Below are 288,358 nucleotides of genomic sequence, written 5' to 3'. Positions count from 1 at the left end.
TGTTAGATGGGTTTTTTGTAGATGCACTTTTCACATTGGGGAAGTACCCTAGTTTGTTGAGATGATTCTTTAAATCATGAAAGTATGCTGAATTTGGTCAAAGCTTTTCTGGAACCACTGAGGTGATCATGATTTTTTGTTCACTGTTTAGTTAATATAGTATATTACATGGATTGATTTTTGTGGATATAACCAATCTTTATTCCTGGGTCAAATCCCATATGATCATTATGTATAATTCATTTATATAGTACTTTACTTAGTTTGCTATAATTTTGTTAAGTATTCTGCATCTGCATTCATAAAGATACTATTCTGTAGTTTTCTTCAGATGTCTTTGTCTAGTTTTGGCATAAAGGTAATGCTGGCCTCACAGAATGAATTGAAAAGTGTTTCATCTTCTATTTATTGGAAGAATTTGTAAAGTATTGGTGTCAATTCTTTTTTGATGTTTGGCATAATTCTCTAATGAGGGCATCTGGGTATGGAATTTTTTATTAAAAAAAATTTTTTAAATTACGAGTTCAGTCTCTTTAGTTGTTATTGTTCTATTCAGCTTTTCTGCTTCTTAAGTCACTTTCAGTAACTTGCGTCTTCTAAGAACTTCTCTATTTCATCTAAATTATGTAATTTGGTGGCAGGCAGTTGTTCACGGTATTCCCTATAATTATTTTTAATTTCCTAGGTCATTAGTAATGTCCCCTCGTTTATTCCTGATATTAGTGATTTGAGTCCTACATCTTTTTCTTTCTTGGTTATTGCAGCTAATGTTTTGTCAAATTTGTTGAATTTTTTTTCAAAAAACTTTTGGTTTCATTGACCTTTATCTACTTTTTTCTGTCCTCTATTCTATTTATATCTGCTCTTCTCTTCATTCTTTTTGTTTTATTTAGATTTAGTTTGCTCTTTCCTAGTTTCTTACAAACGAGGAAGTTTACTCTTTTCACATGGCTTTCTAATTATGCCTGAAAGCCCCACTCCTTTGTTAGGGAGAGACATTCTAGCCAAAGCAGGGGCCATCATGCACCTGAACACAGGAGAAGGAACACGCGTTTCTTGTCCCCTACTTGAGGAAGGAATTAATCCTGAAGTCTGGGCAACAGAAGGACAATATGGACGAGTGAAGAATGCCCATCCTGTTAAAGTTAAACTAAAGGATTCCGCCTCCTTTTCCTACCAAAGGCAGTAGTACCCCCTTAGGCCCAAGGCCCATCAAGGACTCCAAAAGATTGTTAAGGACCTAAAAGCCCAAGACCTAGTAAAACCATACAATAACCCCTGCAATACTCCAATTTTAGGAGTACAGAAACCCAACGGACAGTGGAGGTTAGTGCAAGATCTCAGGATTATCAATGAGGTCGTTGTCCCTCTATACCCAGCTGTGCCTAACCCTTATACTCTGCTTTCCCAAATACCAGAGGAAGCAGAGTGGTTTACACACCTGGACCTTAAGGATGTCTTTTTCTGCATCCCTGTACATGCTGACTCTCAATTATTGTGTGCCTTTGAAGATCCTTCGAACCCAACGTCTCAACTCACCTGGACTGTTTTACCCCAGAGTTCAGGGATGTCCCCCATCTATTTGGCCAGGAATTACCCCAAGACTTGAGCCAGTTCTCATACTCGGACACTCTTGTCCTTCAGTATGTGGATGATTTACTTTTAGCTGACCGTTCAGAAACCTTGTGTCATCAAGCCACCCAAGCACTCTTAAACTTCTTCACCACCGGTGGTTACAAGGTTTCCAAACCAAAGGCTCTGCTCTGCTCACAGAAGGTTAAATACTTAAGGCTAAAATTATCCAAAGGCACCAGGGTCCTCAGTGAGGAACGTATCCAGCCTATACTGGCTTATCCTTATCCCAAAACCCTGAAGCAATTAAGAGGGTTCCTTGGCATAACAGGTTCTGCCGAATATGGATTCCCAGGTATGGCGAAATAGCCAAGCCATTATACATACTAATTAAGGAAACTCAGAAAGCCAGTACCCATTTAGTAGAATGGACACCTGAAGCAGAAGCGGCTTTCCACACTCTAAAGAAGGCCCTAACCCAAGCCCTAGTGTTAAGCTTGCTAACGGGGCAAAACTTTTCTTTACATGTCACAGAAAAAAAAAACCAGGAATAGCTTTAGGAGTCCTGACACAGGTCCAGGGGACCAGCTTGCAACCCGCGGCATACCTGAGTAAGGAAGTCAATGTAGTGGCAAAGGGTTGGCCTCACTGTTTACGGGTAGTGGCAGCAGTAGCAGTCTTAGTCTCTGAAGCAGTTAAAATGATACAGGGAAGAGATCTTACTGTGTGGAAATCTCATGATGTGAATGGCGTACTCACTGTTAAAGGAGACATGTGGCTGTCAGACAACCGTTTGCTTAAATATCAGGCTCTATTACTTGAAGGGCCAGTGCTGCGACTACACACTTGTGCAACTCTTAACCCAGCCACATTTCTTCCAGACAATGAAGATAAGATAGAACATAACTGTCAAGTGATTGCTCAAACCTATGCCACTTGAGGGGACCTTCTAAAGGTTCCCTTGACTGATCCCAACCTCAACTTGTATACTGATGGAAGTTCCTTTGTAGAAAAGGGACTTTGAAAGGTGGGGTATGCAGTGGTCAGTGATAATGGAATACTTGAAAGTAATCCCCTCACTCCAGGAACTAGCTCTCAACTGGAAGAACTAATAGCCCTCACTCGGGCACTAGAATTAGGAGAAGGAAAAAATGGTAAATATAAATACAGACTCTAAGTATGCTTACCTAATCCTCCATGCCCACACAGCAATATGGAGAGAAAGGGAATTCCTAACTTCCGAGGGAATGCCTATCAAACATCAGGAAGCCATTAGGAGATTATTGTTGGCTGTACAGAAACCTAAAGAGGTGGCAGTCTTACACTGCCTGGATCATCAGAAAGGAAAGGAAAGGGAAATAGAAGGGAACCGCCAAGGGGATATTGAAGCCAAAAGAGCCAAAAGGCAGGACCCTCCACTAGAAATGCTTATGGAAGGACTCCTAGTATGGGGTAATCCCCTCCAGGAGACCAAGCCCCAGTACTCAGCAGAAGAAATAGAATGGGAAACCTCATGAGGGCATAGTTTCCTCCCCTCAGGAGGGCTAGCCACTGAAGAAGGAAAAATAATTTTGCCTGCAGCTAACCAATGACAATTACTTAAAACCCTTCACCAGACCTTTCACTTAGGCATTGATAGCACCTATCAGATGACCAAATCATTATTTACTGGCCCAGGCCTTTTCAAAACTATCAAGCAGATAGTCAGGGCCTGTGAAGTGTGCTAAAGAAATAATCCCCTGCCTTATCGCCAAGCTCCTCCAGGAGAACAAAGAACAAGCCATTAGTCAGGAGAAGACTGGCAACTAGATTTTACCCACATTTTGCCTCAGGGATTTCAGTATCTACTACTCTGGGTAGACACTTTCACTGGTTGGGCGGAGGCCTTCCCTTGTAGGACAGAAAAGGCCCAAGATGTAATAAAGGCACTAATTCATGAAATAATTCCCAGATTCGGACTTCCCTGAGGCTTACAGAGTGACAATGGCCCCACTTTCAAGATTGTAGTAACCCAGGGAGTATCCCAGGCGCTAGGCATGCAATATCGCTTATACTGCACCTGGAGGCCACAATCCTCAGGAAAAGTCAAGAAAATGAATGAAGCACTCAAACGACATCTAAAAAACAGCTAACCCAAGAAACCCACCTCGCATGGCCTGCTCTGTTGCCTATGGCCTTACTAAGAATCCAAAACTCTCCCCAAGAAGCAGGACTTAGCCCATGCAAAATGCTATATGGATGGCACTTCCTGACCAAGAGCCTTGTGCTTGACCGAGAGATGGCCAACTTAGTTGCAGACATCATCTCCTTGGCCAAATATCAACAAGCTCTTAAAACATTACAGGGAACCTGTCCCCAAGAGGAGGGAAAGGAATTATTCCACCCTGGTGACATGGTATTAGTCAAGTCCCTTCCCTCTAAGTCCCCATCCCTAGATACATCCTGGGAAGGACCCTACCCAGTCATTTTATCTACCCCAATTGTGGTTAAAGTGGCTGGAGTGGAGTCTTGGATACATCACACTCAAGTCAAACTCTGGATACTGCCAAAGGAACCCGAAAATCCAAGAGACAACCCTAGCTATTCCTGTGAACCCCTAGAGGATCTGCGCCTGCTCTTTAAGTGACAACCGTGAGGAAAGTAACTAGAATTGTAGATCCCCGTGGCCCTCCCTTGTCATATTTTTTTCTTTTCTGTTCTCTTACCCCCTTTCACTCTCATTGAACACCCTCCATGCTGCTGTATTACCAGTAGCACCCCTTACCAATATTTCCGGGAGAATTTGACTTTCCGGAAATATTGATGCCCCATCGTATAGGAGTTTTTCTAAAGGAAACCCCACTTTCACCACCCACACCAAATGCTCCTGCACTTCAGGCCATACATTTCAATCCCTGTATCTTTAACCTCCTTGTTAAGTTTGGCTCTTCCAGAATCAAAGCTGTAAAACTACAAATTGTTCTTAAAATAGAGCCCCAGATGCAGTCCATGGCTAAGATCTACCACGGACCCCTGGACCAGCCTACTAGCCCATGCTCTGATGTTGATGACATCGAAGGCACCCCTCCCGAGGAAATCTCAACTGCACGGCTCCTACTATGCCCCAATTCAGCAGGAAGTAGTTAGAGCAGTCTTTGGCCAACCTCCCCAAGAGCACTTGGGTTTTCCTGTTGAGAGAGGGGACTGCGAGACAGGACTAGCTGGATTTTCTAGGCCGACTAAGAATTCCTAAGCCTAGCTGGGGAAGGAGATCGAACCCATCTTTAAACATGGGGCTTGTAACTCAGCTCACACCCGACCAATCAGGTAGTAAAGAGGGCTCACTAAAATATCAATTAGGCTAAAAGCATGAGGTAAAGAAATAGTCAAATCATCTATTACCTGGGAGTACAGGGGGAGGGACAATGATCGGGATATAAACCCAGGGCATTCGAGCTGGCAGTGGGCAACTCCTTTTGGGTCCCCTCCCATTGTATGGGAGCTCTGTTTTCACTCTATTAACTCTTGTAACTGCAAAAAAAAAAAAAAAAAGAGAGATAAAGTTTAGGATATTAATTTGAGACTTTTCTTCTTTTGTAATATAGGCATTTAAAGCATTATATAAAGCATAATATAGCATTTAGGCATTATTCTCTAACTACTTCAATAGATGCATTCCATAGGTTTTGAACTGCTATGTCCTTTTTTAATTTTTAATTTTTGTGGGTACATATTATGCGTATATTTACGGGGTATATGGAATATTTTGATACAGACATGCAGTGTGTAAAAATCACATAAGGGTAAATGGGGTATCCATCACCTCAAGCATTTATCCTTGGTATTACAAACAATCCAATTATATTCTTTTAGTTTTTCTTTTTTAAAAAGTTTTTTGAGATGGATTCTCGTTCTGTTGCCAAGCTGGAGGGTAGTGACATGATCTTGGCTTACTGCAACCTCCAACTCCTGGGTTCAAGCGATTCTCCTGCCTCAGCATCCTGAGTAGCTGGAATTACAGGCATGCGCCACCACACCTGGCTAATTTTTGTATTTTTAGTAGAGATGGGGTTTCACCACGTTGACCAGGCTGGTCTCGAACTCCTGACCTCAAATGAACCGCCCATCTCGGCTTTCCAAAGTGCTGGGGTTACTGGCATGAGCCAACGCACATGGCCTATTCTCTTTTAGTTACTTTATTTTATTTTTCTATAAGTTATTGGGATACAGGTGTTATTTGGTTACATGAATAAGTTCTTTAGTGGTGATTTGTGAGATTTTGGTGCACCCATTACCCAAGCAGTATACACAGCACCATATTTGTAGTCTTTTATCCCTCATCTCCCTCCCACTCTTTCACCCAAGTTGCCAAAGTCCATTGTATCATTCTTATGCCTTTGTGTCCTCATAGCTTAGCTCCCACATATCAGTGAGAACAAAACGATATGTTTTTCCATTCATGAGTTACATCACTTAGAATAATAGTCTCCAACTTCATCCAGGTCACTGCAAATGCTGTTAATTCATTCCTTTTTATGGCTGCATAGTATTCCATCATATATATACATATATATGTATTCCATCATGTAACAGTTTCTTAATCCACTTGTTGATTGATGGACATTTGGGTTGGTTCCACGACTTTGCAATTGTGAATTGTGCTGCTATAAACATACGTGTGCAAGTACCTTTTTCGAATAATGACTTCTCTTCCTCTGGGTAGACACCCAGTAGTGGGATTGCAGGATTAAATGGTAGTTCTACTTGTAGTTCTTTAAGGAATCTACACGCTGTTTTCCATAGCAGCTGTACTAGTTTACATTCCCACCAGCAGTGTAAAAGTGTTCCCTGATCATCACATCCACGCCAAAATCTACTGATTTTTTATTTTGGCCATTCTTGCAGGAGTAAGATAGTGTGGCATTGTGGTTTTGATTAGCATTTCCCTGATCATCAGTGATGTTGAGCATTTTTTCATGTGTTTTTTGGCCATTTATATTTCTTCTTTTGAGAATTGTCTATTCATGTCCTTAGACCACTTTTTAATGGAATTATTATTATTATTATTTACTGATTTGTTTGAGTTCATTGTAGATTCTGGATATTAGTCCTTTGTCAGATTTATAGATTGTAAACATTTTCACCCACTCTGTGGGTTGTCTGTTTACTCTGTTGACTGTTCCTTTTGCCATGCAAAAGGTCTTTAGTTTAACTAGGTGCTAGCTATTTATCTTTGTTTTTATTGCATTTGCTTTTGGGTTCTTGATTATGAAATACTAGCCTAGGCCAATGTCTAGAAGAGTTTTTCCAATGTTATTTTCTAGAATTTTTATAGTTTCAGGTCTTAGGTTTAAGTCCTTAATCCATCTTGAGTTGATTTTTGTATAAGGTGAGAGATGAGTATCCAGTTTCATTCTCTTACATGTAGCTAGCCAATTATCCCAGCACCAATTGTTGAAAAGGGTGTCCTTTCCTCACTTTATGTTTTAGTTTGCTTTGTCGAAGATCAGTTGGCTGTAAGTATTCCACTTTATTTCTGGATTTTCTATTCTGTTCCATTGGTCTATGTGCCTATTTTTATACCAGTACCATGCTGTTTTGGTGACTATGGCCTTATAGTATAGTTTGCAATCAGGTAATGTGATGCATCCGGATTTGTTCTTTTTGCTTAGTGTTGCTTTGGCTATGCGGGCCTTTTTTTTTTTTTTTTTTTTTTTTAGAATTGTTTTTTCTACTTCTGTGAAGAATGGTAGTGGTATTCTGATGGGGATTGTGTTGAATTTGTTGATTGTTTTAGGCAGTATGATCATTTTCACAATATTGATTCTACCCATACATGAGCATGGGATGTGTTTCGATTTGTTTGTGTCATCTATGATTTCTTTCAGCAGTGTTTTGTAGTTTTCCTTCTAGAGGTCTTTCAACTCCTTTGTTAGGTATATTCCTAAGTATTTTATTTTTTTGCAGCTATTGTAAAAGGGATTGAGTTCTTGATTTGCTTCTCTGCTTGGTGGCTGTTGGTGTATAGAAGAGCTACTGATTTGTGTAGATTAATCTTATATCCAGAAACTTAGCTGAATTCTTTTATCAGTTCTAGGAGCTTTCTAGAGGAATCCTTAGGGTTTTCAAGGTAAACGATCATATCATCAGCACACAGTGACAGTTTGACTTCCTCTTTACCAATTTGGATGCCCTTTATTTCTTTCTCTTGTCTGATTGCTCTGGCTAGGACTTCCAGTACCATGGTGAAGAGGAGTGGTGAGAGTGGGCATCCTTGTCTTGTTCCAATTCTCAGAGGGAATGCTTTCAATTTTTCCCCATTCAGTATTATGTTGGCTGTGGGTTTGTCATAGACGGCTTTTATTACATTGAGGGATGTCCTTTTTATGCCGATTATGCTGAGAGTTTTAATCATAAAGTGATGGTGGATTTTTTTCAAATGTTTTCTCTACATCTATTGAGATGATCATGTGATTATTGTTTTTAATTCTGTTTATGGGTGTATCACATTTATTGACTTGTGTATGTTAAACCATACCTGCATCCCTGGTATGAAACCCACTTGATCATGGTGGATTATCTTTTTGATATATTTTTTAATTCCATTAGCTAGTATTTTGTTAAGGATTCTAGCATCTATGTTCATCGAGGATATCAGTCTGTAGTTTTCTTTTTTGGTTATGCCCTTTCCTGGTTTTGGTATTAGAGTGATGCTGGCTTCATAGAATGAATTAGGGAGGGTTCCTTCTTTCTTTATCTTGTGGAATAGTGTCAAAAGGATAGGTACCAATTCTTCTTTGAATGTCTCGTAAAATTCTGCTGTGAATTCATCTGGTCCTGGACTTTTTTTCTTGGTAATTTTAAAATTACCACTTCCATCTCACTCCTTGTTATTGGTCTGTTCAGGATATCTAATTCTTCCTGATCTAAGCTAGGAGGATTTTATTTTTCCAGGAATTTATCCATTGCTTCCCAGGTTTTCTATTTTATGTGTGTAAAGGTGTTCATAGTAGCCTTCAATGATCTTTTGTATTTCAGTGGTGTCCATTGTAATATCTCCTGTTTTGTTTCTTAGTGACATTATTTGGATTTTCTCTCTTCTTTTCTTGCTTAATCTTGCTAATGGTCTATCAATTTTATTTATCTTTTCAAAGAACTGGCTTTTTGTTTCATTTATCTTTTGTATTTTTTTGGTTTTGAATTTCATTTAGTTGTGCTCTGATCTTGGTTATTTCCTTTCTGCTGGGTTTGGGTTTTGTTTGTTCTTGTTTCTCTAGTTCCTTGAGGTGTGACCTTATATTGTCTGTTTGTGCTCTTTCACACTTTTTGATGTAGGCATTTATGGCTATGAACTTTCCTCTTAGCAGTGCCTTTGCTGTATCACAGAGGTTTTCATAGGTTATGTCATTATTGTCATTCAGTTCGAAGAATTGCTTAATTTCCATCTTGATTTCGTTTTGGACCCAATGCTCATTCAGCAGCAGATTATTTAATTTCCATGTATTTGCATGGTTTTGAAGGTTCCTTTTGGAGCTGATTTCCAGTTTTATTCCACCATGGTCTGAGAGAGTGCTTGAAGTTATTTTATTTTATTTTATTTTATTTTATTTTTTTTGAGTCGGAGTCTCGCTGTGTCGCCCAGGCTGGAGTGCAGTGGCTGGATCTCAGCTGACTGCAAGCTCTGCCTCCCGGGTTTTTACGCCATTCTCCTGCCTCAGCCTCCCGAGTAGCCGGGACTACAGGCGCCCACCACCTCGCCCGGCTAGTTTTTTGTATTTTTTAGTAGAGACGGGGTTTCACCATGTTAGCCAGGATGGTCTCGAACTCCTGACCTCGTGATCCGCCCGTCTCGGCCTCCCAAAGTGCTGGGATTACAGGCTTGAGCCACCGCGCCCGGCCTTTGAAGTAATTTTAATTTTCTTAAATGTATTGAGGCTCATTTAATGGCCTATCATATGGTCTATCTTGGAGAAAGTTCCATGTGCTGTCGAGTAGAATGTGTATTCTGCAGTTGTTGGATGAAATGTTATGTATATATCTGTTAACTCCATTTGTTCCAAAGTTTAGTTTAAACCCATTGTTTCTTTGTTGACTTTCTTTTTTGATGACTTGTCTAGTGCTGTCAGTGGAGTATTGAAGTCCCCCACTATTATTGTGTTGCTGTCTATCTCATTTCTTAGGTCTCTTAGTAATTGTTTTATAGATTTGGGAGCTCCATTTGTTAGGTGCATATATGTTTAAGATTGTGATATTTTCCTGTTGGACAAGGCCTTTTACCATTATATATTGTCCTTCTTTTACCATTATATGCTGTCCATCATTTCACTGCTGTTGTTTTTTGTTTTGTCTGATATACGAATAGCTACCCCTGCTCGCTTTTGGTGTGCATTTGCATGAAATGCCTTTTTCCACCCCTTTACTTTAAGTTTATGTGAGTCCTTATGCGTTAGGTGAGTCTCCTGAAGGCAGCAGATAGTTGTTTGGTGAGTTCTTATCCATTCTACAGTTCTGAATCTTTTAAGTGGAACATTTACGGCATTTACATTCAATGTTAGTATTGAAATATAAGTACAGTTGCTTTCGTCATGCTCTTTGTTGCCTGTGTACTTTGGGTTTTTTGTTTTTGTTTTTACTTTTTAACTTGTATTTTTTTTTTTAATAGATCCTCTGTGATTTATGCTTTAAAGAGGTTCTGTTTTGGTGTGTTTCCAAGATTGTTTCAAGAGTTAGAGCTCCTTTTAACAGTTCTTGTAGTGGTGGTTTGGTAATGGCGAATTCTCTCAGCATTTGTTTGTCTGAAGACGACTGTATCTTTCCTTCATATATGATGCTTAGTTTCATTGGATACAAAATTCTTGGCTGATAATTGTTTTGTTTGAGGAGGCTGAAGATAGGTCCCCAATCCCTTCCAGCTTGTAGGGTTTTTGCTGAGAAATCTGCTGTCAATCTGATAGGTTTTCCTGTATAGATTACCTGGTGCTTCTGTCTCACAACTCTTAAGATTCTTTCCTTCTTCTTAACTTTGGATAACCTGATGAAAATGTGTGTAGGCGAACATCTTTTTGCAAGGAATTTTCCAGGCATTCTTTGTGCTTCTTGTATTTGGCTGTCTAGGTCTCTCGCAAGGCTGGGGAAGTTTTCCTCAATTATTCCCCCAAATATGTTTTCCAGGCTTTTAGAATTCTCTTCTTCCTTAGGTACACTGATTATTCTTAGGTTTGGTCGTTTAACACAATCCCAGAATTCTTGGAGGGTTTATTCATATTTTCTTGTTCTTTTTTCTTTGTCTTTGTTGGATTGGGTTAAATTGAAGATCTTGTCTTTGAGCTCTGAATTTCTTTCTTCTACTTGCTCAATTCTATTGCTGAGACTTTCTAGAGTCTTTTGCATTTCTCAAAGTGCGTCCAAAGCTTCCTGAATTTTTCTGTTTTTTTTTTCTTTAAGCTATCTATGTCCATGAATATTTATCTCTTCACTTCTTGTGTCATTTTTTGGACTTTATCTTTCTCTGGTCCCTCCCTGATTAGCTTAATAACTAACCTCCTGAATTCTTTTTCAGTTAAATCAGGGATTTCTTCTCAGTTTGGATCCATTGCTGGTGAAGTAGTATAATTTTGGGGGGATGTTGAAGAGCCTCCTTTTGTCATATTACCAGGGTTGGTTTCCTTGTTCCTTCTCATTTGAGTAGGCTAAATCAGAGGGAATGTCTAGGGCTGAAGGCTGTTGTTCAGATTCTTTTGTCCCATGAGGTGTTCCCACCATATAGTATTCTCCCCCTTTTCCAATGAATGTGGCTTCCTGTGAGCCAGACTGCTGTGATTGTTGTGTTTCTTCTGGGGTCTTGCCACTCAGCGAGTTTACCTGGCTCTGGGCTAGTACTGAGGGTTTTCTGCATAGAGTCCTGTGATGTGAACCATCTATGGGTCTCTCAGCCATCAATACCAGTGCCTGTTCCAGTGGAGGTAACGGAGGGTGCATTGGAGTCTGTGGGGGCCCTTAGCTTTGGTGGTTTAATGTTCTTTGTGCTGATTGGCCTCCTGCCAGGAGGTGGAGCTTTCCAGAAAGCATCAGCTGTAGTAATGTGGAGAGGAAATGGTGGTGGGCAGGGTCCTAGAACTCCCAAGATTATATGCCCTTTGTCTCCCACTACCAGGGTGGATAGGGAAGGACCATCAGGTGGGGGTGGGGCTAGGAGTGTCTGAGTTCAGATGCTCCTTGGGCGGGTCTTGCTGTGGCTGCTGTGGAGGGTAGGGATGAGACTCCCAGGTCACTGGAGTTGTGTACCTAGGAGGATTATGGCTGCATCTGCTGAGTCATGCAGGGTGTCAGGGAGGTGGGGGAAAGCTGGCAGTCACAGGCCTCACCCAACTCCCACGCAAACTGAAGGGCCGGTCTCACTCCCACCGTGCCCCTTTCCCCAACAACCCAGAGTCTGTTTCCAGGTGGAGGGCAAAATGGGCTTGAAAACTTGCCGAAGGCTTTCCACCTCCCAGCTGCAAGAGAAAAGGGCTTTAGTTCTTCCCCCACCTGTGATATTTGCGCCCTCCCCTGAGTTCTGGCCAGGAGGCTTCTTGCCCTGTTCAAATGGTTACAAAGTTCAGCTAGAGAATTCCTTCTCCCTGTTTACCCCCTGCTCCTCTGGCCACCCTCCCAATGGATCCCTGTGGTACCAGGCAGGAATGGGCTGCTTGGGGACCCAGTGAGCTCCCAGGGCCTTTCTGCTGCTTCCTCTACCCCTGAATTTCACTCGGCTCTCTAACTTGACTCAGCTCCAGGTAAAGTCGGAAACTTCTCCCACAAACAGACCTTCAGCTTCTCCAGTAGGGAGTGTGTTTGGGAGAGGATGGTCTCCCTTTCCCACTTCCACAGTTGGGGCATTCACAGTGTTTGGGGTGTCTCATGGGTCCTGCAGGAGCAGTCCACTTCCTTCAGAGGGTCTGTGGATCATCTCAGGATTGCTGATTTGTTATTGCAGTTGATCTGTGGCTAAAATTCATAGTGCAAGCCTCCACATGCTGCTCTGTCCAGAGCTGCAATCTAGTCCTGCATCCAGTCTGCCATGATCTCCTGAATCTAGTTATTTTTAAATGTACAATTAAATTATTATTGACTGTAGTCACCCTGTTGTGCTATCAAATATTCGATCTTATTTAATTTTTCTAACTATCTTTTTGTACCCACTAACCATTCCTACTTGCCCTGTACTGCCCCCGGCCCAACGCTTCCGCTTCCCAGTCTCTAGGAACCATCGTTCTACTCTTTCCATGAGTTCAATTGTTTTCATTTTTAACTCCCACAAATAAATGAGAACATGTAAAGTTTGTCATTCTGTGCCTGGCTTGTTTCACTTAACATAAAGACCTTCAGTTCCATCCATATTGTTACAAATGACAGGATCTCATTCTTTTTTGTGGTAGAGTAGTACTCCATTGTGTATATGTACCACATTTTCTTTAGCCATTCATCTGTGTTGGACACTTAGGTTGCTTCCAAATCTTGATTATTGTGAACAGTGCTGCAACAAACATGGGAGTGCAGATATCTTTTTGATATACTGATTTACTTCATTTGGGGCATATACCCAGCAGTGGGATGGCTAGATCATATGGTAGCTCTATATTGAGTTTTTTGAAGAACCTCCAAACTTTTCTCCAGAGTGGTTGTACTAATTTACATTCCACCCAACAGTGTACTAAGTAGGATTTCCTTTTCTCCACATCCTTGCCAGCATTCGTTATTACCTGTGTTTTGGATAAAAGCTATTTTTACTGGGGTGAGATGATATCTCATTGTAGTTTTGATTTCCATTTCTCTGATGATCAATGATGTTGTGCACATTTTTATATACCTGTTTGCCATTTGTATGTCTTCTTTTGAGAATTATCTGTTCAGATCTTTTTGCCCATTTTAAAATTGGATTATTAGATTATTTTCTTAGAGAGTTGTTTGAGCTCCTTTTATCCTGTTTATCAATCCCTTTTCAGATGGTGTATTAGTCCATTTTCATACTGCTATAAAGAACTACCCGAGACTGGGTAATTTATAAAGGAAAGAGGTTTAATTGAATCACAGTTCAGCATGGCTGGGGAGGCCTCAGGGAACTTAGAATCACGGTGGAAGGTGAAGGGGAAGCAAGGCACCTTCTTCGCAACGTGGCAGGAAGGAGAAGTGCTGAGTGAAGGGGGAAGAGCCCCTTATAAAACCATCAGATCTCGTGAGAACTCGCTCACTATCATGAAAACAGCATGAGGGAGAACTACCCCCATGATCCAATTACCTCCACCTGATCACTCCCTTGACACTTGGGGATTATGGGGATAATGGGAATTACAATTCAAGATGAGATTTGGGTGGGGACACAAAGCCTAACCATGTCAAATGGGTAGTTTGCAAATATTTCCTCCCATTCTGTGGGTTGTCTCTTTAGTTCGTTGTTTCCTTTGCTGTGCAGATGCTTTTTAACTTCATATGATCCCATTTTTTCACTTTTGCTTTGGTTGCCTGTGCTTATGGGGTATTACTCAAGAAATCTTTGTTTGCCCAGTTCAATGTCCTGGAAAGTTTCGCCAATGTTTTCTTGTAATAGTTTCATAGTTTGAGGACTTAGATGGAAGTCTTTAATCCATTTTGATTTGATTTTCGTATATGGCAAGAGATGGAGTCTAGTTTCATTCTTCTGCATATGTATATCCAGTTTTCCCAGCACCATTTTTTGAAGAGACTGCCCTTTCCCCCAATGTATATTTTTGGCATATTTATCAAAAATGAGTTCACTGTAGATGTAGAAATTTCTTTCTGGATTCTGTTCCATTGGTCTGTATGTCTGTTGTTTCTATGTGTATCTTATTGTACTGTCTATGTATTGAAAAGTTGTGGTAGGGAGGCCGAGACGGGCGGATCACGAGGTCAGGAGATCGAGACCATCCTGGCTAACACAGTGAAACCCCGTCTCTACTAAAAATACAAAAACTTAGCCGGGCGAGGTGGCAGGCGCCTGTAGTCCCAGCTACTCGGGAGGCTGAGGCAGGAGAATGGCGTGAACCCGGGAGGCGGAGCTTGCAGTGAGCTGAGATCCGGCCACTGCACTCCAGCCTGGGTGACAGAGCGAGACTCCGTCTCAAAAAAAAAAAAAAAGAAAAAAAAGAAAAGTTGTGGTAGTTATTATTTTTGATTGGTTTATCTTTTCATCTTTCTAGTTATCAGTAGTTTACACACCACAGTTACGGTGTTGTAATATTCTGTGTTTTTCTGTGTACTAACTATTACCAGTGAGTTTCATACCTTCAGATGTTTTCTTATTGCATAATAACATCCTTTACTTTCAAATTGGAGAACTCCTTTCCGCATTTCTTGTAGGACAGGTCTGATGAAATCTCTCAGCTTTTGTTTCTCTGGGAAAGTCTTTATTTCTCCTTAATGTTTGAAGGGTGTTATCACTGCACATACTATTCTAGGGTAAAAGTTTCTTTCCTTCAGCACTTTAAATATGTCATGCCACTCTCTCCTGGCCTATAAGGTTCTACTGAAAAGTCTGCTGCCAGAGGTATTTGAGCTCTATTGTATGTTATTTGTTTCTTTTATCTTGCTGCTTTTAGGATCCTCTCTTTATCCTTGACCTTTGGGAGTTTGATTATTAACTGCCTTGAGGTAGTCTTCTTTGGGTTAATCTGCCTGGTGTTTTATAAACTTATTGTCCTTGGATATTGATATCTTTCTTTAAGTTTGGGAAGTTCTCAGTTGTTATCCCTTTGAATAAACTTTCTACCCCTCTTGCTCTCTCTACCTCTTCTTTAAGGCAAATAACTCTTAGATTTGCCCTTTTGAGGCTGTTTTCTAGATCTTGTAGATATGCCTCAATGTTTTTATTCTTTTTCTCCTCTCACTGTGTATTTTCAAATAACCTGTCTTCAAGCTCACTAATTTTTTTTCTGCATGATCAATTCTGCTATTAAGAGACTGTGATGCATTGTTGAGTATGTCAATTGCATTATTCATCTCCAGAATTTCTGCTTGATTATTTTTAATTACTTCAATTCCTTTGTTAAATTTGTCTGATAGAATTCTGAATTCCTTCTCTGTGATATCTTGAATTTCTTTGCGTTTTCTCAAAACAGGTGTTTTCAATTCTCTGTCTGAAACGTCACATATCTCTGTCTCTCTGGGATTGGCCCCTGGCACTTCATTTAGTTAATTTGGTGAGACCATATTTCCCTGCATGGTTGATGTTTGTGGATGTTTGTCGGTGTTGTGGCATTGAAGAGTTAGGTATGTATTGTCGTCTTTGCCATCTGGACTTGTTTGTGCCTATCCTTCTTGGAAAGGATTTCCAGGTATTCAAAAGGACTTGGGTGTTGTGATCTAAGCCATGTCTGCCTTAGGGGGCACCCTAAGCCTAGTAACACTGTAGTTCTTGCAGACCTGTAGATATACCACCTTGGTGGTCTTGGATTATATCTGGAAGAATGCTCTGGATTACCAGGCAGAGACTCTTTCTCTTCCCTTACTTTCTCCCAAACAAACAGAGTCTCTCTCTCTCTCTCTCTCTCTTTCTCTCTCTCTCTGTTCTGATCCTCCTGGAGCTGGGGTAGAGTGACACAAGCACTTCTGTGGCCACCACCACTTGTATTACACTGTGTCAGACCTGAAGCCAGCACAGCACTGGGTCTTGCTCAAGGCCTGCTGTGACCACTACCTGGCTACCATCTATGTTTGTTCAAGGCCCTAGGGCTCTATAATCAGCAGGTGGTCAAGCCAACCCATCTTGTGTCTTTTCCTTCAGGGTAGTGAGTTCTCCCAGGCCCTGGGCAGGTTCAGAGATGCTGGAGTTGGAAAGTTTAGAAATCTGCCTGGTGCTCTACTCTACTGCAGCTAAACTGGCACCAAAACCACAAGACAAAGTCCTTCCCACTCTTTCCTCCCTGTTCTGGAGAAGAAAGAGAAGTCTCTCCCCATGTCCATCACAACCACAGTCCCACGGTGGGCACTGCCAGGGTACCACTGATATTCATGTAAGGCCCAATGGCTCTTCAGTCAGCTTGCAGTGAATGCTGCCAGACCTAGGACTCATCTTTCAGGGCAGTGAGCTCTCCTCTGGCCCAGGGTAGATCCAGAAAAGCTGTCTAAGAGCCAAGGATTGGAATCAGGGACCACAAGAGCCTGCTTGGTGCTCTTCCCCAGCTGCAGCTGAGTTGATACCTAAGCTGCAAGACAAAGTTCCTTTTATTCGTCTCTCTCCTTTTCTCACCACAGCTGGGAATACGCTGGGTCATAACTGAAGCCAGCATGTCTCATTATCACCCAAGGCCCACGATGTGTACTACCTGGTTACCACTGCTGATTATTCAGGGCCCAAGGGCTCTTTAGTAGGTGATGAATCCTGCCAGGACTGAGTTTTTCTCTTCAAGGCAACAGGTTCCCTTCTGGCCCAGGGTATGTCTAGAAATATTGTCTGGGAGCTATGTCCTGTAATGAGGCCTTCAGGACTCTGCCCAGTGCCCTATCCTACTATGGCTGAGCTAGCATCCAAGTTGAAAAACAAAATCCTCTTTACTTCTTCCTCTCCTCTTCTCAAGTGGAAGGAATGGGTCTCTCTTAGAGCTGCAATCTGTGCTGCCTGGGGTTAGGGGAGGGGTGATCCCAGCACTCCCTTAGCCATCCCAACTGACATCTCCCTAGGTCACATGCAATCCCCACATCCACTGGCTCCGAGCCCAGCACAGCACTAGGACCTGCCTAGGTGTTGCAGTCTTTGTGGCCTAGACAGCCTATCAAGTTTATTTAGGTCCTCCAAGCATTTTAGCCTATGGAGATGAGGCTTGCTAAAACTCACATTCTTACCATTTGGATGAGTGATTTCCTTCTGGCTAGGGCTGGTCTAAATGCTCCTGCAGTAGGCATGGACTGTTTTGCCTAGTGTTGGCAGCACTGACTTCCAATGCAAAGTCCCACAATTGCTGCACTCTCCCTCCCAAGTGCAAAGATTCTCTCTCTACACCACAGAGCCACTTCTGGGTGGTAAGGGAAGAGTGGTGTTGACAAATCAAAACTGTCTTTCTTACCGTCTTCAGTGCTTTTTTCAGCAATATGAAGTTACAAACAGGTACTGTGGTTGCTCACCTGATTATTGGTTCTTATGAAGGTGCTCTTTTGTATAGACAGTTGTCAAGTTTGGTGTTCCTATGGGGAGGATGATCAGTGGAGGCTTCTGTTATGCCATCTTGCTCCAACTCCCTCTTGCTGTGTCTTCATTTTCATTAATCTGAAAGCATTTTCTAAATTCCTATGATTTCTTCTTTGACCCATTGGTTGTTTAGTAGTGTGCTGTTGAATCTCTACATACTTGTGAATTTTCCAAACCCAATTGTCTTATTTATTTCTAATTTCATCCTATTGTGGTTGGAGAATACACTTTGTATAATTTCAAACCCAGCGTGACACTCCTTCTGTGTACGGTGGACGCTGGAGGGCGGTGGTAGCTACTAGTCTTCTCGGCTTATCCTTCCCTGCAGAAAAAACTGGTGCTAAGAGCGAGCTAGGGAAGAGGTAATTGGAGCCAGTATTATCAGCTTCCTACAGCTGGAGTAGTGTTTATATCATATGAGTGGAGGTAGGTGGGGGAAGAGAGGTGCAGTCCTTTCTGTTGCACCTTTCTGGAACATAGTTTTTTCAACACAGTGCTGAGGGGAATGAGGAACACCAGCAGCCTGCTCCTCCTGGGTGAAACTGTATCCTGGGTAAGACTGGAAACTGGAGGAGAAAGAGCCCTGTCTTCTTGATTACACATGTCCAGGGTAGACCTTCCATAGCATGGAGCTGGGAGAACAGGGAGAAGGTACTAGAGTGAGTTGTGGCTCAAATGCCATAGACTCTCACTGTTCCTACTGATACTTAGTAGATTCTTTTGAATGACATTTCTTTCCCTTTTCTACATGCCCTTAGAAAAATTTTCAGAGACTTTGAATGACTGCTTTTTTTTTTTTTTTTTTTTTTTGAGACAGAGTCTTGCTCTGTCACCCAGGCTGGAGTACAGTGGCAGGATCTCCGCTCACTGCAAGCTCCGCCTCCCGGGTTCACGCCATTCTCCTGCCTCAGCTTCCCAAGTAGCTGGGACTACAGGCGCCCGCCACCATGCCCGGATAATTCTTTATATTTTTAGTAGAGACAAGGTTTCACCATGTTAGCCAGGATGGTCTCGATCTCCTGACCTCGTGATCTGCCCACCTCGGCCTCCCAAAGTGCTGGGATTACAGGGGTGAGCTACCGCGCCCAGCCCAATGATTGCCTTTAAAGTAATTTTCATCAGATAAACTGTTGTTTGGCTGGGGCGAGGGTATGCTGGACCCCTTATTACATCATCCCTGTAGTCCTGCTTCCCCAATAGTATTTTTATATAGAGAAACTTCTCCAGAAAGCCATCTTCTATCTGTCACCTTTCCTGATTTAACCATGATCAAATGTATTCAAGAAGTGTCCAAAGACCCAAGTTCCCTAGTAATAACCCGGAAGTTCAGTGATGAGGTAGTATAGATGGACAGTAACCTTAAAAAATGCCTGTGTTGAGTGAATGGTAGTTTTGGCATATTCCATTCTATTTTTGCTCTTGACGAATTTCACCATAGCACTCCTATGAGAGATGGAGATCTGATAATTTCTAATGACAATTGGTGTATACATGATCATGAAAGACCTGGAAGGTGAATACCATTCTTTGGCAAGAATGAACACCTTGGGTACCTGGCCTACCTTACAGTTGCATCTACGTTTACATTTACATTTTAGCATTTACTACCTAGTGTTGCCTCACATGACCCCTCAGTCTAGGATTCAAAAAAAAAAAAATATTGTGTTGGATTTGGAAGTGGTTTGGACATAATGGAGAGGAAATACTCCTGCGTAATGAATGGAGCAAATTGATTTGATGCCCGATGTCTGTTTTCTTGTCAAGTTTAGTGTACCTTCAGGGCTCAAAGCCTTTTGCTAGTTTATTGAACCCAGCTCATGAATTACTTCTCTTCCCCGCTAAGGAAAAATGGACATTTCATCTCTGATGAAGATATCATAGTCTCTACACAATATCTGTCTTAGAATTCTACTTATTCCTATAATCTTCATGGATAAACTTTATGGAGCAAGGATCTTTGAATATTTAAATATTTAAGGCCTTTATAATATTGCTTCTGTGTGTTAACAAAAAACCCATGCTAAAAAAGATAAAATAATGATTGAATAAACTCCAGTGAAATTTCTTACCTATGTTATCCCCAGTCAAAGATGTCTTATGATTCTGGACAAAGTGACCCAGAAGGTCTACAGTGGGAGACTCTCATGTAAATCAGAAATGTTCATCACTGTCTGGGATTCATTCTATAGTATTATAAAAAGAACACTTCCTAACCATTCCCCAGGCCATGGAAGACAGAGCGCCTATCAACTCTTCTACCTTTCAAAGATAGTGTTAAGGACAGAAATTCTGCCCCTATCTCCATCCATTACTTGCTTTTGCCCAATGAAAGAAGTTTAATTAACATGATTGGAGATTGCCTGACATCCATTAAGCCATACTCAGCAAACGGGTGGAGTAACAGTGATTCCAAATAAAATTAGCATTTTTCTTTCTCCTTTTCACTGCCTTACTCATATACTGGTAAATGTGAGAGCAGTTGTCTTCTCCTGTGTGTAAGCGCTTATGTGTAGTAAGCATACTTGGGACAGGGCCTGTAGCATACCCTCCATATAGAAACTTGGTCAGTCTCTCTCTCTCTCTCTCTCTCACACACACACACACATACATACACACACCACACACACGCACACACACTCGCGTACACACACATACACTTTTGTTCCTTTTATTCTTGCTCTTGCTGGTGACTGTGTGTGTAAGGAAACCTGAGATCCTTAGAGATGGCTTTGTAAGCCAGTGTATACTCAATAGATACAACTTTCTGCACAGGCATGCCCTAAAATCTCATTTTAGTAAGGAAATAGGAAGATGCTATTTTAGACTCAAGATACAGCCACATTTCTCTAATCCAGCTTTAGCAAGAGCAGCATATGTTTTGGGATCATTGAGCCCTTGTCTGGTTCACTAATTAAGCTGATACTCTGATCCTCATTTAGCTATTAGTTTACCATATCTATTTTTTGCATGAGACAGAAACCAGAATGGAGGAATGAATCTTACTTCCTCCCTCCAATTTACAAAAGCTTCAACAATTCATTCGGCAATTCTCTGTGTTGACAGTCCCAGTAAACAACTTACAAAAAAGAATGAAAGAATATATGGACTTTTAAAATATCAAGTCAAGTTCCTTAATATCTGTACATCTGTTCAGACCCCAACCTTGATCTGTGGTTTTGAATCCAATCCCAAAAAGATATCTGACCTCGTTCGTGATAGTGGCTCTTCTTGTCCCAAGATGGCTCTGACTCCAGCTACCTTCACACCAGAGCTTTGATCCAATCAAATCCTATATATCTGGAAAACAAACGTGTGAAAGAGATCATCTCATCTGGAAAGTACTGAATAATGATAAAGATGATTCTATACAGCTTTATTCCCAACAGGGAACACCTACACCCATGACCTTATGGCACAAAACCAGCACTGTGACTCTTTCAATATACAGACTAAGGTCATCAAGACTTTTAGCAGCCCCATATTTTATTTTTACTTAAATTTTTGTTTTTAATTGACAAATAATAATTTCATGTATTTAGGGGGTACAATTTGAGGTTTCGATATATATGTACACATTGTAAATGATTATATCAAGTTAATTAACATATCCATCATTTCACATACTTATAATTTTTGGTGGTGAAAATATTTAAAATCTACCCTTTTGAAGTGAAGGAGATCTTCAAGGAGAACTACAATCCACTGCTCAACGAAATAAAAGAGGACACAAACAAATGGAAGAACATTCCATGCTCATGGATAGGAAGAATCAATATCGTGAAAATGGCCATACTGCCCAAGTTAATTTATAGATTCAATGCCATCCCCATCAAGCTACCAATGACTTCCTTCAAAGAATTGGAAAAAACTACTTTAAAGTTCATATGGAACCAAAAAAGAGCCCACATTGCCGAGACAATCCTAAGCCAAAAGAACAAAGCTGGATGCATCATGCTACATGACTTCAAACTATACTACAAGGCTACAGTAACCAAAACAGCATGGTACTGGTACCAACACAGAGATATAGACCAATGAAACAGAACAGAGCCCTCAGAAATAATATCACACATCTACCACCATCTGATCTTTGACAAACCTGACAAAAACAAGAAATGGGAAAAGGATTCCCTATTTAATAAATGGTGCTGGGAAAACTGGCTAGCCATAAGTAGAAAGCTGAAACTGGATCCCTTCCTTACACCTTATACAAAAATTAATTCAAGATGGGTTAAAGACTTAAATGTTAGACCTAAAACCATAAAAACTCTAGAAGAAAACCTAGGCAATACCATTCAGGACATAGGCATGGACAAGGACTTCATGACTAAAACACCAAAAGCAATGGCAACACAAGTCAAAATTGACAAATAGGGTCTAATTAAACTAAAGAGCTTCTGCATAGCAAAAGAAACTACCATCAGAGTGAACAGGAAACCTACAGAATGGGAGAAAATTTTTACAATCTACCCATCTGACAAAGGGCTAATATCCAGAATCTACAAAGAACTTAAAGAAGTTTACAAGAAAAAATCAAACAACCCCATCAAAAAGTGGGCAAAGGATATGAACAGACACTTCTCAAAAGAAGACATTTATGTAGCCAACAGACACATGAAAAAATGCTCATCATCACTGACCATCAGAGAAATGCAAATCAAAACCACGATGAGATATCATCTCACACCAGTTAGAATGGCAATCATTAAAAAGTCAGGAAACAAGAGGTGCTGGAGAGGACGTGGAGAAATAGGAACACTTTTACTCTGTTGGTGGGACTGTAAACTAGTTCAACCATTGTGGAAGACAGTGTGGCAATTCCTCAAGGATCTAGAACTAGAAATACCATTTGACCCAGCCATCCCATTATTGGGTATATACCCAAAGGATTATAAATCATGCTGCTATAGAGGTACATGCACATGTATGTTTATGGTGGCACTATTCACAATAGCAAAGACTTGGAACCAACCTAAATGTCCATCAATGATAGACTGGATTAAGAAAATGTGGCACATCATGGAATACTATGCAGCCATAAAAAAGGATGAGTTCATGTCCTTTGTAGGAACATAGATGAAGCTGGAAATCATCATTCTGGGCAAACTATCACAAGGATGGAAAACCAAACGCAGCATGTTCTCACTCATAGGTGGGAATTGAACAATGAGAACACCTGAACACAGGAAGGGGAACATCACACACCGGGGTCTGTCTTGGGGTGGGGGGAGTGGGGAGGGATAGCATTAGGCTATATACCTAAAGTAAATGATGAGTTAACGGGTGCAGCACACCAACATGGCACATGCATACATATGTAACAAACCTGCACATTGTGCACGTGTACCCTAGTACTTAAAGTATAATAAAAATAATCGACCCTTTTTGCAATTTTTAAATCTACAATACATTATTATTCACTATGGTTATCATGCTGTGCAATAGATTTTGAAAATGTATTTCTCTGTAACTGAAGCTTTGTACTTTTTGATCAACATCTCACTGTCCCCCAACCCCACCCAGCCTCTGATAACCCCCATTCTACTTTCTACTTCTATTAAGTTTGGCTTTTTGAGATTCTACATGTAATTGAGATCATGCAGTATTTGTCTTTCTATGTCTGGCTTATTTCACTTAGCAAATGTCCTCCAGCTTCATTCATATTGTCACAAATGACAGAATTTCCTATTTTAATCCTGAATAATATTCCACTGTGTTTATGTACCACATTTTCTTTATCCATTCATCTGTTGATGGGCATTTAGGTTGATTCCATATCTTGCCTATTGTGAATAATGCTACAATAAACACAGGAATGCAGATATATCTCCAACAAACTGATTTTATATCCTTTGGATATATACTCAGCAAAGTTCTCATGGCTTCTCATTGGTTCAGATTTAGTCACATGCCAATACATAAGATCATCACTATAGCCAGGGAGATCCTGACTTGCTTGGACCAAATAAGGTCTATTCCTAGAGCTGAGGCTGGAGGCCAATTCCAACCAAACCAAATGAGTTGAGAATAGGGCAAAGTGGGTCATCAAGCAAAAGATGAAGTGATATTGCTGGAATACTTGAGAATAAATATTCAAGAGATATATCAGTGTCCTCTATAGCTTGTCTCTTAATCATGACTAGAACTCTCCCTTAGGCTAAACTATTATTTGCAGCCCTGGATAAATACAACATTTCAATCCATAACTTTATGGTGTCTTAAAGAAGCTGAGCACCAAGATTTACCTAGGCTTTCTTCCAGAAGCACTGCCTATGTTCTACATAGTTAGTATGTCCTTCTTAGTGCCCAAAATATCAGACAAATATAAAGAGGATACCTGGTAGAAAAACTTTTCTGCTGTCCTGTCTTCAATAGGATATCTAAAACACCCTCTAGCTTGGTTAACAGTAAGGATTGAGTGGCTGTTCAGTGCTAGTCTCTCCAGCAATGTGTCATTTGGTTTTCTGGCTACAGATGTGTTTCTGGGACAAGAGTTAAAGCAAGAAATTTTCCATCTGAGTTAGAATGGGATCCTAAAAGCCAAAAGATGAGCCAACTCAAAATCCTTTTTGAGAGAACAGAAACTCAAAAACCAAGTTCCATAATTATAGTCATGAGGTAAGATGGTTCCTCCAAACTTTTAATACTACCTTAAGTGGCGTGATTAATTTCTGCCTGCACCTACAACAACCCTAGTTTCCATGATAAACATGCACTCGGGCCAGATATTTTGCTCAGGGATTCTCATACATAAAAAGATGGCTCACTGTGTTGTGTTAGAAGAATTCATCCCTACTTAGTAAAGTCACATTAGGTTAGGGTGATCCAGGGTAATGGAAGAGTTTGTTGAAGAGCATCTAGAGATATTGAAATGCCTCAATTACTGCTGGGGTCCAAAAGATAGCTGCATCTCCTTACTTGTTTAGGTGGGAGAGTGGTCAAATAAATTAGTGCAATAAAATAACAATTACTATTTATTGACTAATGACTATGATAGGCACTATGCTAAATATTTTATATACATCACCCCATTTAATTTGTATAGCAAGCCTATGAGGTAGTTATGATTACTATCTGCTACCCTAATAAGAGACTAAAATAGGACAAAATTAAGTAAGAATGACCCTGAGGCAGAGCAAGGGAGTGTAGAACGATTTCCCAGAATGTAGGAATAAAACAGGACTTGAGTAAGCATTATGTCTAAAACGTTGTGAGCTTCAGATAACACTATAGTTTTCTGTTGATCATAGGAGCAATAAAATAATTATCAGGCACTGGAGAAGAAAAAAGAAGCAACAGTGACAGTTGCCAGACCTAAAGGGTTTTTCAGACAGGCAGGCAGCCAATTCAGCAAAACTTGAATGACAAATGGCAAAGGACCAGATGCAATAGTTAACATGTCAGTGATGCCAGATAATACAGACAGATAATATTGAAGACAAGATTCCCATTGTACCCCTGACCTTTATGCCCTTGTACCTTGTAAACTCCTCCAAACTTAGATATAACCTTTTAGAAAAGGCAAAGATCACTAAAAATTAGTTCAGATTATTTTCCCTACATGGAATATCTGGAATGAAGGTTGCATTGTACTTCAGAGCATGTATAGGAGGAATACACATGAAATCCCACACCCCATTTATATTATAGTGCTTCATATAGTTGGCCTAGAAAGTGGTGAGAAACAAAGATATTGTACCATAAACACTTTAGTTCATTGTCTCTGATTATTCAGATGGAATGTAAATGAATGGGATATGAGTGAGCTAAAGAAAGGGTAAATATAAGGAGTTGGGAGCTGAATGTAAAGAAATGAGAAGCTGGAAGTGAAAAGTAATAGGTTTTGCAACATTCTTAACTTGGAATTGGCCTGGAGTTGGTACTTGAGTTTTCCACAGGATCAAGTGAAGTGGATGTGACAGAAGAAGCAGATTGGGTCTCTTACTCAGTGGTTTACCTTGGTGAGAAGCACTTGGAATGATCTTTGCTCCAATTCAAGGTCCTCTTATAAATGATGTAGTTCCTCCAGATATAGACTAATGCCTAATGTCAAAAGTGTGCTGGCTGGTGCAGAAAATACAGGGGTGAAACTTGTAATTGCCCTAAAAGAGAGTCTGCTTGTGGACGAGAGCAGAGAAATTTCTTTGCTCTTCAAATACTATATTTATTTCACATCCTTTCCTGGGGCATTGGTTTGAGAATGTTGATGTCACTGATATGTAGATTGGAATTTGGAGTGCCTTAAAAGTGTATTCTTCAAGCCAGGATAATTTTGTGTGATTCAACTGAGTGCAAGCCCTGATCCAGAGAGAAATAGCCTAAATATCAAAGGAATTACAAGACCTAAGGAATTGACAAAATATAAGTCTGAAAAAAAGAATTTATTGTTACTGGAAAATTCATCTATGCATCAGAACATTTTTAAACTTTTGTTTTGAATTAAGTAAAAACTTAGGAAAAGTTTCACAAATGGTACAAAGAGTCTTCAGGTTCCCCAAATGTTAATACTTCTATATTTGCTTTGTTAATCTCCTTCCCCCAACTCCCTTCCTCCCTCTCTCTTCCTCTTCCTCACCCTATTATCTTCCTCAGCACATAATACATATTAACTATTTGAGAGTAAGTTGGAGATGTCATGCCCTTTAATCCTAAATAATTCAATGTATATTTCCTAAAATCAAGGACATTCTCTTACAATGACAATACAGTTATCAAATTGAAGAAATTAGCATTAATGCAATATTTTTGCTCATCTATTGACCTTATTCAAAGTCCACCAATTGTCCTAATAATGTACTTTATAAGGACATGAAATTGCAACTCACAAGTGGCATGCAGTTGCCACATTCCTTTAGTATACTTTATGTGTGAATTTGAATTTAATGATCTGGCAAGGCTACCTAAAGATGATCTTAATATTTATTTGAGGGGCTTCTTGAAGCTCAACCATGTTGATGGGTTATAGTAACCAAGGTAGAGTCATCTGAACTTTCTTGGCATAGTATGTACTAAGAAAGTAAGCTCAGGGGGTTAAAATAGATTTATAATGTAAGACTTGGAAACCCACCAATTGACTCTGTACCACAGAAGAACCAGAAGTTACCCCTTTTACAAAGCATGCACTAGTGATGGAAACAATAGCATCTTTGAGCTCAATGATGGCTATTATCTGTAGGCTATGGTTGACAGTGTGAGATTCTGCTACGGAAATTGGCTCTCTAATACTGTTACGGGATCTCTAGGATGTCGATTTTTCTGGCTGGAAACCTCTGTGGCCGAGGCACCTTTGTCCTAGTTCTTGCCCTGCATCCAGGAAGAGTGAGGTTCTCAGAGAAATGAAGGGTGAAGAAGTAGAAAATTTTTATTTACTGTTAGAGCAGTTGCAGTGAGCCGACAGGGTGCCATTGTATTCCAGCCTGGGCAACAGAGTAACACTCCGTCTCAAAAAACAAACAAACAAACAACAACAAAGAAAAAAACAGCTCAGAGGAGTGAGTAGCTCCTCTCTGTAGGCAAGTCATCCCTTTAGACTGTTCAGCTATCAGCAAAGAGGAGGCGCTGGAGAGAGTAGCTCCTCTCTGCAGACAAGTCATTCGGACATCTCTGCAGGTCTCTGAAGCTCTCAGCAGAGAGGGTAGCTCCTGTCTGCCGGCAGGTCAGGTCGTCTCTGCAACATTCAGTGGAAGGGTACTCCCCTCTGTAGCTGGTCGTTCTGTCCCATCATCTCTCTGCCCTCTTCGTCCTCTGGCCGTCCTCTCTCCTACTCTGGCTGATACCAGGGCTTTTACGGACCTCAGAGGGGAGGAAATGCTTGCCCATTGGTCCATGGGCGGCCATGGCAGGCTGGAAGAGGCAGCACGAGCTGCATCCCCCCGCCATTCATGTCCCCCCGGGCTCGGCCCCAAGCCCGCTCAGAGATCAGAGCAGGCGCAGGGAGTGGAGAGAGGCCAGGCAGCATGAGAAGATATCCCCTAGCCTGCAGGGACGGGGTGGGGAGGTCCTTCCTGGGGCACCCAAGGATACAGGCTGCAGAGACACCTAGCTCCCACACCTGGGAGGGAGTCACAGCCATTCCTAGGATGGCAGATCTCGCCTGCTCCCAGCCCTCTCCAAATAGAACAGGGAGGCTCGGATCCACAGCTGCAGTTTAGGCGGCTGTAGCCCGGCCCAGGAGGGTGGGGCTCCTTTGTGCTTCGTGGAGCAGGAGGCCTGGGTCTGCAGCTGCGGTTTGGGCAGCTGCAGCAACAAACGAGGAGCTCCAGTCCCAACTCAGAAGGGGCGGGGCTCCCACCGGCTCCGTGGAGTGTGCAGCATCAGCCACACCTCCCTGCTGCAGCCGGAATGATGGCAGCAGCTACTGCCATCAATACCAACATGGACGAAGAGATTCTGGAATTACAGAGGCCACATGGCAACTCTCAGCCCCCAACCCTTATTAACATGGCAGGTAGCAAGGATTGAATGTTGACTGCTATGCCATGATTCATAGAAACTTACAGCAACTGAAATAGACGATGGTGGTGTTCCTAGATGGGGATTCAACTAGGCTGTTTCTCTATTTTGTTATGATAAAGAAATAGAAAGCTGGTGATTAGAAGGTTGATGTCAGATGCCATAAATGAAAAATTGCACTTCTCATGCAGTTTCCAGATCTATGTCATTCACAGACCCATTGATTCAAGGTCATGCCGATTCACCTTAAGTACAAATTGTGAATATTTCTTTAGTGTTTCTTTTTTCAGCTTTTGTCCAGGATACATTTAGACTGGGGAAAGGGAAATATTCAAATTCTAGTACTGTTATATATAGGGTTTGAGGTGACTGATCACAGAGGTCCTAAAACACTATCATGTTCATCTGACTCATATGGAGGCTTTAAGGTTCAGGTAAGAAACGGAGTTTCGGCTGAAGCCCATCTTATATCGGGTCAAATGGGTCCACACACCCACACTGTGGCTTTTTCTCTGGTCTCTGAGTGTATAATTGGGAGATGCATTCTTAGACGCCAAGAATGAAAGACTTCTATTGTTTCACTGACCTGTGGATGAAAACTATTATAGTATTTTAAAAAAAACAAAAAACAAGTGAAACCCTTCCAACCTTTTGACAAATATTCAAATCAGAAAAAAAGTTATATTTCTAGAGTCACTGCAAAAAATTAATGTCACCATCAAAGATTTAAAAGATATATTCTGTTTTCTCTGTTTTCACATCTGAACTCTGTAAAACCAGATGGTTCATGACAGATGACAGTGATTACTGTAAACTTAACCAACTGGAAGTTCTGATTGCAGTTGCTGTGCTAGATATAGTGAGGATTGAAAGCAATTCACAATTACTTTGTAAATAGTGCTAAGTTAAGTCATGCTCTTTGATGTAATATAGGCCATAGGAACCCTAAACATCTCAAAATTTCTGAGAAGTTGTTCTTCTCATATTGTATTAACTGAGTCTGCTGAGCTGGATGTAGCAATGCCCCTAAATTCCAGAGTAAGATACTTGTATGTCAAAAGATGGAAGATAAGCTCCATAAACATTCATCGCCCTGCCATATTGATGAAGTTAAAGGAGGATCTGGAACCTGCTGGTATATTTTCCCAAGTAAAAGACAGATTGTTGCACCTACTGCCACCAAGAGACACGGACAGCATTTAATTTGGCCCCAATAGAAGTATAATAGTACAGACGTTCAGGGCTCTGGAGGGAGGCCATGCCATTTATAGCAAAAACCTGTTCTCTGTTTGAAAATTGTTGTCTGATATGCTACTGGGCCCTAGTTGAGACTGGGCACAAGATACCAAGATATTTTGCAAGCTAGATTCCCATTGTGATCTGGTTACTATTAGATCCACCACATCATAACTTTAAGCAGACATAGCAGCTATCTATTTAATCCCCTGTACAATGAAGTAATCAATTTAGAATTGGCTCAAGCAGGTCTAGAAGGCATGAATCAACTATATGAACAGTGGCCCAGATGCCCATGTCACCTAACTTTGTTGCATTTTTGCCTCTTCTTCAACTTACATCAAGCAATGTTAAACATGAAATTCAGGATAAAGAATTCAGAGCTACCAAACAGAAGTAGAGTTTTAAAGTTTATTCCTTGCATAAGAGCATCACACCTAAGGGGAGACCATTTATATCTTAAACATCTTACCCGTTTGATGTTTTTCTTATGCTTATTATAAAATTGTTGACTCCAAAGACAGGTAATTTGAATCTTTATTTCAGTAGTTGTCCACACATTGTGGTAAACACTCTTGTTTTTAACAAAATCAGTATCTGCAGAAACATTGTTTGACATTTTGTTGGAAGCAAAGTGCCTTTTTCTAATATGATGGATACATATTATTCTATTGAAAGCAACAATTGACAGTCAGGTTTGATAATTGAAAGACTTTGTTGATTCTAATAACATCTGAAATAACTTCTTTTATCTAATGATCAGTGATGTTGAGCCTTTTTTGTTGTTCACATGATTGTTGGCCACATGTATGTCTTCTTTTGAAAGTATCTTTTCATGTCCTTTTCCCACTTTTTAACGTGGTTGTTTGTTTTTTTTCTTATAAATTTGTTTAAGTTCCTCATAGATGCTGGATATTAGACCTTTGTCAGATGCACAGATTGCAAAAATTTTCTCCCATTCTATAGGCTGTTTACTCTGTTGATAGTTTCTATTGCTGTGCAGAAGCTCTTTAGTCTAATTAGATTCCATCAGTCAATGTTTGCTTTTGTTGCAATTGCTTTTGTCATCTTCATCATGAAATCTTTGCCCATGTCTATGTCCTGAATGGTATTGCCTAAGTTGTCTTTCCAGGGTTTTTAGTTTTGGGTTTTATGAGATATCATCTAACAGCAGTCAGAATGGCTATTATTAAAAAGTCACAAAACAACAGATGCTGGTGAGGCGGCAGAGAAAAAGAAACACTTATACCCTGCTGGCAGAACACTTATAGTTCAGCCATTGTGGAAGACAGTGTGGCAATTCCTAAGAGACGTAAAGACAAAAGTACCATTTGACCCAGCAATCCCATTACTAGGTATATACCCAAAGGAATACCAATCATTCTATTATAAAGGCACATGCATATGTATATTCATTGCAGCCCTATTCACAATGGCAAAGATATGGATCAACCTAAATGCCCATCAATGATAGACTGGATAAAGAAAATACACCATGGTATACTGTATACCCATAAACAAGAATGAGATAAATTTGTATAATTTATACAGAATGAGTATGATGTTTATATTTTTGATAAATAAATAATATGTTAACTAAAATGTTTACCAGGTGACTGGGCATCTTCTTCTAATTTGCATAAAATATCTGCTGTTTGGGCTAGTGGTAACACTGAGTGATGACTTTTGACGAGGCAGATGCAGGATGGGATACAAAAGAAGAATGCAGGTAGATGGAAATTACTGCTAATATTCTAGTTCTTGTTTGGGTGGCAGGTTTATTTGTGTTCAGTTATAATTAGATAGATAGATAGATAGATAGATAGATAGATAGATAGAAAAAATACATATATGGAGTAATGATGATGAAGTACCATGAAACAAAAATTATAATTAATTAATTTCTATTTACTGGAGGTCCCTCAAAAATGTGTTTGTAGGGGGCTAGATTAAAAGAAAATGTGATTCATGTCTAGTAAGAGAAATGACCTGGTGCACTGGGACTTGCTGTATAAATCCTAAAAGGTTAGATTGCTTTTTCCCTCCTTTTGCCCCAGTAAAGATGGATCCAAATGCAGAACAGTTTACAAGAAGCCTACCGTGAAGCCTGGGTAGAATATTTATGGAATATGGGTAGCTCATGGGCCTATACCTATTAAGCAGGGGGAGGAATGTTAAAGGAGCATCAAACTGGAGAGGTGAATTGTGAAAGGAACCAAAGAGAGTAAGAAGGATTGGTGGATTTGTATGAAGACATAGGAGCGAACTAATCTATTTCAGGGATGACAATATGTGGCATATACCTGCTATGCCCATGGCACACATCACTAATCAATTATTGCATTCTATCCCACTGAGCTTGAACATGGCCTCTGAATTCTTTTCAGCATAACACTATAGGCAGTTTTTAGTGATTGATCAGAGTTAGCCAATGAAATGTAACCTGTTTGCCATATTTAGTCTATATAAACCATAAGACTACTACTCAGAAGAAATGACTAATTAATAAGCAGAACATTAGCCAAAATTTAGGATAAAGGAAAGTAAAGGAAGTTACACAGGGCATCAATCTGGAGTAGTGCAGTAGAAGAGGGGCCAGGGAACAAGAAGGATTGATTTCAAGTTGGCTAAAAAAAGAACTGGGAAAAATAGAAGCTTAGATGTTAATTTGGACAAATTTAACTTAGCTCCCAAGACTTTGAATCACTTTTAAGACCCTAGTACCCATGGTGAGTCCGTGTGTGTGTGTGTGTGTGTGTGTGTGTGTGTGTGTGTTGTAAGAAGCTTTGAAATGCAGAGAGAATGTGCAGGAATGAGAAGGGACCTGAAGATGGAAGGCCTCTTTTCAGTGTGATTACATTGTGAACTCCTAAACAAGCCAAGTAATCATCACTTGAGGAATATCTTTTTGTATGTGTGTGAAGATTATATAAAATTTGTGGCCACACTGAGGGGAAAGTATGACCCTAGCATTAATATATTTTTCTTCCTCCATCAAGAAAGGAAAACCATCAGCATCTGTAACTACTCTTTGGAGTTTTATTGTTCATCGACGATTGGCCTTATAAGGACACCACATAACGGGTACAGTTACAGGAATTCTCTGGAACAGAGAAGTACAGATTAGTCTATAGAAGGAGATAACATCAATCAGGTGGGATTGGGGGTGGTGGAGGGGACATTTTGGGTTAAAAGTGGCCAAGGGTACAGAGCCTAGGGAGGAGAAAATATATGTATATATATTACATATATATAGATATATACAAATATGTATATATATTTTAGACAGATACACATATATTATGGAATATAAATACATATATATTATGGAATATATATATATATGTATCCTATATATGTAAGCTGAAATTCTCTAGCAGTGTTGTTCAATATAACTTCATGAGGTTATAGAAAGGTTCTAAATCTATGCTCTCCAATGTCCAATATGATACCCACTAACATGTGACTATTGAGTACTTCAATTGTAGCCAATGTGACTGAGAAGCTGAAGTTTTATTTTGCTTAAGGCTAATTTAAATTTACATAGCCACTTGTGGCTAATGGCTATCATACTGGACAACACAGAACTATGGAGTATCATATGTAGTATCCTGAGTCATTCTCACTTTGGTCTCCCTTATCCCCTTTTCTTAAAAGAATGCTGATGGGATCCCCAGGATCACTGAGATTCTGGTAAATACATTAGAAAATCACTTATGTGCATAAATACATAGTACAGTGTAATTATTTTGATGATTTACATTGCTTATCCTGTGTTTTCAAAATGGTAGCGACCCTCCTAACCACCACCACCCTCAAGCATTCACAAATTTATGTTTTATTTAACCATTCTGGTATTTCATGTAATAAAACTCCCAAAGAATGGTAAAATGTTTGCATGGCCAACACAATCCAATAACTATAGACTGCTTACCTCCTCAAACCTAGCTCACCATGACCTGTCTTTATCAACATAGACAGATGTCTCCAACAGGGAAGTGTTGGTAATCTTTTTGTAAGATGATCTCTAGAGACTTTGGCCCATATATGCACATCTTGAAAAAGCAGTTTCCAGCTGTAACCAACCACGTTGTATACGAATGAGAATTGTTGGTTCTAAAGATTAGAGGAACCAGGTCCAGGAGGTTTAGCACTGGTGATCATGAAATCAGAAGACAGCAGCCTGGAAAACTTCCAGATAATTTGGAAGTCCAGCCAGTGCCAGATGTGGTATACTCTATGTTTGGGAATCCCACAGCTGCTTTTATTCTGTTCAGCATGCTTTCCCTTCCTTTTGGTAGACCACCAGCTGTCTTATGTGCCTCAAATCAAGTTACAACAGTAAAGTTCACTTTAGCTCCGGGAAACTGATCCCCCTTAGCAACTCCATAGCAAATTCCTGAGGAGATGACCTCAATTGCAAACTGTCTCAGTTGAAGTAGACTTATTGGGCCTACTTAGAATAAAACTGTAAATGGCTTCCATTGCATCTGTAAATGGTGTAACTTGAGGAGGGACTTTTCATAGTTGATTTCTGGGACTCTGGTTCACAGGGTGTAATTGGATGCACAGCCACCTATCCAGGGTTATTTGGAGGGCAGTCCCTGCAGGCAGCTAAGTGGCAGGTGTGATCTCAGTGACAGCTGCCTCTAAAATATACAGTGTCCATAAGTCTATATGCATGCTATTTAGAAATTAGCTCAATACTCCTCTTTGTTCTCCATACAAATCTTATAATTTTCCCATGTTATCCTGGACATCTTATTCCATGTTAATAATTGGAAATCATTCAAGCAATTCCTCAGAGATGTTCTTAGTTCTTCAATTATTGTTAGTGCCTAATCTCACACATAGAAATACTGTATATAACCATTCTATACATATTGAAGTTTGAGGGGCCTTGACTGCTAAGGTTTTGCTTATGGGAGAGTTGCTTTAGTGATGGATTTTGAGGGACTTTTGCTAATAGGACATGAGGCATAAGTGGGATAGGAGAGGGGTTTTATCTTTAGATATATAGGAAGTAGCCAGCCCCCCACACCCTGTGCATTAAATGTGGTTTGTGCTCAGCCCAGCAGCACCTATGTTAAAATTGGAACACTATAGAGATTAGCATGTCCCCTGTATCTGAAGTACAATGTGATTTGGGGAGCAAGTGCTGCCATGGTCTGGGTTCAGGTTAACAAACATGTAATACATCCTCTCTAGGTAAGAATGTGGCATATCCTCATATGACATGTAGTCAAAGGGACATATGACAGACACCTCATATGAGATGCATTTGTGCATAAAACATAACAACAGTTGAACAAGTGATCTGACAAGCGATCTCCATGCAGTTTGGTTTCACTGGCTGTATAAATACTGTCTGGTTTGAGATACAGTCTTTGACTTTGGTGTGAACCTAAAGAGAGCTCATGTAATAGTGGGATTAGACTCAGAGATGATCCCCTATACTAGACGACTTCAGTGTTTGCAGGTGAGGCAAATGGAAACGGGATGTGATTCCTGCATTTGACGCCATAGGACATAGCGTGTACATAATAAAACCATGACGCAACAACCTTTAGTTAACATTAGACAGGTACAAGTAAGGGGCTTGGGGCATTCAGAAGGCAACAGTTGCCCATTTAGTTTAACATAGAAGCTTTTATGCATTGGTGGAGTGACCTGAAACACTACGACTTATATGCAATATTTGAAGAGTCACTTGTCTAAGGTGACATTTGGGGGCCTGCCTGGTATGACTTTAGTGAAAAATACAGGGGCAGATGGCATCACTATGAAGCTAGTCCAGATGGCATCACTATGAAGCTAGTCCTGCTGGGGAGAGCAGAATCTGGCAAAAACTATTGCATGGGCATAGAAAAGCAGCTACCATTTATTGAGCACCAACTAGGTGCCTCCCAGGCTGGCATTTTATTTAATCTGCTTTTAATTTGCATTTAATTTAATTTGCTTGCTCTTCACCTTTGCAGATCAGAACACTCCCAGCAACCCAACCAGCTACCTTCTCTGATTCTCTATACCCAGGTTGCTGATAACTACTTGAAAAAAATTTCAAAAACTTGTTGGCTAGTGCTCAACTTCAGCTGAACCTTCTTTACACTTACTGGCAACTGCTCTCTATCTCCTTTGGCTGGTCATTCTCAAGATGTGATCCCCTGAACCAGCTGTCTTAGCATCACCTGGTAACCTGCTAGAAATCCACATTTCAGGGCCCCAGCCAGACCTGTTGAATCAAAAACTCTGGAGGTAGGACTCAGTATTCTGTGTTTTAATGAGTGCTTCATACAATTATGATGTAAGCTCAAGTTTGGGGATCACTGCAGGTCCAGCCTTGTCAACACCTTTCCTCCATTTTCTCAAAACGTATTTCAAACTTTCATCAGTCTTTTCAAACACCCTACATTGCATACTCCTTCATTTTCACAGAAAATCGAGACCTTAGAGCAGAGGTTTCCAGTCTTTCTATTGCCATTACCAGAAAATTTTTATGCCAAACTATGTCCTTTCTAACCACTTTTTTTAATTGAAGAAGGCACCTTTCAGCCACTCAGTAAAAATCCATCTCTCTCAATCAATAGATAGATGATGATGATGATGATGATGATGATGATAGATAGATAGATAGATAGATAGATAGATAGACAGACAGATAGATAGATAGATAGATAGATAGATAGATAGATAGATAGATAGATAGATAGATATTCTGGGTTGCAACTCCTCTGTTCAGTGACCTTTCTACATCAATTAACTATATTCTGATAAGCTTTGAATCTATCTATTGATTTTTGGTTCCTAGTCCATAAATTTCTCCATTCTCTCCTATCTTTAAAAGTCTCCCATATTGCCCTCTAACAGATCCTGTAACTTCTTCTGTTTTATACCCAAGAGAACTATAGTAGCTATTTGTTCTTCCTCGCCAGTATTTGATTCACACCTCACAGAAATCTCACATTTTACCCCTATACATCTTTGAAACCATCTTTCCAAATCACCAATGACAAGAGTGCCAGGGAGAGAGTTACAAATTTTAAATAAGTCATCAGGAAAAGCCTTACTGAAAAGGCAAAATCTTTCCTCCTATGTCTCTAACCACCTTTATTCATACTGCTTTCTGGAGTAGGTCCTCTTCCTGTCCCTTAAATGTTGATGTTTACCAAGATTCTGTGGTTCCATCCTCTTCTCTTTCCTTCCAAATTTATATGAGCAGCTTAGGCCTCTCTCCAGAACTCCAGGCAAACATGTTGGCTAAATCAGAACACATTTGAGTACGTATCCCCCACCTCCTTATGTCATCACTCTCCTTATCTTTATCACCTGGGAATTGCTATTCATGCTTCCCCCTCTATACCCAACACCCAAAGAGAGGACATTTTGCAAAGTATAGTTGAGAAATGCATGAAAAATCTACAAAGGGAAATCAAGATAAGGATTGAAAAGTTTTGATCAAGAGAGATAGCATCAACTCAAGAAAACACTGGATTAGTGTAGGAGAAAGAAGGATAGGACAGAGGAGGGAGAGACCTAGTTACAAGACCCCTATAAACATGCTGTGTCAGAAGTCTTTGGGAGCTAGTTGGCCAAGATGGCAATGAGAAGGATTAGATAAGTTACATAATGTATATGGGGTCTCATGGGGAAGAAGGAGAAAAAGAATCACAATCTTGGCCATGATTTTCAGGGAGAACACAAATGCTAAGCTCAAAAGTGTGTGTAAGGATTGGGAGTAAAAATGGCCAGATGGGTTGTTAAAGTACACCATGGAAGACAAAGCAATGAAACAGGAGATGGGAGAGAATATAATTTATTCTTTTTCCAGTTTTTCCTTTTTATGAGAAATTGATGTAATGGAAATCTAATACTTGTAGAAATGATGTTGAAAAACAATTTATTATGATACATAAAATGCTTTAAAAGAAGAAATTATGAGTATAAGGAATAATAATTTGTGCAATAATACTTCTAAAATGGTAAAGTATCTTCCATATGAAAGAGAATTTTTATCATGAGATGGAATCACCTTAACATGGAACTGGAGGATCTGTTGCACATTAGTTCAAAGAGGGTGTTTGCCTGTAAAATGAAATCTGAAAAGGAATTCTTTGATAATAGTTGCGTAAACCCTATATTGTGTATTAATTCCATTCATCTTGTGTGACAAGTACCAACAAAGTGTAGGTCACAAAAAATTTGCTATTTTTACCCTAGAAAAGAACCTCTTCCAAGGAGCTGCTATGGTGGTTCTAGTTAGTACTACTCTCTCTGTATACTTAATTTTGAACACACTTGTGTTTTTAGAGCTTAAAGTGGTTTCCAAAATGCTTATATTCTACAATTAATCAAGATAAATGCTAAAGAGTTCCTTGTTCAACTCTAGCCATGACTTTGTAGAGTTTGTACAAATGTATTAGACTCTACCGTACACTTGTACAACTGCTTGAATACGAGCCTTCTTCTCTTTTTATTTAGGACCTATAAAGGCAAGGGAAGGCTGATAAAGATGTGTAACCTACTGGATCCTGAAGAAAGGTCCGTATATTAGGTTATATTACATCAATGATTCTGGTCCATTTCTGGCCAATAGTCAAACTTATAATTAAATAGTCCTATTACTTTCATAAATAACATAACTGAGTGATTGACTGAAGCTTTGACAGAAAGAAGTAGTGGTTTATTTTTGCATTTGCACTACATCTCCTCACAAATAATTTTTGCCAGTTTTTAAGCAAATTGGCTAGACACTTTGTACTTTTTTGTTAAATTTAAAATCAAACAGTTATGATGCCATGTGAATGGCCGTAAATTTATTTGCTTTTTAACTGATTGTTCCAGCTGTCATTTTAGATACTACCTAATATGCTAAATTAGACTATATGATGCTAAAACAACCAGGCAATTCAATGAAAACCAAACTATTAGGTATATACCCAGTAATGGGATGGCTGGGTCATATCAAGAAAAAAACAAACAACCCCATCAAAAAGTGGGCAAAGGATATGAACAGACATTTCTCAAAAGAAGACATTCATACAGCCAACAGACACATGAAAAAATGCTCGTCATCACTGGCCATCAGAGAAATGCAAATCAAAACCACAATGAGATACCATCTCACACCAGTTAGAATGGCAATCATTAAAAAGTCAGGAAACAACAGGTGCTGGAGAGGATGTGGAGAAATAGGAACACTTTTACACTGCTGGTGGGATTGTAAACTAGTTCAACCATTATGGAAAACAGTATGGCGATTCCTCAAGGATCTAGAACTAGATGTACCATATGACCCAGCCATCCCAAAGGATTATAAATTATGCTGCTATAAAGACACATGCACACGTATGTTTATTGTGGCACTATTCACAATAGCAAAGACTTGGAATCAACCCAAATGTCCATCAGTGACAGATTGGATTAGGAAAATGTGGCACATATACACCATGGAATACTATGCAGCCATAAAAAAGGATGAGTTTGTGTCCTTTGTAGGGACATGGATGCAGCTGGAAACCATCATTCTTAGCAAACTATCACAAGAACAGAAAACCAAACACCGCATGTTCTCACTCGTAGGTGGGAACTGAACAATGAGATCACTTGGACTCAGGAAGGGGAACATCACACACCGGGGCCTATCATGGGGAGGGGGGAGGGGGGAGGGGTTGCATTGGGAGTTATACCTGATGTAAATGACAAGTTGATGGGTGCTGACGAGTTGATGGTTGCAGCACACCAACATGGCACAAGTATACATATGTAACAAACCTGCACGTTATGCACATGTACCCTAGAACTTAAAGTATAATAATAATAAATAAATTTTAAAAAAAAGAAAAAAAAAAGAAAACCAAACTATTAAAAGTGGCATAAAGTAAAGCCAACGTCTACTGGATTTACTGAAATCTCACTCTTGCTCAATTGTTCTGTCATTGTTCTTCAATTGACAGATACTTAATAGGTATAGATCCTCCATCTCCATATAAGCCCAAACAAAATCTGATTAATCAAAATGGTTCCACAAAGTCAAAGGTTACCAGAAATTATGAAGTAATACTAGCTGAGTTTCAGGATGCATGGTCCTTAGAGCCCTTAGAAAAAAGTATGACAAACCCTGTAAGTGTTACATGATTGAGGTAGATAAAATAATAGGTGAACCATTAAGGACTCTTTCACCTTTAGAATTTTCTTTTTCAAACATAACATCAAATCTTTATAAGTGGTAGATAAATAAAATGTGGTATATACATACAATGAAATATTATTCAGCCATAAAAAAGAATGAATTACTAATATATGCCATAGAGTAGCAATGGATGAACTTTGAAAACATGCTAAGAGGCCAGCCATGAAAGACCCATATTGTATGATTTTGTTTATATGAATAGTCCATATAAGAGGCAAATCTATAGGGACAGGAATTAGAATAGTGGTATCTGAGAGCTAGTGGGGAATGTGGTGATATGCAGGTGATAGCTAAAGTGTACAGGACTTCTTTTTGAGGTGATAAAAATCTAAAATTTACTGTGGTAGTAGTTGCACAACTGTGAAAATACAAAAAGCCATCAAATTGTACAATTTTAAAGAGTGAATTGTATGGTATGTGAATTATTTCCTAGTAAAGCTGTTACTTTAAAATCCCTCTAATTTGTATATTCATAAAAAATGTATTGTTTAACTGTATTCCAGACGCCAGAGGCTATATAGTCAAAAGGAGAAAAAAACACATAAGAGATTTAGAGTTATTTGTGTCTGGGTTTTTGTTGTCATTGTTGTTTTGGGTTTTGTTTTGTTTTGTTTTTTGAGACAGGATCTCCCTCTGTTGTCCAGACTGGAGTGCAGTGGCATGATCACAGCTCACTACAGCCTTGACCTCCCGGGCTAAAGTGAGCCTCCCATCTCCCAAGTAGCTAGGACTACAGGCCACGCCACCATGCCTGGCTAATGTTAATGTTTTTTTGTAGAGAGGAGGGTCTCACCATGTTGCCTGGGCTGGTCTCAAACTCCTGGGCTCAAGAGATCCTCCCACCTTGGCCTGCTAAAGTACTGAGAATATAGGTGTGAGCTGCTGCACTTGACTGAGTACTGAGTTCTTTTATCTGCTCAACCTCTAATAAAGCCAGTTTTCTCAGATGTGAAACAGGAATATCATCTTAGCCTCTTGCAGGACTGCTCCAAGATGAGATAATTTCAACAGAGAGCCTAGCACAGTGCTTGGTGCATTTATAGCCACCCAAGAAATATTTGCTCCCTTCCGTTTTCACACCCTATGGAGAATTTCTCTTTTGCCCAGATTTCATCTTTGTGAACATAGGTCAAAATGTCATTTCATCCCATCCTTCCTTGAGAGGTAACCACGTTACCATCAAACCAGGCAACCTGAAGTTTTAAGTTTGAATAACAGCTGAAGAAAACTTGACTGTGTAAGTCATTAAAATTTGTCTGTATGGAAAAGAGAAGGACCCAAAAAGGGGTGAAAAATTAGGGCTAAAGCACAGCAACAGAGAAGTGCACCTCATTCAAAACAGAAGCATTTTGCAGTTGGTGACACCCCCACAAATGACTAATCCCAAAGAAGAAATTTGATTCCTTCAACTGCAAGGAAAAGAAGTTTAACACAGGCAGCTGTGGTGATAAATCTTCCTATCAGTTGTGGTTGTAAGTCTGGAAAATCTTGAGTTAACTGTGCTGGTGAATCATGCACATTTATTTCTACTTGTTTAAATATGTTTTTCCTTTATTTACACAGAGATGGCTTATAATAAAGCTACCGTTAAACACTGGTGTCAGAAAACCACCAAAGGGAATTCATTTTCTGACATCCATGATAATAATATAGATGCCCAATTCATGACATGCAGTTTTCCTTTCTCTGTACAAATATTAAAATAATATTCTGTTTGCAGTGCTAAAGATATTGTTGCCTTGATCCCAGCCACAGAAAAATAAATTAAGGAAAGGACTATTTGATTATATGTAGAAATTTTAAATATATTGGCCTTTGCCAAAAATGTATAGTTTACTGACCGACCCCAAATATTTAACCAGATTAAAAAGAATTCACAATTCGAATGCAACTATGGAAAATCTTGTGGTGATTTAAATATTTATAACCCCAGTCTCAAAGTAGTGTTTCCATTTTAGGAACATAAAGGAACATGTCCCTGATTTGCAATTGAGTTGCCTAAAAAAATAGGGATTTGTGTTAGGCTGGGGGTGGGAGGCAGGGAGAAGAATACAATTCTAATGGAAAAGTAGACAGTTGTTATATTTGCCTAACGAAAAGTAATGTTCATTTTCATGTCAATGTATTTGATAAGAATTTCCAAGAACTGTTACTTCAGCAATGACGGTGGGGAAACAAGATCTGATCTAAGAGAATTTTTTTTCCATGTGAGCAATTTTTCTTTTCTTCAACTTTTATTTCAAGTTCCAGGGTTCATGTGCAGGGTGTGCAGGTTTGTTACATAGGAAAACATGTGCCATGGTGATTTGCCGCACAGATCAACCCATCACCTAGGTATTAAGCCCCGCATCCATTAGTTATTTTTCCTTATGCTCTCCCACCCCCCGCCCCACCCCCGACAGGCCCCAGTGTATGTTGATCCCCGCCCCCGCTGTGTCCATGTGTTCTCCATTGTTCAGTTCCCATTTATAAATGAGAACATGTGGTGTTTGATTTTCTGTTCCTGCATTAGTTTGCTTAGGATAATGGCTTCCAACCCCATCCATGTTCTTGTAAATGACATGATCTCATTCATTTTTATGGCTGCATAGTATTCCATGGTGTATATGTACCAGATTTTCTTTATCCAGTCTATCATTGATGGCCATTTGGGTTGATTCCATGTTTTTGCTATTGTGGATAGTGCCGCAATGAACATATGCATGCATGTGTCTTTATAATAGAATGATTTATATTCCTTTGGGTGTATACCCAGTAATGAGACTGTGGGGTCAGATGGTATTTCTGCTTCTAGGTCTTTGAGGAATCACCACACTGTCTTCCACAATGTTTAAACTAATTTACATTCTCACCAACAGTGTACAAGCATTTCTGTTTCTCCACAACCTCACTAGCATCTGTTGTTTCTTGGCTTTTTAATAATTGCCATTCTGACTAGCGTGAGATGATATCTCATTGTGGTTTTGATTTGCATTTTTCTAATGATCAGTGATGTTGAGCTTTTTTTCTTTCATGTTTGTTGGCCTCATGAATGTCTTCTTTTGAGAAGCATCTATCTGTTCATGTCCTCTCCATATGGGCAATTTTTCATTTATTCTCTCCTCTGGGAGATAGTTAAGTATTTAAAGTAGTAATATGAGGACCTGAATTAAAGATTTTATTTTTTCCAGCTTCATTGAGCTATAATTGACCAATAAAAATTGTACACAAGGTGTGCAATGCCATGTTTTTATATACATAAACATTGTGAAATGATTATTATGGTCAAACTAATTAATATGCCCATCACTTCCCATAGTTACCTTTTTTTGTGAGAATATTTAAGATATACCCTTAACATATTTCAAGCATGCAGCACAGTATTATTAATTGTAGCCACCATGTTGTACATTAGATCTACAGAATGTATTTATCTCACAAAACTGAAACTTTATAAATTTTGACCAACATCTCCCCATTTCCCATATCTCCTATCCTTTAGCAACCTTCATTCTAATCTCTGCTTCTACGAGTTTCACTATTTTAGATTCCACATACAAGTGAGATCATACAATATTTGTCCTTTTTTGCCTGGATTATTTCGCTTAGCCTAATGTCCACCAGGTTCGTCCATCTTGTCACAAATAACAGAAAGTTCTCCTTTATTGCAGCTGAAGGCTATTTCATTGTACATATATACCATGTTTTCTTTATCAATCCATCCATTGATGGACACTTAAGTTGATTCCATATCTTGGCTATTGTGAATAGTATTGCAATAAACATGGGAGTGCAGATATCTCTTTGACATACTGATTTCATTTCCTTTAGACATATACCCAGAAGTGGGATTTCTGGATAATATTGTAATTCTACTTTTAGGTTTTTGAGAAACCTTCATACTGTTTTCCATAATGGCTGTACCAATTTATATTCCTGCCAACAGTGTACAAAGGTTCCCTTTTCTCCACGTATCTGTCAATGCTTGCTATCTTGATTTTTTGCCATTCCAACAAGTGAGAGATAATATCTTATTATGGTTTTGATTTGCATTTCCCTGATGATTAGTGATGCTAAGCATTTATATGTCTTCTTTTGAGAAATGTCTGTTCAAGTCCTTTGCCCATTTAAAAAACTGGGTTGTTTGTTTTCCTGCTCTTGTTTGAATTCCTTATATATTTTGGATGTTAGCCTCTCATCAGATGTACCATTTGCAAATATTTTCTCCTATTAGTTAGGTTGTCTCTTCTCTCCGTTGATTGTTTTCTTTGCTGTGTATAAGCTCTTTAGTTTGATGTAATCCCATTTGTCTGTTTTTGTTTTTGTTGTCTGTGCTTTTGGGGTTATATCCAAAAAATCATTGCCCAGACCAATGTCATTGAACTTTCCCCCTTTGTTTTCTTCTAGTAGATTTACAGTGTCAGGTCTAATCTATAAGTATTTAATCCATTTTGAGTTGACTTTTGCATATGGTATGATATAAGGGTCTAATTTTGTCCCCTGCATGTGGATATCCAGTTTCCCAGCACCATTTATTGAAGAGACTATCCTTTCCATATTGTGTATTCCTAAATCCTTTTTGGTCCCAGTTTTCTACAAAGCCTTGGCATTGGTGTTGCTGCTATTATGCCCTGCATTGAGACAGGCCTGACAGGAATTACTAGAGTCCCAGTGTTCTCAAAGAACACAGAAGAGAAAGTAATTTATGATCCTTGTAACCTTGCATTTGGTGTCTGCTCATTTCAAGTAGGCACCTCATCCAGTTTTACAGACAGATGTTGACAGGGAAAGCTCTTTACCAGTCAGCCCATCCAGAGATTCTCGGTGGGCTGACTGATAGGGTCCTCAGGTGGTCTAATCTTGTGCCTGGGTGCAGAGGGGCTGGTGTGGAGCTTGGGGCCACTGCAGTGGGCTTAGAATTTGAGTCCAATCACTGGGGTTCATAGATTCAGGTCTGCAGCCTGAGTCCCTGGGGGCTGGTCTGATACCAGAGTTCACTGGGGTGGGTCTGGTGCTGGGATCTGCAGTAAAATCTGGTGCACACTTCACTCTGCTTCGCTAACACACAGAGTATCTTGCTCTGCATATTGCTGTGTGGGCTTGGGGAAAAGGTGATGCAGGTAAAATGAAACTATCTTTTCTACCTTATTCAATACATCTTTTCTTATTTTTGTGCTCCACCAAGGTACAGTTATCTCTCACCTGGATTCCTCAGCTCTTGTGATGGTATTTTCATATGTGGATGGTTATTTGAATTGATGTTTCTGCTAGTGGATAAGCATTGGAAATTTCTGTTCCGCCTTCTTGTTGACATCACCTCTCTCGATGTCTCCTGAATTAAGGATTTTAAAAGACCTGGAGGCCCACCATAATATGCTGGCCTAAACTTGCTTAACTTGAAAACCTTCTGGATCCTTAGAATGTAGCATTATATTAATCAATCAGATTTTCCCCAAAGTATGATTGTGTTAGCTCAACTGTCAGAATATTTATCTTTTTTTAAATGAGGGATTTTAGACCCTGTATAATGAAAACTAATTTGGGCTCTATTCATTTTATAAGTTTTGAATTCCATACAACTTGAATTTACAGACCAAATTAATTTTCGTTCTCTTTTTAAAAGACTCAAGTTTAGCTTCCATGATATATATAGGGCTTAAAGTCCCTTGTGTTAAAAAAAAAAAAAAACTATCTATCTATGCATATATATGTGTATTTATTTTGTGTGTGTGTGTGTGTGTGTATTCCAATCTTTCTGCCTTGCACAGAGAAGATGTATACATTTTCTGAGCAAAGATCACATAGAACCTGGCTATGGCAATGAGTTAGGATGGTAAAGAGTAAGACCAGCCCAGAAGTTCTTATAGTAGTTCAGTAAAGAGACAGTGGTGGTTTGGTATATGGTGATAGCAATAGAGATAGTGAGAAAATTAAGCTAGAGCCATAGGATGTTTTGACAGATGGATGTGAGCAGAGGAGGAAGAGGAAAGATGGGAGTTTTGGCTACAGCAACAGAGTGTTTAGGATGGACCATGTTTTAGTACTAGTAATTTGAGGCTGAGGCTTGCTTCATTCATTCATGTATTCGTTCATTTAAATAAAAGATTTATTGAGCACCCCACTATGTGCCATGTGCTGTGCTAGGTGCCAGGTATGCAGTGATTAACAATATAGACATAATTCTTGCTCTCCCGAAGATTGTGGTCCAATGAAAAAGACTGAGCCTGAGTCTGACAAGTTGATATCTACAAAAGAGTGCAGTGAGTAGTATGGTAGTGGCAAGAACAGCATGCTGTTGGGAATTAGAGGAGAGACAGCTAACCCAGATTTGGGATGTGTTGAGTAATAAAAAGCTTCCAACAAGAGTGACTTCTAGCATGAAACCTACAAGATGAATGGGAGTCAAACAAGTTAAGAAGGGGAGGGAAAAATGATCCAGGTAGAAAGAATGACTTGATAACTAGTCCTGGACAGGGGAAAACCATGTTGAACTCCTGGAACTAAAAAAACACATTCAGTGTGGCTGAGTGAGAGAGAGGAAATGGCAAATGATGAAGCTAGACAAAGAGGCAGGGGTCAGAAAATGCAGGGCATTATAGGGCATGCTACCATATTAGTCTTTCCCTTAGGAGCAAAAGGGAAAAAACAGTGAACTTTTTAAAAAAATCACATTTTAAAATTTAATTTCTGTTTTGATATAAATGTAGGCTCACATGCAGTTATAAGAGATAATACAGAGAGACCCTCTATGCCTTTTACCCAGTTTCCCCAAAGGTAAAATCTTACAAAACTTTAATACAATACCACAATCAAGATATTGACCTTGATAGAGTAAAGGTAAAGAACGTTTCATCACCACATAGATCCCCCATTTTGCCCTTTTATAGCTGCCTCCACATCCCTCTTTCTCCCCATCTCCTTAAACCCTAGCCACCACTAATATAATCTCCATTTCTGCAATTTTGTCTTTTTAGTTTTTTATATAAATGAAATCAAATGGTATGTAACCTTTTGGAACTGCTTTTTGTTCGATATTTAACTTAAAATATTTTCTCCCATTTTAGAGTTTCTCTTTTCATGCTCTTAACAGACTCTTTCAAAAAGCAGAAGTTTTAAATTTTGATGTAGTTCTATTTATCAATTTTCTCTTTCATAACTCTTGCTTTTCAAGTCAAGTCTAGAAAGTATTTATTTCTTGAACTTGGTGATTTTTTATGCTTTATTAGTAAAGGCTTTCATTTTACATTTTATGTTTATGTCCATTATCCGTCTTCAGTTAGTTTTTTAATAAGGTGTGGGACTTACGTTAAAGTTCACTTTGTTGCACATGAATGTCCACAAATTCTCCAGAACACTTTGGTGAAAAAGCTATCTTTCCTCTATTGATTTCCCTTTGAGGATTATAAATCATGCTGCTATAAAGGATTATAAATCATGCTACCGTAAAGACACATGCACGCGTATGTTTATTGTGGCACTATTCACAATAGCAAAGACTTGGAACCAACCCAAATGTCCATCAGTGACAGACTGGATTAAGAAAATGTGGCACATATACACCATGGAATACTATGCAGCCATAAAAAAGGATGAGTTCATGTCCTTTGTAGGGACATGGATGCAGCTGGAAACCATCATTCTCAGCAAACTATCGCAATAACAGAAAACCAAACATCGCATGTTCTCACTCATACTTGGGAATTGAACAATGAGAACACTTGGACACATGAAGGGGAACATCACACACCAGGGCCTGTCGTGGGGTTGGGGGAGGCGGGAGGGATAGCATTAGGAGCCATACCTAATGTAAATGACGAGTTAATGGGTGCAGCACACCAACATGGCACATGTATACATGTGTAACAAACCTGCACTTTGTGCATATGTACCCTAGAATTTAAAGTAAAAACAAAACAAAACAAACAAAAAAAAAAAAACCCTAAAGCTATAAAAAACCCTTGAAGAAATCCTAGAAGATACTATTATGGACATAGGCCCTGACAAAGATTTAATGACAAAGATGCCAAAGGCAATTATAACAAAAATGAAAATTGACAAATGAGAACTAATTAAACTAAAGAGCATCTGCAAAGCAAAAGAAACTAACAAAGTCAACAGACAACCTACAGAATGGGAAAAAATACTTGCAAACTGTGCACCTAACAAAGGGCTAATATCCAGAATCTGTAAGGAACTTAAACAAATTAAAACCGAAAAGCAAACAACCCCATAACAAAGTGGACAAAGGACATAAACAGTTTTCAAAAGAAGACATATACATGGCCTATAAGCATATGAAAATACGCTCAGCATCACTAATCATTACAGAAATACAACTCAAAACCACAATGACATACCATCTTATACCAGTTAGTATGGCTATTATTAAAAAGTAAAAAAAAAAAAAAAAAAAAAACAGATGCTGGCAAAGTTGCAAAGAAAGGAACACTTATACACTGCTGGTGGGAATGTAAATTATTTCAGCCACTGTGGAAAGCAGTTTGGAGATTACTCAAAGAACTTAGAACAGAGCTAACAGTTTACCCAGCAATCCATCGGGTATATACCCAAAGAAATATGAATTGTTCTACTATAAAGTCATATGCATGCATATGTTCATCACAGCACTATTCATAATAACAAAGACATGGAATCAACCTAAATACCCAGCAATGGTAGAATGGATAAAGAAAATATACATGTATACCATGGAATACCATGCAGCCATAAAAAAGAATGAGATCATGTCTTTTGCAGCAACATGGATAGAGCTGGAGGCCGTTATGCTAAGCAAACTAATGCAGAACAGAAAACCAAATACTGCACGTTCTCAATTATAAGTGAGAGCTAAACATTGAGCATACATGGACACAAAGAAGAGAACGATAGACACCAGGGCCTACTTGAGGGTGGAGCATGGGAGGAGGGTGAGGATCAAAAAACTACCTATCAGATACAATGCTTATTACCTGGGCGATGAAATAATGTGTACACTAAACCCCTGCAAGACTCAATTTACCTATATAACAAACCTGCACATGTACCCCTAAAATTAAAGTAAAAGATTAAAAAATAATAAAAAGAAAAAATAAAGTGTGTTGTTTAATTTTCAAGTGTTTGGTGATTTTCCTATTGTTTTTCTGTTGTTGATTTATATTTTGATTTTATTTTGGTTGGAGAACCACTTGTATGATTTCAATTTTTTAAGAATTTGTTGAAACTCATTTTATGGCTTTGGGTGTGGTGTATCTTGGTATATGTTCAGTGGGCACCTGTAAGAAATGTGTATTCTGTTTTTGTTTGCGAAGTGGTTTTATAAATTTTGATTAGATCCTCTTGGTTGATAGTGTTGTTGAGTTCTTTTATATTCTTGGTGATTTTTTGTGTGTGTGCCTAGTTGTTCTATCAATTGCTGAGAGAAGGATATTGAAGTCTCCAACAATAATTGTGGAATTCTCTGTTTCTCGAGTATATCAGTTTTTGTTTCACTGAAAAATACTTTACAATTCTCTTGTTTGGCGCATTTAGAATTCCTATATCTTCTTGGTGAACTTGCCTTTTTTATAAGATTCTTCTCTATCTCTGGTAATTTTCTTTGCTCTAATATCCAATATTAATATACCCACTCTACCATATTTTGTTTAATATTTTCTTGACATGTATTTTCCATCCTTTTACCTTCAATTTGCTTATGTCTTTGTTTAAAGTAAGTGTCTTATAGACAGTGTATAGTTTGGGTCATATTTTTGTATCCACTTCACCAATCTCTATCTTTAATTGGTGTGTTTAGATCACTTATATTGATCACAAATATTGATATATTGGAAATTAAGTTTGGTATTTTAAAAAGTATTATTGTCATTATCTTTGTACTCTCTGTTTTTTGTGTTTCTGGTTTTTTTTTCTGCTTTCTTGAGGGTACTTAGTTTTTTTGAATATCATTTTGATTTACCTCTAGCAATTTTGAGTATTATCTCTTTCTATAGCTTTTTAAGAGGTTCTAGGCATTACATTACATATACATAACTTATCACAGTCTATTGCTATTATTTAAGAATTTGAGTGAAGTGTAGAAACCTTATCTCTCTTTACATTTGTTTACCCTTTTGCATTTATAATATAATTGTCTTAAATAGTTTCCCAACATACATTTGTAACCAATCAATGTCATAATTTCTGCTTCAACCATCAGACTTAACTTAGAGGACTCAAGAGGAGAAAAGTCTATTGTGTTTATCCATATATTTTGCTTACCATGTTCTTTTTCTTTCTAGTGTTCCCAGATTCCTTTTGTTTTTTATTGTTTCCTTTTAGTTTAGAGAACTTCCTTTAGCCATTGTTTTAGGATAACTCTCCTGGTGACAAATTTTCTTAGAGTTCCTTCACCCAAGAATATGTTGATTTTCTCTTAATTCATTAAGGATATTTTCACTGGATATAGGATTCTCATTTGGCATTATTATCTTTCAGCAGTCAAAAAAATATTACTTCCTTTTGGCCTTTATGGTTTCTGATGAGAAACTGCTGCTATTGAAATTATTGTTTCCCTGTAATATGTTGTTTTTCTTTAGCTCCTTTCAAAATTGTTTTGCCTTTAGTTTTCAGAGGTTTGAATATATGTGTCTTTGTATGGCTTTCTTTGTGTTTATCCTGTTTGAGGTTTGCCCAGCTTCTTAAATCTGTAGATTCATGGCTGCCAAATTTAGGAAATTTTCAACTATATTGTTTTGAATACTTTTTCAACCACACCCTGCTTCTCTTCTACTTCCAGAACTCTGATTATAAGAATGTTAGATTGGCCAGGTGCAGTGGCTCACACCTGTAATCTCAGCACTTTGGGAAACCAAGGCAGGTGGCCTACTTGAGCCCTGGAGGCCAAGGCCAGCCTGGGCAACATAGTGAATCCGTCTCTACAAAAAATACAAAAATTATCCTGGCGTGGTGGCATACGCCTGTAGTTCCAGCCACTTAGGAGGCTGAGAATGGAGGATATCTTGAGCCCAAGAGGAATAGGTTGCAGTGAGCCAAGATTGCTCCACTGCACTCCGGCCTGGACGACAGAGTGATACCCTATCTCAAAAGAAGAAGTATAAGGAGAAGAAGGAGAAAAGAAGGAGAAGAATATTAGATCTTTTGTTATAATTCCACAGATCCCTCAGTCTATTCATTTTTCTTTAGTCTATTTTTTCTTATATTACTATTTTTAATTGACACATAATAATTGTACATATTTATGGGGTACAGCATTATATTTTCATACACGTATACAATGTACAATGATAAAAATCAGGGTAACTGGTGTCAGGAACATTCAAAATTTGCTCTTCTAGCTATTTGAAAATATCCAATAAATTGTTAATTATAATCACCCCGCAGTGTTATAGAATGCTAGAACTTATTCCTCCCATCTAACTGTAATTTTGTATCCATTAACCCACCTCACCTCTGGTTAGCCTCCCCACATCTTCCCAGTCTCTAGTAACCACTATTCTACTCTCTACGTCTATGAGACCAATTTTTAAGCCTCCACATATGTGTGAACGTGTGGTATTCATCTTTCTGTGCCTGATTTATTTCATATTTTTTATTGCTGTGCAGATTAGATAATTTCTATTGTCCTATCTTCAAACTCACTGATCCTTTTGCCCTCTCCATTCTTCTGTTGAGCTCACCCTTTCAGTGTTTTTGTTGTGGTTGTTGCTGTTGTTGTTGTTATAGTTTCCAGTTCTACAATTTCGATTTGGTTCTTCTCTACGTCTTATGTTTCTTTGCTGAAATTCTATTTTTTCACTGGTTTCGAGCATATTTGTGATTGCTTATTGAAGCATCTTGTGATAGTTGCTTTAAAATCATTGTCAGATATATCTAACATCTTTGTTATCTCTGTGTTGGCAGCGATTTATTATCTCTTTTCATTCTGTCTGAGACCTTTCTGGTTCCTGGTATGCAGAGTAACTTTTTTATTTAAACTTACGCAGTTTGACTATTATGATGAGATTGTGGATCTTTTCTAAATCTTGTGTTTAACTGGTTTTTTATTTTTTTACACTGCTCTGGAGGCAGAAGGGAGGAGGGAGGGAGTACATCATCTTTACTGACAGATGGAGGTAGAAGTCTAGTTTCCCCCATTTAACCTTCTACAATACCCAAGGGGGATCTTTTCATTACTGCTGGGCAGAGGTGGAATTTCTAGCTGTCCTCTAGGCTTCCACTGAAAAGTCCCTGAGTAGGAGGAGTAGGATGTTTCATGACTGCTCCTCGCATGACCTCCACTGACACTTTGTGGAAAGGAAAGGAAACTTACATTGTTATCACTGAGTGATGGGGAAAGACCTTACTCTTGGCTGGACGAAGTGGCTCATGCCTGTAATCCCAACACTTTGGGAGGCCGAGGCTCAAGATTGCTTGAGCCCAGGAGTTTGAGAGACCAGCCTGGGCAACATGGAAAAACCCCATCTCTACAAAAAATACAAAAATTAACCTGGTGTGGTGGTGTGCATCTGTAGTCCCAGCTACTCGGGAGGCTGAGGTAGAAGGATGACTTGAGCCCTGGAGGTGGAGGTTGCAGTGAGCCGTGATTCCACCACTGCACTCCAGCAGCCTGGGTAACAGAGAGAGACCCAGTCTCAATTGGAAAAAAAAAAAAAAAAAAAAAAAAAAAAAAGAACTGTCTCTCCTTCTTTCCACTAAGCCTCCTCTGACACCGTTCCAGTGGTGGTAGGAATTTGGGGCACCTCATGACAGCATGGTGTGGGTGGAAGTCTTACATCCCCATGTGGCTTCTGCTGGCACGATCTGGGATTGAGCCATGGTTTTAAATGTGGTGTTTGGCTGCAGTAAAGCAGTTATTTTCTAAAAGCTTTCTCTCTTGCTAACCCGTCCCTTTCCTGGGTTTTTGATTAGAGAGAACAGGCTTTTGTTAGGGCTTTATTTCTTGTATGCATTCCATTAGTGTTTCCTAGTTACCGGCTTCTCCATAATCAGACTTGTATATATGAAGCAAAAAGAAAACTCAGAGAAGTCACCACCTTGTCATTCTTTGCATGTCAAGGTCCCTAGTTGATCTGCCTTCTTCTCTTCACCTTTGAGCGTCTTTGTACATTTATTTTATACATATTGCCCAGGGCTTTCCATTGTATTTAGTAGGGGGAATAGAGGAAAATGCAACTATTACATATTTAAGATACTGAAAGGTTTTACACAAAGAGATGTCCTGAATGGAGAGGTAAATCTGACTACAGCATGATGGACGGATGAAAGCACAGATGACTAAAGCTAGAGAGACCGGTTAAGAAGGCATTGTGGTAAGTCAGGTGAGAAGTAATGGTAACCTGAAGTAGAATAGTAGCAAAGAAAATAAGGAGAAAAGTGCATACTCACTCATTTGTCAAATTACGGATTGATTCATTAATACAGCAATATTTACCAGCAACCTACTACATGCCACATGGTGATGAAACAGTAGAGAAAAAACTCTCTTCCTATCTTCCTGGAGGATTTATTGTCTAGAATGTAGTTTTTTGTAAAATTTTAAGATATACAGTTAACAATGATCATTGATAGGTTAGATGTGGGTGGTCATGATTGAGAGTGAGAAATTGGAAGTGATATCAAAGATTTTGCCATTGTCAACTGTGTGAGTTGTAGTGCCATTCGCTGAAATAAGAGACATAAGGGGAAGAGCAAATATTAAAGGAGTAATGGTTACATTTTGTATATGTAGATTTTGAGGTGCCTGCAGACATCAAATGATCATTGAAACTACTGGGAATGGATAATTTCTCAAACAGAGAGAATACAATGTGAAGAGGAGAATGCTAACAGCAAGTCTTGAGTAACTCCAATGTTTAATGACTATATTGAGGAGGGTAAGCCTCTGAAGGAGAACATGAACGAGTGTTCAGAGAAGTAGGATGAAAAGATAAACCTAATACCTTAAATTCTCAAATCAAAGCAGAGAATGGAGAATCAGAGTCTCTTTGGCAGTCGTAATTAGAATCCCTTCATTAGCCTACCTATATTAAGTGCAGACATGGCTGGGAAGCAGGACAAAGGCCTGATTGTAAGAATTCAAAAGTTGTAGCACTGTCTCAACCGCACCAAGTTATGCTAGGTTAAGGGCAATAGTAGGAAAAGTGTGGGACCATAAGCTGTAGGATGGGTACATTTGGGCAGATCCAGAAGTAGTAGCAATCCACCCCAACCCATTAATGTGAGGGTACCATTCTTCCTTTGCATGAAATATTTTCAATGACTTCATCTGAGGAAGTTGCCTCACAAAATATCTATTCCTCTCAAAATCTATTGTCAGTATCCTTTATTGAATGTAGGATTTAAAATTAGGTCCCAGTATACCACAGAAGAAATGCAAGATGTGATCAGGGAGGAGATAATGTATGTGTTAAAAGAGTTGCAAAATTTGCTAATTTATGTCAGCAGGAATTTGAAGGGCGGATATGGAAATGTATTCAAAGAGTATTAGACCAACAAGGAAAAAAAGTGAAATTGTATTTGGTTGAATTTATTGATATGGGTATATTTATCTGAAATTCTGGATTTAATTTGTTAACTTGAGCACTTGGGAGTATTGTTAACTGTCTTTCGACTTGGTTATTTAAAATCAATTGTAGCATACAGTCAAATGCGTTAAGGTACCAGACTTTCTTAGTATACTTTTAAGAAAGGAACACAAAGACTTAAGAAGAAAGATGGGAAAGTCGCAGATCTGTTTCATGCAACTTGCTCAGTCACGCCTTAACTACAGCATTTGGGAGAGACCAGAAGACAGTCTCTTCACCAAGGCATTACAAAATCCATGCTAAGAAAGATCTACGGTGGTTTTCCTCCATATCCTGAGGTTATTGTGGTAGTTATCAACATGGAATTGGGAGCCCTGCTTTCAACAATAATAATTGTATCACAGAGAAGTGTGGCCAGGTTGTGTGCTTAACCATCATTGACAGGATGGCCAAATTACCACAATAAGGCAGATATAGAATGTTTTCTGACCTGCAGTTATTGGTGTGGTAGCTAATTAATCACAAGGTTCATAGAAATGAATGAGATAGGTAGCCTACTAAGGTGCAATTAATCTGTGCAAGAGGAAATATTTTAACAGAAACCTTACTCAAGTTGCCATAGTAAGAAATCATAATAGTCTCTTATTTGGTTCCCAGCCTATTCCTTTTTACAGGCCTACAGATCCTTGATTATGGGGAAGGCGATGTCTCTTTATGGAAGAAACTTACAATGCAAGCACAGGTCTATGCAGGTGTATGTCGGAGACAGGGCGTGTACAGTTCCAGAACACTATAATACAGTTAATATGTCAATGTGGCAAAATCACACATATTTTTTGGTTTCCCAGTGCATATAGAAGTTATGTTTAAACTATGCTTTAGTCTATTAAGTGTGTAATAACATTATGTCTTTAACAATCAATGTACATACCTTAATTTAAAAATACAGTATTGCTAAAAATTGCTAACGATATCTGAGCCTTCAGCAAGTGGTCATCTTCATGCTGGCAGAAGGTCTTGCCTCAATGTGGATGGCTGCTAAGTGATTAGGGTAGGGTGGCTATGGCAATTTCTTAAAATAAGACAACAATGAAGTTTGCCATATCGATTGACTCTTCCTTTCATGAAAGATTTCTCTATAGCATGTGATGCTGCTTAATAGTGTGTTACACACAGCAGAACTTCTTTCAAGACTGGAGTCAGTCTCTCAAACCCTGCCGCTGTTTTGGCACAAGAGGCCTAGCTTCCAGCCTATCTCAGCTTTTGACCTGCTTTCCTCACTAAGCTTAATCATTTCTAGCTTTTGATTTAAAGTGAAAGAGGAGGGCAGTTCCAAGATGGCCGAATAGGAACAGCTCCAGGCTACAGCTCCCAGTGTGAGCGACACAGAAGATGGGTGATTTCTGCATTTCCAACTGAGGTATCAGGTTCATCTCACTGGGGCATGTCAGACAGTGGGTGCAGGAGAGTGGGTGCAGCCCACTGAGCGACAGCTGAAGCAGGGCGAGGCATGCCTCACCCGGGAAGTGCAAGGGGTAAGGGAATTCCCTTTCCTAGCTAAGGGAAATTGTGACACACAGCACCTGGAAAATCAGGTCACTCCCACCCTAATACTGTGCTTTTCCAAGGGTCTTAGCAAATGGCACACCAGGAGATTATATCCCACGCCTGGCTCGGAGGGTCCCATGCCCAGGGGGCCTCCCTCATTGCTACCACAGCATTCTGAGATCTAACTGCAAGGGGTCAGCAAGGTTGGGGGAGGGGCGCCCACCATTACTAAGGCTTGAGTAGGTAAACAAAGCGGCCAAGAAGCTTGAACTGGGTGGAACCCACTGCAGCTCAAGGAGGCCTGCCTGCCTCTGTAGACTCCACCTCTGAGGACAGGGCATAGATGAACAAAAGGCAGCAGAAACCTCTGCAGATTTAAATGTCCCCGTCCGACAGCTTTGAAGAGAGTAGTGGTTCTCCCAGCATGGAGTTTGAGATCTGAGAACGAACAGACTGCCTCCTCAAGAGGGTCCCTCAACCCAAGTAGCCTAACTGGGAGGCACACTCCAGTAGGGGCAGACTGACACCTCACACCTCACACGGCCAGGTACCCATCTGAGACAAAGCTTCCAGAGGAACAATGAGGCAGCAACATTTGCTGTTCAGCAGTATTCACTCTTCTGCAGCCTCCCCTGCCAATACCCAGGCAAACAGGGTCTGGAGTAGACCTCCAGCAAACCCCAACAGACCTGCAGCTGAGGGTCCTGATTGTTAGGAGGAAAACTAACAAACAGAAAGGAAATCCACACCAAGAGCCCATCTGTATGTCAACATCGTCAAAGAACAAAGGTGGATAAAACCACAAAGATGGGGAAAAAAACAGAGCAAAAAAGCTGAAAATTCTAAAAATCAGAGCACCTCTCCCCCTCCAAAGGAACACAGCTCCTTACCAGCAATGGAACAAAGCTGGACAGAGAATGACTTTGACGAGTTGAGAGAAGAAGCCTTCAGATGATCAAACTTCTCCAAGCTAAAGAAGGAAGCTTGAACCCATCACAAAGAAGCTAAAAACCTTGAAAAAGTATTAGACGAATGGCTAAGTAGAATAAACAGTGTAGAGAAGTACTTAAATGACCTGATACAGCTGAAAACCATGGCAAGAGAATTATGTGACAAATGTACACGCTTCAGTAATCAATTCAATCAAGTGGAAGAAAGGGTGTCAGTGATTGAAGATCAAATGAATGAAATGAAGCGAGAAGAGAACTTTAGAGAAAAAGAATAAAAAGAAACGAACAAAGCCCCCCCAAAATATGGGACACTGTGAAAAGATCAAATCTACATCTGATTGGTGTGCTGGAAAGTGACGGGGAGAATGGAACCAAGTTGGAAAACACTCTGCAGGATATTATCCAGGAGAATTTCCCCAACCTAGGAAGGCAGGCCAACATTCAAATTCAGGAAATACAGAGAATGCCACAATGATACTCCTTGAGAAGAGCAACTCCAAGACACATCATTGTTAGATTCAACAAAGTTGAAATGAAGGAAAAAATGTTAAGGGCAGCCAGAGAGAAAGGAAGGGTTGCCCACAAAGGGAAGCCCATCAGACTAACAGTGGATCTTTCAGCAGAAACTCTACAAGCCAGAAGAGAGGGCCAATATTCAACATTCTTAAAGAAAAGAATTTTCAACCCAGAATTTCATATCCAGCCAAACTAAGTTTCATAAGTGAAGGAGAAATAAAATCCTTCACAGACAAGCAAATGCTGAGAGATTTTGTCACCACCAGGCCTGCCCTACAAGATTTTGTCACCTACCAGGCCTTCCTGAAGGAAACACTAAACACAGAAAGGAACAACCGGTACCAGCCACTACAAAAACATGCCAAAATGTAAAGACCATTGATGCTAGGAAGAAACTGCATCAACTAACGAGCAAAATAACCAGCTAACATCATAATGACAGGAACAAATTCTCACATAACAATATTAACCTTAAATGTAAATGGGCTAAAAGCTCTGATTAAAAGACACAGACTGGCAAATTGGATAAAGAGTCAAGATCCATCAGTGTGCTGTATTCAGGAGACCCATCTCACATGCAGAGACATACATAGGCTCAAAATAAAGGGGCGGAGGAAGATCTACCAAGCAAATGGAAAACAAAAAAAAGCAGGGGTTGCAATCCAGTCTCTGATAAAACAGACTTTAAACCAACAAAGACCAAAAGAGACAAAGAAGGCCATTACATAATGGTAAAGGGATCAATTCAACAAGAAGAGCTAACTATCCTAAACATATATGCACCCAATACAGGAGCACCCAGATTCATAAAGCAAGTCTTTACAGACTTACAAAAAGACTTAGACTCCCATACAATAATAATGGGAGAATTCAACACCCCACTGTCAACATTAGACAGATCAATGAGACAGAAAGTCAACAAGGATATCCAGGAATTGAACTCAGCTCTGCACCAAGCGGACCTAATAGACATCTACAGAACTCTCCACCCCAAATCAACAGAATATACATTCTTCTCAGCACCGCATCGCACTTATTCCAAAATTGACCACATAGTTGGAAGTAAAGCACTCCTCAGCAAATGTAAAAGAACAGAAATTATAACAAACTGTCTCCTAGACCAAAGTGCAATCAAACTAGGACTCAGAATTAAGAAACTCAATCAAAACCACTCAACTACATGGAAACTGAACAACCTGCTCCTGAATGACTACTGGGTACATAATGAAATGAAGGCAGAAACAAAGATGTTCTTTGAAACCAATGAGAACAAAGATACAGTATACCAGAATCTCTGGGACACATTTAAAGCAGTGTGTAGAGGGCAATTTTTAGCACTAAACACCCACAAGAGAAAGCAGGAAAGATCTATAATTGACACCCTAACATCACAATTTAAAAAACTAGAGAAGCAAGAGCAAACACATTCAAAAGCTAGCAGAAGGCAAGAAATAACTAAAATCAGAGCAGAACTGAAGGAGATAGAGACACAAAAAACCCTTCAAAAAAATCAATGAATCCAGGAGCTGGTTTTTTGAAAAGATCAACAAAATTGATAGACTGCTAGCAAGACTAATAAAGAAGAAAGGAGAGAAGAATCAAATAGATGCAATAAAAAGTGATAAAGGGGATATCACCACCAACCCCACAGAAATACAAACTACCATCAGAAAATACTATAAACACCTCTATGCAAATAAACTAGAAAACCTAGAAGAAATGGATAAATTCCCAGACACATACACTCTCCCAAGGCTAAACCAGGAAGAAGTTGAATCCCTGAATAGACCAATAGCAGGCTCTGAAATTGAGGCAATAATTAATAGCCTACCAACCAAAAAAACTCCAGGACCAGAAGGATTCACAGCCAAATTCTACCAGAGGTACAAGGAGGAGCTGGTAGCATTCCTTCTGAATTAGTTAGGGAGGATTTCCTCTTTTTCTATTGATTGGTACCATTCCAATCAATAGAAAAAGAGGAAATCCTCTCTAACTCATTTTATGAGGCCAATATCATCCTGATACCAAAGCCTGCCAGAGACACAACAAAAAAGAATTTTAGACCAATATCCCTGATGAATACCGATGCAAAAATCCTCAGTAAAATACTGGCAAACCGAATCCAGCAGCACATCAAAAAGCTTATCCACCATGATCAAGTGGGCTTCATCCCTGGGATGCAAGGCTGGTTCAACATATGCAAATCAATAAATGTAATCCAGCATATAAACAGAACCAAAGACAATAACCACATGATTATCTCAATAGATGCAGAAAAGGCTTTTGACAAAATTCAACAGCCCTTCATGCTAAAAACGCTCAATAAATTCAGTATTGATGGAACATATCTCAAAATAATAAGAGCTATTTATGACAAACCCACAGCCAATATTACACTGAATGGGCAAAAACTGGAAGCATTCCCCTTGAAAACTGGCACAAGACAGGGATGCCATCTCTCACCATTCCTATTCAACATAGTGTTGGAAGTTCTGGCTAGGGCAATCAGGCAGGAGAAAGAAATAAAGGGTATTCAATTAGGAAAAGAGGAAGTCAAATTGTCCCTCTTTGCAGATGACATGATTCTATGTTTAGAAAACCCCATCGTCTCAGCCCAAAATCTCCTTAAGCTGATAAGCAACTTCAGCAAAGTCTCAGGATACAAAATCAATGTGCAAAAATCACAAGCATTCTTATACACCAGTAACAGACAAGCAGACAGCCAAATCACGAGTGAACTGCCATTCACAATTGCATCAAATAAAATAAAATACCTAGGAATCCAACTTACGAGGAATGTGAAGGACCTCTTCCAGGAGAACTACAAGCCACTGCTCAACGAAATAAAAGAGGACACAAACAAATGGAAGAACATTCCATGCTCGTGGATAGGAAGAATCAATATTGTGAAAATGGCCATACTGCCCAAGGTAATTTATAGATTCAATGCCATCCCCATTAAGCTACCAATGACTTTCTTCACAGTACTGGAAAAAACTACTTTAAAGTTCATATGGAACCTAAAAAGAGCCCACATTGCCAGGCAATCCTAAGTCAAAAGAACAAAGCTGGAGGCATCACGCTACCTGACTTCAAACTGTACTACAAAGCTACAGTAACCAGCATGGTACTGGTACCAAAAAAAGAGATATAGACCAATGGAACAGAACAGAGCCCTCAGAAATAATACCACACATCTACAACCATCTGATCTTTGATAAACCTGACAGAAAACAAGAAATGGGGAAAGGATTCCCTATTTCATAAATGGTGCTGGGAAACTGGCTAGCCGTATGTAGAAAGCTGAAACTGGATCCCTTCCTTACAACTTATACAAAAATTAACTCAAGATGGATTAGAGACTTAAATGTTAGACCTAATACCATAAAAACCCTAGAAGAAAACCTAGGCAATACCATTCAGGACATAGGCATGGGCAAGAACTTCATGTCTAAAACACCAAAAGCAATGGCAACAAAAGCCAAAATTGACAAATGGGATCTAATTAAACTAAAGAGCTTCTGCACAGCAAAAGAAACTACCATCAGAGTGAACAGGAAACCTACAGAATGGGAGAAAATTTTTGCAATCTACTCATCTGACAAAGGGCATATCCAGAACCTACAAAGAACTCAAACAAATTTACAAGAAAAAAGAACAAACAACCCCATCAAAAAGTGGGTGAACGATATGAGCAGACACTTCTCAAATGAAGACATTCATACAGCCAACAGACACATGAAAAAATGCTCATCATCACTTGCCATCAGAGAAATGCAAATCAAAACCACAATGAGATACCATCTCACACCATTTAGAATGGCAATCATTAAAAAGTCAGGAAACAAGAGGTGCTGGAGAGGATGTGGAGAAATAGGAACACTTTTACACTGTTGGTGGGACTGCAAACTAGTTCAACCATTGTGGAAGACGGTGTGGTGATTCCTCAAGGATCTAGAGCTAGAAATACCATTTGACCCAGCCATCCCATTACTGGGTGTATACCAAAAGTTTTATAAATCATGCTGCTATAAAGACACATGCACATGTATGTTTATGGTGGCACTATTCACAATAGCAAAGACTTGGAACCAACCCAAATGTCCATCAGTGACAGACTGGATTAAGAAAATGTGGCACATATACACCATGGAATACTATGCAGCCATAAAAAAGGATGAGTTCATGTCCTTTGTAGGGACATGGATGCAGCTGGAAACCATCATTCTCAGCAAACTATCACAATAACAGAAAACCAAATGCCGCATGTTCTCACTCATAGGTGGGAACTGAACAATGAGAACGCTTGGACACAGGAAGGGGAACATCACACACCAGGGCCTGTCGTGGGGTTGGGGGAGGTGAGAGGGATAGCATTAGGAGGTATACCTAATGTAAATGACGAGTTAATGGGTACAGCACACCAACATGGCACATGTATACATATGTAACAAACCTGCACGTTGTGCACATGTACCCTAGAACTTAAAGTATAATTAAAAAAGAATTTTAAAAAGTGAAAGATGTGCAACTTCCTTTCACTTGAATATTAGAAGCCATTGCAGGGTTATTAATTGGACTAATTCCAATATTGTTTTATCTCAGGGAATAAGGAGACCAGAGGAGAGAAAGAGAGATGGGGGAATGGCCCGTTGGTGGAGCCGTCAGAGCAAGCACAATATTTATTGATTAACTTCACTGTCTTATATGGACATGCATGGCACCCCAAAACAATTACAATAGTAACAATAAAGATCTCTGATCACAGATTACCATAAAAGATATAACAATCATGAAGCAGTTTAAAAATTTTGAGAATGACCAAAATGTGACACAGAGACACAAAGTTAGCACATTCTGTAGGAAAAATGACACCAGTAGACTTCGCCAATGCAGGGTTGCCACAAATCTTCTATTTGTAGCAAACATAGTATCCGCAAAGTGCAGTAAAGCAAAATTCCACTAAACAAGGTATGCCTGTACAGTTAATCTTCCTTCAAACCTCACCTGGAGAGAAATGCAACCCTTTACCAGGGCTACTATGTACTATGAAAAGAGAAATTTCCATTTCTTCCAAGAATCATCAGTTACTATTTATTAACTTGGAGATCCCAAATACCATCATGGCCTACTGATCAGAATGGTAGTTTCTGAAATTCAAGGTATAGACAGAGCACTGGCCCAAGTTTATACAACATTGGATCCACTGGTCCCACAGATGCACTCTGTAATATTTTTCCCAGTCCTTTGATATGTAGCAGGAATAAGTATACTTAGAAACTGTCAGAATCACCACGGAATGAGGGCTCTTGCAGTAGAAAGGGCCGAGCGAAGATCCTATTAACTTGCTTCTCCCCTCAATATCCTCACCCAAATAATAAATCCAAATCAATACCTTATCTTTGGGGGGAGCTACAGAGATCAGTGCCACTACCAAGGCCTCAAAAGATGCACGGATGTTGATTCCTATAACAACTTAATTTAATTTACCTGTTTGTCAAGTGCAAAAGTCGTACGGGTATTATAAATGACTGTGGATTATTATAAACAAAATTAGGTGGTGATGCAATTCACCACTGCAGTTTCAGACATGGTGTCTTCAGACTGTAGAAAATTGAAACAGCTCTGCCACTTTGTTATGCAGCCACTGACCAAGCAAATGCCTCCTTTTAAATTCCCATCAGAAAAAAATCATCAGAAACAGTGCATCTTTACCTGTTAATGTCAACAGCACACCTTCTCAGTCTTACATTGACCAAAGTCTATTTTCCTGCTCTGTCATAATACAATCAGTCCAACGAAGTCTTGATTATCTCAACATTCTAAAAAATATTACGCTGGTGTATTACACTGATGTAATTATGCTACTTGAACTGATAGGGAAGTAATAAGTACCTTAGATGCCCTTAGTAAGGCACAGATGTCAAAATGTGGGAGATATACTCCATGAAAGTTCAGTTGTCTGGGACCTTGGTGACTTTTTTTTTTTAATTTATAAAGAAAAGAGGTTTCATTGGCTCACTGTGCTGCAGGCTCTACAGGAAGCATGCCTGGGGAAGCTTCAGGAAACTTAAAATCACAGCGGAAGGCAAAGGGGAAGCAGGCACATTCTACATGACTGGAGCAGGAGGGAGAGATAGAATGGGGAGGTGCTACACACTGTTAAACAACTTGGCGATGTTTTTAAGAGTATAGTGATCTGCGCGTGTAGGGTTATACCCTATAAAGTGAGAAGCAATTTGCTGTCACATTATATACTCATGATATATCCATCATAAAGAAAGAGTCACAATATATAATAGTCCTCTTTGGATTTTGGAAGAGGCAAAATATATCATGCTTAATTATGATACTCTAATCCATTTACCAGATAACCTAGTAGGACACCAATTTTTTTTTTTTTTTTTTTTTTTTTGAAATGGAGTCTCACTCTGTCACCCAGGCTGGAGTGCAGTGGTGCTATCTCACTGCTCACTGCAAGCTCCACCTCCTGGGTTCACGCCATTCTCCTGCCTCAGCCTCCTGAGTAGCTGGGACTACAGGTGTCCGCCGCCACGCCCGGCTAATTTTTTGTATTTTTAGTAGAGACAGGTTTTCACCGTGTTAGCCAGGATGGTCTCGATCTCCTGACCTCGTGATCCGCCAGCCTCAGCCTCCCAAAGTGCTGGGATTACAGGCGTGAGCCACTGCGCCCAGCCTAGGATACCAATTTTAAGTAGGATTTAGAGTAGGGGGAAGAAAGCTTTGCAGCAAATCCAAGCTGCAGTGCAAGCTTCCCTGCCACTTGGGCCTATGACTCAACAGAACCAATGATGTTAGAGGTAGCTGTGGCAAACACAGAAGTTTATGGAGTCCTAGTAGTTGAATCACAATAGAGGCTTCTGTAGTTTGGACTTGGGCTATACCTTCTTCTGTCTACAAAGTAATCTCCATTTGTAAAGCAGCTTCTGGTTTGTTACTGGGCCTGGTAGAAACAAATATCTGACTATGGGGCAGCAAATGACTATGTGACTCCAGCTCACCATTCTGTGCTGGGTATTATAGAATCCACTGAACCAAGAAATTGAATGTACACCAGACCATTTCACTATAAAATGTAAATGCAATGCATAAAACAGGTAAGAGTAGTTCCAGAAGGCATAAGTAAACCATACAAGCAGGTGGCCAGACCCCTCTGGTATTTACCCCTGCTGCTTGGCTGCCTCTTCCTCTACCAAAACCTATAGCATCACGAGGAGTACTCTATGAGCAGATACAATAACAAGAAATTCATAGGCCTAAGCATTAGGCACTTAGCAGAGCCACTCCTGAACCAGGCCCATTAATTTGTATATACAGGCACCAGCACTGCACTATAGCCCCGTGCAGTGTCAGGCCTAAAAAGCAAGAGTTATTCACAATAGCAAAGACATGGAATCAACCTATGTGCCCATCAGTGATGGATTGGATAAAGAAATGTGGTACATATACACTATGAAATAGGTGAAGGTTATAGTGAGCAGAGATCCTGCCACTGCACTCCAGCCTGGGAGACAGAGTGAGACTCCATCTCTCAAAAAAAAAAAAAAAAAAAAAAAAAAAAAGTACTACATAGCCATAAAAAAGAACAAAATCATGTCCTTTGCAGCAACATGGATATAGCTGAAGGCCATTATCCTAAGTGAATTAACACAAGAACAGAAAACCATATGCCACATGTTCTCACTTATAAGTGGAAGTTAAACATTGAGTACACATATACATAAAGATGAGAACAATACACCCTGGGGACTACTAGATGGGGTGGGGGTAGGAAACCATGGTCTGAAAAACCACCTATTGGCACTATGCTCACTGCCTGGGTGATGGGGTCATTTGTACACCAAACCTCAGCATCACAAAATATATCCATGTAACAAACCTGCACATATACATTTTAATCTATAATACATATTGAAATTATTTTTAAAAAATAAAAAACAGTAGTAAATAGAAATCCTCCCAGTGAGTAGAAGTGTGAGCAGTATATTTGCTTCTCCACATTGTTTGGAAGGGCAAATGGCCAGAGATATGAATCTATACTGCTTCATGAGAAATGGCTAACAGATTAGATGGCTGGAAAAGGATTTGGAAAAAATAACATTAAAATTTTGGGAAAAAGGAAGTTTCTAGGAAAGGTAAATGAATGAACTTCTCTGAACAGGGACAGGATGTGATGATCCTAGTGTTCCATCTAATTGCCAACCAGAGGGCCTGCACTGCAATATCAATAATCAGGTAGACAAGATGACATGATCTGTGAATACCAGTCAGCTTCTTTACCTGTGCCATCCTGAAGCTTGCCCAATGACCTGTTGTATAAAGCAGTAATGGCAGTAGTGAAGGAGGGCATGCTTTGGGTCAAGACAGAAGATTTCCTCTTATCAAGGCTCATCTTGCTACGAACACTGTTGAGCTCCTAATATTACATGAGCAGGGACAAATATTGATCTCTAGTCTGGCACCATTCCCTTTGGAGACTAGCCAGTCATCTGGAGAAGGTTGACTCTATCATATAGAGGGAGTGATATGTCCTCACAAAATAGATGCATATTCTTGATAAAGATTTGCCTTCATTGACCACAAATCTTTGGCTTTCACCACCAGTTGTGAACTTTAAAATGCCGTATTGGGGCCGGGCGCGGTGGCTCACGCCTGTAATCCCAGCACTTTGGGAGGCCGAGGCGGGCGGATCACAAGGTCAGGAGATCGAGACCACGGTGAAACCACGTCTCTACTAAAAATACAAAAAATTAGCCGGGCGCGGTTGTGGGCGCCTGTAGTCCCAGCTACTCGGGAGGCTGAGGCAGGAGAATGGCGTGAACCCGGGAGGCGGAGCTTGCAGTGAGCCGAGATCGCGCCACTGCACTCCAGCCTGGGCGACAGAGCGAGACTCCGTCTCAAAAAAAAAAAATAAATAAAAAAAATAAAATAAAATAAAATGCCGTATTTGTCGCCATGGCATTTCATACAATGTTACCTCTGATCAAAGAACTCATTTTATATGAGAGAAGTGTGGCAATGGACATACACCACCAGATTTCACTGATCTTAGATTTGCTCCTTACCCAAATGATAGAGTGGAGAAATTACCTTTTGAAGGCGTAGTTGCAGTTTATGGTGAAATAACCTGCAAGGTTAGGGTGCTGTCTTACAAGATGCAGTATATGCCTTAAGTCAGGGGCTAATAAATGTTGTCATTTCTTCCATCTTTAGACTACAGGCATCTAGGATGGAAGTAAGAGTGGCCATCTCACTGTTACACCTAATAATTGGTTTATAATTTTTTGCTTCTTGTCCCAGCAACCTTGGTCTCAGTGGTTGGAGATCCTAGTACCTAAAGAAATTATGCTTCAATGAGAGATCAAGATCATTATTATGTTCAACTGAAAACTGATACTACCCTCTGAGGATTTTTATTACCTCATGCTGCTAAACCAACAGGCAAAGAAGGGGAGATTACACTGCTGGTCAAGGTGATTGGTCTCAATTACTAACAAAGAAATTAGGTTGCTACTACAGATTAGGGTCAAGAGTACTACGTCTAGAACCCTAGGGATTTAATAAGATGGAACGCTAGGGATTTAATAAGATACCTCTTAGTACTCCCATATCCAAATATATGTTTGCCGAGAAACTGTGACAACTCCGTAAAAATGGGACCACTGAGCTCTTAGATTGAGTGAGAACTAAATTTTGGATCACTCCAACACACAAAAGCAAAAATCAATGAGCCAAGATTTTGGCAGAGTATAAGAGGAACATCAGATAGGTAGTGAAGGAAGGAAGCTATAATTAGGCCTTGTGACCAGCAACAAAAACTGGGATTGTACCAACTATGCTTTATGCTAATTGTTTCTTTCTTACTTTTTTTTTTTTTTTTTTTTTTGACACAGAGTCTCGCTCTTGTTGCCCAGGCTGGGGTGCAATGGCGCGATTTCAGCTCACTGCAACCTCCGCCTCCAGGGTTCAAGTATTCTCCTGCCTCAGCCTCCCAAGTAGCTGGGATTACAGGCATGCGCCACCACGCCCGGCTAATTTTGTATTTGTAGTAGAGACGGGGTTTCTCCATGTTGATCAGGCTGGTCTCAAACTCCCGACCTCAGGTTATCCACCTGCCTAGGCCTCCCAAAGTGCCGGAATTACAAGCGTGAGCCACCGGGCCCAGCCTGTTTCTTTCTTTTAAGAAATAGCTTTGTTGTGGTGTAATTGCACATATTTAAAAGTGTCCAGTTTGACAAGTTGGCATATATGCAGACCCATGCAGTTATCTCCACAATCAAACAATTAATATATTCATCACTTCTCTGAAGTTTCTACGAGCCTCTTAATATTCTCTTTCCCATTCTTCCCCTTCCCCTCCTAACTCCAGAAAATCACATATCTGCTTTCCATTAATTTACATTAGCTTTCATTTCCTAAAATTTTACATAAAGAAAATGAGACAGTGAGTATGTTTTTTTCCTGGCTTCTTTCACACAGTATAATTATCTTGAGATTTATTCACATTGTAGCACGTGTTGATTGTTTACTTCTTTTCATTCCTGAATAGCATTCCACTGTATGAATATAACAGTTTGTACATGTGCATGTGGATAGACATTTGAACTGTTTGCAAATTTGGGCTATTATAAATAAAGCTGCTACAAACATTCATGTAAAGTCATTGTACAGACATGTGTTTTTGCTTTTCTTAGGTAAATATCTAAGTGTGGAATGGCTAGATCTTACAGCAGGTGTATGCTTACATTTTAAGACTGTCAGTTTTCCAAAGTTGTACTATTTTACATTTCCACAAACAGTGTATAAGCTTTCCAGTTCACCGAGTTCTTGTCAATATTTGATATGGTCAATCTTTTCATTTTATCCATTCAAATAGGTGTGTAGTGGAACACACTATATTTATAGTTTGCATTTCCTTGATGAATAATGTGGTTGAACATATTTTTAGGTGCGTAGTGCCATTCATTTGTCTTTGTGGGTGAAATGTCTCTTCAAATATTTTCTTACTTTTAAAAATTGGATAATTTAATCCAATTTATGTATTCTGGTTATAAATATATCAGGAACATAAGCCTTTATATAATCTGGATATAAATCTTTATCAGATTACTCTTTTTCTGTCTGTGGCTTATATTTTCTTTATCTTAACTGTGTCTTTCAAAGAGAGACATTTATAATATTGGTGAAGTCCAATTAATCAGTTTGTTATAAGGATTATGCTTTTGGTGTTGTATCTAAGAAAGTTTTCCCTAATTCAAGGTCATAGAGGTTTTCTCCTGTATTTATATATAGAAGATTAATAGTTTTAAGTGATACATTTAGGTCTAAAGCATATTTTCTGTTAATTATTTGTATGTGGTGCAAGATATGGATTGATGCTCTTTTGTTGCATATGAATATCTAATTGTTCTGTCACTATTTCTTGAAAAGGCTATCATTAATCCATTGAATTGCATCTGCGCCTTTGTCCAAAATAGGTTGTCAATATAAGTATGTGAATCTATTTCTGGATTTGCTTCTCTTTCATGGATTGATTAGCTTTGTATACCATTAACAATCATCTTGTTTACTGGAGATTTAAAATAAATACTGAAATCAGAAGTGTTAGTCTCAAACATTTTTCTTTTTCAAAGTTCTTTTGGCTATTCTAGGTATTTTGAATTTCCATTGAACTTTATAATCAGTTATGGCTTACCAAAAAGTCTGCTGAAATTTTGTTTGGTGTGGCATCTAATTTTTAGATCAAATTTGAAAAAATTGTTTGAGAATGAGTGAATGAAGGAAAATGAAATATTTTATTTAGCATAATCTTTTAATTTTTTTCAAAATTTTAATGGAAAAACACACATAAAATTATGATCTTAACTACATTGAAGTGTACAATTCACTACTGTTAGGTACACTCATATTGTTGTGAAACCAATCTATAAAACATTTTTCATCTTGCAAAACTGAAACTCTATACCCATTAAACAATAGTTCCCTGTTCCTCCCTCCCCCCAGCCCCTGCCAATCATCATTCTGTTTTCTTTCTTCATGAATTTGAATACTCGGGGTAGCTCTATAAGAGGAATTATACAGTATTTGTCCTTTTGTGACTAGCTTATTTCATTTAACATAATGTCCTCAAGGATTATCCATGTTGTAGCGTGTGTCAGAATTTCCTTCCTTTTAAAGGCTAAATAATATTCCATTTTATGTGTACACCACATTTTGTTTATCCATTCATCTGTCAATGGGGACTTGAATTGCTTCTACCTTTTGACTGTTTTAAATAATGCTGCTGTGAACCTTGGTGTACAGATAGCTCTTCAAGACCCTGCTTTCAATTCTTCTGGGCAAACACCAGTGGTAGAATTGCTGGATATATATGGCTATTACATGTTCAGTTTTTTGAGGAACTGCCATATCATTTTTCCATAGTAGCTGCATGATTTTTCCTTCCTATCAAAAGTGCACAAGGGTTTTGATTTCTTCACATTCTATTCAACAGTTGTTGAATAGAAACTTAATGAGTATGTGTGGTTATTTTACTCATTCTCAACTGATCTAACAGATAATAGCTTATTCAAAATAATAAGAACAACAATATGGTAGGTTATAGCTTATAGATATGTGAAATGTATGAGAGCAATGTTATGAAGAGTGGGAGAGAGTAACTGGAAATACTCTGTTAAAGGTACCTTCCTTATCTGTGAATAGTATAGTGTTATTTGAAAGTGGACTTAGATTAGTTGTAAATGTTTGTTTCAAGTTCTAGGGTATCCATTAAAAAAATTAAAAATAGATAAAAGTGAAATACTAATATAGGAGAGAAAATGAAAACATATAAAATGCTCAATTAAAATCAAAGTACATCATTTAGAAAAAAAAACAGAGTAGACAAAACAGAAAGAGTAGAATATAAAATAAGAAACAAACAAGGGCAATAAATAAAAAACAGTTACAAAAATGATAAATATTTATCCCACAATATCAATATTCACCTTTAATATGAATGGTCTAAATTCACCAATTAAAAGATACAGACTATCAGAATAGATTAAAAATGCAACCCAACTATATATTATCTACAAGAAACTCACTTTAAATATAAAGACACAGATTAAAAGTAATGAGACGAAGAAAGATATACTATGCTAACAATAATTAAAAGAAAGCTAGAGTAGCTATATTAATTTCAGTTGAAGCAGACTACAGAACAAGAAAAAGTATCAGGAATAAAAAAGAGTGTTACCTAGTGGTAAAGCAATCAATTTTCCAAGAAGACATAATGTTGCTGAATATGCACGCACCTAACAATAGAGCATGAAAATTATGTGTGGCAAAACCGATAGACCTGTAAGAAAAAAATAAACAAATTCACTATAATAGTGAAGACTTTAATGCTCCTCCATCAGTAATTGACAGATGCAGCAGGCAAAAATATCCATAGGGATATACCAGAACTGAGCCACACGATCAATCAACTCAACATCTTTAACGTTTATAGAATAGTTCATCCAACAACAGAAGAATACACATTCTTCTCAAGCTCACATGGCACATTCCCCAAGATAGAAAGTATAACTTACCAAATTTGAAAGAATAGAAATTGTACAAAGTATGATGTCACAATACAATGGAATTTAACCAGAAATCAATAACAGAAAAAATGCTAGAAAATCCCAAAATATTTGGAGATTAAACAACACACTTCTAAATAGTACATGAGTCAAAGAACACTCAAAAGAAATTTTAGAAATATTTTAAACTAACTAGAAATGAAAACACAACTTATCAAAATATGTGTAATGGAGTAAAGGCAGTATTTAGATGAAAATTTACAGTGTTGATGAATATACTAGAAAAGCAAGATCTAAAATCAATAATCTACCTTTTCATCCTAGGACACTCAAAAAAGAGGAATAAATTAAACTCAAGTAAGCAAAATAAAAGAAACTATAAAAATTAAAGTAGAAGTCAAAAAAATTGAAAACAATAAATTAATAGAGAAAATCAACAAAACCAAAACCTGTTTTTTTGAACAGATCAACAGGATTGATAAACCTCAACCCCAGCTAACCAAGAAAATCAGAAAGAAGAGGTATATTACCAATATCGTAAATAAAAGAGTTGCCATCACAACTTATACTATGGATATTAAAAGGATAATAAAGGAATATTATAAACATCCCTATGTCTACAAATTTGATAATTTAGATGCAATGGGCCAATTCCTTGAAAGACTCAGAGATCTATGAAAACTCACACCAGGATAAATACATAATCTGAATAGCCTTATGTCTATTAAATAGATTAAATAAACAATTAGTAACCACCTCAAATAGAAAGCATCATTCCCAGATTAATTCTATCAAACATTTAAGGAGGAAATGATACAAATTTTCTACAATCTCTTGCAGAAAATAGAAGCAGGGATAACACTTCTTAACTCACTCTATAAGGACAGATTACCCTAATACTAGACCAAAGACATAGCAAGAAAGAGAAACTACAGACAAATATCTTCCATGAGTATAGATGCCAAAATCCTCAACAAATTATTGAGTTATATATAAACAGTTATATATCACAAATGAATGAAAAGAATTATATATCACAACCAAGTGGAATTTCTTCCAAGTATGGATGACTGGTTCATCAATTAATATAATTGATCACTTCAACAGGTTAAAGAAGAAAAAAATCATATGATCATATCAGTAGATTGAGAAAAAGCATTTGATAAAATCCCACATCTATTAATGATAAAAACTCTCAGAAAACAAGGAATAGAGGGGAAGTTTCCCAACTCGATAGACAATATCTACAAAAAAACCCTTACAGATAACATCACAACTGATGGTGAGAAACTAGATGTTTTCTTCCTGGAATTAGGAAGAAGACATGTATGTCCCATCTCATCCCTGCTACTCAACTTTGTGCTGAGACAAGAAAATAAAATGAAAGATACAGAGATTGTGAAATAAGAAATAAAACTGTCTTGTTCCATAGGTGATATGATTGCCTGTTTAAGACCCCCTCCAAAAAAATCCCCAAATCTCTTGAACTAATAAGCAATTATAGCAAGTTTAGAGGATAAGAAATTAATTTACGAAGCCTTTTGTTTTTCTACATACCAGAAATAAACATTTGGAATTTGAAATTAGGAACACAGCACCATTTACTATAGCACCAAAAAAAAGACAGAAATGCTTAAGTAAATTTTATAAAATATGTATAAGAAACATATATTTGAACAAAACTATAAAACTTAAATAAATAAAGAAATATTTCATGTTCATGGACAGGAAGGCAATATTATTAAGATGTCAATTCTTACAACTTGATCTATAGGTTTAATACAATCCTAACCAAAATACAAGCATATTATTTTGTGGATGTTAACACACTGATTCTAACTTTGCATATGAAGGCAAAAGACCCAGAATAGCCCACACAATACTGAAGAAGAACAAATGAAGGACTGATATATGACATCAAGATTTATTATAAAACTATAGTGATAAAGAGAATGTGGCATTGGCAAAAGAATGGACAACAAATCAGTGGAATAAAACAGAGCCCAGAAGTGAATTTACACAAATGTGGTCAACTTATCTTTGACAAAAGAGCAAAGGTAACTCAGTGGAGAAAGGATAGTCTTTTCAATGAATGGTGCTCAAGCTACTGGACATCCACATGCCAAAAAAAATGAATCTAGATACAGACATGTAACCTTTTATAAAAATTAACTCAAAATGGATCATAGACCTAAATTTTTAAAATGCAATTTCAAGAAGATAACATAGGATAAAATTTAGGTGGCTTTTGGTTTGGCAATGACTTTTTAGATACAACAGCAAAAACATCATCTATGAAAGAAAAATTTGATAAATCACACTTCATTAAAATGAAAATGTCTGCTCTGCAAAAGATGCAGTTTAGAGAATGAAATGACAATCCACAGACCACGAGAATCCTTTCAAAAGACATATATAATAAAAGACTTGTATCCAAAATATACAGACAATGCTTAAAACAGCATTCCTTTGGAGTCCTTTGTGCTCTCTGAATCCCTCATTGGAACTGAGACGTGGAAACATCCTGTTGATCTTAGTCTCCAGTCTCAGTGTCCTCAGAGAAGTCTGCATTTAAGTCTTCCAGTTTTTGCAGTCCTTGAACATGGTGTGAAACTTCTGCCAATCTAATTATGAGGTGTTAATAATTAGCAGAAATAACACTCATGTAAAAAATTCAGGTTTCCTTTAGTGAAACCAACTCATACCTAGACACGTTGACAGCCATTTGCCAAAACAATCAAATCTCCTTTTGCACCAGAGGTTGTGAGCATCCCTGGATGGCTGAAGCTGCTATTGGCAATGGGCCCTTTGGAAGAGCAGATAACTGACAGAAGACATTAGGGAGTAGGGCAATAGATATTTCCATAAGCTGATGAGTCCAAATGGCTACTCCATCTGAAAGAAAGAGGAAACCTGGTAAACATATTCCTTGTTCATGTACAACCATGTTTTCCCACTTTAAAATGTGTGCCTGCTCTTAAATTTTACAGAATTTTTATTTCTCCCAAATTTTTGGATGAATTGACAAGTGAAATTATACATCTCTGTCTTTCTTAAATCAGAATTCAAAGTATAATTTAATTTTAAATTCCTGAGGCCAGATCTCTTGATGTGGTTTTCCCAAAACACCTGGACTTTAATTTTCTCATCTGTAAAGCAAAATGATCTCATTACACTATTACTATTTCTAATAAACATTTTATTTGACAAAAGAGAAAATGTGGGAACTCCAAAATCTATAGGCAATTGGACAAAACCACCCAGATTCATACTGTTTAGTCATGACCACTATCATCATATGGGCTCTTTCCCCATTCTTATATCTAAATATTTTCATAGCCATTATGTCACACTACAGAAAATATATGATCTGCTTTCCCACTCAACCATTCTCACATGGCATTATACAATCATTAAGAACTCTTTTAGCTCTATGAATTTCAGGTACATTTGATTTCTTTTGTTTTTTTTTTTTTGTTTCTTGGTCTTATGGATAAAGAAAAATAATAGTGAATGATATTTGATTGTTAATCAAAAAAGAACTCAACATAAAGTTTTTCATGGAAACTATAGACTGAAATGAAATTAATACAATGCTTTATTAGCATTTATTGTTCCTTTATTGGATTATACTCAAAAGAGAATTCCAGCATGGTGAATTGAAGGGCTGATTTTGCCATTTCTCTTTCTCCTAGGAAAAGCATATGATTTGTAAGGTCAGAAGTTAGCTTTCATGACAAATTATTGGAGATGAATAAACATAAAGATTTAAAAATTTAAAAGATCCTCAGAGTGAATGGTTTAGAATATACCTTTTTAGCACCTGGTAAATTAATGAAACAATATTGGTGCCATGTGGAAAGGAATGAAGATGGCTGCCTTCGAAGATGAATTATGGCAGGCTTTATGTGCTAATGAAACATATTAAGAGCTCGATAAAACAATGTTGCAAGTTTGGACATTGGCCAAATATTGAAAGAGCACCTACTACATATAAGGCATTGGCCTTAGGCAAGTGGCATCTCAGGAAGCCCAAGGCACTGTTGTTGCCTGCAGAAACATACAGTAGGATAAGAGTGGTGAGGATGACACAGATTCAAGTGTCTATAAAATGAGGTGCAAACGGTCAAGAATTATAGTAGATGGGTATCTGAGGTGGGACAGAAATTTCTTCTGTTGACCAGGAGCAATGTTGCAATGGGTCATGCCATCCAAGAAAGGAGTCCTTTCTCCCTTTCTCTGAGGAGTGTCAAATATCAACACAGAAAACACAGTAAACTTTTTCATTGCAGTTAGTAGAGACCTGGAGTGAAATTCAAATGTAACTCAAAAGGGGCACCTCCTTTATTGAATGGGGAGAGGAATATTCTGAAAGGCTGTTTTGTAAAATAATAATATAATAACAGTAAACACACACATGCACGCACACACACATAGGAAGGAAGTGGAGTCACACCTGCTAGGGGACACAGTATCAATGGTTGCAATATTGCAAAGGAAAATCATTTCAAAGCCACCAGATGTAGAAGCTGTGGTGCATAGGGAAACAGCAGTTGTCCCCAAGGCACAAGCTAGCAGAGCAGACTTTCATACCCATGTCTCCAGACATCCTGCTCCATGCTCTTTCCTTGACAATCCACTGCCTCTCCTAAGAGCTCTGGAACTCAACAGGCCAGGATTTCAATGGCAACTCCATGAAAGAAGTGTCTGTGCAGCCTTCGTAGGCAACTTCCTCCTTTTTAAACCCCATTTCCCTATTGGGTAAGTTGGCCTTATAACATGTGACCCCAGAGATGTTAGCCTTAGAGGAAACAGTCCATGCAAAGTGCCCAGAGAGGACCAGGAACAACTGATTCCCAAACTCTAACTCCTTTCCCCTCCTCCCAGGCACATGAGGCCACTGGAGACAAGCAAGCTGAACAGAGCATCCTCAGTGGTTGGCAAGGGCCAGCTGAGGGGAGGGGCCCGGCTGTTCAGACCAACTCATCCCTCAGGAGGCAAGTTCAGAGCTTGATCCTGCACCGACATGGTCTTGCTCTGAAGAGACTCTCCTCTGCTCCTTCCTAACATCTCCCAAGGAAATGCAGCCTTCAAAACCCGGGCTTTCCAATTTACTTAGTAAAATGAATGAAAGAACCTTTTGGGGAATAAAGTGATTTCTTTTTAGCTGTACTTGTTTACTTTTCCATAAACTCCCAAGATGGCTTACATGTTAGCTGTTAATCACACCATCTGTTCAAACAGTACTTCAGTAAATGATTCGATTCATACTTTTCTTCTAAAAGAATCTTTTTAAGGACAGTGTTTATGTCTCTGTTATCCTTCATTTGGCAACATTGCATGAGATGAGCTATTTTAACTTTGCTGTCATTGTAAACACATATTGAATTTTCCATTTCTGAACTGTGGAGAAAATAGGACCACTTCTCTGCATTTATTCCACTTCACTCTAGGCTTAGGCTGGGGGTGGGAGTGTAACTGGTCAGAGATCATATTTTCATATAGAAAAAGAGACAGAAACAAGAAGTTTCAGACAATATTTCCCCTGACATCTTGAATTTAGTGACAGTGAGTAGATTCCAGCTACATAAGCATTCAGACCAAGCAACAGTGAACAGTGTCCTTAGTGATTGAGAAGGGTCAGTTAAGGTGAGAGGCCTGGCTGCTCAAATGCATCTTATCACTTAGGAGACAAAGTCACTGGTTTAGAGGGACTTCTGAGAAGAGCCTGGGTCCCCTAGCAAGTACAGGCACAAAACTTGGGTGATACCAGGCCTGGAAAGGAGACAAAATTGCCATTGGGGCTTTTAGGGAAGACGGATAGTAGAATAGAAGTGGCCTTTTTATTGCTCCAAGCTGCTCTGTGAACCTCTCATGACCCGGTATTTATGTGAATGTCTGGGGAAATTCAGACATCAGCATGAGTATACTCTAGTGCTGGCCCAGAGGCATGCCACTCTCCCCTGCTTCCCAAGACCTTTAGCCACATGAAAAGTGCTGCATTGTACAGTTGTATACAAAGTGTAAGCGATGTGCAAAGGAGGCACATGAAAATGTGTGTGTGAGGCCGGGCGCGATGGCTCAAGCCTGTAATCCCAGCACTTTGGGAGGCCGAGATGGGTGGATCACGAGGTCAGGAGATTGAGACCATCCTGGCTAACATGGTGAAACCCCGTCTCTACTAAAAAATACAAAAAACTAGCCGGGTGAGTTGGCGGGCGCCTGTAGTCCCGGCTACTCCGGAGGCTGAGGCAGGAGAATGGCGTAAACCCGGGAGGCGGAGCTTGCAGTGAGCTGAGATCCGGCCACTGCACTCCAGCCCTGGCGACAGAGCGAGACTCCGTCTCAAAAAAAAAAAAGAAAAAAGAAAATGTGTGTGTGTGTGAGTCTACCAATGAAGGAGAGGCTGACTCTCCAGGCCTTCTTAGGGGCGTTCCAAGATATAAACCCAGACTATGTGCATGCCCTAACTCTTACTGATCCATCTACACAAACTTATTACTGTTCTCATAAACACCTCATTCCTTTCTAGCTCTGTGCACGGGATTGACGCAGTGCCTGTAAGATGCATGTGAACTCCTCTCTAACCCTGGAAACCCAGCAAGAATGTCTCTTTCAGTATGATCTTTCTTCACCACCCTTTGTCTCTGGGCCTGGAAAGTCAATGTCTCCTTCATCGCTATGCGAAAACTGACCTAGCAAATGCTTTGCCTCCCATCCCCATCAAGGTAATAAGGAGTCTGCCTTTTAGAGAACTGGAGAAACTGCTTCGCTTTCTTTCTTTCTTATATCAGTGCTATGTCAATTCTCTTGCTCTGTCACAAGATAGTCAGAGGAGTCATAATCATCCTGATGTCACGCAAATCATTGTACAGTCCACTTACAATGATGATATCATGCTTAATGGAGCTGATGAACAGAAAGTAGAAGCCACTCTAGATATCTTAGTAAGATAGTTGCATGTCAGGGCATGAGAGATAAACTTCATCAAATTCTGTGGCCTGACTCATTAGAGAAGTTATTAGGAGTCCAGTAATCTGGAAATCAAATCGCTACACATTGGCATCACTCACAACTAAGAAAAGAAAAGAGTACAATATTTGGTAGGCTTCTTTGGATATTGGAGAGAGCAGACACCACATTCAGTTGTGCCTGCTCCAACTCATTTACCAGGTCATATATAATATTGCCATTTTTGAGTAGGGCCATGTTATGAATGTTTCCTCTTTGTTTTGTTAATGAATATATTAGTGTGTATATACATATAGTAAGCAAGTATCTTTCTTTTTTCTCTCTTATTCCCTAATCATGTAACACAAGATGTATTGACTTTATATTGGTATTTAAGTATTACGAATTTTACATCATAATATTTAAGTTATGGGCTCTCAGGAGAAGAATAAACATCACTCAGAACTTTACCTGCTCTACTGGGGAAGGGATTAGTGTGTTTGCTGCTTTATATAGGATAGTTGTATCATGTTAGGCAGAATTAAATCCTCATTGTTTCCATTATTTGGATATTAAGTACGGTTGAGGGAGATGTGTATGGGTACCAAGTTGATAAAGGATGGACTTATGATGTTTAATTTTATGCGTCAACTTGATGGGGCTAAGGGATGCTCAGATAGCTGGTAAAACATTATTTTAGGATGTGCCTCTGAGGGTGTTTACAAAAGAGATTAGCATTTGAATCAGTAGATTGAATAAGGAAGATTCACCCTCACCAGTGTGGGCAGGCATCATCAAATCTGTTTAGGGCCTGAAGAGAATGAAAAAGAGGAAGAAAGGTGAATTCTCTCTTGCTTCTTAAGGTGGGACATCCATCTTCTCCTACTGTCAGACATTAGAGCTCGTGGTTCTTGGGCCTTCAGATTCTGGAAGTTATACCAAAGTTCCTCCCACAACCTACCCCACAGGTTCTCAGGCCTTTGATCTTGGACTGAGTTACACCTTTGGCTCTCCTGGTTCATAGACCTTCAAATTCAAACTGACTTACACCACTGCCTTTCCTGAGTCTCTGACTTGTAGATGATACATTGTGGAACTTCTCGACCTCCATATTCATGTGACCCAATTCCCATAGTAAATCTCCTCTTGTATATCTACATATCTTATTGGCTCTGTTTCTCTGGAGAACACTGACTAATATAGGCTAGAAGGAAGAAAAGGTTCTATAGCAGGTACAGGCTGTGATAAAAACTGCCCTACTGCTTGACTCTTATACTTCAACAGATCCAAGGATATTAGAAGTGTCAGAGTGTCTATGGCACACAGAAATGTTCAATGTAGTCTCTGGCAAGATTCAGTTGGAGAATTACTGCACAGACTCCTAGTGTTTTTGAGTGAGGCATGCCCTGTTTTGCTAACAACTATTAGAAAAGCAACTACTGGCTGGGCGAGGTGGTTCATGCCTATAATCCCAGCACTTTGGAAGGCCATGGTGGGAGGATGTCTTGAGCCCAGAAGTTTGAGACCAGCCTGGGCACCATAGGGAGACCCTGTCTCTGCAGTAAGTAAATAAAATTAGCTTGGCATGGTGACACATGCCTGTGGTCCCAGCTTCTGGGGAGGCTAAAGTGGCAGGATCGCTTAAGCCTGGAGTTTGAGGCTGCAGTGAATCGTGATCATGCCATTGCACTTCAGCCTGAGCAACAAAGGAAGACCTTTTGTCAGAAAAAAAAAAAAGAAAAGAAAAGAAAAGAAAAGAAAAACTCCTACTGTGCCCTGGTAGAGACTGAATATCAGATTATGGAACACCAAATAACTAGTTAACCTGAATTTCTTATCATGAAGTGAGTGTTGTTAATCCACCAAATCATAAAATTGGATACATGTGGCAGTATTTGATTGTAAAATGAAAATGATATAGAGAAACAAAGCTGAATAAATATGAAAGACTTTAGTAAGCTGCCTAAGAAGATGGCTCAGACTTTCACTGTACATGCTTCACTGCTTTTTCCTTAGCCCTCAGGGAAAGTTTCCTGCGACTAGTTAACAGGAGAAGAAATGAATGGAACTGGTTTACATGTAGATCATCATGGTATGCTGGAGCTACGAGATGTGGATGGATGGTGCACTGCAGCCTCACTTAGGGTTATCCCAGAAAGGCAGTAATGAAATAGTACGACTGGTCAGAATTCAAGTGTCCATTTGATGAACAAATGGCCTAGAATATGGATCTATTCAGGGACATTAGCATGGCTTGATCAACTGGTTAGAAACTTGAAGAGAGCAATTTTAGAAGACTGGTGACTAGGAAGTATGGAGAAAAGGTATGTAGATGGACCCCTCTCAGTGGGCACTGATTATAATTACATTCCATGTAAATGTCCACCAGAATATATCCACTTTAAAGAAGGCTCTCAATACTTAGGTAGACAAGATGTGATTGATTGTAAAATGACCACAAAATTTTCCCATTCCTAAATGTATGTCCCTTAGCAACGTGACTTTCCCACTCTCTTCATCAAGAGGCAGAGTCTGTTACTCCATTCCTTGGACTAGGGTTTGACCATGTGACTTGCTTTGGTGGCTAACAGTGCTTTAACAAATATGATGTATTCAAAATTCTCTCTCTCTGTTTTTTGGGTTTTTTTTAATTTTTTTATTTTTTAGTGAGACGGAGATTTACTCTTGTTACCCAGGCTGGAGTGCAATGGCGCAATCTCGGCTCACCGCATCCTCCGCCTCCCAGGTTCAAGTGATTCTCCTGCCTCAGCCTCCCTAGTAGGTGGGATTACAGGCATGTATGTGTCACCATGCCCAGCTAATTTTGTATTTTTAGTAGGGATGGGGTTTCACCATGTTGCCAGGCTGATCTCGAACTCCTGACCTCAGGTAATCTGCCCGCCTCGGCCTCCCAAAGTGCTGAGATTACAGGTATGAGCCACTGCGCCCGGCAGATGTTTTCAAAATTCTTATGCATTGGCACTTTCTCTTGTTGAGTTTGGAATTCTGAAACCATTTTTATGTGAATGATTCTTAAATCGTCTACTGAAGAGGTCATGTAGAGGAGAACTGAGGTGCTTCAAAAAACATCCCAGATCACTAGATATGTGAGTGAGGCCTTCCCAAACCATCCAGAACTTAGAGATCAGCTGAGGTAGTCCTAACTAGAAAAATCAGCCAGCCAGTCCACAAAATTGTTAAAAATTAATAAATATTTATTGTTTTAAGCCAGAAAAAAGAAACTGTTTTGGACAACTCTATGCAAATAAACTTGAAAATGCGGGTAAGTTTTAGAACAATTCAACTTGCCCTGCCGACTCCAGTAGAGACAGAAAGTCTAGTAGGCAAAATGAAAAACAAAACAGAAAAAACCCTCCGGGTTGCTTGAACCCAGGAGGCGGAGCTTGCAGTGAGTCGAGATCACGCCACTGCACTCCAGCATGGGGGACAGAGCGAAACTCCGTCTCAAAAAAGTAAAATAAATAAAATTTAAAAATAAAAAATAAAAGTTTTGATAAAGATTTCCCTCTAATAAATGGCACCAAACTAAGAAGATTTCATAGAATTCTGCAAAACCTTCAAAATAATATTATTCCAATGCTACTTAATCTGAGAGCTTTGAAAAAGAAACAACATTTTCAGATTAATTTATACACTTCCTATTCTAAAATCATGGCACCAGAAATGTTGCAAGAAGAGTACAAAAAATTTATTGTCTGGGGTCATGCATTGCTTTTAGTAGTCATGTCTCTTTATCCACTGAGTTCCTCAGAGTGTGTCTTTCATGGCTTCCACCATTTTTTTGTTTTGGTTTGGTTTGGTTTTGGGTTTTTTTGTTGTTGTTTGTTTGTTTGTTTGTTTGTTTTAGATAGAGTCTCACTCTGTAGCCCAGGCTGGAGTGCTGTGCCATGATCTAGGCTCATTGCAACCTCCGTCTCCTGCGTTCAAGCAATTCTCATGCCTCAGCCTCCCTACGTAGCTGGGATTACAGGCATGCGTCACCACACCCAGCTAATTTTTGTAATTTTGGTAGAGATGGGATTTCGCCACGTTGGCCAGGGTGGTCTCAAACTACTGACCTCAGTTGATCCACCTGCCTTGTCCTCCCAAAGTGCTGGGATTACAAGCCTGGCCATCTTTCACCTTTTTAAAGAATAGAGGTTAGTTATTTTTCAAAATGGCCACTCACTTTGAGTTCACGTGATACTGTCTCATAATTAGACTCAGGTTTTCATACTGACACCACAGAAGTTATTTTGTCCTTCTCATTGCATAGTATCAGGAGGTACATGACACTGTTGTGTTCCACTGTTAATGATGTGAACATTGAACATTCGGTTATATATTGGTACCTGCCCAGTTTCTCAACTGTCAGGTTATTACTATATTTTCTCCTTAGTATTATTTCTCTTTTGTGTGATAGTTATTTTATGAGGAGAAATTTTGACACTGTATAAATATCTTGTCTCTCATAAAATTTCCACCTAAGAGTTCTAATAATACTTTCATTTTGTTAAACATGATGAATTTTTTAAAACTATATTCTTTTTAGAGACAGTGTTTCACTCTGTTGTCCAGGTGGGAGTGCAGAGGTGAAAATGTTTTGTTTGTTTGTTTGTTTGTTTGTTTTTTGAGACGGAGTCTTGCTGTGTCGCCCAGGCTGGAGTATAGTGGCACGATCCCAGCTCACTGCAACCTCCGCCTCCTGGGTTCAAGCAATTCTCCTGCCTCGGCCTCCCTAGTAGCTGGGATTACAGATGCCCACCACCATACCCAGCTCATTTTCTTGTATTTTTAGTAGAGGCAGGGTTTCACCATGTTGGTCAGGCTGGTATCAAACTCCTGACCTCAGGTGATCTGCTTGCCTCAGCCTCCCAAAGTGCTAGGACTATAGGCATGAGCCACCGCGCCCAACCATAAAAACTTTTTAAACCTAATTTCAGACCTACTAAAGAGTTGAAAGCATAGTACAAAAAATTTCCTCACCCCTTTCAACAAGATTACCAAAAAGTTATTTTATTATATTTGCTTATCATTCTCTGTGTGTATTTATATATGTATTCGTCTGTGTATATGTATAATAGTTTTCTGACCCACTGAAAGTAAGTTGCAAACACAATAGTTTGTATTTCCTAAAAGCATGATTATTCTCTTTCATAACCAAAGCACAATTACAAAAAAAAAAAAAAAAATCCAAGAAATTAATGTTAACATAGTACTACTAGTTTGTCTACAGACTTTATTCAAATCTTAATAGTTATCTCAATAATGTCTTTTATAGGAAAAGAAAATTCTGGATCATGAGTCATATTCAATTGCCATGTCTCTCTAGTTTCTTTTAACCTGAAAAAAAAATCCATTTTTCTTTATCTTTCATGACCTTGATATTTCCGAGGAGTGCATAGCAGTTATTTTATAAAATGTACCTTAATTGGGGTTTGTCAGACATTTCCTCATGATTATTTTCAGGTTATGTGTTTTTGACGAGAATATTACAGAAATGATAAGTTCTGCACAGTGCATTATAACAAGAGACAAAGAAATGTCAATTTGTCCCTTTACCAGTACTGTTAGCATTTGATGTGATCCTTTTGTTAAGGTGGTACCTGCCAGGTTTCCTCACTGTGAAGTTAAAGTTTTCCCCTTTGTAAATAATAAATATCTTGTGGTAGATACTTTGAGACTATGTAATTAATTGGTTACTCATCAAACGTTTATCCCTAGTTTTAGCATCTATTGTTAATTATTGCCTGAATCAATTATTGCCATGATGGCTGCAAATGGTAATTTTTTTATATTCATCCTTCTTTCTATATGCTTAGTTCATAAACCACTATAAGGAAGACTTTTTTTCTCCTTTAAAATTTCTTATTTATTTCAGTATAGTGGGATTCTTTTTTTCTATGAGTTATAATGTTACTTCATAATTTATACTGATGTTCCAATTGTCCCTGGTTTGGCCATTGGTACACACTATAATCTGGCTTCTCTGTCCTTTTGACATGTATATACCATTCATTGGCCACTTTCTTATTTTCTGAACAACATGGTGCTCACAGTTCATCATGTACTTGCCAATTCTCAGCTTTTTGATCAGCCATTTCTCCAAAGAATTTATTCCTTTTAGTGGAGAATAGTTGATCTCAACTAAGAGCTGAGCACTAAATGTGATTATTGCTACTGTGGTGTCACTGCTTCTAGGCTCTCTGAGTAGACAGAATTAGAAAATATGTGTATGTATATACATGTATGCAAATCCATACATGTATATGTAAATGTATATATAAAGGTATATGCATAATATATACATATACTTATTTCTCTTTCCATATCTATAATTGTGTCATTCTATCTGTGCATCTATCTGTTCACCTTAATCTATCACACCATGACTTCATACTAATACCTCTAACACCAATCTAACAAAACATGGTGCTGCTTAGTGTTCCCCCTTTCATATCTGATACACTTCGAAGATGGAAGAAAGGACAATGAATGCAGTCAGCCTCTAGAAGCTAGAAACAACAAGGAAATGGATTCTCTTCTAGGATCTTCAGAATGACTACCAAAACCTCAATTTTATCCATAAGATCCATTTCAGATTTCTGACCTCCAAAACTGTAAGATAACATATTTGCATTGTTTTAAGCCAACAAACAACTTGTGTTAGTAAGCTAGAGGTAATTTGTTACAGCAACATAAGAAACTTACATAGGAGTATTATTTTAATCTTCGTCACCATCATAGCTTTCGGGGGTGGAGATTTCATCAGCAAGGTTCTCTCTTTTTCTTTTTTTTCTTCTTATAATAGCCTTATTTTTGCCTAAATCATTTCATGAATTTGCAGTAGTTTATAACATTTGTAGTTCAAGGGCACCCTCTTCTGTTTGGTTGGCAGAATAGAGTTTTATTTTTCAATGTTTTGCTTGACATCTTTTTTAAAAAAACTTTTTAGTGGTAATAGGAGGGATTGTGTGCTCTGCATATTTGGGTTTTCTTTTGTCTTGCAAAGACCTATATTTTGCCCTTTTGCTTCTTTTCCTCTTCACTACTCAGTCTTCAAAGGGTGCTTCTCCCATCTTTTTCACCGTCTTCTCTACCAGAAGTGGTGACTTTTCGTCTTAGGGCACTTTTAAATTCCCTTCTTGTAGTAAAATGTTTGGTCTTCTAGGACATTTTCAGTACTTTCACACTTAGAATGACTTAGTCTTTCTGACAAATACTTTAGATTCATCTTGGGTGTGATGCTTCCCCACTTCTTTCTCCATGTAGTTTTTCCCAGATTGTCCTCGTTGTCTGTGAAGGAATGTGACAGGAGTGCTTGAGAGGTAGCTCACTGGGATTTGTTGAATTTTCTGTTTACTTGCAACTTAAATAATAAATAACTTAAATTTACTCTATTTACTGGTAACTTAAAGTTTGGGCATTGTCCATCTTCTAATTAAGTTGTGGGTGTTGATTTTTGTCATTTTATCTGTTCTTTAAGCCCCTTCCTTGTTGTAAGAACTCCAATCTACTAGCACTCTTATAATCAATTTTAAGTGTATTGCTGGCTCCTCTATTCTCTCTTCCAATCAGATTTCCCAGAGTGTTTTCCATGAAGAAATGTGATAGGAGTCCTCGCAAGAAAGTTCACTGAGATTTGAAGCTTACTTTTCCAAGTACAGATTTCAAAGTTTGGGTATTTTCTATGTTTTTGTTTATGCTATGGATGTGGATTTCCATATATTCATCTGCTTTTGTTATGTTTGAATTTTTAGAGTATATGTTGAGAGATTCAGATTTATGGCACTGTTATTAACTGAGATACCCGTATAAAATTTATTTTTAGAGTAATTGTAACACTGATCCTACAGCAACAACAACAACAAAAAACCAAACGCCAAAACAAACTAACCCAAATCCTATAGACCAAACTCACTTATATTGACACAAAGAATTAAATGTTATTTTAAAAAACCGACAGCAAAATAAAAGTATTTCATGATTAATCATATTATTCTAGGAATGCAAGGGGTTTTGATATCAGGAAAGCCTTTAAAATAACTTGTCATTTTAATAGAACCTCCTATAAATGTGTGATCCTTCTCATAAATGTAGAAGAAGAAAAAAATCATTTGACATACCCAATGCCTATTTGTATTAAGACACTCAATCACCAGAAATTGATGATAAAAACCTTTAACATAATTGTATCAATCATGTTCATATCTGAATGTTAAAGCCAGTATCTTCATTGGCAAACACCAAATGCATTTCTACTAAAGTTAGAAAAAGCCTAAGATAATACATCAGGAATAATGGAGTTTATCCCAGGGATACAATATTTAGTATGTTCTCAGCTTTACTTATATATAATTGACTAATAACAAATTGTATATATTTATTATTATACAATAATGAGAGAGAGAGAGAGAGAGAGAGACTTCCTCTGTCACCCAAGCAGATGTGTAGTGGTGCAATCATGGCTCGCTGCAGCCTGGACCACCCAGGTTCAGGTGTTCCTCCTGCCTCAGCCTCTGTAGATGGGACTACAGGCATGCACCACCACCACACTTGCCAATTTTTAAAATTTTTTGTAGAGATGGGGTTCCACTATGTTTCCCAGGCTGCTCTTGAACTCCTGGGCTCAAGCAATCCTCTTGCCTCAGCCTCCCAAAGTACTGAGATTACAAGCATGAGCCCTTGCACCTGGCCCAAACTGTGTATTTTTAAGGTATGAAGATTGATGTATTGATATTGAAGTACATTGTGAAATGATCACAACAATCAAGCTAATTAATATGTCTGCCACCTCACATAGTCATCATTTCATTTTCTTTTCTATTTTGTGGTGAGAACACTTCAGCTCTACCTTCTTAGGAAATATGAAGTATATAATACAGTGTTGTTAACTATAGTCACCATGCTGTAAATCAGATCTCCAGAACTTATTCATCTTGTATAACTCATTCATCTTGTATAAAATTTGATTTGGCATTTGAAAATTAATTATTGTAATTAACCACGTTAATAGATTTAATGAGAAAAACCATTTGCTCTCAATAGATGCGGAAAAAGCATTTGTCGAAATCTGGCAACAGTTCCCCCAATTCATGAGGAAAAGAAAAAAAAAACCTCTCAGAAAACTCCCAAAAGGAAATATGAAAATCTTGTGCCTACCCTCCACGCAACACCAAAACCACCCTCTTTTTATAGTCCCTTTGAAATCATGTATGGCCAAACTTTTGTCTTAGGGCTTCCACCCTTACCAGACTCTGAGCCATTCAGGAATTGCCTCCCCTCCTTAATCCAGACACGGTCTTTTATTTGTGAAGCAGCAAATGAGGCCATGCCTCTCCCTGTCGACACCTCCCTGTCCTCTCAACATAACTGTCTTGCAGGCACAGACGTGTTTATCTGCCAACCCGACCCTCAACAAAAGCTACAACCGAAGTGGACAGGCCCATACACTGTGATACTCAGCACGCCAACTGCAGTGAAAGCCCAAGGACTCCCCCATGGGGTCCATCACACCAGGGCCAAGCTCACCACCAAGGCTACTCCTTCCTCCAAAACATTAACTGCGGGCAACACCCTTGGAGTCCCTGTGTATGATAACTTAAACAGAGAAAAACAATCCTTAAAGGAAGCCAAAGATGGCAAGAGGACAGATGGCCTCCACAACAGATCATCGAATATTACAGTCCTGCCACCTGGGCTGAGGATGGTTCATGGAGTTATTGCACTCCCATATATATGCTAAATAGAATAATTACACTACAGGCGGTTCTAGAGATAATCACTAACCAAACCACCTCAGCCCTGGAAATGCTCACGCAACAACAAAACCAAATGCGCACAGCAATTTATCAAAACAGGGTAGCACTAGACTACTTATTAGCAGAAGAGGGTGGTGTCTGTGGTAAATTTAATATCTCTAATTGCTGTCTTAACATAGACAATAACAGAAAATCAGTTCTAGAAATCGCTTCAAACATCAGAAGAGTAGCCCATGTACCAGTCCACACCTGGAAAGGATGGGACCCGCAAACCTTCTAGGAGAGTGGTTCTCTAATTTAGGAGGATTTAAAATGCTGGTAAGGACAGTAATCTTCATCACTGGGCTCCTCCTGTTTCTCCCCTGTGTTATCCCACTGATAATAAAAGCCATTAAAACTCTTGTTGAAACTACAGTTAACTGCCAGACAATCCAGACAATGCTCCTGCTACAACACCACAATGGATACCAACCCATCTCTCAAGAATACCCCCAAAATTAAGGTTTTCTTTTTCCAAGCTGCCCATGCCACCCCCTATGTCACGCCTGAAGTAGTTATTGAGAAAGTCGCCCCTTTTCCCTTTTTTCTATAACCAAATAGACAGGAATTAAAGATTCTCCCTGGGGCCTGAAGGCTTGAAGGGATGAATAACTCCTCCCTTCTCAGGCCCAGTCCCAAGGCGCAAGGCCACTTGCATGAGCAGAGTGCATCAGCAAGACAGCAGAAGCAGGAAGACAGCCGGCCAGAAGACACCTACCCTGACCAGAAGAAGGGGTATCCCTGAAGATCGAGAAAGAGGCCGTCCGGGTACTACGTAACAGTCAAGTCAGACTGGGACACTGCCTGTTTACAGGAGACTATAAAATCCCGCCCCGTCCTCATTTGGTGCTGACGCCATTTTAGGCCTCAGCCAGCCTGCACCCAGGTGCTCATTAAAACAGCATGTTGCTCCAAAAAGAAAAAAAAACTTGTGTCTACCATTCTACCATCATACTTAGTTGTGAAAGACTGAAAACTTTCCATGAACACAGTGTATTTCCTTATTTGTTTAGGTCTTTTTTAATGTTTCCGAGCAATATTTTATAGTTTGTATGTCTTGGACATCATCTGTCAACTTCGTGCATGAGTGTTTCATATATTTTGATGCTACTATAACTGATATTCTATTTTTTATTTCAATTTTTGTGAGTATATGGAAATAAAATAGCTTTTAAAAGTATATTGATTTTGTTTACTGCTACTTCACTCACTAAACTCACATATTAGTTCATGTGGGGCTTTTAAAATAGATTCCATCAGAATTTCTACAAAATCATTTCCTCTGTGAATAAACAGAGTTTTATTTTTTCCTTTTCTATATGAATGCCTCTGTTGATTATCTGCCTTGTCGCACTGGCTAAAATCTACAGAACACTAGAATATAAATGGTAGAAATAGAAATCATTGTTTTCCTCCAGATGTTAGGGTGAAAGCATTCATTTGTTCATCATTAAGTATGATAGGTTTTACATAAAAGCCTTTATCAGGTTGAAGAAGTTCCTTCTCATTTCTTTGTTGAGAGGTTTCATCAAGAATGAATGCTGGTAGGGAAAACCCTTCAGGACATTGATCTAAGCAAGGATTTTATAGCTAAGAACTCAAAAGCAGAGGCAACAAAAACAAGGCTAGACAAATGGGACTATATTAAACTAAAAAGCTTCTGAACAGCAAAGGAATCAATCAAGAGTGAAGGGATAACCTGTTGAGTGGGAGAAAATACTTGTAAACTGTTCATCTGATGATGGACTAATATCCAGAATATACAAGGAATGCAAACAAGTCAACAATTTTTTAAAATCCCATTAAAAAGTGGGCAAAGGACATGAATAGACATTTCTCATAAGAAGAAATACAAATGGCTGGCAGGTATGTGAAAAATGCTCAAAATCAAAATCATGAATTATCAGGGAAATGCAAATCACAACCACAATGAGATACCGTCTTACCCTAATTAGAATGGCTATCATTAAAAAGACAAAATAACAGATGCTGTTGAGGATGCAGAAAAAGCGAAACTCTTAGAAACTATTAATGGAAATGTAAATCAGTGCAATCGCTAAGGAAAACAGTATGGAAATTTCTCAAAAAACTAAACATGGAAATACCATGCGGTCTAACAATTCCACTACTGGATATTTATTCAAAGAATAAGAAGTGAGTATGTCAAAGGGATACCTGCACTCATTTGTTTATTGCAGCACTATTTACAATAGCTAAGATATGGAACCAACTGGTATCCATCAACAGACGAATGGATAAAGAAAAGGTGGTATATATGCACAATGAAATACTATTCAGCCATATAAAAGAGTGAAATCATGTCATTTGCAGCAGCATGGATGGAATTGGAGGTCATTATGTTAAATGAAATAAACTAGACACAGAAAAAATTTGCATTGTCCCACTTACATACTGGAGCTTAACAAATTGATCTCATAGAGATAGAGAGTAGAATGGTAGATACCAGAGGCTGGGAAGGTTATGTGGGTGGGAGGGTGGATGAAGAGAGGTTGGTCAATAGGATCAAATATATTAGATAGAAAGTATTAGTTTTAATGTCAGATAGCATAGTAGGGTTACTATAGTTAGCAACAACATATTATATATTTCTTTCTTTTCTTTTTTTTTTTTTTTTTTTTGAGATGGAGTGTCAATCTTGTTGCCCAGGCTGGAGTGCAATTGCATAATCTCGGCTCACCACAACCTCTGTCTCCCGCCTCAGTCTACCGAATAACTGGGACTACAGGCATGTGCCACAATGCCCTGCTAATTTTGTATTTTTAGTGGAGATGGTGTTTCTCCATCTTGGTCAGTCTGGTCTTGAACTCCCGACCTCAGGTGGTACGCCTACCTTGGCCTCCCAAAGTGCTGGGATTACAGGCATGAGCCACCTCACCCAGCCATATATTTCAAAATATCTAGAAGAGAGAATTTGAAATATTCCCAACACAAAGAAATGATAAATACTCAAAGTGATGGATATCCCAAATACCCTGACTTGATCATTACATATTCAATACATGCAACAAAGTATCATATGTGCACCATAAATATGTACAAATATCATTTATCAATACAACTTTTTTAAAAGAATGAATGCTGGGTTTCTTCAAATACATTATCTGCATTAGAAATGATTTCATATGATTTTAATGTATATGATTTTATTATTTTTATATATTTTTAATTATTCAGATTTTAACATAGTGAATTACATTGACTGCTCTTTTGAATTATAACGTAACCTTGCTTTCTTGAGATAAACTCCACATGGTTAAGAAGTACTATCCTTTGCATGTTTTATTGGATTAGATTTCCTAAAAAGAAGTTTAGAATTTTTGCATCTATGTTCACGAGCAATATTGATCTTTAATTTTCTTGTCCTGTAATATTATGTCCTATAATAACACCACATAGTATTTTAGTTTCAAGGTGATGCTGTCCATTTAGAATCAGTTGGGAATTATCCTCTTCACTTGACTTATTTGGAATTGGTATTATTTATTCCCGAAATGTTTGGTAGGGTTCAACAGTGAAGTTATTTGGGTCTGGAGTCTTCTTTGTGGGAATATTTTAAACTACTAATTCAATTTCTTGAATAGATATAAGACTATGCATGGCCGAGCATGGTGGCTCATGCCTGTAATCCCAGCACTTTGGGAGGCCTAGGCAGGTGGATCACCTGAGGTCAGAAGTTCGAGACCAGCCTGGACAACATGGTGAAACTCCGTCTCTACTAAAAATACAAAAATTAGCCGGACAATAGTGGCACACACCTGTAATCCCAGCTACTCCGGAGGGTGAGGCAGAAAAATCACTTGAGCCTGGGAGGTGGAGGTTGCAGTGAGCCGAGATCGCACCACTGCACTCCAGTCTGGGTGACAGATTGAGACCCTGACTTAAAAAGAAATCATAAAAATAAAAATAAATAAGATACAGGACTATGCATTCTTGGGAGAGGTTTCCTTGCTCATGGCGCTTGTGTCTTTCAAATAATTTTTATCCGTTTCATTTACATTTTTAACTATATGATATGAAATAAAGTTATTAATAATATGATTTTTTTTTTTGATGGAGTCTCGCTCTTGTTGACCAGGCTGGAGTTCAGTGGCGTGATCTCTGCTCACTACAACCTCCACCTCCCGGGTTCAAGCAATTCTCCTGCCTCAGCCTCCTGAGTAGCTGGGATTACAGGCGTCTGCCACCATGCCCGGCTAATTTTTGTATGTTTAGTAGAGGCGGGGTTTCACCACGTTGGCCAGGCTGGTCTAGAACTCTTAACCTCAGGTGATCCGCCAGCCTTGGCCTCCCAAAATGTTGGGAATACAGCCATGAGCCACTGCGCCAGGCCCCTTATTTTTTAATAAACATAATCTGTGGTGATTACTTTTCTTTCATTCCTAATATAGGTTTTTGGGGGCCTTCACTCTTTTATTTCTAATTATTTTGATTGGAGGTTTTAAAATTTTGTTAATTTTCTTAAAGAATCAATTTTTGGTTTTACTGGTTTGTCTCTATTGGTTTTCTCTTTTTATTTCACTTTAACTCCAATTGTATTACTTCCTTCCTTCTGCTTACTTTCAGTTTAATTTGCTCATCTTTTTCATTCTTAAGTTAGAAGTTCAGGTCATGGATTTGAGGCCTGTAGTCTTTAGTAATACAGGTGGTTTAGTGCTATAAATCTACCCTTACATACTGATGTGGTCACATTCCACAAATTTGGACGTGTGATTTTATTTTCATTTCATTGAAAATATTTTCTAATTTCCCTTTGAGTTTCTACCTTGACTTCTATGTTATTTCAAAGTTTGTAATTTTGGCCAGGTGTGGTGGCTCATGCCTGTAATCCCAGCACTTTGGGAGGCCGAGGCAGGTGGATCACTTGAGGTCAGGAGTTCGAGACCAGCCTGCCCAACATGGTGAAACTCAGTCCTTACTAAAAAAAAATGCAAAAATTAGCTGGGCATGGTGGCATGCACCTGTAATCCCAGCTACTCAGGAGACTGAGACAGGAGAATCAGTTGAACTCAGGAGGTGGAGTTTGCAGTGAGCCGAGATGGTGCCACTGCACTCCAGCCTGGGCAACAGAGCGAGACTCTGTCTCAAAAAAAAAAAAAAAAAGAAATGAAGTGGGAGTTCTTTTAAATACTACATTTTGAAGTCTGGAGTCATGGAAAATAGGTCTTATATTCTTAACCTCACCTTTTTGGAAACTATTTAGAATTGTTATTTTATTTATTTTTTTTTTACTTTTAGTTCCAGGGTACATGTGCAGGATGTGCAGGTTTGTTACACAGGTAAACGTGTGCCATGGTGGTTTGCTGCACAGATCATCCCATCACCTAGGTATTAAGCCCAGCAAGCCTTAACTATTTTTCCTAATGCTCTCCGTCTCCCCACCCCACCTGTCCATAGGCCCCAGTGTGTGTTGTTCCTCTCCCTATGTCCATGTGTTCTCATTGGAAACCTAGAAACTCTTTTAAGGCAGTAAGCTGACATATTTCTTGGTATTACATTATCTGTTGCCCCTATCCAAGGGTTATCATCCCTTGTAACCTGATATCCAGGATCTCAGTAACTGTTGTTTCATATATTTGTAGTTTTTGGTTATTTCAAGCATGAGGGCAAATTGGTCTCTGTTCCTCCAGAGTGACTAGAAGTGGGATTTCCTTTTTCATGTCTTTAAACATTGTAAGCATAGTTTTTTTATGGTCTGTGTCTTAATAATTCCATTAACTGAAATTTTGTGCCTTTTTTGCCTATTGTTCTGCCTGTTCTTGCCCATTGTGTCGTGTTTGCTTATGGGCCTGGTTATTTCGGTCATCATACTTTGTTATCTGTAGCAGTGACTGTAGGATAGGATGAAGTAACTTTCCTCCAGAGAAGATTTCCCTTTACCTCTGCCAAGTTATTGGGGTTATTCTCAGTTGAGGATGATCTTAAATTTTAAGGCTTGGGATTCCCTGGATTATTAGGTAAATAGAACAAAAGATGAAATTCTATGTGAGAGCTCAGGCAAATCCTATTCATCTATTCTCTGTGGTTTAGCCTTTTTGGGGGCCACCTTATTGAAGGAAGGCTCTGCTTTGTATATAGTGTGGCTTTTAGTTTATATTTGTCTTGCCCTAGGAGGCTATCAGAACAAAAATTACAATTTTCTGATTTGGCAAATTTTCACATGGCAAAAGTAGCTTCCAGTTCTCATTTATCTCCCTACGTCTTCGTTTTCCATTTGTTTTGGACAGGTAACATCTTACCCCCTTCTGAGCTCTTCAATTGTTTAAAGAAGGCACTGTTTACATATTATTTAGGTTTTTAAAAGTTGTTTCCAGAGGCAGGGTTGGTATGAATAACCTCGCCTATCTTTATATAAATCTGGAAGTGCGTCATGGTTTTTTGTAGGGTGAGCTCAGACACTGGCAGAGAGGGAAATGTTAATGAAGCTGTCCATCTGGATTATACACTATCTGGATAGTCTTATCCTTGCAAGCACCTTCTTTGGTAATGGGCCTTGTTCTTCCATTCACTGAAATTATTCTTGTGATGCATTCATTAGGAACACTTGGTTCTATTATTGGAATTTAGACCTCTTTTATTAGCAAAAGAGTTACTGTATGGGCACATCTGGCTTATCATGTAATACAGTTGACAATTTGTAGTTTAGTAAGCTCTCCAAAGGGCCTGCAGGCTGGCTTTTGGAGGACGATGCCTAATTCCACATTGGAGACTCTGCCATATGGGACTGCCTCCATTTCCCATTTTTTAAGCTGTGGTTCCACTAGGACAGTGAAAAAGTCAGCACAGTCAACATATGGAGACATTCCTGAATTTGGGGTTAGACAGGTAGTGGAATGAGGGAACTTGGGAGCTGTGTAAATTCTTCATCAAACAGAACTTGTTCTTGAGCAGGTAGGGCACAGGACCTGCTACATGAAAGTTCAATTACTGTCCCCAGAGCAGCATTTTCTTAATGGCCCCTGAAGCTCTGCTCCCCAATTCAAATGTTTATATCAGCGGGGGAGGATTTCGTCCTGTAGGTGGAGAGAGAAGTTTCTATTTTTCTCATGTGTTCTCAGAGAACACTGGGACTCACTCTGGAAACATAACGTCAGGCCTCTCTCTACCCAGTAACAGCAACACCAAAGTTCTGTAAAAGAAACAAAACAAAACAAAACAAAACAAACAAAACAAACAAACAAAACAAAAAACTAGGACCAGAGATGGACACAGTGGCTCACACCTGTAATGTGAATGCTTTGGGAGGTCAAGGCAGGAAGATCACTTGAGTCCAGGACCTCAAGACCAGTCTGGGCAACATAGCAAGATCCTGTCTCTAGGAAAAAATGTTTAAAAATTAGTTGGGCATGGTGGCACAAGCCTGTAGTCCCTAGCTACTCAGGACACTGAGTTGAGAGAATCGCTTGAGCACAGGAGTTAAAGGCTGCAGTGAGTTGTGATTGCACCACTGCACTTCAGTCTGAGTGATGGTGTGAGACCCTGTCTCTAAAAAAAAAAAAAAAAAAAAAAAAAAAAACTGAGATCAAAAAGGAGTTACACACACCCAATGGGAAAAGGACAGTCTCTTTAGTAAACAATGCTGGGAAAACTGGATATCCACATGCAGAGAATGAAACTAGACCCTTGTCTCACACCATATGCAAAAATCAACTGAAAATGAATGAGGGATTAAAGACTTAAAAATAAGACCTGGAAATGTAAAACTACTAGAGGAAAAAATAAAGGAAAAGCCCCATGACATTAGTTTGGACAATTATTTATTTGATGTGACCTCAAAAGCACAGGCAACAAAAGCAAAAATAAACAAGTGAGATTACATCAAACTAAAAAGCTTCTGCACAACAAAGGAAACAATCAACAGAGTGAAGATACACCTATGGAATGAGAGAAAATATTTCTAAACCATAAATCTCATAAAATATTAATATCAAAAGTATATAAGGAACTGAACTCAATAGCAAGAAAACAAATAGCTCAACTTTAAAAATGCGTAAAGGATGTGAATGGACTTTTTTTTGTTGTTTTTTGGAGATGGAGTTTCACTCTTGTCACCCAGGCTGGAGTGCAATGGCACGATCTCTGCTCACTGCAACCTCCACCTCCCAGTTTCAAACAATTCTCCTGCCTCAGCCTCCAGAGTAGCTGGGACTACAGGTGCACACTGCCACGCCCAACTAATTTTTTTGTATTTTAGTAGAGACGGGATTTCACCACATTGCCCAGGCTAGTCTTGAACTCCTGAGCTCAGGCAATCCATCTGCCTCGACCTCCCAAAGTGCTAGGATTATAGGTGTCAGCCACCGCACCTGGCAACATTATTCAAAAGATGTACAAATGGTCAACAAGTATATGAAAAGATGCTCAACATAATTAATCATCAGGGAAATACAAATTAAAACCATAATGAGACATCACCTTACACTTGTTAGGATAGATATTATCAAAAAGTCATAAGTGTTGGTGAGGAGATGGAGAAAAAGGAACCATTGCACACTGTTTGTGGGAATGTAAATTAGTACATCCATTACGGAAAATTATATGGCTGTTCCTCAAAAAGCTAAAATTAGAATTACCATATAATTCAACAATCGTGCTTCTGGGTATATATCAAAGGAAATGAAATCAGTATGTCGAAGAGGTATCTGCACTCCCATGTACAGAGCACCATTATTCACAATAGCCAAGATATGGAATCAACTTAAGTTTCCATCAAAGGCTAAATGTGTAAAGAAAATATGGCATATACACACAGTGGAATTCCACCTTTAAAAAGAAGGAAATCCTGTCATTTGTGACAACATGGATGAACCTGGACAATTATACTAAGTTAAATGAGCCAGACGCAGAAAGACAAATACCACATGATCTCACTCAAACGTGCAATCGAAAAAGTTGTTGTATTCATAGAAGCACAGAGTAGAAAGGTGGTTACTATGGTTGAGGATGGGGGAGTTGGGGAGATGCTAGTCAAGGGATGCAAACTTTCAATTAAACAGGAGAAAAATAAGTTCAAGAGATCTATTGTACAACATGGTGATTATAGTAACAATGCATTACATTATTTAAAATCGTTGAGAGTAGATTTTAAGTATTCTCATTTTAAAAAATCATAAGTATGTGAGATAATGTGTATATTAATTAGTTCGATTTAATTAATTAGTTCGATTTGAGCATTTCACAATGTATGCGTTTTTCAAAACAACATGCTATACCTAATAAATACATACAACTTTCATCTGTAAATGTTAAAAATTAATTAATTTTTAAAAAGCAGTTCCCAACTGCCAGACACAGCTGATGACGCCAGAGACACAGTCCGTAGTCGAAACCTAGGAGCTCAAGATAGGAAATGCCAAGAAAAACAAATAATGACTGAGGCCTTACTCTGCAGGGCAAGATGGCAAATTAGAATAGCTAACACATATTGGATGTGCGGTCATGTGCCAAGCATTGTCATAAGTGTTTTAGAAATGTTCATTTATTTCAGCCTCACAGTAACTTTATGACATAGGTACACTATTACAATCTTTATTGCATACACGAGAAAACCCGAGCACAGAGAGGTTAATTAACTAGCTCAAAGTCACACAGCCACTAAGACGGGACCCCAGTCCTCAACCAAGCCTACAGTATTATTAGTTGTTGGCGTCAATTGTGCTGAGCCGAGGGAGGCAGCAGGTACAAGGAACACGGGAACAGCCAAAGACAGCGCCACCCCCAGCGCCTATCCTACCCACGTTGTTTGTGGAGATGCTCATTCACACTGTGGGATCTGAAAGGGGAGAGGGTGGTAAGGGGAGGAGTATCCCAGGCGGCAGCAGAAAGTGGTTTTCAGCCTTCATTCCCTCAAAGATGTGTGTGAGAGGTATGCGGGTGCTGGTTGGTCCTGAGCCCTAATTTCACCCATTGGAACAGGAAAAATGACCTGTGAAAAGGTTGCCCTCAGCCCTGAAGAGGTGAAGCGCCCTGCCAAGATCTCTTTCGCCATCTAGTGGCCACTGGGATGTATGACACACAACTCAGAATCTGCCAGGGGGAAACTCCCATGTAGGAGGAGGGAGAGATGTGGGGAGCAGGGGCTCCTAACCCAGGGCTCGGCGAGGCAAGTGGAGGGGAAGTTCTGAGAAAGCAAAACTCCTAGAATCCTCTATATCAGCAATTCTGGTGCATTTTCCCACAGCTGCCATGAGATCCGCAGTGGGTTTTGGGACACACACAATGTAAGGGCCACGGCTGGAGAGTCGGGAAAGGGTGGCCAGAGAGGCCTGCTCCTGCTGCGGGTGGCTCCGGTTAGGGGAACTGCAACCACCGGAACTTCTTGGTGGAGTTTAGGCTGTCTTGGCTTGGAGAGGACAGGGGCGGCCCCTTCCCTGACAGAATCCTGTTGGGCCCCTCACCTTTTCTCCGCCATCAGGGCCTGGCCTGGAGCCCACAGAGTCTTTCTTCTGCCCGGCAGCCTGGGTTCCCTCCCAGGCCAGACCAAGCTCTTCATGCTTTCCTTCCCTCCCTCTGGAGTAAGGCCCGGGGATCCTGCCTTCTCCCCTCTCCATAGCTGACACTTCCTACTCCACCCTGTGGGTTCAGCTGTCCCTCCGGAATGTGGCTGCCAAGGGGGCCACAGCCAGCCCAGCTCCTCCTTTGCCTGGGACCCAGATGATCGGCCCTGACCCTTCCTGATCATAAAGGCTTCACTCCACTCCTGCTCAGGCAGAGAGGCATTCAGGGTACACACAGCGGACTGATACCTCCGGGGCCACAAACAGCAAAGATGCTTCCAGGGGACTCACAGTCACCACCACTGGCCTACAGGTTCCTCCCGCCTTTTGACTCAGAGATGCCATGTATAATCGCTCTATGTTTCAGAATAGCAGCACCCCCACTTTATTCCTGACCCCAACCCATCCTACTATGCACTGCTTATCTGAAGCAATATGTATGTATTCCTTCTCGACACAACCCTTATCCTCACACTTGCTTCCACCCCAACTTGACCTCTATCTCTGATTCCAACCTAATCCCTTACCCTATGTAAAATCGGTGCTTCCTATTATCAAGGAAATGAAAAACAGACATCTTCAACCCTCACAAAAGTCCGAATCCATCCCATCCCTAACTATGATCCTAACATTCAGAATAACTGCAAAAATCCTGCGTTGTGAACACACCTGATCCTCACTCACCCCATCTCTGATGCTCACTTGATCCCTGACCGTTGCCAAGACTGCTTTCACCTATAGATCACTTTTTCAACGTCCATATGATCACCAAAGCACGCACCCTTGGTTTCATCCTGTCACTAGTCTTGATGCCATCTTTAACTGTCACCAACTATTAGACATACATCTAATCCTTTATCCCTTTTAATACCAATGGTTATGTGCTTATCAAGTAACATGAGAAATATTCCTAAATTTTAATCCATCTGTAAACATCATGCTACTTAAAATCATTCTTTTTATTAAGTTATGGGGACACAACTTTGTTTCAGAAATGGAAATGTTAAAAAAATCATTTTAGGAGAATGAGAGTAGAGGTTTTAATGAATGTGAGAGAGAGAGACAGAGAGAGAGAGAGAGAGTGTGTGTGTGTGTGTGTGTGTGTGTAGGGGAGTTCACTCTTTCTTCCTCTCCTCTCTCCTCCTTTCTCTACTGCCTAACTCTTATCCTCACCTTCACTGCCATTTCTGACTGTCTTTTGTCATTTAGCACCCTCATCTTCCAAAGCCTGGCTGCAAAGGAGGTACAATAGCTGCTCCCCACTCCCGCCTTGAGACCCCAGATGGCCAGCACCTAGGAAGTTCTTATTTTGAGAATATGACCATTGACCTTGCAGGACAACATTCCGAGCATAAAAGCGCTATCAGATGCAGAAACACGAGTTTAAAAGAACTTAACAGAGTTTGCGAAATCAACATCCTGGGTCGTAGGTTCCACAGTTTCCAAATTCATTTTGATGGCAAGATAGTCCTGACCCAAGATCCCAGTGGTCTCTTGCATGCTCCTCTATTTCCCCTCCTCTCACCTTGCTGTCTTTTAAGAAATCAAGGCTGGAAGATACACAGTAGTGAGAAGATGTCCAGGAAGTGCCTCCTTGATTCTGTGCGACAGTGGTCTGGGAGGTCCTCTAGAAAGGGTAAACCTTCATGCCCACCCATGCACTCCGGCTCCAACACCATTTCCTAGGCCTCTGCCTTTCATTGAGGAATGATTTCCACTGGTTTCCTGTAAGGCCATGTCACAGATACGGTTAGAACTTGTGTCTGGATCTCATTCTACTCTGCTTCTGGGGCCTGGCCTGACATGAAATGCTAATCTGGTCCTGCTTATGTTTACATCAGTGAAGCCATCCTCATGAAGAGGATGTGTACATTAGACCACAGTGAGGTTTCTAGAACATGTCCTGTCCCTACATAGGAGACACTATGGGTCAAAGTATCTTTGGTCCTAGATGCAGGGGACAGCAGACTCTTTCTGTAAAAGGCCTGATTGTGAATCATTTAAGCTATGCAAGCCATAAGTGGTCATGGTCACATATCCTCCATTTTTTCAAGCAAAGCTTCAAAAATGTAAAAATCACTCTTAGCTTTCAGGCCTTACAAATACAAGTCACTGGCCACATCTGTTCTGTGAGTCAGCTTGCTAACCCTTGGCTTAGACATTCATTCTCACCTCTCAAATCCATCAAAGCCTTCCCTCCTCTCCTGGGCTTTCTGCAGTACAAGTGCAGGTTTATAATGAATTTCCTCACCATGACTACCTGAAAAGAGACTATGGAATTGAGTTTTGTCTACTGTGTGAGGGAGAAGTAAAGTTTCATTTGCACGCACGGATGGCCAGTAATCCCAAGACCACTCATTGAAAACTCAGTCATTTCCCCCACAGAATTGAAATGCTGCAGCTGACATATATCACATGTTTTATTTTAAAAGCTATGGCTTTCTCATCAGTGACTATGGAGGCTACAAGACAGTGTCATGTCTTCTTGAAAGTGCTGATGAGAAAAAAAAATCAACCCAGAGTTCTCTATCCTTGAAAATATCTTCACAAATGAAGGTGAAATAAATGTTTTCAGACAAAAGACAACTAAGATTCTTTGTCACTGGTAGGCATACAATAAAATAAATGCTATAGGACATCCTTCAGGTTGAAGAAAACTACATCAGAGGAAAATACAGATCTTCCAGAGCCAGAACATGTTCCAGAGTAAAGAACATCAGAACTTTCCAGTGTCTGAGTATGTACAAAAAATTTTTCACTTAGTTCCTTTAAAATACACTTGAATGCTTAAAGCAAAAGTTCTAACATCATTTTGTGGTGTTTATAATGTATGTAGATAAATTACATATGACAATAATAGAATAAAGGACACCGAGGAGTAGTAAAAGTATGTATATTGTTATAAGGATTTCACATTCTGTATGAGGTGGTAAAATATCAACTCTGAGGAAATTATAAAAAGTTAAGGACACATATTGCAATCTCTGGAATAACCACTAAAAAAATAACACAAAGTGGTATAGCCAAAAGGCCAACAGATATATTATAATAGAATTCTAAAAGACTAAATGTTCTAATACTTGAAAGGAAGGAAAGGGGAAATGGAAGGATACAAATTAATGAGGACAAACAATGTAAAGTATAAAATTGTAGCCTGAAATTCAAACCTATCAATAAATACATTAGCTGTCAATGGTTAAGCATTTCACATAAAAGACACATTTTTTTAAATGGATACAAAAGCGAGACTAATCTTACCTTGTCTGTAAGATATGGACTTTAAATTAGCAGCTTTAGAAGTGTTTTTGTAGAATCATTCTATGTAAACAATACTGTCATCTGTGAAAGCACTTTTACTTCTTTCTTTCCAAACTTCAATCTTTTCCTTTCTTTCCTTCTTTCTTTTCTTCTTCTTCTTTTTATTATTTTTTCCTAATTGCACTTCTTAGAAGATCTGGTATGACGTTGAATAGAAGAGGTGAGAGACGAATTCCTCATCTTGCTCTAGATCTTAAAAACAGTGTTGACTTTTTCAGTGTTAAGTATGATATTAGTTGTATATTTTTACCATATTGAAGATACATTTTCTTCAATTTCTAGTTTGGTGAGAGATTTTTAAAATCAGGATTGATGCTTATGTTTGTCAAATACTTTTTCTACACAATTTGAGATGATTGTGTACTTTTTCTTATTAATTTTATAAATGTGAATTAACCTGTTAATTTTTGAAACTTTTAAAAACAGCTTTATTGAGCTAGAATTCACACACTATAAATTCCACCAATTTAAAATGTACAATGTTGTGGTTTTCAATGTATTCAAAGAATTGTGCAATCATTACCATAATCAATTTTAGAATATTTTCATCACTCCAAAAAGAAATATGCCTACTAGCAGTTAGTTCTCAGTCTCAGCTTCCTCTAGTCCCTGGCAAACACTAATCTACTTTCTGTGTCTATGGATTTGCCTATTCTAGAAATTATATATAATCATAATCATACAAGATATGCTCTTTTGTGTCTGGCTTTTTTCACTTAGCATAATGTTTTGAAGAATTTTTCATGTTGTACAATGTATCAATAATTCATTCTTCAATATGGTTTAATAATAGTCCTTTGTATGAATATACCACATTTTATTTATATATTCATCAGTTGATGGACATTTAGGTTGTTTCTACTTTTTGTGTGAACATGTTTTCATTTCTCTTTTGTAGATCAATATGTTTGGAATTGTTTAGTCATATGATGATAGAATCTTCAAACTTGTGAGGAATTGCCAGACTACTTCTAAAGCGACTGTACCATGTGATATTTCCACAAGCCATATATGAAGCTTGCAGCTTATCCACATCCTTACCAACACTTGTTATTATCTGTCTTTTGAAAATATAGACAACCTAGGGGCTGTGAAGTAGTACCTCACTGTGGTTTTCATTTGCATTTCTCTAATAGCTAATGAGGTTGACCATATTTTCACATGCTGTTAGCCATATACATATCTTCTTTAGTTAAATGTCTATTCAGATCATTTGCCCATTTTTAAAAGAGTTATCTTTTTGTGACTGAGAGGTAAGGCTTTTTGTATATTCTGGATACAAGTCCCTTACCAAATATATGATTGGCAAATATTATCTCCCATTCTGTGAGTTTATTTTTTTCTTTCTTGATGGTATCATTTGTGAAACAACTTTTTAAAAACTTGATGAAATCTGGTTTGTCGAGTTTTTTCTTTGGTTGGCTATGCTTTTGGTATCCCTAAGAAACTAGTGTCTAAAACAAAATCATGAGGATTACTCTTATGAAAGACTGGTTTTCTCTACTGTTACACAGAACCATAAACATATATGGATTCTAGAGGGTGAATATGTACTAAGTACAATGTCTGGAAGGTTTCCTATCAAACACTAGTATAGTTTATATCTCAAAAATACAAGTTAGAGTTTACAGGTTTTAACTATTTCTGTCTTAAAAATTGAAATGTTGAAAACGAGCAAGGGTTGCTTTTGAAATTTACAGAAAACCCAAAAAGGGTCATAGTATACATTTAATAAAGGTACAAGTTATACAATATAGTTTTATTTTAGATTCTATTTTCCATAAGAATAAGCACACTTCTATATACACGTTGAAATGATTAAATGTCCTACTTTTAATGGTTATGGAAAGAAAAACTTCTGGCAAATAATTACTTAACATAAAATCCAGTCTTCTGTGGCATGCTAACGGCATTGTAAGTGGCCTTGCTCTAAAAGACCTGAGTAAAGCATAAAAAAGAAAAATAAATTAAAAAGAGAATTCTACATATAGACCATGTCAGTTTAAATTCATACCAAAAAACCCCTGTACACTCCCATGCAAAAGTGTATATAGAAGAAAAGGTGGAATGTACTAGATTGAAATATCAATTGAGTTTATGTGATTGAAAGTATCCTCTTTCCTGTTTTACAATTACTCATTTATCATTTCTTTGCCAGATGCCTCTATTATCCTTAAGAACTTAAAATCAAAGCAATTATATGAGATTAAAAATAAAGTACTATCATGAAAAGATATGCTATTCAGTATGCATTATTCAATGTTGAATAAGAAACAATGACACAAAACTCCACCTACATTTTAACTAGAATGTAATTGAAGAAAATAAATAATGATATATTCCTCCCTGGATAAATGTATGTATATTCCAAGCATCTTGTCAGCAAATAGGGGAGTTTATTGATGTGCAGTAGGATATATTTATTTAGTTAAATAACATCAGCTCTCATGAGTGGTTGTACACTTTGTTTACAACATTTGAATACATGTACCCATTAAGCTGCTAATGGTGGTTCCCTTGGGATAGGTTGATTTGGGATAAAGTATTTCCTTAGGTCTTTCATTGATTTGTGCACTCTATGAAATTTTTCACAATGCTTATATTATCTTTGTAATTCAATAACAAATCCAGAATAAATATGTGCAGAAAGCCGTGCACAGTGGCTCACGCCTGTAATCCTAGCCCTTTGGGAGGCCGAGGTGGGCGGATCACCTGAGGTCAGGGGTTTGTGGCCAGCCTGGCCAACATGACAAAACCCTGTCTCTACTAAAAATACAAAAATTAGCTGGACGTGGTGGCTCATGCCTGTAATCCCAGCTATTGGGAGACTGAGGCAGGAGAATCGCTTGAACCTGGGAGGCGGAGGTTGCAGTGAGCTGAGATCGCGCCATTGCACTCCAGCCTGAGCAACAAAGTGAGACTCTCTCTCAAAAAAAAAAAAAAAAGTACCAAAGAAATTATTGGTGAAAACTTGCTGTGTTGAACACATGAGAGAGTCCTAAGGAATCTATATTTCTGAATGTATACAACATATATCTGTGAAATATGGTTGAAAATACAACCATATTTTCTAAGTCCTTGTCCTCTTGAGGTGGCATTACTTATGATTTTGCTATGCTTCTTTAGAAATGGATGTTTTACCTGAACGCATTATTTAGAAATACATCTGATTTGTGAAATCCCAAAAGATGCTACTCTCTAAAATACAATCAGTATTTCAAAGAATATTTAATGAAGTTTGGTAAGTACTCTAGCTACAATATGTACAGAAAATGTATTTGAACACTAAAGGTACAAAGGAATTTGAATATGATTTTTAATGTTATTATATGTACATAAGTAGGAAATGAGAATGAAATTTTATTTATTTATTTATTATTTATTTATTTATTTATTTTTGAGACGGAGTCTTGCTCTGTTGCCCAGGCTGGAGTGCAGTGGCACAATCTTGGCTCACTGCAACGTCTGCCTCCCGAATTCAAGGGATTCTCCTGCCTCACCCTTCTGAGTATCTGGGATTACAGGCATGTGCCACCACGCCCGGCTAATTTTTGAATTTTTAGTAGAGACGGGGTTTCACCATGTTGGTGAGGCTGGTCTTCAACTCCTGACCTCGTGATCTGCCCACTTCAGCCTCCCAAAGTGCTGGGATTACAGGCGTGAGTACCGTGCCCGGCCTCATTTATTTATTTTGGAGACAGAGTCCCACTCTCTCGCCCTGGCTGGAGTGCCATGGCATGATCTTGGCTCAGTGAAGTCTCGACCTCCCTGGGCTCAGGGGATCCTCCCACCTCAGTTTCCCAAGTAGCTGGGACTACAAACACACTCCACCTTGCCAGGATAATTTTTGTACTTTTTGGAGAGACAGGTTTCACCATGTTGCCCAGGCTGGGAGAATGACATTTTAAAAGTCTTTTTCTTGTAGGGATTGAACTATCATTTATTTTTGGCTTCATGATTTTTCAATATCTGAACAGTTTGCCAACAGCAACTATTGCTTTTTAAATTTTCTAGATAACAAGGCTCTTTCCAGGGTAGAATAAAGAGATTTCAAGTTCTCTAAGTACCTATATGTATATGGGAACATGTAAATTGTATGAGATAATGATGATGGTTCTGTTCAAAACTACCTTCGGTATTCATTCAATTATGTTTAAAGATAAATAAGCATACACATTAGTATACAGTCATGCCCCGTATAACGATCTTTAGGTCAATGACTGACTGCATATATGATGGTTATGCCATAATATTATAATATCGTATTTTTATTGTACCTGTTGTTTAGATACACAAATACTTACCATGGTTACTATTGCCTACAGTATTCAGTATAACAACATGCTATACCACTTTGTAACCTAGGAGCAATGGGCTATATTACGCAACCTAGGAGTATAGTAGTCTATACTATCTAGATTTGCGTAAGTACACTACGATGTTTGCACAATGATGAAATCACCTAACAACGCACTTCTCGGAATGTATCCCTGTCATTAAATGAGGTATGACTCCTTATCCATCTATATGTGTACTTATGTTTAAAAAGTGTATATATTTTTTGAGATGGAGTCTCACTCTGTCTCCAGGGCTGGAGTGAAGTGGTGTGATCTTGGCTCACTGTAACCTCTGCCTCCCAGGTTCAAACAATTCTCTTGCCTCAGTCTCCCTAAAAAGTGTATATTTTAAATCATGATTGTTGTAGTAACAATGCACTTAAATTTCACTCTGTCTGTATATTCATGTGTATTTGTATGTGTATGTATATGTGTACATGTATATATGTATACACATAGAAACTTTGATATTTAGCTTCATATATAAGTTTACATTAATATGGGATTTATTCATATATCATGATTCAGATCATATTTTCACTTCTGTTTTCTTGGCAATTTGCCATTATGAAAAATTTGCAAGACTTAATTTTTAGGAAATAAATACATATAAAGGGAAACATTAAGAAAAGATTATAGATGAATATAAAAATATGCTAAGGCATTCACCTTGAACCTTTGAGAGGAGGACACAGACTTTATTTATACAGTAATGCAATCTGTTGTTAATTTTTTTTAGTAGTAAAATAAGATTAGGCCAGGTGCCGTGATTCATGCCTATAATCCCAGCACTCTGGGAGGCTGGAGTAGGAAGATTAATTGAGCCTACAAGTTAGAGATCAGTCTGGGCAACATAAGGAGACCCCTTCTCTACAACAAAATATAAAAAAGGAAAAATTAGCTGGGTGCCGTGGTGTGTGCCTGTGGTCCCAGCTACTCCAGAGGCTGAGGTGGGAGGATTGCTTGAGCCTGGAGGTCAAGGCTACAGTGAGCCATGATTGCATAGACTTGCCAGACCCAGTCTCTAAAAATAATAATAAAGAAATAAAATAAGATGAAATTTTAGATTTACTTGTAGGTTAAAATTTTGAGAAGGAAGGAATACCCTGTATTTTCTGATGCACGCATGTTATACTTGTGATTCAATATTTGTTTTAGAGTATATACATGTCAGCATAATAAAGATTAGAAGCTCTTCAAATCATGATACCTGAGAGGAGACATCATAGGAATTAAATTTCCAATTGTTAAATAAGTGTTTTATGAAGTGAACATGTTTTCAGAGACCATATTGTTATTGAATGTGGCAATCAAGAAGCTCTTGGTCAATGTTTCATTTAATATAAATAAAGGTGTTGCAAATTTTTTATGATAGTGACAAACTGCCCAGGAAACAAAAATGAAAATATACTCCAAACCGTAACATACAAACAAACCTCATTTTAATGTAAACTTACTATTGTGTATGACACGAAATCTAAATGTTTGTGTGTATATATTGAAATTAGTGCACGAGTATGTGAGTTTGCATGTTTATGTTGAAACTATGAAAGGAAAATAAATCTCAGGACCCCAAAATCACTAAGCCAAAGGGAAAAGTCAAGCTGGGAACTGCGTCAGGCAAACCTGCCTCCCATTTTATTCCTAAAGAAGATGACTACAATGATTGGACAAAACAAAAACATAAAATGCCATATCTCCCTCACAATTTGCCCATCAGGCAATTCCTTGTGAGCCTCAAGATTTTTACCGTAAAACCGTTCTGTTGAATTTCACCCTGACAATGTAAATGTTGGCTTATCCTCACAGGTATGGAACAAAGGACAGAATTCAAAATCTTCCTTCTGCCCACTTGAGACAAATACGTATCTGATTGCTTCCTCTGCCCTGTGTTTATTTTATCCTACATAAAAAATGCAGATTCACTGAGCTAGATGAATGTGTACGTGACTATTCCTCTACCCTCATCTCACTTACGAAGGGCTGATCAAAGACTCAAAAGAATGCTACCCTGTGCCTCTTATCTACCCGCACCTTTTCAAAATTTCTTCCCCTTTTCTCCGTATTTGCCCTTTCCCCTTTAAATACTGAAGCCCTCAAAATCATCTTTGAAGAAACATGGACCTACCTCCCAGGCATGCATGTGCTTAAACTGGCAAAATAAATTTCTAAAACTGTTGAGACCTGTCTCAGATATTTTTTAGTTTACAAAACATAATCCAGATGTTTATCAGTATTACTAATAGGTACTGTTTATGACAGTGCTTTACTCTTGGTCAGCACATGGTTCTTTTCTGAATCCTTTGCAAATCCTTTGCAAGCACCACATCTTAATTACTTAAGATAAAATACTATAAGATTGACCCCTAAGTGATAAGCACATACACACTAAAGTCACAGGAAACCATTGACAGTCATATAATAACATAGGAACATGCCTGTGTTCCGATCTTAAATTATTTTGACCATGAGATTGTATCAGTCTCCTCTGACTGGAATTTATATATATTTGAGTTTGTGTATCCCTCCAAATGGGCACTGCATAGCACACAGTCTTGAGAACCATCTGGACGCTTACCTTAGGGTTCCAGACAACTGCTTCTCCCTCAACACACAGGCCTAGTGCCTAGGCCAGAAATGGAGTAGGACTCCCAGGAAACCTGGGAAGTGAGTCAGGAAAGAACAACATGTACAGGTGCCTGGATTTGGTCTTCTCCAAGCCCTTAGATGCAACCATTTGCTTTTCCCTCTAGGCCTGGATCCCTGAGGTTTGACCCCTGATACACCAAGATAATTTAGTACCATGAGAAAAAGCTAGGTGAAGAAAAAGCAGAACTGTGAAGACTAGGTAAGTGGAAATTGAGTTCTTGAACTGAAAAGACCCCTGATGAGAATGTAGGTTTAGGCGCCAGTTTGATTTCAGATGAAAACCAAAAGCAGAATCACAATACTGTGAGCAAGTTTCTCAAGTCAGCCATATTTCCTGGTGCCTTAGTATGTTGGTCACATCTTTTTTTCACACCGGACGGGCGGGAGAAGAGGGCTTGGGGCAGTGTTGGATGGAATTCCAGGAGCAACACTGCCATCGTGAGGAAATTTTTGGAAAAAGCCCCATCCCTTAGAGGACTTAAATTGGAAAGGTCCATTCTGTCAGAGGCTGAGCAGGCTCTGACCGTGAGCTGGATCTTAGTTCCACCTCCTGAGGCCTACCTGAAGCTCTGGACAGACTGAGGTCCAGGTGTAGGAAATGGCCCGCTGGGAGGGAAGACTAAGTCTGTCTCTGCCAGGAAGTCCAGGCCCAGGAAGTTGTAGGGTGGAGTCTTGGTATTCTCCCAGTATGGGCGGGACTGGAGGAAGCCACCAACCAACGAAGTACTGGGCTTGTGGTATTTGTCTCTCTCCCCGCCCCTGAGAGTCTGGGAAAGGCCGACACGTGGTGCCTTCAGGCTCTGGGGCCTAGGACCTTTGTGGTAGCAGAGTCAGTGCAGAGAACCAGAAAATACCAGGTTGCTTATAGAAGGATGCCATGTGCTTGCTGGAGGTCTCAGGTGCAACCAAATTGCTTGCAGCTAGGAGGACCTTGAAGAGAAATGGAACCAGCCCGCCAAACCAAGAAGGGTTAGCACTTTTGCTAGGAGAGCTGACCACGCACAAACAGATGAGAACCAAAATCGAGTGAAGAGGATTGAAGATGAACCCACATTTTAAAAGTTCTTATCTGCTGGAGGTGGCATTACCTGTGACTTCGCTTCACTTCTCCATACATGGCTGTTATAGCAGGTACATTGTAAAGGAGCATGATTGTTTCTAGAAATGCAAAAACAGGTGGCAAGATTTTAAAACCTGTCATTATTCTGAAGAATACTTAATGAGATTTGAAAAGCATTCAAGTTACAAATGAGGAAAACTTGTTTTAGCATTCAAAGTACAAGAGAATTTGAACATATTCTTAAAGTATATACTATTTGTGCAAAGTGAAGATATAAGAATGTATGGCAAGGATATTTTTAAGTGGCTATTTATTGTTGTGATTGAAGTACCATTTACTTTCTATTTTATAATTTCTTAAAATCTAAACGGTGCCAGCAGTGGGTGTAACTTTTGTAATTTCTTGAAATAGAAAGGTCTTCTAGAGTAAGATAGAAAAAAAATCCAAGCACTCAAAAATATACATTGTTATTCATGTATGCAAATGGTATAAGGTAGTGTTGAAGACTTTGTGCAAAACTATATCCAGTTTGCATTCAATTATCTTTAAAGAGAAGAATAGTCCATGCTCCCAGGGGTTGAATAAAAATAAATAAATAAAGAGAAGTAAATATATATATATATATATAATAGGTGCAACCATTTTTTTTCTCTCTAGGCCTGTAACTAGGTAACTTGGACCTATCTATCTAATGCATATACATATATATGCATAATGCATATACATATATATGCATAATGCATATACATATATATGCATTATGCATATATATGTATAATCATGGTCAGTGTTAGAGTGAGTATGCGTTTCAACTTTACAGATTTTACATAAAATTTTAAGATAAAATTTTGGTATAAGTTTTGAAAAATATAAACAAAAGAAACCCTAATGTTCTGAGGCATAAGCACGTAGTGCCTCTTCCAATGTTAGTGTGTGTATATATATATACACACACATTTATAGTCAGCATAGTAATGATTAGGTGAAGCAGGTATCAAAATTAAGATACTTGAGTGGTGGTATTATAGGTATTACGTCCTGTGTATAAATTTTTAAAAAATTGAGAACCTAATATTCTTTAATGAATTAGTCAATCAAGAAGCTCATTGCAAATGTTTTATTATCTAAAATCCAGGTCTTGCAAATATTTCATGACAATTTCAGTTACCCAGGAACCAACAGTGAAAAGTTTGCATCTAAAACATGATGCATATATAAATTTAATTTAAATATAAGTTTATTGTAGTGTATTACCATAAATACAGACCTGTGTGTGTGTTGAAATAATGGGAGTAAATATGCAAAAGGCTATTAGTGTTTAACACAAGATTTTATGACAGTGCTTTTGTTCTTGATAAGCACATAGTTATTTTCTAAATTCTTTACAAGCACCATGTCTTAATTACTTATGAGAAAACACCGTAAGACTGATTCCTAAGGCTTAAGCAGTGGCACACACATACATAATAAAGTCATAGGAAGCCATTAAAAGTCAAATAATGATGTGCGTGGGAACTTGCTTGTGTTCTAATGTTGAATGATGGAACCGTAAGACAAAATCATGTTCCTTTCTACTGGAATTTTGTAAGTTTGGAGTGTGTGTGTCACCCCAAGAGGGACATTGTATGGAATTCAGCCTTAAGATCTATCTGGACCCTCCTATTAGGGTTCTAACATGGCTGCTCCCAACTCAATACACAAGACTTAGTGCCCAGGTCAGAAAATGGAGGACTCACAGGGAACCTGGCAGTGAAACAAGTCACATGGCCTGGTGCCTAGATTTGCTCTTCTCCAGGCTGTTATTTCCATTATTTTCTTCACTTTCTTAGCCCTAGGTCCCTAAGGAATTTCCCACTGAAGCAGATAACTTGGGAAAATGTTGGGGATCAAGGTTGAATGAAGAAGAGCAGACCTACAAAGCTAAGGTAGAGTGGAAATGGGATTCTTTACACAAAGTATGGCTGATGAAACTGGGTGGTATAGGCTTCAGTCTGAGTTTAGAGGGAAACCAGGAGCAAAAGTGAATTCGAAAGAGCAGATTTCCCCCAGACAGGGCCAATAGCAAGGCAACTTTGTTTCCTGTCTCCTTTGTCTTGGTGGCTTTTTCAGACTGAATGGGTAAGAAGAGAAGGGCTTTGGGGGTGGGGTGCACAGGCAGGGCTAATCAGCTTTTCCAGAGCAATACTGCCATCAAGAGGATGTAGTTTGACAAAACATAAACCCAAAGTTGTTAGAGTTCCCCCAAGTTTTAGCAACTGAGAAATGTTGGGCCTTTTGTGAGGTTGAGCGGACCCTAGCCCTAAGTACGTCCCCTTCACTTTAAATCTGAAGGCTTCCAGGAGCTCTGGATAAAGGCAGGATCCCGGGGGAGAAGCTGGTAAGTGGAGGGTCAGGGGAAGGACTGAGGGGACAGCTGCTAGGCAGGTGGAGTATAGGAAGTATTGGGGCTTAGATATCTACCCAGTGAGGGTGGGGCTAAAACAAATGGCTTGGATCCTATCTGGGGGGACTTCTGGCCACATATCCTCTGGCTGTGCCCCTTGAACAATGAGGTGGGGGTTGGCACAAGGTGTCAGCAATGTTAGGGTACAGATGAAACATCTCATTCCAGATGATGTCTAACAGCAGCCAGCGTGCTTTCTAGGGGTCTCAAGGATACCTAAAAGTCTGGTGCCCCTATTGCTTAGAGCAAGGAAGACCTGAGGAGAAGGTAGTGTGTGTCACTTGGGCAAGCCAATAAATCATTGAACATCAACAGGAGTGCAGATATACACAACCAGCAGACCTGGAAGTATTTTCTGAAGCCAGGAGGTAACAGCTATGGTGGCTTTGCAGCACTTTTTCTAGGGCCCAATGTGAAGGCTTCCCTATTTAGAGAGACATACTCTTAGCTCTATTAAGGGAACAGAAATGAGTTCTTTAGCTGTTGGCCTTCCCCTGAGGAAGATGAGGCCATTGAGACTTGGGACCTAACTGTTCATTCAGATTAGCAAATATTGTTCTTTGTGCCTGCTTCTTAGCCTTTTTCTAATGAAGATTCCTTGTAAGGCCTCTAAGGACACCCTCCTTTGGAAAGCTGAGCACATCAGGACCCTCAGGACACTTGCCCATAGCATAGCAAGAAAAGGCAAAAAGTTCTTAAGATTGACTGCACATGAGAGTTTTCTTGTGTATCAATGATGGATTCAGTGGCTGACCACTTACAGAAGAGGAAGAAATGTTATTCTTGGGTACTGCTGTAATATATGGTCACCATCTGAATTCAACCTGCCCAGGGTGGAGCTATAACATCTATTAGGAAGTTTTTAGCAACTACTACAAAGACCATAGGGTCCCTGGGGAAAATGACTCTCCTACTATTCATGTCTTGGTCTAGCTGTCCTTGAGGATGTTATAGGTTGACATGAGCCAAGAAGGGTTTGAAAACATTTGAGAAAGCATGTCTCAATGGTCTCAAATACCCTATGAAAGTGTAAGGTGACCTCTGACCTTTTCAGCCTACTTCAGCTAAGCAGGTGACTGAGAGAAACCCTGCATCAGATGGGTTAGGCTGCCAGCTGTTGAGTCATAGTTTGACTTGACCATATGCTAGACTAGGAAAGCCAGATGTATGGAGTCAGTGCACCATATCTGAACTTACAATTGTGAGTGACAGAGAGGTAGCCCCAGCCGTAGAATTCCTCAGGGTCAGGAATTTTGTATTCCCACACATTTTGGTTTACATTAAGAGACTATCTGGTCAGAGAGTGGATAAAGGCCTAAAGCAGCAGCACCTTGCTGAGTTCCAGGAATTCAAACATGACACTGTGACCAGTAATGGGAGATTATAACTATTGCCAACTCTCAATACCGCTCAATCATTGACACTCATCTCAGATCAAAAGCTGTTTCAAAATGAAGTTAAAAAGAAAACCACTCAGCAGGAAAGATGGCAAAGGAATAAGGCACCTCTGTTATCACAGAGTCTCAAATTCACCAGTACAGAAGTAAATTGCAGTTCACTGTATTCTTCCATTATGCCCTTAAATCTTTATCATAACCCCTAGCAAGCCTTTGAAAAGGAATCCATTGATGTCAATGTTTGTGTAATGATTTGTAGAATTGGACAAGCTCCTACCAAGTGAGAAGCACTGTTAATTGGTTCACCTCTTTGAAGGTCAATTGGCCAAATCATTTAACCTTTCACATGAGCATACCCTTTGTCCAGAGACTACCTCTTGAAAGTGATCGCACAGCCAAACTCCCACAGGAAAGTAGAAAGGAGAGGACAAAGAGGATAGCTGAGATTTCTTTTGCAAGGATGGCGGTGGGGAGGGGGCAAAACATCCATTGTCCAAGTTCAACTACAGTTAAGTTCAGCTATAGTAGGTAGTCTTTTTAAGCCTTTGGAAAGATTGAAATCCATTCGCCAAGTCCTCAATAGGGGAGGTGACCACACCTCTGATTTAGGCAAGAAAATGCAAAATGTTGTAACGGGATCAAACCATTCTGGTTGGCTAACAACAAGGAAATTGAAAAGAAAAATGAAGTTTTTCTTTCTCTCTTAATTACATACATTATTAATTCAAGTTGAACACATAAACATATTGGTTCAGAAAAGTAAATAGGCAGAAAGGAAGTTATCTGGAAAGTTCCCCAGTCAAGCAACTAACAGTGTGTAATTTTCTGCAGTGATGTTTCTAATGACTTGCCTTCACGTTTTAACTTACACTTGTCCAAAGCCTTGAAATGTTGAAAAGGAGAAAAGCTTACATTTGCAAGTTTTTAAAAAATTCAAGAAACCAGCACCATCTCAATATATAATTAGGAAAAGAACATATTACAAGATGTATTTTTCTTTAAAACATACGCACACACTTCTACACACATGCAAGATTTAAAGGCTCTATTCTGAATTCTATTTCCAAATTTTACTTAACAGAAAATCCAGCTTTCTGAAGCACATTTAATGACATATGATGAGACTTATGTGACCTGAGAAAACTATGATAGAAAGAAGCAACTCAAGCTGCAAGGATATTCCTCATGTATCATGCAAGGATATTCCTCATGTATCATGTAAGTAAAAACTCACCAAATCCTGACAACCTGTCCACATGTGCCCACAATGTACAATTATATATTAAAAAGAGCAGAATGCAATATAACAAACATCAATGGAATATCAATTAAACTTCTTAAGAATATCATTTCTTTACTGCTATATATTTGTTCCACTTACTGATTTTTTCCCAGATGCATATGATTCTTACGGTTTGATCAACAGTAAAAGAATGCTATGAGATTTAGCCATAAAAAACTATCTTGTTCCTCAAGAAAAGTTAATGCTATTGGAGAGTACTCATGGTCTAGAGTTGAGTTGAGAATTCAGGGCACCAAATTCTATGTGTAGTGGGACCAGTGAGGATGGATTTGAAGAAAAGAAATGGAAAAGTGTGTGTGTGTGTGTGTGTGTGTGTGTGTGTCTAGCATTGTGCTGAGGAATGTGGGGAGTATATTGATGAGATATAGACTAAATTTATTTCATTAAATAGCATCAGTTATTATTGAACAGTTATATATCATTTTTTAATGTTTAAACCAATATACTCATCAAGCTGCTAATAGTGGATGCCTCAAAATAGTGGGATTTGTGATAAAGTGTTTCCATTTGTTCTTCATATATTGCGTATTCTAAGAGATTTTTCAAGAAGCTGATGATATATTTGTAATTTGAGAGTCAACCCAGAACAAATATGTGCAAAAGAAATTATTGGTGAAAACTTGATTTGTTGGCTATTTGAAACCTAATATATTTATATCTTTAACTGATCACAGAAAACAGGTGTATTCAGGACACCCATATTTTAAAAATCCTTATCCGCGTCAGTGGGCATTACCTGTGGCCTCACTGCACTTCTTTGTACAAGGCTAATGTATCTGGTTATTTTGTAAACATGTATGCTTAATTTTAGGAAATGCAAAAATTTAAGAAGCAACCTTAAAAATATTGCCTATTCCAAGGAGTAGTTAATGATGTTTCCAAATACCTCAAACTGTCATAAGTGAGAAAAGCATGTCTGACATACAAGGTAACTGGGATTTTAGGTTTAAAAATATACATTATATGTGGATAGGGAAGATATGAGAATGTATGGCAAAGACATTTTAAAAGTCATTTCTTCTAGTTTTCATTGAGATACCATTTATTTTTGGCTTTGTAATTTCTCAGAATATGAGCAGATTTCCAACAGCAGATGTTACCTTTATAATTCCTTCGAAGAGAAACTTCCTTGTAGAATAAAGTATAAAGAAATTTCCAGCTAGGGAAAATAGATGTTGATATACGGAAACATGCAATTTATGTAAGTTGTTGCAGAAGACTTTGTAGAAAACTATGCCCAGTATAAGTCAAGTTATAATTAAGGTGAAATAAATGTGCATATATATGTATAGCAATATTATGTGTTATATATATATAGCAATATTATATGTTATATATGCCATATTTAAACTATATAATAAATGGAGCAATAAGAAACATTTTTGTTTGTTTGTTTTTTGAGACGAAGTCTCGTTCTGTAGCCCAGGCTGGAGTGCAGCGGCGTGATCTCAGATCACCCCAACTTCCGCCTCCAGGTTCAAGCGATTCTTCTGCCTCAGCCTCCAGAGTAGCTGGGATTACAGCTGGGCGCCACTGCATCCAGCTAATTTTTTGTATTTTTAGTAGAGACGGGATTTCACCATGTTGGCCAGGCTGGTCTTGAACTCGCAACCTCAGGTAATCCGCCCGCCTCGGCCTCCCAAAGCGCTAGGATTACAGGCGTGAGCCACCGCGCCCAGCCAAGAAACATTTTTCTGCAATGCTTTCATTACTAAATATGAAGACAAAAATTTTATATAATGTGGCCAAACTGTCTTAGAATCAGGAGTGGCAATCTCCTAGGCAAACCATCATGTACAAACAACCAATTTTAATATAAATTTATTGTCACATATGAACATAAATATAAAACTCTGTGTGTATTGAAAGGAGTAGGAGGACATGATCTAAAAAATTATCAGTGGTCTTAATCAGTTTTATGATAGTGCTTTACTCTTTATCAGTGCATGGTTATTTCTGAATCCTTGGCAAACATCATGTCTTAATTATTAATGAGGAAGTGATTTTAAGGCTTATCTCTAAGAGATAAATGGTAAATACAGATACAAAGATAAATACACACACACACACACACACACACACACGCACACACCCCTACCTACCCAGTGAAGTGGTAGGAAGCAATTGGAGACCATTTAATGGCATCGGAAAGTGTCTTCGAATGGTAAATGAAATCACAAGACAAAACCCTTGGAATGAGAGCCATTTGGGCACTTCTCTTAAGACTCCAGCCAAATGGTTACCAACAAGTCAACACGTAAGACTTAGATCTCTATCCTGAAAATATAGAATTCCTTGGGAGCCTTACAGATGGATGAGCCAGGCAAGGACATGTGGTTTGGTACTTAGAGAGAACCTCCCGGCCTTGAGTTTCTAGCATTTTCTTTTTCTGCTTAGGCCTGGATTCTTGAGTCTTGAATCCAGAAGCAGAAGTTGGTAACTTGGGAAAATACTGGAGATGTAATGCTGAGTGAGCTAGAACACAACTGTGAAGGATAAACCTATTGGAAATGTAGTTCTTAAAAAGAGAAGGCCTCAGTTTCGTTTCAAATGGAAACCAAAAGCAAAAGTACAGCAGCGTGATCAGATTGTCCCAAACTAGGCAAAAGTAAGGCTGCCATATTTCCTGGCGTCCTTTTCTTGCTGGCGTTTTTTTGGACAGAAAGGGCGGGAGAAGGACTAAGGAGCAGTACGTGTTGGTATATCTGGAGCACTACTGCCATCGTGAGGAAATAGTTTTAAAATGCCGTACGCTATTACAGCGTCCGTCCCGTGAGGTCTTTCGGTTTAGAAACGTCGGTTCAGCGGAGAGATTGAACAGGCCCTAACCCCAAATTGGGCTTCCCTGACTTCTCTGAGTTATTCCGGGATCTCTGGGCAAAGACTTGATGCTAATATGACAAAGGTGATATCCAGGTGTAAAAGCCTGTTGTTGGCGAAGCAGGACAGAGCCAACGGCTGCCAGAAGTCCGGGCACAGGAAGTTGTTGGGTGGGGCTTCCGTTGAGGATAACTTTCAGGGCCCAGTGAAGGGCTTGTGCCCATTGTCTCCTGTTCCTGTCCCTGCCCCTCAGAAGATGGCTCAGGTCGATTCACCTTGTTCCGGAGCCATAGAACCTGGGCTCCCTTTGATAGCAGCATCACAACTCATAAAATAGGCTAATTTGAGGAGATATCTTATAACAGCATTTGTGCTTGCTGGGGGATCTCATACACAGCAAAAGTCTGGACCCCATTGCCTTAGAGCAAGGAGGGAAATGAAGAAACACTGGGAGCCATCCTGCCAAGCCAAAAAAGGCCAACTCTCCTGCTTAGAGAGCAGAGGCATACACAAAGAGGCCAAAAAATGTTATGCTTATAGCCAAGGCCTGTCCCCTAATAGAGTTTTGCCATCATCTCCGATCTCTTGGTGGGGTTGGTGGGGAGGAAGGGAGGAGTGCTCATCTCTTTATTTGTTCTCCCAGAGGATGCTGAACTCCTTGAAGTCTAGTGATTCTCCTCATACATAACAATTGTTCTTCTCTGTTACTTCTTCATAAAAAGCTCCAGTTGAGGATACCTGGTAAGCCTGATAACCCATACTTCTTGCTCCCAAGTTGATGGAGAACGTCTAGAATTACTTGGGATTCATTGCATAATGGAGAAACATTCTGGCCCCCTCTTCTACTTTCCTCATTCAGTTAGCATTTGACCTCATAGAGTAGTTGAAGATGATTTTTTGTACGTGTGTTTGCGTGTAAGCGTCCTGTGACTAAAAAATTTAAAACTTTCTTTTCTGTCGTATTTAAACCAATGGCAAAATTGGTAAAGGAATTAAACAGGCAATTTACAAAAGAAGAACTCCAGCTGTTTATTAAATAAATGAAAAGATACTCAATTTTACTACTGTTTTTGACATTCCAATTATCTACACACATTGTGTTTATGTATGTATTGTGTTAGTTTATAAATATATGCACCAATATTTGCACATATTCCTATATCTATGCATACATGCCTGTTATATATATATTTATATGTACTATGTATATACGCATGAACATTAAGTTATATACAATTTTTACAAATATAGAGGTATATATAAAGACATGTATGTGTAAATGTGTGTGTGCACAATTAAAATAATTCTATTCACTTAAATATTATATTCAATTACATATCAATTATTTCAGTTAAATATTAATTATAACTGATATAGTAAATAAATACAACTGAATTATATTAAGTTAAATATTAAATAATTCTATTCAGTTAAATGATTCTATTCAATTAAATATCCTATTTAATATTCTTTTATCCCCAAGACTTAGAACAGTGCCCAGAACTTGGCAGGAACTAGATAAATATTGGTTAAAGGAATGTATGATTTCCTCTACATATTGAGAGATCTGAGATGGTAAACACCAAACTGCAAATAGTAGTAACTGTACTACCATATACTGTTTATGAATGGATGCTCATGTCTTTTTTTTAAAAAACATTTTTCACGTTTTTTAAAAAAGGATGCTTTATAAAAGATAAGAAACATCTATTGTTTTAATATATTTAAAAATACAATTCAGATTATAAAGTATCATCAATAGTAAGAGTCTTTTTTTTTTTTTTTTTTTTTTTGAGACAGAGTCTTGTTCTCTTGCCCAGGCTGGAGTGCAGTGGCGTGTCTTGGCCCACTGTAACCTCCGCCTCCCAGGTTCAAGCAATCCTCCCACCTCAGCTTCCAAAGTAGCTGGGATTACAGACATGTGCCACCGTGCCTGGCTAATTTTTTTTTTCTTTTCTTTTTTAGATGGAGTCTCGCTCCATCGCCAGGCTGGAGTGCAGTGGCGCAATCTCGGCTCACTGCAACCTCCACCTCCCAGGTTCAAGCGATTCTGCTGCCTCAGCCTCCAGAGTAGCTGGAACTACAGGCGTGTGCCACCACACCCAGCTAATTTTTGTATTTTTAGGAGAGACAGGGTTTCACCATGTTGGCCAGGCTGGTTTCGAACTCCTGGCCTCAAATGATCTACCCGCCTTGGCCTCCCAAAGTGCTGGGGCATCAGACATAGGGGAAATTGGACATATTGGAGGAGGTCAGAAAATTTTGAGATAAATTTTGCGAGGAAAATTAAATTGATCAAAATCTGTAATATGAATGAGAGCCTTGAGAGATATTTTAGTCAACTTGTATATGTGTGTGTTTGAATGAACTTTGAGTACACAGACCATCAAATGAAATGACTAGTAAATTATTCTAGGAGACAGAGACTAGGGGAAAGAAGTCCAGAAAAAGAAAAGCAAACACAATTTAGTACATGGATCATCTCAAGATATTTACATTGTTATAGTATTGTATGCATTAAATATTGACACAAGCAATTATAGCTACATTGGGAGGATGGGAAGGAAGGAAGGATGTAAGTGAAGTACTAATATTGGTATTAGTGAAGGGTAGTGAGGGCAAAGAAAGTAAAATATTCTTCTAGAAGGAATTGGTAATATGGGCATTCTATTTAGGGATATATAAGCAAGTAAAAACTTACTAGCTAAGAGTGTTAAAAGTGTTTCAATCATCTGGGCACGGTGGCTCACGTCTGTAATCCCAGCACTTTGGGAGGCCAAGGCGAGCAGATCACGAGGTCAGAAGATCAAGACCATCCTGGCTAACACGGTGAAACTTCATCTTTACTAAAAATACAAAAACTTAGCCGGGCGTGGTGGCAGGTGCCTGTAGTCCCAGCTACTCAGGAGGCTGAGGCAGAAGAATGACGTGAATCCGGGAGGCGGAGCTTGCAGTGAGCTGAGATCGCACCACTGCACTCCAGCCTGGGTGACAGAGTGAGACTCCATCTCAAAAAAAAAAAAAAAAAAAAAGTTTCAATCTCGGAGGAATGTCAGAGATGGCATAATGTTGTTTGTAAAGTATTGTACAAATAACTAACGTTGAAAAATGTGTTCATGTATAATTTTGACTTAAAATCTTTAAAAACTGTATCTATCTATCCATCCATTCATCCTTGTGGTATATAGGCAGAATTCTAAGATGATTCCATCTCCCTGTATAATTCCTTAAGTATGAGTGGGACCTGTGAATATGATAGATTATCACTCCTCTGATTCCTTTATATTATATGGCAAAAATGATAGTGTCTTAAAAGGGAGATTACCCTGGGAGGGCCAGATCTAATCAGGACAGGGAAAGAGGGCCTGGTGGTCTGAGATCTTCTCTTTTGCTAGCCTCAAAGAAGTAAGCAATTGTGAGTTCTAAAGCTGCAACAAAATGAATTCTGCCAACAACCACATGACCTTCCAAGAGGATCCTGAGCCTCAGATGAGTCCCCAGCCCTAACCAACACCTTGATTGCAGCCTTGAGCTGAGGACCTACCTGAGCTATGCCCTGACTCCTGACTCACAGAAACTGAGATAAAAAATGTATGCTGTTTTAAGCTATTAAGTTTGATGTAATTTGTTACATAGCAAGAGATAATGAATGCAATGCTTACACACGGGGGAGAAAAAAAAAGAAAACCTAGTAGTATGGACTGAAAGTTTGTGTCACCTCAAAATTCGTATGTGGAAGCCTTAACCCACAGTGCGATGGTATTTGGAAATGAGACTTTTGGGAGGTAGTTAGGTTTAGATGAGGTCGTAAGGGTGGAGCCTGCATTATGATTAGTGCCCCTATAAGGAGATGAAGGGTCAGAGCTTTCTCTCTTTGCCTTGTGAGTACATTATAGGAAGGTATCCATCTACACCTGGAAGAGGACCCTAGCCAGGAACGGAATTGGCTCCCACCATGATCTTTGACTTCCCAGCCTCCAGAACTGTGAGAAATACATTTATTTTGTTTAAAAATCTATGATTTTTTTATGGCAGCCCTCCTTGACTAAAACATCTAGAATAAAGTATGGAGAAATATTAAAACTGGTTTCCTCTAAGAAAATAATGTAGGAGATTCAGTTTATAAACTTTAAAGAACATATATTGACTATTGTTTTGTTAAGGGAAATAAAATAGTAAAATGCAAACCTGTGAATTCAGTGTAATGACATAAGTGAAAAAGGAGTGTGTGTGTGTGTGTGTGTGTCCGTTTGGACTTCCACATTTAGCATTGTAAGAAATGTATTGATAATTACAAAGACAAATTGGTCACATGACAGATGTACTGAATTTTTAAAATAGATACACCAAAGTGCAAAGAAAAGTTACATCTGAAGACTTGTTTTAGATAAGAACTCACCTTTTTGTTTAATACATTTTTTTCATTAAGAGTTTCCTAAGAACAGGTCAGGTCCAGTGGTTCATGCCTATAAATCCGGCACTTTGGGAGGCTGAGGTAGGAGGATCACTTGAGGTCAGGAGTTCAAGACCAGCCTGGCCAACATGGTAAAACCCCATCTCTACTAAAAATACAAAAATTAGTCAGGTGTAGTGGCGGGTTCCTGTAGTCACAGCTACTTGGGAGGCTGAAGCATAAGAATCGCTTGAACCCAGGAAGTGGAGGTTGCAGTGAGCCGAGATTGTGCCACTGCACTGCAGCCTGGGAGATAGAGTGAGAGACTCTGTCTCAAAAATAAATAAATAAATAAATAAATAAATAAATGTAAAGGTACATTTGGTATGTCATATATGACATGTCAAACCAATGAGAGCTATATAGGCTATAAGAAAATAATCTCAGGAATTTGGCCAAATAACAGCCTTCCACCAAACAGAAAGATTAGTGTCTCCTACAAAATGGAGGGAGATTCCCTGGTAACCTAGAAAACTATGTCAAGGACCATAATACCAGGTGACTAGAGATGACCTTCTCCAAGCCTGGAACTTACGGCGTTTTCTTCTCCCATTTCATTCTGGAATCCTGAGTCTTGTTCAACTTTAAGAAGTGAACTTAATAAATTGAGAAAATGCTGAAGAACTAATGTTCAGTGAAGAAGAGCTGAACTGTGAAGCCAAAGATCTGGTGGAAATTTAATGCTGGAAAAGGGAAGATGCCTCACCAGGGCGGGATGGTTAAGGACTCGTTTTGATTTAAGATGGAAATAGAAAGCAAAAGCACAGTGATGTGAACAAGTTTCCTCAAACTGGGCAAGAATTGAAACAGTTTTGTTTCCTTGTGCGTTTGTCTTTTGTTGGCGTTTTTTCACACTGGATGGGCGGGAGAAGAGGCCCTGGGGACAGTTGACATTTCTGGAGCACTACTGCCATCGTGAGGAAATCAGTTGATGAAAATCCAAGTCATGAACAATTCCTCCCAAAAAACTAGTATGTCGAGGAAGGTTGGACCTGTGGGGAAGTTGGAAAGGCTTCTGGCCTCAAGCATGATGTCCTTGCCTTCATCTCTCAGGCCTTCTAGGATCTGTGGACAAAGGCATGATATAGTTGTAGAAGCGGCCAGAACTGACCAAGGGGCAGGCAGGAAATTCATGCACAGGAAGTCCTGGAGGTGGAGCTTTTGTGTCCTCCCAGTACAGGAAGAACTAGAAGAAGCAGTTCACTGCTAAGTGCAGGGCTTCTGATCATTTGTCTCCTGCTCCTGCTCCTTGTTGTAGAGGCAGACAGTCTGGGACACAGTCCTCTAGCACACTGGGGCCTGGGATATGAGCCCCATTTGGCAGTAGTGCGGGAGCTCAGAGTGCAGGGGGGAAATTCCCACTATTTATTGTAGAGCGTATATTGAAGAATGCATTCAAAGTTGAGAGGCAATAGATAATTGACAAGAAGGGTGAATAACTCTCAGGAGTGTCTTGGAGACATGTGGCAAAGCATCCCTCAGTGATCCCAGATGTCTTGTGAAGGTGAAAGTTCATTGCTGATCTTCTGACATTATCTCAGTTAAAACAGACTGAAAGAGAAGACCTGAACTAGATGGGTTAGCATGCCTGCCTTGGAGCTGCATTTTGACTAGGTCCTATGCTTGAAGTAGGGTAGACAAATGTGAGGAGACAGAATTGTGGATGACACTAGCAGTGGCCTCAGCTCAGGAATTCCTCAGGCTCAAGAATGTTGTATTCACCTCACCTGGCTATACTTAATACAGGCTAACAGGCCTGATTGCAGATGGAAACAATTTCATTGTTTCAGGCATAATAAAAATAACAGCAAAAACAGGAAACCACAAGCAATTATTTGTCCGTGTTTACTGCCTTTCAACCATTGGCATCCATTACAGATCATTAGCTATTCCAAGATGAAAAGTTAAAGAGAAACAATTCAGCAAGGAAAGAGAAAAGGAACCAGGCACAAACTTCCCAGAAGAAAAAGACCATGGAACAAGAAACCAGCCCCCGATATTTAACGTAGCTTCTTTTCTATTTCCCTAAGTGTTGGCCGGTCTGAGAAATAAAGGGAAAGAGTATAAAAGAGAGAAATGTTAAAGCTGGGTGTCCGGGGGAGATATCACCTGTCAGTAGGTTCCATGATGCCCACCAAGCCGCAAAACCAGCAAGTTTTTATTAGTGATTTTCAAAAGGGGAGGGAGTGTACGAATAGGGTGTGGGTCACAGAGATCACATGCTTCACAAGGGAATAAAATATCACAAGGCAAATGGAGGCAGGGCGAGATCACAGGATGGAGCGAAATTAAAATTGCTAATGAAGTTTCTGGCATGCATTGTCATGATAACATCTTATCAGGAGACACGGTTTGAGAGCAGACAACCAGTCTGACCAAAACTTATTAGGCGGGAATTTCCTCATTCTAATAAGCCTGGGAGTGCTACGGGAGAACGGGGCTTATTTCATCCCTTATCTACAACCATAAAAGACAGACGTTCCCAAAGCGGCCATTTTAGAGACCTCCCCTTGGGAACACATTCTCTTTCTCAGAGATGTTCCTTGCTGAGAAAAAGAATTCAGTGATATTTCTCCTATTGCTTTTGAAAGAAGAGAAATATGGCTCTGTTCCACCTGGCTGTTAGGCAACCAGACCTAATGGTTATCTCTCTTGTTCCCTGAACATCACTGTTATCCTGTTCTTTTTTCAAGGTGCCCAGATTTCATATTGTTTAAACAATTTGTGCAGTTAACACAGTCATCACAGGGTCCTGAGGCAACATTCATCCTCAGCTTATGAAGATGATGGGATTAAGAGATTAAAGACAGGCATAGGAAATCACAAGAGTATTGACTGGGGAAGTGATAAATGTCCATGAAATCCTAACAATTTATGTTCAGAGATTGCAGTAAAGATAGGTGTAAGAAATTATAAAAGTATTAATTTGGGGAACTAATAAATGTCCATGAAATCTTCACAATTTGTGTTCTTCCGACATGACTTCAGCTGGTCCCTCTGTTTGGGATCCCTGACTTCCCACAACAGCAGAGGTTCTCAAATTCACCAATACTCAAGTAAATTACAATTTGACAAAGTCTCAAACATTCCCCACCTCTTCAAAATATCCCTGAGCAAGCTACTGAACATGAAACCACTGAAAACACCTACTTTGTGTGAACATTTGTAGAATCGGACAAGTTCCCGTGAGGTGGGAAGCATTGTCAATTGGTTTTACAATTTGGTGGGCAATATATGTGTATCACTTAACCTTTCACATGAGCACACTCCTTCTCCAGAGTCAAGGTCACATTCCCATAGGAGACAGGAGTATAGAGATGAGTAGGTTCATTCAGCTTTCCTTTGCAACGTCAGACAGTGGGGAGGAGCAAAGGGTCTATTCTCTAGTAGATTGACTCCACATGTTTCAGCTGTACCAGGTGGTCCTCTTAAGTTCTTGGAAAAGAATGAATTCCATGCTCAGTGTCCACATGAGTAAAGATATTCCACCTCTTTGATTAGGGGTTAAAGCAAATTATTGACTCTTTGGGATCAAACCATCCTAGTTTACTAATATAAGAAAACAGGCCAGGTGCGGTGGCTCACACCTGTAATCCCAGCACTTTGAAAAGGCCGAGGCGAGTGGATCATGAGGTCAGGAGATAGAGACCATCCTGGCTAACATGGTGAAACCCCGTCTCTACTAAAAATACAAAAAATTAACTGGGCGTGGTGGTGGACGCCTGCAGTCCCAGATACTCAGGCGGCTGAGGCAGAAGAATGGCGTGAACCAGGGAGGTGGAGCTTGCAGTGAGCCAAGATAGTGCCACTGCACTCCAGCCTGGGCGACAGAGCAAGACTCCATCTCAAAAAAAAAAAAAAAAAGAAAGAAAGAAAAACAATAAAGTCTATCTCTCTCTGCTTATTCCATGTGTGACTACTGTCCTAAGTTGAGTGCATATATATGAATTCTAAAGAATGAATTTGCAGAGCCTTCTAACGAAGATACTCATTGTGTCTACCTTCCTGGAGTAATTATTTTAAGGCCATGCCCTCAAGTATTAACGTCATACATGTCTCCATGCTTGAAATAGTAACAAGCAAGGTTTACATTCGAAATCAAGAAACAAAGGTAGGCTGGGGGCGGTTGCTCACACCTGTAATCCCAGCACTTTGGGAGGCCGAGGCGGGTGGATCACGAGGTCAGGAGATCGAGACCATCCTGACTAACATGGTGAAACTCCGTCTCTACTGAAAATACAAAAAATTAGCCGGGCGTGGTGGCAGGCACCTGTATCCCAGCTACTCCGGAGGCTGAGGCGGAAGAATCGCCTGAACCTGGGAGGCGGAGCTTGCAGTGAGCCGAGATCGCGCCACTGCAATGTGGCCTGGGCCATAGAGTGAGACTCTGTCTATAAAAAGAAAGAAAGAAAGAAAGAAAGGTATACCCTTCAGGTTTTAAAATAGCCTTCAGTGTAAGAATCAGTTTCTCTGAAAATTATACATTGCTCTGTTTACATATGGAAATAAAAAAGACCACTTTTTATAGTGAAGAAAACAAAAATCTTTGGGCAAATTTATAAGTAACACAAAATCCAATAATCCGAAGGATATTTAGTGACCCATGAGGTGGCCTTATAATAAAAAGGAAAAGTATGATAAAAGGAAAAATTTCAAAACCCAAGGAGATTTGCAAACTATGTGGAAGCCTAAAGTCATACCAACAAACCCATGAGTGCTCACATATACATGTACTCATGCAAATATTCAAATGGAATAGATTTAGAAGAGAGCAGAAGAAAGAAGATCAAAATACTCATGCTTGTTTTCATGGACTGCTCAGCATTTTCTCAAAAGGATCATGTACAGAGATCATCTCTGGTATGAAAGCGTGGCACTAAAGAGGCAAGTTTTCTGGGGCTCCTGATGTACTCAGCTCCCTGAAGAAGGATATCTTGTCAGGCCTACAAGGAATCTTCATCAGAAAAAGGCTAAGGAACAGGCACAGAGAACACTACTTGCTAATCTTAATGAACAGTTAGATCCTGAGCCTTAAAGGCCTCATCTTCGTTAGAAGAAAGCTAAAGAACCCATTTCTGTCCCATTAAGAGAACTGAAATGAGAGCGGATCCCTCCACGTGGGTATGCCTTCACACTGGACCCTAGACAAAATGCTGCAAAGCCACTATAGCTGTTACCTCCTGGGCTCAGAGAACACTTCCAGGCCTTCTGGTTGTGTATATCTGCACTCCTATTGATGTTCTGGAATTTATTGACTTGGCACAGTGACACATGCTCCTTTTCCTCAGATCCCTCTTGCTCTAGGCAACATAGGCACCAGAGTTTTGGTGTCCCTGAGACCTCCAGCGGCTGTTAGATGCCACCTCAAATGAGATTCATTTTCCCCTCCCCACATTCTAACGTTGCTGACATTGGGGCCCATACTCCAAAGTACAGGGATATCTTGTGCCAGCCCAACTATCTCATGGTCTAAGGGGCAGGGCCAGAAGATCAATGCCCAGAAGCTGTGTGTAGACTAATTTTTCTATAGTCCTGCCCACAGTGAGAAGAAACCAAACCCTGCATCAGTCCTGGCACCTTACTCAGCAGCTTCTTCATTGAGATTTTGCCTTTGTCCAGATTGAGCTCCTGGAAAGCCTAAGAGTTGAAGTTGAGAAGGCCCATCTTGGGGTCAGGCCCTATTGAACCTTTGAATTTGCTAAATCTTTCTTAACTGCTAGATGGGAGGGAAGTTCAAATCCAAAGCTTTTGCTTTTGTCAAACTACTTCCTCGCGATGGCAGTATGAGCTCAGGAAAGCCAACTAACCCTGCCCCCAGGCCCTCTTCTCCCGCCCATTCCATCTGAAAAAAATCACCACTAAAAGGCAAAGCTACCAGGAAATATGGTTGCCTTGTGTCTTACCCAGTTTGAAGAAACTTGCTCACATTGCTGCGCTTTTGCTTTTGGTTTCTACATACAATCAAACTGAAGCCTAAAACCACACACTCTCATCAGGCATCTTTTCTTTTCAGTAATTCAGTTTCCTCTACCACAGCTTCACAGATCTCCTCATCAGTCACCATTAGACATGTATGATTTTCCCCATTTTCAAGTTTTCTGATACAAGGTTCAAGTCCCAAGGAATCCGTGCATGAGGAAAAGAAATTGCTGGAACTCCAAAGCTTGTACGAGGCTATCTGTCTCCATCAGACGTTGTGGTCTTTGACCTGGCTCATTTCCCAAGCTCTTATGGTGTACTCCATTTTCTGGCTCACATAGTTTAGAAAGTAACCAAAATGGCATCCTTCTTTTTAAATGTCTTTCCAGATGGAGAACTCACTAATAAATATTTCAGTTGCTCAAACTTGATGTTCAAAATAAATACTAATATTTAGCTATTATAATTTAAGGACATTAGAGTTAAGCTCTTCCATAGGTTTTGAACTAATATGTTAAAACAACATTATCAATTTTACCATATGACCTTGTCTTACACTTTTACATTTTTATGCCTCATATATATTCATGTTTTAATTTGCACATAGATGATGCTTTGAATGAATAAAGAAACAACACATTTTAAATAATTAATTGGGCACTTAGGTAGAGAATATACATTGTGTATCCTTCTTAGGTAATTATATAATTTATTGTCCAAGTTGGACAACTGTGTGAACTGACTTCCTAAGGCAAACTGAAAGGAATGTTCACCCTATTTATAATTCCACAGTCTTGAGACAAACAGTGATCACATCTTTATGCTTTATTTACCTAAATACATTTTTTTTCTTTTTTTGAGACAGAGCCTTGCTCTGTCACCCAGGCTAGAGAGCAGTGACACAATCTCAGCTCACTGCAACCTCTGCTTCCTGGATTCAAGCGATTCTCCTGCCTCAGCCTCCCAAGTAGCTGGGATTACAGGCGTGCACCACCATGACCAGCTAATTTTTATATTTTTAGTAGAGACGGGGTTTCGCCATGCTGGCCTGGCTGGTCTCGAACTCCTGACCTCAGGTGATTGGCCCGCCTTGGCCTCCCAAAGTGCTGGGATTACAGGTGTGAGCCAGTGCGCCTGGCCAATAAATTTTAATTTGTATATACATATACATGCTTACAAAAATTGGGCCTTGTCCTGCATAGTTTTTCTTTTATACTTTTTCTCTTGGCTATATTATGAGCATTTTGAGAGTTGGACTTTAGTTATCCAAAAATACGATTTAAAAATATGAAAATAGCTATTTATTTATAAGAAATAGAAATATTTAAAATTAAGAGAAATAGACTCTTTCAATACAGAATATTTAGAAAATATGGAATTCAGAAAAGTGAACACAAAATGACCTATCATATTACTATAATCTGTATGTATTTTTTCTTTAAACACAAATTGCGTAATAGCGTATATTGGATGTTTTTCCCTGATATTTCTATTTTCTCCTCTTTAATCCACTCTTCATTTTTCTCTACTTCTCTGTGTATCAAATGGCTAATCTGTATGGACTATGTAATCTGGCTGTCTTGCTCTACAGGTCCTGGTTACATTCTCCTATAAAGGGTTCTGGCAGGATTGCAGGGGTAGGTTAGGTATTTATTTAATCAGATCTATGGGTTTGACTCCATCCTTTAGCCAAATACCACTATCTTAACAGTATCCTGGAGGAGTAATGGAAATATTTGGCAAACAGCCATAACAAATACCCATATACCCATAAATATAGTTAAACAATGTCAGCGTTTTTTAAAATTATAACATTGGAACCTGAATGTGACTGTGTATTTCTACATTCCCAACTGTAATTTATCTTTTTCTTCCGAGCCAAGGGAGTCCTTGGGCCTGCAGGTAGCTGAGGATAAGTGGGGCCTTTATGGGAATTTCTCCCTTGGGCTGCTCACCAGGCTGGAGTGCAGGGGCACTATCTTGGCTCACTGCAACCTCCGTCTCCCGGGTTCAAGCAATTCTTCTGCCTCAGCCTCCTGAGTAGCTGGGACTATAAGCGCGCGACCCCAAGCCCAGCTAATTTTTGTATTTGTTTTAGTAGAGAAGGGGTTTCACCATGTTAGCCAGGATGATCTTGATCTCTTGACCTCGTGATCCTCCTGCCTCGGCCTCCCAAAGTGCTGGGATTACAGGCGGGAGCCACCGCTCCCGGCCAAAAATTTTAAAGCTTGCAATGAAAAGGAACAGACTGTGGGAAGGGCTTGACCTGAGAAACAGGTGGACTAATAATAACTGGAAGGTCAACTGAGTCAGACTTATTTTTGCCAGTTGTTCCCCTATGCCAAGAACACAAGATAGAACTGAATTTGTTACCTGAGTCCTCCCTGGACCTGAGACTTGCAGAATGCAAGAAAACCAATAAAAGTTGGGAGGCTTCCTCAAAGTGCCTCAGAAGTGAGCTGACAGTTTGCCTAACCTAGATCTTAAGAATGTGAATTCTGAAGCCTGACTAATCCAATTATAAAATTTGTTTCTAACTGTTCTTCTGTGACTTTGCCTAAAGATGTTACAATTGGGAAAAAACAGAATAAACAAGGCAAAATTTAAGGTAACAAGTAGAAGAAAACTTCCCACAATTGAAGAAGGCCCAGATTGTAGAGTCTCACTATGGTACAGAATGGAATAAAGATATGCACTAAGCATATGTTGGTAAAATACTAGAATTATTAAAAAGTCACCTTGCTGGGCATGGTGGTTCACGCCTGTAATCCCAGCACTTTGGGAGGATGAGGCGGGCAGATCTCGAGGTCAGGAGATCAAGACCATCCTGGCTAATACGGTGAAACCCCGTCTCTACTAAAAATACAAAAAATTAGCCGGGCGTGGTGGCGGGCGCCTGTAATCCCAGCTACTTGGGAGGCTGAGGCAGGAGAATCGCTTGAACCTGGGAGGCAGAGGTGGCAGTGAGCCGAGATCTCGCCATTGCACTCCAGCCTGGGCTACAGAACAACACTCCGCCTCAAAAAAAAGAAAAAAAAAAAAATCTAGCCAAGTGAATATTCCAGAAAAGAGAACTGAAGTGGATGAAGAAGGAGAAGCAGGAATAAAGACCTTATACTCTATAAATGAAGAACATAAGCACTCTAAATGGTCATAATTGAGGGACTATACTGCAAAGGAAATAACACTAAGAGTACACAATAAAATATTAAAGAATTTTAACAAGTCTTTTAAGTAGGAAAAATATAAAAGGATGAATTGGAATACATATGTTAATGGACACAACATCTTGGGTTAGTTTTGAGGAAGAAATCAAGTACCTTGACCTAAGAAATAGTGTGCTTTGAGGGACTTTGTTTCGGACAACATTAGAAAAATATGTGGCTGTTTGTGGACATGGAGAAATGAAGGTAACTATGAATGGAAATTAACAATTGGTAAAAAGATATAATCAGCAACTTAAACATCAAAAACAAGAACTGGAAAAAGAAATAATAAACATAAGGTAGGAAGGCAGGAATAAAGTTAAATGTTTTCTTCATTAGAGTAAATGTGAGTGGACACAATTATCTCCTCAAAAGACAGAAGTCATTATATCGGGCTAAAATACAAAACACAAAACAGCAACAAAAAGAACCCTATGCAGTACTTTTAAAAATTAAGTCACTTAAAGCCAAGAATTATAGGAAGTTTTGAAAATTAAGGTTGGGGCAAACAAGTGTCACACAAAACGAAAGTAGCAGTACCAATATTAATATCAGACAAATGCGCTTTGAAGTTAAAAGCACTAAAACGTAAAAGCTGGGCGAGGTGGCTCACGCCTTAATCCCAGCACGTTGAGAGGCCAAGACGGGTGGATCATGAGGTCAGGAGATGGAGACCATCCTGGCTAACACGGTGAAACCCCGTCTCTACTAAAAATACAAAAAATTAGCCAGGCGTGGTGGCAGGCACCTGTAGTCCCAGCTACTGGGGAGGCTGAGGCAGGAGAATGGCGTGAACCCAGGAGGCAGAGTTTGCAATGAGCTGAGATTGCGCCACTGCACTCCAGCCTGGGTGACAGAGCGAGACTCCATCTCAAAAAAAAAAAAAAAAAAAAGCACTACAACAAGGACATTTTGCAATGATAAATTGAGTAGCATTGAACCAATAAACCAATTGTAGTAGAACTGATACCTTTATGATACTGCATTTTCCTATGTTTGATCATGGTGTCTGCATTTATCTCAATCTTCTTTACCATTACTTAGTAATTTTTTTTTTTTTTTTTGAGACAGAGTTTCGCTCTTGTTGCCCAGGCTGGAGTGCAATGCCATGATCTCGGCTCACTGCACCTTCCACCTCCCAGGTTCAAGCGATTCTCCTGCCTCATCCTCCCGAGTAGCTGAGATTACAGGCGTGCGCCACCACGCCCAGCTAATTTTGTATTTTTAGTAGAGATGTGGTTTCTCCATGTTGGTCAGGCTGGTCTCGAACTCCCTACCTCAGGTGATCCGCCCGCCTAGGCCTCCCAAAGTGCTGGGATTACAGGAATGAGCCACCACGCCTGGCCCACTTAGCAATTTTACATTTTCAAATGAAAAGTCTTACACATCTTTTATTCCTAGTTAATTCACTTTGGTTTGTTTTTTCGAGATGGAGTTTCATTCTTGTTGCCCCAGCGCAATGGCATGATCTCCACCTCCCGGATTCAAGTGATTTTCCTGCCTCAGCCTCCCAAGTAACTGGGATAACAGATGCCTGCCACCACACCTGGCCAATTTTTTTGAATTTTTAGTAGAGACGGGGTTTCACCATGTTGAGCAGGCTGGTCTTGAACTTCTGACCTCAGGTGATCCACCCTCCTCGGCCTCTCAAAGTGCTGGGATTACAGGCGTGAGCCACCGAGCCCAGCCTATCCCTAGTTAATTTATAGTGACTGGTGCTGTTGCACATGGTGTCTTCTTTAAATTTATGTTTTCTAATGTCCTTTGCTATATAGAAATACAGTTTACTTTTATATATTGATCTTATGCCCAGTTTGATGTATTCTCTTATTTTATACATGTATAGAATTATATAATATATATGACATTTTACTTTTCTTCTTTTCTAATCCTGTTTTCATTTCTTTTTTCTTTTTTCATTGCCTTCAGTACTCTATTTGGTAGAATTGCTCTAATTGAGTAGCCTTTTATTATTCATGGCCGTGAAAGGAATTCTTTAGCTGTTTTCCCATTAAGCATTATGTTAGATGTAGGTTTTTGTAGCTATCTCTACTAGATTGAATGTGAAAACGTCCTAAATTGTCCTCCTAGGGTAAATGTGAATTTTCAGTTTCTTTTCCAGGAAAAAGGTGGACTCTAAATCTGGGCTGTCTTTGTGACTTGATTTAGTTAATAAAACTCTGAAGTCATGGTGTGTCAGCTCTGAGTTTCACAAGACTTGTGCACTTCCATTTTCCCTTGCGAACCTGCTGCCAGTGTGTGAATATGCTCAGGCTGGCCTGTTGCAGGGTGGGGAGGAAAGACCAGCAGTCTCTATGGTGAATTTACCCCCAAACATGTAAGAGATAGCATTAGCAAAGCTGCCAACCTGACCTAGTGATGATGCCAGATGCTTGAGAATCCAGGCAAGACCATGATAACAACACAGTATATTTGTAGATTTTTTTTTTTTTTTTTGAGACAGAGTCTCGCTCTGTCACCCAGGCTGGAGTGCAGTAGCATGATCTTGGCTCACTGCAATCTCTGCCTCCCGGTTTCAAGCAATTCTCCTGCCTCAGCCTCCCGAGTAGCTGGGACTACGGGGGCATGCCACCATGCCTGGCTAATTTTTGTAATTTTAGTAGAGACGGGGTTTCACCACATTGGCCAGGCTGGTCTCGAACTCCTGATCTCAGGTGATCCGCCTACCTCAGCCTCCCAAAGTGCTGGGATTACAGGCGTGAGCCACAGCACTTGGTCTTACTTGTAGCTTTTTGAGCTATGATAAGTGCTTGTTTTTTAAGCCACTGAGTTAAAAAATAGTGTTTCACAGAGCAATGATTAAATGATACAATAACCAGATTATGAAAGTTCCTTTATATTCATGGCTTCCTAAAAGTTTATGTTGTAAGTGCTGTTTAATTTACCAAATATTTTTATTTTTCTGCATCAATTGAGATGACCATATACTTTTCTCCTTTATTTGGAAAAGTGGTGTATGACATTTCGTCCTTTTGCAATGTTTTAACTCCCTTTCAGTCATGAGATAAATCCAAGCTGATCAGAGTTTATTGTCTTTTATAGAACTATGGATTAAACATGCTTATATCTTTCAATTTTTAAGTCTCCACTCATAATCGAAGTGGGTTTGTATTTTTCTCTTCAGTCACAATCTATGTTTGATTTAGGTATCAAGGTTATAAAAGTTGCTCAGAATATGTTGGGGAGTAATTCATCTTTAGTTCCCCTTTAAAATATTTTGAATAAGATTGGAATCATCTTTTGCTTAAAACTTCATAAAACCGGACGGGCATGGTGGCTCCTGCCTGTAATCCTAGCACTTTGGGAGGCTGAGGCGGGCAGATCAGCTGAGGTCAGGAGTTCGAGACCAGCCTGGCCAACATGGCGAAACCCCATCTCTACTAAAAATGCAAAAATTAGCCAGGCATGGTGGCATGCACCTGTAATCCCAGCTACTTCGGAGGCTGAGGCAGGAGAATACTTGAACCCAGGAGGTGCAGGTTGCAGTGAGCCGGGTTCGCACCATTGTACTCCAGCCTGGGCACGAAGAGTGAAACTCCATCTTAAAAAAAAAAAAAAAAAATTCATAGAACCAACCTGTAACCATGTGGGATAGATGTTTGTGTTAAAGGAAAATCCCTAAGTGTGTTTTATTTTTTAATAGTTATACTTCCCTTCAGGCTTTTTCTATCTTCTGCTCTTTGCCACCTGTGAGGTCCCTGAAAATGAAGGCCAATACTACCCAGCTAAGCAAATACCTGAAAGGCCAAAAAGACTGGGTAATCTGGTGTTCCCCTTAATTCTCTGTCTATAGAGCTTTAATCTGAGAGTTTCTCTTTTGTGAATTCTTTGACACTTTTAGGGAGAATTTTGTATTTCATCCTATATATTTTGTTTCCAGTGGAGAGATATGGAGGAGAAATGGTCCAAATATAGCCAACCATAAACAAAAACTGAATTAAGCCTAAATGTATTTAACAAGTTGAAATATGACTAAGCTGTTCAGTAATATTTGTAACTTATTTCAATGAATATTTTCCTTAACTTTCTGAAGAAACTAAGTAACTAATTTCAAATGAGAATACAATGAAAACAAACAAAAAATAAAGTGAAATAAAAATTTTAAAATATAAGGTACAAAATTAATGATATTAGAAAGTGCTTGTGTTTCCATGTTAAAAGATGAAATCATGAGATAACCTTTTAGTAACTTCTGATAGGGGTTTATACATATTTATATATGTATACCACTCAAAGTCCGCATTTATGGCATGAAGTGATGAGCGGTATCTAAGCCTTCCTCTTAGGGCTCCAAGAAAACAGGTGCCTCTCATTTTACAGTCTAACCCCGTAAATGGAGAAAGATTCCTTGAGGGCATGAATACTGACAAAGGCTATCTCCTTGACCAAATTGTAGATAGGCTCCTCTGAGCCGTCTTTTTGACTGAGCTCATTCTTGAGTACTGTCTTTGGCTTGCCTAATCCAGTTTTAATACGAATCTTAACTCAGTTTAGCAAGAATTCCCCTACCCTTGATGTCTCCTCTCTGTGATGTTCCATGCACTGACACCCCTCATTCTGCTCCTTGACTGTAAATCCCCCGGCTGTCTTTACTATGCTCAGAATGGAGACTGATCTATTTCTCACCTGTTGTAATGTCCCTATTGCAATAGTCTTGAATAAAGTCTTCTTTATCACTTTTACAAGTGCCAGAATAATTTTCTCTTTAACAACAGCAAGCCAAGTCAAGGAACATGTGGCCTGCTGCCTAGAAATGCCCCAATCCTGCCCTTAATTTTCAGAATTGTTTTCTTCCTCCTAGGCCTAGCTCCTTGAGACTTGCCCCTAGACGTAAACAATTTGGTAATGTAGAGAAAATGCTTGAGATGTAAAACCGAGTTAAGAGCAGAACTGCAAAGACTAGGTTAAGTGGAAATTGCGTTCTTGAAAGATAATATTGCCTGATAAAAGTGGGTGCTTTAAGGTGGGATCTGAACATGGCGGCGGTGGTAGCTGCTATGGTGCTGAAGGGCCGGGGATATGGGGGGTGAGAAATGCCTGTGTCCTCCGGGGGATTCTCGCAGGAACCACAGCTAACACGGCCTCCCATAACAGGACCCAGGCACTGCAAACCCACAGCTCCCCAGAGGGCAGGGAGGAACCTGAACCCCTATCCCCCGAGCTGGAATACATTCCCAGAAAGAGGAGCAAGAACCCCATGAAAGCCAGGGACTGGCCTGGGCCATCGGCTTCCCTTGTGGTATCCTTCTCTTCATCCTCAACAAGCGGGAAGTGGACAAGGACCGTGTGAAGCAGATGAAGGCTCGGCAGAACATGCGGGTGTCCAACACGGGACAGTATGAGAGCCAGAGGTTCAGGGCATCCCCCCAACGTGCCCCGTCCCCTCATGTTGAGTCTGGGGTGCAGACCTGAGGAACGATGCAACCCTCCTAAACTGTGTTGACTGTGAAGTCCTCAGGTTTGGCCGGGATTCCAGTTCTCGAGGTCCACCAGAGGGCGCATGAATCCCAGGCTGCTGCCAACCCCTACCCCGCCCCACACCCAGGAGCCAGCCAAAGGCAAATAAAGTTATTGAGCGTTTAGTAGGGAAAAATTTCAGTAAAAAAGTGGCAGGTTTAGGCCTTGGTTTGATTTCAGATGGAAACAAAAGCAACTTCCAGCAGTATGAGCAGGTCGCCCCAAACTGGGCAAAATGCAAGGCAGCCATGTTTGGTGGCGCCTTTGTCTCTCAGTGGCGTTTTTTCACACTGGAAGGGCGGGAGAAGAGTGCCCCAAGGCAGGCTTCCTTGAAAATATGCAGCACTACTGCCCCCGTGAGGAAATCATTTAAAGACAGAATACGCCATTACAGCGTTCTTTCCCTGAGACCCAGCTGTTGGGGAAGGGCTGTTCTGTGGGTAGGTGGAAGAGGCTGGGGCTCCATGCTGAGCCTCTTTGCCTTCTCCTCTAAGGCCTTAACAGAGACCTGGACATTGGTGGCATCTTGGTATAAAACCTGGAGAGTGAGGGGCTTGGAGTGAACCATCAGCTGCCAGGCGATACTGGCACAGGAAGTCGTGGGGTGGGGCCTCATTTCCTCCTGGTGTGGTCAGGACTGGAGGGACCCACTCAAACACGAATGCAAGCTCTTGTGGGCATCTGTCTTCTGTTCCTGCCCCTTGCAGCGAGAGTTAGCAGGCTTTCACGTGGTACCACCATCCTATGGTGAAGGCCTTATTATATACAAGGACTCTTCAAGGAAGATATGGGGCATTGGTTTCTTGTGGCAGCCGTGTCAAAACACAAAGAACAGGCCAATTCCAGGTGACATATTGCAGAGGCAAGTGTGCTTGCTGAGGATCTCAGGTCACTCAAACATCTAGAGATTCACTGCCTGCAGCCTGGAGGAATTGAAGAGAAGTGGGGCTACGTAGCCAAACCAAGAAGTAATGAAACGTCTAAAGGAGTAGATACAAAAAAACAGATGGAGAAGAAGTAGTCCAAATATGTTAGCCAAGCATAAACGAAAACTGAAGTAGAATTCAATCTAATTTATATGTTTTACATATGACTAAGCTGTTAAATAATATTTATCATTTATTTCAACACAGACAGTGAAAAGGATTGAAAAGTCCTTGCCTGTCAGAGGTGTCATTCCTTGTGATATAACTCTATGACTTCATACATGCCTGTTGTAGAAGGAACGTTGTAAAGAAATGTGATTATTTCTAGAAGTGCAAAAATCAGGTGGCAAAAATGATGTCACTGAAGATCATGAAGGAGGACACGTTGGTACATCAACCCTCCACAAAAGCAACAACGAGCCAGGCATGAACTAGAAAGAAGTGTCAGAATCCACTTTTACAGAACTCTAGAGCTTGTCAAAAACTTGCAACACCCAAGGAAGCCTTGGTGAAGAAAGAAATGGCTGCTTTGTGGTGAGAGAGCAAGAGAGCTACGGCATTTTAAATTGCCTGTCTACCATCCCCCAGCCTCCACAGTGCCTTCAGTATAGCTCCCACCCTTGTGCATAGGTATAATACAGAACTTATTCTCAAAGAATTGTTGCATTCCAGTTGGACCTGTCTTTTGGCTCCCTAAAGGATTGGTGTAATCTTGCTTTTGTTTTGCCTCACTTAGAGTGTTTCCAGGTTTGGAACAGCTTCCTGAGGGGCATGTGTTGAAAAAACTTAAAGATACAAGTATTGGCTATAGGAGTCTGGGGCAAGGGACAACAGTTAAACAGTAAACAGATGGAAAAGCATGGGAAGGAAGAGGCTATGAAAGGAAATACTTGGGGGAATAAGAACTTTAAAAAGTTCTTGTATATACTAGAGAAATAAAAAGCCATGCACATGCACAGGGCTGGACAATTATTCAGAAAATGCCTGAGAAGACCTTAAGGACTCATATCTCACTAGCTTTCAGGCCCCTTGCAAGCTAGAAGTGAAGACTACAGCCTGGCTAGTTGAAAGAGTGCCCCAACACACAGAGCCAGCCTTCAAGGACTTAGAGAATACTTCTCTTTCTTTCTTAGGCTCCACATGTTTAAGGAAACTGTCGGAGTACTAGGTGACCACTAAGCTATCAGAACACCGACTCCAGTGGCCACAAATGATAAAAATACAGACTTTACAAAAATATTTAAGAAAAGTTACTAAAAAAGCAAATAAAAAACAACAACACACAAATGCTATCAACTAAACCCATGGGGTGGGGAGGGAAGTGTGTCTAGAAATCTAATTTCCAGAGTTGATACAGTATGATATCAAAACATCTAATTTTTAATGATAAACAAAAAATAAGACATGCAAAGAAAACAAGAAGGTGTGGCCTACTCACAGGGAAAAGAGAAATTAATAGAAACTGTGCAGAAGGAAGCCCAAGCATTGGGCTTACTAGAAAAGAGTTACGTCAACTCTCTTAAATATGCTCAAAGTGTTTCCATAAATAAAATACAAAGAACTAAAGTAAACCAAGAGAATAATGTCTCACCAAGTAGAGAATATCCATAAAGAGAGAGATATTATTTTTTAAAAAAACAAATAGAACTTTTGGAACTGAAAAGTACAGAAACTGAAATAAAAAAAAAAAAAAACCACTGGAAGTTTCCAACAGCAGATTAGAACAGTTAGAAAAAAGTCATTGAATGTGAAGCTAGAGCAATTGAAACACATGAGTATAAACATGCAAGAAGCTCAACAAACTCCATGTAAGATAAACATGAAGAAATCTACAATGAGAAAGCTTATAACCATGCTGTCATAAGACAAAGACAAAGCAAGAATCTTGAAAGCGTTATAAGAGAAAGGCCTTAATTATATACAAGGACTCCTCAATAAGATTAGCAGCCAGTTTTTCTTCAGAAACCATGGAAGCCAAAAGGCAGTGGGATAACATATTTAAAGTTGCAAAAGCAAACAAACTTGTCAAAAATTCCATATCCCCCAAGACTAACTTTCAGAAATGAAGGAGAAATTAAGACATTCCTAGATAGAAAAAAACTTTACAGATTCCACCAGTAGTAGACCTCCCATAACAGAAATGCAAAACGGAGTCTCTCAGGATGAAATGAAAAGACGCTAGATAGTAACTCGAAACCATATGAAGAAATAAGGAACAAAGAAAAGGGTAGCTACATAGATACATAAAAAAGCCAGAAGAATTATATTTTTGGTTTATAATTCTCTTTTCCTCCCATATGATTTTAAAAACAAATGCATGAAACAATAATTATAAGTCTGTATTAATTAACATTGTACAATGTTTAATCATATAGTTTGTAAAAATAACACAAAAGGGATTAGAGCTTTAAAGGAGTAGGTTTTATGTACTATATAAACTAATTTGTAGTTTAATAAAAATCGATTGCTCTAAAATTAAGATATTAATTGTATTCTGCAGGATAGCCATAAAAAATTAGTATATAGGGAAAAAGAAACAGAAAGGAATAAAAGTGGTACACTAGAAAAGATCAATTAATCACAAAAGAAGGTAGGAATTATGGAATTGAGAAAAAAGCTATAAGATATACAGAAAATATATAGCAAAATAGGAGGAGTAAGTACCTCTTTACCAGTAATTACTTTAAATGGATTGAACTCTCCAATTTAAAGGCAGAGATTGGCAGAATGCATTTTTTAGAACATCCAACTCTATGCTGTCTAAAAGAGTTGGCTTTAGATCCAATTCACAAACGGTTAATAGTAATAGCATGAAAAAAGAAAATTCATGTGAAAAATAACCAAAATAAAGTTGGTCTGACTGTCCTGATACAAGACAAAATACACCTTAAGACAATAATTATTTCAAGAGACAAAGATGGACATTATATAATGATACGATCAGTCTGTCAAGATGTACTAATTAAGCATACATATTTATTTTACAAGAGTCCCCAAATACATGAGGCAAAAACTGAACAGAACTAAAGGAAAAAATAGAGAGTTCTAAAAAATAACTTGGTGACTTCAATACCCCACTTTATTTATTTATTTATTTATTTAGAGACAGAGTCTCTTGCTCTATCACCCAGGCTGGAGTGTAGTGGCACCATCTTGGCTGCAATCTCCGCCTCCTGGGTTCAAGCGATTCTTATGTCTCATCCTCCCAAGTAGCTGGGATTACAAGCGTGCACCAACATGCTCAGCTAATTTTTGTATTTTTAGCAGAGAAGGGGTTTCACCATTTTGCCCATGCTGGTCTTGAACTCTTGACCTGGAGAGGTCCACCCACCTCGGCCTCCCAAAGTGCTAGGATTACAGGCATGAGCCACGTCACCCAGCCCAATACTCCACCTTAAACAATGGATGAAACAACTAAACTGAAGATCATTAAGGAATTAGAGAATGTGAACAAAGTTATAAGTCAACTACACCTAAAAGATATAAAAATATATCTTTCCTTGAAAGGTAAGATTCCATCACCTACCATGTAGACCATGCTATGCCAGGAGAAGGGAACTGGCTTTTGTGACATCCTGGCCTGTGCCTAACTCTCTTTTAGACTTAAAGGATGGCATATGGATATAGGTGTACTGACACACAGGAGTGCCTTGCAGAGGCTCCGGGAAGCAAGCACGACGTCTTCCAGGTATTTTGTGAAAGAGAAAAATGATCTCTAACCTTCCCTTCATATATCATCTAAAGAACACTCAGAGAAAGCCTTGACTAGATGAGTTAGGCTCCTTAGGTAGCCTCTTCAGCCTTCACAAAGCCTGAATTCCATTCTCTGTGGCCTGATTGGCAGAGACATTCTCTGCCTCTGATTTAGGGAGAAAAGCAAACAGTTCGACCTTGGGAATCAAACCATGTAAGTTTGCTAACACTAGGTAAGAGAAATGGCAAAGTCAAGGGCGTTTTACTTCTAACATGTGATAACCTTGAATCAAACGTCTAAACATGTATGTATTCTAGAGAGCCAATATGCACATTGTAATGTATCTGTAAATTGAAAAAACTCAAACAAAACAACTAACACTGTCTAATTCTCTAAAGCTGAGTTTTCTGAGAGCACAGTTTCCAGTTTTACCTGTATTTATAATGAAGGCTTGACACATTGACAAATAAGCTTAGTACTGATAACATTCTGAGTAATACCATATTTTTATCTAAAAATAAATGGCACTGTTTACATGCTAGGATGATTAAATGTCTTGCTCTTACTAGTCAAGAAAATTAAAACCTTCTAACAAATTATTGTTTAACACAAAATCCAATTAGCTGAAATATGTTTAGTGACATTTTAAGTAGCCTTTCCATATAAAAACCGAGAAAAATGATAGAAGGAAAAACATTAAATCAGAAGGAAATTTCTCATAAAGGGTGTTATTTGATGTTTATAACAAAAAATTCCTGCACATGTACATTCCCTCTAACCCCCCAATATAATGCAAATAGAAGAACAAGCAAAATGCAATTGAGAAAAACAGTAATTGAATTTTGATTGAGTTTCTGTGATACAGAATATGCCTCATTAGCTTCTGTTATAATTGTTCCATTTTTCATTTTTTTTGCCAAATGTTTATATTATCCTTAGGATTTGAGTGCAATTTGATTCATTGTTATTTTTGAACTATAAAGAAATGTCATGAGAGTTAGCAATAAAGTACTATTAGTTACTCCATACCATTGGAAACTTCCCATTACCTAATATTGTGTGAAATATTCAAGGCACTAAATACTACCTATAGTCTGATGATGGAATTGAAAGGAATAATTAATGTGATTGTGTGTGTGTGTGTGTGTGTGTGTTTGTGTTGAACACCTTGTTGTGCAAATAAGGGAGTATATTAATAAGCCTCTATCGATTTAGTAAAATAGTATCACCTCTCATGAACAATCATAGAATCCATTTGTAAGAGAACATATTTGAACACTGGACATACACTGGACATACAAATACATGGGAACTTTAAATAGAGAAGTTCTTATATGACCAATGGAATACGTGAATGTGTGATAAAACCATTTTAAAAGTCATTTCCTCTTGGGATTGAGAGACCACTTATTTATGGTATATATATACACCTACGTGTGTACACATGTTTACTAACTATATTTTAGCCATGGTAATCATTTCAGTTACCTCGCTTTGTGCCTATATCCGTATGTATGTGTATATGTACTTAATATTATACAAAACAAGATGTTAAGGAGAGTTTGTACATGCATTTAATGCAAGCAAATACTTTCCCTTCAAAACTTTGTCAGAATACACATCTGGTCTGATCCAAACCACTACAGATTAATCCAATTTTAATATAGATTTATTTTTTGTGTGAACCTAAATATAGTAGGCCTATGTATGTATACATTGAAAAGTATGGAAGAAAATAACCCAACATATTATCAGTTGTATTAACAGATTTTATGGTATTTTTCTTCTTGGGGTACACAAGATTATTTTTGAACTACGTGGCAAACATCATACTCTTTAAATTTTTTTTTTTTTTTTTTTAAGAGACTAAGGTGTCACTATGTTCTTCAGGTTGCTCTGCTCCTGGGTCCAAGCTATTCTCCTGCCTCAACCTCCCAAGAAGCTGAAACTACAGGAACACGCAACTACCTGGCTTGCAAATACCACTGCTAATAAGAAGATATTGTAAATCTGATACCTAAGAGATAAGAGGTAACACACACACACACACACGCATGCAGGCACACACACACATACACACACACTCAGATCACAAGAAGAAGCTGAAAAATATTTAATGACATAGGAACATGTGGAAAAATAAATTATTCACTGTTAAACATAGGACAATTTTTAAAACTGCGTAACTTTTTTTTTTTTGAGACAGAGTCTCACTCATTCTGTCGCCCAGGGTGGAATGCAGTGGCGTGATCTCGGCTCACTGGAACCTCCACCTCCCGGGTTCAAGCGATTCTCCTGCCTCAGCCTCCTGAGTAGCTGGGACATCAGGTGTGGGCCACCATACCTGGCTGATCTTTCTATTTTTAGTAGAGATAGGGTTTCACCATGTTGGCCGGGCTGGTCTCAAACTCCTGACCTCAAGTGATCCACCCGCCTTGGCCTCTCAAAGTGTTGGGATTACAGGCGTGAGCCACTGCGTCTGCCCCCAAACTGTGTAACTTCTAATGGGAATTTATACAGATGTAAGTGTATGTATCATGCTCTGTGGAGCAATGTATTACATACAATGATGTGTGCTGTCTTGGCCTTCTCTTACGACTCCTACCAAACACTGTCTGACAATTCATCACATAAGCTGAGAAAATGGAGAAGGACTGCCTGGTTGTCTGGGGAGGGGAATAGGTCAAAGATCACCTAGACTTGTGAATTGGTGGCTCATGATGATCTCCAGGCTTCTGATAATTTATTCTCGCCTTTCTTCTCTGATCAGTCTAATTTCCTGCCTGAGACAGACATTTTGATACCATGTGAAAGTGCTGAGCCAACCCACATAGACTAAGTCTGGAAAACATTTAATTTCTTGAAAGAACAAGATTCCTGATGAGGATGGGTGGTTTAGGCCTTGACTTGATTTCACATGAAAAAGAAAAGCAAAAATACAGGAATTTGCACAGGTTGCCCCAAACTGTGCAATATGCAAGGCAGCCATGTTTCCTGGCCCATTTGTCTCTGGGTGGCGTTTTTTCAGACCGGAAGGGCGGGAGAAGACTGCTCCAAGACAGGGTGTCCTTGAAAATCTGAAGCACTACTGCCACCGTGAGGAAATCGTTTAGACAGACTAGGCCATTACAGAGTCCTTCCCGGGAAGCCTCGCCGTAGGGGAAAGTCTGGTCTGTGAGGAGGTGGAAGAGGATTGGGCTCCAGGCTATGGGTCTTGTTGCCTTCTCCTGTAAGGCCTGAAGAGATACCTGGACTTTGGCGGTATCTTGCTGTAGAACCTGGAGAGTGAGGGGCTTGGAGTGAAGCAGCAGCCGCCAGGCGGTCCTGGTACAGGAAGTCGTGGGGCGGGGCCTCGGTCCCTCGATCCACCTGCCTTGGCCTCGCAAAGTGCTGGGATTACAGGCGTGAGCCACCGCGCCTGGCCCATCACAAAATCTTAATTGCATTCTCTGTGTCCTCATAAACAGCCATTCCCTGCCTCTGTCCCTCCTGGTGTGGGCAGGACAGCAGGAACCCTCTCAAAGACACATGTAGGTTCTTATGGGCATCTCTTTCCTGTTCCTGCCCCTTGGAGCAAGAGTCTGGTTTTCACGAGCTGTCATCTTGCTATGGATCTTTGGGTCTCTGGTAGCATCGCGCACAATCAACAGGGTTATTCCAAGGGAAGTTTACAGGATTTGCTATTATAACCTTCACTCTCCAGGTTCTGTAGCAAGATACCGCCAATGTCCAGGTCTCTTTTAAAGCCTTAGAGGAGTAGGCAAGGACTCCCAGCATAGAGGCCAAGCCTCTTCCACCTCTTACCTGACCAGATCTGCCCCAACAGGTAGCCCTCACTAGAACTCTATAATGGCGTAGGGGTTTCGTTAAACGACATCCTCACGATGGCAGTAGTGCTCCAGATGTGCCAAGAAGTCTTATCTTGGAGCCCTCTACTCCCGCCCTTCTTGTATGAAAAAACGCCACCCATAGACAAAGGCACCACCAAACATGGCTGCTTTATATTTATCCCGGTTTGGGGCCAGCAGGTCTTACTGCTGCACTTTTGCTTTTGTTTTCCACTTGAAATCAAACAAGACCCGCCCTCACCAAGAATCTTTGCTTTCAGAAATTAAATATCCTCTTGCCCAAGTCTTTGAGGGTATGATTTATTTCACAGAGTTACAGGGCCAGTGTATTTCATGGTATAAAATTATCTTCTTCAGGGATGAAGGCATAAAGAGAAAATTACTTGAAACTTGGAGATCTTCTCTGGCAATCAATTTACAAATTCTGGTGTTCTTTGACCTGGCTCCCCGCCCAGACAACCAGGGAGTTCATGTTCTAGCCTCATGTGTTGCATTATAGGCAGTAATTTGTCATCAGCCTTAGAGGAGGGATCCAATAGCTGTCATTGCTGCCTGCCACATATACTCCACATGGAATGATACTCATAGTACATATGTTCAATTCCTGTCGAGGTTACTCAGAGTTATATCTCATGGTCGCATCATTTAACATAAAAATACAACATTTCCCATGTGTTACATATATTTCAAGTATTTCCTGAGACTTTACACAGTGCCTATGTGGGGAATGGATGGGTGCATTATGTTTTCTCCCTTACAGCAAGAGTTAGCAGGCTTTCAGGCAGTGTCACTCTGCTGTGAGGCATGAGTCATTTGTTGCAGCAATGTGAGAACACCAAGGACAGACCAGTTCCAAGTGGGATATAGCAGGAGCGAGCAAGTTTTCTGAGGGTCTCAAGGGTACCCAATTGTCTGGAGAAGACTAGAAGGGCATAAAGAGAAATTGAACCACTGAGCATCGAGGAAGAGTTACATCTTCTTCTAGTGGACTGCTGTACATAAACACATAAACCAAGAGCAGTGAAAGGGATTGAAAATCAATCTATGTTTTAATAGTATTTGTTGGAGATGGCATTACCCATGATCTCACTTCACGTTATCATGTATGACTATTGTGGCAGTTATGTTTTCAAGAAGCATGATTGTTTCTACAAATTCAAAAACAGGTGGCAAAAGTGACATCAATGAAAATTATGCATTAGGGAACTTCTGTAGTGTATCTCTCCGGAAAGGCAACTCAAAACAATCAAGAATCTATAATTAGAAGATCATTGTCTCAACACAATATATGGGGCATTTATAAAAAGTCTATAGGTAGTATTATACTCAAGAGTAAAAGACTGAAAACTTTCCTCCTAAGATCATGAACAAGGTAAAAATGCACACTTTTGCCCTTTTCTTGAACAGTACACTTAAAATTCTAGTCAGGGTCATGGGACAATGAAGATATATAAAAGGCATCCAAGTTGAAAAGAAGAAAATGGAAATTATCTCTCTTCATAAAGTTGATGATCTTATAAAAATGCTTAAAAATGCAGAAAAACCATATTTGAGCTAATGAACAATATTCAGCAAGCCCTGCAGGATAGAACATTAAATGGTAAAAATCAGTTATAGTTATGTACACTAGCAATGAACAATCTGAAAATTGAATTAAGAAAGCAATTCCATTTATAATAGCTTCAAAATAAATCATATTTTAAGGAGAATGTTTCACTAAACAGATGAAAGACTTGTACATTGAAAATCACAAAATATTGGAGAACTTAAAGATTACCTAGATTTTTACAAAAGACATCCTGTGGTAATGAGTTGGAAGACTAAATATTTATAATATGGCAATACTAGCCATAGAGATCTATAGATTTAATGTAATCCTAATTATTATTCGCATGAGCATTTATTTTTGGGAAAAAGAAAGAGCAAATTCTAAAGATCCTATTAAATTGCAAGAGATCTGAGTAACCAAAGTTTGAATAAGAAAAACCAAGGTGGAAGACACACTTGTAGATTTCAAAACTTACTAGAAAAGCTAGAGTAATCAAATCAGGGTGATGATCAAATGAGAATACACACAGTGATTAATGGAAGAGATGAAGAGTCTGAAAATAAACCAAGACATTCTGGTCAATTGACTTTTCACAAAGTTATCCAGTTCATTTAATGAGACATGAATAGACCCCTTAAGAAATAGTGCTTAGACAACTGGTTATCCACATACCAAAGGAAGTTAAACCTCTACCTCACATCATATGCAAAACTTAACTCAAAATGTATCAAATGTCTAAAGGTAAGAGCTAAAGCTATAAAACCTTCAGGGAAACTATAGGAATAAATCTTCAGAACTTTAGATTTGGCAATGATTTTTTAGCTATACAACCAAAAGCACCAATAACAAAAGAAAAAATAAATTGGACTTCCCTGGAATTAAAAACTTTTTGCATCGAAGTACACAATTCAGAACTTGAAAAGCCAGCTTACAGAATGGGAGGAAATATTTCCAAATCAATTATCTAAAAACTGCGAATATCCAATACATATAAAGGACTCTTAAAAACAACAAAAGACAACCCAATTTAAAAAAAAATAGGCCAAGGGAGAGTGAGGTCACCAAAATGGTAGAGTGGAAGCAATCTGACGTTATCCCCCAAAAAACTAAAAACAGCTGTCTAGTGTCGAGATTGTCACAATCAATATTGCAGAACTGAAAATTGAGACTATGACGATCTGTGGGGCCATAAGAAAGTGAATACATATGAGCAGCTGGTAAGATTAATGGACTTCTCTCTCCATGATGGACTTCTTCTCCAACCAGAAGCTGCTAGGCACCACGTAGAAAATTCCCCCTGGACTCACGGTTTCCTCTATAAAATGTGAGATCCAGGCAGGCAGCTAGGTTCTCTCCCATTTTGGTGTCCTTTGCAGGAATGCTGTTCTTGCCTCACTCCCTAGACAGCATCCTGACTGCCTGTAGGAAGAAAAATCTCTGAGGGCAGTTAGAGACAATAAGTGGAGTTGAAGCTAGCAACCCCAGTGCATTAAATTTGGGGACTCCTCTTTTACTCAAAGAAGACCTCAAGTCAGAGAGGGCATCAGCAGCAACATGAAAATGAACAGGAAGGAAAAAAGAACAGGAAAGGCTATACTTTGGCTGGGAATCGTGGCACATGCTTGAGTCCCAGCACTTTGGGAGGCCAAGGCAGGCGGATGACCTGAGGTCAGGAGTTCAAGACCAGCCTGGTCAACACGGTGAAACCCTGTCTCTACTAAAAATACAAAAAGTAGCTGGATGCGTTGGCACACGCCTGTAATCCCAGCTACTTGGGAGGCTGAGGCAGGAGAATCCCTTGAATCCAGGAGGCAGAGATTACAGTGAGCCGAGATTGCAGTGAGCCGAGATCATGCCATTGCACTCCAGCCTGAGTCACAGAGCAAGACTCCATTAAGAAAAAAAAGAAAGAAAGAAAAGAAAAGAGAGAAAAAGAAAGGCTATACTTAGATAAAATAGATTAAAAGTCAAAAACTGTAAAGAGAGACAAAGAAGGTCACTGTATAACAATGAAAATGACAATACAACAAGAAGATATAACAATTGGAAATATGTATCTACCCAACACTGGAATACGCAGATATTTGGAGAGCAAAATGAGGCAAACATTTGAAGATCTACACAGAGAGATAGAATGGTGTACAACAGGCCGGGCGCGGTGGCTCAAGCCTGTAATCCCAGCACTTTGGGAGGCCGAGACGGGCGGATCACGAGGTCAGGAGATCGAGACCATCCTGGCTAACACGGTGAAACCCCGTCTCTACTAAAAAATACAAAAAACTAGCCGGGCGAGGTGGCGGGCGCCTGTAGTCCCAGCTACTCGGGAGGCTGAGGCAGGAGAATGGCGTAAACCCGGGAGGCAGAGCTTGCAGTGAGCCGAGATCCGGCCACTGCACTCCAGCCTGGGCGACAGAGCGAGACTCCGTCTCAAAAAAAAAAAAAAAAAAAAGAATGGTGTACAACAATACAGGCAGACTTCAGTACCCCACTTTCAGTAATGGAAAGCTTATCTAGACAAAGAAACATTGGAATTAAACTATACTCTAGACCAAATGAACTTAACTGACATTTACAAATTATTTCATCCAATTGCTCTAAAATGTACATTCTTGTCATCAGTACATGGAACATTCTCCAGTATAGAGCATATGTTAGGCCACAGAACAAGGTTCAACAAATTTAAGAAAACACCTGAAAATATGAAATTACTAGAAGAAAAGATTGCAGAAATGCTTTAAGACATTGTTCTGGGCAAAGATTTTTTGTATAAGACCGGAAAAGCCCCGGCAATCAAAGCAAAAATGGACAAATGAGAGTAAATCAAGCTAGAAAGCTTCTGCACAGCAAAGAAAACAGTAAAGTGAGGAGACAACCTACAGAAAGAGAGAATATCTTAGCAAACTATTCATCTAACAATGGAGTAACAAATCGCAATGTAAAATGAACTCAGCTCAATAACCAAAAACGAAATTATCTGATTTACAAATGGACAAATGATCTGAATAGACATTTCTGAAAGAAAGACACAAATGGCCAACAGATATATGAAAAAATGTTCAACATCACTAACCGTCAGGGAAACGCAAATCAAAACCATGGTGAGATACCATATTACCCCAGTTCAAATGGCTCTTCCTAAAAAGACAGAAAATAGTAGATGCTGGCTAGGAAGCAAAGAGGAATGCTTGTATACTGTTGCTGCAAATGTATATTAATACAGCCACTATGGGACATAGGATGGAGTTTCTCCAAAAAGCTAAAAACAGAGTTACCATATGATGCAGCAATCCCACTGCTGAGTATATATTCAAAAGAAAGGAAATCAGTACAGCAAAGAGATATATGCATTCCCATGTTCATTGCATCATTATTCACAATAGCGAAGATATAGAGTCAACCTAAGTGTTCATTGATGGATGAATGGATTAAGAAAATGTGGCATGCATATAAAATGGAAGATTATTAAGTCAGAAAAAGGAATAAAATCCTGTCATCTGCAGCAACATGAATGGAACTGTAGGACACTATGTTAAGTGAAATAAGCCAGATACAGAAAGACAAATTATCACATGTCCTCATTCATATGCAGGAGCTAAAATAATCCATCTCATGGAACTATAGAGTAGAATGGTGGGTACCAGAAGTTAGGAAGGGAGGGGAATAAAGAGAGGTTGGTTAATGGCTACGAAAATACAGCTGGACAGAAGGAGTAAGTTCTAGTGTTCAATAGCATAGTTAGGGCAACCATAGTTAACAATAATTTCATGCTTATTTTTAAATACCTAAAAGAACATTTGAAATGTTCCCAACACAAACAAATAATAAATGCATTAGGTGCTGAGTATCCCAGTTATCCTTTTTTGGTTATCACACATTTTATGGATGCATGAAAATATATGTACTACATAAATATGTACAATTATGTGTAAATTTAAAAAATAGGCAAAGGTCTTAAATATACGATTCTCCAAAGAAGATATACAAATAACCAACAGTTCTATGCAAGATGCTTCCATTATTAGTCTTTTCAGAAACGTAAATCAAAACCACCTCATGATACCAATTAACACCCACTAGAATGGGAATTACTTAAAAAGAACAAATATCAGTTGGGTGGTAGAGAAATTGGAACTCTTCTAGAGTGTTGGTGGAAATGCTACGAAAAGCAGTTTATCAGTACTTCAAAAATTTAAACATAGAAGGAACCATATGAGCTAGCAACTCTACTCCTAAGTATATACCACAAATGATTGAAAACAAATAAACAAGTACATGTATACACTCACTGTATATATTTATTAACAATACCCAAAAGGTGAACATAAGCAAACATCCATCACTTGATGAATGCATAAACAAAATGTGATATATACATATGGATATTATTCAGCTACAAAAAGAAATGAAGCACTGACATATATTACAACATGGACGAAATTTGAAAACATGCTAAGTGAAAGAAGAAAGACAAAAAAGGCTACTTATTGTGATGATCAGTACTGAGGGAAAGTAGATTAGTGTTTGCTAGGAGTTGGGCATAGAGTGGAATGGGGAATGACTGCTTAATGAGTTCAGGGTTTTCTTTTGTGGTAATGAAAATGATTTGCTACTACATAGAGGTAGTGCATTGTGAATGTACTAAATGCCACTGAATTTGAACATTTTAATGGTTATTCTTATGTTACATGAATTTTACCAACACAGTTTTAAAAAGTGTCAATATTTTTAAACCTATCATTATTTCCAAGAATAACTAATTATATTTGAAAAGTACTCAAAGTTATCAGTGAAGAAAACTTGTTTTAACAATTATACTACAGGAGAATTTGAACATGAATTTATAAATGTACATATTATATGTGCATAGGAAAGAGATAATAATACATAGCATAGATATTTTAAAAGTGATTATTTCTTCTCACTAGGTTTGACCTACCATATGTTTTCTGCTTATAATTTCTTAAATTTCTTCTAGAGTAAAATATAAAAAAACTCAAGCACTGAAAAGTATAAATCGATATGGATATATTCAAAGATTATAAGGTGATGCTGAAGATTTTGTACAAAATTTCAAACAGCACGAATCCAAGTATACTGAATGTAAAATGTGTGTGGGACTGTGTGTGTATTCATACCTGTTTATATGCATATACAGATTTTAAAATGCCATATATATGTTTTTTTTACACAGGGTCTCACCCTGTCATCCAGGCTGGAGTGCAGTGGCGTGATCATGGCTCACAGCAGCCACGACTTCCCTGGGCTCCAGTGATCCTCTCACCTCCACCTCCTGTGCAGCTGGGCCCACAGGTGCATGTCACCATCCCCAGGTATATTTTGTATTTTTTGTAGAGACAGGGACTCGCTTAATTGCCCGAGATGGTCTCAAACTCCCAGGCTCAAGCAATCCTCCTACCTCAGCCTCTCAAAATGTTGGGATTACAGTCTTGAGCCACCACACTCAGTCAATGGCTTATATTTTAAATCATGGTCAGTGTTATAGTGAGTATATGTTTGAATATGATATTTTTGGCCCACAAATTCATATCTTTAATTCACAGTTATATAAACAGAGACATTAATGAAACCATGTAGCTGCATGTGAGTGGTGTGAATACATCCGTCTTACAGTTTTCTTAGGGTTCACATCTAAGTGACTGCATGTGAGAGATGCCTATTTCAATTATCATGTATTGAATTTTGTTTTCCTTCTTTTGAGTTTTTAAAGATAAAATTTGAAGGTAAGAATTAGAGCTAAAATCTCAAGAATAATTTTAAAATCCTCATTTTCAGAGGTATAAGCATGTATAATATACATATTTATATGATATGTAAATATTTATGTGTTTATATATGTATAAACACATTTTTAGATGAAAAAGAGCAATCAGAACTTATTTTTTAATGACTAGTACAATCACAAAGTTCTTTGTATATAATTTGTTGTCTAAAATCAAGAAATTGCTGGTCTCAAACTCCTGACCTCAAGTGATCCGCCCGACTTGGCCTCCCAAAATGTTGGGATACAGGCGTGAGCCACTGCGTCTGGCCTGAATCCGATTTAAATGTAAATTTATTGTGGCGTTTGACTGTATATATTGTGACTGTATATACAGAAATTTTATCTATGTATTGAAAGTGGGAGCAAATATGAAAAAAGGTATCAGTGTTTTTTATTTTTATTTTTTGAGACAGATTCTCATTCTTGATGCCCAGGCGGGAGTGCAATGGTGTGATCTTCGCTCACTTCAACCTCTACCTCTTGGGTTCAAGCGATTCTACTGTTTCAGCCTCCCAAGTAGCTGAGATTATAGGCATGTGACACGAGCTAATTTTTATATTTTCAGTAAAGGCGAGGTTTCGCCACGTTGGCCAGGCTGGTCTCGAACTGCTGATCTCAAGTGATCCACCTGCCTTGGCCTCCCAAAGTGCTGGGATTACAGGCGTGAGCCACCGCGCCCAGCCTTCAGTGTTTAATACACAGTTGTATGGCATTGCTTTTCTCTTGATCACCACATCTTTTTAACTTCTTTGCAAATCCCACCTCTTTGTTACTAATGTGAAAATATAGGACTGATTCCTAACTGATAAACAGTAACACACATACACAGTAAACTCATAGGACATAGTTGTAAGCCGTTGCAGTTTAATGAACCAGGAAAATGTTTCTGTTACAATGTTATATAATGAAACCGTAAAACAAATTCCTGGGATCTATCTGATTAGCATTTATAGTCATTCCTGTATTTGTGTACATGCAAGTAGGGTTTTATGTGTCTGTAAAGCTTGAGAGTTATCTGGACTCTTATGTTAGAGCCCCCACTAAATAACGGCCTCCCTCTCAACATACAAGGCCTACTGACTAGGTCTGAACATGGAGTAAAACTCCCAGGGAACCTGGGTAGGGAGTCTGGAGAAGAAACGCGTGGCCTGGTGCCTAGATTTGCTCTCCTCCAAGACCTTAAATGTCAACATCTTTTTTTTTCTTTCTCTTTAGACATGGATCCCTGAGGTTGGTCCCCAATACTACAAGGCAATTTGATATCATAATAGAGCACTGCAGACACAATGCTGAGTGAAGAGGAGTAGAAATGAGAAGACTTGGTTGAGCAGAAACTGAATTCTTGAAAGGAAGAGATGCTCGATGAGGGTGAGTGGATGACACCTCAGTTTAATATCCAATAAATGCCAAAAGTGGAATACCTTTACGCAAATGTAGCAAAATGTTAGGTAACCATAGTTTCTGGTATCTTTGTCTCTTCTTGGCCTTTTTTTTGAAACGTGATGGGCGGGAGAGGAGCGACTGGAACAAAATTAGCTGGCTTTTCTCTCACAATACTGCCATCGTGCGGAAATAGTTTCATAGCATCCAAAGCCGTGAACGTTTTCTCCCTGTAAGCCCTAGCAGCTGCGGAAGGAAAAGTCGCCCAAGACAAGTTGACATTCCTACCCTTTTCTCTGAGGCCTGGCAGAAGCAATGGACAAATGCAAAGTCTTAGTGAAGTATCTGCTGAGTGAGAGACCAGGACTAAGCCAACTGCTTCCAGGAAGTCCTAGTACAGGAAACAGAGGACAGGGCCTCAGTTTCCTCATAGTGGGGACAAGATTAGAAGATGACACAGCCAAATGCAGACCCTTGGGGCATTTATGTCATGAATATGCCGTTGGGAGTTTTAGGCAATCTGGTTGTCCCTGTGTTATGGGGCTGTGACATTTACAGCAGCATTGTTAGGTTGCAATGGACAGGCCAGTTCCAGGGACCATCTATCTGAAGCCAGTGTCATTCACATGGTCCTCAATACACAAAAATTCTAAACACCGTTGCCTACAACTAGAGGGACCTCTGTAGAGGAGTGAGGATACATTAACATGCCTATGAGGGCCAGATCATCTTTTAGGAGAGCCGATTTGCTAAAGTGGATGAAGGCCAAGAATGTGATGGAAGGCCTAAGCAATTATCTGAGCGCACAAGCCAGCAGCTTCTGTGACTTTATAAGTTCAGGAGAAAGTCTTTTGTCATAATGGGACCCCGATGTCATCTCAGTTCTCTCAAGGAGGGCAGATAGGTGGCTCTTTCCTGTTCGATGTCCTTGAGAGGTATGGCATTGTTTAGGCCTGAGCAAATCATTATGTACTGCATCCAAGCTAGTATTTTCTCTAGCAGCTTCAAATCCATTTCCTAATGAAGATATCCAACCTTTGGTATGGAGACCTCCAGATACTCTATGACTCATAATTGAAGAATCAATAAGGGTGACTAAAAGTGTATGGATGACTTGATCCTCATGACATTCTTCCTCAGAGTTTATTATCTTAGTATCTGAATTCTTAATGAAAGGAATTAATGTTAGTCTGGTTCTGCACTGTGACATTACAGTGCTTCAAGAGCTTGTTCAGGTATGACCTCTCCTGGCCTCTGAGGATTCAGGCAGGCATTCCAGGGTAAGGCATTCTAGGGTAGCCTGGCTTTTTTGACATCTTTCACTGTGTCTAGCTCTCACTCTAGCTGGTTTTGTTGAGTTGAGTGATGATCTGCAGACATAGATGATATTGGCATGCATGAATGTCCTGGAGACTCTAGGGGAAACATTTCCCCATGATCCCTGTTCCTGGAAAGGACAAAAAGGATATCTTACCTCCCCGGAGTATTTCACCTAAAGTAAACTTAGACATCTGCTAAACTGCCTCCCTCCTATGGAGGAATAGTTTGATCTGACCATTTTCATGGATGAATACAGACCTACCTATGGGACAGTGTCTCATATCTGAAGGTAGAAATGCTGGTGGTGCCAAACCTAGAATTCTTTAGGCTAAGTGATCTTTTATTCACCCCTTGCTAGCTATCTTTAATAAAGTGGCTATGTGCCTGGGCAGTGGATGGAAGCCTGGAAAGGAAATCACAGCTAGCCAACTACCAGTGGCAGTGACAAGGAGATTGATTGGTTTATTCTGCAATGAAAGGTAGTGTGGAGGGGCAATGAGCCTCTCATTCCCGTTTAGGTTGGATACATGTCATTCATCTGTACCAGGTAGTCCCTTTATCCCTCACAATTTCTTTCTTTTTTTTTTTTTTTTTTTAAGGCCGAGTTGCCCTCTGTTGCCCAGGCTGCGGTGCAGTGGCATGATCTCGGCTCACTGCAACCTCCGCCTCCTGAGTTCAACCAATTCTCCTGCCTCTGCCTCCCAAGCAACTGGGACTACAGGCGTGCACCACCACAAACAGTAAATTTTTGTATTTTTAGTAGAGACGGGGTTTCACCATATTGGCCAGGCTGGTCTCCAACTCCTGACCTCGTGATCCACCTGCCTTGGCCTCGCAAAGTGCTGGGATTACAGGCGTGAGCCACCGCGCCTGGCCCATCACAAAATCTTAATTTTATTCTCTGTGTCTTAATAAATAACCATTCCCTGCCTCTAATTTAGGGAGAAAAGAAAAATTATAGAACCTTGAGGATTAAACCTACCACACCGTAAGATAAATGATAAAGTATATGTTACTCTACTTCTAACATGTCAGAAACTTAAACCAAACATATAGTCAAGTATGTATTCTATAGAGCCAGTATGCACATTGTGATGTATCTGTAATAATTTAAACAAAAAATTGGCCAGGTGCGGTGGCTCACGCCTGCAATCTCAGCACTTTGGGAGGCCGAGGTGGGCGGATCACCTGAGGTCGGGAGTTCAAGACCAGCCTGACCAACATGGAGAAACCCCATCTCTAATAAAACTACAAATTTAGCCAGGCCTGGTGGTGCATGCCTGTAATCCCAGCTACTTGGGAGGCTAAGGCAGGAGAATCGCTTGAACCTGGGAGGCAGAAGTTGCGGTGAGCCGAGATCAGGCCGTTGCACTCCAGCCTGGGCAAAAAGAGCAAAACTCCGTCTCAAAAATAAATAAATAAATAGTGTCTGCTTTTCTAAAGGAATGTTTTTGAGCATATATTTTTCAGATTTTCCTTCATTTACACTGAAGACTTGAAATGTTGAAAACAACGTTTAGTATTGATGATATTTAAATGAATTAATGCTCTTGAAAGCTTTGTTAAAATACATACTTGATCTGCTCCAAACCACAATGTAGAGTGTAACCCAATTTCAATACAGATTTATTATTTGCATGAAATTAGGAATGTATATATAGCCGGGTACAGTGGGTCGCACTTGTAATCCCAGGACTTTGGGAGGCTAAGGTGTTTGGATGCCTCGAGGTCAGGAGTTTGAGACCAGCCTGGCCAATATGGTGAAACCCCATGTCTACTAAAAATACAAAATAATTAACCAGGCCTGGTGGCCTGTGCTTGTAATCCCAGCTACTAAGGAGACTGAGGCAGGAGATTCGCTTGAACTTGGAGGTTACAGTGAGCCGAGATTGCGCCATTGTACTGTAGCCTGGGTGACAGAGAAAGTTTTGGTCCCCCCAAAGAGAAAAAGCGTGTATATATATACATGTATATATTTATTTATATCTATATTTTTATATATTTATATATGTTATATAAAAATATATATTTATATATAATCATATAAAAATCCATTATTTAATATAATTTATATATTTATATTTAAAAATATATATTTATGTATAAAGTATATAAAAATATATATTTATATATTTTTCATATATTTATATATATTTATATATATTTCCATATATATGGAAATAATCCACATGGTTATTTTTTGCCTTGACAAATTGTATGGTAGTGCTTTTCATCTTTATTAGCACATTGATTTTTCTCAATCTTTGTCAAGCATTATTCTTTAATTAACTAATAGGAGAATACTGTAAGACTTATATCTAAAATACAAATTATTAAAAAAGACACACACAAACACACACACCACTTAAAGTCTCAGGAAATGCCTGAAGAATATGTAGTGTCATGGGACCATGCCGTGTTTTGATGTTAAATGATGAGACCATGAGCTGAAACTCTGAGTAACCTAGACAGGAACTGAACATGTGTAGTATGAGTATCATGCCATGTGGAGCACATATGGCATGCAGTAATGACAGCTTTCTGGTTCCTCCTCTATGATTCTTGCCAAATTGTTGCCTACAATGCAACACATAAGCTAGAAGATGAAGAACTTCCTGGTTGTCGGGGAGAGGGGCCAGGTCAGAGACCACCAAGGTCTGTAACTTGTTTGCTAGAGAAGATCTCTGAGGTTCAAGCGATTTTATCCTTGTCCCTTCATTCCCAAATTTATTCCCTGAAGAGACAGTTTGATGCCATGTAGACTACTGGACCTTTAAGTCTGAGGTAAGTAATAATCATATAGACTAGGTTAGGAGGATTTTAAGTTTCTGAAGGAGTAAGATTCCCGATGAGGGCGGGTGGTTTAGGCCTTGGTTTGATTTAAGATGGAAAACAAAACAAAAGTGCCAGAGTGAGACCAGATGGCTCCAAACTCAGCAAAAAGCAAGGCAGCCATATTTCCTTGTGCCTTTGTATCTGGGTGGCGTTTTTTCAGACAGGGAAGGCGGGAGAAGAGGGATCCAAGACACATCTTGGCACATCTAGTGCACTACTGCCATCGTGCGGTGGTAGTTTAAAGACACCCTAAAGCCACAACAAACTTCTTCCCCTGAGGGCTACCTGTTGGAGAAGGTCTTATCTGTGGGGACGTGGAAGAGGCCTGGGCCCCATACTGATCCTCCTTGCCTTCTCGTCTAACGCCTTAAAAGAGATGTGGACTTTGGCAGTGTCTTGGTATAGAACCTGGAGAGTGAAGAAGAGCAAATCCTGTAAATTTCCCTCGGAAGAACCCTGTCCATTGTGCGCGGATACTGATGCCACAAGAGACCCAAAGACCTGTAGCAAGATGACAACATGGGAAAGCCAGCCAACTCTTGCTCTAAGGGGCAGTAACAGGAGACAGATGCCCACAAGAGCCAGAATTCGTCTTTGAGTGAGTTCCTGCTGTCCTGCCCACACCAGGATGAACCGAGGTCCCGCCCCGGACTTCCTGTGCCAGGACAGCCTGGCAGCCGCTGCCTCACTTCAAGCCCCTCACTCTCCAGTTTCTACACCAAATTACCGTCAATGTCCCGGCCTCTCTTAAGACCTTAGAGGAGAAGGCAACAAGACCTAGTCTGGAGCCCAGTCCTTTTCCACCTCGGCCCAGATCAGACCTTCCCCCACAGCGCGACATCCTGGGAAGGAGTGCGTAATGGCGGAGTCTGTTTTTAAACAACTTCCTCACGGTGGCAGTAGTGCTTCACATTTTCACTGAAGCCCTATTTTTGGAGCGCTCTTCTCCCGCCTTTTATGTCTGAAAAAACGCCACTCGGAGACAAAGGCGCCACTAAATCTGGATGCATGGAGATTTATCCAGTTTGGTGCAACCTTGTCTTACGGTTAAATTTTTACTTTCTTTCTGTCCATCTGAAAACAAAATGAGGCCTGACCCTCCCATGCTCCTCAGGAATCCTGTTCTTTCAGAAATTAAATATACTCCTCACTGTGTCTATCTGGATAGGATTTACTACACAGTTACAGTCCAGAAAGTTCCATAGCATCGAATTGTCTCCTTCAGGTGATAAACTTGGTGGATAAAAGTGCAATAAGGAAAACGTTATTTGAAACTTGGAAGAGACCTTTGGCAAACAATTTACAAATCCTGGTGGTCTTTGACCTGGCTCCCCTCCCAGAAAACTGGGGGTTCTTCATGTTCTAGCCTCATGTGTTGTTTATAGTCAACAATTCGGCATGAGCCATAGAGTAAGGATCAGATAGCAGTCATTACTCCCTGCCATATATGCTCCACATGGCGTGATCCTCATAGTCCCTATGTTCAGTTCCTATCGAGATTACTCAGTTTCATCTCATGGTCTCAACATTTAACACCAGAACACAACATGTTTCCATGCATTACATATTCTTCAGGCATTTCCTGAGACATTAGATGCTGTGTGTGGCGGGGATGGGTGTGTGTGTTATGTCCTGTCCCTTGGAGCAAGAGTTAGCAGGCTTTCAGGCAGTATTACCGTATCATGGTCCTTTGTTACAGCAGTCTGAGAACACCAAAGACAGGCCTGTTCCAGGTGTGATAAAGCAGGAGCCAGTATGTTTTCTGATAGTCTCAAAGGCATCTAGTCTAGAGACTGAAAGGACCTAAAGTTTCACATCTTCTAGTAGAGTTGTTTTTTGGTTTTGTTTTTTTAGATGGAGTCTTGCTCTTTCTCCCAGCCTGGCGTGCGGTGGCACGATCTCAGCTCACTACATCCTCTGTCTCCCAGGTTGAGGGAATCTCTTGTCTCAGCCTCCCGAACAACTGGGACTAAAGGCAGGCTCCACCATGTTCGGCTAATTTTTGTACTTTTGGTAGAGACGGGGTTTCACCATGTGGGCCAGGCTGGTCTCGAACTCCTGACCTCAGATGATCAGCCCGTCTCGGCCTTCCAATATGCTGGATTGCAGGCATAAGCCACTGTGCCCGGTCATTCTATTTATTTATTTATTTAGTGGAGTCGTTACACATAAAGAGATGGGAACCAAAAGTAGTGAAAAGGATTGAAGATCAATCCACATTTTAAAAGTGCTTGTCTGTTGGAGGTAGCATTACCCATGATCTCACATTGTTAGTGGTGGCAGAGAACCAAGTTACCCCAAGTAACAGGCGGCATGTCCATATGGGTCCAGAGGAACTTCAGTCCTGTCACCTCAGAAGAAAGAACTCGACTGAGGGGCATAAAGCAAAAAATGAGACTGAGGCAAAATTCAGAGCAGAAGTGAAAGTTTATTTAACAGGCTTTAGAACAGGAAAGAAAGGAAAGAAAGAACCCTTGGAAGAGATCCAAGTGGGTGCCTGACTGGCCAAGAGAACAAAAAGACCTTTTAACCTTGACCCTGGGACCTTTTAGGCTCACCTCTTTCCCATGATTCTTGCTTTAGGGTGAGCTTTCTGCATGTGCAGTGCTCTCCTTACCGTTTGGAATTGAGCACTGTGCAGTGTGTTCAGGGAGTTATACACATGCCCATGTGAGGCTTTTTTCTTTTTTCTGGTGGCATGCACCCGGAACATCACATTTTGCCATTTTTTTCCCTTAACACGCATGCCCAAGAAGCTGCTTCTCCCTGGGGCCTGCATTCAATTCACATGCTTAATATTAACAGGTGTGGATCATCAAGAGATTGTCTCTCCCAGGCTACCAAATTATCAATTTTAGAGGGGCAATATGATCACTGCCGAACCATCATGTGACATTCCTACTGGGTGGGGGAGAGCCCTTTCCTGCCCTGCTCATTGTCTATCTAACTACTTGTAACTACTTTTTCGTATATGACTATTCTGTCAGGCACATTATGAAGAAGGATGAGTGTTCCTACAAATTCAAAAACAGGTAGCAAAAGTGACATCAATGACAATGGTGCAGTAGACACTTTCTGTTAGTCCATCTCTTCAGAAAAGCAACTCAAAACAATCAATAATGTATAATTAGAAGATCATTTTCTCAGCACGATATATGGGGCATTTATTAAAACCTACAGCTAATAATATAGTCAAGAGGGAAAGACGGAAAACTTTGCTCCTAAAATCATGAACAGGAGAAAAACACCCACTGTTGCCACTTGTCTTAAACATTATACTTAAAATCTAGCCGGAGTCATCAGTCAATGAAGATATATAAAACGTATCTCAGTTGAAAAGAAAAAATGGAAATTATTTCTCTTCACAAATATGATGATCATATAAAAAATGCTGCCAGGCACAGTGGCTCACACCTGTAATCCCAGCACTTTGGGAGGCCGAGGCAGGTGGATCACCTGAGTTCAGGAGTTTGAGACCAGCCTGACCAATATGGTGAAACCCCGTCTCTACTAAAGATACAAAAATTAGCCAGGCGTGGTGGTGTGCACCTATAATCCCAGCAACTCAGGAAGCTGAGACAGGAGAATTACTTGAACCTGGGAGGCTGATCTTGCAGTGAGCCCAGATTGCACCACTGCACTCCAGCCTGGGTGACAGAGTGAGACTCTGTCCCCCAGCCACCCCCCCAAAAAAAAAGGAAGAAAAAAAAAAGAAAAGAAAAGTCTCCCTTGATTCACAGTTTGCTCTGTAAAATGTGAGATCAAGACAGAGAGCTAGCTTCTCTTCCATTTTGGTGTCCCTTGCAGGAATGCTATTCTTGCCTCAATCCCTAGGAGGCATCCTGACTGCCTGTAGGAAGAAAAATCCCTGAGGGGGGTAGTCTGAGACTGAAAGTGGAGTTGAAACTAGCAACCCCAGTACATTAAATTTAGGGGACTCTTCTTTTACTCAGGCAAAGATCTCAAACCAGAGAGGAACATCAGCAGCAACATGAAAATGAACAGGAATGGAAAAAGAACAAGAAAGGCTGGTCTTATATAAAATAAAGTCAAAAACTGTAAAGAGAGACAAAGAAGGTCACTGTGTAACAGTGAAGATGCCAGCCGGGTGCGGTGGCTAACGCCTGTAATTCCAGCACTTTGGGAGGCCGAGGCGGGCAGATCACGAGGTCAGGAGATCGAGACCTTCCTGGCTAACATGGTGAAACCCCGTCTCTACTAAAAATACAAAACTTAGCCGGGCGAGGTGGCGGGCGCCTGTAGTCCCAGCAGCTCTGGAGGCTGAGACAGGAGAATGGCGTGAACCCGGGAGGCAGAGCTTGCAGTGAGCCAAGATCACGCCACTGCACTCCAGCCTGGACAACAGATCGAGACTCCATCTCAAAAAAAAAAAAAAAAAAAAAAAGAAGAAGAAGATGCCAATTCAGCAAGAGGATAGAATAATTTAAAATATGTATGTACCCAACACTGGAACACACAAATATATAAGGCAAACATTTGGAGATCTAAACGGAGAGATAGACTGGTGTACAACAATAGTGGGAGACTTCAGTACCCCACTTTCAGTAATGGACAGCTTATCTAGACAAAGAAACATTGGAAGTAAACTGTACTCTACACCAAATGAACTTAACTGACATTTACAAAGTATTTCATTCGACTGCTGTAGAATATACATTCTTGTCATCAGTCAGCACATGGAACACTCTCCAGTACAGAGCATGTGTTAGGCCACAGAACAAGGCTCAACAAATTTAAGAAAAGACCTGAAAATATGAAATTACTAGAAGAGACTGCGGAAATGCTTTAAGACATCATTTTGGGCAATGATTTTTTTGTAAGAGACCGCAAAAAGCACTGGTAATCGAAGCAAAAATGGACAAATGAGAGTAAAACTTCTGCACAGCAAAGAAAACAATAAAGTGAGGAGACAACCTACAGTAAGAGAGAATATCTTTGCAAACTTAAAAAAACTCAGCTCAATAGAAAAAAAACCAAATATATCTGATTTACATATGTGCAAATGATCTGAATAGACATTTCTGAAGGAAAGACACACAAAGGGCTGATGGATACATCTAAAAGTGCTCAACGTCACTAATCATCAGGGAAATGCAAATCAAAACTACAATGGGATACCGTGTTACCCCAGTTCAAATGTCTCTTACAAAAAAGACAGAGAGTAACAGATGTTGGCTAGGAAGCAGAGAAAGAGGAAAGCTTGTATAATGTTACCTGCAATGTATATTAGTACAGCCTCTATGAGACACAGGATGGAGTTTCCCAAAAATACTGAAAATAGAATTACCATATGATGTAGCAATCCCACTTTTGGGTATATATCCAAAAGAAAGGAAATCAGTACATCAAATATTAGTATATATACATTGCATTCTCATGTTTATATGCATTCTCATGTATATTGCAGCATTATTCACAGTAGTCAAGATATGGAATCAACCTAAGTGTTCATTGATGGATGAATGGGTTAAGAAACTGTGGCATACATATAAAATGGAAGATTATTGATTTGAGCCAGAAAAAAGAATAGAATTCTGTCATCTGCAGCAACATGAATGGGACTTTAGGACACTATATTAAGTGAAATAAGCCAGATACAGAAAGACAAATTATCACATGTCCTCACTCTTATGTAGGAGCTAAAGGAATCCATCTCATGGAATGTATAGAGTAGAATGATGGATACCAGAAGTTAGGAAGGGAAGGGAATGAAGAGAGGTGGGTTAATGACTACAAAAATACAGTTAGACAGAAGAAGTAAGTTCTAGTGTTCAATAGCACAGTTAGGATGTCTATAGTTAACAATTATTTAATGGCTATTTCCAAATAGATAAAACACATTTGAAATGTGCCCGAACACAAATAATAAATGCAGTAGGGGATAAGTATCGCAGTTGTCTTTTTTTGGTTATCACACATTTTATGTGTGCATCAAAATATCATGTGTACCCCATAAATATGTACAATGATGATGCGTCAATTTAAAGAATAGGCAAAGGTCTTAAATATACAATTCTCCAAAGAAGATATACAAATGATCAACAATTACATGAAAAGATGCTTCCATTATTGGTGTTTTCAGAAATGTAAATCAGAACCACTTCATGATGCCACTTAACACCCACTAGAATGGATATTACTTAAAAAGAACAAATATGGGTGGCGAGGCGGAGAAATTGGAACCCTTCTGCAGTGAAGGTGGGAATGCTAAATTGCGAATCTGCTATGGAAAACAGTTTATCAGTACTTCAAAAATTTAAACATAGAAATAATCGTATGACCTAGCAACTCTACTCCTAAGTATACTCCGCAAACAATTGAAAACAAATACTCAAACAAGTACATGTATATACTCACTGTATATATTTATTAACAATACCCAAAAGGTGAACACAAGCAAACATCAATCACTTGATGAATGGATAAACAAAATGTGATATATACATATGGATATTATTCAGCTACAAAAAGAAATGAAGTACTGACATGTATTACAACATGGATGAAATTTGAAAACATGCTAAGTGAAAGAAGAAAGACAAAAAAGGCTACTTATTGTGATGATCAGTAGTGAAGGAAAGCAGATGAGTGTTTGCCAGGGGCTGGGCAGAGAGTGGAATGGGGAATGACTGCTTCGTGGGTCCAGGGTTTTCTTTTGTGGTGATGAAAATGATTTGCCACTACATAGAGGTAGTACTTGCACTGCATTGTGAATGTACTCAATGCCACTGAATTTCACACATTTTAATGGTTAATTATATGTTATGTGAATTATATGAACAGTTTAAAAAAGTGCCAGTATTTTTAAACCTATCATTATTTCCAAGAATAAATAATTATATTTGAAAAGTACTCAAGTTATCAGTGAAGAAAACTTGTTTTAACAATTATACTATGGAGGAATTTGAACATTAGTTTATAAATGTACATATTATATATGCAAAGGAACAGATCATAATACGTAGCCCAAATATTTTAAAAGTGATTATTTCTTCTCACTTGGTTTGACCTACCATATGTTTTCTGCTTATAATTCTTATAAATAAAATATTAAAAAGTTATATTTTATAAATAAGTAAAATATAAAAAAGTTCAGGCACTCAAAAGTATATATTGATATGGATATATTCAAAGATTATAAGGTGATGCTGAGGATTTTGGACAAAATTTCAAGTAGTATGAATCCAGTTATATTGAAAGTAAAATGTGTGCAGGACTCTGTGTATATTCATATCTGTTCATATGCATATATAAATGTTTAAATACCATATACATGTTTTTTTACACAGGATCAGACTGTATTCCCCAGGCTGGAGTGCAGTGGCATGATCATGGCTCAATGCAGCCTCAACCTCCTGGACTCAGGTGATCCTTTCACCTCCACTTCCTGAGTAGCTGGGACTACAGGTACATGCCACCATGCCTGACTTTTTTTTTTTTTTTTTTGGTAGAGAGAGGGACTTGCTAAATTGCCTAAATTGCTAATTGATAAATTGGTCTTGAACTCTCAGGCTCAAGAGATCCTCCTGCCTCAGCCTCCCAGAGTGCTGGGATTAGAGTTCTGAGCCACCACTCCGGCCAATGCCATATATTTTAAATTATGGTCAGTGTTATACTGAGTGTGCGTTTGAATATGGTATTTTTGGCCCACAAATTCATATCTTTAATTCACAGACATTAATGAAACATTATAGCTGCATGTGAATGGTGTGAACACATCCATCTTAAAGTTTTCCTGGGGTTCACATCTAAGTGACTGAATATGAGACGTGCCTATTTCAATTATCATTTATTGAATTTTGTTTTCTTTCTTTTGAGATTTTAAAGATAAAATTTGAAAGTAAGAATTAGAGATAAAAATTCAGGAATAATTTTAAAATCCTAATTTTCAGAGGCATAACTATGTAAAATATATATATTTATATATGTTTATATATGTATAAATAGATTTTGTAGATTAAAAAGAGCAAGGTGAGATCTTTTTTTTTTTTTTTTTTTTTTTTTTTTGAGACGGAGTCTCGCTCTGTCGCCCAGGCTGGAGTGCAGTGGCGCGATCTCGGCTCACTGCAAGCTCCGCCTCCCGGGTTCACGCCATTCTCCTGCCTCAGCCTCCCGAGTAGCTGGGACTACAGGCGCCCACAACCGCGCCCGGCTAAGTTTTTGTATTTTTAGTAGAGACGGGGTTTCACCGTGGTCTCGATCTCCTGACCTTGTGATCCGCCCGCCTCGGCCTCCCAAAGTGCTGGGATTACAGGCGTGAGCCTCCGCGCCCGGCGCAAGGTGAGATCTTAATTCTTAATGACTAGTCCAATCACACAGTTCTTTGCAAATATTTTATTGTCCAAAATCCAGAAATTGCAGATTTTATATGGCAATGTCAAAAACCTGTCAGAAATCAAATTTTAGAATGAAAATCTTCATTCATACTATGGAATATTCATACTAAAATACAGTGTATAGCTAAATCCAATTTAAATGTAAATTCATTGTGTTGACTATATATAGAACTTTTTACCTACATATTGAAAAAAGGAATAAATATGGAAAAGGGTGTCAGTGTTTAATATACAGTTTTATAAGACTGCTTTTCTCTTGATCAGCACATGGGTTTTTTGTTTTGTTTTGTTTTTTGTTTTTACTTCTTTGCAAATTCCACCTTTTTGTTGTTACTAATGAGAAAATATAGGACTGAATCCTAACTGGAAAACAGTAACACATATACACAGCAAAGTTATAGGGCACAGTCTTAAGCCATGGCCATTTAAAGACACAGGAAAATGTTTGTGTTCCAATGTTAAATAATGAAACCATGAGACAAAATCCTGTGATTCATCTGACTGAAATTTATAGTCATTCCTGTGTTTGTGTCCATTCAAGTCGGGTTCTGTGTCTCTCTCAAGCTTGAGAGCTATCTGGTCCCTTATCTCAGAGCTCCACTAAATGGCAGCCTCCCACTCAACATATAAGGCCCAATGCCTACATCAGAACATGAAATGGAACTCCTAGGGAACCTGGGTAGGGAGTCAGGACAAGAACCACATGGCCTGGCCAGGCACAGTGGCTCATGCCTGTAATCCTAGCACTTTGGGAGGCCGAGGCGGGCGGATCATGAGGTCAGGAGATCCAGACCTTCCTGGCTAACGCGGTGAAACCCCGTCTCTACTAAAAATACAAAACAAAAACAAAAAAACTGGGCGTGGTGGCGGGCGCCTGTGGTCCCAGATACTCAGGAGGCTGAGGCAGGAGAATGGCGTGAACCTGGGAGGCGAAGCTTGCAGTGAGCCGAGATCGCGCCACTGCACTCCAGCCTGGGCCACAGATTGAGACAACGTCTCAAAAAAAAAAAAAAAAAAAAAAAAAAAAAAAGAAACACATGGCCTGGTGCCTAGATTTGCTCTTCTCCAAGACCTTAGGTGTCAACATTTGTTTGTTTGCTTGTTTGTTGTTTCCTTAGGCATGGATTCCTGAGGTCTGCCCCAATACTACAAGACAATTTGATATAAGAAAACACAGCAGATACAATGCTGAGTGAAGAAGAGGAGAAATGAGAAGATTGGTTGTGCAGATACTGAGTTCTTGAAAAGAGGAGATGCTTGATGAGAGTGAGTGGATTACACCCCGGTGTAATATCCAATGGAAAACAAAAACAAAATGCTAAGAGTGGAATAAGTTTACACAAATTGAGCAAACTGCTCAGTAGTTCTAGTTTCTGGTGGCTTTGTCTCTTCTTGGCCTTTTTTTGAAATGTGATGGGCGGGAGAATAGCACCTAGAGCAAAGTCAGTTGGCTTTTTCCATACCATACTGCCATCATGCGGAGAGAGTTTCATAGCATCCAAAGCCCTGAGCATTTCCTCCATGTGAGCCCTGGCAGTTGAGGAAGGAAAAGCCAGTGGAAGCTGAACAGGCCTGAGACACAATTTGATCTTCCTACCCTTTTCTCTGAGGCCTGGCAGAAGCAATGGACAAATGCAAAGTCTCCGTGAAGTATCTGCTGAATGAGAGACCAGGACTGAGCCAGCTGCTTCCAGGAAGTTTTGGCACAGGAAGTAGAGGACAGGACTCAGTTTCCTCATAGTGGGGACAAGGCCAGAAAATGATACAGCCAAGTACAGACCCTTGGGGCGTTTATGTTAAGAATATGCCCTTGGGAGCTTTAGGCAACCTGGTTGTCCTTGTGTTGTGGGGCTGTGACATTTATAGCAGCAGTGTTGGATGGCAATAACAGGCCAATTCCAGGAGCCATCCAATGTCACTCACACGGTCCTCAATACACTAAAATTATAAACACCACTGCCTATAGCTAGAGGGATCACTGTAGAGCAGTGAGGATACATTGACATGCCTGTGTGGGCCAGATCATCTTTTAGGAGAGCCGATTTGCGAAAGTGGATGAAGGCCAAGAATGTAATGAAAGGACTAAGCAATTATCTGAGCGCACAAGCCAGCAGCTTCTGTGACTTTATAAGTACAGGAGAAAGTCTTTTCAAGCCATTCTACTGTTTCAGCCTCCCAAGTAGCTGAGATTATAGGCATGTGACACCACGCCCAGCTAAGTTTTATATTTTCAGTAAAGGCGAGGTTTCGCCATGTTGGCCAGGCTGGTCTCGAACTCCTGACCTCAAGTGATCCACCTGCCTCGGCCTCCCAAAGTACTGGGATTACAGGCGTGAGCCACCGCACCCAGCCTTCAGTGTTTAATACACAGTTGTATGGCATTGCTTTTCTCTTGATCACCACATCTTTTTAACTTCTTTGCAAATCCCACCTCTTTGTTACTAATGTGAAAATATAGGACTGATTCCTAACTGATAAACAGTAACACACATACACAGTAAACTCATAGGACATAGTTGTAAGCCGTTGCAGTTTAATGAACCAGGAAAATGTTTCTGTTACAATGTTATATAATGAAACCGTAAAACAAATTCCTGGGATCTATCTGATTAGCATTTATAGTCATTCCTGTATTTGTGTATATGCAAGTAGGGTTGTATGTGTCTGTCAAGCTTGAGAGTTATCTAGACTCTTACGTTAGAGCCCCACTAAATAGCAGCCTCCCTCTCAACATACAAGGCCTACTGACTAGGTCTGAACATGGAGTAAAACTCCCAGGCAACCTGGATAGGGAGTCAGGAGAAGAAACACATGGCCTGGTGCCTAGATTTGCTCTCCTCCAAGACCTTAAATGTCAACATCTTTTTTTTTCTTTCTCTTTAGACATGGATCCCTGAGGTTGGTCCCCAATACTACAAGGCAATTTGATATCATAATAGAACACTGCAGACACAATGCTGAGTGAAGAAGAGTAGAAATGGGAAGACTTGGTTGAGCAGAAACTGAATTCTTGAAAAGAGGAGATGCTCGATGAGGGTGAGTGGATGACACCTCAGTTTAATATCCAATAAATGCCAAAAGTGGAATACCTTTACGCAAATGTAGCAAAATGTTAGGTAACCATAGTTTCTGGTATCTTTGTCTCTTCTTGGCCTTTTTTTTTGAAACGTGATGGGCGGGAGAGGAGCGACTGGAACAAAATTAGCTGGCTTTTCTCTCACAATACTGCCATCGTGCGGAAATAGTTCCATAACATCCAAAGCCGTGAACGTTTTCTCCCTGTAAGCCCTAGCAGCTGCGGAAGGAAAAGTCGCCCAAGACAAGTTGACATTCCTACCCTTTTCTCTGAGCCCTGGCAGAAGCAATGGACAAATGCAAAGTCTTAGTGAAGTATCTGCTGAGTGAGAGACCAGGACTAAGCCAACTGCTTCCAGGAAGTCCTAGTACAGGAAACAGAGGACAGGGCCTCAGTTTCCTCATAGTGGGGACAAGATTAGAAGATGACACAGCCAAATGCAGACCCTTGGGGCATTTATGTCATGAATATGCCGTTGGGAGTTTTAGGCAATCTGGTTGTCCCTGTGTTATGGGGCTGTGACATTTACAGCAGCATTGTTAGGTTGCAATGGACAGGCCAGTTCCAGGGACCATCTATCTGAAGCCAGTGTCATTCACATGGTCCTCAATACACAAAAATTCTAAACACCGTTGCCTACAACTAGAGGGACCTCTGTAGAGGAGTGAGGATACATTAACATGCCTATGAGGGCCAGATCATCTTTTAGGAGAGCCGATTTGCTAAAGTGGATGAAGGCCAAGAATGTGATGGAAGGCCTAAGCAATTATCTGAGCGCACAAGCCAGCAGCTTCTGTGACTTTATAAGTTCAGGAGAAAGTCTTTTGTCATAATGGGACCCCGATGTCATCTCAGTTCTCTCAAGGAGGGCAGATAGGTGGCTCTTTCCTGTTCGATGTCCTTGAGAGGTATGGCATTGTTTAGGCCTGAGCAAATCATTATGTACTGCATCCAAGCTAGTATTTTCTCTAGCAGCTTCAAATCCATTTCCTAATGAAGATATCCAACCTTTGGTATGGAGACCTCCAGATACTCTATGACTCATAATTGAAGAATCAATAAGGGTGACTAAAAGTGTATGGGTGACTTGATCCTCATGACATTCTTCCTCAGAGTTTATTATCTTAGTATCTGAATTCTTAATGAAAGGAATTAATGTTAGTCTGGTTCTGCACTGTGACATTACAGTGCTTCAAGAGCTTGTTCAGGTATGACCTCTCCTGGCCTCTGAGGATTCAGGCAGGCATTCCGGGGTAAGGCATTCTAGGGTAGCCTGGCTTTTTTTGACATCTTTCACTGTGTCTAATTGAGTGATGATCTGCATACGTAGATGCTATTGGCATGCACAAGTGTCTTGGAGACTCTCTGGGAAGCATTTCTCCGTGACCCTTGATATCTTACCTCCCCAGAGTATTTCACCTAAAGTAGAGTTAGACAACTGCTAAACTACCTCCTATGGAGGAATAGTTTGACCTGACCATTTTCTCGGAAGAATACAGATACCTGTGGGACAGTATCTCATATCTGAAGGTAGAAATGCTGATGTACCCAAACCTAGAATTCTTTAGGCTAAGTGATCTTTTATTCACTCCTTGCTAACTATGTTTAATAGAGGCTATGTGCCTGGGCAGTGGATGGAAGCCTGGAATGGAAATCACACCTAGCTGAATCACAGTGGTAGTGACAAGGAGGTTGAATGGTTTCTTCTGAAATGGAAGATAGTGCGGTGGGGCAATGAGCCTATCATTCCCATTTAGGTTGGATACATGTCATTCATCTGCACCAGGTAGTCCCTTTAGCTCTCACAAAATCTTAATTGCATTCTCTGTGTCCTCATAAACAGCCATTCCCTGCCTCTGATTTAGGGAGAAAAGCAAATTGTTAAACCTTGAGGATTGAACCTACCACACCATAAGATAAATAGCAAAGTAAAGTGTATTTTACTCTACTTCTTTTTTTTGGGGGGTGGGGGGGTGAGGGGAGGGACAGAGTCTCGCTCTGTCACCCAGGCTGGAGTGCAGTGGCACAATCTCGGCTCACTGCAAGCTCCATTTCCCGGGTTCACAGCATTCTCCTGCCTCAGCCTTCTGAGTAGCTGGGACTACAGGTGCCCATCTCCATGCCCGGCTAATTTTTTGTATTTTTAGTAGAGATGGGGTTTCACCGTGTTAGCCAGGATGGTCTCGATCTCCCGACCTGGTGATCCGCCCGCCTCGGCCTCCCAAAGTGCTAGGATTACAGGCGTGAGCCAGCGCACCCAGTGTATTTTACTCTACTTCTAACATGTCATAACCTTAAACCAAACATACAGTCATGTATGTATTCTAGAGAACCAATATGAGCATTGTGATGCATCTGTAAAAATTTAAACAAAAAATGAATAGTGTCTATATTTCTAAAGGAATGTTTCTGAGTGTATATTTTTCAGATTTACCTTCATTTACACTGAAGGCTTGCGATGTTGAAAACAACGCTTACCATTTATGATATTCAAATGAATTCATCCTCCTGAAAGCTTTGTTAAAATACACACTTGATCTGCTCCAAACCACAATGTAGAGTGTGATCCAATTTCAATACAGATTTGTTATTTATATGAAATTAGGAATGTATGTATAGCCAGGCGTGGTAGCTCACACATGCAATCCCAGCACTTTGGGAGGCCAAGGTGATTGGTGATTGGATCACTTGAGGGGAGGAGTTCGAGAACAGCCTGGCCAACATGTCGAAATCCGTGTCTACTAAAAATACAAAACAATTGGGGCTGGTCACGGTGGCTCACGCCTGTAATCCCAGCACTTTGGGAGGCCTAGGTGGGCGCATCACGAAGTCAGGAGATCAAGACCATCTTGGTTAACACAGTGAAACCCTGTCTCTACTAAAAACACAAAAATTAGCCAGGCGAGTGGCATGCGCTTTTAGTCCCAGCTACTCAGGAGGCTGAGGAAGGAGAATCACTTGAACCCGGGAGGCAGAGGTTGCAGTGAGCAGAGATCACACCACTGCACTCCAGCTTGGGCAACAGAGTGAGATTCTGTCTCAAAAAAAAAACAGAAACAAAAAACAATCCAAAAACAGGTAACCAGGCCTGGTGGCGTGCACTTGTAACCCCAGCTACTCAGGAGGCTGAGGCAGGAGAATCACTTGAACCTGGAGGTTACAATGAGCCATTTCACTCCAGCCTGGGTGATAGAGTTTTGGTCTCAAAAAAGAAAAAATAAAGTGTGTATGTGTGTGTGTGTATATATATATATATGTATGTATATATATGCATGGAAAAATCCAAATTTATTTATTTATTGCCTTGACAAATTGTATTGTAGTGCTTTTCATCTTTATCAGTACATTGATTGTTCTCACTCTTTGTCAAGCATTATTCTTTAATTAACTAGTGGGAGAATACTGTAAGACTTATATCTAAAAGACAAATTATAAAATACACACGCACACATACACACAAACAGACATACCCTCAGGAAATACTTGAAGAATATGTAGTGTAATGGGAACATGCTGAGTTTTTATGTTAAATGGCGAGACCAGGAGATGAAACTTTGAATAACCTTGATAGGAATTGAACATATGTAGTATGAGTATCATGCTATGTGGAGCATTTATGGCATGCAGTAATGACAGCTATCTGGTCCCTCCTCTATGCCAAATTGTTGCTTACAATGCAACACATGAGCTAAAACATGAAGAACTCCCTGGTTGTCTGGAAGGGGGGCCAGAACAGAGACCACCAGGATTTGTAAATCCTGCTGGTCTGGGAGACTCAAGCAATTTTATGCTTGTGCCTTCATCCCCAAATTTATCCCCGGAGGGAGACAGTTTGATGCCATGGAAAGTACTGCACCTATAAATCTGAGGTAAATCATAATCATATAGACTAGGTAAAGAGGATTTTAAATTTCTGAACAAATAAGATTTCTGATGAGGGTGGGTGGTTTAGGCCTTGGTTTGATTTCAGATGGAAAACAAAAGCAAAAGTGCCACAGTAAGACCTGATGACTCCAAACTGGGCAAAAAGCAAGGAAGCAATGTTTCCTTGTGCCTTTGTCTCTGGGTGGTGTTTTTTCAGACAAGAAGGGCGGGAGAAGAGGACTCCAAGACACCTGTTGACACATCTAGAGCACTACTGCCTCTGTGAGAACTTAGTTTAACGACACCCTACGCCCTATGCCTAAGCCATGTCAATGTCCTTCCCCTGAGGACAATCCTTCCACCTGTTGGGGAAGGTCTGGCCTGTGGGGAGAGGGAAGAGTGTTGAGCTCCATGCTGCTCATCCTTGCCTTCTCCTCTAAGACCACACTTTTGGAGGCCGAAGTGGGCAGATCGCCTGAGGTCGGGAGTTCGAGACCAGCCTGGCCAGCATGGTAAAACCCCATATCTACTAAAAATACAAAAATTAGCCGGATGTGGTGGCAGGCGCCTGTAATCCCAGCTACTCAGGAAGCTGAGAATCGCTTGAACCTGGGAAGGGGAGGTTGCAGTGAGCCGAGATCTCGCCATTGCACTCTAGCCTGGGCCACACAGCAAGACTCCATCTCACACACACACACACACACACACACACACACACACACACACACAAAGACTGGACATTGGCAGTGTCTTGGTATAGAACCTGGAGAGTGAAGGAAAGTAAATACTGTGAATGTCCCTTGGTAAAACCATGCTCCTTGTGCGCGGTACTGATGCTACCAGAGACCCAAAGACCCGTAGCAAGATGCCAGCATGTGAAAGCCTGCCAACTCTTGCTCCAAGGGGCAGGAACAGGAGACAGATGCCCACAAGAGCCTGCATGTGTGTTTGGGTGGGTTCCTGCTGTCCTGCCCGCAAGTTGGGGAAAGCAGGCCCTGCCCCGGAACTTCCTGTGCCAGGACTGCCTGGCAACTGCTGCTTCAATCCAAGCCCCTCACTCTCCAGGTTCTACACCAAGATACCACCAATGTCCAGGCCTCTCTTAAGACCTTAGAAGAGAAGCCAAGAAGACGTAGCCTGGAGCCCAATCCTCTTCCACCTCGGCATAGATCAGATCTTCCCCCACAGTGAGGCTTCCAGGGAAGGACGCTGTAATGGCGGATTCTGTGTTTAAACGATTTCCTCACGGTGGCAGTAGTGATTCACGTTTTCATGAAAGCTCTGTCTAGGGGCCCTCTTCTCCCGCCTTTTCTGCCTGAAAAAACGCCACCCAGAGACAAAGGCGCCACCAAACATGGCCACCAGGAGATTTGTCCAGTTTAGTGCAACCTGGTCTTACTTTGAATTTTTGCTATTTTCTTTCCACCTGAAAACAAATGAGACCTAAACCACCCATGCTCCTCAGGAATCTTGTTCTTTCAGAAATTAAAATATACTCCTCGCTGAGTCTATCTGGGTATGATTTACATCACACTGTTACAGGTCCAGCAAGTTTCATGGCATTAAATTGTCTCCTTCAGGTGATAAATTGGGTGGATAAAGGTACAATAAGGAAAAAATATATCTGAAACTTGGAGAAGATCTTTGGCAAACAGTTTAAAAATCCTGGTGATCTTTGACCTGGTTCCCCTCTCGGACAACCAGAGAGTTCTTCATGTTCTAGAATCACGGGTTGCATTGTAGGAAAAAATTTGGTTTAAGTCATAGAGTGAGGACCAGAGAGCAGTCATTACTCCCTGCCATATATGCTCCACATGGCTTGATCCTCATAGTCCCTATGTTCATTTCCTGTAGAGATTACTCAGTTTCATCTCATGGTCTCAACATTTAATACCAGAACACAGCATGTTCCCATGCATCACATATTCTTCAGGCATTTCCTGAGACATTAGATGCTGTGTGTGGGGGGATGGATGTGTGTGATATGTTCTGCCCCTTGGAGCAATAGTTAGCAGGCTTTCAGGCAGTATTACCATATCATGGTCCTTTGTTGCAGCAGTATGAGAACACCAAACACAGGCCTGTTCCAGGTGTGATAAAGCAGGAGCCAGTATGTTTTCTGATAGTCTCAAGGGCATCTAGCTGTCTAGAGACTGAAAGGACCTAAAGTTTCACATCTTCTAGTAGAGTTGTTTTTTGGTTTTGTTTTTTTAGATGGAGTCTTGCTCTGTCACCCAGCCTGGAGTGCGGTGGCACGATCTCAGCTCACTGCATCCTCTGTCTCCCAGGTTGAAGGGATTCTCTTGTCTCAGCCGCCTGAACAGCTGAGACTACAGGTGGGATCCACCATGTTCGGCTAATTTTTGTATTTTTAGTAGAGACGGCGTTTCACCATGTGAGCCAGGCTGGTCTCAAACTCCTGACTTCATGTGATCAGCTCGTCTTGACTCCCCAATGTGCTGGATTACAGCCTTAAGCGACTGTGCTAGGTCGTTCCTGTTTTTAAATTTTTTATTTATTTACTTTCTTAGTGTAGTTGTTACACATAAAGGGATGGGAACCAAAAGGAGTGAAAAGGATTGAAAATCAATCCACATTTTAAAAGTGCTTGTCTGTTGGAGGTAGCATTACCCATGATCTCACTTTGTTAGTGGTGGCAGAGAACCAAGTTACCCCGAGTAACAGGCAGCATGTCCATATAGGTTCAGAGGAACTTCAGTCCTTGCCTCCTCAGAAGAAAAAACTCAACTGAGGGGCATAAAGCAGAAAAAGAGACTGAGGCAAAATTCAGAGCAGGATTGGAAATTTATTTAACAGGCTTTAGAACAGGAAAGAAAGGAAAGAAAGAACGCTCAGAAGAGATCCAAGTGGGTGCCTGAATGGCCAAGAGAACAAAAAGACCTTTTAACCTTGATCCTGGGACCTTATAGGCTCGCCACTTTCCCATGATTCTTCCTTTAGGGTGAGCTTTCCGCATGCGCAGTGCTCTCCTTACCGTTTGGAATTGAGCACTGTGCAGTGTGTTCAGGGAGTTATACACATGCCCATCTGAGGCTTTTTTCCTTTTTCCTGGTGGCATGCACCTGGAATGTCATGTTTCGCCATCTTTTCTCTTAATATGCATGCCCAAGAAGCTGCTTCTCCCTGGGGCCTGCATTCAATTCACACTTTTAATATTAACATGTGGACCATCAGGAGATTGCCTCTCCCGTGCTACCAAATTATCATTTTTTAGGGGCACAATGTGATCATTGCTGAACCATCAGGTGAGATTCCTATTGGTTGGGGGAAAGCCCTTTACTGCCCTGCTCATTGCCTATGTAACTAACTGTAACAACTTTGCTTTTTCATGTATGACTGTTGCATCAGGCAGATTTTGAAGAAGGATGAATGTTTCTACAAATTCAAAAACAGGTGACAAAAGTGACATCAGTGAAAATGGTGCAGTAGACACTTTCTGTTAGTCCATCTCTCCAGAAAAGCAACTCAAAACAATTTATAATGTATAATAAGAAGATCATTTTCTCAGCACGATATATGGGGCATTTATTAAAAACCTACAGCTAATAATATAGTCAAGAGGGAAAGACTGAAAGCTTTGCTTCTAAAATCATGAAGAGAAGAACATCCACTTTTGCCACTTCTATTGAACATTATACTTAAAATTCTAGCCCGGGGCATCAGGCAATGGAGCTATATAAAAGACAACCCAATTGAAAAGAAAAAATTGAAATTATTTCTCTTCACGAATGCGATGATCTTATAAAAAATGCTTAAAAATCCAGAAAAAAACAACATTAGAGCTAGTGAACAGTATCTCACAAGCACAGCAGGATAGAACATTAACTCGGAAAAATCAGTTGTAGTTTTATTTGTGTACACTAGCAATGAATAATCTGAAAATTAAGAAAGCAATTCCCTTTACAATAGCATCAAAATGAATCATATTTTTAGGACAATAGTTAATAGATGAAAGTCTTATACATTGAAAATCACAAAATATTGTAGAAGAAGTTAAAGATAACCCTGATTTTAAAAAAGGACATCCCGTGGTAATGGGTTGGAAGACAAAATATTTTTAACATACCAATACTACCCATTGAGATCTATAAATTTAATGCAATCCTTCTTATTATCCCAATGAGCATTGGTTGTTTTTGTAAAAAGGGAACACAAATTCTAAAGATCCTGTTAAATTGCAAGAGATCTGATAACCAATGTAAAGTTTGAGTAAGAAAAATCAAGGCGGAAGAGTCACACTTCTAGATTTCAAAACTTACTAGAAAAGCTAGAATAATCAAAGCAGTGTGATAATTAAGTAAGAATACACACAGTGATTAATGGAAGAGATGGAGAGTCTGGAAATAAACCCAGACATTGTCGTCAATTCATTTTTGACAAAGTTATTAAGGTCATTTCATGAGTAGTTAATAGAGTCTTTAACAAATAGTACTTAGACAACTGGTTATGCACATGCAAAAGGATGAATTTAGGCTGGGCACAGTGGCTCACGCCTGTAATTCCAGCACTTTGGGAGGCCAAGGCAGGCGGATCATTAGGTCAGGAGATCCAGACCATCCTGGCTAACACAGTGAAACCCCGTCTCTACTAAAGAATTAAAAAATAGCTGGGCGTGGTGGCGGGCACCTGTAGTCCCAGCTACTTGGGAGGCTGAGGGAGGAGAATAACGTGAACCCAGGAGGCGGAGCTTGCAGTCAGCTGAGATTGCACCACTGCACTACAGCCTGGGTGACAGAGCGAGACTCCGTCTCAAAAAAAAAAAAAGCAAAAATTATCGGGTGTAGTGGCATGTGCCTGTAATCCCAGCTACTGGGGAGGCTGAGGCAGGAGAATCGCTTGAACCCAGGAGGCAGAAGTTGCAGTGAGCCGAGATTGCCCCACTGCATTCGAGCCTGGGCAACAGAACAAGACTCCATTTAAAAAAAAAAAAAAAAAAAAGAGAGAGAGAGAGAGACATCAAAAAGATAACCAATGGAAGAAATTTGAAAACACCTTAAGTGAAAGAGACAAGACTAAAAAGACCACTTACTGAGATGATCAGTAGTGAGGGAAAGTAGATGAATGTTTGTCAGGGGCTGGGCAGAGAGTGGAATGGGGAATGATTGCTTAATGGGTCCAGGGTTTTCTTTTGTGGTAATGAAAATGCTTTGCCAATAGATAGAGATAGTGCTTGCACTGCATTGTGAATGTACTAAATGCCACTGAATTTCACACATTTTAATGGTTAATTTTATGTTATGTGAATTTTACCAACTCAGTTTTAAAAAGTGCCAATACTTTTAAAGCTGTCATTATTTCCATGAATAATTAATTCTATTTGAAAAGTACTCAAGTTATCAGTGAAGAAAACTTGTTTTAACTATTATACTACAAGGTGGCCTGATATGGTGCCTCATGCCTCTAATCCTAGCACTTTGGGAGGCTGAGATGAGAGCGTCACTCTAGTCCAGGAGTTCGAGATCAACCTGATCAACATAGCTAAGCCCCGTATCTAAAATTTAAAAAAAAAAATAAATAAAAAACAGTTATACTACAGGGGAATTTGAACATTAATTTATAAAAGTTGGTATTATGTGTGCATAGGCAAGAGTGATTATATCTTCTATGTTTGACCTACCGTGTGGTTTCTACTTTATAATTTCTTAAACTTCTCCTAGAGTAAAATATGAAAAAATTACAAGCACTCAAAAGTATATATTGATGTAGATATATTCAATGAGTATAAGGTGATACTGAAGATTTTGTACAAAATTTCAAGCATTAGGCATCCAATTATATTTAAACTGTGTCGAGTGTGTGTGTATTTATATCTGTCTGTAGGTATATTACAAAATTTTAAATGCTGTGTATGTATGACTTTTTAGACAGTGTCTCACTCTGTTGCCCAGGCTGGAGTGCAGTGGTATGATTATGGCTCACTGCAGCATCAACCTCCCTGGGCTCAGGTGGTCCTCCCACCTCTGCTTCCTATGTAGCTGGGGCTTCCATTGCATACCACCATGCTCACCTATTTTTTGTATTTTTTGTATAGACAAGGTCTCACTATATTGCCAGGGCTGACCTTGAACTCCTGGGCTCAAGCTATCCACCTGCCTTGGCCTCCCAAAGTGCTGGGATTACAGTTGTGAGCCACTATGCCTGGCCAATGCCATACATTTTTAATCATGGTAGATGTTATAATGAGTATATGTTTGAAAATGGCATTTTTGGCCAACAAATTCATATCTTCAATTCATCGTTATATAAACAGAGACACTAATGAAGCATTCTAGCTGCATGTGAGTGGTGTGAATGCATCCATCTTACAGCTTTCTTTTTGTTTTTGTTTGTTTGTTTGTTTGTTTTTTGTTTTTGTGAGACGGAGTCTCACTCTGTAGCCCAGGCTGGAGTGCAGTGGCATGATCTTGGCTCACGGCAACCTCTGCCTTCCGGGTCCCGGTTCAAACAATTCCCCAAGTTCAAACAAATTCCCGGTTCAAACAAATCCCAAGTAGCTGGGATTACAGGCATGCGACACCATTCCCAGTTAATTTTTGTATTTTCAGTGGAGATGGGGTTTTACTATGTTGGCCAGGCTGGTCTTGAATTCCTGACCTCGTGATCCACTCGCCTCGGCCTCCTAAAGTGCTGGGATTACAGGCATGAGCCACTGTGCCTGGTCATACAGTTTTCTTAGGTTATACATCTAGGTGACTGAATGTGTGAGATGCCTATTTCAACTACAATTTATTGAATTTTGTTATCTTTCTTCGAAGGTTTTAAAGATAAAGTTTTAAGGTAAGAATCAGGAATAAGAATTCTAGAAGAATTGAAAATTCTAATTTTCAGAGGTATAAGTATGTATTATACATCTGTTTATATTGTAGATAAATATGTATTTATATGTTTATGTATGTTTAAATATATATATTTTTTAGCCAGGCACGGTGACTCACTCCTGTAATCCCTGCACTTTGGGAGGCCGAGGCGGGCAGATTACCTGAGGTCCAGAGTTCGAGACCAGCTTGGCTAACATGGCAAAACCCCGTCTCTACTAAAAATACAAAATTAACTGGGCGTGGTGGCGCACACCTGTAGTCTCAGCTACTCTGGAGGCTGAGGCAGGAGAATCCCTTGAGCCCGGGAAGTGGAAGTTGCAGTGAACCAAGATGGCATCACTGCACTCCAGCCTGGGAGACAGAGTGAGAATCCATCTCAAAAAGAAAATTAATATATTTATACGTATTTATATATGTATATGTATTTTTTAGATTTAAAAGTGAAAATTGAGAACTTATGTTTTCATGAATAGTCCAAATAAGAAGTTCTTTGCAAATATTTTATTGTCTAAAATTCAGATATTACAATTTTTTATGAGAATATCAAAAACTCCTCAGCAATCAGATGTGAAACTTTTAATTCTTCAACCTTATGTATAGCTAAATTCAATTAAAATGTAAATTTATTGTGTGTTTGACTGTATACATAGAACTTTTTATCTGTATATTGAAAAAATGGGAGTAAATATGGAAATGGTTATCAGTGTTTAATATATAGTTTTATGACATTGCTTTTCTCTTCATCAGCATATGGTTACTTTTTTACTTTGCAAGTTCCATGTCTTTGTTACTAATGAGAAAATATAGGACTGATTCCTAATGAAAAAGAGTAAGACATATACACAACGAAGTTATAGGACACAGTCTTAAATCATAGCCATTTAATGACACTGGAAAATATTTCTGTTCCAATGTTAAATAATGAAACCATGAGACAAAATTCTGTGATCCATCTGATTAGAATTTATAGTCATTCCCGTATTTTTGTCCATTCAACTAGGGCTGTGTGTGTTTTGTCAGGCTGGAGAGCTACCCGAACCCTTATGTTAGAGCCCTACTAAATATTGCCCTCCCTCTCAACATATAAGGCCTAATGACTAGGTCAGATCGTGCGGTAAAACTCCTAGGGAACCTGGGTAGGGAGTCAGGACAAGAACCACATGGCCTGGTACCTAGATTTGCTCTTCTGAAAGACCTTAGGGGTAAGACTTTTTTTTCTTCTCTCCTTAGGCATGGAAGCCTAAGGTCTGTCTCCAAAACTATAAGACTATTTGACATCATAATAAAACACTGCAGATATGATGCTGAGTAAGAGTGGAAATGGGAAGACTTGGTTGTGCAGTAACTGAGTTCTTGAAAAGAGGAAATGCTTGATGAGGGTGAGTGGATTACGTAACTGTTTAATATCCAATGGAAACCAAAAGAAAATGGCTAAGTGGGGGAACATGTTTACATGAATTGAGCAAAATATTGGGTAGCCATAGTTTCTGGTGTCTTTGTTTCTTCATGGCCTTCTTTTTGAAATGTGTAGTCATGTATGTGTAAACATTCAAACAAAAAGTTGATAGTGTCTACTTTACTAAAGTAATATTCTTGAGGCTGTATTTTAAGATTTACCTTTATTTGCCAGGCGCAGTGGCTCATGCCTATAATCTCAGCACTTTGGGAGGCCGAGGCTGACCGATCACGAGGTCAGGAGTTCGAGACCAGCCTGGCCAACATAGTGAAACCCTGTCTCTACCAAAAATACAAAAATTAGTAAGGTGTGGAGGCACACACCTGTAATCCCAGCTACCTGGGAGGCTGAGGCAGGAGAATCACTTGAAACCAGAAGGCAGAGGTTGCAGTGAGCTGAGATTGTGCCTCTGCACTCCATCCTGGGCGAAAGAGTGAAACTCTGTCTCAAAAAAAAAAAAAGATTTACCTTTATTTATATTGAAGGTGTGAAATGTTGAAAAATAAGACTTAGTACGGTGGACATTCAAATGAATTCGTGCTCCTCAAAGGTTTCTTAAAATACACATTTGGTCTGATCCAAACCACAGTGTACACAGTAATCCACTTTTAATATAGATTTATTTTTTGCTGAAATTAACAATGTACTTATTGAGAGATATGAATGGAAATAATCCAAAAATTCATGAGTTGCCTTGACAAGTTGTATGGTAGCGGTTTTCTTCGTTATTAATACATGGACTATTCTTAATATTTGTCAAGCATTATTTTTTAATTTACTATTTGGAGAATACTGTAGTCCTTATACCTAAAAGACAAATTATAAAACTCTCAGAGAAACACACAATTATAAACACACACAGCCCATAAAGTCTCAGGAAATACTTGAAGAATATGTGATGGCATGGGCACATGCTGTGTTTTGATGTTAAACAATGAGACCATTAGATGAAACTCAGAGTAACCTTGACAGGAATTGAACATATGTACTTTGAATATATATGGCATGCAGTGATGAGCATCACCTGGTTTCTTCTCTAGTGGCTCATGCCAAATTCTTGCCTACAATGCACCACAGAAGACGCATAAGGCTCTCAGAATAGGGAGAACTCCCTGGATGTCTCACAGGGGAGCCAGGTCAAAGAACTCTGGGATTTTAAAACTGTTTGCAGGAGAAGATCTTTTCCGCTTTCAGCCCTTTTCTCCTTTTTGTGCGTTCACCCACCGAATTTATCCGCTGAAAGAGACGGTTTGATGCCACGGAAATTACTGGACCTGTAACTCTGAAGCAAATAAAACTAACACAGACTAGCTCAGGAGACTACGTAATTTTTGAAAGAACAAGATTCTTGATGAGGGCAGCTGGTTTAGGCCTTGGTTTGATTTCTTTTCTTTCTTTCTTTCTTTTTTTATTTGAGACGGAGTTTCTCTCTTGTTGCCCAGGCTGGAATGCAATGGCGCGATCTTGCAACCTCCGCCTCCTGGGTTCAAGCGATTCTCCTATCTCAGCCTCCCGGATTCAAGCCATTCTCCTATCTCAGCCTCCCGAGTATCAGGGATTACAGGCATGCGCCACCACGCCCGGGTAATTTTGTATTTTTAATAGAGATGGGGTTTCTCCATATTGGTCAACCTGGTCTCGAACTCCCGACCTCAGGTGATCTGCCCTCCTTGGCCTCTCAAAGTGCTGGGATTACAGGCGTGAGCCACTGCGCCCGGCCTTTGGTTTGATTTCAAGTTGAAAATCAAAAGAAAAAGTGCAGCAGTAAGACCAGCAAGCTCCAAACTGCAAGATACAAGGCATCCAGGTTTGGAACGCCTTTATTTATGGGTGGCTTTTTTTTCAGGCAGGAAGGGCGGGAGAAGAGGACTCTGAAACAGGGTTTCTTCCTATATCTGGAGCCATACTGCCATCGCGAGGATGTCGTTTAAAAAAAAAAAAAAATCCTTCCGCCATTACAGGGTTCTTCCCGTAAGGACTACCTGTTGGGGAAAGTCTGATCTGTGGGAAGGGGGAAAAGGCTTGGGCTCCATTCTAGGTAGGAGTCCTTGTCTTCTCATCTAAGGCCTTAAAAGAGAACTGGATATTGGCGGTATCTTGGTATAGAACCTGGGGACTGAACATTCTGAAAGCAAATCCTGTAAACTTCTCCTGGAATAACCCTGTTCTATGTGCGCGGTACTGATGCTACCAGAGACCCAAAGATCCATAGCCAGCACGAGAACGTTGGCTGACTCTGGCTCCAAGGGACAGGAAGAAGAGACAGATGCCCGCAAGAGCCTCCATGCGTCTTTGGGAGGGTTCCTGCAGTCCTGCCCACACCAGGAGGAACCGAGGCCCCGCCCCACGACTTCTTGTGCCAGGACAGCCTGGCGGCTGCTGGTTTAGTCCAAGCCCATCACACTCCAGGTTCTACACCAAGATACCGCCAGCGTTAAGGCCTCTCTTCAGGCCTTAGAGGAGAAAGCAAGAAGACCTGGAGCCCAAGCGTCTACCACCTCCCACAGTTCAGACTTCTCCCCACAGCGAATCTTTCCGGGAAGGACGCTGTAATGGCGTATTATGCCTTTATACGATTTCCTCACGGTGGCAGTAGTGCTTCACATTTTCAAGAAATCCCTATCTTGGAGTCCTTTTCTCCCGCCCTTCTTGTCTGAAAAAACGCCACCCAGAGACAAAGGCGCCACCCAATATGGCTGCCTGGAGATTTGTCCAGTTTGGTGCAACCTGGTCTTACCATTGAATTTTCGCTTTTTTTTTTCCCCCCATCTTTAAACAAAATGACGCCTAAACCACCCATGCTCATCAAGAATCTTGTTCTTTCAGAAATTAAATATACTGTTCATTGAGTCTATCTGGGTATGATTTACCTCACACAGTTACAGGTCCTGGAAGTTGCATGGCGTAGTGTCTCCTTCAGGTGATAAATTGGGTGGATGAAGGTACAACAACGAAGATAGATATCAGATGGATAGATAACCAATGCAAGAAATTTGAAACATGCTAAGTGAAAGAAGGAAAACGAAAAAGGCCACTTACTCTGATAATCAGTAGTGAGGGAAAGCAGATGAGTGTTTGCCGGGGGCTGGGCAGAGAGTAGAACGGGGAATGACAACTTAATGAGTCCGGGGTTTTATTTTGTGGTAATGAAAATGATTTGCCACTAGATAGTGGTAATGCTCGCAGTGCGTTGTGAATATACACTCAATTTCACACATTTTAATGATTAATTTTTTGTTTTATGAATTTTACAAATTCAGTTTTTAAAAGAGCCAATACATTTAAACCTATCATTTCCATGAATAATTAATTATATTTGAAAAGTATTCAAGTTTTTAGTGAAGAAAACTTGTTTTAACAGATATACTACAAGGCAGCCAGGCTCGGTGCCTCATGCCTGTAATACTAGCACTTCGGGAGGCCGAGTTGAGTGCATCGTTTGAGGCCAGGAGTTCGAGATCAGCCTGGTCAACATAGCGAAACCCCATATCTAAAATTTAGGGGAAAAAAAAAAAGAAGAAGAAAGAAAAAGAACCAGTTACACTACAGGAGAATTTGAACATTAGTTTATAAAGTTCATATTATATGAGCATAGGGAAAATTGATTATTTCTTCTCACTGTGGTTGACCTATCGTATGTTTTCTGCTTTATAATTTCTTAAAGTTCTAGAGTAAAATATGAAAAAAATTCAAACACTTGAAAGTAAATATTGACGTAGATATATTCAAAGAGTATAAGGTGATGCTGAAGATTTTGTACAAAATTTCTAACTATGAATTCAATTATATTTAGAGTAAACTGTGTTGAGTGTGTATGTATCTGTCTGTAGGTATATTACAAAATTTTAAATGCCATCTATATATATGTATTATATATATATATATATATTTTTTTTTTTTTTTTTTTTAGACAGTGTCTCACTCTGTTGCCCAGGCTGGAGTGCAATGGCATGATCATGGTTCATTGCAGCATCAACCTCCCTGGGCTCCGGTGGTCCTCCTACCTCCACTACCTAAGTAGCTGGGGTTTCCATTGCAAGCCACCATGCCCGGCTATTTTTTGTAGAGACGGGGTCTCACTACATTGCCAGGACTAGTCTTGAACTCCTGGGCTCAAGCTATCCACCTCCTTGGCCTCCCAAAGTGCTGGGATTACAGTTGTGAGCCACTGTGCCCGGCCAATGCTATATATTTTTAATCCTGATAGGTGTTATAGTGAGTATATGTTTGAAGATGGTATTTTTGGCCAACAAATCATGTCTTTAATTCATCATTATATAAACAGAGACACTAATGAAGCATTTTAGCGGCATGTGAGTTGTGTGAATGCATCCATCTTGTAGTTTTCTTAGTTCACACATCAAGGTGACTGAATGTGAGAGATGCCTATTTCAACTATCATTTATTGAATTTTTTAATCTTTCTTTTAGGATTTCAAAGATCAAATTTTTTTTTTTTTTTTTTTTTTTTTTTTTTTTTTTTTGAGACGGAGTCTCGCTCTGTCGCCCAGGCTGGAGTGCAGTGGCCGGATCTCAGCTCACTGCAAGCTCCGCCTCCCGGGTTCACGCCATTCTCCGGCCTCAGCCTCCCGAGTAGCTGGGACTACAGGCGCCCGCCACCTCGCCCAGCTAGTTTTTTGTATTTCTTAATAGAGACGGGGTTTCACCGTGTTAGCCAGGATGGTTTCGATCTCCTGACCTCGTGATCCGCCCGTCTCGGCCTCCCAAAGTGCTGGGATTACAGGCTTGAGCCACCGCGCCCGGCCTCAAAGATCAAATTTTAAGGAAAGAATTAGGAATAAAAATTCGAGAAGAATTAAAAATGTCAGTTTTCAGAGGTATAAGTGTGCATAATACATACGTTTATATTGTATACAAATATGTATTTATGTTTATATGTGCATAAATATACTTAAAAGTACAAATTGACTACTTATTTTTTGTTTGTTTTGAGATGGAGTCTCACTCTGTGGCAGAGGCTAGAGTGCAGAGGCACAGTCTCTGCTCACTACAACCTCTGCCTCCCCTGTTCAAGCGAGTCTACTGCCTCAGCCTCCTGAGTAGCTGGGATTACAGGTGCCTGCCACCACGCCCAGCTAATTTTTGTATCTTTAGTAGAATCAGGTTTCACCATGTTGGCCAGGCTGGTCTCTAACTCCTGACCTCGTGATCCACCCGCCTCGGCCTCCCAAAGTGCTGGGATTACAGGCGTGAGCCACCGCAACCGGCCGAGTACTTATGTTTTCATGAATAGTCCAATCAAGAAGTTATCTGCAAATATTTTATTGTCTAAAATTTAGATATTGCAAATTTTTTATGAGAATATGAAAAACTCCTCAGGAATCATATGTGAAACTTTCTTCAACCTTATGTATAGCTACATTCAACTAAAATGTTAGTTTATTGTTGTGGTTTTTTTTATACTTTAAGTTCTAGGGTACATGTGCACGACGTGCAGGTTTGTTACATATGTATACATGTGCCTTGTTGGTGTGCTGCACCCATTAACTCGTCATTTACATTAGGTGTAAACTGTATAGATCGAACTTTGTCTCTGTGTTGAAAAAATGGGAGTAAATATGGAACTGTTTGTGTGTGTGTTTGTTTTTCAGACAGAGTCTCGCTCTGTTGCCCAGGCTGGAATGCAGTTGCATGATCTCAGCTCACTGCAACCTCCGCCTACTGGGTTCAAGCAATTCTCCTGCTTCAGCCTTCTGAGTAGCTGGGACTACAGGCATGCGCCACCATACCCGGCTACATTTTTGTATTTTTAGTAGATATGGGGTTTCATCATGCTGGCCAGGCCGGTCTCAAACTCCTGACCTCGTGATCTGCCCGCCTCAGCCTCCCAAAGTGCTGGGATTACAGGTGTGAGCCACCATGCCTGGCCCATAATATGGAACTGTTTATCAGTGTTTAATACACAATGTTATGGCATTGCTTTTCTGTTGATCAGCATATGATTATTTTTATCTTCTTTGCAAGTTCCACAGCTTTGTTAATAACGAGAAAATATAGGACTGATTCCTAACTGAAAAACAATAAGACACATACAAAACAAAGTCACAGAACACAGTCACAGCCTTTTAATGACACTGGAAAATATTTCTGTTCCAATGTTAAATAATGAAACCATGAGACAAAATCCTGTGATCCATCTGATTAGCATTTATAGTCATTTGTGTATTTGTGTCCATTCAAATAGGGCTGTGTGTGTCTTGTCAGGCTGGAGAGCTCTCCGTACCCTTATGTTAGAGCTCCACTACATATTGGCCTCCCCCTCAACATGTAAGGCCTACTGCCTAGGTTAGATATGGAGTAGAACTGCCAGGGAACCTGGGTAGGGAGTCGGGACAAGAACCACATGACCTGGTGTCTAGATTTGCTCTTCTCCAAGACCTTAACGGAAAGCTTTTTTTCTCTTCTCTCCTTAGGCATAGCTCACTAAGGTCTGTTCCCAATACGAGAAGACTATTTGACATCATAATAAAACACTGCAGATATGATGCTGAGTGAAAAAGAGTAGAAATGGGAAGACTTGGTTGTGCAGAAACTGAGTTCTTAAAGAGAGGAGATACTTTATGAGGGTGAGTGGATAACCTCTCAGTTTAATAGCCAATGGAAACCAAAAGCAAATGACTAAGAGTGGAGTATGTTTACACAAATTGAGCAAAATGTTAGGTAGTCATAGTTTCTGATGTCTTTGTATCTTCATGGCCTTTTTATTGAAGCATGTAGTGATGTATCTGTAAACATTCAAACAAAAAGCTGATAGTGTCTACTTTTTTAAGGCAATATTTTAAGATTTACCTTTATTTATATTGAAGGCGTGAAATGTTGACATATAAACTTAGTACTGTTGACATTCTAATGAATTCACGCATCTGAAAGATTTGGTAAAATACACACTTGGTCTTATCCACACCACAATGTGCACAGTAAACCACTTTTAACACATTTATTTTTTGCATGAAATTAACAATGTATGTACATATTGAAAGATATGCATGGAAATAATCCAAAAGTTCATGAGTCGCCTTGACAAGTTGTATGGTAGCAGTTTTCTTCATTATTAATACATGGATTTTTCTTAATCTTTGTCAAGCATTATGCTTTAATTTACTAGTTGGAGAGTACTGTAATCCTTATACCTAAAAGACAAGTTATAAAACTCTCAGAGACACACACAAACACAAACACAAACACACACACCCCATAAATTCTCAGGAAATATTTGAAGAATATGTAATGACATAGTGACATGCTGTGTTTTGATGTCAAATGATGAGACCATGAGATGAAACTCTGAGCCACGTTGACAGGAATTAAACATAGGTACTATGAGTGTCATGTCATTTGGACTATATATGGCATGCGGTAATGAGCGTAACCTGGTTTCTCCTCTAATGACTCATGCGAAATCGTTGCCTACAATGCACTACAGAAGGCTCTTAGAATACGAATAACTCCCTGGTTGTCTGATCAGGGAGCCAGGTCCAAGATGCTTTTTGTTTTGTTGTGTTTTGTTTTGTTTTTTGAGACCAGTCTTGCTCTGTTACCCAGGCTGGAGCGCAGTGGCGCGATCTTGCCTCACCGCAACCTCCCTCTCCTGGGTTCAAACAATTCTCCTACCTCAGACTCCCAAGTAGCTGAGATTACAGATGCCCGCCACCATCCCCAGCTAATTTTTGCACTTTTAGTAGAAACGGGGTTTCAGGGGTTTCACCACGTAGGACAGGCTGGTCTCCAACTCCTGACCTCAGTCTTTCCGCCCGCCTTGGCCTCCTAAAGTGCTGGAATTACAGGCCTGAGCCACCGCACCCTCCCGCTTGGGATTTTTAAATTGCTTACTGGGAAAGATATTTTCCATGCTTTCAGCCCTTTTCTCCTTTTTGTGTGTCCATTCACCGAATTTATCCCCTGAAAGAGACAGTTTGATGCCACGGAAATTACTGGTCCTGCAACTCTGAAGTAAATCAAACCCACGCAGACTAGGTCATGAGGATGTTTCATTTTTGAAAGAACAAGATTCCTCCCGATGGAGGCAGGTGGTTTAGGCCTTGGTTTGATTTCAAGTGCAAAACAAAAAGAAAAAGTGCAGCAGTAAGACCAGCTGGCTCCAAAATGGGCAAAACAGAAGGCATTCATGTTTGGTGGCGCTTTGTCTATGGGTGGCGTTTTTTCAGACAAGAAGGGCGGAAGACCTGGGCTCAAAGACAGGGCTTCTTGGCATATCTGCAGCACTGCTGCCATCGCGAGGAAGTCGTTTGGTGAATCCCTACGCCGTTATTATAGCGTTCTCTGAGGACTACATGTTGGGGAAGGACTGGTCTGTGGGGAAGTGGAAGAGGCTTGGGCCCTTGCCTTTTTGTCTGAGGCCTTAAAAGAGACATGGACATTGGCGATATTTTGGTATAGAACCTGGAGAGTGAAGGTTCTAATAGCAAATCCTGTAAACTTCCCTTGGAATACCCTTGTTGATTTTGCACGGTACTTATGCTACCAGAGACCCAAAGACCCATAGCAAGATGCCAACACGTGAAAGCCCGCTGACTCTTGCTCCAAGGGGCAATTACATGAGACAGATGTCCCCAAGAGCCTCCATTTGTGTTTGAGTGGGTTCCTGCAGTCCTGCCCACCCTAGGAACCGAAGTCCCGCCCCACGACTTCCTGTGCCAGGACCGCCTGGCAGCTGCTGCTTCATTCCAAGTCCCTCACTCTCCAGGTTCTACACCAAGATATCGCCAATGTCCAGGTTTCTCTTCAGGAGTTCCAGGAGAAGCCAAGAAGACCTAGCCTGGAGCCCAAACCTCTTCCACTTTCGCACAGATCAGACCTTCCCCCATAGCCAGGCTTCCCCGAAAGAAGCTATAATGGCCTATTGAGTCTTTAAACCATTTCCTCACGGTGGCAGTAATACTCCATATTTTCAAGGAAGCCCTATCTTGGAGCCCTTTTCTCCCGCCCTTCCTGTCTGAAAAAACGCCACCCAGAGACGAAGGCGCCACCCAATATGGCTGCCTGGAGATTTGTCCAGTTTGGTGCAACCTGGTCTTACTGTTGCATTTTTCCTTTTTTTACTCCGTGTGAAAACAAAATGAGACCTAAACCACCCAGGTTCATCAGGAATCTTGTTCTTTCAGAAATTAAATACACTCCTCACTGAGTCTATCTGGGTATGATTTACTTCACACAGTTACAGATCCAGCAAGTTTCATGGCATAAAATTGTCTCCTTAAGGTGATAAATTGTGTGGATGCAGGTACAACAACAAAGATATCAAAGAGATAGATGACCAATGCATGAAATTTGAACACGCTATGTGAAAGAAGGAAGTTGAAAAGGGCCACTTATTGTTATGATCAGTAGTGAGGGGAAGCAGATGAGTGTTTGTCAGGGACTGGGCGCAGAGAGAGCCCAATGCGGAATGACTGCTTAATGGGTCCGGGGTTTTGTTTTGTGGTAATGAAAATGATTTGCCACTATGTAGTGGTAATGCTTGGACGGCATCTTGAATGTACTAGATGCCACTCAATTTCACACATTTTAATGGTTAATTTTATGTTATATGAATTTTACAAACTCAGTTTTAAGAAGTGCCAATACTTTTAAACCTATCATTATAATTATATTAGAAAAGTGCTCAAATTATCAGTGAAGAAAACTTGTTTAGAACAGTAATACTACCAGGTGGCCGGGTGCCGCATGCCTATAATCCTAGCACTTTGGGAGTCCGAGATGGGAGGATCGCTTGAGGTCAGGAGTTCGAGGTCAGCCTCGTCAATATAGCGAAACCCCGTATCTAAAATAAAAAAATAAAAAACCGCTGGGCATGGTGGCTCACACCTGTAATCCCAGCACTTTGGGAGGCCGAGGCGGGCGGATCACGAGGTCAGGAGATCCAGACCATCCTGGTTAGCACCGTGAAACCCTGTCTCTACTAAAAATACAAAAAAAAAAAAAAAAAAAAAAAAAAAATTAGCCAGGCATGGTGGTGGGAGCCTGTAGTCCCAGCTACTCAGGAAGCTTGCAATAAGCCGGGATCACTTCACTGCACTCCAGCCTGGGCGACAGAGCAATACTCCATCTCAAAAAAACCAAATCAAACCAAAACATAGCAAAACAAACAAAAAAAAGTTATACTACAGAGGAAATTGAACATTAGTTTTAAAAAGTCCATATTATATGTGCATAGGGAAAAGTGATTATTTCTTCTCACTATGTTTGACCTACCATATGTCTTCTGCTTTATAATTTCTTAAAGTTCTTGTAGAGTAGAATATAAAACAATTTCAAGCACTCAAAAGTATATATTGATGTAGATATATTTATTCAAAGAGCATAAGGCGATACTGCAGACTTTGTACAAATTTCAAACATTATGCATCCAATTATATTTAAAGTAAACAGTGTCAAGTGTGTGTGTATTTATATCTGTCTGGAGATATATTACAAAATTTTAAATGCCATATGTCTATACATATATATACACACACACACACACACATATATATATATGAGACTGTCTCACTGTTGCCTAGGCTGGAGTGCAGTGGCATGATCATGGATCAATGCAGCATCAGTCTCCCTGGGATCAGGTGATCTTGCCAACTCTGCCTCCTATACGTACCTGGGGCTTCTGTTGTACCCCACCATGCCCGGTTATTTTTTGTAGACACAGGGTCTACTTACATTGCCAGGGCTGGTATTGAACTCCTGAGCTCAAGCTGTCTACCTGCCTCGGCCTCCCAAAGTGCTTGAATTATAGTTGTGAGCCACCATGCCTAGCCAAAGCTATAAATTTTTAATCATGGTAGATGTTATACTGAGTATATGTTTGAAGATGGCATTTTTGGTGAACAAATTCACATTTTTAATGCATTGTTGTATAAACAGAGACACTAATGAAGCGTTCTAGCTGCATGTGAGTTTTGTGAGTGCATCCATCTTACAGTTTTCTAAGGTTACACATCTAGGTGACTGAATGTGAGAGATGCCTATTTCAACTATCATTTATTAAATTTTTTTATCCTTTTGAGATTTTAGAGATAAAATTTTAAGGTAAGAATTAGTAATAAAATTTGGAGAATAATTAGAAATCCTTATTTTCATAGGTATAAGTATGTAAAATACATATGTTTATATTGTATATAAATATATATTTCTATGTTTATGTATGTACAAATATACGTATATTAGATTTAAAAGTCCAAGTTGAAAACATGTTTTGATGAATAGTCCAAAGAAGAAGTTCTTTGCAATATTTTATTGTAAAAAATTCAGATATTGCAAATATTTATGAGAATATCAAGAACTCAAGAATCAGATGTGAAAATTTTAATCTTCATCATTATGTATGGCTAAATTCAAGTAAAATGTAAATTTATTGTGGTGGTTGACTGTATATATAGAACTTTTTATCTATATACTGAAAAAATAGGAGTAAACATGGAAATGGTTATCAGTGTTTAATACGCAGTTTTATGATGTCGCATTTCTCTTCATCAGCAGTTGGTTACTTTTCACTTTGCAAATTCCATGTCTTCATTACTAATGAGAAAATACAGGACTGATTCCTAACTGAAAAGCAGTAAGACACATACACAACAAAGACGTAGGACACAGTTGTAAGTCATAGCCTTGTAATGACACTGGAAAATATTTCTGTTCCAATGTTAAATGACGAAACTATGAGATAAAATCCTGTGATTCATCAGATTGGGATTTATAGTCATTCCTGTATTTGTGTCCATTCAGCTAGGGTTGTGTGTGTCTTGTCAGGATTGAGAGCTATCTGAGCCCTTATGTTAGAGCCCCACTAAATAGCCACCACTCCCTCAACATATAAGGCCTAATGACTAGGTTAGAATATGGAGTAAAACTCCCAGGGAACCTGGGGAGGGAGTCAGGACAAGAACCATGTGGCCTGGTGCCTAGAGTTGCTCTTCTCCAAGACCTTAGGGGTAAGCTTTTTTTTTTCTTCTCTCCTTAGGCATGGAAATCTAAGGTCTTTCCAGAATACCACAAGACTACTTGATATCATAATAAAACACCGTAGATATGATGCTGAGTGAGTAAGAGTAGAAATGGGAAGACCTGGTTGTGCAGAAACTAAGTTCTTAAAAGGAGGAGATGCTTGATGAGGGTGAGTGGATTACATCTCAGTTTAATAGCCAATGGAAACTAAAAGCAAATGGCTGAGTGGAATATGTTTACACAAATTGAGCAAAATGTTGGGGAGCCATAGTTTCTGGTGTCTTTGTCTCTTCATGGCCTTTTTTTTTTAGAAACATGTAGTGATGTATCTGTAAAAATTCCACAAAAAACTGATAGTGTCTACTTTACTAAAGTAATATTCCTGAGGCCCTATATTAAGATTTACCTTTATTTATATTGAAGGCGTGAAATGTTGAGATATAGGACTTAGTACTGGGCCAGGCAAGGTGGCTCTCGCCTGTAATCCCAGGACTTTGGGAGGCCGAGGCAGGTGGATCATGAGGTCGGGAGTTCGAGACCAGCCTGACCAACATGGTGAAACTCCAAGGGCGTGGTGGCACACGTCTGTAAACCCAGCTACTCAGGAGGCTGAGGCAGGAGAATTCCTTGAACCCAGGATGCAGACCTTGCAGTGAGCTGAGATCCCACCACTGCGTGCCAGCCTGGGCCACAGAGCAAGACTCTGTCTCAAAAAAAAAAAAGACTTAGTACTGGTGACAGTCTAATAAAATCATTCTCCTCAAATGTTTGTTAAAATACACACTTGGGGTGGCTGGGTGCGGTGGCTCAGGCCTGTAATCTCAGCACTTTGGGAGGCCGAGGCGGGCAGATCACGAGGTCAGGAGATCCAGACCATCCTGGCTAACACGGTGAAAACCTGTCTCTACTAAAAAAAATTACAAAAAATTAGCCGGACGTGGTGGTGGTCGCCTGTAGTCCCAGCTATGTGGGAGGCTGAGGCAGGAGAATGGCGTGAACCCGAGAGGCGGAGCTTGCAGTGAGTGGAGATGCGCCACTGCACTCCAACCTGGGTGACAGAGCGAGACTCCGTCTCAAAAACAAAAACAAAAAAACAAAACACACACTTGGTGTGATCCAAATCACAGTGTACACAGTAATCCACTTTTAATACAGAACAAGATTCCTGATGAGAGCGGGTGGTTTAGACCTTGCTTTGATTTGAACTGGAAACCAAAAGAAAAAGCTCAGCAGTAAGACTAGCTGGCTGCAAACTGGGCTAAATATAAGGCACCCATTCTGCAGGGCCTTTGTTTACAAGTGGCATTTTCTCAGACAGGAGGGGCGGAAAAAGAGGGCTCTGGAAAAGGGCTTCTTTGCATATCTGAAGCCCTACTGCCATCGTGAGGATGTTGTTTAACAAATCCCTAAGCCATTATGACAGTGTTCTCCTGAGGACTACCTGTTGGGGAAGTTCTCTGTGGGGAGGTGGAAGAGGCTTGCTCCATGCTGGGAATCCTAGCTTTCTCGTCTAAGGCCTTAAAGGACACCAGGACTTTGGTGGTGTCTTGGTATAGAACCTGGAGTGTGAAGGTTCTAATAGCAAATCCTATAAACTCCCCTGGGAATAAATCTGTTTGTGCGCGGTACTGGTGCTACCAGAGACCCAAAGACCCGTAGCAAGATGGTAGTACGAGAAAGCCTACTGACTCTTGCTCCAAGGGACAGGAAGAAGAAGAGACAGATGCCCACGAGAGCCTCCATGTGTGTTTGAATGGGTTCCTGCAGTCCTGCCCACACTTGGAGGAACCGAGGCCCCGCCCCACCTCTTTCTGTGCCAGGATCGCCTGGCAGCTGCTGGTTCACTCTAAGCCCCTCACTCTCCAGGTTCTACACCAAGATACCACCAATGTTAAGCCCTTTCTTCAGGCCATTGAGGAGAAAGCAAGAAGACCTAGCCTGGAGCCCAAGCGTCTGCCACCTCCCACAGTTCAGACTTCCGCCACAGCAACTCTTTCCGGGAAGGACGCTGTAATGGCGTTTTTAAACGATTTCCTGATGGTGGCAGTAGTGCTCCACATTGTCAAGGAATCCCTATCTTGGAGCCCTTTTCTCCCGCCCTTCCTGTCTGAAAAAACGCCACCCAGAGACAAAGGCGCCACCCAACATGGCTGCCTGGAGATTTGTCCAGTTTGGTGCAACCTGGTCTTACTGTTGAATTTTTCCTTTTTTTTTTTTTTTCCATCTGAAAGCAAAATGAGGTCTAAACCACCCAAGCTTCTCAAGAATTCTGTTCTTTCAGAAATTAAATATACTCTTCACTGAATCTATATGGGTGTGATTTACCTCACACAGTTACAGGTCCTGGAAGTTCCATGGTATCAAATTGTCTCTTTCAGATGATAAATTGGGTGGATGAAGGTACAAAAACAAAGACAGATGTCTAACAGATAGATATCAAGGAGATAGAAAACCAATTCATGAAATTCGAAACTCTAAGTGAAAGAAGCAGGACTGAAGCAGGAGATGTAAAAGCAAAAAAAAAAAAGAGAGAAAAACTAGTTCTCTGTGCTGGGCTGACTCACTCCAAGGCCCAGCAGTAAGTAGGACTCTGTCAGGACTTTGATAGCACTCTCAGCAGAGCAGGGGCCCAGAAGGAATGGGCTTTAGAAGCAGGGATAAGAAAAGCAAGTTCTTTGGCCAGGCACGGTGGCTCACACCTGTAATCCCAGCACTTTGGGAGGCTAAGGTGGGTGGATCACCTGAGGTCAGGAGTTCAACACCAGCCTGGCCAACATGGTGAAACTCTACTAAAAATACAAAAATTAGCCAGGCATGTTGGCAGGCAGCTGTAATCCCAGCTACTTGGAAGGCTGAGGCAGGAGAATCGCTTTAACCGGGGAGGAGGGGGTTGCAGTGAGCCGAGGTTGCGCCATTGCACTCCAGCCTGGGGAACAAGAGTGAGACTCTATCTCAAAAAAAAAAAAAAAAAAAAAAAAAAAACAGAAAAGGAAAACAAGTTATTTTTATCAGTTTCCCTTTTGAAATTCTTTCCCGGTACCATTGTTCTTTGTTCTGCTCTCACAACTATTTTTATAACTATTTCTGCAAGCTTGTAAGGATTTTGTAAGTTCCTGTTTTCCAGCTGTGCAGTTATGGCGAAGGTCACAAGACATGCCTGAGTTGTAAAACCTGTCACTGTTTGATAAACTGCCTTTGTTCTGCTTCTGTAAGCTTGCTTACCTGCTTTACAGGTTTTGGACCCTTTTCAGATATATGTATAAAAGTCAAGCCCTGTCTTGGTTCGGGGCTCAGCCTTTGGACATTAATCTGCTGTGTTGGTGACCACCTAGTAAAATCCTCCTATTCCACTTGTTGGTCTCTCTGGTCTCCTGATTCTGGCAACAAGACCAACAAGGCCACCTGTTGTGATGATCAGTAGTGAGGGAAATCAGATGAGTGTTTGCCAGGGACTGGGCAGAGAGTGGAATGGGGAATGGCTAACTGATGGGTCCAGGATTTTCTTTTGTGGTAATGAAAATGATTTGCCACTACACAGTGGTAATGCTTGCACTGCATTGTGAATGTCCTAAATGCCACTGAATTTAATACATTTTAATGGTTAATTTTATGTTACATGAAGTTTACAAACTCAGTTTTAAAAAGTGCCAATACTTTTAAAGCTATCATTATTTCCATGAATTATTAATTATATTTCAAAAATACTCCAGTTATCAGTGAAAAAAACCTTGTTTTAACAGTTATGGTACATGGTGGCCAGTCAAGGTGCCTCATGTCTGTAATCCTAGCACTTTGGGAGTCCAAGATGGGAGGATCGCTTGAGGCCAGGAGTTCGAGATCAGCCTAGTCAACAGAGTGAAACCCCATATCTAAAATTAAAAATGCAAAACAACAACAACAATAACAACAACAAGTTATAGTACAGGGGAATATGAACATTAGTTTATAAAAGTCCATATTATATATGTATAGGGAACAGATCATATTACCTAGCACAGACATTTTAAAAGTGATTATTTCTTCTCACTATGTTTGACCTACCACAAGTTTTCTACTTTATAGTTTCTTACAGTTCTTCTAGAGTAAAATATAAAAAATTTCAAGCACTCAAAAGTATGTATTGATGTAGATATATTCAAAGAGTATAAGGTAATGGTGAATATATATGTGTGTGTATACGTATATACACACATACATGTACATATACATGTATGTGTGTACGTATATGTGTGTATATATATTTTAGACAGCGTCTTACTCTGTTGCCCAGGGTGGACTGCAGAAGCATGATCATGGCTCACTGCAGCATCAACCTCCATGGGCTCAGGTGATCCTCCCATTTCTGCCTCCTACGTAGCTAGGGCTTCTGTTGTAGGTCACCATGCCCGACTATTTTTTGTATTTTTTGTAGAGATGGGGTGTCTCTGCATTGTCAGGGTTGGACTTGAACTCCTATGCTCAAGCTATCCACCTGCCTAGGCCTCCCAAAGTGCTGGAATTACAGTTGTGAGCCACCATGCCCAGCCAATGCCATATATTTTTAATCGTGGTAGGTGTTATAGTGAGTATATGTTTGAAGATGATATTTTTGGCCAGTAAATTCATATATTTAATTCATCGTTATATAAACAGAGACACTAATGAAGCGCTCTAGCTGCATGTAAGTTTTGTGAATGCATCCATCTTACAGTTTTCTTAGGTTACACATCTAGGTGACTGAATGTGAGAGATGCCTATTTCAACTACCATTTATTGAATTTTGTTATCTTTCTTTTGATTTTTTTTTTTTTTTTTTTTTTTTTTTTTGTGAGACGGAGTCTCGCTCTGTCACCAGGCTGGAGTGCAGTGGCACAATCTCGGCTCATTGTAACCTCTGCCTTCTGGGTTCAAGTGATTCTCCTGCCTCAGTCTCCCGAGTAGCTGGGACTATAGGCATGCACCACCATGCCCGGTTAATTTTTTTGTATTTTTAGTAGAGACGGGGTTTCACCATGTTGGCCAGGCTGGTCTCGAATTCCTGACCTTGTGATCCGCCCACCTCAGCCTCCCAAAGTGCTGGCATTACAGGTGTGAGCCACTGCACCCAGCCTGAAGTTTTAAAGATAATGTTTTGTGCTAAGAACTAGGAATAAAAATTTGAGAAGTATTAAAAATCCTGATTTTCAGAGGTATAAATATGTATAATACATATGTTTATGTTGTATATAAATATGTATAATACATGTTTATGTTGTATATACATATGTATTTATATGTTTATGTATGTATAAATACATATATATTTTTGATTTAAAGGTGCAAATTGAGATCTTATGTTTTGATGAATAGGCCAATCACAAGTTCTCAGCAAATATTTTATTGTCTAAAATTCAGGTATTGCAAATTTTTTATGAGAATATCAAAAACTGCTAAGGAATCAGTGGTGAAACTTTTAGTTCTTTAACCTTATATATAGCTAAATTGAAGTAAAATGTAAATTTATTGTCATGTTTGACTGTATATATAGAACTTTTTATTTGTGTAGGAAAAAAATTGGAGTAAATATGGAAATGGTTAATATTGGTTAATACAGAGTTTTATTACATTGGTTTTCTCTGGATCAGCATATGGTTATTTTTATTTTTTTTTTCCTTTTTTTTTTTTTTTTTGAGATGTAGTTTTGCTCTTGTTGCGCAGGCTGGAGTTCAATGGCATGATCTTGGCTCACTGCAACTTCTGCCTCCCAGGTTCAAGCGATTGTCTTGCCTCAGCCTCCCGAGTAGCTGAGATTACAGGCATGTGCCACCACGCCCGGCTAATTTTGTATTTTTAGTAGAGATGGGCTTTCACCATGTTGGTCAGTCTGGTCTCGAATTCCCGACCTCAGGTGATCTGCCCTCCCAGGTCTCCCAAAGTGCTGAGATTACAGGTGTGAGCCACCGTGCTCAGCCCCCCGCCCCTTTTATTTCTTGAGAGGGAGTCTCACTCTGTTGTCAGGCTGGAGTGCAGTGGCACGAACTTGGCTCCCTGCAACCTTCACCTCCCAGGTTCAAGTGATTCTCCTGCCTTAGCCTCCCGAGTAGCTGGGACTATAGGTGCACACCACCAGGCCCAGCTAATTTTTGTGTTTTTAGTAGAGACGGGTTTTCACCATGTTGGTGGGATGGTCTCAATCTCTTGACCTTGTGATCCGCCTGCCTCCGCCTCCCAAAGGGTTTTTTTTTAACTTCATTGCAAATTCCATGTCTTCCTCACTAATAAGAAAGTATAGGACTGATTCCTAAGTGAAAAACAGTAAGACACATATACAACAAAGTCATAAGAGGCAGTCCTAAGTCATAGTTTTATTTTTGTTCGTTTGTTTGTTTGTTTGTTTGTTTTTTGAGGCAGAGTCTTGCTCTGTCGCCCAGGCTGGAGTGCAGTGGTGAGATCTCCACCCACTGCAAGCTCCGCCTCCCGGGTTCATGCCATTCTCTTGCCTCAGCCTCCCAAGTAGCTGGGACTACAGGTGCCCGCCACCATGCCCGGCTAATTTTTTGTATTTTTAGTAGATATTTTCCTCTTGTTGCCCAAGGGACATCTCTTGCTCCAAGGGACAGGAAGAAGAGACAGATGCCTACAAGAGCCTCAATGTGTGTTTGAGTGGGTTCCTGCAGTCCTGCCCACATAGGAGGAACTGAGGCCCCACCCCACAACGGGGTTTCACCATCTCAGCCAGACTGCTCTCAATCTCCTGACCTGGTGATCCGCCTGCCTCGGCCTCCCAAAGTGCTGGGACTACAGGCGTGAGCCACCGGGCCTGGCCATAGCTTTTTTTGCTTTGTTTTGAGACGGATGGAGTCTCACTTTGTTACCCATGGTGGAGTGCATTGGCACGATCTTGGCTCACTGCAACCTCTGCCTTCGGTTCAAGCGATTCTCCTGCCTCAGCTTCCCAAGTAGCTGAGATTATAGGCATGTACCACCATCCCTGGCTAATTATTTTTTTGTATTTTAGTAGAGACAGGGTTTCACCGTGTTGGCCAGGCTTGTCTCGACCTCCTGACCTCAAGTGATCCACCCACCTTGGCCTCCCAAAGTGCTGGGATCACAGGTGTGAGCCACCACACCCAGCCAGTCATAGCCTTTTAATGACACTGGAAAATATTTATGTTCCAATGTTAAATAATGAAACCATGAGACAAAATCCTGTGATCCATCTGATTAGCATTTATAGTCATTTGTTTGTGTCCATTCAAATAGGGCTATGTATGTCTTGTCAGATTTGAGAGCTATATGGGCACTTATGTTATAGCCCCACTAAACAGCAGCCTCCCCGTCAACATATAAGGCCTAATGACTAGGTCAGAACATGGAGTAAAACTCCCAGGGAACCTGGGGAGGGAATCAGGACAACAACTATGTGGCCCGGTGCCTAGATTTGCTCTTCTCCAAGACCTTGGGGATAAGCTTTATTTTTTCTTCTCTCCTTAGGCATGGATCCTTAAGGTCTGTTCCCAATACAACAAGACTATCTGTTATCGTAATAAAACACTGCTGATAGGATGCTGAATGAAAAACAGTAGAAATGGGGAGATTTGGTTGGGCAGAAACTGAGTTCTTAAAAAGAGGAGATGCTTGATGATGGTGAGTGGATCTCATCTCAGTTCAATATCCAATGGAAGCCAAAAGCAAATGGTTAAGAGTGGAAAATGGTTACACATATTGAGCAGAATATTAGGTATTCATGCTTTCTGTTCTCTTTGTCTCTTCATGGCATTTTGTTTTGAAACGTATAGTAATGTATCTTTAAAAATCCAAACAAAAAGGTGATAAGTGTCTACTTTTCTAAAGTAATATTTGTGAGGCCCTATTTTAAGGTTTACCTTTACTCATATTGAAGGCGTGAAATGTTGACATATAAGACTTAGTAGTGGTGACATTCAAATGAATTCACCCTCCTCAAAGGTTTGTTAAAATGCACACTTGATCTGATCCAAACCACAGTGTACACAGTAATCCACTTTTAATACAGATTTATTTTTTTCATGAAATTAACAATGTATATATGTATTTAAAGATATCCCTGGAAATAATCCAAAAGTTCTTAAGTTGCCTTGACTAGTTGTATGGTAGTGGTCTTCTTCATTATTAATACATGGATTTTTCTTAATCTTTGTCAAGCATTATTCTTTAATTTACTAGTTAATCCTTATACCTAAAAGACATTATAAAACTCTCAGAGACACACACAAACACAACCACACACAGCCCATAAAGTCTCAGGAAATACCTGAAGAATATGTAATGGCATGGGCACATACTGTGTTTTGATGTTAAATGATGAGACCATGAGATGAAACTCTGATTCACCTTGACAGGAATTAAGCATATGTACTATGAGTATCATGCCATGTGGAGTATACATGGCATGCAGTAAGGAGTGTCACCTGGTTTCTCCTCTAACGGCTCATGCCAAATTGTTTCCTACAATGTATACATAAGGCTCTTAGAATAGGAAGAATTCCCTGGATGCCTGACAGGGGAGCCAGGGCCAAGACCTCTGGGATTTTTAAATTGTTGCTGGAGATCTTTTCCAAGCTTTCAGCCCTTTTCTCCTTTTTGTGCGTTCATCCACTGAAGCTATCCCCTGAAGAAGACAGTTTAATGCCATGGAAATTATTGGACCTGTAACTCTGAAGTAAATCAAACCCACACAGACTAGGTCAGGAGAATAATTTCTTAAAGAACAAGATTCCTGACAAGGGTGGTTGGTTTAGGCCTTGGTTTGATTTCAAGTGGAAAACAAAAAGAAAAAACACAGCAGTAAGACCAGCTGGCTCTAAACTGGGCAAAATAGAAGGCATCCAGGTTTGGTGGCTCTTTGTGTATGTGTGACGTTTTTTCAGACAGGAAGGGCGGGAGAAGAGGGCTACAAACAGGGCTTCTTGACATATCTGGAGCACTACTGCCATCGCGAGGAAGACGTTTAACAAATTACAGTCGTTTAACGCCATTACAGAGTTCTCTGAGCACTACCTGTTGGGGTAGGTGTGGTCTGGTAAGAGGTGAAAGAGGCTTGGCCTCCATGCTGGGCGTCCTTGCCTACTTGTCCAAGGCCTTAAAAGAGACCTGGACATTGGCAATATCTTGCTATAGAACCTGGAGTGTGAAGGTTCTAATAGCAAATCCTGTAAACTTCCCTTGGAATAAACCTGTTGTTTGTGCGTGGTACTGATTCTATCAGAGACCCAAAGACCCATAGCAAGATGCCAGCATGAGAAAGCTTGCTGACTCTTGCTCCAAGGGACAGGAAGAAGAGACAGATGCCTACAAGAGCCTCAATGTGTGTTTGAGTGGGTTCCTGCAGTCCTGCCCACATAGGAGGAACTGAGGCCCCGCCCCACAACTTCCTGTGCCAGGACCGCCTGGCAGCTGCTGGTTCACTCCAAGCCCTTCACTCTCCAGGTTCTACACCAAGATACTACCAATGTCTAGGTCACTCTTCAGGCGTTAGAGGAGAAGGCAAGAAGACGTCACCTGGAGGCCAAGCATCTTCCACCTCCCTATACATCAGCCTTTCCCCGCAGCTAGGCTTCCTGGGAAGGAGGCTGTACTGGAGTATTCTTTCTTTAAACGATTTCCTCACGGTGGCAGTAGTGCTCCACATTTTCAGGGAAGCCCTATCTTTGAGCCCTTTCTCCTGCCCTTCCTCTGTGAAATAAGCAAACCAGAGATAAAGGCACCACCAAACATGGCTGCCTGGAGACTTGTCCAGTTTGGTGCAACGTGGTCTTACTGTTGAATTTTTTTTTTTTGTTTTTCTTTTCCATTTAAAAACAAAATGCAGCTTAAACCACCCATGCTTATCAGGAATTTTGTTCTTTCAGAAATTAAATACACTCCTCACTGAGTCTATCTGGTTAGATTTACTTCACACAGTTGCAGGTCCAGCAAGTTCCATGGCATCAAATTGTCTCCTTCAGGTGATAAATTGGGTGGATGAAGTTACAACAGCAAAGATAGATATCCAAGAGATAGATATCAATAAGATAGATAACCAATGCATGAAATTTGAAACACGCTAAGTGAAAAAAGCAAGACTTTGAAAAAGCCACTTATTGTGATGATCAGTAGTGAGGGAAAGTAGATGAGTGTTTGCTAGGGGCTGGGCAGAGAGTGGAATGGGGAATGACTGCTTCATGGGTCCAGGGTTTTCTTTTGTGGTAATGAAAATGATTTGCCACTAGATAGAGGTAGTACTTGTACTGCCTTGTGAAAGTACTAAATGCCACTGCATTTCACACATTTTAATGGTTAATTTTATGTTATATGGATTTTACCAACTGTTTTAAAAAGTGCCAGTGATTTTAAACCTGTCATTATTTCCATGAATAATTAATTATATTTGAAAAGTACTCAAGTTATCAGTGAAGAAATCTTGTTTTAACAGTTCTACTACAAAGTGGCTGGGCTTGGTGCCTCATGCCTGTAATCCTAACACTTTGGGAGGCTGACATGGGAGGATTGCTTGAGGCCAGGAGTTCGAGATCAAACTGGTCAACCTAGGGAAACCCCATATCTAACATTAAAAAACAAAAACAGTTGTGCTACAGGGGAATTTGAACATTAGGTTATAAAAGTCCATATTATATGTGCATAATGAACAGATGAAAATACCTAGCACAGACATTTTAAAAGTCATTATTTCTTCTCACTATATGAGACCCAGCATGTTTTCTGCTTTATAATACCTTTAAGTTCTTCTACAGTAAAATATAAAAAAATTTCAAGTACTCAGAAGTATATATGGATGTAGATATATTCAAGGAGTATAAGACAATGCTGAAGATTTTGTACAAATTTCAAACAGTATGCATGCAAATTATATTTAAACTGTGTTGAGTGTGTGTGTATTTATATCTGTAGGTATATAACAATATTTTAAATATATATATGATTGTGTCTTACTGTTGCCCAGGCAAGAGTGCAATGGCATGATCATGGCTCACTAAAGGATCAACCTCCCTGGACTCAGGTGGTCCTCCCATCTCCGCCTCCTACATAGCTGGGCTTCCGTTACACGCCACCATGCCCGGTTATTTTTTGTATTTTTTGTATTTTTTGTAGAGACGGGGTCTCACTACCAGGACTGGTCTTGAACTCATGGGCTCAAGCTATCCACCTACCTTGGCCTCCCAAAGTGTCGGGATTACAGTAGTGAGCCACTGGGCCCAGCCAATGCTATATATTTTTAATCATGGTAGGTGTTATAATGAGTATATGTTTGAAGATGGTATTTTTGGCCAACAAATTCAAAACTTTAATTCATCATTATATAAACAGAGACACTAATAAAGCATTCTAGCTGCGTGTGAGTTATATTAATGCATCCATCTTACAGTTTTCTTAGGTTACACATCCAGGTGACTGAATGTGAGAGATGCCTATTTCAGCTATCATTTATTGAATTTTGTTGTCTTTCTTTTGAGATTTCAAAGATAAAATTTTAAGGAAAGAATTAATAAAAATTTGAGAAGAATTAAACATCCTAATTTTCTAGGTATAAGTGTGTATAATACATATGTTTATATTGTATATAAACATGTATTTCTATTTTATGTGTGTATAAATATATATATATTTTAGATATAAAAGTGAAAATGGAGAACTTATGTTTTGATGAATAGTCCAATCAAGAAGTTTTTGCAAATATTTTATTGTCCAAAATTCAGATATTGCAACTTTCTTATGAGAATTAAAAAAACTCAGGAATCAGATGTGAAACTTTTAATTCTTCAACCTTATATATAGCTAAATTCAATTAAAATGTAAATTTATTGTGGTGTTTGACTGTATATATAGAACTTTTTATCTGCATGTTGAAAAAATGAGAGGAAATATGGAAACAATGATAATTGTTTAATGCAGTTTTATGAGATCAGTACATGGTTATTTTTAACTTCTTTGCAAATTCCATGTCTTTGTTACTAATGAGAAAATATAGGACTGATTCCTAACTGAAAAGCAATATGACACACAAGAAAGTCATAGGGCACAGTTCTAAGTGACAGCTGTTTAATGACACAGGAAAATATTTCTAATTCAATGTTAAATAATGAAACTATGAGACAAAATCCTGTGATCAATCTGATTAGTATTTATAGTGATTCCTGTGTTTGTGTCTATTCAAGTAGGGCTGTGGGTGTCCTGTCAGGCTTGAGAGGTATCCGTACCCTTATGTTAGTGCCCCACTAAATAGCATCCTCCCCCTCAATGTATAAGGCCTACTGACTAGATCAGAACATGGTGTAAAACTCCCAGGGAACCTGAGTAGAGAATCAGGACAAGAACCACGTGGCCTGGTGACTAGATTTGCTCTTCTCCAAGCCTTTAGAGGTAAGCTTTTTTTTTTTTCTTCTCTCCTTAGGCATGGAAACCTAAGGTTTCTCCCCATTACTACAAGACTATTTGATATCACAATAAAATACTGCAGATATGATGCAGAGTGAAAAAGAGTAGAAATGGGAAGACTTAGTTGTGCAGAAACTAAGTTCTTAAAAAGATGAGATACTTGATGAGGGTGCATGTATTACATCTCAGTTTAAAATCCAATGGAAACCAAAAGCAAATTGTTAAGAATGGAAATTGTTTACACAAATTGAGCAAAATTTTAGGTAGCCATAATTTCTGATGTCTTTTTCTCTTCATGAACTTTTTTTCAGAAACTTGCAGTGATGTAGCTGTAAAAAATCAAAGAGTTGATATTGTCTGCTTTACTGAAGTAATTTTCCTGAGGCCGTATGTTAAGATTTACCTTTATTTATATTGAAGGCATGAAATGTTGACATATAATACTTAGTACTGGTGACATTCAAATGAATTCATGCATCTGAAAGGTTCATTAAAATACATACTTGGTCTGATTCAAACCATGGTGTACACAGTAATCCACCTTTTATACAGATTTATCTTTTTGCACGAAGTTAATGTATGCACATATTGAAAGATATGCATGGAAATAATTCATAAGTTCATGAGTTACCTTGACAAGTTGTATGGTAGCGGTTTTTTTCTACGTTATTAATACACGGATTTTTCTTAATATTTGTCAAGCATTATTCTTTAATTTACTAGTTGGAGAATACTGTAATCCTTATACCTGAAAGACCAATTATAAAACTCTCAGAGACACACACAAACACAAACACACACCCCATAAATTCTCAGGAGATACTTGAAGAATATGTAAAGGCATGTGCACATGCTGTGTTTTGATGTTAAATGATGAGACCATGAGATGAAACTCTGAGCCACCTTGACAGGAATTGAACATATGTACTATGAGTATCATGGCATTTGGAGTACATATGGCATGCAGTAAGGAGCGTCACCTGGTTTCCTCTCTAATGGCTCATGCCAAAGTGTTGCCTACAGTGCATCACATAAGGCTCTTAGAATAGGAAGAATTCCCTGGATGCCTGACACGGGAGCCAGTGCAAAGACCTCTGGGATTTTTAAATTGTTTGCTGGAGATCTTTTCCAAGCGTTCAGCCCTTTTCTCTCTCTCTCTCTTTTTTCTTTCTTTCTTTTTTTTTTTTTTTTTGAGACACTCTCACTCTGTTGCCAAGGCTGGAGAGCAATTGCGCGCCCTCCACTTGCTGCAACCTCCCCCTCCCAGGTTCAAGTGATTCTCCTGCCTCAGCCTTCCAAGTAGCTGGGTTTACAGGCGTGTGCCACCATGCCCAGCTAGTTTTTGTATTTTTAGTAGAGACAGGATTTTTGCCATGTTGCCCATAATGGTTTCTAACTCCTGACCTCGGGTGATCCGCCAGCCTCGGCCTCCCAAAGTGCTGCGATTAAAGGCGTGAGCCACCGCGCCCGGTCCCTTTTCTCTTTTTTGTGTTTTTGTCCACTGAATTTATTCCCTGAAGGAGACAGTTTGATGCCTCGGAAATTACTGGACCTGTAACTCTGAAGTAAATCAAACCCACACAGAGTAGGTCAGGAGGATATTTAATTTCTGAAAGAACTGGATTCCTGATGAGGACTAGTGCTTTAGGCCTCGGTTTGATTTCAAGTGGAAAACAAAATGAAAAAGAGCAGCAGTAAGACCAGCAGGCTCCAAACTGGGCAAAATAGAAGGCATCCATGTTTGGTTGTACCTTTGTCTATGGGTCGCGTTTTTTCAGACAGGAAGGGCGGGAGAAGAGGGCTCCAAGACAGGGTTTTCTGGCATATCTGGTGCACTACTGCCATCGCGAGGATGTCATTTAACGAATCCCTACGCCATTACAGCGTTCTTGTAAGGACTACCAGTTGCGGAAGGTCTGGTCTGTGGGGAGGTGGAATAGGCTTGGACTCCATGCTCAGCGTCCTTGCCTTCTCGTCTAAGGCCTTAAAAGAGACATGGACATTGGCGTTACCTTGTTGTAGAACCTGGTGAGTGAAAGTTCTAACAGCAAATCCTGTAAACTTCCCTTGGAATAACTGTGTTCCTTGTGAGCGATACTGATGCTACCAGAGACCCCAAGACCCATAGCAAAATGCCAGCACGTGAAAGCCTGCTGACTCTTGCTCCAAAGGGCAGGTAGAAGAGACAGATGCCCACAAGAGCCTCTATGTGGGTTCCTACTGTCCTGCCCACACCAGGAGGAACCAAGTTTCCTGTGCTAGTACTTCCTGGCAGCTGCTGGTTCACTCCAAAACCCGCACTCTCCAGATTCTACGCCAAGATACCGCTAATGTCCCTGTCTCTTTTCAGGCCTTAGAGAAGGCAAGAAGACAGCCTGGGAACCAAGCTCACAGATCAGCCTTTCCCCCATAGGGAAGTTTCCCGGGAAGGACGCCATGATGGCGTAGTCCGTCTTGAAACGATTTCCTCACGGTGGCAGTAGTGCTCCACATTTTCAACAAGTCCTGTCTTGGAGCCCTTTTCACCCGCCTTTTGTTTATCAAAAAACGCCACCCAGAGATAAAGGCGCCACTGAACATGGATTCCTGGAGATTTGTCCAGTTTGTTGCAACCTGGTCTTGTGACCCGTAGAGAGTCAGGATTGCAAGTTGTCCAGGTTCTTGGCATTTTGAACAAATAATTGCACAAAAATGAAACAACAAAAGAATGAAAGCAGGGGTTTACTCAAAACGAAAGTACACTCCACAGTGGGGGAGATGGCCTCAGCAGAGGCTCAAGGACCTGGATACAGAATCTTCTTTGGTTCAAATACCCTCTAGAAGTTTCCCATTGGCCACTTCATGCTCACCTCATGTAAGTGAAGTGGTCGCCCGAAATCAGTCTGATTGGTTGCAGAAAGGAGCCAACCAGAGGCTAAAGTGAAGTTACAAAGGTCACACTCCTGTGCAAACATCTGATTGGTTGCAAAAAGAAACCAATCAGAGGCTAGGGTGAAGTTACAAAGTTATACTTCTATGCAAAGGAAGACTAGGCCAGAAATCAGTCTAATTTGTTGCCACAGCCAGTTTTCCATCTGTAGTGCAGAAAAGGTCAAAGGGAATAGTCTCTGGTCCTTCTGTTACGAAGGCATTGAAAGTTAGGGTTTTCCTTTCAATTTAGTTCTAGGAAGTCAGCATAAAACAGCCTTAGGTCCCCTGCCTCCAGACCCTATTCTCCTGCTTCATCTCCCCGCTGAGAGGTGATCCTCATAAATCTTTATGTGAGGCAGAGGGACTGAAGGGCTTTCTTCTGTAACTGCTTCATGCTGATCTGGGGCATAGTCCCTACCTGTTGGAAATCACAGAACTCTCACTATGCTTTATCTAGTGGAGGCAGGGTAGTTTCTTGATGGCCAGGGGTGGTGTCTTCACCTGGAACCGGCTGGAACCCTGGTTGCATGATCATTTGAAGCTTGATGGTCTCTAGGCGAGAGGAAATGAATTTTGCTACAATATTTAATGGGAACTTCAGGGGGTTGATACCTATGCTGTCAGAAATGTTTGTTATAGAGATATGCAGGAGAAACAAACAAAATCTGGTCTCTTGTAGAATCTATGCGTTTCCCTAAAGTTTTAGCACGAGTGACTCCATTTGGTTTGGTTTGGTTTGGTTTGTTGCGGTGTAGTGCATGAGCTCAGTCAAAACAATGACCTCCCAGAAGTTTGTTTAAAAAATTACCCTTTATTCAGGTTTTCCCTTGAGTGAGAGTGTGACCAAAACTTAAGGCCTTAGCACCACTCTTGGTTATTATCATTTTGGGTTTTCATTCTCAGCATGTCATGTATAGGTTATGGTGCCCTCATGGTTGCACATTCTTTTGGCTCTTGTTATTCCAGTTGAAAAGAAACTATATTTCATTCTAGAGACGGCTGCATGCAAGCATTTAAAACCTTTGAGAGAATGCAGCACACCAGGGAGACTATGATTATGACTACTGGGAGGATATCCCAAGAGTTTGGAGTATGCCCTTACCCAAGATCCCCATAAACCAAACCTCCTAAAACCAAACAGATCAAAGAATGAGCTAGACAAAGAGTTTACTCACTTAATGAAGCAATTTCTTCATCAATCCCCAAACACTGAATTTTTTTTTTTTTTTTTTGAGATGGAGTCTCGCTCTGTCGCTCAGGCTGGAGTGCAGTGGTGCAATCTCGGCTCACTGCAAGCTATGCCTCCCGGATTCATGCCTTTCTCCTACCTCAGCCTCCTGAGTAGCTGGGACCCGCCACCACACCAGGCTAATTTTTTGTATTTTTAGTAGAGATGGGGGTTTTACCGTGTTAGCCAGGATGGTCTCCATCTCCTGACTTTGTAATCTGTCCACCTCTGCCTCCCAAAATGCTGGGATTACAGGCGTAAGCCACCACGCCTGGACTCCACTGAATTTCTATAATCCTCATTTGATGTATTTCCCCATAGGCCACAAGTACCAGCAGCCGCACAGATACTTTTTCTGTTTAGCCAATTCTATCCCAACTTTCACAGGAGAATTTAGAATCACTGTGCAACTGCAGCCTTTACAGTAGAATTTGCTATAGAACCTGTCATGAGGGATATATTTCCAATCATTGCTTCTTTTACTGCAAATCACGGAAAAAGGACTTAACAAATGATGCCCTTTGAGAAGAGTGAAGGCCGTCTGGCAATATTCTCTTCAACCCATGAAATGGGCCAAGAGGAGTGAACCAATGTTCTGCTTTTGACTGATGATGAGGCAATGCATGTACCAGTAAAGTTTCTTACCTACATTGGGCCTTTATCCTTTATCTATCAAAGTATAAGGTTATCCATGTAACCTTATACTTGCAGGCTGGCTGCAAGCTCCTTCACAAATAAAAGTACACCCTATTAGTGCACATAACAGACACTTTTCCACTTCTGTTGTTCACAGAAGCATAAGCAAGAAAAAACATTCAAAGAGAAGAGTTTCATGTCACTAGAAGTCTTAATCTGTGAACTTGGGAAAGCTATTCACATCAAGGATGCCATCTTCTTCTTGGGAGAAATTTCCCTGGTTAGCTTTACCTCAAGGGTTCCAGTGGGCGCACAGTTCCAAAAGAGTGGAGGGACCCTTCTTAGCTGTGAGACCATGAACCCAAAGCTCAAGGTCCCTAAATTTTGTTGTAGTGTGGATGGCAAGGATAGTCTTTTTCTGATGTTCTCAGAAGATCCAAACCATAAAAAGCCTTTTTTTTTTTTTTTTAACCTGGTGTAAATACACTGTAGCATAATAATCTACTGTTATAACATCAGCTCTGTTGCATGGGAAAACTGCAACAAGAAAACATGCATTGAAATGACAATTGAATGATATCCCATTATAAAATGTTTGAATGGCCAATCAGGTGACCAAATGTGCCTGAAACTTTGTTTTCCCAGGAATATGGGATCAAGCATTGGTTATAAGCTATTTTAAACAGTTTTAGTATTAGATGGTTTAACACCACTTTCTTGATATTTAATTATTTGATTTACTTGAGTTAGTAGCTTTATACAAGGAAATTTGGTTATTTCTGTAATTTGCAATAACAGCATAATAACTATAATCGTTATTGGTAGCATATGTGTAGACATTAGAATTTTAGAAATCCCATACAATTTTGGAATACATATTAATATTATTCACAAAAAATATAACCTAAAGAAGATTGAGCATCATTTTGGCAATCTCATTGTTTGAAATAAATTTTCAGTGCTGCAGAAGAAATAGCACTCGAACATGAATATTCTCAGCAAGGCAATTTTTTTTCTATAGAAGGGTGCATCTCACAGATGGAGCAATGGCGAGAGCACACCTGAACAGGGGAGCGGAAGGGGTTCTTATCCCTGACACAGGTAGCCCCTACTGTTGTGTCATTGCCCTATAGGCTAGGGTTGGACCGTACAGTCTAAGCTAATTCCGACTGGCTATTTTAAAGAGAGCAGAGGTAAGAACCAGAATGACGGGGTGAGCAGCTTCAGTGGGAAGGATATTTATGGAACACATGACTAAATGTGACAGGTCAAAGCAGGTGACTGGGGTGACTCAGGATAGAGCAGGTGGCCCGGGGAACAGATGTGAACTACTGATTAGAACTGATGGAAAAGGTCGTTTACTGAAACTAGGGGCAAGGAGACAAGGAGAATGAAGAAGTTAAACTTTAAAATGGAATACAAAGAACTGAACATACTGACATACTGATTCTTTGAAGAGAAATTTAGAACTCACTGTATTTAACACCATGTACCTAAACATGTCAAATAATCTTGTTTACCTCTCTTTTCTGGACACTTCAGGGGACCTCTGAAGTATTCCAAAGGCCAGGTGCCAGGGAAGACAATTTTGAAACTGAAGTTTGATTTTGGGAATTCTAGATTACTACAAGTTATTTGTTTTGCCAAAATGATGGCTCAGAAATTTTAAAGAAGCGAAAACCTTTTATAACCCTTTTGAATTTAGTCAACATGTTCACACAGAGAACCTCTTCTGCAAGACTAATTTCCACAATTCTTCCATCTCTTCTTTGAACCTTCAGCTTTTTCCTAATTTAACTCAAAACAATTCTTTAACCCTAGGCAAAACTTGACATTTCCATGCCTTCTTTTAACCTTTTGCTATAAAAACACATTTTGCTGTTTTTACACACCTTGCATGTAAATCTATTTCCAGTAGTTTCAATTAATTCCTAGGAATTTTACCCTTAAGGTAAAACATGGTAAATTGCTTTACTTGTGTGCTAAGTGCAGCCAAGGCTTGCCAAGTTAAGGGTGTGGTTAGTTTCATATGTCCCCAGGTGTCACCAATTGTGAAGCAGTCAAGACAAACAGTTCTCAAAATCCAAAAAGCAGTTTGTAACCTGAAAACGCTTAGCAAGCTGTGCATCTGACCGATATATATATACATATTTTTTTGAGATGGAGTTTCCCTCTTGTTGCCCAGGCTGGAGTGCAATGGCACGATCTCGGCTCACCACAACCTCTGCCTCCCAGGTTCAAGCAATTCTACTGCCTCAACCTCCCGAGTAGCTGGGATCACAGGCATGAGCCACCACGCCCAGCTAATTCTGTATTTTTAGTAGAGATGGGGTTTCTCCATGTTGGTCAGGCTGGTTTCAAACTCCCGACCTCAGGTGATCCGCCTGCCTTGGCCTCCCAAAGTGCTGAGATTACAGGTGTAAGCCACCACACCTGGCCTTTTTTTTTTTTTTTTTTTTTTAGATGGAGTCTCGCTCTGTCACCCAGGCTGGAGTGCAATGGCAGAATCTGGGCTCACTGCAACCTCCGCCTCCTAGATTCAAGCAATTCTCATGTCTCAGCCTCCCAAGTAGCTGGGATTACAGGCTCCCGCCACCACACCCTGCTAATTTTTGTATTTTCAGTAGAGATGGGGTTTCACCATGTTGGTCAGGCTGCTCACGGACTCCTGACCTCAGGTGTTCCGCCTGCCTCAGGCTCCCAAAGTGATGGAATTACAGGCGTGAGCCAATACTCTATAAAACCATCTTTATATCCCAAAGATTGCTAACGTTATGTGAACTAAAAGGCATTACACTCTCCACTTTTCTGACAAAATATTTGATTTAAGTTCTTTTTATTATTAAACCAAGTAATTTAAAACTTGAGAGGAGATTAACCAGTTTGCACAGAGAGATAGAGGCCAGAGATTGACTGGTAAGAAATTCTTACCCTTTTGCCCGCATGCCAGGTTTCTGGGTTCTCTCTCCCTGAGTGACCCTGGTGACCCTGCTTGACTGTATGCAAGCAAACACATTGCCGTGAATTAAGAATATTCGTAGTTTATAAATTTTGGAGAAATTAGCCAGAGAGAGAGAAATATGACTCAAATTCTGTTTGTGAGAGTATACTCAACACACTTAAGATATCAGGAAGCCTAAAATCCAAAAAGTTAGTTTATGGATAAAAAGCTGGTGTGCTCCATTAATTCCTGATACACAATTCAATACCCTTAAGTTCACCAATATCATTATACATTCTGTACAATTAAGAAATTTACTTTAGGCACATGACCAGTACGTACTCCAGCAGTATCCATGCCAAACGGCGCAGTGGCTCATGCGTGTAATCTCAGCACTTTGGGAGGCCGAGGCAGGTGGATCACCTAAGGTCGGGAATTTAAGACCAGCCTGACCAACATGGAGTACACCCCATCTCTACCAAAAATACAAAATTAGCCCAGCATGGTGGCGGATGCCCCTTCAACATAGCGTGAAGCAATGCAAGCATGTATGTGAAATTTGGCTTCACACTAATTCCAGCTTCATGCTTACCTATATTTAAAAAAAGAATTGTCAAACTGCTGATACTTTTTTTTTTTTTTTTTTTTTTTTTTGAGACAGAATTTCACTCTTGTTGGCCAGGCTGGAGTACAATGGCACGATCTCGGCTCACCACAACCTCTGCCCCCGGGTTCAAGGGATTCTCCTGCCTTAGCCTCCCGAGTAGCTGGGATTACAGGCATGCACCACCACGCCCGGCTAATTTTGTATTTTTGGTAGAGACGGGATTTCTCCATGTTGGTAAGGCTGGTCTTGAACTCCTGGCCTCAGGTGATCCAATCGCGTCTACCTCCCAAAGTGCTGAGATGAAAGGCGTGAGCCACCCCTCCAGGCTGCTGATACATTTGTTTAATATTTCTTATTTTACTTTAATGAAGACTAAGAACTTTAGCTATGAAAATGTTCATTAGCCAAATGTCTCCAATTCTCTCAGGTTTTAAAGAATATTTTATTATTTAAACTTTTCCACAACTTTCTTCCCTACTTATGATTCCTTACTACATTGTTTCATAAATCATCTTTTCAAAAGTGTAATTTGAACAAAATTTAGATAACGTCTGAATTAGACAAAATTATTATGTTTCCACTAATAACATAACCCTTTCTGGCCCATTTTGTATACAAAATTACTTGATAACTAAAATTTTTATCCTTAGTAACATAAAATGTCAGTGAAACCCTAAACAGCACTAAATTCTGAACTATCAGATATAGGCATTTATAGATAAGAACAATTCCACAATTTTAGCAACATATTTCCCCATATCACAACCCTGTCTTAATTGAAAATGACCCGGATATTACATGAGCATAAAAAATAACTTTAAGATTTTAATTTACACAAAAATTTATCTAAAACATTTATCTCATTCACCGTACTTATTTTTCCTTTTAATAAGGGAGACATGAGACATCAATCAACATGTGTAAAACAAACAAGACAGGACAACTGGAGAGGAGGAAGCTTGGGAGATTTTAGATCACAGGTGGGAGACAAAGGGTTGCATCCTTTGAGTTTGTGATTAGCTTTTCCAAAGGAAGCAATCACATATGCATTTATCTCAGTGAGACTTTGAATAGAATGGGAGGCAGGCTCGCCCCAAGCCCCCAACTTGAATTAACACCGACATTTTAAAATATCCAGCAAAGACAGTGGGAGGCTGAGGCCACAGATCACCTGAGGTCCAGACCAGCCTGGCCAGCATGGTGGAACCCCATCTCTACTACAAATACAAAAATAACCAAGGGTGGTAGCAGACACCTGCAATCCCAGCTACTTGGGAGGATGAGACAGGAGAATTGCTTGAACCTGGGAGGCAGAGGTTGCAGTGAGCCGAGATTGCACCGTTGCATTGCAGCCTGGGCAATAGAGAACTCCATCTCAATAAATAAATAAATAAATAAATAAATAAATAAATAAATAAAATATCTGGCAAAGACAAACATAAAATTCAGACAAAATGCATGTCGACAATTCTGAAGGCATTTCTATTTTTATTTCACCAATACTTTCTTTAAAATTTTTATTTCACTTTTAATGATTATCCAAGACCCCAGTATAACAATTAACCCAGTGGCCGAATGCGGTGGCTCACGCCTGTAATCCCAGCATTTTGGGAGGCTGAGGCTGGTGGATCATGAGGTCAGGAGTTCAAGACCAGCCTGGCTAAGATGGTGAAACACCATCTCTACTGAAAATACCAAAAATTAGCTGGGCTTGTGTTGGAACCGAACTGTCGATTCCCTCCTGGGCAGGGGTCGCCGCGAAGGATCACCGACACGAGATTCACAGCAGAGAGTTATTTATTACTAGTGCGCTAGGGTCCCAAGCTCTAAGTTGGCCCTGGGACCCCGACTGCTTGTTACAGGCTGTTTATATAGGCAAACACAAGTTCAAACACAGCTTAGGGCGCGAAATTCAAACAAAGCTTTAGGCGCGTGGTAATTGGGTCTGTCTATGGCCTGAGCAAGGTGTCTTGTTCTAATTGGTTAGAGCAGGACCTTATGAGGTTTTTTTCCTGGAGTTGTTGATTCCGGGAACTTCGAGGCAGGGTGGGACCCCCGGAATTGGCAGGGTGGGACCCCATGAGGTTGTTTCTCGGAATTGGCAGGGTGGGACCCTATCAGGGTGGGACCCTATCGAGGCAGGGTGGGACCCTATCCAGAGCCACCTGGTGTTAATTTTTTTAAGTTCTTTTTTTATGAGGCCTAGTTTCTAAGTTTTATGCAGCCTAGTTTCACTTGATGGTGGGCAACTGTAATCCCAGCTACTCGAGAGGCTGAGGCCAGAGAATTGCTTGAACCTGGGAGTTGGAGATTGCGGTGACCCAAGATTGTACCACTGCACTCTAGCCTGGGTGACAGAGTGAGACTCTGTTTCAAAAAAAGAAAAGAAAAAAAACCCCAAACCAATTAACCCAGCAGATTTTGTTCACATGAATGGCCAGAGTACAACCCCTTAAATGCTTGAATTAAGAAAAAGGCTTCAGATTTTAAGTTCTGAGGGTTTTTTCTGCTTGATCTAGTCTATCATTGAAGCTTTTGAGTGTACTTTGTATTTTCATCCTATGATTTCTTCAGTTCCACATTTGCTGTGTGTCCTAGAAAACTCCGTATCTGGTTGGTAATTACGTCAACCATATCCAGAATTGCTTCTGTCATTTTGCTCCTTTCTTTTTCAGAAGTGTCTTGTATTCCCTAATATTGGTTAAAATCAGTATGCACAATTCTCTATCTGACATTTCTTGAATTTCTTTTGGATAGGGATCTGTTGCTGGAGAATTACTGGGTTCCTTTGGAGGCATCCCGTTTCCTTGCTTTTTTATGTTTCCGGTGTCCTTCTGTTGAGATCTGCACATCTTGTGTAAATTGCTTCTTCCAAGTTTGTGAATTCGCTTTGTAAGGGAGGACTTTTTCTTTTTCCCCTCATGTGGGAGCTGCAGGCTCCAATAGCTTGCAACCTTAGCTATGAGATAGCAATATAAGCTTGCCGGTTTTACTTTGCCCCAACAGATAATCCAATAAAGGCTGTGAACCAAAATTCTGGGTAAAGCAGTCTCCATGGCAGTTTGATTTTTAAAGTCTAAACCTCCCCAGACTCCAACAAGGATCGCTGGGGCCAAACTATCAAAGGAAGGCATCACACGTTAACCAGGCCCCCTACTTAGAACAGCAGCACAAAAGCCTAGTTACATGCAACGCCATCCTGCTTTTCCATTAGACAGTAAACTTCAGATTCTAAACAATTTTGGGGCCAAGGAACATTACAACTCTGAGAGAAAATTCCAAGGAGGGCTTAATACTAGACCTTAGAACCTCTGCAGAAGGCATCCTCTTTGGAGAGTTTGAGGTCTGGAGGATCTTCCAGAGCGTCCTCTTGTGGGATCCAAACTTAGACTTCCAGACGTCTCTGGCGTTACTTAGGTGAGCACTGGTGCCACTTTACATGCATTCCCTCTAGAGCCTTCTATGAACTTTATAAGAATAGCCATGAACTGTAATAAGAACTGAATGCCGGGTGGGCCTTTTTGTTCCTTAGCCAGTAGAGTACAATAAGGAAATAATTTAGCATAACTCAGTTCTAAAAAGTGCCAATATTTTAAAACCTATTATTATTTCCAAGAATAATTAATTATTATATTTGAAAAGTACTCAATTTGTAAGTGAAGATAACTTGTTTTAATAGTCATACTACAGGATAATTTGAACATTAGTTTATAAGTTCATATTATATGTGAATCGTCAACAGATGATAACACATGGCCCAGACATTTTAAATTACTTCATCTCACTATGTTTGACCTACCATATATTTTTCGAATTATAATTTCTTAAAGTTCTTCTAGAGTAAAATATAAGAAAACTCAAGCCCTCAAAAGTATATATTGATATGGATTCATGCAGATATTATAAGGTGTTCTAAAGATTTTGTACAAAATTACAAACAGTATACATTGAATTATTTTGAAAGCAAAATGTGTGTGGGACTGTGTATCTGTATCATATCTGTCTCGATGTATACACAGTTTTTAAATGACATATATATATTTTAGACAGGCTCTCACCCTATCACCCAGACTGGAATACAGTGGCATGATCGTGGCTCACTGCACCATCGACCTCCCTGGGCTGAAGTAATCGTCTCAACTCAGACTTCCAAGTAACTTGAACTACAGGTACACACCACCGTGTCTGGCTATTTTTTGTAGAGCCAGGATCTCACTACATTGCCTGGGCTGGTCTCAAACTCTTGGGCTCAAATGATCCACCTGCCTCAGCCTCCCAAAGTGCTGGGATTACAGTTGTGAGCCACCACACCTACCCAATGCCATATATTTTACTTTTTATTATTTTTTTTGAGACAGTCTCGCTGTCGCCCGGGCTGGAGTGCAGTGTTGCTATCTCGGCTCACTGCAACCTCCGCCTCCCAGTATCAAGCGATTCTCCTGCCTCAGCCTCCCAAGTAGCTGGGACTACAGGCACCTGCCACCACGCCCAGCTAATTTTTGAATTTTTAGTAGAGACAGGGTTTCACCATGTTGGCCAGGCTGGTCTTGAACTCCTGACCTCGTGTGATCTGCCCCTCGGCCTCCCAAAGTGCTGGGATTACAGTTGTGAGCCATCATACCCGGCCTAATGCCATATATTTTAAATCATAGTCAGTGTTATAGTGAGTCCATGTTTGAATATGATAGTATTGGCCAACAAATTTATATTATTAATTCATATTTATATTAAGACAGACATTAATGAAACGTAGCTGCATGTGAGTAGTGTGAATACTTCCATCTTAAAGTTTTCTTAGGTTACACATCTAGGTGACGGAATGTGAGAGATGCCTATCTCAACTATCATTTATTGAATTTTGTTATATTTCTTTTGAGATTTTAAAGATAAAATTTAAGGTAAGAATTAGGGATAAAAATTTGAGAAGAATTAAAAACTAATTCTGAAGTATAAGTATGTATAATATATATTTATGTTATATATAATATGTATTTATATATGTTTTCATGTATGTATAGGTGGATTTTTAGGTTTTCATTTTGTTGCACAGGCTGGAGTGCAGTGGCACAGTCCTGGCTCACCGCAACCTCTGCCTTCTGGGTTCAAGCAATTCTTGTGCCTCAGCCTTCCGCGTAGCTGGGATTACAGGTGCCTGCACCACTCCCAGCTGTTTTTTTTTTTTTTTTTTTTTTGTATTTTAGTAGAGACAGCATCTCACCATGTTGCCCAGGCTGGTCTTGAACTCCTGAGCTCAGGCAATCCGCCCATCTCGGTCTCCCAAAGTGCTAGGATTACAGGCGTGAGTTACTGCACCTGGATGAGAGCTTATTTCTTAACAACTCATCCAATCAAGTAATTCTTTGCAAATATTTTATTGTTTAAAATCCAGATATTGCAAATTTTTTATAACAATGTCAAAAACTGTTCAAGAATCACATGTGAAAATTTTCACTCTAAAACATGATGTATAGCTAAATCCAATTTAAATGTAAATTTACTGTGGTGTTCGCATATATATGTAGAACTTTTATCTATGTATTGAAAGTGGGACAAAATATGGAAAAAGTTATCAGTGTTTAATACACAGTTTTATGACATTGCTTTTCTTTTGATCAGCACATAGTTTCTTTTTACTTCTTTGCAAATTCCACATCTTTTCTACTAATGAGAAAATATAGGATTGAATCCTAATGGAAAAACGGTAAGACACATACACAGCAAAGTCATAGGATATGGTCGTAAGCCATTGCCATTTCATGACACTGGAAAATATTTCTGTACCAATTATTAAATAATGAAACCATGAGGCAAAATCCTGTGATCCATCTGATTAGCATTTATAGTCATTCCTGTATTTGTGTACATTCAAGAAGGGTTGTGTGTGTCAGTCAAGCTTAAGAGCTGTCTGGACCCTTATCTTAGAGCTCTACTAAGTAGCAATAGCAGCCTTCCCCTCAACATGTAAGACCTAATGCCTAGGTCAGAACATAGAGTAGAACTCCCAGGGAACCTGGGTAGAGTCAGGACAAGAACCACATGGCCTGGTGCTTAGATTTGCTCTTCTCCAAGACCTTAGAGGTAAACATTTGTTGCTGCTTTTTTTGTTTGTTTGTTTGTTTCCGTAGGCATGGATCCCTGAAGTCTGTCCCTGTTACTACAAGACATTTTGATATCATAATAAAACACTTCAGATATGATGCTGAGTGAAAAAGCAGAAAGGGGAAGACTTGGTTGTGCGGGTACTGAGTTCTTTTCCTTTTCTTTTCTTTCTTTCTTTTTTTTTTGAGACCGATTCTCGTTCTGTCACCCAGGCTGGAGTGCAATGGAGCGATCTCGGCTGGCCATTACTGAGTTCTTGAAAAGAGGAGATGTTTGATGAGGGTGAGTGGATTAGATCTCAGTTTAATATCCAATGGGGCCAGACGTGGTAGGATTACGAGGTGGGTGGCTCATCTGAGGTTAGGAGTTCCTGACCATCCTTGTCAACATGGTGACACCCGTCTCTGCTAAAAATACAAAAACTAGCTGGGCATGGTGGTGCGTCCCTGTAATCCCATCTACTTGGGAGGCTGAGGCAGGAGAATTACTTGAACCCGGGAGGCAGAGGTTTCCGTGAGCCAAGACTGCGCCACTGCACTTCAGCCTGGGCAACAAGAGAGAAACTCTGTCTTAAAAAAAAAAAAAAAAAATCCAATGGAAGCCAAAAGCAAAATGCTGACTGGAATACGTTTATGCAAGTCAAGCAAAATGTTAAATAGTTTTAATTTCTGGTATCTTTGTCCCTTCATGGCATTTTTTTCAAACGTGATGGGCAGGAGAGGAGCGCCTAGAGTTACTTGGCTTTTTTCGGGCAATACTGCCATCGTGCGGAAATAGTTTCATAGCATCTGAAACTGTGAGCATTTCCTCCACGTAAACCCCGGCAGTCGCGGAAGGAATAGCCAGTGGAGGCTGAACAGGCCCAAGGCACAAGCTGGCATTCCTACCCTTGTCTCTGAGGTCTGGCAGAAGCAATGGACAAACGCAAAGTCTTAGTGAAGTATCTGGTGAGTGAGGGACCAGGACTGAGCCAGCTGCATCGAGGAAATAAGAATGTAATGGAAAGCCTAAGCAATTATCTAAGCCCACAAGCCAGGATTATCTGTGACTTTATACGTTCATGGAAAAGTCTTTTCTCATAATAGGACACTGATGGTTATCTCAGTTCTCTCAAGGAGGGCAGATAGGTGGCTTTTTTCCGTTGGACATTCTCTGAGAAGGATGGCATTGTTTAGTCCTGAGCAAACCAGTATTTATCTCATCCTAGTGAGTGTTCTGTATACCAGCTTCAAAGCTAGTTCTTCATAAAGATATCCACTCCTAGGTGTGGAGACCTCCAGATACTCCATGACTCATAATTGAAAAATCAACAAGGGCGGCTAAAATTGTATGGGTGACTTGTTCCCCATGACATTCTTTTTCACTGTTTATTATCTCAGTATCTGAATCTTTTAAAAAAGGATGTAATGTTAGTCTGGTACTGTAGTGTGACCTTCCAGTCAAGAGCTTCTTCAGGTAGGACTTCTCCTGGCCTCTGAGGATTCAGGCAGGCATTCCAGGATAAGGAACCTGGCTTTTGTGACATCCTTGACTATACCTAGCTCTTCCTCCAGCTGGTTATAGTTGAGTTGAGTGATGGTCTGTAGACATAGATGCTATTGGCATTCAGGAGTGTCTTAAAGATTTGGCCAGGCCCGGTGGCTCATGCCTATAATCCTAGCAGTTTGGGAGGCTGAGGCAGGTGGATTGCTTGGGCTTAGGAGTTCGAGACCAGCCTGGGTAACATGGTGAAGCTCTGTCTCTACAAAAGCAAGGCCAGGCGGGGTGGCTCATGTCTGTAATCACAGCACTTTGGGAGGCCGCAGCGGGCGGATCACCTGAGGTCAGGAGTTCTTGTTCAACCTGGCCAACATGGTGAAACCTCGTCTCTACTAAAAATAAAAAAATTAGCTCGACTTGAGTGCGGTGCCTGTAATCCCAGCTGCTTTGGAGGTTGAGGCAGGCGAATCGCTTGAATCCGAGAGGCCGAGGTTGCAGTGAGCTGAGATCGCGCCACTGCACTCCAGCCTGGGAGACAGAGCGAGACTCCGTCTCAGGAAAAAAAAAAAAAAAAAAAAAAAGAAAGAAAGAGAGAGAGAGAGAGAGAGAAAACAAACAAAAGCGAAAGTGCATCAGTAAGACCAGGTGGCCCAAACAGGGCAAAATGCAAGGCAGCCATGTTTGGTGGCTCCTTTGTCTATGGGTGGCGTTTTTTCACACAAGAAGGGCGGGAGTAGAGGAATCCAAGGTAAGTCTTTTTGACATATCTGGAGCTCTGCTGCCATCGTGAGGATGTTGTTTAACGATACCCTAAGCCATTACAGACTTCTAGTGAGGACTACTTGTTGGGGCAGGTGTGGTCTGGTAAGAGATGGAAGAGGCTTTGCCTTCATGCTGGGAATCCTTGCTTAGTCTCATCTGAGGCTTTAAAAGAGACCTGAGCATTGGCGGTACCTTGGTATAGAACCTGGAGAGTGAAGGTTCTAATAGCAAATCCTGTAAACTTCCTCTGGAAGAACGCTGTTCATTGTGCGAGGATACTGATGCCGCAAGAGACCCAAAGACCCGTAGCAAGATGTGAAAACCTCCTGCCTGTTGGTTCAAGGGGCAGGAACAGGAGACAGATGCCCACAAGAGCCTGCATTAGTCTTTGAGTGGGTTCCTGCAGTCCTGCCCAGACGAGGAACCGAGGCCCCGCCCCACGACTTCCTGTGCCAGGACCGCCTGGTAGGGGCTGGTTCACTCCAAACACTCACTCTCCAGGTTCTACACCAAGATACCGCCAATGTCCAGCTCTGTTCTTAGGGTCTTAGAGGAGAAGGCAAGAAGACCTAGCTTGGAACCCACACCTCTTCCATCTCCCCGGAAATCAGACCTTCCGCAGCAGAGAGAAGGACGCTGTTCTCGAGAACAATGTAATGGCGTAGGGGTTCATGAAACTCCGTCCTCACGATGGCAGTAGTGTTCCAGATACGCCAAGAAGCGCTGCCTAGCTCCCTCTTCTCCCGCCCCTTGTGTCTGAAAAAACTCCAGCAAACATGGCTGCCTTAAGTTTTGCCCAGTTTGGGGGCAACCTGGTCGTACTACTCAACTTTCGCTTTTGTTTTCCATCTGAAATCAAACTGAGACCTAAAACCACCCACCCTCATCAGGAATATTGTTCTTTCAGAAATTAAATTGACACCTTACCTTGTCTATGGCGTTCTGCTTTCATTATATGCAATCTGTGCAGTTCTGCTCAACATTCTATATCCAGTACTTTCCCATAGTATCAGATTTTCTACCTGAAAGGATAAGTGCGAAGTATCCAAGCTTAAGAGAGAGAATAAAATGCTGGAAGTTCAAGACTTAGAGAAAGGCCTCTCTAGCCACCCTATTTTCCTTTGAGACTCTCAAGATATTCTGCGTTTATTTTCAGTCCTACACTAATACTTGTTTGGGAGTTACAGGAACGAAGCCGGGCCCGCTGCATTTTCTAGAGGCCTAGTACGGAAAAACAGGCAAACTAGGAAAGACGGGAATTTATTGCTGTAACTGGATACAGGAAGAAGGCTGGAGATAATTCCACCAGACCAACTCAAAGTGTTACAATTTTCTTAGTGCTTATATAGGTTGGGGTTATGTGCCTACTGCAGTATAGCATTCGCCTATGTCCATTGGTAACTAATTTTGCTTTAACTAGAATGTCAGAGGCAAAAATAAATAAATAAATAAATAAATAAATAAATAAATTTAAAAAAATGCTTGCTAAGTCCAATTAAAAAGGGCCCCAGTACCTTCAAAGTCTGTCTACTGTGGTACTGGAATGATTATTTCTATCTTATCTCCTTTACAGCTTGGTCCGGAGAGCTGCCTTGGACTTTCCAATGAATTTAAACAGTTGCCTCTGTTACCTTGACTCTTCTCAGATTCCGTTGACCCGAGATGGGTCCTGGCACTAGGAATGTAAGACTGTCTCCATTATTTTGGCTTGCTCCAGGTAAGGGAGAAGCCGGTGCAAGGTTCCTGCTGACCATGTGTTTCTTTCTTTTCTTTTGTTTTTTTGAGACGAAGTTTCGCTCTTGTTGCCCAGGCTGGAGTGCCATGGCGTGATCCTGGCTCATGGCAACCTTCGCCTCCTGGATTCAAGCGATTCTCCTGCCTCAGCCTCCTGAGTAGCTGGGATTACAGGCATGTGCCACCATGCCCGGCTAATTTTGTATTTTTAGTAAAGTCAGGGTTTCTCCATGTTGGTCAGGCTGGTCTCAAACTCGCAACCTCAGGTGATCTGCCGGCCTTGGCCTCCCAAAGTGCTGGGATTACAGGCGTGAGCCACCGCACCCGGCCTTGACCATATGTTTCATTTCTAGCTTTGATGTCTGGGCACAGATTTCCCTTGGTTTAACTATTTGCTCAATATTAAGGCAGCTCTGTAGAAATTTGTCTGTGTAACTGAGGTGCTATGCAGGCCTGCCTGTGTGACTGTCATGCAGGCCTGTCTGTGTGATTGTCAGGGAGAATTGGCCTGCCACAATACTTTTCTAAGCATAGCAATAGAGGTAGTTAGGGATAATTCGTATATTACAGAAATTGCCTTACAGAGCAATTTGCCTGTATACAGAAATTGTATACAGAAATATACACATTTCTATACTCTCCTTCCAAAACAGACACTTAAAAAAAAAAAAAAGTCATGTATGCTTGCCATGGATCTCATTTAAGATTGCAACAGAAGCACTTTTCAATACTATTAAACGGCTTTTTACTCTTTACATATTTTAAGCTTTTTAGTTTATTTTCTTAATTTCCTATTTTTAATTTTTTGATACATTATATTTGTATATATTTAAGGGTACATGTGAAATTTTGTTACATGCATACAATATGTAATGATAAATTCATGATATTTAAGTTACCTATCAACAAAGTATTTATCATTTCTATGTATTGGGTACATTTCAAGTCCTTTCTTCCAGCTATTTTAAAACTACAGAAAGTTGTTAATTATAGTCACCCTACTCTTCTATCAAAGTTTAGAACTTATTTTTTCTAACTGTATGTTTCTACTCATTAACCAACTCTCTTCAGCCCCACTGCCCTCCTGCAAATACACCCTTCCCTGCCTCTGGTGTCTGTCATTCCACGCTCCACCTCCATGCCAACAGGTATTTTAGCTCCTACAGATGAATGAGAGCTAGATTTTCCTTTCTGTGTCCGGCTTATTTTACTTAACATAACGATCTTCAGTTCCATCCATGTTGCTGCAAATACATGATTTCATTTTTTTAATGGCTGAAAAGTATTCCATTGTGTATATATAGACTGCATATTCTAGGTTTTCCAGTTCGTTGGTGTATAGTCGTTCGTAATACTCTCTGATGATCTCTTGCATTTCTGTGGTATCAGTGGTAATCTCTCCTTTACCATTTCTGATTTTGTTTATTTGGGTCTGTTCTTTTCTTGGTTAGTCTAGCTGGTGGTTTATCAGTTTCATATACATATGTAAATATACATTCATATATATACATATATAAATATACATTCATATATATACACACACATATGTATGTGTGTGTGTGTGTGTGTGTGTCTGTATATATATCTCTCTCACCTAGGCTGGAGTGCGGTGGTGTGATCTTGGCTCACTGCAACCTCCACCTCCTGGGTTCAAGCGATTATCGTGCCTCAGTCTCCCTAGTAGCTGGGTTTACAGGTGTGCACCGCCATGCCCAGCTAGTTTTTCTGTTTCTAGTAGAGATGGGATTTCACCGTTTTGGCCAGGCTGGTCTCGAACTCCTGACCTCAAGTGATCCACCCGCCTCGGCCTCCCGAAGTGCTGGGATTACAGGAGTGAGCCATCTCACCTGGCAGTTTTGTTCATATTTTTAAAGAACCAACTTTTCATTTTGTTGATCCTTTGTGTTGGTTTTTCATCTCTATTTTGTTTAGTTCTGCTTTGATCTTTATTATTTATTGATCCGTGTTACTATGGGTTTTTTTTTTTAGTAGAAAATACCTTTTATTTATAAATGGATTCAGAAAATAAGGAAATACTCTCAAAAAGAAAAGCACTGATATAAATGGACCATGTCATAATAAGCACTGATTAAATTTAATACTTCTGATTCTCTTGATTTATGCATAAATCAGTCTTTAGATTCTTGTAAAAGACATAAAGAACTGAATTATTCAATCAATAAACACAATTTACATATTAAATAAAGCACCTTACATCTCACAATTAGAGAACGAGATTTTTTGTTTTTTGAGATGGACTTCTGGCTCTGCTCTGTTGCCCAGGCTGGAGTGCTGTGGCCTGATCTTGGCTCACTGCAACCTCCAACCTCCCAGGTTCAAGCGATTCTCCTGCCTCAACCTCCCAAGTAGGTGAGATTACAGGTGCCTGCCACCACGCTGGCTAATTTTGGCATTTTTTAGTAGAGACGGGGTTTTGCCATGTTGGCCAGGCTGGTCTTGAACTCTCGACCTCAAGTGATCCGCCTACCTTGGCCTCCTAAAGTGCTGGGATTATAGGTGTGAGCCACTGCGCCCGGCGAGAATGAGAACTTTTAATAGGTTTATCAGTCATTTGGCACAAAATCATTTAATATATTAAAGTAGTAGAGATTTAGCCATCCATATCATTTGTCTGTTCAATAAATTTGGAAGTAAACAAATGTTACCAAAATCTTATCTAATCTGAAATTAATAAACTAAACATGTTTAAGCTTCTCTTTTACTCAAATAGGAAATAGAAAGGAACTTACATAATATCCAGAGAATAATTAAAGGCAAAATACATCAAGTCAAATCCTATTACGTCTGCAGATACTTTTCTCAGAGGAAAGCCTTTATCCATTAATGACTTTATTAAAACGCTTATTTATTTATTTATTATCATAAGCTCAACTAAGTGTTATATAAAACAGTTTTGAAAATTAAGGTAATAAGACAGAAAAGAGCTAATCTTACGAAATGTTAATAAACAAATAATCCAAACAAGTGAGAAAAATTGAGTCAAACATTTTGAAAGTGAAGTCACTGGAATAGAAAGCCAAAAATCAATAATCAATGAATTTTAAGCAGATTCTTTGAAATTAACAATAAAATATGTCAGCCTTGTCTTAGTCCATTCAGGCTGCTATAGCAAAATACCATAGCTAGGTAATTTATAATATTTTATAAATAATAAAACTTACTGCTCACATTTCTGGTGTCTGGGAAGTCCAAGATCAAGGCCTCAGCACATTCATTGTTGAAGGCTCACTCTCTGCTTCAAAAATGGTACCTTCTAGCTATGTGTTCACATGGCAGGAGAGGTGACAAGCTCTCTCAGGTCTGTTTTATTAGGGAACTAATCCCATTCAGTATGACTGACCCTCCATTATCTAATCAGCTTCCAAAGGCTACATCTCTTAATAATATCACCTTGGGGGTTAGGTTTCAACATATACATTTTTGGGAATACAGACTTTTACAACATATCTTCCCACCCTTGGGCCCCCCAAATTTGTGTCTTTCCCACATGCAAAATATATTCATTCTATCCTGATAGCCCCCAAATTCTTAACCTCTTTCTGCAGCAACTCAAAAGTTTAAAGTCCAAAGTCTCATCTAAATATCATCTACGTTAGATTTGGGTGAGACTCAAGGTATCATTCATTCTGAGCCAAATTCCCCTTCTACTCTGAGCCTTTGAAGTTAAACGAGTTTTGTGTTTCCAAAAAACCGTGGTGGGACAGGCATAAGTTAGAAATTCCCATTCCATAAGGGAGAGAGAAGAAAGAAAAAGGGGTAGTATGTTTCAAGCAAGTCCAAAACCCAAGAGTACAAGCAGTATTAAACCTTAAGCCTGGAGAAGAATCTTCTTTGACTCAGTGTCGTGCCTTTCAGACACACTTGGATGAAGATTGGGCCCCCAATGACTTTTCCGTGCATAGCCCATGCCACAGTGCTCATGTGTTGGAGTCTTGTGTTTGTGGCTCTCCTAGGCTGGAGTTGCACACTGGTGGCTCTACCATTCTGGGGTCTCTGGGATGGCCATGCCCTCATGGTTTTACCAGACTTTGCCTTTATGGTGGTTCCTCCATGGCTTTAATAGGCATTGCCCCAATGGTGGCCCTTTTTTTTTTGAGACGGAGTCTCGCTCTTTCGTCCAGGCTGGAGTGCAGTGGCGCAATCTCGGCTCACTGCAAGCTCCACCTCCAAGGTTCAGGCCATTCTCCTGCCTCAGCCTCCTCAGTAGCTGGGACTACAGGCGCCCGCCACCACCCCTAGCTAATTTTTTGTATTGTTAGTAGACGGGGCTTCACCGTGTTGGCCAGGATGGTCTCGATCTCCTGACCTCATGATCCGCCCGTCTCGGCCTCCCAAAGTGCTGGGATTACAGGCGTAAGCCACCGCGCCTGGCCTAAGGGTGGCTCTTTATTGTAGTCCTGTCTCTGTGGGACATCTTTGTCCATGCCCTGCAGCTCTCTGGGGTACTCTTAGTAATATAGGTGGAGGTAGCCATGTCCCTACAGCTCATTTGCTCTGTGCTCCTATGGAGATGGCACTGTGTTGATGCTGCCAAGATTTTTACTGCCTGTGCACTTTAGAGTGGTGGCCTGAACCACATCTGGGCCCACTTGAGACACATCTGATGAGAGAGGAAGCTGAAAAATGCTGTGCCAGAATGCAGGGAGTGGAGACTTGAGGTAGTTCAGGGCAGCAAACATTGAGGTTCCTTGGGTGCCCATGGTCCCTCTTTTGACCTCATTTTATGCCCCAGGTTTGGTATTCTGAGCCTGTGATGTGAGTGGCAGACTGGATGGTCTCTAAAATGCCTTTAGGGTCATTCTCTTACTGTCATGCAGAATAGCATCTGGCTTCCTTCTATCCCTACTAATCTTCTCAAATGGTGGTTTGGTCATACCTTTAGTATTCTCCTCTGAATATGCTTTTTCATTAATTCTTTACAACATAGCCACACTGAGAATTTACCAGATCTTTACATTCTGCTTCCCTTTTGATTATAAATTCTTTTAAATTTGTTTCTATCTTCTTGTATTTTACTACAAGCGTTCAAGAGAGGCCATACTACACCCTCAAGACTTTGCTTAGATATTTATTTCACCAACTTTTTGCTCACAAGTTCTACCTTCTACAAAGCCCTAGGATACATACACAGTTCAGCCAGGTTATTTGCCACTTTATAAGAGGGATGACTTTTCCTTCAGTTTCTGATAACATTTCTCATTTTCACCTGAGACTTCATCAGAATGGCCTTTACCATCCAGATTTCTACCAAAATTCTGTTCATGATCTCTTAGGAAATCTCTAAGAAGATTAAGGCATTATTTACAGCTCTCCTCTTCTGAGGCATAACCAGATCACTCTTAACACTCTGCTCACAGAAACGTAGGCTTTTTCTAGCCTGATCCTTTGCATTCTTACAGCCTCTACCCATTACCCAGTTCCCAAGCTGCATCCACATTTGTAGGTATTTGTTAGAGCAGCACCCCACTTCCTGCTATCAATTTCTACCTTGATTCTTTCAGGGTGCTATAACAAAGTATCTTGGGCTGGGTAATTTTTAAAAACATAATTTACTGAGAATCCTGGAGTCAGGGATTTCGAACATTAAGGTGGCAGAAGATGTGGTGTACAATGAGGGCTCAGTCTCTGCTTCAAAGTTGGCACCTTCTAGCTATGTCTTCATATGGTAGTAGAAGTAAAAGAGCTCCCTCAGGCCACTTTTTAAGGATACTAATCCCATTCATGAGGGCAGATCCTCATGACCAAATCACCTCCCATAGGCCTTACCTCTTAATACCATTACCATCGGGATTAGGTATTTGGGGCAATCATTAAAAAGGTATTTGGCGATCATTAAAAAGTCAGGAAACAACAGATGCTGGAGAGGTTGTGGAGAAATAGGAATGCTTTTACACTGTTGGTGGGAGTGTAAGTTAGTTCAACCATTGTGGAAGAGTGTGTTTATTCCTCAGGGATCTATAACCCGAATTTCCATTTGACCCAGCAATCCCATTACTGGATATATACCCAAAGGATGATCAATCATTCTACTATAAAGACACATGCACACGTATACATATGTTTATTGCAGCAATGTTCACAATAGCAAAGACTTGGAACCAACCCAAATGCCCATCAATGATAGACTGGATAAAGAAAATGTGGCACATATATACCATGGAATACAATGCAGCCACAAAAAAGGATGAATTCATGTCTTTTGGAGGGACATGGATGAAGCTGGAAACTATCATTCTCAGCAAACTAACACAGGAACAGAAAACCAAACACCACATGTTATCACTCATAAGTGGGAGTTGAACAATGAGAACACATGGACACGGGGCGGGGAACATCACACATCGGGGCCTGTCAGGGGTTGGGGGCTAGGGGCTATCCCGATAGCATTAGAAGAAATACCTCTTTTCGCTGCCTGACCGCTGCCATCATGGGTCGCATGCATGCTCCCGGGAAGGGCCTGTCCCAGTCGGCTTTGCCCTATCGACGCAGCGTCCCCACTTGGTTGAAGTTGACATCTGACGACGTGAAGGAGCAGATTTACAAACTGGCCAAGAAGGGCCTGACTCCTTCACAAATCGGTGTGATCCTGAGAGATTCACATGGTGTTGCACAAGTACGTTTTGTGACAGGCAATAAAATCTTAAGATTTCTTAAGTCTAAGGGACTTGCTCCTGATCTTCCTGAAGATCTCTACCATTTAATTAAGAAAGCAGTTGCTGTTCGAAAGCATCTTGAGAGGAACAGAAAGGATAAGGATGCTAAATTCCGTCTGATTCTGATAGAGAGCCAGATTCACCATTTGGCTCGATATTATAAGACCAAGCGAGTCCTTCCTCCCAATTGGAAATATGAATCATCTATAGCCTCTGCCCTGGTCGCATAAATTTGTCTGTGTACTCAAGCAATAAAATGATTGTTTAACAACAACAACAACAAAAAATAGAAGAAATACCTAATGTAGATGGCAGGTTGATGTGTGCAGCAAATCACCATGGCATGTGTATACCTAAGCAGCAAACCTGCACAGTCTGCACATGTATCCCAAAACTTAAAGTATAATAATAATAAAAAAGAAAATGGTTCATATTCATAAAATATCATTCAAGGTCAAGTTTCGTGACAAAAAAATGCAATTCTAATCCCCCAACTGACTGAATGGATCCCCCACTTCTGCCAAAGAGATTCCAAAGAAACCTGAAAAACTAGTTAAGGCCATAACGGGAAGGAAGTAGGTGGTCAGACATGCCTCATTATACCCTCTCCCATTTGAAGTCCAGGCATAACTGACCAGCATGAACATTAAAACAGATCTTGGTCTGGTGAGGTGGCTCATGCCTATAATGTCAACACTTTGGGAGGCTGAGATGGGTGTATCTCTTGAAGTCAGGAGTTCAAGAACAGTCTGGACAACATGGTGAAACCCTGTCTCTACAAAAAATTCAAAAATTAGCCAGGCATGGTGGCATACACCTTAGTCCTAGCTACTTGGGAGGCTGAGGCAGGAGAATCGCTTGAGCCTGGGAGGCAGAGGTTGCAGTGAGCTGAGATTGTGCCACTGCATCTCAGCCTGGGTGACAAAGTGAGGCCACCTCTCAAAACAAACAAACAAAAACAAAGAAAAAAAAAGTCTTAACACTAACACTAACAAAATAGACTCTTTGTAGCAATAAGATACCAGATTCCAACCTGACTCTAGTATAACTTCACATGATAAAAATGGAAATAAAAGTATTTTACCCCAGAGTATTTTTTTTTTGCCCTATTTTGAAATGGTCCTGCAAAGTCATTGGGAAACATTTGCATCTGTAAAGCATCTCATTAACATAAGTAGATCTTTCCTGTTCCAGGCCTTCCCAAACCTGAAGAGATTAACTGAGAATCTAGCACCTTTTAAAAGTCTAAATAGAAAATATTTGCCATCTATTATCTCTAAGACTAGCCACTTTTGAGACTTCATCTATGTAATAAAAACCTTGGTCTCCACAACCCCTTATATTAACCCAGACATTCTTTTCAATTGATTCTGGGTCTTTAGAAAATAACTTAACTCTTCCAAGCAATTGCCAATCAGAAAATCTTGGAATCCTCTTTTGACCTGTAAGCACCCACTTTCCCCTGCTTTAAGTTGTCCTGCCCTTCTGGACCAAACCAGTGTATACCTCACATGTATTGACTGATGTCTTATATCTCTCTAAAACATAGAAAAGAAAGCTGTACCCCAACCAACTTGAGCACATGTTCTCAGGACCTCTTGAGACCATGTCTTGGGCCGTGGTCACTCATATTTGGCTTGGAATAAACCTCTTTACATATGTTACAGTTTGGCTTTTTAAATCAACATTAATTGGCACCCTATATATGGGGCCTCAGAGAAGACTCAGAACTCTGAAAGAGTCACCCAAACCCAGAACTAAGGTACCAGTAGGGGCCCATTGAAAGCCCCCCAACTCCAAGCTTCTTCTTGAGTGAAACTGGTAAGTCCTCCTCAGCCCTGAACCTCTTGCTCGGTTGACAGTCCTCTGGTTTATTCTGATCTGGTTCTTTTCCTAGGAAGTTGTTGTTCAGGATCTTAATTTTGATTCAGAGGTGCATTCTGAAGGATCTTTTCCATTGCCTCTTTCTCCCCAATTAATCTCACTTGGCTTGTTTGTGCATTTGCTTGAGAAACTGAACTGTCCCTTGTGTAAATCAACGAGAGACTGAACTTCTCAGCTCCACTCCACTGAAACGCAGACTACAGTTTGGTTCCTCCCTTAAAGAAAATAAAAAAAAGGGAAACAAATAATCAAAGAATGAGGAAATACAAAGATAACGACCCCCTTTTGGGCATGCTGTTTGGTTTTACGATGCCTCTACTTGCAAGCATTTGTGTAAATGGAAAAGTTTGAAGGCATACCAGGTTTTCTAATACTCCAGTTGGTTACATATTATGGTCTATTCTTGTGCACATTTTAAACTTGTGGCTAAATTACATCAAGAAAAATTCAGAGGTCAAAAGTCGACCTGCGACTATAGAGTTTTTAAAGTTTTATGTGTATTTCTCTATTTTCTTTTCTGCCTGCTTTAAATCTGCTGTTATTTTTCTACTGGGGTTGAGATAAAAACCACTGTTTGCATTCAACCATTTATTTTTCTTTCGTTTTATCAAACTGGTGAGTTTGTATTTATCTCATGGTTAGAGTTCTGAAATAAAAGCTATAAGATCTTCGTTTCTATGCGTGTGTATGTGTGTTTAGGTATGTTTGTGTGTATGTACATGCATTTTTTTAATGTGTTGTGGCCACAAAGTACCAAATTGGCTTTACAGTAAAGGAGTACTCATAAATTAAGTAAATAAGCCCAATGCTTTTCCAGTTCATGTGACTTAAGTAAATCTTTAACAAATAAGCCTACTTTAAAAATGTCTTCTGAATTGTCAGCACACATTTTGTCTAGATTTACTGGTCAAGCGGTTTTATGTTTATCTCTTGCAGATATTTTATAAGGTGTTAAAGTTTGGCACAAAGGATATGGAAGTATAAACTCAGCCCCAAACCTATGATCTTTGTGTAATTTTTGATAAATAAGGCATTTTACATTGTTGGTCTAATGAAAACAGCTAAATCCTGAGTTATCAGCAAAAAAACAAAAAACAAAAAAACCCCAACATTTATTTAACTGTAAATTTCATACTTAGTTAAACACCTGATATTTACAGGCTATAAAACTAGTTAACAGAGAAATAACTTTAAATGATGACTAGTTTTGTCTGACATCACAGTTTTCATAAGTACTCTAGGTAAACTATTAAAAATAAATAGTCAAATAAATGCAATGGAATAAATGTTTATAAATAAACTTGTCCTGTAATTTTAAACTCTTAAAGTTATGTTAAGTTGAATAAGAGATAATTATTAAATATCTGGATCATGTCCAATTGTTTTAAAAGATTATATATACAAAAACATTTTCAAACAAATTAATTATAAAATGGTTTTCATCTATAAAATGCTCATGTGACAAACAATTTAAGATTTCCTATTTTCTAGGTCTTCACAAAAAATTAAGGTTACTAAAAATAAAAATTGAATTGAATATATAATTCTACATATAAAAAAATGCCAAAGAAAGGTGTATTCTGATGAAAATAAGAAAAATTATAAGACATAAAAATGTGTTCCTAATAAAAGGAAAATAATTTTTGTCTAATTCAAAGGTTACTTTGAAACAAGGTAAAATGAGCTGATAGCTAGTAAGTAAAAGAAATGTAAAGAAAGCTATAGCTATAAAAGCAGTACTTTTGGTAATAGAGTTTAGAAGGAAAATAATTTTGTGTGAAAAAGAATCTTGTATGATAAATTTTTGTCCTAGAATAAAACATAAAGTTCAAGCATGTCATAAATAGTATGTGTGATTCATAATAGGGTTCATAAAAAACAGAATTTATAAAAGAAATTTTGTATGTGATTAAGTTGGCTATACTGGAAATTATTTATAATCATCCTTCTAGAAATTGTGCTTTGATACTAAAAGTACACTGATATAAAACTAAAGTCTTGGTTAGAATAGATTTTCTTAAAATATTGAGTTACTCAATGAAATTGCAAGAAGTTTTAAATTTTTAATTATGTAACCATTTTCAAACTTGAAATTTTTGAGATTGATATCTTAGAAGTTCAAATTCTGCTGTACCCTGATGTTTTTAGCCTTTCTCTCTTTGAGAAGGCCTGGGATGCAGGTTTAACTTTCAGGTTATTCAAATAAGCTTCCCATAAGGAAAAAATAATTGCTACCATAGGTCTTTTATGTTGTTGTTGTTTTACTTTTTTGGTGATTAGCCTAAGGAACAGCGATTTTACATTTTATCAAAATAATTCCTGTGTTTTTTTCATTAGGTTTTTAAAAAATACTTAACTAAACTTAGAAAGGGTTAATGTTTTTATATTTGTGTAACTTCCTATATTGTTGTTGAAGTCTTTTGATTATGACTCTTGTTAAATGATTAACTATTATTTTATAATGTTATATGGTTCTGTTTTAATAAAATATTTTGAGACTTTTAACGTTTTTGACAAATATCCTCAAAATCAAATCCCAAATTAAGTCTCTGACTTGGACTTACTGCTGGAGGCTTATTAAAACTATAAAAATTAATCACCCTAAGGATATAGAATCTTTCCACAGCTGCCAACAAGTCATAAACTCCAGTATCACCACCGCCAGCCTAACAATTAGACATCAGTTGAGAGACTCCCTCTAACCCCACTTAAAAAAGGTCTGTATGAAATGTTATTAACTAACCCTTGTGCTGTTAAGTTGCAGGGCTTTGACTCCTGGGTACATGTATCTCTTCCGAAAGGGAACCCTGATGCCTACTGAATCTTAACAGTCAACGTTGATATCTGGCATCAAATTCAAGTTGACCAAAGTTCCATCTTCAGACCTTGGAGAAGATGACAGTCAAAATGAACTGCTTTCATGTGACACTGGACCAGGCCTATATACAAAGGCATAAATAATCATTGAATAATGTTTCCTCTATCTAAATATAATTTGTTCTATGCCTTACTAGATAAATGTTTAGTTACCTATGAGTTTTCTTTTCCTGCCATTGTCAGAGCTAGGCAGGGCTTAAGTCCCTTTTGTTTAAACATTACTAACTTGATACATAGCTTGCAAAATTGGGTAAAAAAACAAAGGTTACTTTTTCGCTCTGTCTCTGCTTAATATCGCTGAAATTTAAAACTATTTAGAATCCCACTGGCCCAATCTATTTTCAATGCTAATGCTCCACTGCTAAAACTATATAAGCACCTTCCCCCTAGGCTCAGGCACTATCTTGGAAGAGGTAAGTGTGTAAGGTTGATTTTCGAGCAACAAAATTAATTTAGATCTTCCAAATCAAAAATGGGCACACAGATGCCCAAATAGTTGGCAAAATAAGATACTTTACCTCCTGGACCAGTATGTGGTCCCTTTTCATCCATCCCAACCATAATTTCTTCTTTCCCGTAGAATTAAAAGAAAATTGCAAAGAGGATATGAACATACCTGGTAACAAAACCGCCTGGGTATAGTGCTCCCAGTTATGAGATTTATGCAGATTGTTATATAAAGTTTTTAAAATCAAACACCTTAGGATAAACTATTAAAAAGACTGCCAAAAGCATTGTGACACAACAGAAGTCTCTAAATTCTGTAGCTTAAAAAGTTTTAACAAAATACTTATGTTTTGCAAGCTAATTGCTACAAGTCTATAACTAAAACATGTATTAACTAATGTCTTAGGTCTCCCTAAAATATATAAAACCAAGTTGTAAACCAATCACCTTGGGCACATGTTCTCAGGACCTCTTGAGACTGTGCCTTGGGCCATGGTCGCTCATATTTGGCTCAGAATAAAATTTAAAGAATATTTTACAGAGCTGCGTTTTTCTTGTTGACTTTTTCATAAAATATAAAATGTTTGAGAAAGGCACTTCTCAAGTGGCCAAGTGAGGATATTCTAGCTTAATGCGTAGAATTTACAGCTAAGTCAATTTTGTAACCTTGCCTTTTGACTTTTGTTTCTTGACGCTTACATTACAAAATTTTAAGGTTTGATAAATGCCTGCTCCACTTCCATTCCCATCTGGCCTAGAATATTTAAATTGGCTGTAAGTCTTTTGGCTCTAAATCTGTTGGCTGTGAGTCCCCACCAAGGGATAGGATGGACCCAGGGCAGATAACCACACCACCCCAGCAATGGTATGGGACAAAATGATAGTTTGGCCATTGATGTTGCCTCTGGGAAATTTTTTTTTTTTTTTTTTTTTTTTTTATGAAGACTTGCTCTGTTGCCCAAGCTGGAGTGCAGTGGTGCATTCTAGGCTCACTGCAACCTCTGCCTCCTGGGTTCAAGTGATTCTCCTGCCTCAGCCTCCCAAATAGCTGGTATTACTGGCGTGCACCACCACACCTGGCCAATTTTTGTATTTTCTTTTTTTTTGAGACAGAGTCTTGCTCTGTCATCCAGGCTGGAGTGCAGTGGCATGATCTCGGCTCACTGCAACCTCCGCCTCCCGGGTTCAAGCAATTCTCCTGCCTCAACCTCCTGAGTAGCTGGGATTATAGGCATGCACCACCAGGCCCAGCTAATTTTTGTATTTTTTGTAGATATGGGATTTCACCATGTTAGTCATGACCTCGTGATCCACCTGCCTCAGCCTCCCAAAGTGATGGACTATAGGCGTGAGTCACCACGCCTGGCCTAATTTTTGTATTTTTAGTAGAGACAGGGTTTTGCAATGTTGGCCAGGCTGGTCTCGAACTCCTGACTTTGGGTGATCCACCTGCCTCGACCTCCCAAAGTGCTGGGATTACAGGTGTGAGCCACCACGCTTGGCCTCCTCTGCTAAATCCTGACCAGAAAAATCAAATTCTAACCCCCAATCAACTGAATTCCCCTCCATTCATCTGCCAAGGGGATTCCAAAGAATCCTGAAAAACTAGTTCAGACCATGACAATCAATATTAAAACAGATCTTAAAACTGACAAAACAGATTCTTTGTAGCAATAAGATACCAAATTCCAACCTGACTCTAGTATGACTTCACATGATAAAAAAGGAAATAAAAATATTTTACTCCCAAAATAGGTCTCTTTGACATATTTTGAAATGGCCCTGCAAGGCAGTTGGGGAAATTTTGCATCTGTAAAGCAGCTCATGAACATAACTAGATCTTTCCCCTTCCAGGCCCTCCTAAACCTGAAGCGATTAACTGAGATTCTAGCACCTTTTAAAGTCTACTTAGGAAACATTCACCATTTGTTATCTCTGAGGGCAGCCACTTATGAGACTTCATCTATGTAATAAAAACCTTGGTCTCCACAGCCCCTTATATTAACCCAGACACTCTGTTCTATTGATTCCAGGCCTTCCCCTTTGCCTTCTACCATGATTGTAAGTTTCCTGAGGCCTCTACAGCCATGCTTCCTGTACAGGCTGTGGAAGTGTGAGTCAATTAAATGTCTTTAGTCTTTAAACCTATAAATATCTTTGTAACAACTTCCTTAGCTACAATCTATAAGTTATTTCTAGATTACACAGTCTCACGTATTTCTTAATAGCAATGCAAGAATGCACTAATACAAACTCTGTTTTGGTCTGGCCTGTGGCTGCTTCCATATTCCTCTTTCCCAGGTCCATCTATAGGGAGATTCTGCCAAAGTGAAATAAAGACTGATAAAATTCCTTACTAGCAAACTTGTATTATAAGAAATAACTAAAAATAGTCCTTCAGTCTAAAAGGAAATGACTCTATATGGTGACTTGAATCCACAAGAACAAATGAAGAGCACAGGAAATGGTAAATAGCTGGGTTAATATAAAAAAGACTCTATGTATTGTTTTTTCATTTTTCTATATTATCTAAATGACCTAAGATTATGTGAAGCAATAATTATTACATTGTGTTGTTGGCTTTAAAACATATAAATGTAATTTATATAATAACAGCCCAATGTTGGGGGGGGTTTGGAAATAAATATGAGCAAAGTTTCTATGTTTTACTTGAAGTAAGTTAGTATTAAGCTGATGTATATTCTGATAGGTTAAAATGCACATTGTAACCCTTAAAACAACTATTAAAATAAATCAAAAACATAATTAAAAATTCAAAGAGAAGTTAAAGTGGTACATAAAAATATTTAGTGAATATGTAGTGAGAAGTTAAAAATATTTACTGAACACAAAAGAATACAGTCAATCTGGAACAGAGGAACAAATCCAGACAGGAGATATATAGAAACCAAATACCAAAATGGCAAATTCAGATTCAACTATATCAAAAATTACATTAAATTTTAGTGATTTAAACACCAAAATTAAAAGGCAGAGATTATTAGGTGGGATAAAAAAGCAAGATCTGAGTTTACGCTACCTACAGGAGACCAGTCTTAAATCAAACACCCAAATAGGTTGAAAGTAAAAGGATGGAAAAAAGATACACAGTGTCAATGGTAATCATAAGAAAGCTAGAGTGGCTATATTAATATCTGAAGAAATAGGTTTATGGCAAGGTTTCATGATAAGAATATTATGAAATACACAGATAAAAATTACATAATAGTGCCAGAGTTAGTATATCCAGAAGCTAGATCAGTCATAAATGTATATATGCCTGCAACAAAGCCTCAAAATACATAAAGCAAAAAGTGCCGTAAACAAAAGAAGGCCTACACAATTCAGCAATAATAATGGGGCATTTTGCTGGGTGCAGTGGCTCACGCCTGTAATCTCAACACTTTCGGAGGCAGAGACGGGTGGATCACCTGAGGTCAGGAGTTCGAGACCAGCCTGGCCAACATGGTGAAACCCCATCTCTACTAAAAATTCAGTAATTAGCTAGGCATGGTGCCAGCACCTGTAATCTCAGCTACTTGGGAGGCTAGGCAGGAGAATCGCTTGACCCAGGAGGTGGAGGTTGCAGTGAGCCAAGTTTGTGCCATTGCACTCCAGCCTGGGCAACACAGCGAGACTCCATCTCATTAAAAAAAAAAAAAAAAAAAAGGAGGGGGAGCATTTTTATTCCTCATTCTCAATAACTGGTAGAGCAAGTGGACAGAAAGCCAGGAAGAATATATAACACTTGAAAAGACAACATCAACTAACTTCACCTACTGATATATAAAATCACTTCACACAAGCCTGTGGCATACACCTGCTTTTCATGTACACATGGAACATTATGACAGAACATGTGATGGACCACAAAACAAGCCTCAGGAAATTTAAAGATTCCTGTCATACAAAGTATGAATGGAAGTAAATTAGAAAATAATAAAAGAATAAAATCTGGATATCCATAAATTCCACAGAATTATACACCATAGTTCTGAATAACAAATGGGATGGGTTAAGGAAGAAATCATAAAGGAAATTAGGAAATATTTTTAGTAGAATGAAATTTAAAACAACATATCAAAATCTATGGACCGCAGCTAAGGCAGTACTTACAAAGATATTTATAGGTTTAAACACTATATCAGAAAAGAATGATTTCAAACCTCATTTGCCCTTTTAGAAGCTAGAAAAAGAAAAAAAACTAGGTCCAAAGCAAGCAGAAGAAAGTAAATCAGTAAGATTAGAATAGAAATGAATGAAATAGAAAACAGTAAAGCAAGAGAAGAAAGTCAATAAAATCAAAATTCATTCCATGAAAAAAATACAAAAATTGAAAAACATTTATTTATTTATTTTGAGATGGAGTCTTGCTCTGTCACCCAGGCTGGAGTACAATGGCATGATCTCAGCTAACTGTAACCTCCACCTCCTGGGTTCAGGAGATGTTCCTGCCTCAGCCTCTCGAATAGCTGGGACTACCAGTGCGTGCTACCACACCTGGCTAATGTTTGTGTTTTTAGTAGAGATGTGGTTTCATCATGTTGGCCAGGCTGGTCTCAAACTTCTGACCTCAAGAGATCTGCCGTCCTTGGCCTCACAAAATGCTGGGATTACAGGTGAGAGCCACCATGCCCTGCCAAAAAATATTTATTTAAAACTCCAAGAAAAAAAAAAACACGCACACACACACTTTTGGAGGCCAAGGCAGCAGGATCACTTGAAGCCAGAAGTTCAAGACCAGCCTGGGCAACAAATGAAGACCCTGTCTCTACAAAAAATGTAAAAATTAGCCAGGCATAGTGGCACGTGCCTGGAGTCCCAGCTATGTGGTAGGCTGAGGCGAAAGATTGCTTGGGCCCAAGAGTCTGAGACTTCAGTGAGTTACAGTCACCTCACTGCATTCCAGTCTGGGCAACAGGGTGAGACCCCCGCCCCAATCTCTTTAAAAGAAATTTAAAGCCGGGCACGGTGGCTCACGCCTGTAATCCCAGCACTTTGGGAGGCCGAGGCGGGCGGATCACGAGGTCAGGAGATCGAGACCATCCTGGCTAACACGGTGAAACCCCGTCTCTACTAAAAATACAAAAAATTAGCCAGGTGTGGTGGTGCGTGCCTGTAGTCCCAGCTACTCGGAGGCTGAGGCAGGAGAATGGCGTGAACCCAGGAGGCGCAGCTTGCAGTGAGCTGAGATGGTGCCACTGCACTCCAGCCTGGGTGACAAAGCGAGACTCCATCTCAGAAAAAAAAAAAAAAAAAAAAAAAAAAGAACTTTAAAAAAGAGAACAGGTACAAATTATCAAACTCAGTGATGAAAATGGGACATTGGGATACTACTTATCCTACATAAATTAAAAGGATTGTAAGGGAATATTATGAATCTGACAGAAAATTACACAAGTTAGATGACGTGGTCAAATTTCTCAAAGGACACAAATTATTAAAACTTATTTAAGAATAAAGTAAAAATCTGGCCGGGCGCAGTGGCTCACACCTGTAATTCCAGCACTTTGGGAGGCTGAGGTGGGCGGATCACCTGAGGTCGGGAGTTGGAGAGCAGCCTGGCCAATATGGTGAAACCCCGTCTCTACTAAAACTACAAAAAAAAAGTAGCCAGGTGTGGTGGCAGGTGCCTGTAATCCCAGCTACTCAGGAGGCTGAAGCAAGAGAATCACTTAAACCCAGGAGGCAGAGGTTGCGGTGAGCCGAGATAGCGCCATTGCGCTCCAGCCTGGGCTACAAGAGCAAGGCTCTGCCTCAAAAACAAAAACCAAACCAAAACAAAAAAACCATAAAAAATCTGACTAGACCTACGACAGAAGTAAATATATTAATAATCAAAAATATTTACACTAAGAAAAATCCCAGCCCAGTTGGCTTCACTGGTGGATTATATTAAATATTTTTAAAAGAAATAATAATGCCAGTACTTCACAACTGTTTCAGAAATAGAGGCTGAGAAAACACTTCTGATTCATCCTGTGAAGCCAGTGTTATTCTGACACCAAAGCCAGAAAAAGACATCAGAATAACAGAAGACCCTTTATATCCTTCATGGACATAGACATAACACTTAAAATATTAGTAAACTTAATCCAACAACATACAAATAAGATTGTATGTCATGAGCAAGTGGGATTAATCCCATGAAAACTGGGTTGGTTTAATGTTCAAAAGTCAACTAAGTACTGCACAATATTAGTAGAATATAGGATTAAAATCACATGGTTTTCTCAGTAGATGCATAAAAGTATTTATAAAAATGGAACATGCATTTATGATAAATAGCCTCAACAAGCTAGGAGCAGAAGAAGACTTCCTCAAATTGATAAAGGGCATCCATGAGAAACCCAGAGCTAACAACACAGCTAATGTTGAAGAAAGGTATTGTTTCCTCCCTCCTAAGATCACTAACAAGGCACAGATGTTCACTTTACTAACAAGGCACAGATGTTCACTTTTGCCACTTGTGTTTTAACATTTTACTGGATTTTTTAGCCAGTGCAATCAAGTTCAAAAAGAGACATTAAATGCATTTGGATTATAAAGGGAATATTAAAATGCCTTTTTTTTCTAGAAAACATCAAGGAATGCATGAAAACTATAGAACTAGTAATTGAGTTTTATAAATTTACATCACACAATATCAATATACAAAATTGATATTTCTATATACTGGCAATTAATCAGAAAATTGAATTAAAAATACAATGCCATTCACCACAACATCAACAAGAAAAAAAATACTTAGGGTTAAAATTGACAAAAGAGCCGGGTACAGTCGCTGGTGCCAGTAATCCCAGCTACTGGGGAGGCTGAGACAGGAGAGTAGCTTGAACCCCGGCAGCAGAGGTTTCAGTGAGCCAAGATCGTGCCACTGTACTCTAGCCTGGGAGACAGAGTGAGATTCCGTCTCAAAATAATAATTAAAAAAAATTGAAAAAAGAAGCACAAGACTTGTCCATGAACTATAGTTGAGAGAACACTGTTGAGAGAAATCAACGAAGGTAATGAACAGAGACACATTCCATGTTTATAAATTGAAATGCTCATTACTGTTAAGATGGCAATTGTACCTAAATTTATTTATAAATTCAAATCAATCCCCATCAAAATTCCAATAGAAATTGATAGGACGATTTTCAAATTTTTATGGAAATGCAAATAACCTAGAATAGCCAAAACAATTTTTGCAAAAGTACAAAGTTGAAAGATATGCTAACTGATTGCAAAACTTACCATAAGACCATAATAGACCGGGCACAGTGGCTCACGCCTGTAATCCCAGCACTTTGGGAGGCCGAGGCGGGCGGATCATGAGGTCAGGAGATCGAGACCATCCTGGCTAACACAGTGAAACCCCGTCTCTACTAAAAATGCAAAAAATTAGCCAGGCGTGGTGGTGCACGCCTGTAGTCCCAGCTACTTGGGAGGCTGTGGCGGGAGAATGGCGTGAACCCGGGAGGCGGAGCTTGCAGTGAGCCGAGATCAGGCCACTGCACTCCAGCCTGGGCGACTGAGTGAGACTCCATCTCAACAACAACAACAACAACAACAAAAGACCATAGTAATCAGGAGAGTATAGAATTGGCAAAAGTATAAGCATATACATAAATGGAACAGAATGGAGAGTACAGAAATAAATCCTTACATCTGTATTCATTTGATTTTTGGCAAAGATACTAGCACAAATCATTAAGAAAAAAGACAATCTTCTCAGGGAATGGTGCTGGAACATTTGGCTATCCACATGCAACAAGTGAACTTAAACCTCAGATCATCACACATAAAGGTTAACTCAGAATGGACCACAGACCTAAACTTTTTTTTCTTTTTCTTTTTTTGAGACAGAGTCTCACTCTGTCGCCCAGGCTGGAGTGCAGTGGCCTGATCTCGGCTCACTGCAACCTCTGCCCCCCAGGGTTAAGTGATTCTCCTGCCTCAGCCTACCGAGTAGCTGGGATTACAAGTGTGTGCCACCACACCCAGCTAATTTTTGTATTATTAATAGAGACAAGGTTTTACCATTTTGGCCAGGCTAGTCTCGAACTCCTGACCTCAGGTGATCCGCCCGCCTCGGCGCCCCAAAGTGCTGGGATTACAGGTGTGAGTCACCACGCCTGGCCACACAGACCCTAGTATATGAGCAAAAACTAGAAAACTTCTAGAAGGAAATGGGAGAAAATCTTTGTTTTTGGATTAGGCTAATCCATAAACAAAAGATTGACAAATTGAATTGGACGTAGTCAAAATTATAAAATTCTGCTTTTCAAAAGACACTGTTAATAGAATGAAAATGTAAGCCATAGCTTATACAAATATTTCTAAAACGTATATTTGTTAGAGGACTTGTATGCAAGTCTTCTGTAAAGAACTTTCAAAACTCAATAATAAAAAAAAAATTAAAATAGGTAGATTTGTTGTAACAAAATACCATAGACTGGGTGGCTTAAACAACAAGCATTCATTCCTTACCATTCTGGAGGCTGAGAAGTCCAAGATCAAGGTGACAGCAAAACTGGTGTCTGGTGAGGGACTGTTTCCTGACTTAGAGACAGCTTCCATCTTATTATATCCTCACATGGCTAAGAGAGAGATCATCTTTGTCATGCCTCGTCTCAGACACCAATCCCATTCCTGAGGGCTCTACCCTCATGAACTAACTCCCAGGGGCTCACCTCCAAATATCATCATATTGGGAATTAGGCTACAAGATTCAAATTTAGGAGGCATTCAGTTCATAACAATGAGTCAAATATTTAACAGATACTTTACTAAAGAAGATATATGCATAGATAAAAATACATGAAAATATGCCCAAACATCATTAGCCTTTAAGAAAATGCAAATTGAAACCATAAGGTGATAAAACTACACACATTAGAATGGCTATATAAGAAAACCAGACAATTTCACATTTTTGAGGGTGCAGTGACACTGGAAATTTCAGTCATGCAAGTGAGAATGTAAAATTTTTTCACCATTTTGGAGAAAAGCTTGACTATTTATTTTTCTTTTTTTCTTTTCTTTTCTTTTCTTTTCTATTTTTGAGACAGAGTCTTGCTCTGTCGCCCAGGCTGGAGTGCAATGGCACAATCTTGGCTCACTGCAATTCCACCTCCCAGGTTTAAGCGATTCTCCCGTCCCAGCCTCCCAAGTAGCTGGAACTACAGGCGCCCACCACCATGACTGGCTAATTTTTGTATTTTTAGTAGAGACGGGGTTTCGCCATGTTGTCCAGGCTGGTCTCGAACTCCTGACCTCAAGAGATCTGCCTGCCTTGGCATCCCAAAGTGCTGGGATTACAGGCACAAGCAATTTATTTAAAAAGAAAACATAAACTTAGGGTATGACCCAGCTATTCTCCTTTAAGGTATCTACTTGTCCTAAACCATTCATGCTTCTATAACAAAATACCACAGACTGGGTAATTTATAAGCAATAGAAATTTATTTCTCATAGTTTTGGAGGCTGGGAAGTTCCAGATCAAGGTGCTGGCAGGTTTGGTATCAGGTGAGGGTCCAGTCTCTCGCCTTCCAAGCTGGTGCCCTGTTGCTGCATCTTCTGGAAGGGATAAATGCTGTGTCCTCACATGGTGGAAGAAACAGGAAGGGATGAACCCACTCCCTCAAATCATTTCATAAGGGCCCTAATTCTGTCCCTGGGGCTCTTCTTCTGTGACTTAATTATTTCCTAAAGGCCCCATCTCTCAGTACTATCATACTGTTGATTAAGTTTCAACGTATGAATTTTGGAGGACACATTCTAAATACAACACTATCCAAGGGAAATGAAAATATATGTCCGCACAAAGACATACACAAATATTTGTAGTAGCATTATTTATTGCAGCCTCGACCTGGAAAAAAATCCAAATTTCCATCGCCATGTGTGTGAATAAACAAAATGTGACATATCTATTAGTCAGGGTTCGTTAGAGGGACAGAACTAACAGGATAGATGAATATATGAAGGGGAGTTTGTTAAGATAATTGGCTCACACGGTCACAAGGTGAAGTGCCACAATAGGCCATCTGCAAGCTGAGGAATCAGGAAGCCATTCCAAGTCCCCAAACCCCATAAAGTAGGGAAGCTGGTGAGGCCCGGTGGCTCACGCCTGTAATCCCAGCACTTGGGGTGGCCAAGGTGGGTGTGTCACAACGTCAGGAGATCAAGATCATCCTGGCTAACATGGTGAAATGTGTCCTTAACTTTTTATAATAGACTTAGAGTTTATATTTTACCACCTCACACAGAATGTAAAATCCTTGTAATTATATATATATATATATACACACACACACACACATATATACTTTTACTATTCCTCAATGTCCTTTATACTATTATTGTCATATGTAATTTATGTACATACATTATAAACACCACAAAATGATGTTAGAACTTTTGCTTTAAGCATTCAAGTGTATTTTAAAGGAACTAAGTGAAAATACGGTCTTTTGTACATGCTCAGACACTAACATTTTCTGATGTTCTTTACTCTGGAACATGTTCTGGCTCTGGAAGTTCTGAATTTTCCTCTGATATAGTTTTCTTCAACCTGAAGAATGTCCTATAGCATTTATTTTATTGTATGCCTACCAGTGACAAAGAATCTTAGTTGTCTTTTATCTGAAAACATTTATTTCACCTTCATCTGTGAAGATATTTTCAAGGATAGAGAACTCTGGGTTGACTTTTTTTCCCATCAGCACTTTCAAGAGGACGTGACACTGTCTTGTAGCCTCCATAGTCACTGATGAGAAAGCCATAGCTTTTAAAATAAAACATGTGATATATGTCAGCTGCAGCATTTCAATTCTGTGGGGGAAATGACTGAGTTTTCAATGAGTGGTCTTGGGATTACTGGCCATCCGTGCGTGCAAATGAAACTTTACTTCTCCCTCACACTGTAGACAAAACTCAATTCCATAGTCTCTTTTCAGGTAGTCATGGTGAGGAAATTCATTATAAACCTGCACTTGTACTGCAGAAAGCCCAGGAGAGGAGGGAGGGCTTTGATGGATTTGAGAGGTGAGAATGAATGTCTAAGCCAGGGGTTGGCAAGCTGACTCACAGAACAGATGTGGCCAGTGACTTGTATTTGTAAGGCCTGAAAGCTAAGAGTGATTTTTACATTTTTAAAGCTTTGCTTGAAAAAATGGAGGCTATGTGACCGAGGTCACCTGTGGCTTACATAGCTTAAATGATTCACCATCAGGCCTTTTACACAAAGAGTCTGCTATCACCTGCATCTAGGACCAAAGATACCTTGACCCATAGTGTCTCCTATGTAGGGACAGGACATGTTCTAGAAACCTCACTGTGGTCTAATGTGCACGTCCTCTTCATGAGGATGGCTTCACTGACGTAAACATAAGCAGGACCAGATTAGCATTTCATGTCAGGCCAGGCCCCAGAAGCAGAGTAGAATGAGATCCAGACACAAGTTCTAACCGTATCTGTGACATGGCCTTACAGGAAACCATTGGAAATCATTCCTCAATGAAAGGCAGAGGCCTAGGAAATGGGGTTGGAGCTGGGGTGCGTGGGTGGGCACGAAGGTTTACCCTTTCTGGAGGACCTCCTAGACCACAGAATCAAGGGGGCACCTCCTGGACATCTCACTACTGCGTATCTTCCAGCCTTGATTTCTTAAAAGACAGCAAGGTGAGAGGAGGGGAAATAGAGGAGCATGCGAGAGACCACTGGGATCTTGGGTCAGGATTATAGTGCCCTCAAAATGAAGTTGGAAACTATGGAACCTATGACCCAAGATGTTGATTTCGCAAACTCTGTTAGATTCTTTTAAACCCTTGTTTCTGCATCTGATAGTGCTTTTATGCTCAGAATGCTGTCCTGCAGGCTCAGTGGTCACATTTTCAAAATAAGAACTTTCTAGGTGCTGGCCATCTGGGGTCTCAAAGTGGGGGAGTGGGAAGTGGCTATTGTACATCCCCTGCAGCCAGACTTTGGAAGATGAGGGTGCTAAATGACAAAGGACAGTTAGAATTGGCAGAGAAGGTGAGGATAAGAGTTGGGCGGTAGAGAAAGGAGGAGAGAGGAAGAAAGAGTGAACTCCCCTACACATACTCTCTCTCTCTCTCTCTCTCTCTCTCTCTCTCTCTTATTCATTAAAATTTCTACTCTCGGCCGGGCATGGTGGCTCACGCCTGTAATTCTAGCACTTTGAGAGGCCCAGGCTGGCGGATCGCCTGAGTTCAAGCATTTGAGACCAACCAGGCCAACATGGAGAAACCCCATCTCTACTAAAAATATAAAAATTAGCTGGGCATGGTGGTGGGTGCCTATAATCCCAGCTACTTGGGAGGCTGAGGCAGGAGAATCGCTTGAACCCGGGAGGGGAGGCGGAGGTTGCGGTGAGCCTAGATCACACCATTGCACTCCAGCCTGGGCGACAGAGTGAGACTCCATCTCAAAAACAAGCAAACAAACAACCTCTACTCTCATCTCAATCTCCTAAAATAATGATTTTTTTTTCTTGTTTCCATTTATGGAACAAAGTTGTGTCCCCATAACTTAACAAAAAGAATGATTTTAAATAGAATGATGGTTAGGGACGGATTAAAGTTTGGGAATGTTACTTATGTTACTTGATAAACACATAATCATTGGCATTAAAAAAGATAAAGGATTAGGTGTGTGTCTACTAGTTGGTGACAGTTAAAGATGGTCAGGACTAATGACAGGATGAAACCAGGGATGTGTGCTTTGGCAATCACATGAATGTTGAAAAAGATTCACTATAGGTGAAAAGGGTCTTGGTAGCAGTCAGGGATCAAGTAAGAGTCAGAGATGGGGTGAGTGAGGATCAGGTGTGTTCACAACGCAGGATTTTTGCAGTTATTCTGAATGTTAGGATCATAGTTAGGGATGGGATGTATTTGGACTTTTGTGAGGGTTGAAGATGTCTGTTTTTCATTTCCTTGATAATAGGAAGCACCAATTTTACATAGGGTAAGGGATTAGGTTGGAATCAGGGATAGAGCTCAAGTTGGGGTGGAAGCAAGTGTGAGGATAAGGGTTGTGCCGAGAAGGAATACATATTGCTTCAGATAAGTAGTGCATAGTAGGATGGATTGGGGTCAGGAATAAAGTAGGGGAGCTGCTATTCTGAAATATAGAGAGATTACACATGGCATCTCTGAGTCAAAAGGCAGGAAGAACCTGCAGGCCAGTGGTGGTGACTGTGAGCCCTCTGGAAGCATCTTTGCTGTTTGTGGCCCCGGAGGTGTCAGTTGACTGTGTGTACCCTGAATGCCTCCCTGCCTGAGCAGGAGTGGAGTGAAGCCTTTATGATCAGGAAGGGTCAGGGCCGGCCATCTGGGTCCCAGGCAAGGGAGGAGCTGGGCTGGCTGCGGCCCCTCTTGGCAGCCACATTCCGGAGGGACAGCTGAACCCACAGGGTGGAGTAGGAGGTGGCAGCTATGGAGAGGGGAGAAGGCAGGGTCCCTGGGCCTTACTCCAGAGGGCGGGAAGGAAAGGATGATGGGCTGGGCCCGGCGTCAGAGGGAACCCAGGCTACTGGGCAGAAGGAGGGCTCCGGGAGCTCCAGGCCAGGCCCTGATGGCCAACAAAAGGCGAAGGGCTCAACAAGATTCTGTCAGGGAAGGGGCCGCCCCTGTCTTCTCCATGCCAAGACAGCCTAAACTCCATCAAGAAGTTCCCGTGGGTGGAGTTCCCCCAGCTGGAGCCACCCGCAGCAGGAGCAGGCTTCTCTTGCCACCACTCCCCAACCCTCCAGCCGTGGCCCTTACATTGTGTGTGTTCCAAAACCCACTGCGGATCTCATGGCAGCTTCGGGAAAATGCACCAGAACTGCTGATACAGAGGATTCTAGGAGTTTTGCTTTCTCAGAACCTCCCAGCTCCTCGCCCTACCAAGCCCCGGGTTAGGAGCCCCTGCTCCCCACATCTCTCAGCCTCCCACCTGGGTGTTTTCCCCACCCCGGCAGGTTCTGAGTTGTGTGTCATACGTCCCAGTGGCCACAAGATGGCGAAAGAGGTCTTGGCAGGACATCTTACCTCTTCCAGGGCTGTTTTTCCTGTTCAATGGGTGAAATTAGGGCTCAGGACCAACCAGTGCCCCCATATCTCTCACAGGAATGTGAGAAGGAATGAAGGCTGGAAACCACTTTCTGCTGCCACCTGGGATACTCCTCCCTTTACAGTCCTCTCCCCTCCCAGACGTACAATGTGACTGAGCATTTCCACGAATAACATGGATAGTATAGGCGCTGGGGATGTCACTGTCTTTGGCTGTCCCCGTGTTTCTTGTACCTACTGCCTCCCTCCCCATGTGGTAGGGGGCCTGGAGGTTCAGCTGCTCTTTTGAATTCAGCATAATTGACGCCAACAACTAACAGTACTGTAGGCTTAGCTGAGGACTGGTGTCACATCTTAGTAGCTGTTTGACTTGGAGCTAGTTAGTTAACCTCCCTATGCTCAGGTTTCCTCATGTACTCAATGAGGATTGTCAGAGCGTACCTATGTCATGAGGTTATTGTGAGGCTGAAATAAATGAATATTTCTAAAATACTTATGACAATGCCTGGTACATAACCAAGCACCCAATATATGTTACCTATTCTAATTTGTCATCTTAGCCTGCAGAGTAAAGCCTCAGTCATTATCTGTTTTTCTTGGCATTTCCCATCTTGAGCTCTTAGGTTTCGACTATGGACTGTGTCTCTGGTGTCATCAACTATGTCTGGCAGTTGGTAACTGCTTTTTGGTCTGAGTTTTCTACAAAGTCTGAGTGTTGATTTTATTACTATGCGCTGGTTGAGATAGGCCTTAACAGTATATTTTTGGAGTTGCAGTATTCTCCGGGAACGTGGACAGTAGAAGCTCATTCCTCAATTCACACTCAAAAACTTTCCCCTCTAGCATAAATCTTTGATCCTGGGAGCACAGAATCAGATACCACACAGAAAATGCTGCCCAGGCAACACTAACTAAGCTTTCCCCAGGAAATCTTGTGCCCACTCAAGTATATGATGCTACTTGATAATGACTAGTGACAGGCCCTATGGTTTCCCAGTGGCTCACCTGCCACAGAGAATTGTGCACCATATTCATGTTGCCCCGGAATTTCCTTCCTGTATCTGTCTTACATTTTCTTTTTTTTATCTTTTCCAAAAATTGACATCTAAATCACATATGATAATGTTCACTCTTTTAGACTGCACAATTTAGTGTTTTTTTTAGTATATTCACAAAGCTTTGCAACAGTCACCATTATCTCATTCCAGAACGTTTTCATCACCTCAAAAGAAAACTTCATACCAATCAAACAGTCATTGCTCATTCCCGACTCCTACTCCCAGCCCCTGACAACCACTATTCTGTGTTTATGAATTTACCTATTCTGTATATTTCACTTAAATGGAATCATACAATATGTGGCATTTTGTTTCTAAGTTCTTCCACTTACCATGATGTTTTCAAGGTCCACTTGTGTAATTGCATGTATCAATATTTTTTCTTCATTCCTTTTTATGGTTGATGAATGGATAAACAAAATGTAATATGTCATCTCTGTCTTTTTGAGGTGTACGAATAGTTCGGGCAAATGTAACATTATAGGATTGAGATAACAAGTCCTTATACAATATGTCCCTTTTGTTTCAGGACCAGGACCACATGTTCTCCTAATCTTGCCATTTTCAGATCAGGAGCCTCCTTTTGTTTTCACACAGTTGTGATGTGGCGCTCAATTTCTCACCTTCACCCCAGTTGCTTAGCTTTGCCATTGGGAAGACATGGCAGGAACTTTCCTGGACTGTTTTCTCCTAGTCCTGGGATGACCTAGACACCTCAGAGTAAGTCACTTTCTCGGCCTACCTCCATCCCAGAGATGTGCCTTTGTAAACAGAGAATGGACTCCTAAGGCCCTTGCTTGTGGGTCAATGTACCCACCGAATCCTGGGGCAGATTCACCAAAGTGGGAGCCAGTCCTGCCCTTAGAGAACATTTCTGACCTTTTCTGCCCCCACACTATTACCACCCTCTTTTCCCCTCTCACCCCTCTGTAAATGTGCATTGCTCTTATTTCTGGGATCAGGTGTCCTGCACAAGCGTAAGATGCTGGTAGAGACCACAAGATGGTGATAGAGAGCTTGCCTGGAAGTCTCCTCTTTGACTCCTGAGTTTGAGAGCAGCTATTTCATCTAACTCAATTTTCCTCACTCCACTATACATACAAAGCACCTACTACGTCATGGCCCTGTGCTAGGATCTCCCTCTGAGTGACAGAGTTCACAGAATGACTCAAACTACAAGACGTAAGATCTGAACTCTTCACAAATGAGCAGCTTCCACATCCCACAACCTCATTTTTTTCTCAAAAGGGACAAATTGAAGAAACGAAATTCTGGGCCGGGCGTGGTCGCTCATGCCTGTAATCCCTGCACTTTATGAGGCCGAGGCGGGTGAATCATTTGAGGTCAGGGGTTCAAGGCCAGCCTGGCCAACATGGTGAAACCCAGTCTCTACTATAAATTCAAAAAAATTAACCGGGTGTAGTGGTGGGCGCCTGTAATCCCAGCTACTGGCAGGAAAACCACTTGAACCCAGGAGGCAGAGGTTGCAGTGAGCCGAGATTGCACCACTGCACTCCAGCTTGGGTGAATGAGTGAGACTCCATCAAAAACAAAACAAAACAAAACAAAACAAAACAACCCTTAAAAAGAACGTGTCCCTTAACACGTTCCATCATGACCACATGCTCTCCACATCCCATTATACCTAATTAGCTTTCCTGAAGTGGACTTGCAGCTCCACACATGCTCATGCACAATTGTGGAGCATGAGCTTACCCATGGGCTCAAGATAGGTTCTCGTGTGGCTCAAATATTTTATATTGCAATATTTTTAAGGGCAGGGACAATGCATTTGTCATATTTTACTTATATATTCTGTCAATATTTTTGAGTGTCTCCAACTTGCCAAGCATAGTGCTAATTTATGTTTAAACAATGGTGAGTTAAACAGCATCCTCACCCACATGGAGTTAATTTTGTTTCCATCTGGATAGGCACAGTGCCTAGTACATATTAGAAGTTTAGTCAATGTTTGCACGACTGTTTGTTTATGTGAAAGATGGTAATTGTCAAGATGCGACATTCACATTTTCAAGTTGTGACAATGATTTTAATTCTGGCCCATTCCATTAAGTTGTCTGAGTGAAAAACGCATTAATAACACTTTCAGTGAGCTTAAACAGTTCAACTAAAGGACATATGTAATAGATTTAAATGTTAGTAAATCCTGCTAAGAGGATTACAAAGGGTAATTTCAATAGCTTCTGATCTATCGTTACTGAGGGAGGTGAAGGATCTTTAATGTTAAAAGTAAGGACTTTTGCAATGCTTAGTACTATTCTCTTTAACTATTGGAGACCCAGTACATTTGTATATATTAGCCAGTACAACTCATAATTTTTCTTTACGTTAGATGGCGTGTTTAATCTTATTTTCTGTTGGAATGTATCTACTTTGATAAAACATAATTTTGGGCCTATAAAATTCTGCCTAAGCCTGATTATCTGCCTAAAGAATTCCAGAGATATAGGTGTTTTACCTAGCTTGTGGGACAGAAGATTGAGAAATTGTTTCCAATATGTCTCTTAATGTCACAGAGAGACCACCAGATGAGCCAATATATACACTTAGGTAAAGCATAGGGTTTTGTGTACAAATATTTGTATTCAAGCCTTGCTAAGAATAAATATCTTGCCAAAATATAGAAAGGACAAAAGAAGATAACTCTTGGGAGAGTGTTTTGTACTCAAGATTGTACCAGATTAATTAACTAATTAATTTATCCAACATTTATCAGATTGCGTCTTTGCATTAGATCCTGTGCTCTGTGCTAGGCACACAGAAATAATATCAACATATTCAACTCCAGCAACTCAGTCTACTGAAGAGGCACACATATGAACAAAGAAGAGATGCAAACATGGTTAGTGCTCTGATAGAAGACCATAGAGAAGACAGCATGCCCGACCAGGCCAACCAGTGTAATGGAGAGGCAAGAGAAGGTGATTAGGAAGAGCATAAATGTTCATTTAAATATAGATAGTCCTCCATTTATGATGATTTCACTTAAGATTTTTTGATGTTATGGTGATGCAAAAGTGATACGTAATTAGTGAATTCAGTGGAAACCATACTTTGAATTTTGACCTTTGTCCGGGCTAGTGATATGCAGTACCAGATTCTTGCCCTGCTGGGCAGAGCAGCAAGCTTCGGCTCTCAAGCAGCAATGTGACCATGAGGGTGCACAACTCATACCCCTATATGAAATATTTAACATTTTATTATAAAACTGGCTTTGTGTTAGATGATTTTTCCCAATGCTACATTAATGTCAATATTCTGGGCATGCTACGGAGTTTGGTAGGTTAGATGTATTCAATGCATTTTGATTTCTGATATTTTCAACTTACAATGATAAGTCCAGGAGCATCTGCACCAGAATATCTATGTGTCCTCGGCACCTCAGCTTCCTTATCTGTGAAATGCAGATAGTAATGGTACCAAATTTACGGGGTTGTGGTGACAACTAAGTAAGCACATTCCATGCAAAGCCCTCAGGACAGTACCTGGCACAGAATAAGGACTACCGTATAAGTGTTAGCTGTATTTGTTTCATATTTTATATATTTAGCAGCAGTGTTGGGTACAGCTTCACAGAGGATATGACCCATGAGCTCCATTTTGAGTGTTGTGTAGCTTTTTTTTGAGACGGACTTTCGCTCTTGTTGCCCAGGCTGGAATGCAACGTTGTGATCTCGGCTCACTGCAGCCTCCGCCTCCTGGGTTCAAGCAATTCTCCTGCTTCAGCCTCCCCAAGTAGCTGGGATTACAGGCATGTGCCATCATGCCTGGCTAACTTTGTATTTTTAATAGAGACTGGGTTTCACCATGTTGGTCAGGCTGGTCTTGAACTCCTGACCTCAGGTGATCTGCCCAACTTGGCCTCCCAAAGTTCTGGGTTTATAGGCGTGAGCTACCCCACCCGGCTGCATTTTTTTTTTAACCAAGTGAACATAGGGAACAGCGAGGATGCTGTGAGCAGAGATGGGTGAATTTGGTATCATGAGAAGATGTACAGAAGGAGGCATATAACATCCTGCAGGTAGATCACTGTAGCTGGAGAGAACCACATAAGGAGGAAAACCCCAAAAGGAATGGTTGTAGAGATGTAGAAGCTGCATCGCAGAGGCCATTGTGCATCATATTTCAGTGCTTAAACTTTGCTGGGTAGGTGATGGAGGTAGATATAAAACTAGAAGGGAGAGGGACGCACCTAGCAACAATCTTCAGGCTTGTGACCTATGGAAATATAGTATGGTGTTGATGATCAAGAGATATAGTGTGTCTCTGCCTGACTTCTTTAGAAAACAGAGGTTGAAGTAAAGCTTTGTGTTAGGGGTTTATTGAGGGCTGCAATTACAGAGCAGTTAGAGTGGACAGAAAAAGGTAATGTGGCAAGGAATAAGGGATAGAAAATATAAAGTAGCACATTACAGAGATTTCTACATCATGAGAAAACATAGTTGGTTGCTCTGTCACCTTGGATATGTCTAGATAAGCACTGTGAAACCCACCATACCTTGGTTCAGCTGATTAACTCCCTTGAACTCCCAGATTGTTTTACCTCACCCTTTCCAGTAATCCATGGAAAGTCACATCCTGCAGAGTATGGAATGGCACTTCATCTGAGGCTGGAAGAAGTGGAAAAGCCAGACCTTGTGCTGAAGCTGCATAAAGAAGGATCTGCTGGAGGGAGTTTGGATCTCAGCCCAGGAGAGGCCATGAGCATTGTTGATATTTGGAGACAAAGTGATAGTGGTGACAGCCAGACATCTCTTTTGAGCAAGCAGCCAAGAATTTGGCAGGCCAAAGACTCCTCTTGTGTAAACGGAATAGGGGTATAAATTTAGGCTGATGCAGTCTACCCTTTGATACTATAATTTGGAGCCATCATTTTATGAGAACAACATGTCCTCATTTCTTTTCCTGGATGAAGAAGCAATCCTTCAAATTGGTGGCCAGTCACACTCTCCTAAAAAGGCTTATTGAATGAGGGTTATTATGCCAACATAAAGTTGCTGTTACTATATCATGTCCCAGAACCATATTGCTTTTATATTTATATTTATTTTTATTTTTTAAAATTTAAGTTCTGGGATACATGTGCAGAATGTGCAAGTTTGTTACATAGGTATACATGTACCATGGTGGTTTGCTGCACCCTTCAACCCGTCATCTAGGTTTTTTTTTTTTTTTTGAGACGGAGTCTCGCTCTGTCGCCCAGGCTGGAGTGCAGTGGCCTGATCTCAGCTCACTGCAAGCTCCGCCTCCCGGGTTCACGCCATTCTCCTGCCTCAGCCTCCCGAGTAGCTGGGACCACAGGCGCCCGCCAGCTCGCCCGGCTAGTATTTTGTATTTTTTAGTAGAGACGGGGTTTCACTGTGTTAGCCAGGATGGTCTCGATCTCCTGACCTTGTGATCCACCCGTCTCGGCCTCCCAAAGTGCTGGGATTACAGGCTTGAGCCACCACGCCCGGCCCCGTCATCTAGGTTTTAAGCCCCACATGCATTAGGTATTTGTCCTAATGCTCTCCCTCCCCTTGCCCCCCATCCCCCGACAGGCCCCAGTGTGTGATGTTCCCCTCCCTGTGTCCATGTATTCTTATTGCAGAACCATAGTTTATATTACTCATCTCCCTCTACAACCACCATTCTTATGGCTTTCCTCACAATTAGTTAACACCTTGGCTAATTTAAGTTACTTGTCTAGTGGGATCATCCCAGAAGGGTTTAAGCATTCAGTTGCCTTTCTCTTTTTGAGCCATGGTTGGTGCAATTGGATGTTCACAGTTATCACTGAAAATAGATGCACTAAGAAATGCTTCAGTGGATCCCCTGAGTTTCAAACATAATCCTCCCTATCTCTATGTACAGTAGCAACTTTAACTGCTGACAGAAATGAGGGCGAGTACCTCTGTAAGTATAGGAATTTTTCTTTGCTTGTTATTCCACTGGCATCAGGAGCTCAAAGTTGCAAGATAGTGATAGAGGCTTCTGGTTCACTGAAGCATTTACTATGTCATCAGGTGGAAGTGGACCTCCTACTGTTCGTTCGTTTGTTTGTTTGAGACGGAGTCTTGCTCTTTTGCCCAGGCTGGAGTGCAGTGGTGCGATCTTGGCTCATTGCAACCTCCACCTCCTGAGTGCAAGTGAGTCTTCTGCTTCGACCCTCCTAAGTAGCTGGGATTACAGGTGCATGCCACCACGCCCAGCTAATTTTTGTATTTTTAGTCGAGACAGGGTTTCGCCATGTTGGCCAGGCTGGTCTTGAACTCCTGACCTCAGGTTATCTGCCCGCCTCAGCCTCCAAAAGTGCTGGGATTACAGGTGTGAGCCACTGTGCCAGGCCTGGACCTCCCACTCTTAGAACCAGTATCTCAAATCCACCATAGCCTATGTTTGCAGGAATGAGGAAGCCCAAATTCCACAAGTGAGTCACTGCTGTGGCAATCATTGGGGTTTTATGGACCTCAATTTTTTAGCTATACAGGAAAAACAGCATATATTGGCTACAGTTTTGGTGATTACACTACATCACAAGATATTGTGACTGAGCTGGTACCTTAACTAAGACTTCAACACATCAGTCCACTGTTCTTTTAAGCTTGCTGATACTGAGTGATATGGTAAGTCCAGGAATTCTCTTCTTCATGAGCCCATTGTTGCACCTCCTTTGCAATATAATGGGCCTTTTGGTACAGTACATTATTGTGTACAATTTAATGTCAATAAGATCAGGCATTTTCTAAGCCCTTGTATTGTGGGGATGATGTGGGTTTTGCAGACAAAGAAGGCAAACACGTATCTCACTATGTATCAATTCAGATAAAGATGAGTTGCTGCTCTTCCAAAATTGAAAGGAGTCTGATATAACTGAAATTCTACCAGGTGTCTGGCAAGTAATTGTTCCATATTGGAGATGTATTGCCTGTCTCCACTGCTGGAGGATTGGGACATTCAGCAGTTGCAGAAGGATTAACCTTGTTGAAAAAGAATCCATGTTGTTGGGGTCAGACACAGTTGGGATCCTTTTTTCCATGAGCACATTGTGCAAGTCCTGGAGGTCTGTCTTGTGACTTTCTTTTAGAGGCCAAATATATGTTCCTCTCTGTTGGTCGTGAGAGTGATAAGGAGCAACAACTTGTTCCTTACTTTAGAAAAATGTCACAGTACCATCCAAGACCATCCTGCCAAAACGTTACCAATATGACAGACCCATGGACCTTTATGAGGTTTATTTACCTCCTTTTTGGCATACAAGCAAATCCCTAAAAATTTCAACAATACAGCAGATCCAAAATACAGAATTTATCTCCTATCTTTTGGTATACATGTATCTTATTCAGGCATCTAGGATATTTGTCACTTTTAGCTCAACAGGTTCAATTAACATGAAGTGGATCAGAATGATATTCTGAGGAATTTCAAAATATTCAAAGTCCTGATGGATATATTATGTAAAATAACAAAGAGTTAACATAGCATTCAGGCAAGAGAATGTATATACTCTGCTATCTCTGACATGCAAAAGTGAATGGCTTTCAATGTTTCCTGCTGATGTGCATCAAGAAGAAAGTAGTCTGCCAAATCAATAGCATTATATTAAGTGCCTACAATTTTGTTGAGCTGCTTTCATCTTTCATAAAAACACTACATCCAGAATAGCAACTTCAATCAGGACTTCAATTTGTTAAGTTTACAGTAGTCCACTCTCATGAGGCATGAACTACCTGATTTTGTAGAGGTCAAACTGGGGCACTCAGAAAGATGTAATCGGATCCACTAGCCTTACATCTTTTAAATTTTTGATGGTGAGACTAAGTTCTGCAGTGCCCCTAGCAATGTGATATTTCTCCTGATTTAGATTTCGGGAGGTTTGGGGGGCTTTCATGTGATTCTTCCTATTATAATGGTCCTTAATTCACAGGTCAGGAAAATAATGGGAGAAGACTTCCAGCATTTGAGAATATGCATTTCAGTTACACACTCAAAGACCAGAGAAAGAGCCACAGTGCAGATGTGTGGAGCTCTTTGATCCCTTATGAGATGGGCTTGAGCCAAAACTCCATTTCTTGCCTGGATTCCATGATCCTCCGCACTAATCAAAGGAAAATGTATTTCAGATTCTCTGTGATAGTGTCAGTTCAAATCTTATATATAATATTTCTAGGCCGGGTGCGGTAGTTCACTCCTGTAATCCCACCACTTTGGGAGACTGAGATGGGTGGATTGCTTGAGCTCAGGGGTTTGAGACCAGCCCGGGCAACATGGTGAAACCTCATCTCTACAAAAAATACAAAAATTAGCTGGGCATAATGGTGTGCACCTGTAGTCCCAGGTACTCAAGGCTAAGGTGGGAGGATCATTTGATCCTGGGAAGCAGAATTTGCAGTGAGCTGAGATAGCGCCGCTGCATTCCAGCCTGGGCAATGGAGCTAGACCTTGTCTCAAAAAAAAAAAAAAATGTATATATATTTCTAGAGAAGTCTGAATATTCCCTTTTCCACAGCATACAGTTACCTTGGAAAATGGCTGAAGCCCTCATTGGGGGAAACATCAAAGGAATATTCACTGTTTATGCTTGAAGTAACCCAACATCAACTTGAATCAATGGATTTTGGGTCTGTGGACTGATTCAGATCTAGAAACTGCATGAAGAGGAGCAATTTTGCACGTGGCATCTGACATCAACCTTCTGATCACCAACAGCTAGTTTTTATCATAATAAAATTGAACAATAGCTAGTTGACTACCCATCTATCTTACCCCTGAGAACACCATGGCCTCTTTTCAATTGCCACAGATTCCTGGATGGTAAGACATGGTGATTTCCATTCTAGCCTTGCTGCACATCATATTAATTATGTTTAATGGCTCAGTGTTGCCATGTGGCCTCTGGCATTCCAGAATCTCATCATCCACATTGATATTATACAGCCCAGTTCCATGACAAAATAGAGCATTGACCCCAATCTACAGGCAGCAGCCACTGCTGAGCCTCTCAAAGATACTAGTGCTTCCATCACTAGCACATTACTTAATAGAGTGTCTTTCGTTGCTCCTCGTGTACATGGATGTACAATCAGTTGATGGGTTTTCAAGTCTTGCACTGTAATTCAACGCTAATCCCTTGAACTTACTTTTTTGTACTATATCAAGACAGTTTGGGTCTCTCTACCTGGGTTACTGTAGGCTATCAACCTGACCAGGCTTCACGGAGCCATCCCAAGCAAATATTAGCACTGGCTCTAGTTAGCCTTGCCAGAACATTAAATTTCAATTAAGTATGCTAAATGAATGTGATAACTTTATGCAACTTGTGATCCGTGATTTTCTTTTAGTGTAAAGGAGCAATTGATTATTAGGACAACTGATTAACTCTGGTTAAGGTGAATAAATTCACTAAAAACATTGTATTAATGTTAATATTCTCATTTTGTTAATTGTATTATAATTGTGTAAGAGAATGACTTTGATTTTAGGAAATATACACTGAAGTATTTAGGGTTAAAGGGTATTATGTCTCCAACTTAATCTCAGGCAGTTAAGAAAAATTTGTGTGTGTGTGTGTGTGTGTGTGTATGTGTAGGGAAAGAAAGAGGGAAGAAAGGAGGAAGAGAGAGGAAATGAGAGAGGAAGAGAGGGGTAAATGATAAAGCAATGTGGTAAAAACATTAACATTGCAACACATTGGGAATCTGGAGATTCTCTGTACCATTTTCCAGCTCATGTTAAGTGTGAAATTACGTCAAAGTAAAAGTTAAAAAATATTCCTATTCCTAGGTAAATTCCCCAATGGCAATGAATTCTTATATCTGGACTTACATTCTGCCATCTCCTGATGTTAACACTTCACTGTCACTCATATTGTCCTGGTTTCTGCTCGTACATATTCACTAGATACTATAATTCTTTGATATTTAGTGTATTGCTTTCTGAACCAGGGTTTACATTAGGCTGAATCACATCGAAATTATTCTGTCTTGAGGGGTTCACTTTTAAGCCCTACAAATTAAAACCTAAATATCCATGACCTCAAACCCTCAAACCAATTTCCAGAAGAAATGTGTGAATTAAATGTACTACTCAAAGAGCTTATAAATTTTCATTCACTTGTCCATGTAGGGTCTCCTTTTTCAGAGTCATTATGAATTTCAACCCTGCATTTTCTATACCAGCCAGTGCCATTTTGATATCAGGCATTGGTCTATACAAGGATGAACGTATATAATCTTCAGAAGGATCTCGAGTTGAATTTTCTGGTCCTTGGATCTTTCTGGTTAGCACTACTAACCAGTGTAAATCATGGAGTACAAGATGCAAGCTGATTCTTCTGACACATCCCTTAAAACTGGGCCTGCTGGAAACTCTAAAACCAATCCTACATCCTTTCTAAGTGAGACAAGTTACAAAACCTATTACATCCCACTTCCAGCTCTTCATTTCTTTATATATACTCCCAACTTCTTATAATCACTTTTCCCCAAGCCCATCAATTTCCCGCACATTTTCATTCCATCTGAATAATCAGAGACACTAAACTGGAGTATTTATTTCATATGTGTTTCTTGCCACCTTCAAGACCCACTGGAGAAAGAACTAAAGCTTTCGTCTGAGGTATGTATTGTGTCATACTGCAATTTTACATCTGAGTAGGAATCTCAATCTATGTCTTGCTAAAATATACCTATTGATTGTCTGGGCACAGTGGCTCACACCTGTAATCACAGCATTTTGGGAGGCCAAGGCTGGCAGATCACTTGAGGTCAGGAGTTTGAGAACAGGTTGGCAACACTGCGAAACCCCATCTCTATTAAAAATATAAAAATTAGCCGGGCGTGGTGGTGTGTGCCTGTAATCCCAGCTACTTGGGGGGCTGAGGGAGGAGAATTGCTTGAACCTGGGAGGCAGAGGATGCAGTGAGCCAAGACTGTGCCACTGTACTCCAGCCTGGTGCAGAGCGAGACTCAGTCTCAAAAAAGAAAAGAATATGTGTGTGTGTGTGTGTGTGTGTGTGTAACTATTTAAATAAATAATTCAACTTATTTTTTTTCCAACTCTCCATTTGTTCTCATTTGTTTCAAAGAACTTATTTATTTCTGCCTTAATTTCGTTATTTACCCAGTAGTCATTCTGGAGCAGGTTATTCATTTTTTATGTAGTTGTGCAGTTTTGAGTGAGTTTCTTAATCTTGAGTTCTAATTTGATTGCACCGTGGTCTGAGAGACTGTTTGATATGATTTCTCTTCTTCTGCATTTGCTGAGGAGTGTTTTACTTCCAATTATGTGGTCAATTTTAGAATGAGTGTGATGTGGTGCTGAGAAGAATGTATATTCTGTTGATTTGGGGTGGAGAGTTGTGTAGATGTCTATTAGTTCTGCTTGGTCCAGAGCTGAGTTCAAGTCCTGACTATCCTTGTTAACTTTCTGTCTCATTGATTTGTCTAATATTGACAATGGGTTGTTAAAGCTTCCCACTATTATTGTGTGGGAGTCTAAGTCTCTTTGTAGGTCTCTAAGAACTTGTTTTATGAGTCTGGGTGCTCCTGTATTGGGTGCATATATATTTAGGATAGTTAATTTTTCTTGTTGCATTGATCCCTTTACCATTATGTAATGTCTTTGTCTTTTCTTATCTTTGTTCATTTAAAGTCTGTTTTATCAGAGACTAGGATTGCAACCCCAGCTTTTTTTCTGCTTTCCATCTCCTTGGTAAATATTCCTCCATCCCTTTATTTTGAGCCTATGTGTGTCTTTGCATGTGAGATGGGGCTCCTGAATACAGCACACCAATGGGTCTTGACTCTTTGTCCAATTTGCCAGTCTGTGTCTTTTAATTGGGGCATTTAGCCCATTTACATTTAAGGTTAATGTGGTTATGTGTGAATTTGATCCTGTCATTAGGATGCTAGCTGGTTATTTTGCCTGTTAGTTGATGCAGTTTCTTCATAGTGTCCATGGTCTTTACAATTTGGTATGTTTTTGCAGTGGCTGGTACTGCTTTTTCCTTTCCATATTTAGAGCTTCTTTCAGGAGCTCTTGTAAGGCAGGCCTGGTGGTGATAAAATCTCTCAGCATTTGCTTGTCTGTAAAGGATTTTATTTCTCCTTCACTTTTGAAACTTAATTTGACTGGATATGAAACTCTGGGTTGAAAATTCTTTTCTTTAAGAACGTTGAATATTGGCTCCCACTCTCTTCTGGCTTGTAGGGTTTCTGCAGAGAGATCTGCTGTTAGTCTGATGGGCTTCCCTTTGTGGGTAACCCGACCTTTCTCTCTGGCTGCCCTTAACATTTTTTCCTTCATTTCAACCTTGGTGAATCGTCTTAGTGGTATTTTCTGTATTTCCTGAATTTGAATGTTGGCCTGTCTTGCTAGGTTGGGAAAGTTCTCCTGGATAATATCCTGCAGAGTGCTTTCCAACTTGGTTCCATTCTCCCCGTCACTTTCAGGTACACCAGTGAAATGTAGGTTTGGTCTTTTCACATAGTCCCATATTTCTTGGAGGCTTTGTTTGTTCCTTTTCATTCTGTTTTCTCTAATCTTGTCTTCATGCTTTATTTCATTGAGTTGATCTTCAATCTCTGATATCCTTTCTTCCGCTTGATCCATTTAGCTATTGATACTTGTGTATGCTTCATGAAGTTCTTGTGCTGTGTTTTTCAGCTCCATTGGGTCATTTATGTTCTCTAAACTGGTTATTCTAGTTAGCAATTCCTCTAACCGTTTTTCAAGGTTCTTAGCTTTCTCACATTGGGTTCGAACATGCTCCTTTAGCTCAGAGGAGTTTGTTATTACCCACCTTCTGAAGCCCACTTCTGTCATTTTGTCAAACTCATTCTCCATCCAGTTTTGTTCCCTTGCTGGCGAAGAGGTGTGATCTTTTGGAGAAGAGACATTCTGGTTTTTGGAATTTTTAGCCTTTTTGCACTGGTTTTTCCTCATCTTCTTGGATTTATCTACCATTGGTCTTCAATATGGGTGACCTTCAGATAGGATTTTTGTGTGGACACCTTTTTTGTTGATGTTGATGCTATTCCTTTCTGTTTGTGAGTTTTCCTTCTAACAGTCAGGCCCCTCTGCTGCAGGTCTGCTGGAGTTTGCTGGAGGTCCACATCAGACCCTGTTTGCCTGGCTATTGCTTGCAGAGGCTGCAGAACAGTAAAGATTGCTGCCTGTTCCTTCCTCTGGAAGCTTCATCCCAGAGGGGCACCCGCTAGATGCCAGCCTGAGCGCTCCTGTGTAAGGTGTCTGTCGACTCCTGCTGTGAAGTGTCTCCCAGTCAGGAGGCACAGGGGTCAGGGACTTACTTCAGGAGGCAGTCTGTCCCTTAGCAGACCTTGAGCACTGACTGTGCTGGGAGATCTGCTGCTCTCTTCAGAGCCAGCAGGCAGGAATGTTTAAATCTGCTGAAGCTGTGCCCACAGTCACCCCTTCCCGCAGGTGCTCTGCCCCAGGGAGATGGGAGTTTTATCTATAAGTCCCTGACCAGGGCTGCTGCCTTTCTTTCAGAGATGCCCTGCCCAGAGAGGAGGAATCTAGAGAGGCAGTCTGGCTATAGTGGCTTTGCCGAGCTGTGGTGGGCTTAGTCCAGTTTGAACTTCCTGGTGGCTTTGTTTACATTGTGAGGGGAAAACTGCCTACTCAAGCCTCAGTAATGGCGGACACCCTTTCCCCCACCAAGCTCGAGTGTCCCAGGTCGACTTCAGACTTCTGTGCTGGCAGCGAGAATTTCAAGCCAGTGGATCTTAGCTTGCTGGGCTCCATGGGGGTGGAATCTGCTGAGCTAGACCACTTGGCTCCCTGGCTTCAGCCCCCTTTCCAGGGAAGTGAATGATTCTGTCCTGCTGGCATTCCAGGAGCCACTGAGGTATGAAAATAAACAAACAAACAAACAAAAACTCTTGCAGCTAACTCGGTGTCTGTCCAAAGGGCCACCCAGTTTTGTGCTTGAAACCCAGGGCCCTGGTGGTGTAGGGACCCGAGGGAATCTCCTGGTCTGTGGGTTTGAAGACCATGGGAAAAGTGTAGTATCTAGGCCGGAATGCACTGTTCCCCAAGGCACAGTCCCTCATTGCTTCCCTTTGTTAGAGGAGAGAGCTCCCTGACCCCTTGCACTTCCTGGGTGAGGCAATGCCCCACCCCGCTTCTGCTTACCCTACGTGGGCTGCACCCACTGTCTAACTAGTCCCAATGGGATGAGCCTAGTACCTCTGTTGGAAATGCAGAAATCACCCACCTTCTGTGTTGATCTCGCTGGGATCTGCAGACCGGAGCTGTTCCCATTCAGCCATCTTGCCAGCCACTCTCTTGTCAATTTTTTTCCTGTTGTTTTGCAGATTCTTTATTTCTTTCTTCGTATCTTGATGTATTCCTTCGTGATTAAATAATTTTCTCTAGTGGTATGCTGTGATTCATTACTTTTTATCTTTTGTGTATGTACTATAGGATTTTGCTTTTAGGTTACCACAAGGCTTACATAAAATACCTTGCTTTGTGGTTACCACAAGTCTTACATATAAAACCTTATAACAGGACATTTTTAGCTGATAACAACTTAACTTTGATGACATAAAATAACTTTACACTTTTACCCCATACACCCACATTTAAAATTTTTGATGTCACAATTTACATTGATTTATATTGTGTATAACTTAACAAATTATTGTTGTTATTATTATATTTAATCGTTTTTATCTTTTAACCTTCATAACAAAGATATAAGTAATTTGCAACCCATCATTACTGTATTAGATTATTCTGAATTTGATTGTTTGCCTACTTTTGCCAGTGAGTTTTATACTTTCATATGTTTTCATATTACTAATTAGCATATTTTTCTTTCAATTTGAAATTGGAAGCATTGAATTTCTTGTAATACAAGTCTGGTAGTGACGAACTCTTTCAGCTTTTGTCTGGGAAAGTCTTTATCTCTCTGTCATTTGTAAGAGGCAGCTTTGCCAGGCAAAGTATTCTTGGTTGGTAGTGTTTTTTTCCTTTACCACTTTGAATATATTATTTTACTCTCTTGGTCTGTAGAGTTTCTACTGAGAAGTTTGTTGCTAGCCTTATTGGATTTCCTTATATGTGATATGCTTTTCTTTTTCCTTGATGCTTTCAGGATTCTCTCTTTGATTTTGATTTTTGATAGTTTGATTATAACATGTCTTGATGTGGTCTTGTTTGGCATGAATCTGATTGGTGATCTTTTACCTTCCTATACCTGCGTATTTACATCATTCTTGGATTTCTTAATAAACTTTCCATCCCTTGTCTCTCTTTTCTCCTTCTTGAAATCCTGTAATTCAAATATTTGCTATTTTGATGCTGTCCCATAAATCTTGTAAGCTTTCTTTATTCCTCTTTATTCATTTTTCTTATCTGACTATGTATTTTCAAATAATCTATCCTTTAATTCACAGATTCTTCTAATTGATCAATTGTGCTGCTAATGTTCTGTATTGCATTTTTCATTCCATTCATTTTATTTTTCAGCTCCAGAATTTCTATTTGTTCATTTTATAAATTTTAGTCTCTCTGTTAAATTTCTTGCTCTCCTGATTTTATTGAATTGTTTTGTCTTTTTTTTTTTTGAGACAGAGTCTCACTCCGTCACCCAGGCTCAACTGCAGTGGCACAATCTCGGCTTACTGCAACCTTTGCCTCCCAGGTTCAAGTGACTCTCATGCCTCAGTCACCTGAGTAGCTGGGATTACAGGTGTGCTCCACCATACCTGGCTAACTTTTGTATTTTTAGGAGAGACAGGGGTTAGTCCTGTTGCCCAGGCTGGTCTTGAGCTCCTGGCCTAATGTGATCCACCCACTTCAGCCTCTCAAAGTGCTAGGACTACAGGATAAGCCGCTGCACGTGGCCTTGAATTGTTTTCTTTATTTTATTGAATTTCACTGAGCTTCTTTAAAACAATTAGTTTGAATTACTTGTCAGACAGTTCATACATCTCTGTACCAATTTTCTGTCTTAGTCAGTTTTCTGCTGCTGTAACAAAATATCGGATACTTGGTAATTTATTTAAAAACAGATATTTACTTCTTATAGTCCTGGAGGCTGAGAAATTCAAGGTTGAGGGGCTCAGATCTGGTTAGGGCCTTATTGCTGCATCATCACATGATGGAAAGCAGAACAAGGGAGTAAGAAATCACTCTCAAAAGCCCTCCTTTTAAAGGCATTAAACTCACACATGTGGGTGGAGTTTTCACGGCCTAATCACATCTTAAAAGCCCCTACTCTCAATACTGTTACAATGGCAACTAAATTTCAACATGAGTTTTGGAGGGGGCTTTGAAATCATAGCAGTCTATTAGGTCTATTTAGTCTAAAATACAGTTTAAGTCCAATGTTTCCTCATTGGTTTTCTGTCCCTGGTTGAGTTTGGCCAATGGAAGGCATGGGGAGAATGTCGGGAGGTGGGGAAAAATTAAAGCCAGAGTATTATTCTTCTGGCTTCTTCCCTGAAGAGTCATCATTGTTGACTTTACTTTGCCTGGTGACTGTCATGGCTCCTGTTATGTTACCTACATTTTTGCTATCTTCTCTGGATTCCAGTGACCACCCCCCAACCCTTCCAAAGTAGGCATGGTAATGGCTCTTCCCTGTTGTCAGTAACAGAATACTTAGTTAGAAATTCTTCCCACACTTTCATTAATTATCTTAAAAGTGTTTTATTAAACTGCTATCAAATTACCCAGTCTATGTGTGATATCTGTTTTCCTCAAGGATCCTGGCTAATAAAATAATGCACCAAGGCAAAGTGTAGTCTTTACCAGTGTATGTGTCATGAAAAAGTGGAACATAGCCCTAGACTGAATTAAAACAGAGAGTCCAGTGAAACAATCATGCAAGAACCCTTGGGGATCATAAGAGGGTATAGTAGGTCTTTGGTTCTCAATAGACTTTCTTTACCCTCCTGGTGTGTAGATAATACATTTCTACATACTTGAACATATTGCATTAGGTGCAGACCACTCAGAATTTCTGTGCATAATAAAAGCCATATACAACAGAGTCACACTTAGTAACATATGGAATGGGGAAAAACTGAAAGTCTTTCCTTTAAGATCTGGAACATGACAAGGATGCCCACTTTCACCACTGTTATTCAACATAGTCCTGGAAGTCCTAGCTAGAACAACCAGACAAGAGAAAGAAATAAAGGGCATCCAAAATGAAATGGAAGAAGTGAAATTATCCTTGTTTGCAGATGATATAATCTTATATTTGGAAAAACCTAAAGACTCCACAAAAAAAATTAGAACTGATAAATTCAGTAAAGTTGTAGGATACAAAATCAACATATAAAAATCAGTAGCGTTTGTATATGCCAACATTGGGAAATCTGAGAAATAAGAAAGTAATCAGATTTACTATAGCCACACATAAAATTAAATACCTAGGAATTAACAAAATAAGTAAAAGATCTCTCTAATGAAAATAGTGAAACACTGATGAAAGAAGTTCAAGTGAGCACCAAAAAATGGAAAGATATTCCATGCATGGATAGGAAGAATCAATGTCATTAAAATATCTATACTACCCAAAGCAATCTATAAATTCAATGTAATCCCTATCAAAATACCAATGACATTCTTCACAAACATAGAATAAACTATCCTAAAATGTATATGGAACCACAAATAACTCAGGATCACCAAAACTATCCTGAGTAAATAAAACTAAACCTGGAGGAATCACATTACCTGACTTCAAATTATACTACAGAGCTTTAGTACCCAAAACAGCATGGTATTGGTATAAAAACAGACACATAGACCAATGGAACAAAGCAGAGAACGTGGAAACAAATCCACACAGCCACCTTGAACTCATTTTTGACAGAGCCACCAAAAACATGCACTGGGGAAGAGATAGTCTCTTTGATACAATAGTGCTTGGAAAACTGGGTATCTTTATGCAAAAGAAGAAAACTATACTCCTATCTCTCACCGTATACAAAAATCAAATCAAAATGGATTAAAGACTTAAATTGAAGACCTCAAACTATGAAATTACTACAAGAAAACTTTGGCCAACTTCCCAGGACATTGGTCTCGGCAACAATTTCTTGAGCAATACCTCACAAACACAGGAAACCAAAACAAAAATGGACAAATGAGATCACATCAAGTTAAAAGGCTTCTGTACAGTAATGGAAACAATCAACAACATGAAGAGACAACCCACAACATGGGAGAAGATATTTGTAAACTACCCGTCTGACAAGGGATTAACAACCAGAACATATAAGGAGCTCAAACAACTCTATAGGAAAAAATCTAATAATCCTTTCAAAAAAATGGGCAACAGATTTGAATAGACATTTCTTAAAAGAAGGCATATAATAAGCAAACAGATATATGAAAAGGTGCTCAATATAATTGATCATCAGAGAAATGCAAATCAAAACTTCAAGGAGATATCATCTCACTCCAGTTAAAATGACTTAAATCCAAAAGACAGGGAATAACAAATGCTGGTGAGGATGTGGAGAAAAGGGAACCCTCAAATCCTGTTGGTGGGAATGTAAGTTAATACAACTACTATGGAGATCCGTTTGGAGGTTTCTTAAATAACTAAAAATAGGGCTACTATATGATCCAGCAATCCCACTACTGAGTATGTACCCAAAGGAACAGTTGTCAGTATATCAAAGAGATACCTGCCTTTCTGTGTTTGTTGCAACTCTGTTCACAATATGTAAGATTTGAAAACAACCTAAGTTTCCATCAACAGATAACAGGATAAAGAAAATGTGATACATATACACAATAGAGTACTATTCAGCCATAAAAAACAATGAGATCCTGTCATTTGCAACAACATGGATAGAATTGGAGATCATTATGTTAAGTGAAATAAGCTGGGCATAGAAAGACAAACATTACATGTTCTCACTTACTTGTGGAATCTAAAAATCAAAATTCGTCTCTTGTTCATAGAGAGTAGAAGGATGGTTACCAGAGGCTGGGAAGGCCAATAGGGGGCTGGGGTGGGGGGTAGGTGGGAATGGTTAATGGGTAAAAAAATAGTTAGAAAGACTGAATAAGATCTACTATTTAATAGCACAACAGGGTGACTAAATAGTTAATTGTACATTTAAAAATAACTAAAAGAGTGTAATTGGATTGTTTATAACAGAAATGATAGATGCTTGATGGAATGGATACCCCACTTGCCATGATGTGATTATTATGTATTGCAAACCTGTATGAAAATGTCTCATACACCCCATAAATATATACACCCACTATGTATCCACAAAAATTAAAAATAAAATATAAAAAAAAATCTCTGATTACGTTTTCATATGTAGTGTCTGCAGATAGTGTATCTTTCTATAGCACTTTGTAGCTTAATCCCAAGGATATTTACATATGACAGGGGCTAGCACAACATAACCGTGCACAATTCTGTGAATTCCTTTGGCATAATATTGTTTTAGTTTTGAAAGTATGAACGGTCCCTTGGGTCAGATAATTTTATGCTTGGATGATGGAGAAAAAAGTCCATTAATTCTCCAGGCCTGTTATTTCAATTTAAAAAGTTAGATAGCTGGGCAGGGAGGCTAAGAAAGTTTGTGATAACTCTCTGTCAGTTGGTAGTAGTGTGAGAAGTTGAAAAAGCTCAGGGTGACCTTTGATGGTAGGCTGAGGAGAAGCAGGTCCATCTAAGACTTACCTTGTATGACTTTTGCTTGGGTCACTTTCACCTGTGTCATTCGTTGTGGAAAAAACATGTGCCAGAGGGACTTGACCTCCAGCTTCTCAAAATGCACATTTTTTTCCTGGTTTCCATGGAGATGGCTGCAGTGAGGCCAGCTCAAGTCTTGTACATGGCTGTGCCCAGAGAATGTATTAGAATTGTGTTTGTGACCAATTGTTCTTTGGTGCTAGAATACCTAGAGGAATGGAAAAGGCCAAAGGGCTTACCTTGGTCTTGGAAATGGCCAAACCTCTTCTGAATTGAAGTAGGACACTAATCAGAATACAAAAACAAAGCAGGAAGATTGAAAGCTGGAAAGAAGGGTAAATTTTATTATAAAATTGAAAAACCGAGAAGCAGAGAAGCCACATGCTATGAGTAGCAGTGTGAGCAATAAAATACTTATAGGCTTAGTTAGCAATGGGTCACTTGTGTGATATTTCTGAGGTCAGAGATACCTGCTGCCCACTGCAGAAAGGGACATTTAGGATATCTTGTTTCTGGAACATGCTTATGTTCCATATTCAAGATGAGAAGAGGGGGTTTCAAGCATCACAGGATGTACCCTCAAGTGGCAATCAGGCAATCAGGATGGAAGCACCTCTGAAACTCCATCTACCGGGAGAAAAGACCCAACCCACAAGGGAGTTTGGAATGATAGAGAAATTATTATGAGAATTCTGTGGCTTGTAATCCACTGATACTCCCTGAATTATATTATGTTTCATGTCTTTTTTTTCTGCACTGATCTTCAGTAAAACATTTACAGTAGTAAGATCCTGTATTCAAGAAAGGGGAAAACTGAAGCATCTATAGCCACACTTGGAGGGAAGGCAGCAGAACTCTAAGCGTGAAAATAGAAGATAGAAGCTGAGAGAGAGAGAGAGAGAGAGAGAGAGAGAGAGAGAGAGAGAGAGAGAAAGAGAGAGACAGAGAGAGAAAGAACATGAGAAAGCAGGCTGAGATTCCTAGAGTCTTTCACCAACGAAGGAAATGCAGCCTGAGCCTGGGAGGAGGCAGTTGAGCAGAAAAAGACCTCATGAGAGCACCACAAGAGTTATTTAATAGAAACATGAGACCAAGCTACTACAAGAGATATACAAGTCAAGCAAAGAGAACAAAGCTAGAGGCATCACCTTACCTTACTGCAAACTATGCTATAGGGCTACAGTAACCAGAACAACATGGTACTGGTACAAAAACAGGCACAGAGACCAATGGAACAGAATAGAAATCCCAGAAATAAGGCCACACACCTACAACCATCTGATCTTCAACAAAGCTGACAAAAGCAAGCAATGGAGAAAGGACTCCCTATTCAATAAATGGGGCTGGGATAACTGGTTAGCTATATGCAGAAGATTGAAACTGGACCCTTTCTTTACACCACATACAAAAAACAACTCAAGATGGGCTGGCCATGGTGGCTCACGCCTGTAATCCCACCACTTTGGGAGGCCAAGGTGGGCGGATCACCTGAGGTCAGGAGTTCGAGACCAGTCTGGCCAACATGGTGACACCTTGTTGCTACTAAACATTAAAAAAATAAAAATAGCCAGGCATGGTGGCAGGCGCCTATGTCCCAGCTACTCGGAAGGCTGAGGCAGGAGAATTGCTTGAACCCAGGAGGTGGAGTTTGCAGTGAACTGAGATTGCATTACTGCACTCCAGCCTGAGCAACAAGAGTGAGACTCCATCTCAAAAAATAAAAACAAAACCAAACAAACAAAACCCCCAAAAACTCAAGAGAGAATAGACTTAAGTATAAAACCCAAAAGTGTAAAACCCTGGAAGACAACCTAGGCAATGCAATTCTGGAATAGGACCAGGCAAAGATTTCATAACAGAGACACCAAAAGCAATTGCGACAAAAGCAAATATTGTCATATTGAATCTAATGAAACGAAAGAGTTTCTACGTAGCAAAATAAACTATGAACAGAGCAAACAAACAACCTACAGAATGGGAGAAAATATTTGCAAACTATGCATCTGACAAAGGTTTAAAGTCCAAAATCTATAAGGAACTTAAACAAATTTACAAAAAACCCAACCGCATTAAAAAGTGGTCAAAGGACATGAACAGACGCTTTTCAAAAGAAGACATACATGTGGCCAGCAAGCATATGAGAAAATGCTCAATATTACGAATCATTAGGGAAATGCAAATCAAAATCACAATGAGATACCATCTCACACCAGTCAGAATGGCATTAATAAAAAGTAGAAAAATAACAGATGCTGGCATGGTTGCGGAGAAAAAGGAATGCTTATATGTGATTGATGGGAAGGTAAATTAGTTCAATCATTGTGGAAAGCAGTGTGATGATTCCTCAAAGAACTAAAAACAGAACTACCATTAGACCCAGCAATCCCATCACTGGGTATATACCCAAAGGAATATAAATCATTCTACCATAAAGACATACATGTGAATGTTCACTGCAGCACTATTCACAATAGCAAAGACATGGACTTAACCTAAATGCCCATCAATGACAGACTTGATAAAGAAAATGTGGTACATAGACACCATGGAATACTATGCAGCCATAAAAGAGAATGAGATCATGTCCTTTGCAGGAACACGGATGGAGCTGGAGGCCATTATTCTTAGCAAACAAACTCAGGAAGAGAAAACCAAATACTGCCTGTTCTTACTTATTAAGTGGGAGCTAAATAATGAGAATCAATGGACACAAAGAAGGGAACAACAGACACTGGGGCCTACTTGAGGGAGGAGGGTGGCAAGAGGGAGAGGATCAGGAAAAATAACTATCGGGTACTCTATTTAGTACATGTGTGACGAAATGGTCTGTACACCAAGCCTCTGTAACACAAGTTTGCCAGTATTAACAAACTTGCACATATATTCCTGAACCTGAAATAAAGTTTAAAAAAAAAGGCATAGAAGTCATTCAGGAACTAATTTTTATGAATGCAAACTGAAAAGGCGTGCCTTTTCAGATGGCCCAGGGTGATTCGATATGCTCAGAAGCATCTTCTACTTCTATTTTTTTTTTTTTTGGCGGGGGGAAATGAATGGGTTTTATTTTCCTAGAACTGAAATCATCTACAGTTCTCAGAGCTAAACTTCCAAAGCTACAGTCAGCAATTATTCATCAGAGCCCAATGGGGAGGTGCCAGGGTAAAAGAGACCAGATACTGAAGAGAGGCATAGAGAGACTGCTAGGAAGAAGGTGGGAGAGGGCACTTATTTTCCTCCGTCCTCTCAGTGGATTACAAATCAGATCTGGTGACAACACTAAGGGAATCAGGTCAGGGTATGTGGATGAGAAATGACACTGGAAGGAATACCAAAGCCCCAGCTACAAAAAGAAAGTCATGAAGCCCCAAATAGTAGGGGAGACTCTCAGTGCACCTCAGAAATGGGGGCAACGATGGGGAAGGAAGGAGCAGAATGCAGAACACACAAAGGGTTAAGGGTCTTTACATTTTTTTTGTAGTTTTCTTTTATTAAAAACATTTCCTAAAAAATGTGTCTTTTCCTTTATGTCTGGGTGATATATATAACTATAAGCTGGCCTTGAGCACAGTGCAGAGAGGGAAAAGGGCAGCTAGGGGCCTTCCCAAGCATCCCATTTCTGGCTTCAGAGATCTAAATGGGGGCAGATGCTCAACACTCCCACCCAAATGGGTAAAGTCAACCCTTCAGGTCTCAGGTCCTTGGCCCAAACAACTTGGAAGCCCCAAAATCTTTTGATGATAAACTACAACTCCCGGAACACTTGGGATCAGCAAAAGGAAAAATGGGTGTTGTCAATCATCAAGGATTTATGGGAAGGAGCCCCTTCCCTACAAGCTGTCCCACTTTACCTGAATCTAGGCAGCTGGGATAATAGGTGTAGCAGGGGACAGGAGCTCAGGAAGATGCCACCCTCCTGTGCTGCCCCCACCTCCCATTTGAGGATTGCCCCTCCCAGGCCCCACAAGCCCACACTGCTGTTTATGCTCCATCTTTTCTATTCCTACCCCTGATCCCAACCCAGAGTTCCAGAATACCTAGGAGAGTGGGAGAAGGATATCAGGAGGTGGAAACAGTTGGCCCAGGCCCCAGCAGAAGCCTGGAAAATAGCTCCAAGTGGAAGGAACATAATAGCCTCATCTCAACCCAGGGAGCAGAAGACATGGCTCTGACTCTGATAATACGGTTATGGGGACCTAGAGGAGAGGGCTAGGTGACCTGCTTCATCCGGGTGAATCTCCATGGGCTGGGATTGGAGTGGGAATAGTGAGTGGAAGAGGAGAGCCGGTTGGGGTGGGAATAGTGAGTGGAAGAGGAGAGCCCAGTTTGCAGGCCATGGCCAGTTTCCCCAGTAGCACCCAGACAGCAGCAGCAACAGGGTGGGGGCTCCTCTTGAAACATTGGTGGCTACAGGCTCTCATGATCTCTGACGCCTGGGACCTCAGCATCTTCATTGGCAGCCTCTTCCTCTTCCTCCTCCTCTTCTTCCCCTTGGGGAGGCCCCCGGCCAGAGCCGGGCTCAGAGAGGGTGCTGTTCTTTTCCAACTCCACAGGAAGGGTCCTCTCACCCTCCAAGGTGGCTGCTTCTTTCTTCTCCCTTTCAGGGTTATCTGCCTCCTTTGGACATTTAGGGGAGTCCTCCAGCAGGTCCCCTGCTCAAGGAGAAGCATCTTATAGATCTCTCTGAAAGCAGACACTACTATGAAGCCAAACATCTTCATATTTGCTAATTCATTGAATCTTGAAAAAATTTTTCAGGAAATGGGTACCTATATTCATATTCTCACTTTAGATATGAAGAAAATATGAGGGCCTCAGATAGGTTAAGTGATTTGCCATATGTGATATAATTAGTAAGTGACAGAGCTTAGTTTCTCTGGACGGAGAAAGCAGTTTTCTTCTGCTTTCTGCTTGAATACTCTGCCCTTTTGACCGCAGCATTCTTATTTTATTTTCTGCAGAAATTTCTAGGAAAAAGACACAGTTAATGAGGAGAAGTTCCAACTGGTGTTACTGCAAGAAACTTTTACTTTGTTTTCATGTTTGTGACCTTGCCTTACTCCTCAGATTCAATTATGGGTGCCGCCTTTTCTGGCTTTTCTGATTTCCAGCTTCTCTCATTGACCATAGTTTAAACTCTTCTTCACTTTTCTGCTTCTCTCATTGGATCCAGGCAAGTCTCAAAACTCTACAAATGAAACATACTGGCTTTCTTGGATATGACCTCTGCTAGATTCACTCCAAACCCATATAGAGCACTTGCAAAGGCGGGACTTTCGTAGACATCCATCTTGGGTGGTTCAGGTAAACTTGAGTTATTCCTATCTATGTTACTAAGGCTTCCGAGAATGACGATGACATCCTCTCCATGGATCCCAAATAATTAGAGATATCTTAAATCTGATGTGGAAGCAGTCAGAACTAGCTCATAAACAAGGAATTAGAACAGGATATGATGCTAGAAATATGGACATGAATGAAAGTGGGGCAAAAGTGTAATGAAGAAGGGATGAAGCAGGTTGTTACGCTAATAAGCATGTTGTTGAATATATACATATACACACAAAGTATGTGCATATATTTATACACACAGTGTGTATATATACTGTATACATATGTAATTGTATACATATATACATATATAGTGTATATATGTATACAATATATATACTGTGTGTGTGTGTGTGTGCGTGCACGCGCGTGTGTGTAGTAGTGGATGCTGTGTGTACTGCCCATATGCCCTCTCTTCCCTCTCAGGACTAAGACACCTATTACCCCAGCTGCCAATAGTGTTGCATGCTGACAACTCGTAGATGAATCTCTGAATGTCTTCTCAAAAATTTCCTTCAGACAATTGGAGCCACTTCTTCAAATATTATGATTTCCCTTTCAGGGGAAGCCTGTATCCATTCACTGGTTCAAGCTGGAGTATAAAAGTATAAAAGCCCAGCCCCCTTGTCTCAATGTGGGTCACTTTTCTAGATTCACCCCAGTTCTAGAGCTCTCCATAGGATTGACAGGCTTCTCCTTCTCCTTCTCCTTCTTGATGGAATCTCACTCTATCGCCCAGCCTGGAGTGCAGTGGCAGGATCTCAGCTCACTGCAACCTCTGCCTCCGGGGTTCAAGCAATTCTCCCACCTCAGCCTGCTGAGTAGCTGGCATTACAAGGTGCCACCATGCCTGGCTAGTTTCTGTAGTTTTAGTACGAACGGTGTTTCACCATGTTGGCCATGCTGGTCTCGAACTCCTGACCTCAAGTGATCCACTCACGTCGGCCTCCCAAAGTGCTGGGATTACAGGTGTGAGCCACTGCCCCTGGCCACCAATACATTTCCTACATGCAAATTCTTTTCTCAGATTCTGTTCTTTGAGGCACCCATCTTGTGGGAGTTAGACTTGGGAAGCAACACTATAATGGGATTTCCAACTGAATTCTTGCTGACCGTCTCACAAAGAAGGACCCTTCACTGATGGTAGGTAAAACACTAATATCCTCTGTCGTACATTTGTTGAAACTTGTACTGATGGTAAAGTGGGATGGAGCATTAATGCAAGGCATATACTAGTAGGTACAATGTCTTTGATGTTTGAGAGGCACGGGGACATAATAAACATGAAAGCTAAGAAATTGAATTATTTTTATTGGGGTTATTGATGCTTTGGAGAAAGATACTGAAAAACTGAACATGATTAGATAGTAAATAAAGACAAAGTGAAAGCCAGAGAGCCTGCTTAGCAGCATATATTTCATTTCTTGAATATACTTCATTTGGTAATTTATCTTTCTTCTTATACATAATATGCCAGTATGTAAAAAGTATTGTATACATGGGGATAAGTGCAAAATTATCTACAGTTTTATTCATTTTAAATACCTTTTCTTCCTGATTTTAGTTGCTGTGTTATGTGGACTCATAAAATTATTTCAAAGCATGTACTTCTACATTTTTGGAAACATTTCGTGGGGGATTGCTATTTATCTGATGGTGGGGTCTTAGAAAACTAATTAGGTCATTAAGGTGGAGTCCTTCTGAATGGGATTAGTGCCCTTATAAGAAGAGACATGAGAGCTTGTTCTTACTTTTTGCACTTAACCATGTGAGGATCTAACAAGAAAACAGTCGTCTGCAAATCAGGAGGTGGGCCCAGACACCAGATCTGCTGGCACCTTGATCTTGGACATTCCAGGTTCCAGAACTGTCAGAAATAAATGTTTGCTGCTTAAGTCATCCAGTCTATGGTAATTTTGTATAGAAGTCTGAACTGACTGAGACAGAAACTGGTACTAAGAGGTGGTGTTCTGCTGCTGTAACAAATACCTAAAAATGTGGAGTGGCTTTGCAACTGGGTAATGGGTTGAGGATAGAATGGTTTAGCAGTACATGCCAAAAGAAGCCAGAATTGCTGTGAAGAGATTTTTACAGATGATTCTAGTGATAGCTCAGAAAGAAAAATGGAGATCTGTAGAGAAAACTTTTGTCTTCTTAGAGAATGCATAAATAATCATGAACAGAATGTTGATAGAAACGTGGATGGTAAAGGCCATTCTGACGAGGTCTGAGATGGAGATGAGGGACACACTATTGGAAACTGGAGGAAAGGTGATTCTTGCTATAAAGTGGCAAGGAATTTGGCTGAATTATGTTTGTATTCTAGCGTTTTGTGGAAGTTAGAGTTTGTGAACAATAAAATTGGGTATTTAACCAAGGAAATTTCTAAACAAAGTGTCTAAGGAGTGGTTTGGTTCCTCCTGATTGCTTATAGTAAAATGCAAGAGGACAGAAATGAATTGAAGACACAATTACTTGTCAAAAAGTTATGAGAACTTAAAGATTTGGAAAATTCTCAGCCTATGCATAACAAAAAGTGAGAAAGTGAGTTCAGAAGAAAACACTACGGGTGTGGTAGAGCAATCATTTGTTAAGGAGATTAGTGCAGGTGTGAAACATGGACCTATTCAGCTATCTCAGCAGAAGCCATTATGTTAGCAAAAACGCTTCCAGCTTTGACTAAAGAAAACAGAAAACGGGACCAAGTAAAAGAAGACCATCAGACTTCTCAGGGCCTACAGACCCAGATCATACATCTGTTCCAGCTGTGGACATGCATTATTCTTCAGACAAGGAAAGAAAGCCCAAAAGGTGATTCAAAGATCATCAGGGCTATGACTCTCACTACAGGCCCATAATGCACGGGCCTGAGAGGCAGGTCTACTTCACCTCAGTCTCAAAGGGCTGAACCAATGTTTGCATAATCTCACCGTGGGCTTATCACATCTGCTAGACAGAGCCATGGGCGCTTGACTCCCACTCAGCAGAGCTGTGGAAGCAGGACTACTGCCACAGTGGGTCCAGAAGACAGAGGATCAAACCAGAGGATTATTCTCAAGCCTTAAGACTTCATAGACTTTTCTTTGCTAGATTTTGGACTTACCTGGAGCTCATCACTCCTTCCTTCTTTCTTACTTTCCTCGCCCCCCACCAAATTTCTATTTTGGCAATGTCTATCATATGCCTGCCCTGCCACTGTATTTAGGATGCACATAACTTGTTTGGTGTCACTGGTTTACACCTGGAGAAGAATTCTGCCTCAGGATGAATCTTACCTCAAGTTTCACCCATAACTGATTTAGATGATATTTAGGCAAGACTCTGGACTCCAGATTTTAGAGTTGACACTGGAGTGAGTTAAGACTTTTGGGGTTGTTGGGGTGAAATGAATGTATTTTGCATGTCAGAAAGGCATGACTTTTTGAAGCCAGGAATAGAATATTATAGACTAAATGTTTGTGTCCTGCCCAAATCAATATATTGAAAACCTAATCCCCAATGTGTTGATATTAGGAGGTGGGGCTTTTGAGAAGTAATTAAATCATAAGGGTGGAGTCCTTCTGAATAAAATTAGTGTTCTCCTAAGAAAAGACATAAGGGTATAGGCAGAAAGTGGCCATTTGCAAACCAGGAAACTGGCCCTCAGCAGACACTGGATCTGCTGGCACCTTGATCTTGGACTTTACAGTCTTCAGAATTATGAGAAATAAATGTTTATTGCTTAAGCCATCCAGTCTATGGTAATTTGTTATAGTAGCTCAACCAATCTTACTGAGACAATGTTTCTTATTATCCTTTTGATGTCTGTGGCCTCTGTGGTAGATACTCCTTCTTTTATTTCTGACATTGGTGGTTTGTGAATTATCTCTTTTTTGATCAGTCTAGCTAAAGGTGTTTCAATTTTATGGATATTTAATGGATATTGTTTTTTTTTTTTTTTTTTTTTTTTTTTTTTTTTTTTTTTTTTTGAGACGGAGTCTCGCTCTGTCACCCAGGCTGGAGTGCAGTGGCCGGATCTCAGCTCACTGCAAGCTCCGCCTCCCGGGTTCACGCCATTCTCCTGCCTCAGCCTCCCGAGTAGCTGGGACTACAGGCGCCTGCCACCTCGCCTGGCTAAGTTTTTTTTTTTTTGTATTTTTAATAGAGACGGGGTTTCACTGTGTTAGCCAGGATGGTCTCGATCTCCTGACCTTGTGATCCGCCCGTCTCGGCCTCCCAAAGTGCTGGGATTACAGGCTTGAGCCACCGCGCCCGGCCGATATTGTTATTTTTAATTAAGTCATTTATGTTGAAATAATTTTGGATTCACATGCAGTTGCAAAATAAAATACACACAGATCTCATTCATCCTTTACCTAATTTTCTCCAATGGTAGCAACTGGCAAAACTGTAGTATAATATCAGAAACAGGATATTGGCATTGATATGGTAAAGATATGAAACATTTTCATAGCCATGAGGATCCCTCATGTTGTCTTTTTGTAGTCATGCTAGTTTCCGTCCTGCTCTCATCAGCTCCTTAACTTCTGGCAACCACTAATCTGTTTTCCATTTCTATAATTTGTCACTTCAAGATTGTTGTATGAATGGAGTGATACAGTATGTGACTTTTAGGGAACAGTTATTTCACTCAGCATAATTATGCACAGGCTAATCCAGGTTTGTGTGCATCAGTTTGTTCCTTTCCATTGCTGAGAAATATCCCATGTTATGGATATACCACAGTCGCATAACCCATTGCATTGACTCATTGAATTCACCTTTTGAAGGACATTTGGGTTGTTTTCAGTTTTTTTTTTTAAAATTATGAATAAATTTACTACAAACATCTGTGTACAAGGAGCTGTGCATGTGTATGTATACATAACAGAAGGCTTCATTCTTTGGGATAAATGCCCAGAAGGGCAATTGCTGGATTGTGTTTCATTTTTAAGAAACTTTGAAATTCTGTTTCAGAGTGGCTCTACTGTTTTATATCCCCATCAAGTATGTATGAGAGGTCCAGTTCCTCTATATACTTGCCAGTTTTTGGAGTTGTAACTATTTTTATTTTATCTATCCTTATTGGTGTGTAATGATATTTCATTGTACTTTTAATTTGCATTTCCTTAATGACTAATGATGTTTTACATCTGTTTATGTGCTTATTTACCTTTGTATATCCTTGTCTGTGAAATGTCTGTGTCTTTTCTTTATTTTCTAATTGGGATTGCTTATTTTTTCTTTATATACTATAGATATGAGGTATTTTGTCAGATTTGTGATTTGCAAATATTTTCTCTTACTCTATAGGCTATATTTTATCTTTTTAACATGGAGCCAAAGATTTTTTATCCTTTTTCATGGAACTAAAGTTTTTAATATTGATGAAGTCCAAACTATCATTTAATTTCTTTCATGAATTGTGCTTTTGGTATCAAGTGAATGAACTCTTTGCCCAACCCTATATGCCAAAGCTTTTCTTGTGTTTTCTCCCTAAAAGTTCTATAATTTTACATTTTACATGTAAGTCCACAATACATTTTTAGTTAATTTTTGTATAGGGTATGAGTTTTTGGTTGAGGTTCACTTTTTACCCTATGGATTTTCAATTGCTCTAATACCATTTGTTGGAAATGCTATCTTTCCTCCACCGAATTGTTTTTGCACCTTTGCTGAAAATCAATGATCATATTTGTGTGTGTCTATTTCTGGGTTTTGTGTGCTGCTCTATTGATCTATGTGTCTATCACTCTGTCAATATCACACAGTCTTGATTACTGTAGTTATATAATAAAATTTGCAATTGGGTACACTGATTCTTCCCACTTTGTATTTTTAAAAAACTGTTTTTAGCTATTTGAGTTTTTTGACTTTTCATATACATTTTGCAAAAATTCATACCAAAATCTAGGCATTTTTGTAGGTATATTGTCTATATCACATATTTACTTATCCATTGTGTGTGTGTGTGTGTGTATATATATATATATATAAAACCTATATATAAACATTTTTTGCTTGGATTTTGACAGGAATTACATTAAATATGTGTGTCAATTTGGGTAGAGTTGACATCTGTCTTGAGTCTTCAAGTCCACGAACATACTATGTCTTTCCATTTATGCACTTAGATTTTAAAAATTTCTTCCATCAGCATTGTGTAGTGTTCAGTTTGTAATTTCTTTACAAGTTTTGTTAGATTTACCCCTAAGTCTTCCACTTTCTGAGCAATTGTAAGTGGCATTGTATTTTTTATTTTTGGTATCCACCTGTTCTTATCTAGTATATAAAAACACGGTTGGTTTCTGTATGTTGATCTTGTATCCTGCAACTTACTAACTAGGAGATTTTTATGATTTCCTTGGTATTTTCTATGTAGACAATCATATTATCTGCAAACAAGGACTGTTTTGTTTCTTTCTTTCTCCTATGTGTACATTTTATTTTCTAGCCTTTCACTAGCTAACACTTCCAATATGGTGCTGAATAGGTATGGCAAGAATAGTTATCCTTCCCCTGATCTTGCTTTTAGGAACAAGCATTCAGTCTTTCAATATTAAGAATAATATGACCTGTATTTTTCAGAGATATTGTTTGGCAAGTTAAGGAAGTTCCTGTCCATTTCTCTTTTCCTGAGATTCTTTTTCTTTTCTAGTATAATGGTTTCTTTGAAGGGGATGTTTCCTGTGAATGTTTTATGTTGCAGCCAAACTCTATGAAGCAGGTTGAACTGTTGAGTTGTCTGTAAGCAGAACAGAAGAAGTATTCCTCAAAAAACTGGTTGTGCTGCATTTAGCCATGTATAGTAGATGCAATTACAAAAGGCCTTCAATATTATTCTTCAATCTTGGTGTCATAGTTGAAAACATCAGAGTTTCTGGAAACAAAATAGCTAATTTAAGTTACAGTATTATATTAATGTCAATGGATAAAGAACCAGTATATGGATAAAATGTGCCATATTAGTGAATAATTACATAATCACTAGGTTGAAGTTATGGCAGTGGAAATGGAACAAATTAAAGATACATTTTAATGTTGTGGAATCCTAGAGACACATAGGGAAAGTGAGTGGTGTATTATTTTTCTGAATTGCTAAAAGTATTTCTTGTTCTGACTACAGGTTTTCTAGATGCGTTATATTGGAGGATGCAGTAATAAATATGGATCCTTCAAAAGTCTCTGTAGAGTTTAATCAATATCTTTAATAATCACGAGACATAAATGTCTTTGCATAGGCACAGTATTTAAGGACAGGCCTCCCTAAACGGGGGTCAGCCTGTTATTCTGTACTTTACATTATTGTTTCTGGGTATATTTGACTTTCAGTCTGACATCAGTATGCCTGCGTGTGTGCCCACTTTCTCTGCCAGATTATTCTGATTAATTATAGTTGGAAATAGATGGCCTTAAAGTTCATAGTTTGGATAATCTGCCAGGGCAGGCTTGCTAAGGAGGATAATCTGCCCTCAAGACCCGGTGATTTGGGCTGCCTAGTAAGACCAAAAAATTCTGCGAATGTGGTCCATCAAGCATTGCACCAGTGCCTGATACACACTAAGCACTTAGTAATACTTCTAGAATGAATAGCTGGTACAAACTGAGCTCTGGGTCTGCCTTAGCTGTTCTTAGCTATGGAGTTCTGAGTGAAGTATCACCTCTAAGTCCCAAGGAAGGCCTTGGTAGTGAGTATTCTAAGTCTCATAAAATATGGTTGACTTTGTGTCTAGCTAACTTCTTAAACAGATAGGTGTTGAGGTGTATGTTCCCCAAATTAGGGGTTTTCTGAGTATACGATGGTCATCACTATGTAGTTGGAGACATTTCTCATAACAGTACAAGAATTTGTCAGGTTGACAACTGATCTTTGACAAACCTGACAAAAACAAGCAATGGAGAAAGGATTCCCTATTTAATAAATGGTGTTGGAAAAACAGGATAGTCATGTGCAGAAAACTGAAACTGGGCCCCTTCCTTACACCTTATACAAAAATTAACTCAAGATGGATTGAAGATTTAAACATAAGACCTAAAACCACAAAATCCCTAGAAGAAAACCCAGGCAATACCATTCAGGACACAGGCATGGGCAAAGACTTCATGACTAAAACACTAAAAGCAATGGTAACAAAAGCCAAAATTGACAAATGGGATTTAATTAAACTAAAGGGCTTCTGCACAGCAAAAGAAACTATCATCAGAGTGAACAGGCAACCTACAGAATGGGAGAAAATTTTTGCAATCTGTCCATCTGATAAAGGCCTAATATCCAGAATCTACAAGGAACTTAAACAAATTTACAAGAAAAAAACAACCTCATCAAAAAGTGGGCAAAGTATATGAACAGACACTTTTCAAAAGAGGACATTTATGCGGCCAACAAACATATGAAAAAAAAAAACTCATCATCACTGGTCGTTAGAGAAATGCAAATCAAAATCACAGTGAGATACCATCTTACACCAGTTAGAATGGCGATCATAAAAAGTCAGGAAACAGGCCAGGCGCGGTGGCTCACGCCTGTAATCCCAGCACTTTGGGAGGCTGAGGCGGGTGGATCATGAGGTCAAGAGACCATCCTGGCTAACGTGGTGAAACCTTGTCTCTACTAAGAATACAAAAATTAGCTGGGCATGGTGACGTGTGCCTGTAGTTCCAGCTACTCGGGAGGCTGAGGCAGGAGAATCACTTGAACCCAGGTGGCGGAAGTTGCAGTGAGCAGAGATCTGCCACTGCACTCCAGCCTGGTGACAGCAAGATTCCGTCTCAAAAAAAAAAAAAAAAAAAAAAAAAATCTAGAACTAGAAGTACCATTTGACCCAGCAATCCCATTACTGTGTATATACCCAGAGGATTATAAATCATTCTACTATAAAGACAAATGTACACGTATATTTATTGCAGCACCATTCACAATAGCAAAGACTTGGAACCAACTCAAATGCCCATCAATATTATACTGCATAAAGAAAATGTGTCACATATACGTGTTGGAATACTATGTAGCCATAAAAAAGAATGAGTCCATGTCCTCTGCAGGGACATGGATGAAGCTGGAAACCATCATTCTCAGCAAACTAACACAGGAACAAAAACCAAACCCCGCATGTTCTCACTCATAAGTAGGAGTTGAACAATGAGAACATATGGGCACAGGGAGGGGAATGTCACACACTGGGGCCTGTCGGGGGGTCGGGGCAAGGGGAGGGACAGCATTAGGAGAAACATCTAATGTAGATGATGGGTTGATGGGTGAAGCAAACCACCATGGCACATGTATATCTATGTAACAAACCTGCACGTTCTGCACATGTATCCCAAAACTTCAAGTATAATGGTAAAAAAAAACCTTAAATAAATAAACAAAGAATTTGCCAGGTTGGAGTAGGCTGGTGTTAGGGCTAGGGAGGAGGATTAGGTGTAGGAGAGAGAATGAGGGTAGAAAATAGTACCTTCATGTGCTGGATGGCTATATCTATGATAGAGGACTAAACTAGTGCTCCCCAAAATTTCATGTGTTAACACTCATAGAAAACGGCATGTGTATGGTATACTAAGGAAATCAGCAAGATTCAAAGTTGAAGGCAACTCCCCCCATGCTCTGGATGCCGTAAGTCTTCATGGCCATTCTAAGGGCTGAGAAGATCACTATTTCACAAACCTACAGCCCAGTAAGTAAAGTTAACAATGAAACAAATTATGTTCCTTTCTTGAAATAAGTTATTGGACTAACTAGAAAAATAACATAAGGAATGAACTGTGGGTAGAACCTGATAAATGCCAGAAATCTCAGGACAAACTTCATTTACCTGGAGTGTTCCTAAGTTTAATGTGATTGATGCATAATAGACAGTGACGTATCTTCATCATATGGAATATATAGAACATGGTCCAATAATTTTATCTTTTAACTTTTAAGTAGGCCTCTTGCAGGATTATTCCAAAAGTGGTGCTACATCAAGTGGCTAGGAAACTCTGTAATCTCATTATCAGGAATAAAATATAGGATATCATTGGCCAGGCACAGTGGCTCATGCCTGTAATCCCAGCACTTTGGGAAGCCAAGGCGGGTGGATCACCTGAGGTCAGGAGTTTGAGACCAGCCTGGCCAACATGGTGAAACGCTATTTTTACCAAAAATACAAAAAACTAGCCGGTTGTGGTGGCGAACACCTGTAATCCCAGCTACTTTGGGGCTGAGGCAGGAGAATTGCTTGAACCCAGGAGGTGGAAGTTGCAGCGAGCCGAGATCACGCCATTGCGCTCCAGCCTGGGTGACAAGAGAGCAACTACCAACTCTGTCTTAAAAAAAAAAAAAAAAAAGAAAAGGATACCATGATCTCATGATGAGGTCATATGGGATTTAATTCATCTGTTTCTGAAAATATATTGGGTACTGAATAAGGCAAACAGCAAAAAAATATTGCTTGTGGCACATGTGAGTTACCATCTTCCACACATCACTCTCATTCATGCTGTAGACAAATCCATTTCATAAAAAACAATGGTTCAAAGTTTCCTTAAAAAAAAGAATAGAAATGTGCAATGAGCGCATGAGAAGATGCTCAACATCATCAGTCATTTGGGAAATTCAAATAAAAACCACAGTGGGACATAACTTTAACTTGAACATGAAATTCAAGAACATTTCGTTAAATTAAGATAGACACAAAAGAGGATATCATGTATGCTTCTGTTTATATGAAACTTCAGGAATGGCAAATCTGTTTTAGGTGACAAAACCAAAAATACTGTTTACCTTAGGCTCGAAGTGGGGCTCTGGGTGACTGGGATGGGCAGAAGTGAATTTTGTGGAGGAGGTGATGACAGTGTCTTGTATTTTGAGTATGGCAGTTGTTATTTCCAGGGGGTATATAGATTTGTCAATGCTTATTATAAAGTGCATTCAAAATGGGTAAATGTTACTATATTCAAACAAACTCCAAAATGATTAAAAACAAAGTTATGGTTTGCCAAGATGATCTGGGAGGCCCTGAGTCAATAGGTATGGGCAAAGTCTTATTGTTGTGATGCTGAGGTAATGACTGGAATAGGCAGACATTTCATAAATATGTCTAGTACTGGGACATGATGTGCATTTGCCATAGTTATTATTTACATATTGTTGAAAGGACTTGACCTTAGCCTTAGCGAAACAATTCAAGTGCTTGACATCGTACTCAGGTTAATCATACTTTCAGTTCTGCCTTCAGTTCTGAAAATGTCTTCTGGTAATTGGCATATTTGTTTGGAATCCTAGGTAAGGAAATGACAGATGGTGGAGGGCCACATTAGAACTTAAGGTAGTGTTGCAAAATAAGATGAAGATCATAGGTTTTCTTTTTTTTTCTTTTCTAAAAACATTTTGTTTTAGATTCAGGGGGTACATGTGCAGGTTTGTTACATGGGTATATTGTGTGATGCTCAGGTTTGGGCTTCTAATGATCTCGTCACCCAAGTAGTGAACATAGCACCCAATAGGTAGTTTTTCAACCCCTGTCCCCCTCCCTTGCCCCCACCCTTGGAATTCTCAGGGTCTATTGTTCCCATCTTTGTGTCCATGTATCTCCAATGCTTAGCTCCCACTTATAAGTGAAAACATGCGGTATTTGGTTTTCTGTTCCCGCATTAATTCACTTAGGATGATGGCCTCCAGCTGTATCTATGCTGCTGCAAAGGACATGATTTTGTTCTTTTTTAGAGCATAGGTTTTCTTAGGCTATAGTGAGGTAGGCACTTGGATCTCCACTCTGTAGAGGGTTAAGTAAAAGGAGTAACACAGTAATAATACTGGGGTTTTGTTGCATGTTATCTCATCTCATGAGCACCCCGATTCCTTTTCCATCTTATCTCATGAGCACACCAATCCTATAGGAGGATGTCTATTCCTCCTAATCTGCTATATGTACAAGGGTATCAGTTCACTAGTGTAAAGGTGAATGTACCACCTAGAATTCCTTATGATGTACTGCCCTTCCCACAGCCCTTTGTAGGTAAGGGTAAAAGATGATCCTTCCACTTTCACCCTGGCTCCCTGGTTAGTATACAAAAGTTTCTAGTGATGGGAGTGGCATCTGTGGACAAAGTGGTTAACCCTGCGCTAGGATATATTCAGAGACTAGTGCATCCAGGAGGCCTGTGGTATGTGTCCTTGTGGTTCTCTAGTTTTGTAGACACATATGTATCTACACTCAGTGGCTTATTATTTCTGAAATAAGAGTATAACTCTGATGAATCTATCTTGTAGTTTCCCCCCTGAGGCTTACTGAGAACCCAAACGGTTCTACTCAAGAGATGGCACTACAGGCTGC

At 40.0% G+C, this 288,358-nt stretch overlaps 1 protein-coding gene, 1 long non-coding RNA gene and 1 pseudogene across 10 annotated transcripts; all 3 read left to right on the top strand.

Moving 5' to 3' along the window:
* The first annotated feature begins 109,028 nt into the window (after positions 1-109,028).
* Positions 109,029-218,882, top strand: LOC126946924 (uncharacterized). Of its 9 annotated transcripts, none has more exons than XR_007722800.1 (13): positions 109,029-109,406; positions 111,165-111,260; positions 114,257-114,393; positions 142,865-143,005; positions 151,563-151,701; positions 153,369-153,521; positions 164,999-165,116; positions 167,164-167,311; positions 168,929-169,081; positions 181,055-181,203; positions 193,272-193,424; positions 200,708-200,860; positions 217,996-218,882. It is a non-coding gene; the product is annotated as an uncharacterized LOC126946924 (long non-coding RNA). The 9 variants fall into 9 exon arrangements; XR_007722799.1 differs by lacking the exon at positions 217,996-218,882 and adding an exon at positions 204,344-212,650; XR_007722803.1 differs by lacking the exon at positions 200,708-200,860.
* On the top strand, positions 134,959-136,483 carry LOC126946923 (probable hydrolase PNKD; annotated as a pseudogene).
* Positions 218,883-230,342: 11,460 nt separating the features above from the next.
* On the top strand, positions 230,343-230,968 carry LOC126946922 (40S ribosomal protein S13-like). Its single transcript, XM_050777691.1, has one exon. The coding sequence runs from the start codon at positions 230,358-230,360 to the stop codon at positions 230,925-230,927; it is 570 nt and encodes a 189-aa protein (XP_050633648.1). The 5' UTR covers positions 230,343-230,357; the 3' UTR covers positions 230,928-230,968.
* Positions 230,969-288,358: the final 57,390 nt, after the last annotated feature.

Source organism: Macaca thibetana, chromosome X (genome assembly GCF_024542745.1).
Source record: "Macaca thibetana thibetana isolate TM-01 chromosome X, ASM2454274v1, whole genome shotgun sequence".
Taxonomy (NCBI): Eukaryota; Metazoa; Chordata; class Mammalia; order Primates; family Cercopithecidae; genus Macaca; species Macaca thibetana.
This window is presented reverse-complemented; position numbering and strand designations above follow the sequence as displayed.

Excerpts from the sequence above, each read along its gene's own strand:
- LOC126946922 (XM_050777691.1), top strand. The coding sequence starts at position 230,358 with ATGGACACGGGGCGGGGAACATCACACATCGGGGCCTGTCAGGGGTTG.